Source organism: Motacilla alba, chromosome 9 (genome assembly GCF_015832195.1).
Source record: "Motacilla alba alba isolate MOTALB_02 chromosome 9, Motacilla_alba_V1.0_pri, whole genome shotgun sequence".
Classification (NCBI taxonomy): Eukaryota; Metazoa; Chordata; class Aves; order Passeriformes; family Motacillidae; genus Motacilla; species Motacilla alba.
Genome location: NC_052024.1, coordinates 21,121,364 through 21,342,010, shown reverse-complemented (window position 1 = coordinate 21,342,010; position 220,647 = coordinate 21,121,364). Strand labels below are relative to the sequence as shown.

The 220,647-nt window shown below is 47.5% G+C and overlaps 4 protein-coding genes and 1 long non-coding RNA gene across 14 annotated transcripts; all 5 read right to left on the bottom strand.

Moving 5' to 3' along the window:
- Nucleotides 1-25,232: 25,232 nt before the first annotated feature.
- Nucleotides 25,233-27,282, bottom strand: RPL22L1 (ribosomal protein L22 like 1). The gene is made up of 4 exons (XM_038146194.1): nt 27,224-27,282; nt 26,895-26,987; nt 26,397-26,518; nt 25,233-25,486 (listed from the first exon to the last, which is right to left on the bottom strand). The coding sequence occupies exons 1-4, from the start codon at nt 27,230-27,232 to the stop codon at nt 25,342-25,344; spliced, it is 369 nt and encodes a 122-aa protein (XP_038002122.1). The 5' UTR covers nt 27,233-27,282; the 3' UTR covers nt 25,233-25,341.
- A 2,999-nt stretch (nt 27,283-30,281) lies between these two features.
- EIF5A2 (eukaryotic translation initiation factor 5A2) lies at nt 30,282-35,239 on the bottom strand. The gene is made up of 5 exons (XM_038146193.1): nt 35,141-35,239; nt 34,721-34,919; nt 33,247-33,351; nt 31,605-31,736; nt 30,282-31,360 (listed from the first exon to the last, which is right to left on the bottom strand). Exons 2-5 carry the CDS (start codon nt 34,883-34,885, stop codon nt 31,301-31,303), a joined length of 462 nt encoding a protein of 153 aa, XP_038002121.1. The 5' UTR covers nt 34,886-34,919; nt 35,141-35,239; the 3' UTR covers nt 30,282-31,300.
- A 7,126-nt stretch (nt 35,240-42,365) lies between these two features.
- Nucleotides 42,366-51,054, bottom strand: SLC2A2 (solute carrier family 2 member 2). Its single transcript, XM_038146290.1, has 11 exons — nt 50,886-51,054; nt 50,138-50,233; nt 49,358-49,614; nt 48,676-48,800; nt 47,825-47,940; nt 47,112-47,274; nt 46,546-46,733; nt 45,569-45,673; nt 43,352-43,453; nt 42,733-42,936; nt 42,366-42,557 (listed from the first exon to the last, which is right to left on the bottom strand). The coding sequence occupies exons 1-11, from the start codon at nt 50,898-50,900 to the stop codon at nt 42,366-42,368; spliced, it is 1,563 nt and encodes a 520-aa protein (XP_038002218.1). The 5' UTR covers nt 50,901-51,054.
- A 4,904-nt stretch (nt 51,055-55,958) lies between these two features.
- TNIK (TRAF2 and NCK interacting kinase) lies at nt 55,959-209,068 on the bottom strand. 10 transcript variants are annotated; one of them, XM_038146281.1, is made up of 34 exons: nt 208,733-209,067; nt 182,008-182,073; nt 129,105-129,161; nt 125,790-125,915; nt 117,450-117,560; nt 115,055-115,145; nt 113,576-113,706; nt 110,207-110,261; nt 109,386-109,464; nt 105,222-105,397; nt 103,562-103,628; nt 102,224-102,428; nt 94,166-94,276; nt 93,624-93,710; nt 92,205-92,405; nt 87,811-87,975; nt 85,937-86,176; nt 83,590-83,696; nt 81,125-81,288; nt 79,928-80,025; nt 79,184-79,207; nt 77,562-77,564; nt 75,125-75,309; nt 71,827-71,953; nt 69,500-69,664; nt 66,539-66,653; nt 66,001-66,171; nt 64,274-64,417; nt 62,596-62,730; nt 62,254-62,354; nt 60,846-60,995; nt 59,759-59,918; nt 59,015-59,154; nt 55,959-57,492 (listed from the first exon to the last, which is right to left on the bottom strand). In XM_038146281.1, the coding sequence occupies exons 1-34, from the start codon at nt 208,787-208,789 to the stop codon at nt 57,409-57,411; spliced, it is 4,098 nt and encodes a 1,365-aa protein (XP_038002209.1). In that variant the 5' UTR covers nt 208,790-209,067; the 3' UTR covers nt 55,959-57,408. The 10 variants fall into 10 exon arrangements, with proteins under 10 accessions (XP_038002209.1, XP_038002208.1, XP_038002216.1 ...); XM_038146280.1 differs by lacking the exon at nt 77,562-77,564 and adding an exon at nt 76,377-76,385; XM_038146288.1 differs by lacking the exons at nt 69,500-69,664; nt 77,562-77,564 and adding an exon at nt 76,377-76,385 and having other exon boundaries at nt 208,733-209,068.
- A 5,219-nt stretch (nt 209,069-214,287) lies between these two features.
- LOC119704567 lies at nt 214,288-220,345 on the bottom strand. Its single transcript, XR_005257998.1, has 3 exons — nt 219,844-220,345; nt 214,640-214,719; nt 214,288-214,544 (listed from the first exon to the last, which is right to left on the bottom strand). It is a non-coding gene; the product is annotated as an uncharacterized LOC119704567 (long non-coding RNA).
- Between the last annotated feature and the right edge of the window lie 302 nt (nt 220,346-220,647).

Below are 220,647 nucleotides of genomic sequence, written 5' to 3'. Positions count from 1 at the left end.
GTGCCCGAGAGCAGAACCAGCTCTGGGGGTTCTCCCTGTCCCCCCCAGCAGGGATTGGTGTGGCACCAGCTCCTGCCCTGGTTTTGGCTGGAATGGGCAGGGGAAGGGTGTAGGAGCTGGGCAGGGTCCTGTTTGTCTTTAAATCACCAAATCTCTGCTTGGTGCAAAGTCTCCAAGGACAGCAGTGCTGCCCACATGGGTGAGTGGTGGGTCCCTAGGGCAAGACAAGGATCCTCTGTCTCCATTGTCCCATGCCAGGGTTACCATTTGTGCCAGAGCTGTGCTGTGAAAGGGTTTATTCATTTACCAGGAGGATGTGCTGATAACAGCCCTGTGATAACAGGCAATAAAGCAATAATGGCAATATGGTTCAATATATTAGAAAATTTTTCATGCTATGAAATCCTTTTTTTTCTTAGATTAAAAGGAATTGACTAATAGGATATTTCTCATTTTACTTTATGTAAGTACATAAAATTCAGTATATTCTTGTGCCTGGAGGCCACTATTGAGAAAGAAGCTCCCATTATAAATTTGGAACAGATATTGAGTTACTCCAAAGTCTGGGATGCAAAGAAAAAGCAGAAAGATGAAATCTACCATTCATTAAATACTTATATATTGATTAAATTAATTACACACCAAAGAGAACTCATTGTTTGCCACATAAATGTAGGGTGATCAGTGAAAAACTTGTAGGCTTTTTTTTTCACAAATTGAAGAACTGTACATCCATCTACTCCTCACCCAGAGATTATTGTGCGGGGGTGGGTGACATTTGTGTCTCTTTGCATATCAGTAGTATGGTTTCCACAGATAATGCTTCCATGAGAAATTGTGAATTTTTGTCAGGCAAAGATTTTTTGTCTGCAAAGAAAAACCCTTGTAGAGGCAACCTTAATATATATGCTGCATAAATACACTGTTTTTGCAAGTTATGATTATTTCAGTCAACACTGACAATGTGCTGACATAATTTGAATAGAATGATCTCCTTCAACACAAGGAAAAGTTTGTTATATTTGAATAGGAAGGCTTGAACATATCCTAAAATCTTGCCTTCCAGGAATGTGACATTCAGAGATTTTTTTTTAAAGACTTCCTCATAAGAGCACCTTGTGGGCCAGTCTCAGGATAAGGTTTCAGTGATCTCATGGATTTTATCCAGCCTCACCAATTAGAAGATCATTTGGTAATAAATTGACTCAGAAATCATAATCAGGTTCATGGAAAATAATCCCAGCCCAGCCATTTCAGACTGAACCTGCCTCATTGCAAGAACACCAGGGGACAATTAGCTGCTGTTTGGGTTGTGCAGGTGGTCTCCAAATGTCATTGTCTGGGACAGTGATATGGGGAGAAGGGCTGGGAGAGGAGAGGCAGCAACACTGGGAGGATCTGGGCATAAAAATATTGCAAGCCATGTTTTGTACTGCAGTATTAGGTTAAATTAAAGTCGTGTTCCTGACATAGCTCCTGCCCAGCTAGATATGAATCATTAGTACAAAACCAATTTCCTAATTATCCTTCCATTGCAGGGTAATGCAATGAGTTTTGTACAGCCGTAATTTTACCCTGGTTTATTTCCATGTCCTCTATTTTCCCTAGAGACGTGCTCTGCACTCCTCTGAGCTTATTTCTGACGTGATCTTTGGCAGCAGGAAAGGTGGTGGTGGATGGATGAATTCATCCACGGTCAGCTGCTCTCCCAGATTCCCAGGGAATTTTTGCTGGGAATGTATAAACTTGCACAGGTGTTGGGTGGTCTCTCAAACAGTTTGTTTTAATGGTTGAATTGATCCGCATGGCAGATGATGGGAATATTTTTGTTGCTGTCCTGCTGTGTCATCTATTGGTATTTTTAGGTGGTTTATATAAAACAGGAGTAGAAAACACAGCAGGGACCACGTTATGAGGAGGTTCCTGAAAACCCTCTGTTGCTAGACATTTCTGTCAGTACCTGTAGGTATTTGAGAAGTGAATGAGTGGAATTTGTGAAAAAAGCTGAAGCAGGAAAGAGTTGAAGGAGGAAGTTCTGTCATCTTCGTTCTGAAGGTGTGGATGTCCCTGTCCTGCACAAGGCTTCATCAGTTGGGTTCTAAACTCAATCTCTGTGTAGAAACTGGGGGAAAAACCTCAAACTTGAGTGATGTGGCATCACCAGCGGCTCTGTCTGTGAGAGCTGCAGCCACACTGCCAGCAAATAACCTGTCCCTTGGTCCAGGGAGGGAAAGAAACCATTGCCACCGTCCCCGGAGGGGAAGGATGGAAGAGCCCCCAGCTCCACTTAGTGGGCAAAGCACAAACAACATGCAACAGCTCGGCAGCCACAGCTGAACAGTGTTTTTAATCCCTCCAGCTATGCCATCAGTAGAAAAAGGCTTTCTTTGTCCTTGGAAGACCCTCCTGCAGCCCTGGGCTCCTAGAGGAGGGCCCACAGGAGGGGTCCCCATGCGGACTCCTCTGGGTTTCTCTCGCAGTTACGGGGGGATGCCTGCACTGAGCTGCTGCTCAGGCAGATGTTATTTGTTAGCCATCAGATGTTCTAGCTTTTGTTATCCAAAGCTCCTGTGAGATGCACCCACAAGGAGCACCAGGGGTGGCTTCAGCCTGCACAGCAGTGGCTCCTCTCCAAGGGGCAGGAAGGAGCTTTGTTGGTAGCTTTGGCTCTTTGGGCTGCAGGGGAGGCTGCACAGGGATTTCCAGAGGGGCCATCAGGGGCAGGGGAAAAGAAAAACCACATTTTAGTGCAATCATCCTTTCTGCTGATACCTGTAAAACATCTCAGTCGCTCTGTTGCTGGTTTAAGGGAAATTCATTAAATCATTTCCATTGGTTAGACATCTGCCCAAATAATTTGCTTCATTCTCCAGTGCTCCTGCTTTTGGCATTTCATCAAAAAAAGCCTTTTTAGGTTATATCTTAATTAAAAGCACCCCCCAGCCTGGCTGCAGCTCTCCCTGAAATGCTCCTCAAGCAGCAGCACTTCATGTGCTATTAGCTACCTCCTGACCCCATCCTCTCCTGGTGGCCAGGTCTATTTAAGATGACAAATTAACACAAATCATATAAATGCAGCACATTTTCAGGGGCCAGTCGCCATTGCACATTGTCCTGTGCTCCACAGGGCTTTTGGGGGTGTTTCCTGTATTCCCACAGGGATCTTTTTACTAAGTAACCCTTTGGATCAGAAATAAAGACTCCTAGTCCCAGGATTTCAGGATTACTTGCAAACAGGATGGCTCTCATGTCATATAAAGTTTCATCTAAACAAGCGTTCTGTTCCTCCATGTCAGGATCTGTCACACACTGAAGGAGCAGGGAACTAAATAAAAGTGCTTTAAGCATCTGATTTCTTTTTTCCTTATTCATTTTTACGAAAAAGAGTTGCAGGGAATCAGGAAAAATGGAAATGCTCCCCTGTGCATTTGGAAAGGATGCAAAGAGAGGATAATGCTTGGTGGGTTGTCATTCTATTGTCGATATACCACCTTCAAATATAGATTTTTTTTTTTTAATCATTGCTTCTAGTGAAATTCATGTTAAAGGCATTTCCAATCCACCATTGCTTACAAAAGTTGCTGGATTTTTTTTTTCCCCATCCCCTCTGTATCTCTGCTGCTGCTGCTTCCCTCACCCTGGGGAGCTGATGAGCACTAAGGTAGCTGCACAGCAGATATTGGATCCCCAGTATAATTTTCAGCAGTTAATTAGCAGCTCTGCTTCTCACATTAAAAAAAAAAAAATATGGAAAGCTTTAATTAGACTCACAAAAGGACCTGAAAAACTAGCTGGCAAGTAGCCCCTCTGTGCCTGGGTAGGTGAGGGACTTGCATTGAAGTGTGGCTGTGCTTGTAACCTCTGCAGTGCCCAGAGAAAACAATTTTATTAGAGAAAAACACGAGAAGGAGATGAAGAGGTTCTTATTCACCATCTGAAGTGTGCCTTCTCTTCTTGGTGCCCCACACTGGCTTGAAATAGTTTTATATGTCATTATTCTGTACCCACTGTCAGGAAGCTGCTGCTCCTGCTGTTGCTTAGCATTTTTCCCATGGGATGTAGCTCTTTGCCCTCTCCATCCACCTTTGCTCATTTCAGTGTCTCTAGAAACACTGGCAGCTTCCAGGTTCCATTTCAATGGCTGAGAAGCACCTGCTTTGCACATCAGGAGTGAAACACACAACCCTCAAGTGCTGGTGGGCCCCAATTAAATGCAAAAGCTGGGTGGTGTTGAGAGGGGATGGAAGATAGAATCAGAAGGGTTTGGGTCGGCAGGAACCTTAAAGAACATCTTATTCTACCCTCTGCCGTGGGCAGGGACACCTTCAACTAGACCGGGTTGCTCAGAGCCCCATCCAGCCTGGCCTGGAACACTCTCAGGAATTGGCTGTCCACGGGGAGTCTCTTAAGAGCTGCATTAGCACTCTCAAGCTCTGTGCTGATGCCAGTATCCACTGTAGAAAGGGATCTTTTGAGACTGGAAAAGATGGATTGGCTTGGCACTCTAGGCACCATGCTACAGCTTACAGTTAAAATGAATTATTACACTGTTGTATGATTTAATCAGTTAATGAATATAACATTTTTTGGATAATGCTGTTGCTATTATTTTCAGAGTCTCTTTAAGATACTCTTTGCTTGCATTAAATCCTTTCCTGACCTTAAACTGGCCAAGCCCTCTCAAGCCTGAGGCACTGGGAAGGGTGAAACACAGGTCTGGGTGTTTCAGTGCCTCAACCAGGGGCATGTGGGGGTGCAGGGTCAGTGTTTGGGGTCTTCACACACAGGAAATGCTGTGATCCTGAAATACCTTTTGTGCTCAGGGTTTGTTCCATCCTGCTGGAATTTATTTAATTTGCAGAAATTTAAAATAAATTCATCAGGGTAAGGCGTTTTTGCTACATTTTTTTTTTTTTCTGCCAGAGAGGAGATGAGGATGGAGAGACACTCTTGCCTTGAAAGGGGCAGGGAACCCCATCCAAAAGGTGTGGGATGAAGGGTGATGGGATCACTGGTGCTCCCTGACCCACTCCAGCCTGCCAGGCTGGGCTCTGCTGCCACCCCTACAGTACCCTAGTGCTGGAGGGGAATTTACTTTCCCTTTGGCTGTTGGGGTGGCTGCTTCAGGCTGCAGAACCCAGTTAGCTGCTGCACATCTGCCAGTGCCCTGCCTGGCACAGACGTTCTGACACTAAGCTGCAGCTCTGAGAGATTGCAGGAATATTTTTGTACTGAAAGATGCGTTGTCCCAGGATGCCCCTGGCGGCAGGGGACCCACACCCATCATGAATATTTGTGTCCTGCCCTAATTACCTTCCAGACGAGCTTCTGCAGCCATGCATTGACGGCAGAGCTCCTTATTTAGGAAAGCAGAGTGGAGCTGCAGGGCAGGGAACGACCCCAGCAGCAGCGCGAATGCCTTTTTGTCTCTCTCCAAACTCATAACCTATTTTTGGAAAAGTCATTGAGAGGATTACAATTTTATAGGCTGAAATAACCTCACCAAATGGCTGCAGCTTTTGACCTGTATTTTGGCCTCCTTCTCTAGGGGTTGGTGTTTGTGGCCCAGAACTGGCTGTGACCCTCTGCTTGCTGCCAGCCAGGGTGATGTGGGCACTGCTGCAAAGTACCCGCACAAAAAAATACCCAAACCAAAACAAAAAACTCCACCAAACCAAGGATGGATGCTATTTAAAGGAGAAAGGGATAATTTTAGATAAATTTTAGCTGTTTTCCTCCCTTCTCTTCAGATGTCAGCTATACTTAAGTATCAGTGGGAAGTGGGTACCAAACTCCTTATATTCCCCAAGGGTCCTTTCTCTTACTTTCATCTTCAAAATATCTCTGATATATACAAGAAGCTGGTGTACTGGAAACAAGAAAACCAAGTCATTTGCCTCAGATTGCACAGCCAGTGGACCCCAGATCCTTCCTAGGAATCATTCCCCTCTGAACAGTGCTGCAGGTCAAGGCTGGGCAGGGCAGGACCAGCAGCTGCTGATGTTGGAGTGCGACCTGCCAGGTGCCTCACCCTCCTTTCCATGTTATGGCCTGATTTTAATGCCACAGTGCAGCCTGATCATGCACAGGAAGGAAATCTCCAGCTCAAGTCATGTGGTGCTGGGCTGTGTGGAATCTCCCAGTGTTGTTTCATCAGCTGTGTGCCACCGGGTTTGCACTCAAAGCACCATTATTGCACAGCACAGGCTCCCCTGGGGTGCTGAGCCTGCCCAGGCTGGAGCAGGTCACTCACACCGGGCAGGATGGAAGTTCTGGCACAGCCCTTGCTTGCTTGAGGCTACAGTATTCCTGCCTAGGAATGTCAGCCTTCCTCCACCACATCCCTGTGGGTTTTAGGCAGGGTCATTCTAAAATAAGGAGCATTTGGTTTTATCTATCACTCCCAGTGAAATAGAATTTTAGCAGCAGGTTTGTGTGTAAACTCTGAGCTTCAGGATGGGGATGATCCGTTTCAGAAGACCATGGATCCATCCTGAAATTCAACATTTGAGCCACAGTTGTGTCCTCCACACCTGCAGGCCACTAAGTAAGATGTCCATCACCAAATGGTGGTCACAGCCCCCACAAGGTGCCTTGGCCTCTGCAGATACTTCTGACCAGCAGCATGTGCATCAATTCACCTGTAGCTTGCAAAGCTCAGGGTTTAGCAGACATCCCCCAGTGTTTAGGCTGTTTGTGGGGCTGCAGTTCTGTCCTCAGGCTGGGGTGAAGATTTTGTCAAATTGCACAGCGAGTTACAAAGCGGGGGGAGGCTTTGGCTGCTCTACAGCCTGAGAAATTCTACAGTGACTCAGAAAGGGAAATTTTCTGCCTGAGGAAACTGGCAAGATGCTACAAGCCATGAAAAGGGACTTGTCACTGCGGTGGTGACGAGAAAGGTGAAAGAGAGATTGATGCAGGAGCTGAAATATTCGTCTGGCACGAGAAGGCATGAGATGTTTGACTCCTCCAAATATCAGATTGCACTCTGAGTGGTGCTTTGCAGTTAATGATCTGACCAGAAGCACACTTTGATGGAATAAATGCATGTAATTACTGACATCTCCTACTTTTCCTTCTGTTTTGGATGACAGTGTCTCCTCGCACAATTCTCCGGCATAATTTGCTGTGCACATTAATTATTGCCTGGTATAGAATGGCAATAGAATAGAAAATAGAATATAAAAATGTAGAAGCCTATAAAGCAACCCTTCCTCAGAGGTGGAAGATGGAGGACCTGCTGTCTGCACTACAGGGCAGCTCTTCCAGCACCTTGGGCTGTGGGGGGATGTCAGCCAGAGAAATCTCATTTTGCAACATTTGATTCCACCAGCAAGGGAGGTTTTGGCATTTAGTGCTAAACAATTGTTTAAAAATATGGAAAGGATTGGATATTTGAAGATGGAGAGATGCAGAGGAAGAGCTTTAAAGGAGAGTGAGGCCTTTTGTGCATTTTGGGCCACAGGAGCTGTGCTGGCTGCCAGGAGCATCCCCACTCACAGCAAGGAGAGCAGGCACCATGGCCTTCCCTGCCCAGAGCTCTCAAATTGCTGCCACTTGCAGTTCCTTACTAGAAGAAACAGCATGGGAAGAGCTGAAAAGAAAAAAAAAAAATATAAAAGAAAGAAAAAGAAAAACCCAGCATGGTCATTAGGATGAACTGCTTGGAGTTAGATAACCAGAAATGAGTTGCTAAGCAATGCTCAGGGAAAATGATTTGGAGAGAACGTCACGGTGTGTGATACCTAAGGAGGGAGAGATGTGCGTGTTTAGCAGAAATCATGCTCAGCTACCATGGCACAGCAAGCTGGGCACCAGGGCTGTTACAGAGAGGAAATGCAGCATTTTGCTCTATGGATTATTACTTTTATTATTTACTCCTTTATTGCTGCTTGATGGGTTCTGGAACTTTCAGGGTCTGAGTTTGCAGAGGAGCTCATCTTGAGATTGCATCCTCAGCTTTCTGTCCTTGGATCTGCATGAATGTGTTTACTCCTCAGTTAAACAGATTTCCATCATTTTGAAAAGCCTGTCAAAACCATTTAGCTATGAAAAATCCCTAATAACTTCGGATATCTTCAGAAGGAGGGTGTATTTGTAGAACTAATTAGCTCCTGTCAACAAATGTGTGCCTTTACTTTCTCTGGTGTAGAAAACCATTCAACCCCAGCCCTGGGGTTGATGCAGCTGGGCAGCATCAGGGCACAAAAGACTTGGAGGGGGATGAGATCTCTGCTGAGCAGCTCAAGCTTCCCTGGCTGCCCATGCTTGGGCATTTGATGTTCAGATCTGGCCCTCAGCATAGACCAAGCTGCAAAATAGTTAATCAGCAGTACCCTCCTCAGTAAAATTGAAGCTCCTTTTTCTCCTGGCATTTATTCATGGCATCTATTTACAGCCCCTTGTCTCTTACCCCGGGCAGAGCTCTGAGCCTCAGCTCATGACTCAGAGCTGTGATATCACCGTGCTTGGCTGTTCTCCTCCCGCCGTCCTTGGTGCCTTTTCCTGAGCTAAACCCTGCCTGGAGCAGCACAAAACTCTGCCTGCCTGCAGCCTCGCTGCCCCAGCACTCTGGGAAAGCCAGCCTGGCCCAGGCCACCTCGTATCAAAACAGCAGCAGCATCAGTTTGGCTGGCCCCAAAGAGCAGCTCCCCTGTGGGACCCTCCCTCCCTCCTGTCAGCAGATTTCTGGGAAACAAAGGCAGCTGTATCTGTGTTATCTCCAGGCTGGAATTGCCTCTCCCAGGCACAACCCCTGGCTTGCACAGAAATGTTTCTTGTTTGGGCAAGAGGAACAGAAGGCACTGTGAGGAGTGTCCCTGTTGATAAGGGACGTGTTGAGCTGAGCAAGCCTGGCGTGTCCACGGGCCAGCTCTGACATCGAGTGGGTGAAGGTGGCTCTGCCAAGGCTGGGTTTAACCAGAGCTGGGTGACCCCAGACTGGGGATGATCCATGGCAGCTCATTAAAGGATGATCCAGGTGTGTGAGGAGGGATTTCTCATCAGTGAAAGTTCCACGGTCAAGCATCAGTGGCAGGTGGGAATGGGACGTGCCCTGTAACCCTGGCACTCTAAATTTGGGGTGGTGAAGGTGGGAAAGGTTTGGGGTGGCTGTAGAGAAATCCGGTCATGCTGTGTTTTCTCTGTGGAGAAGCTGGTGGGCTCATCTGGTGGGACCTGGTTTTAGAGGGGACTTCATGGGGGTGGTAAGGAGGGAGTGCCCAGGGAGACCCCAGGTCCTTAGGGACACCCAAAGGTCACAATTACTTGCTAGGACCAAACCAGGAACTGCTTCTTAGGACTTATTAGGAGCAAACCATCTCAGAAAGAGGCAGAGCGAGCTCCAAAACTTTGAAGATGAATTTTCCCATCTCATGTTGCACCTCTGCCTTCTGCAGGGTCCCCCTATGAGGCAGGGGTGTTGACTGCCCATGAGCTGGTGGCACAGCAGAGCCTGGCACTCAGCACTTTGACAGAGCACAGACTTCAGGCCCAGCCTGGCGTGATTTTCCTTTTATTTTTCACTATAAAACAGCAGTGATCTGGGTCAGGACAGGGCTCCTCCTGCCGAGCTGTGACATACCCTGTGCTGATCAGTTAATCTCTGCCTGCTTTGCTTTTTGCTGGGTGTTACAGCCTTGTGAGGGCTTTGGGAGAATTACTGGCTATAAACAGCTTTAATGAGTGTTACAATTAGAGACGAATTGCAAGTTCAAGGAATTGCAACCAGCCAGCTTGGGAATGCATTGCAGGTTGGTGGTGTTGTCCCTCAAATGCTGGAGATCAAAGAGAGATGTGTCTGCCAGTGCCTCTGGCAGGATTCAGGCCCCTGGGAGTGCAGGGGATGTCCCCTCTGTCCTGGGAGGGGACAATGTCATGCCCATGGCACTGTGGCAGAAGGGGTGCTGCTCAAAACTACCCTCTACCTGACAATTATGCTTATTTTTAGCTTTCTATGAATTTTCTCTGGTCAGAAGATCACAGGTCACCATCGCTGCTTATTTTCAAGACAGTGAGAGCAAAAAATGCTAATGAACTCTTCACTTCCCATGTATTTTCCTCTATTTTGGGGAGTTAAATAAGACTCAGACTGCAATTAGCCAGCCCAGTCCTTCTATGCCCTGACCCTGGGTTTAGCCAAGGGCCACAGTGCTCTCTCATTAAAGATCCACAGAGACATTTCTTTTCATAGGAAAGTTTAAAAAATACTAGTTTATTTAACAAATGTGTTTTTACACTGACCTTCCTGTAATTTGCATTCAGACCATCCTATAAAATGCCAAAAAGGTTCTTAACGGCAACAATAAAGAAATCATAAAGTAAGAGGAGCCAGAGATAGTGGCCATTTCTTCCCCAAGACTGCTAGTTAATCTGTAGTGTGTATATTTGTGTTGGATTGTGGTTGTGTATTTGCTGCCCTGCGTAAAGGGGCTTTTTCCCTTCTGCTGCTGCCATTTTTCTCTTTCAAAATGAAATTCTGGCAAGTTCTGCCCTTTGCCCCCTTCCATCTCCATATTTTAGACTAACTGGAGGCAAGAATTGATGTTGTTATGAAGATTTCTTTAATGGGGTGAAACTTCTCATTTCCATCCTGAATAATTTATGACCAGCTCATTCCCACTAGTTCTAACTAAGTGTTGTTAGCCTAATTATTTTCTTTTCCTGCTGATATTCCTTGTTTACTTATAAGCAGCAGTTGTATCCTCTCTTAACCTGCCTTTTTTTTTTCAGCTAAGTAAGCCAAAATTCTCTATTCTCATAAAGTTGTGCTCTCTTATTCCAGGTAAAAAAAAAATTAAATCCATAAACAAAGACCCAGTTGGGATGCTGATCACCTGTCCCAGTTTATCTTTGCTCAGCAGGTGAAATGCTGCTGTGTGGGGCTGCTGAGCAAACCTCCACTGATTTTAACATGATCTCAACTTCTCCTGCCAAATCCAAGTGTTTGTAAAGTCATACAGAGGAGCTTGATCAATAAACTGATTTTTAAGTGGGGGTTATTTATGTGTAGCCACAGAAAAGAAGGTTTGACTGTTTAATTCAGCAACTGGTCTAGTGGAAATTGTCCCTGCCAGTGGCAGGGGGTTGGAATCAGATGGTCTTTAAGGCCCTTTCCAACCCAAAACATTTGATGGTTCTGTGATTATCTGCAGAGCAGTTGCAGAGAAGAGCCATCTGCATTGCTGATGTCCAAGTCTGACATTCAAAGGTTAGAGGTCTTTCAGGTGACATTTCTGCTTAATTGTCACTGATGAAACTAATTTCCAGCAAATTGTACGGAATTGGAGTGGATTTTCTGAGAGCTGCTTCTCCAGTGCCTTTCACAGAAGGCAATGCCACCTGAAAAATAGGGTTCTTCCTTGGCTGCCTCATCAAACCCCTTTACCAAACCTTCTTAAGTGTGTCATGAGGTGTCCATGTTGCAAAATTTAGGGTTTTCACATCTTTTCCTGGGGCCTACAGCAGAGTGTTGTTAGAATAAGGAGCAAGACTGTGCACAGGAACCACATCCATTGCTGAATTCCCCTGTTTTCTCTCCTGGATTATCTGTATTTCATATTTGAAGGCTACAAATGAATCATTTCAGGAAAGAGAATGCAGCTAAAACTCCGGGAGAGCACGTATTTGGCACCCAGCTCCGACGTGTGAGATCTGTGCCAAATCTGCTGCTCTCTTTTGAGGCACAAGACAACATCCCCAGTTTGGTAGCAGGCAGCAGCACCCACTGAGCGCTTCAGAAATCTGATCTATTTTCTTCTGGAAATCCAATGGAGCATTTGAACTACACGACAGGGAAGGATTTTGAAAAATGGTGCTAGGCAGCCTTGTTTGCTTTCTGAAATCTTTGAAAAAAAGCTATTTTAGGGAAACTAACCGCAACCCTAGCAGATGGATTAATTCATCTGTTTTCTTCAGGAAAAAATAATTACTAGGGATCTTTCAAAGCTCCCAAGGAGTTGGCAGAGAAGTCTTCCCTGCTGCTGTCTGTGACAGCTGATCTGGCTGTGACACTGTAAAATCAATCATCCCTCCTGGCCGGGGCAGGAGCAGGAGGAGTCACCTCTGTGCTGGCATCTGCAGACCCAAAGCTGCTGCTGGGATCTTCCTTTTGCTGAATGCGTTGAGAGATGCAGCATCTGCCGTGCTTGGTGCTGGTGAATATCGATGAGGGAGATGGTTTTAATGAAAATATCCCAGTTGTTCATTGCGAGGGATGCAGAGTGGCCCAGGGGGAAGCCAGGCTCGGCGCTGTGGTGGTCCCTGGAGCCTGGCAGTGGCAGAGGGTGGGAAACGAGGCGTTTTACATCCAAGGGAAACCGCTGGGAAAACTGAACCCGTGGCGGCAAAGGGGGAGAATCTGGAGAAAAGCCTTGCAGGAAAGCTGTGAGCACACGAGGGGGTTGATGCTGGGGCTTCAGAGAGCTCAGAGACATCCCAGAGCTCTGCAGGGGGAGTGGGATGGTGGCGATGCTGGATCATCCGTGACGGCTGCTGGCAGGGAGGTGCCTGGTGGGACTTTAATAGCTACCAGCATGCTCTGTAAAATGTTACTTCTCCTGGGAGGAGAGCCCCGGGCGAGCGGTGGAAATAGGAAGAAAAATAGGAAAAAAGAAGAAAAGGGATGGGGAAGCAGCAGAGCTGGGCTGGGTGGCTGAGCATCAGAGTGCTCAGCTCACCTCTACCTGCTCTGCTCTCGGGCAGGTGGGAGGAATCCTTGGCAGGGACTGCCTGTCTTGAGTTGCTTTCCCACTGAACAAGACATTTTTCATTTCACATTTCCACAGGAAAATGTCAGTTCCAGAGAAAAAAGAGAAGAAAAAGAACAAGTGATTGTTGTTTTTATTGTTATCTGCTGTCAGTTCTTCCTTCAGGCTCTCACTTTTCTCGCTGTAAGCTCTGCAGGCAGGGATTTATTCACCACTTTCAAATGACTGGCATGAAGGTACCATGCCAGCAGAAATAAATATCCATACCGACAGGAGTTAATATCTCACATAGATATTTTCCTTTTGGAATGAAATGGGACAACTGGACAACCAAAATTCAAATTGCTTTTGTAATCTTTTGAAACCTCTTTTTAATTGGTTGAATATGAATTTTTTTTGGGGGGAAGCATATTTTTTCCTACCAAAAACCTGTAAGCAAGTATTTTTCTCCAGGCATATCTTGTCATGTGAATTTTATCAGCTCTCCAGACAAATGAAAAGGTCAGGTAAGTGACAGTGGAGGTGGAAGTGACTCTTCTGTTCAAGAAGATCTTGTCTTTACAGCTTTGAAGATATTTCTGGCTTTGAAGGAGACCTCACACAATTCCTTTTCCTAATTCTCAGCCCGTGGCTTCTTGCTTGTCAAGAGGTTCTGGACATTGAAGACATTTTGCCTCTAAACCTCAAGGAAAATCAATGTGCCTGCAGCCAGGAGAAGGGAGATTTCAGCTTTTAGGTACTTGTAAAACCATCATGTTACTCCTCTGAGTTTTCATTCAAAGCCCTTGGAAATCAATTGTTCCAAGAGCAGACAAGCTGGCAGATTGTGCCCTGCCTGGTTCTGTGGGTCCTCTCTCCTGCCCTGCCACCTCTCCTCACCCAGGTCCCCATGGGTCCCCAGTGCCATCAGGGACCTCAGGCAGGAGGTGCTCTTGCCTCTCTCCATTTCCCCGCCTGTTCCCTTGCTTTCTTGGAACCTGAGCAAATGCAGCACTCTGAGAGCATCACTGCCATGCCAAATGTGGAACAATGCTGGCAAACGGGTTCAAAACCTGTTAGAAGAGTGGTGGGAGAGGGGCAGGCCAGGCAGGGGAATACAGCAGAGGACCTTTGCCTCTGTCAGTGTGGACAGCCACTGTTTCCCTTCATTTGCAGAGCACAGCACAGCCATTCCCAAAAACAGGCTTCCCCCCTCTGAGATCCTCCAGAGCACCCCTGTCCCCACTCTGCTCCCCAAGGGCTTGGGGTCACCTTTGTAGTGGGTTTGTTCAATGATTAGCAGGGAGTCAGGGGCTTTATGCTGTTTGTGTTGGCATTGGCTGTTTTGTGGGGGAAGGAAGGTTGAATTGTGCAGGTGATAGGCTGAGGTGATAAGTGCTGACTTCAAAAGCTGCTCCCACTCTGGTGGTGTGGAGTTACCCCTGCAGGATCCACTTTCATGGTCTGGCTGTTTAACTAGAGGTGCATGAAGGTGTTGGAAGCCTGCCCATCACATCCACTGGGCTCTCTGGATAACGACCCCACTGCTCTCTGACACAGTGAGGGGCCTGAGCCAAAGCCATGGGCCTGGTCCTCCTGGGCATTTTGGAGTCAAAGCATAGCTGGGACCTGACCACAAAGGCAGGCCACACCCAGCTTTGGGCAGAGCAGATTTACAGACATGTACAGGCACCTACTTTCCGTGGCTCACGCCAGCCTCTGAACAGACCTTGGGGGAGCAGGACTGTTCTTCATTTGTTGAAATGCAGCCTTCAGCATGATGAGTGGTCTCTTGGCAGGACACCAAATACTGCTGAGGCCATGGAAATCAAACTCTTCTGCTACCAAGAGGGGCTTAGAGTTTCAGGGCATCCATCCCACCCCTGCTGCCTGTGTCCATCACTGGTGGATCTTGGTGGTCCCACTACTTCCAGAACCTTGCTCAGATGTTGCAGTGATGGAGCCCAGCCTAGCTGGGCACACACATCTGGGGCAATGGCCCCACAGCTCTGACAGTGTCCCAGCTGTGCCTGTCCCTGAACAGACCTTGGGTGGACCTGCAGGAACCTGAGCAGGTCCCAAGGACCGATGCTGCTCGTTGCGTCCAAAGCTGTTCAACATCCCACAGGAGGGTGTTGGGACGTGGATAAACCCCAGCCACAGCCTGCTTTGCCCAGTGCTCTTCCTTCTGGCTCCCCACTCCTGTCTCTGTGAGCAGCAGAGCCTGTGGCACCCTGTCCTTCACCACTCAGCAGCTGCAGGTTCACTGTTCACATGGAATCAGAGAATGGTTTGGGTTTGAAGAGACTTTAAAGCTCACCCAGTTCCAACCCCCTGCTATGGGCAGGGACACTTTCCACTATCCCAGGCTGCTCCAAGCCCATCCAACCTAGCCTTGGATACTTCCAGGGATGGGGCAGCCACAGCTTCTCTGGGCAACCTGTCACCACCCTCATAGGGAAGAATTTCTTCCCAATATCTGATCTAAATCTACCCTCCTCCAGCTTAAAGCCTTTCTGCTTTGTCATCACTTAGAGTCTGCAAATGGAAATTAAAAAGCCTCTGAAAGAATCTGTAAGTAATTTCTAATGATCCTTCCCAGGACATTTTATGAAATGAAAGACCTCTATTCTCTGTCTGCAGTTAACCAAGGTCCTCTGGAACCAGGAGAATATTTTAAGAACAACGTTACTTTGCAGCAGCTCATAGCTAATGAATTCCCAATTCATATTTCACAGTAGGTTTAGAAGAAAAGAAAAATCCATTTTCCTCACAGCTGTAATGTATTTTCCAGTCACTTGTGGAACACTTTGTGCTCAGACCTGCAGCAGTATAAAAAAAAGCACAACTAGAGTTTGGCTACTTTTTGTGTGGGGTCCCTCATCCACTCCATGCTCTAATTGCATTAAAAGTGTGCATTTCAGAGGCTGCCAGAGGCTCCATTTTCATATTACTTTGTTGGGTGCTCTCCTTATTTCTTCTTATTCTGTTTTTTGCTAAGTGCCTGCAAAACACATTACAGCAAATATTCCCTCGTCAGGGCAATGCCTCTTAATTCACAGTGCATTTTAGTTTGTACATGTTGATGCATCCATCTAAATTGTGCTGGCAGAGACCTTGAAGGGAGTCATTAGGAAATTTCCTCTGTTTGCTGATCAACTTTCATTTGTCCTGGTTCTTCTGATTCAGGATCAAAGGAGGGAGGCATGAGAGTAAAATCATAGAATCCTAGAGGGGTTTGGGTTGGAAGAAACCTTGAAGATCATCTTGCAATGGGCAGGGACACCTTCCACCATCCCAGGCTGCTCCAAGCCCCATCCAACCTGGCCTTGGACATTTCAGGGATGGGGCAGCCACAGCTGCTCTGTGCACCCTGTGCCTGGGTCTCACCACCCTCACAGGGAAGAATTTCTTTCATCTCTTTCCTGAAATTATGATATTTTGATATCCCTGCTGCGAACAAAGGCTGGTGTTCAATTATTTCCCATTACAAAGTCAAGGGGGTTTCTTGGTGGATCTTCCCTGGCTTTGGGGAGCCAGAAGCATCCTGGCTGGGTGTGATGGTGTTTGCTGGACACAGCTCTCCCTGCATGACCATGGACCTGTGTGAGGAAGCCTCAGCACCATTTTGGGGTGGGGAGAGGCAAGAATTTGTCCTCTGCAAAGCCAATGAGTGCTGCTGCCCCCCGGGCTGCTGCCCACCAGCCAGGGCTGCTTGTTGTCACTGTCATGCGACCCTCTGCTGGTCCTGGGGCTGTGAACAAACAGCAGGGATGCAAAAAGTGCCTCAGTAGGTGATGAAGCATCTTCTGGCATCTGTGCTCCCCTTTGGGCAGCAGCTGGCACAGAATGTCAGCAGGTCTGTGCTGGAGAGTTGGCAAACAGAACTGGTGTGACCTGATGGGGGCTTTTTCAAGGCATTTAGTCTGCCAGACAAGACAACAAAATCCTTGTACATTATTCTGGCTGGGTGTTTGAGTCTAGCAGATGGCCAGGACCCTCTCTGGGTCACAATTCTTTCCTCCTCTTTGCTCCCAGGAGTCACCTTCAGTTCCATGTCTGCTGGGTTCTTAAAATTTTAGGAAAAATACTCATTTCCAGTCAGTGAGAGAAGCTGCTAATGGAAACAGTTACAGGAGAAAATCTTCCAGACCTGGCAAACATTTTACCCAAATCAATGGATTTCTAAAGAATGTTTCTATTCTGGCTAATCAACCAAGAGCTAGTCTGGCAACAATTACCCCCAGCTCTTGTTCCTGGAAATCCATGGTTTGCTTCCTGGGCTGTGCTAGTGTGCACTTTCACGTAAATTAATAATTTTGGGCAGCTATTTCAGCAAGTGATTTGGAGCATCCCACCAGCCTGTTCTCAGCATTTTTCTCAAATCTAGACTAGAAGTTTCCAACGTCACTTGGGATCTAGCTTTCCCAAATCTCATCTCTTCCAGATGATTCCATGTTTTTAGAGGCTTGGCGTGAGGTAGTTGTGGTTCAGCCAGGGCTGCCACAGCCAATAGACCCACATCCCATGATGTGGATGCTAACTTGCATCCCAGCTCTGCTTCTCTCTTGCCTATTTGGTTGCTATTTTGCATCTGCAGTGAGTCACAGTGTGGTTGCATTGATGGTAGGGTCTTTGAGCATTTTAGCTTCAATTTTTGGTCTTTAGGATATTGTAAATAGTACCTAAACGGTGACATTAATGCACTGCCTTAGAAGTAAAACCAAAGGGGGAATCTGAAAGCCCAGTTAAATGTGGATGTGCATGAGCATGCCAACATGCTGATTCTTGAAGTTCATTGAGAAAAATACCCAGGGAAATGTAAAATTTGTAAAATTGGTTATGGATAATGAATGCAGCTGAATTGTGCACCAGATGGACAAGCAGCTCTTTTCCATAATCCTGAACTCACCGTAGAACTTTTAATTGCTCAACTCAAATTTCCAGACTGTGTGACAGAACACAAAATAATCCTGATTCACACAATCCAGCCTGGACCATCAGCCCATGGCTGCTGCTGCCCACCCAGGCTGGAGCTGGGCCATGTCCTGGGTCATGTCCTGCCTGCAGTGGGGGGTCCTGGGCAGAACATGGCTACAGCTATTTGGGGCAAAATGTGATCTTCTGTGCATTGATCATTCCCCTGTGCAGCTGAGATGGAGTTTGCTGTTGTATTTCCATTTTGGAAGCTCCTGTTATCAGCCCCTGACATGAGCAATGGATCTGATACCCTGTCACACCCTGGGGAAGCTTTATGAAAAATCAGTGCAGCATTGCTTAACCTGTGCTTCCAAGTCCAGATAAACACTCATGCACTGAATTTCAAATTAAAAGAATAAACCACAGAGCTGTCCCAGGTGTTGGGTAAATAATGAGTGAACAGTCCTTGCTGCCTCGTGTGGATTGCCCACTGCAGCTCTCCAAGTGCATTGTTTGGGTGTTATTCCCTCCAGCACTTCAGCAAGAGCTCATGGGGTGCTTGTGACCAGTTCCCCAGCACCTTGCTCCACTTGCAGCCCAGACCAAGGCTGATATGATGTTGCAGCAGCCTTGGGCTTCAGCAAGGCATTTCCCTGCAAACAAGACTGTCAAAAATGGGCAAACTGGGAAGGACTTTGATTGCACCCCGTGTTCACTCTGTCAGTCCAATCCTGGCATAATGTCAGCACTGATTCTGACTCATATCTCTGAGTAACAGTGCTGGATGTAGCCACCCTGGAAGACTCATTTTTTGAGCTCATATCTCTAAGGTCTATTTGTAAAACTATCTTGAAAGGTCTGGCACAGGAGTGCCATTTGTTTTAAAGGGAATTGGGCATCCCAGCTGCTTCTGGGGCTTAGCAAAGCTCAGGACAGCACACATAAACACTCTTGCAATCATAACACTTTTTACTTGGCTGTGTGCAATCCAAAACACCCAGAGGAATCAGGCAAGCAGCAGCAGCAGCTTCTTGACCTGCAAGCAAAAAACCTCCCTGAGGTTTTGTGTACAGCAGCACGATGCCCTTCCTGCACTGGGTCCAGCAATCCCATCCTGGCACAGAGCATCAGAGCTGGGGCAGGGAGACATCCCTGCAACTGGCACTGACAGACAAAATCCCCAAAATACACTGGAACAAAAGCCCGGGGTTTTGCCTGGTTTCAGGTTTCCTGGGCTTTGATTTTGGTTTTTAATTATTTTTTTTTTTGGCTGATGTGGGAAACAGGCTCCCTGCTAAAGGTGAGCAGGAAAGTTGCAGCTTTTTGTCACAATCTCTGCACTTTGTTCTCCCAACAGATAATCCTGCACCTGCAAAAACATTGTTTGCTTCATGCCTCTTGATTGTGTTTGGGGGGAGAGGAAAAGAGCTCTCCTGAGCTTTCCAGGGTGGATTTGAAGGTCAGAAGTCACTGAAATTAAGCAGATTTCCTCTGCCTGCTAACCTCCAAGGGCCATCAATGTCATCCCAGTCCCTGGTGCTCAGGATTGACACCAAGTACCCAGTTACACTTCTGTGGCTGCAGTGTGTAATCATGGAGGTATCCTAATGGAGTTTGGAACTTGAGCTCTCAGTGCAAGCTCAGATGGGGGGCAGCTCTGTCAGCACCTGCTGCTGTCCCCTGAGAGGCCCTTTCCCTGGGAATTATACATATTTACAGAGAGAGAGAGAGAATTTATCCTGCTTTGGGCTTCAGGCTGCTCACCCCAGTTCAGCTGCTCCTTGCTGCCCACCCACAGGCTCTGCAGGTTATTCCTGGCAGCCCCACACTGTGCCCCACTGCAGCTGGGCCATGGGGAGGATCTTCACCCCACTGGGGCTCCCAGCATGGCTGGGGCAGGAGGAAGAACCCTGAAACAGCTGCTGGGGCAGAAGCACAGAGGCTTTACAGCTCCCAGCCTGTTGTGTCAGCAAAACCAGCCCTATCTCAGCACCCTTATCTGCCAACAGTGCAAATAATTTCTAAATGAGCTGGAAGGAGGAAGACTGATGAATGCAGTTTTGCTGGAAATGTTATCAGGTTGGGAACAGGGGTGGCTGAACACTCCCTTATCTGTCCTGGATGAGAAGTGGGGGATAACTGGGGTCTCCCCAGCCTGACTCAGTGGCAGCACAGGTCCCAGAAGCATTTTACTCTTCTGTATCAAACTGAAGAGTTTTAGCTATTTGCTTTCAGTTCTGCTGTTTGTGCACTTTGCCATGTTTATTTTTCAGTGCCTTCTGCTCTCTCCCTGCCCCCTGTGCCAGTGATTAGGAAGATGCTGATGCTGTTGTGGGGTTTGGCACCTGGAGGCCAGGCTCAGAGCATCCTGGTGGTGTGCAGGAAACATCAGAGTGGTGATTGAGCCACAGTGCCCACTGAAAATAATCCTGTTGTCCCATATTCCCATCTAGAATTCCTGCTAAACCCACAACCTGACAGCAAAAACCATGTAACAAATGTGAGGCTTAAATCATGCTTCAGTGCTTGCTGGGATGGGGTGTTTGGACTGCCTTGATATGTTAAGCTATATAATTTTAAAAAATGAAATTTGTTATTGATCTATTAAAGCATTTCTCTCTTAATTTCTCATTTAAATCCAGAATGGATAGACAGCAATGGAAAATCTTTCCTGGCTGTTGGCTTCTTAGTGCTTTGTGAGTTTATTTATGACCACACCATAGGGATTCAGGTACAAAGTGCTGCTCAGGGCAGTTTCCAGGCTCAGAGTGGTCACAGAAACCCTCCTTGGAATCAATCCCTCAGTCTCCTCCATGAGGACTTCCCAGGATCCAGCTGACTCCAATTTGGGGCATTTTACTGTCCCAGTTATCCCAGGCCACTCCTCCCAGCCAGCATTACTCCAGCATGAGTTAGGGCTCAAATAGCAGCCCCAGTGCCAAGGCAAGCCCAAAAGGGGCTTCCTGCCAGCCCCCTGCCAAAAATGCACACCCCACAGGAATTTAGTTGTTCCTGAGTCTGCAGGGCAGCAGGACGGGCTGGGTGGGTTTCGTTGCTGCAATAGGATGGGGCTGACACAAATCCCTGCCAAGCCCCACCAGGACACCTGAGGCAGCCTCAGAGCCCGCCAATAAATAATGGATAAATAAAATAGATACTTCTGTAGAGTATATGTAAATATTATACTCATATTATCCAAAATGAGGAGGTAACTTGATTCCTTCTGATCTGCCCAATAAGAAGCCTTTACTTTGTTTCTGCCTGTAAAATGAAACAAGAATTGTTCCTTATTTTTGTCTATATTTTGTGTAATCAGATCCCTCCACCACTGAACCTCGTTTCCTGCTGCTGGGTACGTACAAGCTGTTATTGAGTATTTATTTTTCCATGGGCCTCTCTGTTTCTAATTACTTTGTGCTGATATTATGTGACAATGTTGAGTCTGCACCTCCTTTAATACCCGCCACATGCTGAGTATACTGTAAACAACACATTTTCAGCTATTTCCTGCTATTATTTACCTCTTTATTTCTGATCTTACTATTTCTGGAGATTAAATGAAGCTGTTTTCTGATGGGGTTATTGGCCAGGAGGGCAAGCAGGCAGAAAGCATACAGATACATTAGAAGTAACTTTATTAGTGATGCTTAAAATTGGTGAAATCTTGTGGGGTTTGTTGCTCTTTTTTTAATGGAAGACAGTGAGAGTTTTGCTGCAGCAAAAGTGATAAAAGACTGGCGGTGCAGAAAAATAATATCTCTGTATGCTCACACATAAATAGCCTGTGTGGTGCTGCTACTGCTGCTCTGGCAACAGCCACTTGTGCTTAAAATCTGTTTCTTCTTATTTGACAGACATCAGAATTTCACATGTGTGGGATGTCTTTCATAAACTGATTTTATTTGGAAGACAGCAGCGAAGCCATTTTTTTGAGAAACGAAGGGGAAAACTATTAAAAAGGGAAGAACACACGTGATATTATTTATTTATATTTGTAAAATATATTTCTGTATTAGGGTCTTGTGAGAGTTTTGGTGCCATTGCCCTGCTGAGCCCTGAGCTGGCAGGTGCTGGCCCTGGCCCATCCACCGTGCTACCAGTGCAATTGGTGCTTTGTGGTTGTTGGAACCCTGGTTAATGAGAATTTTAGACCTGAGGCCCTGGAGAAGGCTTCCAAAATGGAATGATGGAACTGGGACTGTGGGTGTGGAGTTTGAATAGAAGTGTGTGATATCACAGGCTGGGAAACTTAGACTTTAAGGGTTTAGAATATAGTAATATATATAAAGCAAGATGGAGGTTTTAGGGTGGAAGCTGGTCCTTCTTCTCCATGGATTTGGGTGTTTTTGTGTAATTGGAAAAGAAAGTCCCCATGGAGGGCACAGGTGGTTGGTCATTGGGTTAAAAGTAAAAATAATTTAGGTGCAATTTCTTAATTGGACAGTTTACCCTTAAAAGGCCTTGTAGAGAGAGAGATTTTTAGTTTGTTAAAGTGCTATAGAACTCAGGGTTTGCAAGACTGACATGGATGAGAACTAACAAACATCTGAGTCCCAACAAGAAATCCTGTCAGGATTTAATCCTGACCCTGGCAAAAAGAAGTTTAGATTTGACATGCAATGATTATTCCTCTTCCCAAATTAAACCTCTGGCTTGATGGACTACAGCTCTCAGCTGGGTGGAGGCAAAGTGGTGCTCCTGGAGCACTCACTCTGCTGGATTTTGTGCTTATCCCTCCTGGGAATCCTAAAACAGCCTGAGCATCATCTGAGACTGGGGCGTTTCTGTGGCTGCCAAACGTGGCAGCAGCTGCTGTCACCTGTGCAGCTGCTGTCACCTGTGCAGTCTCCATGCTGTGGGTGCATTATTTGTCCCAGCTTCATCTTGTGGCTGTCACAGGAGCACATCCCTGCTGCTCTGAGGAGAGCCCAGCCCTCCAACGAGCAGGGCTTTTCTGGGCTCTTGTCCAGCACTAAACATGGAAAATTCCAACAGTCAATCCTGTGTGATCAAGGTGTTTGGGATCTTTTAACTTTCAAAACAAACGTGAACAAAACCGGTGACTTTACAGTAGATTCTGTAGGAAAGAAACAACTGGCAAAGCAGGCACCTGGCTGAGTTATTGCCTGCCAAAAACCACAGAAACACTGACCTCTGGCTTTTAAAAAACCTTGCTGCAACTCGAATCTGGGTAATTTGCATAAATTTACATTTGAACAATAAGAGGCTTTGTTTCCTGCCTGCCACCTGCATTACACCTGGCCACTTCAGCTGCAAAAACACATGAAATTATGGAAGAACCACCATTTCTCTGAGGTGTTGCTTGGAGTCTCATCTGTAGACTCCAGCTATTTTCCCCATTGAACATTTAATAATCATATTATAAAAGCTCCATTTACATTTTAAACCCTCTTTTGTGGTTTCTATGCCTAACACATACATGCACCATGACCTGATAAAAGCATCCACACTCAGGAAGGGAAGCTCTGGGTATGCCCAGGGGAACTTGGGCAGCAACACAGGGACAAAACAAAAATGCCTGGCTGGACCTAAAGGAAAATTTTACTCGATTTATTAAGTGCTATAGATCCACGATTGTTAACATAATTTTGCTTTTTCAAAGTTTAACATTTTCAAGCATTGGGAAAAGGAATTCCTGCCCTCCATCCTCACTGCAGTTGAACTCTGGGAGTAATCCAAACCTGCGGGAGCACTTTGGGGTTTTCCTTCAACCCAGCTCTGAAATAAGATGCTTTTTCTTGCAATCCCAGGCCTTGTTTTCCTCTGACTGGTGACAATCTGTGTCTGCTAGGCTGTACAACCACACACGTGGCTGCCAGCCTGCTTTGAAAGGAAGGATCACAAGGCAGCGTGATCCCATCAGCTCAGATTTTTGTTGGCGCTTGTTCCATTTAATCACAACAGGTTTGTTGTGTCGGTGTGTGTGAAGGATATGTTGGCACACAAAAGCACAGCTCTGAAACACCAGGTGGAGCTGGGTTTTGAAATGGAGCTGTGAAGTCAGGCCCTTTGCTTAACTTCCTGCAGCAAGCAGGTGAGTTTTAGAAATACTTGCAGCTTTACCATGAAAAACGTGGCTTGCTCAACACAGCATTAATTACTGGTCCTGTAAATGTTTTGTAACAGCATTAGTGATCTTTGGGATTTTCAGGAAAATAAGAAAACCACCCTTAATTGTTGCTTCACCACTGCGTGTTTTTCCTCCAAAGGGAAATTCCAAGGCAGCAGTACCCAGTGCCCCAGACTGGGGCAGGAATTGTGCTGTTTTATTTCCACTGAAGCACACAAAGTCCAACACATCCTGCCTGGCAGCCAGTTACACACACTGCTCGTTTCCTTTTGCCACCTCTGAAGCAGCAAAATGAAACCACCAGTGAGGCAGACATGGCACCAAGTAGCTGATACTCCACTGCTTCTCCTCTCCCTGCTCCAGGAACAGCTGCTCAAACACATTGGAAAATGACAAATGATACCCAAAAGCCTGTCGACAAAATTCATTTCCCCTTCTGTGACTCTCATTTAGATTTAGGTAACAAAAGTGGGTATCATTTTACTGTAATGTATTAGTTTGTGCTTTGTCAAGTCTCTAAAGTCCCTCTCAGAGGTTTGCCAGCAAAAACAATGCTGATACAATTTTAAAAAAAAATCATCAGGAGATCCAACCACTTAGTGGGCACACTTCAGCCTCAACTACCAAACTTGTTCAAGCAAACAGTTCAGTATCAGAGTCTAGATGTATCCCTGGTTTGTGATAGTGAACAAATATGGCATTACTTATTCCAGAGCTCACCAGCACACTGGAACCTGAGTAAATATTCTGATGAATCACAGAGGACACTACACGGCACTGAAATGCATCTACGTGCAAGTTACTGCAAGTGCAGTCTCACAAAACTTTTTTTCATAATAAAAACACAAATCTCTTGGTAATATATCAATAACTAGTTTGTAGTTATGGAATTATTTCAGTGAAGGACTCCCCACTTATACTAGAGAAATACCTGTTCCAAGAAATAATCCCAGAAGTCAAATGCAAGAACTGTAAAATACAGCAAAAAAAGACAAACATCTGCAGAGATTTAATGGGATTCAGGCACTGTCAGTATTGAAGGACATCTCAGTCATGTCTTTAAGATGTTTTAGCTGGTTGCTGGTTAACAGGTTTGTCTCCACCTCCTTATTTATCCATCTAATACAAACCTAGCAGATCTTTGCTGTCCTCCAGTTCGACTTGTGGTTACACACAGGAATACCACAACCAATTAGGGAATGAGGTAAAATCGCAAAGAAAAAAAAAATTACCATCTGCAAGCTTATTTTTGAACTAAAATAACTAGAGGTAAACTTTTATTAAATATTTTGCCACATTCACAGGAGCTGGTACTTTTAGTCACAAGCTCTAGAATTATTTGAACCAATATGATTAAAAATGTATTGAACTGTCCTACACATGTACTGGGCAAAAGGCTCAGTTTTTTCTTACTGGGTCTTTCACTGGTGCCAAACGAACAGCTGATTCCTGGCAGTGGAAGGAAAACTGCAAATCAAACAACTCCCGTGCTGTTTTCTAATTAGAACTCCAGAAAAACACCAGAAAACCAACCGTGCTCTGTCCAACAGGGTACAAAACCTTTATTCACCAATAAGTTAGAGTGTTCTTATAAATAGATGTTCTAGTCTTTTGTACTCTGCAGCGAGCACGGAGGCAAGGCTGTCACTCCTCGGACTCGGAGCCCTCCTCGTCCTGGCTGATCTGGAAGTAGCGCAGCTCGTACGTCTCCTTGTCGGACGCCACCACGCGCAGCCAGTCCCGCAGGTTGTTCTTCTTCAGGTACTTCTTGGTCAGGTATTTCAGGTACCTGAAAAACAGGAATTTCACCGTAGAAGCTTCTCACTGGACACCCCCTGATGCTGCCTGCGCTCCACCCCAGACAATGTCTTGAGCAGGGCAGTACCACAGTAATTATACCCAGAAACAGAAAAATTTCACATGTAACAAGCAATAAAAGCATATTTTCACTACAGATATGCAGGAATTCATTATTAATTTGACTACACAGCAAAATGCCAGTAACTAGACTGGTCCAGTCCAGTTACTAGCACTGGTAACTGGTTCTAAACCTTGGTGTAACAAATCAGATTCTGCTGCACCTGTATCAGCAAACAAAAGGAGGATTCAGGGAAAGATGTGTACCTCCCACCAGTGCACTCAGCTCTTGTTTGTCCTAACTCAACACTTTCAGGCTTGAAGGGTTTGTTTGCAACAACCCACATCGAGCACACATTCGTTATAATACAACCAATTAAACAATCAAACAGCCACCCCCGATATTAATTCAGTGTTATTTTAAAGGTCCATCTTCCCCTGATACACTGCCAAGGACCTATATAAAGTATCTCTATTAATATGCTTAAGAGTCAACATTAATTAGCAATCGAGCCTTGAGTTTTAAAAAGCGATTTTTAAATATCTGACATAATAAATCTGTTTCAATTACATGTTTCACTAATATTTACAAGTGCTACGAAGGTCAGAGCTAACACCTCTCCAAATATCAGAAGTGCACTAATTGGAATTCATTTTGCAGCAAGAACTGAATATTAACGTGTGTTTATGGGACATGGATTACTGGTGGATGTAGCAGTGTCAGGTTTATGGCTGGACTTGATGATTGTAAGGATCTCTTCCAAGCTAAATTACTCTGGTTTTACATCCAACGTCCCACAGTTCAAACCCCACAAACACAAGATAATGAAACCCATGCCAACCTTTTAGAAAACTGCTTCTCTGACGTCACAGTGATCTTGTTCTTCAGACGTTCAATGTGAACGGTGTTGCCCAAGTTCCCAGTTTTCCCATTGACCTTAACCTTCTCCTTTAGGAACTGTTCCTGTTTCAACATCAAAGAAATAGAACACTAGGGAATGGCACCCTAGGTATGAACTAGGGAAGGGACCCTAGTCAGGAAGCAACATTAAAAACCACCATTTTCTTATGTTCTGACAAAAGTATTTAGAGTGCAAAAATATTTTACAGCATGTAATTATAAAAAAAAAATAACCCCCCCCTTGCTCAACCAGAAATAAACAGTTCTATTCATGGACAGGTATGAAACATGCTATAAAAACGCCTTTTTTTTTTTTTTATGACAGTATGCTAAAGTACAGTTGATGATTTAAGTAATTTACAATGTAGCTTTCAACTGTTACTGCACCAAGGCTGTTATTATACTATGCGTCTGAAGTATGAGCAAAACCACGACTTACAAAATTCCCGGAATCAAAGATTCCATCTTCCACAGGATGCGTCAGGTCAAGGCAAAACTTCCAGGCTGACTTTTTGGATTTTCGGTCCTTTTGCTGGAACACCAAAGAATTCCTGACCTTTAACGAACCGCGCCGTAAAAACCCTCCCGACCCAGGGGAGGCGCCACCTCCCGCCCAGCGCGGCTCACTGCAGCCGGCCCGGCCCGGCCCGGCCGCCTCCCACACGAAACTCTCTCGGGACAGCCCCGCTCGCATCGGGAAGCCGCCGGCTCCTCACCCGCCCCACGGCTGCCCCGGCCGGCCCCGCGCCGCCTCCCCGCCGCCCTCACCGGCGCCATGGCACTCCCGCCGCGCCGCTCCCGCAGAAAGGAAGTGCGCCGGGCCGCGCCGCGCTTTTATACCCGCGGCGGTGACGTCACCGCGCCGGCGCGCGGGGCACGCCGGGAGGCGCCGGCGCTCCCGGGAAGATGGCGGCGCGGGGAAGGGAGTCCCGTGTGGAAGCTCCCGGCGTTATTCCCGCGGGAACGCGCGCGGCCGCACGCCTTCCTCTTCCTCCCGCACGAACCGCAACCGCCCGGCCCCCGCCCCCTGGAAGTGGCCGCGAACCCCCCACCCCCCCGGCAGCCCCACCGCGCTCCCGTCACTGTAACGAGCACCATGTCCCCACAGCACTGACACCTTTATTATTTCTGGAGCAAAACACACACACACGTACAAATCTTTCCCCTGATCGTTTCCATGGTGTTGAGAACAGTAACAGAGCTTCCCAAACAGACACCGGAGCTGCCGCCACGCCCGGATCTCGCAGGTCGCAGGGTCCCGCAAGCAGTGAGAGACTCGGGCGGCAGCAGCAGCCGCCAGGTTCGCTTACAACACACAGCACAGGACAAAAGGGGTCTGCGATACAGCAAAGCACAGCAAACATTTCCTTGGAGTTCAACAAAGCAAGTCACTCTCGGATGCCAAATACTGCAGGGCCGCGGTGCAGGTGCTGGAGAGCCTCCGCCCACCTCCAGGATCCACACCTTCAGGGACATTCCCAGTGGATACTCGAAATATCCTGAACAAGGTCTCTTCATAGCCTGAAGTTTAGTTCTACTGTAACAAACTACGTTCTAATTACTCAACCAAAAAAAAAAATAATAGTGGGATTTATTGAATTTTGAATTCTGTGAGACTGACCTGCAGTAACCATAAGAGTTAGAACTGTCAACAAACTTGACTTCTTTACAGATTATGTAAAATTATCTGTATTGTGAAACTACAGACCGTGCACCGTTTCTGGGTGCACTTCGGATTAGAAAAACCTGCAAGAGAAACAATGAACTTCAGCTTAAAAAAAAACAGCCCTGAGAACATGGCTCAACCAGCAAGAGCCCAGTTGAAAAACCACCATTATAAGCAAAAATTAGAAGGATCTACTGAATTCTCAAAGTATTATTTGCCAACATTTGAGGCAGGAAACACTGCAGTCTTTCCAATTGTGTGAAGTAGTAAGAGAAACTCAATGAACAGGAGCCATAAAAAAACGCATTATTTGGAGTGGAAATACCTCTCACCACCTCCCTGTGTTCACAGGCTTTACTCTAAGCAATTGCCATCAGCTATAAGAAGTTTATGGTTTTGACACAATTTAAGTGTTAAGACAGTAATACAGAACAAATACACTGGTAAGATCTGTTTTAAAGTAAAGCTATGAAAGGAGAACTTCCCTAAGCACTTGGTTATGGATATTAAAAATACACATCTCTATGGACTACTGATCACAAAGTTTGTTGCAACGATTCTGACAGGAAACTGAAGCGTCTTACTTTGGAAAAAAAAAAAAAAAAAAGCTTCAAATACATGTTTTAATTTAGAAGCAACTTTTAACCTTACTGAAACTTGGAGATTATGCTTTAAGACATGCTTATGTACCTATGGGAAACTTCATGCATGATGCTCTGCACTTCCATGGTGTCTGAAGTGCTTCACAAAGACAACTAAGTATATAAGAACAAGCCTATAATGAAGTACTTAATCATTTAAATCTTGCAGAACTGAAGGTTGCAATAGAAGGACATCTGGAAGTCCCGAGGAGGGCCTCTTCCAGCAAGCTGGAGGGCATGAAACCTCTCTCTTCAGATTGCTGTAGTACCTGAAAACTCCAGTCAGGCCAGGACTGCACTTGCAGGAACAGGGCTCAAACCAGCCCTGGTCCCAGAGAGCTCAGTCTGAGTTACTGCTCAGATTGTGGGCCAGTGACATCAAGAACCTGTCTTCCAACAAGGTTTTAGAGGACAGACAGGAACCTGAAAATAGACTAAAGCACTACCAGAGCAAGGACAAATTCAAGTCTTGTAGTTTTCAAGCGTATTGGAAGTATCTGTAATGTGGTGATAGAACTTGCATTAGTTCAACATAGCCACCTGTGACCTCCCGTGTGACACCACACAGCTCAATCATCAGCAATGGTTACAGTCACCTCCAAAGCCAACAAAGCCTGACTTCCAGGTACCAGCTTGATGGAGAGGCAGACAGGAGCACAGTGCAGACTAGCCTGAACTATTCCTCATCCACTTCAGAACTATTCTGGAAGCATTTCAACCTAGAGCTTCTTTTAAAAGCAGCTTTGCCAATTCAGTCAAGGTGCTATTTACAGAGCTCACCCGCAACATGTTTTGTGCTAGGCAAGAGCATGTGGCAGGTCCTACCTCTGCCAGGTGTCCCAGGTAGCTGTGCTTTATTACCAGAGTGTATTTATTGCTGTCTTTACCTTCACTGGTACTGCTCTCCCCGGCATGGGAAGCCTGTGGACAACACACGCTTCTGCCACCTGCATTGCACCTCCAAGGTTTGCTAAGCCCTGCCCCAGCGTGGCCAAGGGCAGCTCAGGACAGCTGCCACGAGCCCTCTGGGGACTAGAGAGTACAAACTATGAAGCTGAAAACATCTGAAGCAGTTAAGAGCAGCATGGAGTCCAACTCTGGCTGCCAAGTAGTGTGAGTTGTGCGCGCTGTCCGGGGCAGCTTCTGTGTCATCCTCCATCAGCCACTGAGCATTAAGGCAAGTTCATGAAACTATTCACCAGCTGTGAAGAGAGGTCTAAGCCAGGGACTAAGGAAGTTTCCCCACTCATGAAGAGTCACCAAGTTTTAGAATTCAAGCTGAACACTTTAGAGAGGAGCGGGATAATTATCCTTCCATAACTATTGCTGTGAAGCCTTGTTAAGCTACTAAATAGTCAGAGGCATGCATGCGTGTTGCTGTGACTCAGAACTCCCCAGGACAGGAGCCAGCTTCCCTAACTAGGTAGCAAGTTATTTACTTTTATAGTGAAGCCATGGTTGTTCGGAATTGTCTGTCAAGTTTATGTTTTGAAAATACAATAGTTTTATTTTTTTTAAAAAAAAAGAATCACATGCATTTAGTTTAGGCTCAATGCTACAGTTTTGTCCCACTTTCTGAAAAACGTGTGGTCCCTGTGCTACAAAAATATGGTCTGAACCTGAAGGCTAAAACCTAAAGCTGGAAGCACTGCAACAGATTCCCATGGAGTTTGTCACCCTTTTATAGTTTAAGATAAATATAATAAAGGAAAGCAATTGAACTGCATTTTTCTATTTTATTTTTCAAGTCTGACAAAGGCCTCGAGTGAAAGTCTATAGCTTTAACATCCATTCTCACCTTTGTGTCCCCTTGACCTATCTATGTCTTATCCACTCAATATTCCAAAGGCCTGCCTAAACCACAGGTAGGCTTTTTTTTTTTAAACCATTTTATCATTACAATAAGCCAACAAATTGGCAAAGAAGAAAACAGAGGTAATACAGTTTAGTTGCACATGGCCACTGGGGCTTGGTCAAGCCAGCTGGCATTTCTGATCACTTGAGTTTCTTGGTCTAAAAGTTGTGATTGGCACCTACAGTTCTGCAAGAGTCCCAATCCACAAAGTACTTAAGCTTTAAAAAAAAAATGAAAAAAAAAGCTACTTTTATTGTCAGTTCTACCTAAAGATGTCAAGAAAAATACTATTTGTGCTCTAGGTCACTTTATAATCCTAGATACCTACCAGCTTATCTAAAAGCCCCTGAATACTGTATTTTGTCTGTTCATACAGACAAACACTGTTTTGCTCAAGCAAATAAAAATATATCCACTAGTAACACCTGATTGGTTTCTCAGATCCGTAGCTGAAACCCACAGGAATGTTAAAATAGTTACAATTAAGGAATTAAAATCTCAGTGATTTTGAAAACTGCCAGTTAGCCTGCAACACTAATCCAGAATCCAGCACTGCTTTTTAACAATTCAAAAAGGAAATGAGGTTGCTTGTGAAGGCCAGAGCTTTGGTGACAATAAGGACCAAATTTATAGATCTGTGGTTTGTCCAGACCTGAGCAGTTGCCCGAGCCTGGTGATCTTCTTTACTTGCAAGGCTTTATGGCTACAGCACATTCTTCATTCATTGCACTTATGACAGATATCTGGAAGAGAAGACACAGAGGTGAGCTCCAGCCCACAGGAAGTGCTCCTAGAAGTTACAAACTTTCACATTTCAATATCCATCCCATCTCTTTAGAGTGCTCCAGTCCAAATGTCCTCCTACATCTCAAAGCACCAATCCCCACCCCTCACAAAGAGATACAAGTGGTCAATATCAGAGTAAGACTTCTCTGTAGTATCATGTGGGATTAACCATAACTGTTCTCGTTCACCCTCCCTACTTACCTGCACATCTTCATTGGCATTGAATTTTCCTTCTATTTCTTTGCCAAGATCCCCTTCTGGCAACTTTAGATCCTCACGAACTTCACCACTTTCTGTCAGCAGGGAGAGATACCCATCCTGAATGCCTATCAGCTGCAAAGAGAAGTTCATTTTCAGAAGTTAAACTTCAGAACTCACCAGCAGGTAGTAGCTTAATGTCAGCAGAAGGCAGTGAACTCTACCTGTTACAATAATTCTTTAGTACTCTGTAACAGTTTAAAACCTTCTTTAAAACCATTTTTAACAACAGTTCAGTGGGCTGAAAGCTAGGGCAACTGTAGCAAAAGGCATTCTGCTATCAAAAACCAGCAGAATTCTGCTGGTTACTTCCTAGTAGGTAAAACACTAGAAACCCCATCTGTGTGATTTAGGAAATGTACTGCTTCCAGGTCAGCGGTTCAGCTTTCTTGATCACTGAATTAGAAACAATAACTGGAATGGTATTCACTCAACAGCAGTGCTTGTGTGAAGTGTACAAAACACACAACAGTGCAACTATACACTTCTCTACCTGCATCTCTACAGTGAGCTACCACAAGTTACAATAAACACTAATAAATTAGGGAACATCCACCAAGTCCTGGCCCACTTTTATAATGCTGTCTTCAGCCTAACCAAAAGCCTGGGATAAGGGGAATGGCTGTTTTGACCATTTGGGGAATTACAAACATGTAACAGTAAATCCAGAAAATTAGAATCCCAGAACAATAGAGAAAGACCACCAAGATAACACTAAGAACTTCTTGGAAGGTCTGAGCCCTAAGACAGGCGGGTCACACTTTATTCCAACAGCATCAGCTGTCCTGAAGACACTAAAGACTGTTTGCTAAAACACTGAACTTGACCTTTGTCGAGCAATTGCAGCTTTCCAGATTATGGGGATATGTCAGCTCCTGATCAGAACTATTCCCAATGAAATGAGAACATAGCATTTTACAACTCAACCTGAACTGTGCTTTTAAGAGCTCACCAACCATTATCACAGAAGGCATTACAGAAGTTGCTCCCTTCATAAATGTATTTCAGTGCAGAGCTCAGGAACTTCAAAACTATTTGGTATCACCTAAAGCCACTTTCCCCATAAGGAGCAGAAAACTTTAGCAAGTTAAAATTCATATCAGATGCCATTTAGAACTGTTTTGGGGATTCATTTACCCCATGTAAGAGTGAAACTATAAATGAAAATTTATGCTTAGATTCATATTTAGTTATGTGAGATCTTGATTCTCCTTTAAATAATATTAACTTGCAGCAGGGAAAAACTCTCTCCATATTCTAAAGGATGCCAGTACCACAAAGAATCCAGAAGTGGTCTTATAGCAACAGCTAGAAAAAGCATGGTATGAATTATGCCTATTACCTGTCATGCTTAGAGACTGCTAGTCTGACCTGAGGTTGTTTATACACTAAGGAGCTCTCTCTCCATCAGTGAGTTTCAACAGTTTTAGCAATTCAGTAAATGCTATAAGTTCAGCTAGGTCATGCCTAGACAGGCAATCCCATTAATTCTGACAACAGCACTTTACTGAGAGGCAAATTTGGGGATGAAGAGAGTTTGTGTGTGGTACTGAGAGTATAAAGACTCGTATGACTCTTAACTCACCTGGTAATCATTCCTCTTGATATTTGGGACATCCATGTTATGAGTTGATGGGCAAATATCTTCATATTTTTTACCAGTGAAGATATCAATACCAACCAAATGGACCTGTAAGAGCAGAAAAATAGCTTCAGTTACTATTGGTCCTGGAGAAGCAAGATGTTATTGCCATCAGTACTGCTGGTTCTACTCAGTTTCCTATGAGACCATGTGCAATCCCCGATTGTGCCTCAACCTTTTGCTTGTGGTATGAAAACATCCCTGACATCAAGAGGGGGCCTCTCACTCCCTTCCACAGCCCACTACAGAAACCCTACATGGCAGCAAGACCAGCCACTGTTATCTTCCACTATCTTCTGCAGATTTACAGCAGCAAGCTAAGAGTTCACAGTGGTTAAGAATATGTTTATTTTAAGATCTAGCTGTTCTAAGGAACAAGCAGTTAAGAGGAAAATAGGTGGTCATGCAAAGAGACCACAGCAGCTCCCACCTCCCTTTGTGCTAGCTGCAGTGCTTGCTGAAGCTGGAGCTTAGATGACCACTTTAACCAGTTCTTTTCACATCCTTTCCCTCTGACAGCTGTTTCTGTATTTAAGAAATTTGGATCTATTAAAACAAGGCATTAAAAAAAAAGGGAAGGAGAAAGGAAACAACTAGGAAGAGCTTGGTCTACTCTAGCTTGGGCAAACCCAAATACTCCCCTGCACATATGGCACAAGGTTGTGGAAACTTACGAATCTCCTCAGTCTGTGGTTGTAACAGATCTGTCTCTAAAGTCTGATACACCCACCCTAAAGTGCGGCTGAATGAATGAATGAATGAAGGGGGATTTCAGCCTTGCTCCAAGCTCTGGACAGCTGCATGAGCCAAATGCTTGGGCAGCAGAGCTGCAGCCCCAGAGGTGGCTGAGAACGTCCCTGCTGGGACACGGGCACTCCTCTCTCAGTGTGGAATAAAGAAAGAAGCTGCGAGGCAAAGGCGGCAGAACAGGGCCAGAGCAGGCCCTCAGAGTAACGCGTGTCCGCCGAGCTCTGGATTATGTAACACAGCACGGGCACTCCTGTCTAACACTGCAATAGTAAAAGTCTGCCGGCACGGGCAGACACAGGAGTGCTCTGGTGGGTAGCGACAGCACAACCCAACCACGCCCTAGTGATTTCATCAGCCCCCCTTCCAGAACTTACTCTACCCCCACTACAGAAATTGATTGTGTCCCTATGAGCGTTAAGACTTTTTTTTTTAAGCGCTAACGAGTTAAAGTTGGGAGGAAAAAAAAACAACCCCCCCCTCCTCAATCCTTCCTGTTTTACAGGATCGAAACCCCTTGAGCCAGCTCTGGAGCGATGAGGCACCGTGCGAGAAAGGCAAAGGCGGGACACGGAGCCAAATGAAACGCTACACCCTTCCCTGCCGGCCAGCCGGGAGCCGCAGGAGCGCACACTGCGGGCTGCGCGACAGCCGGGCCGGCAGCGCTCACCTTGGCGTGGCCGTGCTTGCCGGTCTTGGAGGTGGACATCTCCACGATCTTGCAGGGGCGCCCCTTGAGCACCACGAAGCCGTTCTTGCGCAGCGCCGAGCACTGCATGGGGTAGGTGGAGGAGGCGCCGGCATCGCCCGTGGTGAAGTCGAGCTCGTCAGCCATGGCGGTGCGAGGGGGAGGACTGGCGGCGGGGGGGCTGCGCGACAACGAGAGAGGGTCGGCTCGGAGCCCAGCGGCCGCAGGGGGAGAGGGGGACGGACACGGACCCAAGCACGCACCGCGGGGAGCGCGGGCCGGGCTCCCCCGCCCCGCACACGTGCGCGGCGGGCGGGACCCGCCACGTGCCGCGGGCCCCCGGCCTCCCGCCCCCGGGCCCGCTTCGCCCCCCTCCCTTCCCGTCCCCGCGGCCCCCGTTACCTTGTGAGGAGGATCGGGGGGTGCCGGGGGTCGCGGCGGTCCCGGGGGAGCGGGGCGGGAGCGGCGGGCGCGGCGCACTCGCGCCCGACACCACTGCGGCGGCCGGCGGGAAGGGGCGGCGCGGGCAGCGCGCGCACGGTCCGGCCCCGCCCCCCCACTTCCGCCGCCGCTGATTGGCCCGCGGCCATTCCGCGGGGGGTGGGGCGTAACCTGCCGGCCCCTCCCCCGAACCACGTGCCGGCGGCGCTTCCCGCGCCCGCCCACTCGCGCGCGTGGCCACGCCCCCTCCCGCGTGGGGCGGGCGCGCTCGGGGCGCTGCGGAGGCGGCGCTCATCGGCCGCCAGGCGGCGCCGCGCCCCGCCGCCTCCCCGCAGCCCACACGCCCCGCCGCCATCTTGGGCGGCTGAGGCGGCCGCGGGTGCCTGAGAGGGGCTGGCGTTCGGCGGTGGGAGTTAGACCAACGTTGGGGCGAATGTGTGTCCCCAAAATGTCCCCAAAGCCGTGTGAGCCGTGTACGACTGCACACACAAAACTCCTTTGTCTACCTCGTGTGCTCCCACTCAGAGTAATCAGAAACGAGCGTTTTGAGACCATTACAATCAGCCTAAAGGGACGGAGATGGCTGAGATCCTTACCGAGGGCTTCTGTTTGATATTCTAGTAATGATGGAATTATTAGTACTGGAATATTGTGGCCGGCTCTGCGGTCCCCACCATCTGAAACAAATGGATCTGTTGGAGGAGATCTAGGGAAGGACCATGAAGATTATCCTCTGTAAAGAAAGTCAGAATTGGGGTTATTCTGCCTGGAGAAGGTTCCAGGGAGACCTTGTTGCAGTGTTACCATATATAAAGGAGGATTATGTGTAAGATAGAGAGTTTTACCAGGATGTAGTGACAGGACAAGAGCCAATGGTTTCAAACTGAAAAGAGGGTAGTTTGGAAAAACCCTTTTCAGAAAAACTGTGGATGTCCCACCCTTGGAAGTGTTCCAGGCCAGAGTGGATGGGGTTTAGAGCAATCTGATCTAGTGCAAGATCTCTGTACCCATGGTAGGGGTTTGGAGCAGATGATCTTTAAAGAGATTTTCCAATCCAAAGTATTCTAAACTGTGACACAGCCCTCATCCTGTCCAACTACCATTCCCTGCGCTGCCTCAGGAGAGGTCTGTGGCCATGGAAGTTTGATCAGGGGGTCCTGAGGCCAAAGGATTGTTTTTTACTAAATCTGTTGTAATCAGATGTCATCATACTTTCAACAAATTCACCAGGAGCTTTCCTGTGAGCTGCTGAGCCCTGGCTCTGTAAGGCGCCCTGCAGATCACCTACAGACACAACAAAACCAGGAAAATGCAGGGGTTCAGTGGCAGCAGTGGCAGCACCTGCCTCAGTCATCACCACCACAGGCTGCTGTGTGCTGCTCTGTGTTTTTTGCCCTGAGACCCTGACTTTGTCCTCTGTGCTCTAATGGGGTAGCTGCACAAGTCACTTTTAACATCACATTTTTAAATGGTCCACCAGGAGATGTTTTATTTCATCTGTGTTGATTTTTGTGATTTGTTTGCCTGCGGTCCCGCTATTGGTTACACACTCCAAATTGTACAGCCAAGGAGTTCAGTTTGGCTCTCAGTTTGGGGCCACTTCATGAGGCCCCAACATCATCTCTCTCCTTAACTTGGGCTTTGCCTGGATGCTGCCTCACCCAGCCTGCTCTGGAGATGATACCCTTTTTCCTGCCCGTTTTACTGCTGGCTCAGTTGATAAGCAGGATCTGGGGCATCCTGTTAAGTGTTTTAACATGTGCCGTGTGTGTTAGTTTACCTGCAAGTGTGTGACCAGTTGCACATGCTCTAGGGCTTTTTATCTTCTGAAAAAACACTTTGTGAGAGAACGACCAACTGTTCTGAACCCAAACTGCAGCAGCCTGGGGCTAAGCACTACTGATGACTTTTTTTTTTTTCTCAAGTATCAGTTGATAAATTTGGCTGATCTTCCACAATTAACAGATTCATTTTGAATTACTTGAGAGATCTTCTGGGCTAAATAAAGTCTTTTTACTGAAGTGCGCTGGAGATGATATTTATTTTTTCAGACCCAAAACAAATATTCCAAGACAGCTTTTATTTGAGATTCAATAAAAAACATTGGAAATCCAATCCATCAGTTACTGCCTGCAGGCATCGTTCCTTTGTCTAGATCGACATTAATTTTCTAAAGTGCAGTTCTTGATAGTATTAATGTGATTATCCCGCTTTTCTATACAAGAACAGCAATTGATTCAAAGCATATTTGTAAACGAAATACCATGGCCTTTCACATTTAAAGGTGTTTTCTTTCCAGTGTTGCACAGCTGGATCACACACCTTTTCTCTCAGTAGGCTCAGAATGTTATCAAGTTTTTCTTCTCCTCTCTGTGTCTTTAAGAAGTGAAGAGGGACCAGAAAACTTCAGGAAGATTTAAACTGAGTGAGTTGTGTCTGTTCTGGAGAAGTGTTTGATGCCCTAAAGCGCCTCATCAATGCCCAGCCTTGAGAATATGCATTTCAGCCAGTGCTGGGGTAAACACCCCCCTTGTTTCCAGAAACATCCCACCTGTTTCCAGGCGGCCCCTGGAAGGCAGGAGGTGGTGTTTACACCTCTGGGCTGTGGGGTCAGGTCCCGCGATTAGAAATACCAGGTCATGAGCAGAGTAAACAGCCCTGTTCCAGCCTGAGCAGTGTCTCTGTTTCAGCTGCTGAGCTGACTTTCCTGGGATCCCACCGTGTCCTGGCTGTTGGGGTGCGGGTTCACGCGGCCTTGTGGGCACTGCTTTGAGCAGGAGGACCTGAGAGAAGCTGTAGATCAGTGATCCCCCTCCGCAGGGCAGTGCCACGCTCAGCAGGCCCTCAGAGCTCCTAGGTACAGCGTGTCTGTGTTGCAGGAATGGGGTCAGGGACGCTCTGTAGTGACCTTGCCATAGGCACCCACTCTGCTCTGGGCACTGCTTTGTTCTTGCTGTTCACCGTCTGCTTCCTGTGCTGAGCCCAAGTGGGAATACCCAGGGAATCACCCTGGGCGCACTCTGGGTGACAGTGCGGTGACACTGTGAGCTAGCAGGGCCTGCTGTAATTGTAACTTCCCCACAGGAAGAAGGAAAGCACAAAGTAACTCCAGCTGTTCCCTCCTCCTGGGGCTGCCACAGTGCTGGAGCAGTGATATTCCACCCTGACCTGCAGGGCCTGAACTTTTCCAGAGTCAGAGTCACAGAGCCATTCTCACTCCTCAGCAGCGCGCAGGGAGGCAAAACACAGGACACTACCCAAGCCTTGGGTCTGCAGTTGGATCTACAGCCTGTAAAATTTAAGGACTGCTGATCTGCAGCCGGAATTTATTGCCCCAGTGCTGGGGAGGAGATTCTTTCCCTTTCAGCTCAGCTACTCAGGCTGTGCCTCTGGGTAAAATTTGCCAGTGTTGCTTCAGGATTTAGTGAAACACTTGAGCCCACTCAGTTACCTTAAATTTAATCTGATGCTCACACGTTCTGCTGGATCCAGACCTGATATCCTACCTTGAAATTCCTCAGCTCCCATAGATTTCCAGTGAAAGATAAGGACATTGAACACCTCAGAAAATTCATTGTACCTCGAAGACTTGTCCCTGCATGCGCAGTACTTGGGTTAGCTTCATCATTATCAGCTGTTTGACTCCAGAGATAGAGGGTAGTGCTTCTCAGTGATGAAAAACAAGTTGAAGTGAGGCAGAAAAACCTGTGATAAATTAGTGTGGAGAGCGTTAATGGGGCCAAATGTCCTGAGTTTATTGAATTAGGGAAGTCAAACTAATTTTAAAATTAAGCCTAGAGAGTGGGAGACTAGATACCGTTGGCACAACAGAAAAGTCCTAATGGCTGTTGTCTCAGCACATTAGGAAAACACTGTCAAAGCTCTTGCTGACAAGATGCTTTCTTAGGGATTATTAATTATATTGCATTATTAGCCAGGCATGGTATGAGAACATATTTAGCATGTTACTGAAATGCAACGACCATTTAGCTAATAAGTTTGACTCGGTCTTTTAAATTTTCTTAATGATTAGCAACTTAGTAAAACTGTAATGGTGAGAGATAAAAATAATGATTCAACAAGCTGTGTCTCAAGAACAAGTTTTAACTGGAACTTGCATGTAGCAAGGACAGATAAAGTGTACAGTTCTAATTATCAGCCTGATGGGACGAGACAAAAGTAAACATATAATCAGATTTAACTAACTCTAATGACCCTGTCCCGTGCTGGCATATGGCTAAAGTGCTCTTGTGATAGTGAAGCCCAGCTTGATCCTTTACTGCAGCCATGGGGAGGACAAAGGGCCAGCAATGCCTTACTCTGCTCATCCTGTCCCAGGCTGGAAGGAGAAAAGTCCCTTACCTTCCACATGGCAGCTGCTGCGAGGAAACAGCAGCCTGACACTCCATTTTCCTTGGGCGCCTCTGAACGCCCAGGCAGCCCTTCTGGGAAGTTCAGTGTTGTAGCTGTGGGCAGTGTTAATACTGTGGGCTTTGTTAAACTGATTTATGTGCTGCACTACAGTAACTGAACTGGGCTTTCTATTGTCATTCACCACTGACACAGGAAAACCAGGACTGACTGCTCAGTGTTGATCAATAAGGCCCCTCACTGCTGAGCTGCCAGCAGAGTCACTGATGCCCCCCAGACAACAGGACAAAACTTAGCAGAAGTTTAGGAAATAATTTCATACCCCCTGTATGATCACAGGGAACCCAGCCTGGCTGGGCTCTCAGAGCAGCAGCAAATCTGCTTTGAACCTCACTTCTCCCCAAATGCTCCTCCTGCCTTTCATGCCTACAGAGGCCCCAGCACCATGCAAGCAGAGGTGCTTCACAGTGGGGTGAAGTGGGCAGTGTGGACAGCTGGGGCCAGACACTGACACCCCTCCGGTCAGGGTCCATCCCGGCCCAAAGCCAGCTGCCACCAGCTCCAGGGTTTCCTCCAACCTTGTCTCACCTCTGGACCACCTGTTTCAAAGGGATTTAGCTGAGGGCTTGCACAGCTTTTACCACCTGTGGAGCAAATATGTCCTGCTAGGAAAATAGCTCCCATCTGGCACTGGAGGTATGTCTGAGATGTACAGAGGGGAAAAACAGCAGCACAAGCCATCACATGACATAGATGTTGTTCATCTTTTATCTAACAGACCTAGATAACAATGCTGATAGCAAGAGCCCTTTTTTTCCCTCCTTTTTGTACAATTCAGATAATCCATTATATTTAACTTACAGTAAACACAGCCAGTGGAGAGCTTCTGAGCCTGCTGTGGCCATTGGTCTCACCTGGGGGGACCTGAGTGCAGCACACAGATGGACAGCTCCGCACAGACCTGTGCCCCACCTCTGCTGCTCTCTTTTCCCCCAAGCTTGGGCTCTGGTTCCAGCAGCCCTGCATGCCCCATGTCAGACCCGGGTCACCCACCACTGCAGCACATGACAGCACTGACCCAGTTCTCCTCTAGTTAAATCCCAGCAGTCACTCCAGCAAAGCCTTTGGTGCAATCTTACTGCTTCAGTGCACACACCAGGGCCAGGCATTTCTGCCAGTTGACCTTGTGGCTACTCTTCCCATCATTTGGAATTGACCAAAGTTTGCTGTAGGGTCTTAATACCAAGACAGTAAAGTCTACAAAGGAAAAAAGTTCAGGCACATGGAAAGGAGCTTGAACCTCCCCTAAAACCAAACCCATAGCAGCAGTGTGATCCTCCTCAGCCCATCTATTTTGTGCCTTTCATTATGTTCCATCCTCTGTTACATTTTGGCCGCTGCTTCACCAGCAGCCGTGGTGAGCACACAGTGACCAAGCAATGCTGGTGTTCCATCTCTAAATAAATAATGGGTTTCTACCCTAAGAAAGTTGCTAAAAAGTAACCTGGTATCACAACAAGGAACATGCAAATCTTAAAAGTCAAAGCAGAGAGCAGGCTTTTACAATGGTTCCAAAATATGCCCCCAAAAAAGGAAGAAAAATCCTCGGAGTTTGATTCTGACACATAAAAATGTCTCATAAAGAAGCAAAAGGAGCACAAACAAGGCTGTGGAAATGGCATGACCTCCTACTTGCACACTATCTTGGCTGAAGCACACCCAGCCAGCAAAATGCTAAGTGATGCAAAATGGGGGTTAGGTAAGTGGCACCTTCCAGTTAACCTTCCAATATCCATTTCTTCTTTGGGTCATCATTAATTGTTGCTCTATGAGCAGCCTGAGCCCTTGGCTGGACCTGGAGCCCGTGGGTCTTGAGCACTGTGTGAAAGGAAGGGAAGGAAGGTGCAGATGGGGAAGGAGGTGCCCTGGCAATGGTCACACCATGGAAGGAGTGGCAGCAGGGCTCAAGTCTCCTCACATGGAGGCCAAGAGTGCCCAGACCTTTTGTGTGGTCAGTGTTGTGCTGTGCCTTGTGCTGCAGCAGTGAGAAGGAGGAGAGGAGAGGCTTCCTGGGAGGAAAGAGAGAGCTAGCTAAATAGTCTGGCTGAAATGTAGGAAAAACACCCATCAGCCCAGCCACAGTTTCTAAGATTCTCAAAAAAAATATTGCAACTGTGAATTCCGTATGAGATCAGTCAGCATTTCCGTAATGCACAGATAGCAAAGCAAGGGAAGTACATCCCAACCAGTTTGGGTGGGATCCACCATCTTCCTCTGCAGAAGCAAGAGTGAGGGTGTGTTTGCTCCACCTGTTTTCCTTAGCACCTGGGGTGATGAGTGCTGTGTGCTGGTGGCACAACTGCATGAGCAGTTGGATTTTAAAGGCACCGGGTCACTCAGCAGAATGAAGCAGAGAGATGGGGATAAAAAAGTGAAAACATGAGGCTGCAGCATCAGCCAGCCCCTCTTTCCTTCATTTCAGCTAAGAGACAGCACTGCTCAATGCTGTCAAGCAAGATCACTGTCCCACTGGGCTCTTCCAGCAGGGCATCGAGATGGCCGTGTACCGTACTCCTCCTGTCCTTTCCCTAGCTCTTCCTGCAGCCCAGTTGTCCCAAGTGTTTTAGAGTAAAATTCCAGGTTAGCACCTGTGGCTGGGAGGTGTGAACCGCAGCAGCCAGAAGGAATCTGGTGGATGGGTCCTCCTGGTCTGCCAGCTGCAAGGGTTTTGTGAAATGAGACTTTTGCCCAACATTCTCCCCATGGTGCCTGAAGGAGGTGGATGCCCAGTCCCTCCTCTGGGTGCATGGGATGTCTATGCCTCCTCGCTGCGTCGCAGGTCTTGCAGCTCAGTCATGGCTTTGGCTGAGAGCTTCTTGCGGCGGAACACAGCTGCAATCTCCTCAAAGGACTTTCCTTTTGTCTCCGGCACTTTGAAGTGTGCAAACAGGAAGAAGATGAGGAGCAGACCCGCGAAGATTGCAAACACGTATGGTCCACACAGATCCTGCAGTGGGAAAGTGAGAACGAGGAGACCACCATCAGCACCACAGGAATGGCTTCCCCTTCCTACCCTGGGTGGCTGAGCTGTGCCCAGCCAGGCTAGAGGATGGAAATCTGGGAGGCACATTCACATGGGATCGTGCCAGTCATTTATTTGTATGGTTTAAGAGATTTCTTACTGCTATGTACTGGAAACACATTCCCACGATGAAGTTGCAGGCCCAGTTGCAGAAGCCGGCGACAGCGATGGCGGCAGGGCGCGGGCCCTGGCTGAACAGTTCGGCTACGATAAACCAGGGGATGGGCCCAGGCCCCACTTCGAAGAAGATGACGAAGAGGAAGATTGCGACCATGCTGACATAGCTCATCCAGGCAAACTGGCTCTGCAAGAGGTTGGTGTCATAGTCCCAAAGTAACTCTCATTAATTATCACTAATTACTTTGTTTAGGTTTCTTTTCCATGAATTTCTTTCTATTCAGACAAAGGAGGACCAGACATGAATACTTAAGGTTTTAAACTCTTGTGCCAGGTGCTGGCTGGGCATGTGGTGCCAGCATTGCTGCCTGGAGGAGTTCACAGCCATCAGCTCAGCTGTTACTTTGAGCCCTCTCCTTGCCTGCAGCTCAGCAAAATGACACAGAATGCCACCCTTTAATAACCAGGGTGTTCAGCAAAGGAGGCCACCCCTTATTTGCTTTTTAATCGTGACAGGGGCTTGCAGCAATAGTTTGGACTGACTTTGATGGGATCTTCTCTTGTTTTCAAACCAGGGAGAAGAATTGGAGAGAAATCCTTACCAGGAGCACAAGCCCAACTGTCATGGCCACGGCGCTGACTAACATGCCCATCAAACCTGCCAGGAACAGGGACCGCCTGCCCGCCTTCTCCACCAGAAAGACCTGTAGAAACACATGCAGGAGCTCAGTGTCCAGCACCACACTCTCAGGATCAGGTCCACTAGCAATAACTAACCTGTTGCCACTGCCACACTTTTGCTCTTTTGATCTCTAGTGGTACAGATTTATGTGCTGGTTTCCAAGTGTCAGAAACTCAGAAACTCTGCTGGCAGCTGCTGGGGAGCCTGACTGAGCCAAGGGCAAGGCAAAGGCACACACACTCAGAGCCCATGCATTTCCAAGCTCTCAGGACTTCCCACTGCTCCTACACATGTATTGCTGACTGTGAACTTTCTCTCCCTTTTCTTTTTTTCTTCCAGGACCTAAAAACTTACTAGGTCTGCATTAGTTTGAAATCAGGCTTCAAAATGTAGCACAATTCAGGTCATGTCATGGGCCATTGCATTGTCCTAAGGCAGGGATAGTTGTGTAGCAGCTGCAGTCAGGATTTTTCCTCCAATCACTCCCAGACTCCTTTTGCTTTGCTGGTAGTCACAAGGCTTAGCTTGCTCCTTCTCAGCTCCTCTCGGTGGACTCCAGCTATGTCACCCAGCTTTTGACAGATACCTAAGTCTGTACCAGACACCTCACCTGACAGGGAGATGTAGGTCCCTCCAGAGGACCGTGCAGCTGTCCTGGCCTAACCATGCAGCAGCCTCTGAGGCTGCCTGATCCTTCCCCTCTGCTTGGAAGGACACCTCTGGCCAGCAGCTCCACCTTTGCTGCCATTACAACCATGATTTACACTTCCCAGAGACCGTCTCTGTTGCTGAAGGCAGTTCATGTGCTGACACGTGAAGTTGCAGGGGATGAGTCTCTGCTCCCTTCTCCCTTGCCAAGGTCCAGCCAGCTGTCAGCACTTCTGCCTTTTGATCGGGGTCTGTCATTTATTGACAAAAGCAGGTAATTTTTAAGTGCTCGTGGACAAAAGAAGCAAAGAGCAAATGCCCAAGGCTGCAAGTACCACAGCCCAGGGGATCAAGCTGCAGGGCACCCTCCATGCTGAAGAAAGGCTTCTTCCAGCTGCACACCTCTGTGCCTCATTTCAATAAACATCACATTTTGTCCTCATGGGGCCTACAATGGACTTTCTCTAAGGCAGGTTTACTCCACGATGTCCTCTCTCACACATACTGGAGTACAAATGGTTTAGGTTGAAAGGGACCTTAAAGATCATCCAATTTCAACCCTCTGTCATAGGCAGGGACACCTTCCACAAGACCAAGCCTGGTCTTGGACAGTTCAGGGATGGGGCATCTACAACCTCTCTAAGAAACCTGTGCCAGGGCCTCACCACCCCCACAGACAAGAATTTCTTTCTAATATCAAATCAAATCCTCCTCTCTGTCATTTAAAATGGTCTCCTTGTCCTAAATCTCTTGGAGCTGTGTATTTCTGCCTTGCAGCCAATCCTGCATAATGTTGGTGAAAGTTCTTTACTCCCTAAATCTCTAGAGAGATATGAAGGAAATAGGCCTGGCATTTCCTGATCTTATATTAATGGCCACATTATAAAACTAATTGCCAGCTGATAGGAATTGTGTTAATCCTCTCAGGAGAGAGACAAGTGAAGGGAAGGTCTGTGGAAACAGAACCATCCTTTTATTGCTGCAGAGCCCCGTGTAGATAGGATGAGGATAGGTGCTGGATTACTTTTATTACTGTGGAATAGCCTTTGGATATCACTCGCTCAGGTGCTATGTACATACAGAAAACAGTTTGAAAGATAACAGGTAGGAGCAGACTGGGAGCTGGTGACTTCCCAACAGAGTCCACATCCCCTGCCTTTTCCCTGGGGAAATAGGACCTGCAGAACTGCAGTCTCAAGGGCAACTTTTATTTTGGGGGGAAATGCAGAGTTTTCAGAGCTGCCCTGAACACAGTGGTGCAGTTTCCAATCACGAGGCATTTAGCAGTGCTGATCGACAGCCACAGGCTCTATGTCAAGGCTTGAATTTCCGAATTCAACTTTCCCAGGGAATGATTTTTCCCTGTAAGGTGTTCAGGGTCAGTCCTGCAACACTGCAAATCCCAGCTCCAGGACAAAATCATGTTTCAAAACCACCACCTTGTACTGTATGTGTCTTTGTAGTCCAGGGGGCAGAAGTATTTACTTACAGAGATAACAGTGAAGACCGTGTTCACCACTCCAACACCGATGGTTGCATAAACTGGTTGGTCAACTCCAGCTCTCTCAAAAATGTTTGTGGAGTAGTAAAAGATCTATCAGAACACATCAGGATGAAGGATTAGGCAACAGGGCTGTTGAAACTTTTTGTTCTCATGAGGGAAGAGTTGCACTTGCTTGGCTGAGATGTGGCGTAATTTAATTATGATTAATTTTTCAACTTTTAACGGCTTGTTATAATAATTAAAGCTGAAAATTTCATAGGAGCCTGAGGGAGTTAAAAATCCTGTTGAAATTCCCCCTTTGAGCTACTGCATTTACACATTAAATCTGTTTTCTTCTGTGTAGTCTATGTTTAATCTTAAAATCCAGATCACCAGCACTGAGCACCCAAGACAAATATCTTTGTCTGACCCAGTTTTACATTAATTTTAAAATATTCTCATTGCAATGGCTCCCATTTCTTTCTTCTCTCCAAGAATAAGGTGAATCCTTTCTGGTGAGAGTTAAGGGCAGGAGGTCAAGGGTGGCTGGTGGATGGGGTGGGCATGGCCTGGAGCCAGGTAGGCTGGGCATCCCTGTGTGCTCCTTTATGCTTCTGGGTGTCAAATGGATTTCTGGTATTCCAGGAGGTGATGCAAAAGTTGTTTAGTTAAAAACAGCTAGAAAATAGTGATTCTGGGGTGAGCGTGATGTCATTAAAGAGAGCAAACTGCTGACAAAGTTGGGTAGGGGAGAGTCATGGGAGGGCTCAGCATGGGCCTGCTGTGCCAGCTGGTTTTGTGCTGGACTCCCTCCCACACTTTTCCCCTCCTGCGCTCGCACAGCCAGCTTGGCAGGGACCCAGGAGCCCACTGCAGCCATGGGAGAGCCTTCTTCCATCCCTGCATGGCTTGGATGCAGCCAGAGCTGCCTTTTCATGCTCAGCATGGATCCCTTGAGAGACAAACATTTTGGGGAGACTCACCGCATTGATTCCTGAGAACTGCTGGGATATTTGCACCATCAGTGCCACAATGACAGCCTGCCTGTACTTGGAAGAGGTGAAAAGCTGTCTTATGGAGACTTTCTTTTCACTAGCAGCTTCTTGCTTTTCCTTTTCCATCTCTTCAATCTCTTTCATTGGATCACACTTTCCTCTAAGCCTTTTCAAATCTTAGGGGAAAAAAAAAGATTGACATTTTATTTTCAGTGGTAGGTAAGTTGTATATGTAAGGACAAGAATCTCTTTAGGCAAAACTCAAGGTAAGCCAAGGATCCAGGGTGGATCTGCTTAGTCAGGGGCAGCAGCACATCAGCTCTGCAACAGCCCTGGGATCACTCTCAAGCCCCATCCCTCAGCAGTGCTGCTTAGTCCCATGCAAATGTCTCAATAGTTTTTGATCCAGAGGCCAGTTTGTATCTCAGCAGCTCAGAGCATGAGATGGAGCAACCACAGTTACATGTGAGTCCTCAGCCAGGCTTTTTCTTCTCTGTTTTGTACTCTGTAAAGTATAAAAACAACACTAGACAAGCCCAGAATGTCTTTCTTACTTTTTTTAGCTTCCTCCACCTTGCCCAGTTTGATGTAAAGATATCGGGGGCTCTCGGGGCACAGTAAGAGCAGGAAGAACTGCAGCAGGGCAGCCACGCCAGACAGACCAAGGAGCAGGGGCCACATCTCGTCATTGCCCAGAAGAAAGTCTAGTCCAAGGATCTGGAATAATTGTGGCACATTTGAATGGATCATTTTGCACCCAAGGAAGAGAAAGCAATTGACCACTATGGTGTTTTGAAGTGACAAGCTGGGGGAAAACTAGAAGCAAATACCAACTGTTTTTCTGTATGTGTTTATTTTCTGTGCATTTATGTGCCCACCTGTTGTGTAGCTGGGACTTGTGCCATGGTGGGCAACGCTGGCATGTGGGCATGGGGGCTTTGGGCTCCCTACTTCCCTGATGAAGCCATTTTTGAGAACTTGATTATCAGGGGTCTCATGCTCAGCATCCAGCCTGACACTGATGAGATGCTGAAAAAAATTCTTCAGGGAGAGGAGAAATTGTTTGCAGAAGTATTTTTTATTTCTTGAGAAGCTGTCTTTGTTAAGACACCTCTTACTGAAGACAGGGGTTTAACCCCATTAAAGCAGATTGTTTTTCGCATTCCTTCAGTTTTGGGGTGGAATGGTGAAAAATAGCCCAGTATATCACTATGATCTTCCTATTCTCTGGAACACCCTCTCTGGATGTGTGTGTTTTCCTGCTTACCTGGCTGAAGAGGATTCCCGTGACGATTGCGAGCTGGTGCAGCGTCCCCAGCGCTCCTCGAAGGGCCGTGGGAGAGACCTCGCTGACGTACATGGGCACGAGTCCGGAGGAGAGCCCTGCACCGAGCACACGTGGCTGTCACCTCTTCTAGGCACAGCTCAGCAACCAGCAGAAACCACTTCCCAAGCGGGAAAGGAGGATGGAGCCTGCACCCCACACCCCACCAAGCCCCTGACGCCTGGCTGGGAACCACCTGCACCTTGGGAAGGTGCTGGGATGTCCCTGCATTCCGAGCCCCAAACTGGGAAGCCTTTTTACTTGAACACACACATCAGAGCACAGAGCAGGGATTACCTGCTGAAGTTAACACAGGGCGAAGAGCCTTCTTAAAACTTGCCTTGAAACCTCAGAGTGGAGTATTGTATTTGCATACCAGTAACACTATAAAGAGCTGTTATTTCCAAGCTAATTCTAATGTAATTCCCAATTATTTGCTGGCTATATCCTCTTTGTGCACCAGTGGTCCTGTGCTCTCTGTCTAGGGAACATTTTAACCAGCCTGGCTAGGGATGTGCTGTTGTAGCAGTCACCAGCAAGACCCCTCCTTGAGATACAGAGAGACCTGCTCCTTTCAGGATGTGTAAAATGAAGATATGACAGAGCCAACCCAAACACTTCTGGGAAAGATCTTGGATCAAGAAGGGCAGATGTAGGGAGAAGAGGGAAATTCTCACCTGTGAAACCCCTTCTGAACTAAAAAAAAGGATTAAAAAATATGGGAAACTCTGAACTGCAGTCCTGGACATGCTGCCAAGGAGCTGCTTTCAGTGGCTGACCCAGCGTGGACTCACCGCAGTACAGCCCCGTGACTGCTCTCCCGGAGATGATGAGGATGTGGGATGGCCCAAATTTCGCCAGCCCCATGAGGAGGTTCCCAGCAATGGAGAGGATGTTCACCACCAGCATGGCTTTCACTCTGCAAGGCAGCAGCAGCACAGCTCCTCTGGCACCTCACTCAGCCAAAGCAGCATTACAACACACAAGAGGAACTGTGAAGTCACTTAATCAGTACTACAGGGGAAAAACAATGATAGCAGGCACTGCAAGATACAGGGACCAGGGTACAATCAGAGTGGTTAAAATGGTATTATTAGTGATACTTTACATCCTGTGCAAATACCATGCAGATATCCTCCTCTTCCTTTTGCCATGGAAAGAAAAGGGGGAAAAGAAAAAAGGGGGAAACGGGGAAAGAAAAGAGCTTAATCAAGGCTGCTCATCAGCTGCTCTCTGAAATGCTCAAGTTGCAATAAAATGTCTGATTTGTAACTGAGGATTTAAAAAAGCCCAACCTCTGTGATGGTTGAAACAGTATTTTGGAAGTTGAGAGGGTTATTTTTCCTTTTTTTTCCTAAATTGCTGAAAATGACACAAATGGTATTTCTACAGGGAGGAAATGATTCTGTGGGAAAAAAAGTCAATCAGAAGGGTTTGGGCTGTGGCACAGAGTCAGAGCACACGCGAGCCTCTCACCTCCCGAGCCGGTCGCCGATCCAGCCCACGGTGAAGGAGGAGACCATGCCTCCAATGGCGAACACGGACACGGACAGGGACCAGTACATGGTGAGGATGTGTGGGGAGGTGGCGAGATCCTCGCTGATGCCAGTCGGGGGTGGGAGCGTGCCCTCTGTGCCAGCCTGGAGGAACGTGCCATCCTCCCCGGAGGCATTGCTGGAGTATCTGTCCAGGGAGACAATGCCCAGCACCCGCCCGTAGTGCGCTTCTATCACCTGTGACAGGTAAAGAGGAGAAACACCATCAGCTGAGATCTATAACCACCCCAACCCCTATTTTGGGTTTTATTCTGCCTCAGAAAAAGATTTGCAATGCAGGCTCTGCAGGGGTAAAATCTTGGGGTCGCCCAGCTCCACAGCACCCAGACCCCAGCGGGGAGGGACCACGAGGGCAGGCACAAAGCATTCCCCCTCCCAGGGCTGGGCTGAACATGGTGTTTGGATTTGGCACTCGGTTTGCTGGAGGGGTGCAGTCCCTCAGCTCAGGCACAGGGACCGTGTTGCAGTGGGGACAGCTCCATTATGTGCAGAACCCCACTCCTTTCCCTGGGGAAGTGCCAGCAGAGGGTCCTGGCTGTGTCCTCACCCCACTGCCCTGTCATGGGGGCTTTGTTCTGTGAGAGAAACTGCCTGGGAAGGGACAGAGTCCTCCTGAGGGCTTCTGCAAGGGACAAACTGGCCCTGGCAGCCCTGAAGCTGTAGTTCCTTGGTCATGCACAGCTTGAGGGGCTCAACTTACCTTTTGAGGGGCATTAATGACTCCCAGGCTGTAACCATACTGGAAGAAGCCCAACACAGCAGTGAAGACGGAGAGGACCAATGTTCCCGTGAGGTGCTGGGGCAGGAAACAAAGAACAACCTCATCATACTGTCCTAGCAGTGCCCAAAACTGGGAGAGGGCTGCATCCCACCCCTATCCCAGGGGACCCTGCTGCCCAGCTGACTGGGACAGTGGCATCCAGGGATGCTGCTGCATCCCTGGTGGTTGGCTTGCTCCAAAGGAGAGGGAAAGCTCATGGAGACAGGCAAGATCAGGCCCCCAGGGCAGAGTGGTGTTGCCCCACAATGACAGTGGAGCTCTCCCTGCTCCACTGCCCGTCCTGGCCCTGGAGCTCACGGGAGCCAAAGCTCTGCCGAGTACAGAGGTGCAAGAAGCAGCAGCAGTGTGTTGTTCCCCATCCCCATCCCTGGAGCACAAAAGCTGGGAAAAAACCACCGAAAGGGTGTTTTTCAGCAGCATTGTTTAAAGCATTTCTTCCTCCCATCACAGTTAAAGTTATCCAGTGAGCCAACAGACCTCTTAAAATAAAAAATAGCCCCATTGCCTTTTTTCCCTTTTCCCCTGTGCACAATTAATTAGTGGAGGGGATTTATTTTTTTGGTTGGTTTTGGTTTTGGCAAGGGATTGCTCAGTGCTGGGGTCCTGCAGAAATTCTAGTCATTTCACTGGAAAGTCTAGTGCAAGAATACTGGCGAGCCACGGTTACCTTCTCTGTCTGCATTTTCCTTTTCTCATCCACCCCGTGGCTCCTCCGCTCTCCTTCTGGGAACAGTCACTGTCCTGGGCTGCAGAGCAAGGTGAAGGCTTGGGCAGGGAAGGAAGGACAGCAGAGCTGGGATGGAGGCAGGAAAACGGGCTGGTGCTTGGAGAGATGGGACTATATCAACTCTGGAGTTAATGAGAAACCCAAGTCTTCCACGCATTATTTGGCCACCGCTCAGCTCAAAGCAGCCACCACCAATCCCCGTGTTTGGGACACACACGAAGCAATGAGAGACCTGCAAAGACAGAGTGGATGTGGAAAATTCAAATGATCCAGCCACTGGGCTGGTTTGTGGCTGTCCCTCAGCTGAACAGTCGGGAATGTGACGTGCCAAGGGCTTGAGCCTGAGATGCTCAACACCTACCTCAGCTTTTGTGCTGGATGTGCATGCCACATCACAATCCTCTTGCTGCATCAGGGAGAAGAAACCTCTCCAGCACGTGTAGTAAAGCAGCTAGAAAATTTTACTACAAGTTTTATTTTAATAGCACTTAGCACCTGCTTTAAAATATATTCATGTGGGTATATCACATACAGAGGCACATATAAACACAAATGTATTCAGGTTTCTCTGTACAGACACCTGCATACACAGAGCCCCCTCAGCAGGCAGCTCTAATGCCAGTACACACCGATCAGAGGAGATAGCTGTGTGTGTATATGGACACAGAACACAACAAAATTACCCAGAATACTACATTAAAAGAGGCTTTAATTAAAAATCCTACATTGGTGTGAACAGTGAGCCTTTCAGCACCACCAGCTGATGGCTGTGCTGTCAAATATTGTGGATTGTGGGTAATGCTGCCAATGCTGCCAATCACTACTGATGCTGCCAAATATTTTTGCGTTAGCTCACTCGGCTTGCACGAACTTTGCACATCTGCACAAGCTGGTCTGAGCTGGTCTTGCTCGGGCTTGGGATTTGCTGTCCTTGACATGGTCAGAGAGAGGAGCTGCAGGGCCGGGGCTGGAGGGGGACAGTGGCATCCTTAGCGGCAGCAGACCGTGCCAAAGTCTGAGTCAGCCGGGAAGGTGATTAATGCTGATTAAAGTCATTATCTTCCAGATCAGCCCCGATGGGTTCAGCAGCCAAGCTACGGCACTCATTGGATGATGCTCTCAGTCAGCCAGGCTTCACATGGGCACAAAATGTACTTTCTGCAGAGGAAGAGCAAGAGAAAAAACAACAAAGATGAGTGTAAGACCACTAATCTTTGCACTGGTCTCCAGAAAGGTAAAACTTTAACTGGGAGAGGAAAGTTCATTACATTAAGCAGGCTTTGATTCCAGCCACAGCACCTGCATTCCCTTGTAGGGCTGGTGTAGCTGTGACAGGAAGGGCCCCTAGCTTTTTAGTTTTCCCCAATATTTGTCCTTCCTGCTGAGATCTTTGCCAATGGTATTTGTTTGCTCGTTGTGTGTGGATACCCAGGCATTTACAAGCAGTTTCTTTGCCTTGCAGTTAAATACCTTCACAATGGGACTGTCAGGATTTGACAATTACCAGGCTGCTAAGGCTCGAATCAGAAAACAAATGGGGGCCCCGACCCAAGACCAAACCTTCAGGCACTGTGAAAACCTTGCCAGGACAGATGTCCCCCTCCAGGATTCCCATGTACCCCTCTGGGATCCCCATCCTGTTGCAGGTGCCTGGCACAAAGAGCTTTCCCTCCCTATTCTTCCCAGACTACTGGAACTGGAGGGATCAAAGGCCACCAACATACCACGAGCAGGGTGGCCTTTCCATGGCCTGCCCATTGCTGCTTAGAGTAGAGCATTCCTGGAATCCAGCTTCCTGGGGACGGGGTGTGGAGCAGCTGGAGCAGTGCTGGGAGGTTGGGTGAACATCACTCACCTCCCCAGGAGCAGCCCTTCCACTTCCATGGAACCTTTGGATGCCAAAGGCTGGAATCCCCACAGCCACAGAAATCCCTTGGCCAGGTCTGCTGGCAAAAGGCACGGAGTTTTCCCAGGGTTTCCCCATCCCTCCCCGGCCCCTGTTACCCTCCCTGCCAGGCAGGATGCTGCACCCAGTGCCAGGGCTGCCTCACCTCTGCCTCTGAGCCCCTGGCTGGTGCCAGCTGAGCTGTGGCACTCTCCACAGCTTGGCCCCAGGCAATTTAGTATTTAACATATTGAACTGTCAGTGGCACTAACAGACTCCAGCCTCGGTGATTCTCTGAGCAGGGGGCTGGATGGGGATGTGGTGACTAGCAGAGGCCAGCTTTAGGCTGGTCCCAAGGCTCATGGATGGGAAAGGTTGGCGTGCGACTCTTCCTCTGACTGCAATCACTTTCCAAAGGGGCTGATTGTTGGTTTGGTAGAGAGAAGCAGTGTTCCAACAGGATAAAGAACCAGGCCTGGCTCCACCAGGACGAATGACCTACCCATCAAGCTCTTGCACATCACAGCCAGGTGTGATCACAGTCCAGAGGGTGCAGAGAGCGGCACAGCACAGCCCAAAGCAACACTGACCCATCCCATGGCTGGAGAGCCTGGCCAGGCAGTGTTTAGATGATTGGCAAACAACAGGGTCTGCATTCTTGCTAATGCTTTATTAAAATAATAAAGTGCAGGAACTGAGCATAATGTTAGAATCGCCACGCTTATTGCCTGCTCTGTGTGGTGAGCAGTGTAATTGGTGGTGTTGATAATCTATGTGTGATAAAACAATGGGCTTAAGTTTATGGTGGGGCTCTGCTTTTGAACAGCTGAACACGCTTGTCACCTCAGTGGGAGGAATTCAAAGATTCCAGAGGGGCTGTGAGGCTGTACCCAGGTGCTGGGGCAATTTGCACATCCATTTTACTGCTCTGGGTCATTCAGAGACAGCTTTGATGTTTAAAAAAAAGGGAAAAGTATGCCATAAAGCAAAACAAAACAAAGGAAAAAAGATCTGGTCTGCAAGACACTGGCTCTCTAAGAGGAGGCTGATGTAGCCCATCAGTGGCTGGCACAAAACCAAAATTATGTTCTTTCATTTCTCCTCTCCTAAGCACGTCAGCTGGGGCGGGCAGCAGTGCTGAGGCCACGTGTGAGACAGCAGCTGAGGCTGATAAAACACATTTAGGAGAGAGAATTCGGTGCATTTACAGCACTGCTGTAAAGATACCAGAGGTTAATGAGCCTCTTCCCACCCCCAGCTCTGGGTGGTGCAGAAAAAAACTGGGAAGCAAACCCAGCAAACCTCTCCAGCTGCAGGTCCCAGCTGCAGCACAGGGCAGGGCACGGATGCTCCAGGGCAGCAGTGCCTGTGCCAGGTGTCCTGTGCCAGGAAATGCATCCTGATTGCTAAGGAAAACTGCAGGGTCTCCTCAGAGCCGTGCCAGGTGGGTGGCTTGGCCTGGAGACAGGCAGGGTATGAGGTGGAGCTCCTCCCCACACCTTTGGGAACAGGCAGGTTCAGTCCCTGCTGGCCTGCACGATGCTCATGCTGGCCCCAATTACAGAACATCCAATTGTTGCACGAGCAGGAAAAGACTGAGCAGGCTCACATGGAGACAATGAACTGCAGCTTATTTCCAGCAACCAGTCCAGCTCTGGGGCTGGTGCCACAGTCACCTCGAGCATCCCTGTTCTGTCCCAAAATACTTAGTGTCAACCCCCAACAAGAAAAAGGCAATTTGATCATAATTCTGAGACAGGTTTGAAAAGATTCCGTTCCCACAAGGAGCTGGCACAGCCTTACCTCTGAGCATCCTTCAGCTGGCAGTGGTACCCAGCATCTCCCCAGGGTGGTGGAGCTAACCATGGCCCTTGCATGGCCTCGTGCCAGCTCTCAGGGCTTTTCATCCATTTACCATGACTCATCTTTGAAGTTATACAATTTCATAGCAACTCTGAAATAACTGAATCTGCAACAGGCTCAAGCGACCCCTGCATGCACAGACATTACTGCTTTTCCCTCCTGCAGCACTGCACAGCTGAACAAATTTCCTTTCCTGGGCAAAAAGCCCCAGAAACAGGATTTTAAAACGAGCTGCAGGTTTTATTTCTTTAAACACTACTAATAAGTAGTTTCTGAGGGCATTAATCAACCATAAGCACATTTTACTTTCAGCAAAAGAAAAGCAAATCAAAGTTAGTAACATTTAGAGGGGAAATGTCTTTATAATAACCATGGGTTGATTTTGTAGGAGTTTCCAGATGGTGATGGTCCATCAAGACATCCCTTGGCCACTGCTCACTGCTGGGCAGCATCACAAAGGACGTGTCCCACCTCCCCGCACTCATCCTGTTCCAAAACCACCTTCCCAAGAGTCTCCAGACAAGGAGCATTGTGACTGGGAGCCCTGAGAATCCCCTCTACCTCCATGTCCTCCAACACCCCAGGTTTTATTTACCCAAACATAAAAGGCATGGCTTAATGGTGAAGTTTTGTGTTTTATTGTGGTTGGCACCAGAAAAGCATTTGCTCTGTGTTATCTCCATACACACATGCCAGAGACAAGACTGTGGTAATATTGGCTTCTGTGATTTTTGTTTCAAATTATTCTGAGATTTAAAAAAATACATTCACAAACCACCTGAGTCGTTTAAACTCAATGACTGCCTGCTATTTCATCACTGTATGCAAAAACCCATAATAACAAAAATCATCCAAAGCTGTGCATTTGTCACTTGAAGTAGAACAAAAAACACCCCAAAACAGTTATCAGTTTGCAACACAATAAAAGCTCTGGGCTTTATTTGATTTTTATTTTAACCACAATGAAAATACAAAGAGCTGGTGGCAATCAGTGTTTGTGATGAATACCAGTATCTGATCCTGTGGCCATCCCTACATTCTCCAGGCTGCACCAGCCCAACAGGAGGGTGTCTGGTGCTCAAAGAAGGCACCACAAAACACATCCCACCTGTTTTTCCCTGAACTCCACATCCTGGGAGTCCCATCACTGGCAATCCCTGTGGTACCACAGAATGCTTCAGGTGAGGGTGGCCCAGCCCATCCCATCCCCGCCAGCCCACATCACCTCTTACCCTTGATAAAGATTCAAGTTTGACCAAGTCCTGTTGATTTAATCATTTTTTAATAAAGCCATCGTTACTGAGTACACCAAGATTGCCAGTTAAGCTCTCTATATGTCGCTGGAGGTAACAGCGCTGTGATCGACAGCGGAACGGAAAAAAACCAAAAGGAAACCAAACCAAAAAACAAACCCCAACCGAAACGAGGTAGGTTAAAACCAGCAACACAGACCTTGTTATGCGACACCCCAACACCACAGGCGGCCATGCTTGCAGCTACTGAGAAAGAAAACCCCAGATACGCACTGAAAACAGAAATCAACTGAGCAAAGTTTATAAGGACACGATTCAACCTGAACTAAACACACACACACGGTTCGGCACAGATGTTGTCTTTCACTGTATGTTGGGTAATTCCTAGGGAGTGGAGGGGGTGGAAAACGAGTAGATTCAGACCCTTGGCCGAAGAAACCACACATATATATATTTTTTTAAGCTCTTTACAAGCCCAATCCAGAACACGGGGGACAGGCAGCTTGTTCCGTGGTCCCCATCCCTGTGCCGGCTGCTCCCGCACGCCAGTGCCCGGCTCTGGACTGGGGGAACGAACACCCACAACCTGCACCGGCAGGGTCCGGTGCCCACAGCATCCCGGGAGCCTCTGCAGTCACAAATCCCCCTCAGGGGTGAGCACGGGGCTCCTCTGAACGCTCTGCTGTCCTCTTCTCCTCCGATCCCCTGTCCCGGTGCCCGTGGCCAAGCCCCGGGCCAGGCAGGCACCTCCGGAGCAACAAGAAATGGCACCTCTGTCCCTATCAAGACACACCATTATGTGAAGATCCATATAGAAATATGGATTGACAGACTTGACAAAAATGGTAGCTGATTTTTATTAGTCTAAGGCTAGTAGTTTAGCCATTTAAAATCCATTTCCCAAAAGAGGGGAAAAAAACCTATTATTTTTTCTCTTCTTTAAAAATCCGTTAAGCCGTTGCTGCCAAAAGCAACATGTAAATGTTGGTGAAGGCAAAAGATTTCTAAAATTACCCAGCTATATGGTTATGGCCTTCATCACAAAGATAAAAGGTACATTTATTGTGCTGTCTCTCACCAGATTTAATTGGTAACTTTACAACATACTATATATTTGATGCTAGCAGGCAGACAGAATTAAAAACAGACTTTTTGACACTGTTTCTTTCCCCGTTCTTACAAAGTAGGGGACAAAGAAAAAGTAAAACTAAAAAATAAAATAAAATAAAATAAAGGAAAACTCATAACCCACTATAACACAGCGTAATCAGGAGACCTCGGGGGGTCCAAGCGTGAAAGTCCATCCCTGGCTGCAGTCCCTGCCCCGGGGCTGGCGGCGCCGGGGGAGCGTGGGGAGGGGGATCCTCGGCGCCCTCCGCACCTGCCTCTACAGTGTTAGTCCACGTGTTTAATGTCCTTTAAATTAGAAATAATGCCATGGTGAGTGCCAAGTGCTCCTCTGTTACCAGTTCATCATGGAGTTTCTGTTGAGGGTCATGAAAAACACTTGGCTGCTTCCTCCGGATCTCACCGATGCAAAAAATACCTGTTTGGAAGGAAAAAACACTTATTAATACTCAGGGGACGGAGCTAACCCATGCCAGACTGGGATTAAACTGAGCCACTCATTAGTAAATGCAGTAATTAAACCTCCTTCTCCCTCACTACCAAAAAGAATTTGGAATGCCTTAAAAATACCAGGTTTATCACATTTTACTGCCACAGCATCATTTGTTATGAAGTACTAACAAAGAACTGCTGTCAGTGGTTTGGATCTTGCTAAACATTCACCATTTGGTCGATATCTGCCTCAGTCTGAAATGGCTTTTTTTTTGGAAAAGTTAGTCCTGGTATTTCAGCTATTCCTGAAAGTAAAGCCCAGAAAAACAACTTCTCTTCAACATGCTCGAAGTGGAGAAACCTATCAGGATTCTGTATGAAGAACTGGGGTTTTGGTGCTTCTGGCATGATCCACCAGCATTCGATTCCAAGGGGAGTCTTAAAAATTAAATAAGTTGTAATTTGCAAACATTGAAGGGAACTATCTGAAGCCTCTGTCCTTAATAAAACCAAAAATTACTTGATCTTACCAGTTTAACCAGCTCTCCAGAAAGAGAAACATCTCAGTTTAGTATTTCAAACCCATCAGATGGTTCCAGTATTTTAGAAAGATCGCAGTGGGTTTTTTCCCAGCTTTGTTAGAATTAGATTACACTAAAATTAAACTTAAATTCAGCTTCTTGGACAGCTTCTCAAAACATACTCAACTGCAAAGTTAGGATACATCTTCCTGCAGAGCTTCAGCCTACCTCCATGCCCCAGGAAGGGCAGAGCTCAGCTAATGAGCAGCTGTTCACTACAGTGATCATGGCCTCAAAGCTCATTTACTGCACATTATTAAATCCTGCTCCGGGGACACAGCAACTGGTTTCTTCACTGGCTTTGTGATCGTGTCCATTATGAAAGATCTCCCTGCTGCTTGCTCCTGACTTATCTTAGAGAAACCTTGTGAGAGGAGGGAACACCACCTGCAGAACGACCTCAGCATTCAACCATCTCTTCCACTCAAAAATGCCTTTTCCTCCAGCAATTTCTCCTCATTCCCTGCCCCCCTTGCAACACCTGTGGCAGGGGGCATCTACATGACAGCCATGCAACTCTGGGGACCCTCCAGAGCAGTATTTATCACTGCTGTCCACAGAAATGGATGAGGCTGTAAGAGGAAAATAATTTAAGATGCATCAAAATGTGTCTGCATCAGAGCTCAAATCAGGGTCCCTTCCACACCATTGCTAATACTCAACTTTCAGAGTTCACTTGGCAGCCTCAATTTAATGTTCAGGTGAAAGAACTTAAGCCAAGTCGACACAGATCTCAGCTAGATGGAGAAGAGATCTTGCAGGCTGAGGTCTCCATCCACTGGAGAAATTTAACTGGGAATAGGCTTAAGGGCACTGCTTATTAAACAGAACCTTCAGATTAATGATTAATCTCAAGACAAACCAGACGTAAGCTCTAAAAGCACCTTGTAGCTCGCAGCACAGATACAAGCTTTGAAGTGGACTTACCTTATCATTTCTTTCACATAGAAACTTTAACCTTTGAGCTCGCTTGTGCATAAATACTCCATCCAAATGTCCTGTCTCCACTGACCGGATCTCAATAGCTTTCTCTCCCCAGCCCATTATTTGATTGGAATGAATGTAGGCTGTCAAAAGGAAGCGTTTGGCAGGTGTTACAACTTGTGTTGAGTTAAATATTATGCAATGGGCAGAAAAGCTCTCATAAGCTGCTACTCAAAAGCCTAAGCAGATCAATGGCAGAGCTCTGATGGCCTGCAGGGAGAGCAGCCTTTTCAGAGCACTTTTCATCCAAAAATTGCTGAGAAATTTAAACAGAAGCAGCATCACTTCTTCCAGTTTCACAAGGTGAGGGGCTGGGCAGTGTTTTGCCTCCATGGGCTGTGGAGCTGAGCAACAGCAGAGCCAGAAGAGCAACTCAAGGGCTCCCAGCTCCACACCCAGCCCCCTCCACTCAACACAGTATCCCACCAGTGCAACAGCTTGCATTATCTCACATTTATCTTCTGCTTATCTCGTACTCAAAAAAGTTCAAATCTTCAAGAAATTACTTGCTTTTATTATGGAGGACTAAACTGCACAAATTTAGCAATTTCATCTCATAGCTGGCTAAGGGAAATCCCCTTTCATAAAAGAGGGGAATCCCCTTCGTCCCAAATGACTCCATCTCAGCATTCTCAACTGCTCATCTTACTTGCATTTTAGGCAGGTGAAGAGGAAGGGTTGACCTACCCACGGAAGTAGGCATTTCTCCCCACTGGAGCACCACGTCTTTAGTTATCCGCCCGTAGGTGTTCACGTAGACACCCTCGTCCTCATAGCACACCAGCATCTCCATCCCGTCCGTCTTGGGCAGGATGACAATGGCGTGAGGAGTAATATTGCCCTGAATCTGCAGGCAACACAGACCCTGAGTCAGAATTACACTGAATGGAGAAAGGGGAAGGGAGCAGAGCACTGCAGGGAAAAAGCCCAAACCAGCCAGAGAACAAAGCCCTCCCCGCATTCCCCACACAGGCACTGGGTTTCAGAGATAAGCCTGAAGGGGAATAAACTGTCATGTTTACCCTTACCATCAAAGCTGTCTGACACAGCAAGGATAAACAGGTTCAGCAATTACAGACAGATCACAACATACACGCCCCCAAGACTGATGGCTGACACTTGGCTGGAACACAAATGAGTGACTGAGCCAATGAATCCATCACCAGTTCCAATCAAGGTAAATAAACTCAGAATTTTACAGGCAGCCCTAGGGAGGAAATATCCTATTTTTTAGCAATCATCCTCTAGCTCCAAGGGCAGCGGCATTGACTTTCCACCCATGTCTGCCCTTCCATAGCTAAGACAACACAAAACCATCCCAAACTGCCCCAGTATTTCCCCCTCTGCTCTTGCTAGTTTTTGCAGAGGAGACTGCTGCTTGGATCAGATGCAACAATTCCTGCATTTGTTTAGTGACACAGTTTTTCCTAGACCAGTTTATTGTGGGCCAACAGATGGATGACCATCTATATGACCCAACAAGAAAGTCCTGCAGAGAGCTCCATTACTGCTCCATGCAGTGTACAAACAGATTGTCCTCTTTATGGGACATAAAAAACCCTTTACTTTAAACTTTACTGCTCCTGAATGAGGACAGAAACAGCCTGTGCAGATGAACATGAAGTATGTGACGGCCCTGAGTCCTCTTTAGGTGAGTGCAGCACTGGGGAATGTCACACCCATCCCTGGTCCCCACCTGTGAGCCCCTGGGAGCCTGCCCAAACCTCACTGGTGACCCGTGTTCCTCAGGCAGCAGCACTGCCCCTGTACTCACATGAGATGGTATATAGATATCATAGGAGTTCCCAGAATCTACATCAATCACATGGAAACCAGTGTGGGATCCAAAGATAACCTTCAGCCTCTGGCCTTCTTCTACAGTGAGATCCACGAGCAACGGCTTGTGCTGGAGATCTGCAAAAGACTTTCATAATCCCTTCCATGAGCATCACAGAAAACCAACAAATCCCCATTGCAGCAGCCTGATACGCTTTTGAAATCATATTTGTTTGACTGTGTTTCCTATTAAATATGTGGTTATTTATTCTCCTGCTTCTCTGCTCCCCTCTCAGATGCCTCAGAGGGTGTTCAGTCATCCCAGCAGATAAGTGCCCACTCTTGCCAAGCCCAGCTCTCTCTCCCAGGAGCCCGAGGCTAACACAGGGATTTGGTCTCTAAAGGAAGGAGACAGCTCAATTTTACATGAGCGTGTGCTCAGTCTCTCTCAGCAGAGATCCGTGACCACCCACCTCCTGTCTTGGCAGGGATCACTGCTCTGGTTTGGGCAGCTGAAATGAGTCAGTTTAGCAAAGACCTACTTTTCCCTGCTCCATCTAACCTGCTGCAGCAAGGCTGGCACCAACCCCCAGCCATGTCCAGATCAAGCGCCATGGCTTAGGTGCTCAGCAGGAGAGTGAAACAAACATCTGTGGGAAGCTGGATCCCAGACCAATTTGATGCTGCTGAGCTCTCCATGTCACTGAGCCCATTTACTCTGGCTTTTGTTCAGAAAAAGCAAACGTGACCTAATACTGCATAGGTCCATTTGTGCTGGAAAGATGTAAAATGAGATTACTCAGCATGAGCATCTCCACAAGGCATTGCCCTTGTGACTCTTCTCTGCACAGAGCTTGGGATGAAAAGTGCTCTGAAGGACTAAGCACAAAATACCCACTGGCAGGTTGGAGAGGAGGAAGGTCTCACTGAGGAAACCAAGGCAGGTGAAAAGAAAAAAAGAGAAAGAGTGGGTCACTCTCCCAAACTTTTTGTCTTGAAACAGAATCCAAATTGCAGAAGGGGAGAGGACCTTGCAAAATGAAAACAGAAAATCATGCCAGCCTATTTTTGTACTGTATGTTAAAAATTAGTCAGAGAGAAAAACACCAAACACAAAAACCTCACAAAAAACACCCACCAAAATCCCCAGCTCAATTTTACTCATATGCATTTGATCAGCTTTCTGCAAATTCCCCAAGTAAAGCCTGCTAGCATAAACTAATAATAACAGTTCATTGTTGGCTGCAAGCAGAACATATCCAATCTCTTCAGCCAGCGAGGATCCCATCTCCCATGCCTGCCAGGCATCCTAAGGAGCTCAGCTACATAAGCAAGATGCTTTTCTGCTCTTCAGAGTACAGAAATCTCATGCATTTACAATTACAGAGTGTAAAAGACACACATACCTTAAATGCCATAAACTTGTGATATGGTTTAGGAGCCCAAGCGTAGATCTCTACAGCGTTCTTTAAGGCAATCACCAAGAACTTGATTCTTTCATATTTCACTAAAATAAAAACAAACCCAATTTAAAAAACATTCACTCTCTTTACAACAAATCTCCAGGAACAGCTTCTCAGGCCATCCCTCTGTTGATTCTCATTGCACAGAGTCCACCTAATGCATAAAGATGAATTCCAAATTTACTTGTGGCTATGGTCTACCTATACTTTTAATAGCAAATTGTCAGGTCAGACCTAAGACTAGAGAACAAAACCACATCTCTTCAGACATTTATTTCCACTCACCAACTTTGTAGTGGATGCATCCCTCCAGGTCCCCAACTGTGATCCAGCCCTGCTTCTTCTCCACCTCAGGGTCATTGTGTAAAATCCTGTTTCTCAGCCAGGACAGGTAGTACACACGCAGCTTGTTCTTCTTTCCTGTTGACAAAGGAAATGTCCCTGTCAGAGCAGAGCACGTTTGCATGGACCATCTTGAGGTTTCAGTGCTTATTTTCAGTCACAAGATGATAGAATGTAAGTCCATTTAATGATAAAAGTAATATAAAGAGTAATTGGAATTAGTAATTTAGTTGTTGCATTGGGTTTTTCCTTGGGAAGAAATATATGGAAAGTGAAGCCCAGACCTGTGTCTTGCAGGCTGCAGGCAGACACTGGAAAAGCCAGGCTTTTGCTTCCCACAGCATAGAAATATTCCTTTTCCTATAAATCAGTGTTCACAGAGGGACAGTGGGACTCAGTGGGGCAGTGATCCCAACCCTCCTACAGCTCAAAGCTTATTCAACCACTCAGCTACCTGGTTTCTTTCTTTCCCTCTCCTTCATACAACATTAATTCCACCCTGGAGATGAGACAGGAGCTCCTTGGCCTGCGACAGGCACTGCTGTTTGCCAGCAAGCCTGGTGCTGGGCTCTGCAATGCTGAGGGGCTGCCCAATTTCTGCGCTGCTGCCTGCTCTTGGATGGCTGTGACATGGCTGCAAAATCCCTGTGGCTGCAGAGCCCCCACGACAGGGACAGGACAGAGCTCACACTGAGCCTGGTGAGGCAGCACCCAAAGGATAGACCCTGTCTGCTCCCAGGTTTCCACAAGTCCCCAGGACTCATTCTCAGCATCATCCTGGAGTTTGGTGCTATTCCCATTCCAGCTGTGCTAACCCCTTATCCCTACAGCTGGATCCCAAAACCACAGGGGAGCTGCAGACCAGGTAAAGGATGGAGCAATGAGTTTGGAGCTCTGGCTGAAAGGGGGGAGCAGGAATTTGCAGGTGAATGCAGAGCGAGGCCAGAAAGGAAACAGAAGGATGCTATCAAACCATTTCCTAATGAGCACTTCTCTTGCTGCCCTCTGTGAGCTCTGCTGGACAGGTGTCAGCAGGAGAAGGCTCTGCCCTGGCTGTCACCCGTGTGCTCCTTGGGGCTGCTGTGCAGGAGGATGCTGGATGCTCTCCCTGGAGACTGGACTATAGAGGTTTTGGGGCTTTTTTCCCAGAAATCACCCCATGAGCTTGATATGAGCACTCTGGAGCTCCCAGCTAAACATGGGGACAGTGAAAAGCCGTTGGCCCTCACAATGCCTGGGACAGCCCAAGCACATCTGTGGTCTGAACTGGAAATCTAAAGCCATGGATCACGGCTCCCTCAGCCAGAGCCAAACAGACCCAAAAGCAGAGCTCGCTGCCCCCCTCAAGCTGTGACTGTCCCCTTTGCTGGGCCACCTGCCTGTATCCTGCACCTCCCCTTCCCCCCTCAAGGAGACTGGAGATGAAGTGCAGTCAGCAGGTGAAGGAAGCAAACTCTCTTGAAAGCAGATTTAACTGATTTCATTCCAGAATAAACCACCTCCAGCTCCCCTGGGAGCTTCCCTCTGACACCAGTGAGCAGGTTCTGTCTGAGCTGGAACCCCTCAGGGCTTGTACAAGGCCGAGCAGGTGAATGACGGGGTGAAGGCACGAGAGGAGCACCTGATATTGTCACGAGGACGTTGAGGCCCTCGAGGACGTCCATCTGCTGGAAGCGCCGCCTGTTGATGAGGTTGTAGACCTTGCCCTGCCCACTCCGATCCAGCAGCATCAGGCCGTTCTCCGTGCCCACCAGCAGATTCACACCTGGAGAAGAGAGCAGAGGGCCATGGGTGCCAGGAGCCATGGCTGCTCCCAAGGACAACACCCCGAGCTCATCTCTGCTGCCAGCAGAAGTGTGACCGGCCCAGCTGAGGCTGGGACCTTCCCATGGACAGCAAGGGTCACTCTGCAGCGCGGGGGGACGTGACCTTGGGGGATTGTTCCAGACTGCAAGGCAAGATGTATTCTATTACCATCGATATGGCAGTTGTCTTTTGTCAAGTGAGCAGTTTTCCTTATCCCTTCCACAGTCACTCCTCCCTCGAGAGGGGACATCTGCTGATAAGAGGCTGTTGAATGTCACTGCCTGACTGATAAGAACTACAGCATCCCATCGTGAGATGCTCCGCCCAGAGGGAGGAGCCAAGCATTCCTACCCGGATATAATCTGGAGATTCTGGAAATACCACACACCGTCTCCACTGGATTTCCCAGAGGAACAGCAGCTGCTTCTGCTTCCACTGTATCTTCAGAGGAAGACTACACCCTTTTCTACATGATCCCTGCTCCAGCAGAACCACCCCTGACACTCCAGGAGGGCTGCAGCCACATTTCCATTTGGACTGCTACCAGCACCCTGACCAACAGGGTGTCAGGTTGTGTTCTGACTCTGTCAGTGTTGTTTTAGTTTTACTGCATTGCTTATTTTATCCTTTTATTTTCTTCCCTATTAAAGAAATGTTATTTCCTGCTCCCGTATTTGTTGCCTGAGAGCCCCTTAATTTAAATTTTATAGCAATTCAGAGGGAGGGGGTTTACATTTTCCATATCAGGGAGGCTCCTGCCTTCCTTAGCAGGCACCTGTCTTTCCAAACCAAGAGAGGGATGGGGAAGGGGCCAAGCAGAGACAGGGACACATTCCCACACATTCCCACCTGTCCTAGGGTGACGTTATGATGCTTCTATCCCCATTCCTGTGTTCTGTTTATGCTGGATGTTATGTTCTGTGCCTTCAACACTGGCTCTGAAGAGCGAACGTTTTGTTGTGGTTTTGTTATCAGCCTGCTCCCCCATGGCTGGTGGGACACAGAGATGGGCAGTGCATAGTGCAGCTTTGGCTTTTTGCTTTGCTCTTACTTCTGCTTTGCTCTTGCTTTTGCTCCTGCTAGTTGGTTAGTTTAGGTAAGCAGTCCGAATTTTTCCCTGGACTGTTTTTCCTTTCCTTTTTTTGAAACTACTCGAACCTGCTCCGGACTGGGACCTGGGAAACACCAAGAGTTTGCACCTTGTGGCTGCAGCAGCCATTCCCAGTGCCAGAGGGACAGAAACAGAGCGACCACTCCCAGAAGAGACTTTATGAATTTGTCATCCTTTTCAGAGCGGTGAAAGAGTCTTGTCACCTGGTATTGTTCATTCTGTGTGCTGGGGATGCTCTGCCTGTTAAATAAACAGGTTCTTTCCACTTCCCTCTGAGGAATCCTTCCTGAACCAGTTGGAGAGAGGGGCTGTGTGGATTTGCTTTCTGGAGGGTCCCCCTTTTGGAGGTTTTCTCCCAAATTTGCCCTAAACCAGGACACCACCCCAGCCCCTGGGAGCCACACGGAGGGCAGGGCGGGCCCGGGGCTTACCCCAGAGAGCAGCACAGAGAATCTCGGAGTTGAAGCGCTTCTTGTACTTGCGGATCTCCGGGGTGTCGCTGTGGGGACGGATGTTGGTGGGGTTCACGTTCACCACCGAGATCTTGCGCGCCTCATTCAGCTTGGCCTGCTCCTGCCTCAGCAGCTCGCTGGTGAACAGGGCTGGCAAGGGAACACAGCAGGACAGGGAGGGGTGATGGTTAAATGTTCTGTCACCTCTTTTTTGGGATAGAATGATAATATTTGGTTTATTTCTCCATGGGGGAATCGTCACTGTGTTACAAGATATTAGTTTGCCCAAGCAGATAGCAGGGTGGATTTCTGCTGCTCCCCATTTCCTCACAGATTTTTCAGGTGGCATTTTGCTGGGGGGGATAAGAAGTTGGACGGCAGCTAGAGAGGGCAAGGATACAGACGCCAGCTATATCTGGAGTGAGTGAAATGTGAGAGGTTCTCTGGGGTTATTCAGGCTCCCTGGCCTGCTTTCCACAAGGCCCTCCCATCTCAAACTGGCCACATTGGCTCTTACGATTAGCAGATGACTCTTCATCCTCATCTTCATCTTCATCGGTAGGTGAGGTCTGATACACTCTGGTGTCCACAAAGGGGGTGAAAGAGGCTTTGGTGCTACTTCCCATTCCATACTAGAAAATGAACAGCAAAGAGAGAGCTCAGCACACAGTAATTTTGTGCACCTGTGTACATCTAAGACTTTCTAATTAGCAAATGGCGCCTGCCTCTGCGGCGCCCTTTTTGAGCCCTCTATGAACATCTGCTCCTCCTCCCCATAACTAATCAGAAACAAAAAATTAAATTGGATTTCTGAGTGTTTGTGAGTGACAGAAAATGGGAGGAGCAGGGCCTGGCTCCGCTCTCTCCTCACAGGCAGAAGCACAGCCATGGGGACAGTCAGCAGAGAAACCACAGGGCCAAAGGCAGAAGCCAAGGCAGGTGAAATCCAACCCAGAATCACAAAATCATTTAGACTGGAGCAGACCTTTAAAATCATCAATCCACCTGTTTACTCTCTGCATGTCACACACATGCCTTACACTTCTCTGGGATGTCAGGCAGGCGAGGGGTTGCTTTTCCCACTTTTCCATTCCAGCTGAGGTTGGCAGGATGGTGCTGGGAGTCCCTGTGAAGCCCTGGCTTGGGGGCAGGGGCACAGTTTTCAATTATCCCAAGCACTTCAAGTGGGACTGCAGAAAGGGGCATTTCTAAGTTAACAAAACTTAACCTGAGGGTATCACAGGAAATGTCAGAGCCAGTGTTTTGCTGAGGGAATCTGGGCATGAACAAACTGCAGTGTCACACAGCTTTCTTTTTAAAACCATTGCTTTAAGGCAGAAAACGAGGCTAAGACCTCACTCCAAGCAAAAGGAAATCCTTGCCTTTGGAGTCAAAGTGACGTGAATTCCCCCCTTTTTTGAGCAGCTTATCCTTCCTACTCCAGCATTTACCCAGGACATGCTTTATGGATGAGCTCAGTTTAGAGCTGCAACAGCAGCAAACCCAGCTCACTCTGCAGCACCACTACAGCTCATGTCTTTCTTCTCTGGGACACTGTCCTTCTTCTGAAATCTTCCTCAGCTTTCACCCAGTCACCAAGCCCCGGCTGCTCCCCATGCCCACTGCCACAGTCCCTGTGTGACAGCTGCCATGGGGACCTGCCTGGGGAGATGTGCCATGGGGAACACCACCACCCTGGCACATCCCCACTGAAACCAGGCTGGGCCTGTGCCTGTCCTCCAGTGAGCCATAAAAGGATTCAAGGGCACAAAAAGCCAGGTGTAGGAGCAGCTTTGTGGCTCGTGACTTTTCCAAGCGTTTTGGGGCTGGCATCCATGGGCGAGCCAGCATCCATGCCAAAATCAGGCTGTGCATCCTGCTTCCCTCCCAGCCCTATTCCCTGACAGCCTGGCTGTTTCCATAGAAACAGGATGGATTTCTAAGCAGAATATGGTAACTGAAGGAGTTAACAGCCTGCAGCAGGGAAGGCTGTGGGCACAGATACCTCTGCTTTGTGCTTGTCTCCTCTCCAAGAAATACACAGATTCTTTCCCTGTGCTGAATGTCTTTTCCATAAAACAATAGCAATTTAAGGAAGAGGAGATTTCAGTTTTTGCAGGGATTTCCAGCTGAGAGCCAGGTGCTTTCCAGCAAATGAATTACAAAGAAACCCCTCATCCCAATGCACCGAGCATTTTTCCTTGCTCACATTCAGTTTTTCTCCTCAGAAGATGACATTTTAATAGCTTCCAAGGCTGATATTTAAATATTAAGACTTCATCTTTCCCCAGGTCCTGTTCAACAGCCTATAAACCTGTGTGGTGGCTTACAAAGAGCATCAAGCTGCAGGCTGAGGTCATGCTTGCATGAGTCACCTGGAAGTCCATGAACAAAATCCCCAAGTTTCCACTCACACCCACTCCCTGCTCAGTCAGCTCTAAAAATACAATTTTAGAAATGGAGAAGATCTTTTTGGTTGATATTCTATAAATTAATACATTTAAACCCAATCCTAGGCTGCATTTCAGCCCCAGGATGACTGTGGAAGGTGTTACTTTCGGGATCAACTCTCTCATTCCTGCTTTTAATGCCAATTAGGAAACAGATAAAAACTTGAGGTCAAGTCAGGCACCATCTGTTCTTACGTTTTATCAATGCCCAATTCCAAGATTATTTTTTTATACTGCTAGTAAAAGTACACCATAGAGTGAGAACATCAATTCTATGAAAGAACATAGGATGGCAGAATTCTTGATGTACAACCTACCAAGTGAAACAAAAACATTAAATACAATAGCTTAATTAGCACCAAATTGGTTGAATTCTCATGGGAAAAATGAACTGTTTGGTTCCCACAGCTGAGGATGGTAAGCTGGACACATCAATTCCCTTGGTTTATTTGTCTCATCTTGTACTAAGACTTTTTACACTTACTCAATTTAATGTTCAATCATGTGCCTATAAAACACCTCCCAGAGAGAAACATTTTGCCATGACAGGAAACACACGGCTTTAAAAGTGTGCAGGCTTCTTCTACTCTGAAGAACAACCTGGAATTTTGTTGGCTTTGGTTTCTGGTAACCCTTTCAGTCATGATAATTATCAGAGGTTGCACAGATGGAAGCTGGGCCCAGTTGAAGCTAATGGCTCTCACCACTTTCTTTTATATCCAAATGTTCAAAAAAAAAAATGGGGCTTTCTTACCAGTTGGCAGCACTTGTGTCACACCACCAGAACTCCAGCTGGTGGGCTTGAAAGACCTAATAAAGGCTTCTCCCATCAGCCACAGACCCCTATAGCAGTAACCCATCCGATTCCCTCGCATTTCCACTACACTCACCCACGGGGACCAGAAACAGAGAGAGGGAGGAGCCAAGAAAGGCAGAAGGAGAGCAGGAGAGTCCCGTCAGGGGGCAGAGATGTTAATACTCGATTTAAAAGCGGTGCAAAGGAGAAAGAGGAGCCCCCCACCACCTACTTCAGGCACCGAGTCCATGTCCTGCGCATGCGTGGAGACTCGCCCCAGGGCCTCGGTCGGCGTGCCCGCCGGCGAGTGGCTTTGCTGCACCAGGTCAGGCAGATTGATGTGACCTGCAAAGCCATTGCTGGCTGCGTGGCCAGAACGCTTTTTTTCACCAGAGGTCTGCAGAGACACAAGGCATGAGGAAGAAAAGAGAAGGGAGGGGGGAGGGAAGAGAAAAAGAAGAGAAAAAAACCAAACAAAAACGAGGTTGTCGGCAGTCCCCCGGCTCCCAGAGCAAGCGCAGGAGAAGGACCCTCTCTGTTCCACCCCCATGCAGCCTGGCAAGCAGCAAACCAAACCCCCACTCCAGAGAATTAAAGACAGGATTAATGACAAAGTCAATGCAGAGTAATTAGCCACGAAACAGCGAGAGAAGCCTGGTCACTGTTGGCTGGAGATGAGGAAGGTAGGGCAGATTCTGCACCTGCCCCCATGGGTGCAAACCCCATGGCCAGCTCTGCTCCCACACGGCCACTGGACACTGGTGACAGCAGAATCTGAGCCCTCAATCAGCGTAGCCTGGACAGCTTTGCACAGCTATGGCAAAGAGCAGCCTGCCTGCAAGTGCCAGCACAGCCCTGTCCCATGTTTCTGTGACCCAAACCAGCAGTGAACAGCAGCAGAGGAGGAGGGGCAGAACCACCAGCAGCTCGCCCTGCACACGAGATTCCTTGGGTTTCCACAGGGTTCCCCTTCCTTTCCATCCCCTCCCTGTGCAAGGTAAGTACTGGGAGGTTTCTCCCTTCCTAATTTATTTTGCCATTTTGATGAATCTCACCTACCTGGAGCACATCAATGAGATTGTTACAGAGATTTACCCATTTACTGGGATTTGTGGAAACTTTAACTGGGCCCACCAAGCCCCTGACTAGTCCTGATGACATTTATCTTTTGATTGCTCATTACCATCACCTTCAACCACACCTTGCCATGCCACCAAAGAGTGAAAAGCTCTTTGCCCAAAGCCCAGTGACCTCAGTGAGCCCATCCTCTGATGGCTATGGTAGTGGGGGGGGAACAGTAAGCACCCAGCACAAGGCTACAGTTTGGATTTCTTATCATGCTTTCTCCTCCCAGTGGGGTTTTCCAGCTGTTGGTGTTGCCCACACCTTTTAAACCCCTCTGCATCCTGATTCTCATCCAGCCCTGCTGGCACAGCACGGGTTTTACTGTTGTGATGCTGAACACAAGCTCATTTCAGGAACAGCTGCCTGTTACACAGGGCCTTGCTCTCCCACTCACCCACAGCACCCTCCCTGATTTAGGGATGTGCAGAGCTGTGGGGATCCCTGCTCTGAACAGCTCCACCCCAGTGAGGGATGGGGTGGACTGTATTACTGCCCCCTCCAAAACGGATGGAGAAAGCAAGTTGAGAAGAAAGAAACATGTGAGTTCTTTTGCTAACTCATTCCTCTCTTTCAAACTTGCATTTATCTTTTTCATTCATATGTGAACACATTAGATTAATGGAATTAAGAACTAAAATGCAGCTCAAGTCTTGTTTACATGTGATCTAAACATCCCTCCTTCACAATTGCAGACTCCAAGCTCCCCTCCCTCCTTCTCCTCTCCCATCCACCTCCCTGATGTGCTGGTGGGAGAGTGACTCCCCTGTTCCCTAACCATGAGGGCCTCCTGCCCTCTCACCAGGAGTCCAGCTACCCATCTGCACCTCCACCAGCATCACCAGAACGTTCCAGCAGCTGGCAAGTCGAGAAACACCGAGGGAGATCTTCCACAGCCACTGAAGGTGCCTCCTGTGCCTCACTGCTGCAGAAGCATCCCTCAGCATTGCTCCCACCACAGCCTCACCTCTACAGCCTCACATCCATCTGGGATGCCCAGTGCCTCCCACAGTGGTCCCTGAGCAGCACCAGCCTCTGCTAAAAGCCCCCAAATGCTCTGCAAACACTGCGTGGCTCTAACAGTCCCAAGGTGGTAAAGGCTGGGAAGAAGAGGGCAAACTTTGGGGCAGAATTCATTAAAAGCTTTAATGGAAGGTAACTCCTGCTGCCTGCAGCAATGGTGGGGTTACAGCAGAGCCCTCTGCAGGAGCCTCCTCCCCGCCGTGCCCTGGCACTGCCATTCACTGCTGTTTGTAGTTCTGAGAAACATTTGCACTTGTCACAGTTGCTCCAGTGTAAATTGCATTAACGAGAGAGCTAACGAGCACAATTTACTCCTCATTTTGTGTTCCGGACACACAGCACTGTTAGTTTTTGTGCTTACATGGGCAAAACCTCCTGAAGATGCTCCATGGAAGTGTTTGTTTTACAACTTACCTCCCTCACCATTAAAGTCCCTTCCCTTGAAATATTGCTAAACGTATCTGCGTGGGAAGTCTCGAGCCCGTGGGTTGTCACCATTCCCAGGTTGTACGGCTCGTTGCTTCCAGGAATTCCTGTTGGTCTGGGGACAGAGGGGAAAAGCATTAACGGTGAATATTCCCTTTGTTAAACCAGGTGAAAAATCGGTGAAAATACTAGTGAAAACACTAGTACAGTATTATTTCAATAAGGGTAAGGCTCTGTACCTTACTGGAAGAAAAGTTAACAAAATATATCCACTTAGATTTATGGGGAAATGATAGATGCTGCCAGAAATACAGAGCCAGGGGCAGGTTGATAAAAAACAGATACCAAAGAGAGAGACCATTCTCTTTCTCATCCCCAGGTGTCCTGAGAGGGGCACTGATGAACAGGTAACAAGGAGTGGCACTCCTGCTCTACTTTATATAATTTTTTTCTACCTAAAAAAAGCTGCAGAAAACCAAAATTTACTCCCTTTAATTCCCACCTCAACCCCTGAAAAGGAAATACGAGAGCATCTGATGGCAAATAACAAGGGAGGGGATGGGATCTGGAGAAGATGTGGGCAGAAGGACAAGTTGTGTCCTGTAGCTTTCTGCTGTTTTCCAGGTGAAAACGTAGCCCTAACCTGTGGTTTCACCTTGAAATTTCCATGATCCTATCTGAAGAATGAGGCTGGAATTTATTACATTTTAGGACTGCCTGAGATTTGATGTCACAGGTGCTGAGCAGTCCCCATTACTTCACTTGGCAGCCTGGCTGCCTAAATGTAACACATCCACAAGCAAACAACCAACACCCCTGGATGATCGGGCCTGTTACTCTGCATTTAAAACCTCACAGACCAACTGCTTCCAGCAGTGTGAGGCAATACAACCTTCAACTCCTGTGCACACCAACAAGCCTGGATGCTTGTGAGGGAGCCCGGTCGGTGAAAAGCCAAAACAACCTGGATTAATCGTGGGGTTACTGGTCCAAGGTGGGATCTGAGCCCTGGGGACCCTGAGGTGGGACTGGCTCCTTGCCTGCATCGGATCACACCTACACCTGGACAGGCATGACAAAGGCACTCCAGACAGCAGCCCACCAGACTCCTACAGCACCTTTCATGTGAGAAGCTAACACCTCCCTACCATTAACTTTACACTAAAAGATGAGAAAATAGCACAGTTATTATAGTTTTAAAACAAGAAAACAGGGCCAGAGGAGGTTATGTTAATTTTGAGACTGTACAGGCAGTGAATGAATGGCTGAGGTAGCCCTGAGGTCCCAAATTTCATCAGTGCACAGTTTCCATGTCATCCTGCAAGAATTCCCTGGCCATGGGCAAGAGCTGGCTTGCACAGCTCAAGGAGAAGGAGCTGAAGGGAGTCATCAGAGTCTTCAGATGGAGGAATTATATCTCCAGAGGTGGATGGAATAAACAATCCCTCCTATCCACTGGGACACAGAGCAAAAATGGATAGGTTTATCCTGCAGCAGAAGAGACCTGGATAGAGCTGGAATGAAGAGCAGCCAGGTGCTCAGGGAGGACATCCAGGGAAGTTTAAACATGGGTTACACAAAGATCACTCTGAAGGTGCAGCAGAAGATGAGATGATTACCTTGGCCCAACTTTCCAATGACAAACACTGAACATAGGAAAATTAATCTCTGTTAGGAAAACACCAAAGTACATCGAGGCTGAACTCGAGCTAAGGTCCCTTTTGTGAAATAAGGGTTTAACTCAGAGGATTTGTTGGTTTTTTTTTTTCCCAGACATGGGGCAGTGCAGCTCTGCCTGCAGACACCCTTGCATCTCCACCCTGTGTCTCTGGGACACTCAGAGACAGGACATTATGGGACATGTGGCATTGGCCTGGCAGGGGCTGGGGGCATCCAGCTCACTGCTGTGCCTGTCATCCCACACATGTGGCTGCAAGGCATCCAGTGAGCAATTTATCCACTGGGAAGTGCTGTGTCAAACCCAAGGTGTCTGAAGAAGGATGTCAGCACAAATTAACCACTCCTGATTAAACTCCTCTTCCACGAGCAGCTTGAGGCCCCTTCTGGCACGCCTGACTGCCCATCCCACTGCTGCACGTTCAGAGCCATCCCTCTGCCTCCTGACTTGCTCCAACCAACTCAAGAGCTCTGATTTTAATTCTTCTGCTGAAAGGAAGCTTCAACCCAGGAACTTGGAATTCTGAATAACATGGACTCAAGGAGACATGGTCTCCCTGCCACTTAGAGGGCTTCTGTGCTGCTCCATGCCCCACCACCATGAATCAGAGAATCAAAGAACTGTTTAGCTTGGAAAAGACCTCTAAATTCCTTGAGTCCAACCATTCACCCAGCACCATCATGTTCACTGCTAAACCATGTTCCTGAAGCCAGGTATGCCTGTATCAACTAGAACTCATTTAGCAGGGAAAATGGAAATGAACTGATTAAAATGCAAATCATTCCCTGAAACCTTCCTACAGCTCCTCTGCGAATTCAAAGGGGCAGGACTCAGATCCTGCTGTCAGGCAGAGACCTCCAGAAATGCCCCTGCAAAAGCACTGGGTGGGAAGCCTGAGCAGAGATGCTCCAGGAACCCGCTCTGAATGGCAACAGCTCCCTGTGAGTGTTCAAGCTGTGCTGCCCTGATCTGGAGAGACTCAAAAGCACAAATGTCCCATGGGACACAACAGTCTGCTGATCTCTTCATTTCACCACTTTAACCCACCAAGACTGACTGTGCCAGGGGCAGAAATCCAAGACAAAGATTCAGGATTATTATAATCCTGGCTCTACCAGTTGGCACTGGGCAGGACACCAAGTACTGACACTTTAGCATGGCTTAATTTGGGGCAAGACCAGGCTCAAGAGCAGGCAGAGTTTCAGCACATCCATCCCATGGGCAGGACCCACTGTGTGGATGAGGTCAGCTGTGCCCACTCTGGCCAAAAACCTGCCTGGCTCATCAGCAGGTACAGCTCCATCAGCTTTGAGCCAACATTCATTGAATATGCAGCAGAAATAGCTCAGTTTTTCCCATTAATTCTCTCTAGTTTGAAACAGGAGAAACACTCATGTGAGTACATCATCCCTTGCAACCATGATGTTCCCAGTGCCAGCCACCAAACATGGACATGCTTTGGCCATGTCCTTTATCACAGCTACTGCTCCTCCAGGCCAGGACACACCAGGGTTTCTCCTCCAGGCCAAGACACACTGGGGTTTCACCTCCAGAAAAACACACACTGGGGTTCCATGGTTTGCCCCCCCAAAAGAAAGCGTTCCTCACATGAGCCGTGGGATGTCACTGACAGGCACGGTCCCATCATGTGTCTCGTTCTCCCCGTCCTCCTCCTCCTCCTCACTGCTCTCCGACTCCTCACTGGAGGAGGAATAGTCTGTCACCTTCTTCAGGGGCCGATTGGTTTCCTCGATGCGCAGCTCCCTCAACTCTTTGGCTAAAGCCGTCAGATCCTAAAGGGGATGGGGGCAAGGAAACAAGGAAGCGATGGCTGTTACATTCAGAGCGAGGAGAATGTCACATACATCTCTCCAAAAGCCAATGCTAACAGCACGAGCAACAAGAAATAGCTTTACAGAGTCATTACAAACATGAGACAAACGTAAGACAATGTTTGTAGCATGTAGCATTTATTAAACAAAACAAAACTGATTTACGCTCACTGAAAAGTCAATAGCCAACCTCTTCTTTTTCTCTTTGGAACGTGTATGTGCATATATATACACACACTTATATGTATATACACGACAAAATTGTATTTGTTGGAAAAGGTGAAGTTCAGTCACCATCATAGTAAACTGGAAAACAACGTCACTTCAAAGATTGGCTCGGAGAATTTCTCCTGCAGGGTTTTCTCTTCTTTCAAACTTCTCAAAAGAGACCCCGTAATGGTATTTATTCTGTAATAAATGCATTTGGGAAGGAAGCAATGACAGCATCTCCCATGGAGTGGTGCAATCCCCACGTCAAGAGCTGCTTCCATGGTGAGTCTCCGCTGTCGGGCGGCTGCCGAGAGGTGGTGAGGAGCACGAGGAGAAGCGCCCAGCTCAGCCAGACTTTGGAGTCACAGCTCTGAGTCAGCCACACGATCAAAAAATAATAATAATAAAAAAAAAAATCCCTCAGCGGGACCCATTAAGCACTTTATGTGAAATGTGGCAGCCTACAAGCTAAGGGAGAAAGAAAACTAAAAAAAAAAACCAAACAAACCAAAAAGCCTTGAAACAAGAAAAAAGATAGGAGCAGTCCCAAAGCCTAGTCATAATTTTTCAGTTTACCATGACTTGGATGAGGTCTCAGACCCGACAGTCATATAAAATAGACACTGCTATTTCAAAACAAGGAACATGGCAGGCACCGTGTAGAAAAGAGACTTTTTGTTATCTTACATGCTTTTATAGCAATGCAGGGGGAAGCAGTAGGGCAGAAAAGCATGAGAGCTCAAATTAGAATGGGTTAGAGAACTCTGTTGCACAAGACATGCACATGACGAACAAAGCATTGCAATTGTCAGTCTTACCATTTCTCCCTATATTAGTGACCGAGGTAGGCATCAGTGCATTCGGTCAGAGATAAAGGATTAGGGAGAAAGAAACTCATTGAAAAAGACTAAATTCCACAATTGTCTTACGGCCATACTCTCATTTACTGCATTTCCAGTTTACCGTTCCAGCAGGGCGACTACGGCAACATTAATTACTGTGGCAAAAGGAGCTCTTAAAATCTATCCTGTCGACATGTGAAGAAAAGGATGGAGAAGCTCTATGGCTGAGATGCAAACCCAGTTTGGTTTTTAATGGTGAGGTAGGAATGTTTTGTAAGCAATTTGTGCTTTGGCTGCTGATGACCCACACCTCCCGGCGGGCTCCCACCGGCGACAGCCACACATTCTGCTCCCAGGTCTGCCCTGCCCAGGCTCTGACACAGAGACTTCCCTGAACATTAGAGAGCTTTGCAGCAGACCCAGAAGTATAAGCATTCCCAAAAAGGCCCTTTTTAAAATTTGTTTTAATTCGTCAATCCCTGTTTCACAGCAGATACCTGTGATGGGTTTTACATGGGTTGTTCAGCCTGGAGAAGGGAAGGCCCCATAGGGAGCCCTCAAAGCATCTTCCAGCACCTAAAGAGGCTCCATTAGAATTGGAGAGGGACTTTGGACAAAGGTATGGAGTGACAGGACAAAGGGGAATGGCTTCAAACTGACAGAGAGTAGGTTTAGATTAGATATTGGGAAGAAATTCTTTATTCAGACTGTGGTGAGGCCCTGGCACAGGTTGCCCAGAGAAACTGTGGCTGCCCTATCCCGAGAAATGTTCAAGGCCAGGATGGATGGGGCTTGGAGTGACCTGGGATAGTGGAAGGTTTCCCTGATTATGCACAGGTTGGGGTGGGAACAAGATGAACTTTAAGGTCCCTTTCAACCCAAACCATTCTCTGATTCTGTAGTTCTGTGTCCCTCCAAATGGTCTCTGTACCTTTAAAGAAAGGCTCTTTACCATGATTAAAGAGAGATTGTGGTATTTCAAGAGCTCCTTTTCGATGCCAACATGTTTGGGATTGAAATAGAGTCAAATCTGCAGTCACGACAACTAATTATTTTAATTAGTGCTGTAGCAGCTTCTATGATACGACTGCTTCTTTTCCTAAATAAGAATCAGTGACAATTTGAGCAGCTTAACAATGCTTTCCATTTAGAGTATCAAACATGCTCTTTATTGAGCACTTGCCTTTGAATTGAATTAGAGCCTCTCACTTTAAAAGGGATTTTAGTACTGTGTAAGAGCCTCTTAAAGCTGCAGCTGGACTTCTGCAGCGCAGGACTAGCACTGAACTCCTCCCTGTCACAGCACTGGACTGTGAAAATTATTTCTTTTTTGCACCTTCCACTTCTAACGTGCTCCAAGGCACCCTATCAGCCTTTTTTGGCCATCACTAGAAGATAGTCAAGTATTTTAAAAATCAGCCTAATTGCTTTTTAATAACTAATTTGAAAGTTATAAGAGCAGTAATACTCCCAGACAATATAATCAGATAACTCATATTTCCTAGTTAAAGCTTTGCCTTGGGATGGTTAATTCTTTGATGCTATCATTTTGTTTAAGTAATGAGCACTTTGTAGGATTAAACAGCTTCACCGAGTTGCTCCTGGACCAAAAACAATCTGACAACCAGAGAGAAAGTGCTCTGTAGTTCCACACATGTTCCAAGTGTTATTACTGAGAGTGACATAATACGTAAGTTAGTGGTGTCAGTGCTCTTTAATTGCTTTTAATTAAAAAGCCTTCTTTAGATTTAATATTTGCTGGAATCGAGTCAGATTGGTTTCCGAAATCACATTGCTCCTTGAGCTTGAATTCAGCACACCCGCTGCCTCTATTCAGACACTGATTTATGTGCTTTTTTCTTAACAAAGCACCTCATTAAACAAAATGTATTGCTCATATTTTATCCCAGAGAACAAGTTAACTAACCAGCACATCTTCCTTCTTTCATATCTTCTATTTTTAGAGGAAAGAGGCTGCAGAAGAGGCTGCTGAAAGCAGTGCTTTCTGCTACAGCCCTGCAGTTACCAGTATCTGCAGTGTGCACAGCGATGCGTGTGTGAGGCAAGTTAAATGTTAAATCAGGAATGCTGGGTCTTTTCCCATGAATGTTTAAACATTCACCACTGCCAGATGCACATTTAAAATATTATCCTAAGTAAAAAAGGTGTACTTCAGGACTCTCATTTTTTAAGAGGATGAATGAGGACTAGCACTGCCATCAACATCTGAGATGGCTCTGCTGACAGACAGGCTTTGCAGTGGATGCTGGTCCATGAGAATGAACAACCCACTGCTCTGTTTTTCAAGTGTCTTTCTTTGAATTAGGCTTAGAACACATTTCAAAAAGCACTTGATGGCCCCACTGAAATCAGCAGGTGGCCAGGGGCTGTGGCTGAGAGCAGAATGTGGTGAGGGGTCCAGGCTGCCCGACCTCCTCCACCGGCACGAGAAACCTCCGCTCTCGCTCCTTCTCCTTCCAACAACAGCAGCACCACCTGCTCCCCCACGTGAACGCTGGGATGCCTCTGCCCCGGCCTCCATGCAAGTGGGGTGGCCAGCAGGTTTTGGGCAGCCCAGGGCTGAGCAGGGCACACCGGCAGTGCTGTCCCCTCCCCATGAGCGGGCTCCCGACGCCGGAACGCCACCGGTGCGCTCGCCCGTCCGACCCGAGATCGCATCGCCACCTTTATCAACGCCAGCACCAAGAAAACCCAGCTCGGAATTAAGCACTAACTAGTCAACCTTGCATAGGCATGACCCACTGAGAAAAGATATCACTAACCTCATCTATAGCTTTCTTATAGCTCTGTGGGTAAAGGAAGAATAATCAGCATCAGAGGAAACAGATCGGGACAGGAAAAAGCCAGAGGAAGGGCAAGCAGGTTAGAAATAAAATTAGAATTGTTAGCTCAACGCTGTGGAGTGTAGAGAAAAAAAACATCATCAACAAAACATTAATACACATTAAAATAGAGAAGCAGTGGAAATTCATATAGTTTTTAGGCCGACTCTGCAGTTTTAAGATACAAATGTCAACAGCATTAAACCAGGAGGAAACACTTCGGATGAGATTTTGCTCAGAATAATAGAAGGGGAGTGTACAGAGACCACTACCAGGTGGGGTTTTAAGCTGGGAAGGCTGTTGGGGGCTGGTTGGTTCCCCAGCCTTCACGAGCAGAGCATCCCTCGGCGGGTGCTGCGGGGGACATGCAGCACGGAACACAACCATGTGCCATCGGCCACCGCCGCGCCCAAGCTAGCAAAGCCCTTAAGCGTCTGCTTCACCTGGAAACACAGGCTTAAGTGCTTTCCCCTAGGCTTGGGCTCCTGGTAAAAACTCATGCACTCTCTTAAGCATTCAAATCTCCCAGGGGCTCTCGCCGTACTGCTGCTTTCCAGTCTCTCTGCTGGAGCAGCAGCAGTGCTAGCCTCGTTTTTGGGGTCCCCGCGGTTGTGCCACCGCACCGAAGGGAGACGCGGCCAAGCCAGCTGGCAGCATTCCCATGGGAAGGAATTGAGGACTCACAGCGGGTCGGCTCGGTCGTGTCACGTCCCTGTTGTCCTCCTGCTTGACCTTGGCGGGCTCATGGGAGAGCACAGGGGACCCTTCGGGCTTGGCATTCCCTGGTGAAAGGCAGGTGGAGAGAGAGGGAATTAAAATGCTGCCAAAAGCCAGCACTGCGCCCTGTCACCTGGGACAGGTGGGAACGGGGGCTTCATCATCACTTTGCTTCTGCTGTCTTGAAAACACTCCTGCTCCTTTCTGCTTCTCCATCAACAGAGCAAAAGAAGCCATAATCCTGCCCAGCTTCCACCAACAGCTCTCTCACAGAGTTAATGCTCCTTTTCTACTAAAGAAACAAATTTACTTTGCAGAAGAGCAGGGCATGTGATAAATGAAAAGCTCGGCAGCATCTGACATCGCTAGGACAATATTTGTCACAGGATTCCTCATTAGTAAAAACAAAACCAAACCCGAAATGACAATGGGTTACAAACTCCTTTCATTGACTACCTAGAGGACTGATGGTTTCAACAACAGACACCATCATCTTATGGCCAAGTCATAAAATATTCAAAGCATGGAGGCAGCATTTGTCTTAAAGCTCTTCAGCCCTGGGGAATGGAAGTGTGGGGCTGTGCCAGAATACAGATGAGTGGGTGTATGAGCTGTGGCAACTCCACTACTCCACTGCCATTTAACAGGGGAATGGAATATCTTTAAGAGGAGCTTTAGGATGAGAGGGAACAATTTGGCTACACACATAAACCCCACGTCAGCACGGCTGCCTGGAGAAAGCATTTGAGAGAAAGCTTCTTACAGGTTATGTCACTCCTCTGATCCCATCTCGGGCACAAAGATGAAGCCCCCAAAAATATATATCTCAATTATAAGTGAGGTGCACCTGGGTGGACGAAGACAGAAGCACACTGGTTGTTTTCTTTGTTTACCCTAAAGCATAACTCCCATCTCCTTCTGCCAAGGCTACTTGGCAGTGAGATGCTGTGACCATCTTATATCAGCCTCCAGGGAAAAGGGGCTGTTGGCAACTCTGTTTGCAAGGAGGCCAACAGGTCACAAAAGCACATCAGAAATGATGGATCTTTTCATTTTCAGTTTTTTTTTTAAGAACAAGCATGAGATCACAGGCCTCTTGCCCTTCCTGCTTGTCAGGAAGCCTCCCAAAGTGTGCCTGGTGCTGAGGGATGTTCCCAAGCTCACCTCTGACTCTGTTGCGCTCGCTGGAGCCAGCCTGAGAGCCAGGCTGGGATCCACCCTGGGAGCTGGGCTGGGAGCTGGGAGTGCTGGAGCTGGAGGAGCTGCCACTGCTGGTCCTCTGCAAGGGGCTCTCCACGATGGTCTCTGTCCTCCTCAGGTCTGGGTTGCTGCAGGAGGACAAAACAGAGAGGCATCATCAGTCAGGGTCACACCCACCCCAGGGCTCCAGACCCTTCCCACACTGACAGGGGTGGCTGCAAAGACCAGGAGAGTCCTCCTCTGGTCAGGGAGGAGACAGGGATGAGGTCACCGATTTTGGGTGCTCTAAGACCACAACAACAAAAAAATTGCCTAGAGAAGCTTTCTGCTCTTATTTTGTAAAATTCGGCAACCATTAAAAAATTCCTTGCTCTCGATCCTGTCTGTAGATTTGCAAAGCTGGAGTTACATAATTAGCCACCAAAATTCTTCATAAAAGCAGGAATTTGTGATGTGCTGTTAGACAAAGACTTCAGCAAAGCAAGGATCTCAAATTTGCAGCAAGGCTGCAGATCTCTTGTACCACTTAATTCACAGTCCCTAATTTTCATGGCTTCACTTCAAACTTGCATCAGATATCCACTTTTCCTCCTTGATTTCTCTCACCCTTGTGAACACAGATAAATCTAGAATAGAAAGTGCCCTTGATACACAAGGAGTGACTAATATCTCTTTGGGTATCAGATGCCTTTAGGAAATTAATTCTTACTTGGCATTGAAATGACATCAGAAGAGATGTTCATGCAGAGTTAGGCAATTTGGTTTTATACAATGTTTCTGGAAGTGATCTTATTCAAAGGCCTCTTTAAAATGTGTAGTAAATATTCCCTCATTTGTCACAACAGGGTGACAAATAAAAGAAGGGGTATTTTTGTAATATTTGCATTTGTGCATGAGGAGAATCAAGAACCAATATGAGAAATGGGGAAAAAGGAAAAATATTACATTACTGTGAGAGAAACAAAGTATGAAATAATTTCAATGAAAACTTAAGTTTAATGGACATGTGGTAGCATCCTAATAATTTCCAATTCTCATCAAGCTGAAGGCCTCCAGCTCATGCTCTGTGGCTGACATCCTTAGATAAATTAACTAATGAAGTATATTTGAAAACTTTGGCAACTGATGTATTTACCTGCACTGACCAGGACTGGGACAATGAAGGTGCAGGAAACACTGGACAACCTTGAATTTGAATCCCAGATTTCCATTATCCTTTTTACTTTCAATACCACAACTTATAAAGATTATGCAGTCCAATATCCCTCTGCATTTTAAACTGTCCTTCAAGCAACAGCTAATTAAAAGAACAACATTTTCAAGAATTCAAAATGTTTCAGCCTTTGGCGAAGAAGAGCAACAAACCATGATATGCTTTTTCTCTAATTAAAAAAAAACAAAAAAAAAACAAACAAAAAAAACCACCAAAAATATTCTTCCTCCTACTGCTGCCCCTGCCAGCAACTCGGGGCTGCTGCCTGTGAGTTTGCTGAAGCACAGAGGGGCACTGAGCTGGAAAGGGAGGCGTATGCTCACACTGGTGACAGCACACACAGTGAACATCCCCACATTCACTTTCTGACCTCACCCTCTGAGGACAAGGCAGGAAGAAGAAACCAAGGAGCAAGGCTAATTGGAACTCGCATTTCTCCCGGGATCTGCCCGTCTTGAGGTCGTTCTGTGAATCAGAGACAGGCTCTCGCATGACTAAGCTGTGTTTTTTCCATCCAGCTCTGAGCAGAGCCTGTCAGCTTCCCTGCTCATTTTAAACATGCCCAGGGACAGCTGTGACATGGCAGAGATGGGACCACAGCAGTGGCACAGCACCTTCCTGGGGGCTCACTGCTGTGCCAGAGCTGGATCTGGCTGAACTAAAGGCCCAGTCCTAGGAAGCTGAAATGAATTTAATCCTTGATCTACATCTAGAGAAGATCTCAGCAAACTGTATAAGTGTCTGTCCTGCAGCACATTCCTCAATCATTATCTGTGAAAAACCACTCTGATGCATTAGAAATGTATGGAATGTACCACTGAGACCTCCCCAACGCTTAGAGGGATCCACTGATATGAAAGAGGTGAGAGCCTAATTCCAGGAGCCAATGCCACCAAGGGGAGCACCCAAACTCCTGTTTGATTCCACAGCAGCAGATGCAGCATCCACCTCCGAACCCTGCAATGCCCAGGAATGCATTCAGCCAAGGGAGCAAAGCCTCCAGGGATGCCAGTGCTCGAAGCCTTGTCAGTACAAATCACTGTTGGATGCAAAAATTCACCCCAGACACAAGAAAAGCCTTGCAGATGTCGTGGTGTTCAGTCACCTAAAGCAGGGCTGGACCCCACCTCCTGTCTGTGCTCCCAGCCAGGCGATGTGGGGCAGTGCAGCAGTGGCACGCCAGGGTCACTCCTGCCCATCCCCTCCATGTCCTCACCTTGCCCGGATGGGCTGGGAGCCCAGGCGGGGCCCCAGGGCGCTGCCGTTGCCTGGGGAGTTCTTCCTTGCCAGGGCAGGGGATATGGAAGTGGTTCGTTGAGGCACCTGGAAAAGAATGGAGACACCTGCAGTCAGCCAGTCTGGGCCACTCCTCACCTGAGCCATCACAGATCACCTTCCAGCTCTGCCTGAAGGCTGATCTACAACTGATTTCCCACTGAGAGAAAGGCAGTATTTAGGGCAATCATAAAATACAAGGCTCTCAGCTTTTAGGAGGAGTCACTGGAGTGTGAGGCAGCAGCAAGCTGCAATGGTGCTCTCAGGGATGCTCCTGGCACAGGAGCCCCCAGAGCAGCCTGGCTACCACCAAATAGGGCACATAATTCTAGAAGAAATGTATGCACATATACACACACAAATATATATAAAATTTAAATCTAACAAAATCCATAAAAGTAATTTTTAAGGTAAAATTCAGACTGAAGTGCATTTCAACAGCCACAACAGAAGTTTTCTATCTAGCTCAGATATGACACATGCCAGCAGACAGAAGGTGTTGACTGGTGGACAAACAAGAGGATTGACAGACTGACCCACCTAACACTGGGATTAAACACTGTGACCTTCACTGAGCTTCAGATGCCACTGCCAAAACCTTGCTGCTGGCAGAAGGGCTCAGCACAAGCACCCAAAGCCAACCACAGCCTACAGGGGCAGTGACAGGTAACCCTAGAACTCTACCCCATCCTGTGGGAGCTCAGGCATCACTGCATGGTCACAGGTGCAGTGGCCTCATCCCCCAGCACCTCAGGTGATGTGGAGAGGCAAGACAATACTCACCGTTCAATACCTTGCACCAGGTAACAGAAAGGCCAAGGGCTTGTCAGGATTAGCAAGAAAAAGGATTAGGCTTGGCTTTTTTAAAGAATAAACACACGGTTGCCTTAGGCAGGGTAAGAGAAGATTTAGAGAGCTTCGACTGCAGCTTCACCAGCTGCAGCTTGTCCCAGTACAAAGCAGTCTCCCCTCCAGGTAGGGTACTCTGCAGTCAGGACTTGGGGAGTTTTCCACCTTCCTCTGAAGCATCCAGCCACCAGCACTGGCAGAAACAAGACCCCGGACCACAGAGACAGCTGCTCCTGCCTCTCGGGGCAGTCCTTTGGCTCCTGCCTCCAAACACCTCAAACCCACCTCGGGCAGTCCAGGGTGCAGTCAGGCTCCTCATGGGTGGTACTACCAACACAACAGCCCTAAATGTGATCTGGTGGGGATCCCTTCCAGAGTCCATTTTCCCTTAGCCAAGGGGGAAAATACTGCAGAGTGCTGGAGAACAGTTTTTCTCCCAGCAGCCGTGGTCTCACCACGCAGGGCAGCGCTGCGGCTGAGTGTCCTTCTCAAAGGACTCATGGCAATAGCCAACATGAAATTGCAGGGGCTTTTTCTTAATTAGGTTAAAGCCAGGCAGCCACCCTCCTGCACTACGGAGGAGCCAAGCACACAGACAGTTCCAGGAGCTGTTGGCTTGCTGTTGCCTTCAGCAGAGCACTGATGTCTCCTCTTGCTTGGTGACAGCAGAAATAGGAGCATTAGAAACACCCATGACACCACCAGAGATCCCCTGCACAGGGAGGCTTACCTGGTGACTGTGACTTTGCTCTTCAAAAGGCAAGTCACTCACTTTGTAAATACACAGAAAAACTGCCTCTCAATCAGGGACAAATACTGCCTCCCTGTCACTAATCAATTTATAATCATTTCTCCTCTGTAAAAATCTTCCCGGCTGAGTACTGATTCACTGTAAGGGCAACTTTAATGGCCAACTTATAATTCTTCCAAAGTGAAGGTGTATAAACAACACAATTGAAATACTGGTCCAGAAGAATCCTAATTAAAGAGGTACTGCCAGACACTGCCAAAATGTCAATGAATGTATAAAGCTGCTGGAGCCCTTACAAGTCTTCCATCAATATTGATTGCAACTGGAGGCACGGTACTGGACTAAAAAGGACCTGTCTTATTGAGTATGACAAATTTTATGTTCCTATAATTCTATTTAAGCAGAAGGTTGTTTTTTATCCAAGGGAAAGAAGAGATTAATTTGTTTTGGCCTCTGAGCTCGAGAACTTTCTTTGCTTGAGGGCAGTGCTGTTTTGCAGCTATTTTGCAGCTAAGAGCAGCTCCCAGCATGTCCTGCAAACCCTGCCTGAGGAAATGCAGCCCCTGGGCGGGTCAGCCCCTGCTGCAGAGCCTCGGGGTGGGCTCAGTCCTGCCCACTCCGCTTTGCCAGAGGGACTCAGCTCTGGGATTGCCTCTGATGTGCTGAAAGTGAGGAGTGATTGTGTTACCTTTGGTGGAATGTCTTCCTCCTGCCGTAACCAAGAACTTCGGTCAAACTTTTCAATGCGAGGGGGCAGAGGAGGGTTTTCTGAGGTGGGGTCCGAGTTCTGCCTTGGCATCTCAGTGCGGTGAGAGGTCACCGTCAGAGCCTCCTGAAACCCAGCCAGTCCCTTTGCAGGCTGTTCATGCAGTGACTGAGACCCAGACAAGGAGCTTCCTTGGGATTTCACAGTGACCAGATGTGGAATCTAAGCACCAAGTCAAAACAGAACTATCAGTCAAAATGGAGGGTAAAAAAAAAAAAAAGGAATTAAAAAATTTAAAAATTTGATTAAAAAAAATTGATTAGCACTTTGGATGCACTGAAAAGCCCCCTTGGTCTGAGATCAGCACTGCCTTGGTTTCAGGAACTTCTGACTTACATCACTTCAAGGCAAGATCTGTTAAAAATCACACTCCCGCACACGCCGTGCCCGCCCCAGGCTCTGCTGCTGCTGGCCCAAAGTCCAGCTCCTACACCTGCACCTTTGTGGTTGTGCTAATGAGGTTTGGCATGGATTTTCCATGTTAAAAATGAAAAAAACAAAAAGAAGGAAACGATAATAAATAATAATTGATTGAAAAATCATCAGGAATTCTGAGGCATAGATGGCTTAAAAAATATCTTGAGGCATGAGCTTCTACAGGTCTCGGTGGCTCCCATGGATTAGCCCTACAGGTTGCAAGTTTAAGGAATACTGACATCTGTTCTGGGAAATCTGAGAAAATTTCAAGGTTACAGTTTGTGAAATCAGAGCTTCTCCCCAGGACTCTGTGAAGCTGCACTCCTTTGATACAACAGGGTTGTGACTTTTATCAGAAATTTCTACATGCAGGTCTCTGTACACGTCCATGTCTCACGGGTACAGGAGTATGCACACACACTCTGACACGGGGCTCTGGGCTTCAAGCAACTCTTTCACAAGTATTTTATTGCCAAACAAAAGTCTTTGCAGCTGCTGATGGTATAGGACACCAAGAAGGTCACTGAAAATTACTTGGTCAGTCAGAGGGATGACACTGAAGTGGGGTTTTGCCCACTTTCCCAATGCATACAGAAATAGTATGTTTCAGGGCTTTCCTGCACATTTTTGTTTAAAGCTGGCTCTGTACTGGACGTGCCACACGTGGCTGGCACTTAGTTGGCACATATTCCATAGAAAGCCCGGCTGAACCTGGAGCAAAGGCTTTGTACTTCCCTCTGAAATCCCTGCTGGAGTCTGTGGATCTGTGGGAGCAATTCCAGGGACTGGACCAGAGCCAGCACTGACACTCCTACAGCTTTTGGTGGCAGAGTACTTGCAGACCTCATGGTTGGGAGAAACTTCTAAAATCAAGATGCCCCTCCTCTGTGACAGTCACGGTGATCTATGCCCTCTCCAGATGTGTTTGTGAACTGATGTCAACTCAATGGAAAACCAAAACAAAACCTTGAATCAAAGCGGCAAAGAAAGCAAAACCTCTTTCTGATGATCCTCAGCATCAAAGCATCCCGGGTCTTTTGTACCAGGCTCTGTGGTTTTAGCCCTTTACATAAACCAGATCCAAAGAGGATCAGAGCAACAGCTGCACTGGACCAGAGCAGCAGTTCCTCCTGGTCCTCCAGCTTGTTTCTAGCAGTAACCAGTACATGATGCTTCAAAGGAAGGTATAAACCAGCATGATGTTGCTAACACATGGAGGTGACAAGAGGAATACACTCATGCATGCAGATGCTGCTCTTACTCATGAACATGCTTAAGGCTGAGAAACCAGGGAGCCAGATGCTATTTCCCTTCCATCCACTCTTCCTTGTTTCCTTACCAGCACCCCCAGCATCCTGGCAGCGGGGGAGCACCGTTACCTGCGGGTCCACGGGCCGGAGCAGGGGTGGGGTCCGGGCTGGCTGCACGCCGCTGATGCTGAAGGACTCGGAGCGAGGAGGCAGGTTGGGGTCAGAAATCCTGTTGGCCACCTTGTGGGGCATGGCCGGCGAGCTCTGGCGATTGAGCCGGGAGCGCTCCTCCACCTGTGCGACACGGGGACACGCTCAACGCCCCGAAGAACCCATTCCAATGGAAATCCAAGGTGTGCATAAACATACAGAAAGCTCTTTTCTCTTTAGGTATATCATATCTATTGCTTAGTCAAAGTGGTAATCAGTCACAGGTTGGACTTGACGATCTTGGCGGTGTTTCCCAACCTAAGTGATTCTGTTATCATGGAATCCAAATTTTCCATCAAACTGTGCAATAAATGCATTTTAAAGGCATGAAAAGGACTGCTTGAATGTATGTGCTTAATTAATTACAGAAATGAAAAAGAAAAAAGAAAGAAAAGGCAGCACGCCTCAGAGAGATGTTCCTAGAAGATGACTCCTGAGAAGCTCTTGCTTCTTCTCAAATGGATCTTTAAGCAAGGGGACCATTTTTCTTCGCTGTTATAAACACCACAACGGGTAGTTTTGTTTGATCTGAATAAAAGAATAAACATGGCAGCCAGAAGACTGCTGGCTTTGATCTGAATTTACTGAGTCTGGCACCTTGTCATGTATGGGAGGGGAAAAACCTCTTTTACTGAGAGAGAACATCAACCCAAAGCCCACTGCTTTCAGCTACCCTTGATGGGAACACAGTGGTTTCAGCTCACCCAGCCCTGCCACCCTGCAGTTAGGCTGTGCATTGATATTCAGGCAGCATATGCTATGCAGAATTTTTGATACCTCGAGATCGGATGTGTATTTTATTAATGTGTCAATAAAGTGTTAAATGCCCCTAGCATGTCTTGATTCCAAAGTGGATGATGCCACAGTAAAGGCAATCTTTACAACAGGTTTGCTTGGAAAGAACCACAGCTCTTTTTTAAGTAAATGCTCATGAAACAAAACATTCATTATATGAATTAGAATGAATCCTTTTTAGAAACTGAGCATGAGACAGAGTAAAATCTAGGTAAGAAATTTGTGGACTGTTTCCTGAGGGGACACCTGGGCTACTGCTGTGTCCTGGAAGGTCACGACAACTTCCCCAGGCCCACCAGCGAGCAGGGGCCACGCAAAGCTCTGCTCAGCAGTGCCCAAGGAAGGGGACACAGGGATGAGAAGAGCAGCAGGGTGGGAAGGAGAACTCCGTCTGAAAAGGGAGCAGCAGCCCGAGTGCTGGGTCACAGGCTCCTCCAGCCCATCTCCTCCTCAGCCAAGCCTTGGCAGCAACAGGCGGAGACGGAGCCGCTCCCGGCACAACGCCAGGCCCTAATGTGCAGCTGATCGTGGAGGATGTTCAAGCTGGTGTGCAGGAGAAGGCAGGAGAGAGATCAAATGGGCATGTCTGGCTACTGGGAAGGAGAAAGGTGCTTGATTTCCCACTGCCAGTATCTCCTCACTTGCACCTTGTGGGGCCAGCACAGCAAAAGATGCTCTCGGGACTCTCCAGCTGTGCTTGGTGGGGCCCTACTGATTCCACTATTAGGCAGAAAGGGGGAAAAGGCAGCAACACCCTTCAGGAGTTGATCATTGCTAGAGTACAGACCATCTCTAATTGAACTCAAGTTTCCCCAAACAGGAAACATCCTTAGCAGTGTCTGTGCAGTCCCAGCAGAAGGCTGCTAATGTTTTAATACATCACTTCAAAGTGAGAGCAGGATAAAAGCCACAGGGACTGAAGGAGGAGCTGATTGTGGGTGTTGGCTGCTGCAGAGAACAGAACAGCTCATGATGCACAGCTGAGCCCTGAGATTTCTCAGGGAAGCTCTGAAGAGTGGGAAAGCACCACAGGGGCCAGTCACCATGTGGAAAATGTGGAAACTTGTCCCCTCCTTTCCGCACAATCATGCGTGGTACGTTCCTGCCCAAACCCATCCTTCAGCTGACCAAGCTTTCCCTGGCTGTCTCCAACACCTTGTTCAGCAAATACTGATCCGTAACAGAAAATTCAGTTACAAAGGGAGCTGCTAATTACAGGACCACAGCTCAGAGTGCTAATGCCACACCCTTGGCTGGATCACCAGAGGGTCCCAACATGATCTCCAAAAAGGCCCAAACAGTCCATAATTATAAGAGATGTGCCTGGAAAAATAGGGCAGGTCTGGGACAGCATCCAAGCTACATCCCAAGTTAGCTTCCAGTGGATAAGCCTGGGTAACAAGAAGATGAGTAGAAGGGGCAGCAGACAGGAATGTGCATCCATGCGTTTTGGCAGGACTATCTGCTCAGACTGTTTCGTTCAGCATCAAGAGAAATCCTTGTCTGTGCTCTGGGGAAGCTGTGAGAGATGCAGCACAGGCTGGTTCCTCACCCAGAGCTTTGTCATCACCAACAGGCCAATTCCTTAAGCAGGGGATGCAGGGACATGACCACAAGGTGAGTGGCCACAGCGTCACTCTGATGCTTTATCCCACTCCTGCAGGGTCTTGGGGTCACCCTGTGAAAATCACTGAGGTGGGAAAATGTGTGCATCAAGGAGAGGTGTGAAAAGCAAAGACGGGCACAGCGTGAGGAGAGCTCAGCTGTGGTGATCAAGCTCCTATGAGAGAAGATTAGAGACCAAAAAAGCATAAAAACAAGGGCAGTATGGGATATAATGCAAAATCCTCAGGAAATATCCAAATAAGCTTTGCACAGCCTCCAGAAACTGTAGGCTGAGCACCAGACTTGTCTTTTCATTGTTCCCACAGGAAAACAAAGTCTCAATATTTCTGTTAAATTAGCATGCATGGGTTGGGTATGGAAATTACTAAACTATAACAAAAACCATGGAGGGCTCATTAAGTATCAGCACAAATCTATCTGTGGAGCCAGCAAAGGTGGGCCTTCAATATGCGCAGCAAAGTACCTGAATTGTGTTAAAAGTAGGACTAAACAGAAGATAAAACAGGATGGAGGCAAGAGGAGTCATTCTGGGAGATTCCCAAGGGTGCTTTGCTGAGGCAGTACATCAAACTACTGCTCCCAACAGCAGAAAGATGCCACAGCTTGGAGCATTTAATTAGAAACCAGACAGAGTGACAGAGGTAAGGAATAAATGGTTTGGAGAGCTAATTGGTGGAAGCTGGAGAAGTTCCCCAACAACAGGAAACCTCATCTTCCCTATGATTTTCACAAAGGGTAAGAGGCCATGTTCTGCTGCTCTTATTAACATTGTGCAGCTCCCAATGTCCTGCTTTCAGCACCAGCATCAAAAAGATGGCAGCCCCATGAAACAGAAGAAATGGGCCTTTGTGTTTGAAAGGGAAAGCTAAATGCAGCACTTTCCTCCTTCACCCCAGATAAAAAAATAATATTCTTTTTTACTATATCTTAGTAAAATATCTTTGCTAAACTTTTGCAGACAGCGCCAGAAGTACTTAAGCAATGCTCTAGAGGGTTTACTTAAAACCAGGCAATAAAAGACAGAGTTTATTCCCCTTTTCCTGTCCACTACCTACTCTCAGCACCCCAGCAGATGGACAAGAGTGACCCAGTTCTGCACAAAGCTGCAGAGGCACCACTCAGGAGGAAGCCTCTCTCATCAGACACAGTTCAGCATATCTGGAACACCTCATCTGCAATCCCACTTATCAAACCTCTTCTTTCACTGAAAGGGCTGGAGAATGATGATGCAACTTTAGAAAAATTAATAGCAAGAGCAGGCACCAGTCTTATTGGAGTCACCACAAAGAGATTAAGGAGAAAGAGTTTGCACATGGTCCTGAATCTGCACTGCAGACAATGCATGTCTTAATCTTTTCAAGACTATTCAGACTAGCAATAATTAATATTCAAGTTCTCACAACTATTACAATCCCCTCTTTTTGCCTGAGAGAAAAAATCAGGAAAGAGCAACTCCAAGGGATACAGCCCTGAGCCTGGGCGAAAAGCTGTCCAAGCCCTGCCTATGCAGAATTAGGGCTCAGCAACAAACCTCACAACCATCACCCTCTGCACTCACCTCTGAGCCCTGCAGACTTGTGGACATGCCAGGAAGGAGAATGAGGAGATGATCTTCAAGGTCCATTCCAAATGAATTCTATGATTGTATGTTCACAAGCTCCAGACACGCTGAACCCCTCCAGGAGGGATCCATTCTCCTTCTCACGTGCCCTCATGGAAAAACCTCCCCATTTGTACCAGCACAGACACACTGCACCGAGCTGGGAGTGCTCCCAGCACAGCTGATGGCATCTCCTGGATCCCCACCCTGTGCAGCACAACCTACTGTGTGTATTTCAGGTCCAGGTTTGTGGATGCACACGAGCACCATCATCCTCCCTGTGCTCCCTTACCTCCTTGGCCCACGCTGGCTTCTCGCTGGCATTTATCCCTTCTTTGTAATGGTACAGGGGTTTCTTCTCTGCTGGCCTCTGGTCCTGCCTCTGCTGCTGCTGCTGCTGCTGCAGGGACACCAGGTAGTCCCTCTCCTGCTGGAGCTGCCTCTGCAGCCTCTCCGCCTGCCGCTGCTCCTCCAGCTGCTTGCGCTTGTACTCCTGCCCAGGAGAAAACACAGTGACAAGGTGCACAGCCAGCCTGCAACCTGCAGATTTATCTGTTTGGGTCAACAATGGGGCCTGAGCATCTGAAAGGTTGTTTTCTGGCAGAGCTCACTGATTTGGAAGACTCTGGGGACTGAGCTGTAAAGCATCCCCAAGGAGAGACAGCAGAGCCAGCAAATTCAGAGTTGTGACTCTGCCAGTGATGCTTTGCAGCCACTGACCTGCCCCGTTTGGTAGGAATGGGGGACGTGAGTGCTGCCTTGTCAGGGAAACCCTGCAAAACCCACTGAGGGCTGATGTTTGCTTCGGAGTTACCACTGACTTTGCCCAGGTTTTTCTGGATAGAGAAATGAAGGATCAATTCAATGATGTGCCAAACATCACCTGGGGAAGATGGGGCTAAGAGTAACCTGGTCTAGTGGAAGATGTCCCTGCCCATGGGAGGGGGTTGGAAAGAGATGGTCTTTAAGGTCCCTTCCAACCCAAACCATTTCATGATTTTATGGTCAGACAAAACCCAACTGAAGCCAACTCCTCTGTAGGACCAATTGATCCTGAGAAGGGCCAGACTGCAAAGCCAACTGGGTGATCTTTCTGCATCCCTACAACTCTATGAGTTTAATGGAGTTTATCATTTTGAGAAGTCCTTTTAAAAGGTAATGGCTTGCATGAGGGCTTTTGTTTTTCCTAAATAAAATAGCAGGACAAAAAAAACCCTCAAACAACACAACCCTGTAGATTAAAAAAGAGGACATCAAGAAAGCAAACAGCACACAAGGGAATAGACAGTGCTCCTGCAAGGAAATTGAAACAAAAGCCTTCACTCAGAACATGAAGAACAGCATGGCAGGTGGGTTTGATGGATGCAGGCACGCAACAGCTCGAACACACCCCAACATGCTGCAAACAGCCTCCAAAACTTCACAGCAGCAACCAGGGCTGCTCCTCTCAGGAGGACACACACACGCCAATGCTGCGGAGGGGATGCAATGAGAGCCGTGCACCATGAGGGGAGCCAGCCCCGAGCAGAACGGGGGATCCAGGCATGCTGCAGCCATGGAGCAGGACAGGAGGCTCCAGATAGGGTGGTGACAGCGGTGTCCCCCATGTCTGGGCATGTCAGGAGGCACTGGGGGGGACACGGGTGCACGCGGCGCATGCGGACACAACACAGGCAGAAAGCGGCAAGCGTGGCCGTGGCCTCCCAATTACCAGAAGTAGCGCCTGCTCCTGCAACAACTGCTGCTGCAGGATCTCTAACTGTCTCTGCTCCTCCTCTAACTGTCGCCTGATGTACTCCTGGAGGCATGGGCAGCAAGGATCAAAGGAAAAAGAGAGAGAAGGTAAAAGAGCCAGTATTTCCGGAGAGGAAGGAGAATGAGGTGGGCACCCACATCCGCCCCGCCCAAGCGATCTGATCAATCAGCTCTGGCACCCTCCATCCCTGCCCAAAGAGCCCAGAGTGTCCACCACCCTACAAGAATGGAAACCACTGGGGAATGGCAAACATTACCCAAGAATAACAAAGAACCTGACCCCAACAACAAGCGGGCGTGGAAAACCTGCACCAAGCGCCTTCACATCTGCGGGCCAGTAAGTGGATCCACACAGAAATAAACAACAGCAGTGAAAGCGACACACGCAGTGTTAACAATTAAGCAATTTGCTCTCAAGTGGTAAAAAATGAGTGTTTACAAGAAGATCTCTGATTAGAGGCAGAGCTGAAGGCGATGGCCCCGCTCCCAGCCCGTTACCTGCTCGTGCTCGGCGCGCCGCCGCTCCTCCTCCCGCCGCATCTGCTCCTCGTAGTGCCGGCGCTGCTCCCGCTCCTGCTGCTTCCGCAGCTCCTTCTCCCGCCTCTGTTGCTGTGGGGGGCAGGAGGGACCGGTCAGCATCCCCATCCCTCTCCCCAGCAGACTGAAGTTCTTTTCCTCATCGTTTTTGGGGTATTGCCTTGCCCACAGACCCAGAGTGCTCCCACCCATGCAAGGAGATGCCTTGCCAGCAGGCTGGTCCATTGGGTGGTAGAAGGACTCCTTGATGCCACTCCATCCTCACACACTCTGGTGCTTGGCTCTGGATGTGGACAACTCACAGCATCCTCCTAGGCAGAACCAGATAATTTCTTCTCCCATCTGCAGATGAAGCCATGAGGGCAGTGCATGATCCCCATGTCCCAGCATGGCCAACCAGAGGGTTAATGAGCCCTCAGACACCTGGGAGCTACACGAGCCCAACGCCTACAGGTAACACATCTCAGCCCCAAACCCACCCATGAGGATGAGGGATAGAGCCAGGGGACTTACTGCCTACTCAGAGGGAAATTCATCCTTCTTGATGTTTGCCGAGAGCAGAAACCAACAAGGAAGACCCAAATTCCAAGGGTTTTTCCTTGCTGAAGCACCAAATGAGCAGGATGGGACTTCCCTTGCTATTCTCAGGTCATGCCTGCCCCACTCTCTCCTGGGTGCATCCCTGCCTGTTTCACCTTTGCTGACAGGGAGTGTTGGGGTGATGACAACCTACAGCCTGCTCTGAGTCACCCTGGGCACACCTGCAGCCCCCATACTCCTGCTTTTAACCCAGCCTAACTCCTCCAGCACAGCCTAAACCATCCTGGGAGCAGGGGCTGGCAGCAAAGTGCTGCAGTGCTGCACAGGCTGCTCGCCAGGGCAGCCCCTCACTGCAGCAGCACATCCAGCATCGGCAGAGGGCACTCAAATGCCGGGATTGGCTACTGGAGCTGCCTGACACCATCATCTCCATCATCTCCTGGGTGCAGCCACATGCCAACGGGAAGGCACCCGCTGAAGCAGAAACCTGGCCCTTCTTTCTCCTTTTTTTTTTCCTTGCCTTTTCTTCTCTCCCGTTGCTGACACACGGTGGCTGAGCAGACCGCAGTGGGAACGCTGTCACTGGAGAAGCTGGCACTGCCATGCATTCACTAAATCGTGGGGAGGGTTGGAGCCAGCAGCTGAGGAGCTGGCTGAGCATTCCAGAGACCAAGATGCCTCCGTGTGAAACTGCTGCTCTGCAGGAACCTGCACTGCATAGACTGATTTAAAACCTGTATCTATCTGCAGATACCTTCACAGATACTGTATTTTCATCCATAGTCTATATATTTGTGTCTCTGTGGAGATACACATCTAAGAATATATTTACAGATAGATATCCATGAAGATAAATCTACCTACAGATGTTGTAACAAACACTTAAAGACCCCAACATTTCCATCAGGAGCCTGTCCTGCTGCTGCCTCCTCACCCACAGGTTAACATCCACATGGACTCCAATGATTTCCTTGAGCTGCAGCACAGCTTTAGTGCCACCTATAGCAATATTTATCAGAGCTGCTCCACTTGCCTCAGGCACGGAAAAACTGCCTCCAACCTGAAATAACCTGCCAGCTCCAGACACCGGCGTGTCCCACACCAGGCACAGTCACTGGCACTGCCCACATAGGCAGGGGATGCATGTGCTGCTCTGTGTGCATGCTTGTCCTCGCTGCAACAGGGGAATGTGGGCCTGGGTGCAGCTTTTGGGACTCTGCACTAGAAATTGCAGAGGGCTCACCACCAGGACACAGGCACTCTGCAGCATCCTGGTGATTTACTGGATTTCTTGGCTTGCCAGTGCTCCCTGACCTCCTTAGGTGATTATCACTGCTCCCATGACCTCTGAAGCACAGATCTTCAGACTAAGTGTTGAATAAATGCTACCCTGAGCTTCCAGTCCCAGTTGTGCCACACTGGTTTTGGGGTGGGTTTTAATGGCTGGTTTTTTTTTAGTTAAACTATCACGCTGCTGAATAAAGCACATAATGCTTGTGTAGGCTAGGCTTGGCTGGCAGGAGGCAAGGCCCTGAATACTACAGCTATTTCTTAAATAAAAATCATCCAAATGGTCTTCATTTCCAATCTAGTAGGTGAACAAATCCAAATCCTTCCAAAGGAGGCAAAAGCGATTTTCTCAAGGAGGGAGTAGCACACCATCCCTCCTGAGTACCATGTGCCTCAGTGAGCTTGCTCCACTTCTGGTCCCTTTCCTTCCAGGCAGCATCTCACCACCAGCCTTCTAAAAGCCTATTTAACTGCAGGAATGAGAACTGAGGCCCACAGGGACCACTTTCCTTCAAAGCCAGGCCTGATGCTCTTTTGGACACTTCAAGGCCCCCTGCACCCTGCTGCAGGCAGGCTCTTGGGGCTGAGGCTCTGAGCAGCATCCAACACACACATTTGTGGAGGCCAGCAGTGCAGCACTCCCCTGCAGCTCCACAGCACATTTGTCAGGTCACATTATAAGCAGGTCATTTGTCACGGTAGCAGTAGCAGCACCTTCAGCTGAGCACTGCAGCCCAGCAGAGCAGGGCTGAATCAGCTGCCTTCCCTGTATGGCCCTGCTGCAGCAGCTGGCAAACATCTGGAGAGGACCTGGCACTGCAGCAGGCAAAGCCTCCAGCAATGCCCCAGTACTGGGATGATGAAGACCATTTTTGCTGGAGGGATTTGGATCAGGGAGATGCAGCTGAAAACAAGTGCAGGTAGAAACAGAAAAGAAAAAGAAAAAAAAAAGATTGGAAGATCTCTCTTTCCTTGCCTCCTTTTCTCCCTGTTTTCTGACCTCCCACTGCAAGAGCACACTTCCCACATTTCTCCAAGCCTGAAACTACTGTGTGTATTTACACTATCCAGATCCATTATTCATGCAAGGCAAGAGCACCAATTAATTAGGGCTGCATTTATATAACTCTGCAGGTAAAGCTATATGTAGCCGCTTGTAAGCCAGAATGGGATCTTATTTGCACTGCACCAGATATGACAGGTTTTAAATATTGATGAGAGAAGACACACCAAGGCAAAACCTCTGGTGGGGAGGTCCTTGGAGGCCTGGCATGAAACAAGGACTTCAAAGAGCAAGCTCACTTTGCTAGATCAGACACATCCTGGGCTACGAGCAATGAGAGAGCTGCAGCTGCCCCTTGAACCCCGTGAGCTCAGAGAGACACTGACACTTGCAAGAAGCTCCTGGAAACCCTGGCTTGCTGCTCCCAAACACCAGCATGAGCCAGGAAAGAAGTGGAAGGGGAATTCCAAGTGACAAATGAAAACAAATATTCTAGGTGGTTGCGTTGTTGTGACAGGCTCATTTATCTGAGCCACCAGGGAAAGAGTGACTGTGGCTGGAACATCATCTTTTCTGACACACCAAGCACTGGAGCATGGAGAGGTGTTTCCCACTGGTAGAGAATCTGGGTCAGAACTTCCCCCCACGGCAAAGAGGGATCTGATTTGCCCTGAACCACTGCAGAGCTTTTACTCAGGATCACCATGAAGGGATGCCCCATTCAGGAGGAATCTCATGCTTCAGAAACTGTGAGCCCTACATGCTTCCTGACCAAAGGAAAAGGAGAGAGACATGCAGTTTAGCTCATACCTGTACTACAGGAGCTGCTGTAACACAGCTCTTCCTGGAAATGGGTGCAGGAATGCTGCTGGAACCACTGCAGTGTCCCCATGGACCCCACACCTATGAGGGGCTGCCATCTTAATGACAAGGTTCCTACAAGCTATAGGACAACTACACATGCAGAAGAAAATAACAAACCACCATTTAAGATAACCTAAATTTACCTAGAACTAAGTGCTGATTTTTTTAAATTGCTTTTTAAGAGTGTCTAGTCAGTGGTGTTCTGCTGGTTAACATTTACAGGAGTTTCAGCAATTTTTTTATCCCTTGAACATCCAGCTCTGTGGGTGCACTAACTGGAACCTCAAATGAAAACAGCAAGATGCTTAGATCTGCCTTGTACGTTCCCTGTAATGATCTGACCTTCATTTTATACCTAGAAAGGAGAAAAATCCACAATGTGGCAGAAAAATGAGGTTATGTAAAGCCCTCTCTGACTCCATCTGCCCACTGCTGCCAAGAGGTCTGCAGAGACATTTGTCTTGCAGGATCCCTAAAGCTCCTGACCCCAGGATGTGTTATTTCTACAGCTCAGCTGGAGTTTCGGTGGTTAAACCAGTGCATCAAGGCTCATTCTGTGCCAGCAACAAATGGAAGGCTGATTAGGGAACTATATATATCTGATATATGTATATATAGGGAAAAATTAAAATATATTCAAGCCTGTTCACCCTTCTGCATGACACAAACATTTTCTGCAGTGCTGTTGGATCTATTGATATTTAATTTCCTAATTTGAGGGTTAGTTCTGGTGCACATTTTGAATTCATGAGACCAACTTTCTGTATGAGGGAAAACAAAGCTGCAACTCTGCTCCCATCAAAGTCCCGGTTTTCAAAGCTGGCTTGGGCATTTTTACTTCCACTGCAATTAAAGACAGCTGCAAATCTAAATCTCTTTGGCTGCCTGGAAGAAGATTCAGCCTCAGAGAAGGAAATTGGTCAGCTCCTGAAAAAGGAGACCCAAGTGTCCAACAGATGCAAGGAGACACGCAAAGGATGGCAGCAAGGTCTCGAGGGCACCAAGAAGGCCATAAAGAGACCACCAGAAGACTTCCTCACTTGACTTTTTTCTACATGCATTTGGTATTATTGTTAGAGCAACATCAGGAGATGGTGGATTTCCCCAAAAAAGCCCTAACGTGGGAGGTGCTTTGTGAGAGGTTCAGAAATCCCCATTTAGGAAGATCAAGGTGACAGAAAAAATGTGGTTCTTTCATTTTGAGCTCTGTTAAATGAGACATGTGAAAGGGTAGGAGCTCTGGCCTCTGCCAGTATTTAAAGACAGCATTGGAAAACCACTAAACAAACCTCCTGAAGGTCTGCACTGATGGGGGAATGGGCCAGTTATCCCACTAAGGCCTTTCTTCAGCTCTTTTGCTGCTCATCTCCAGTACAAATTAACTCCAGGCATTTCTGAGCTTGGCATCCTTCTACATCAATCCTTTTGGAGCTGCACTTGGTCCCAAATGCCAACTCACTCCCTCAGCCTGGTCACCTCCACAGCATCTTATGATGAGTAGGAGCTCTTTCTGTAAACACAGTAATATGTCTGGCAGCTTGAACAGGCTGACTTAGGAGACCCAAAAGCCACCAGCTCCAAGGGTTTATTTGTCCCGGCTGATCTACTGTGTTTTAAAGGTCAAATTTATTTTGAAAACACAGTAATCTGAGTCTTCCACTAGTCTCTTCCCCCAGAGATCTGCTGGTACCACTGCTGCCTGCTGGAGGCACACCCCATCTTAGTCAGACCATAAAGTAGCATGGAAGAAATCCTGCTCCCATTAACCAAAATAAATCCCCGGCCAAGAGTCATTAAGGAAAGCTAGTGCAAAGCTGGTGTAGGAAAAAGCAGAGAGGCCCAACAGCAGCAGCCTGGCTGGAGCAGCACTCCACAGCCATGCAGTGTGCTGGGAGCCTTGGGGCAGCCACACCAAACTCAGCAGAGCTGTGACAGCTGCTGGTGGCTGCCCATCAGAGGCTTCCTGCCCCAAAACACCCAGGAAGGGCAAAGACCAAACTATATCCCTGCAGCAGCAACGAAACTTTATTTGCTCATCTCTGCACTTCCAGATTTTCTGGTTTTGCAGATTCAGGGCACCTTGCAGCTGGCAAAGCCACAGCCAGCCATGCTGGGGAGCATCTGTCCTCACCACTGCCACAACCCACCACGTTTGCAACAGAAGGTCTGTAACTCTTTCAAGGACTCCAGCTTTAATCCTCACCATAGCAACTCAGCTGCTCCTTGCTCGCCACGCAAACGGTGTCTGATAGAGAGCAGAGCTCATTTTACTCTGGCTGGATGCAGGTGAAGCTAAACCTGGCCAGATGGACCTGAGGAAATGGGCACTTGAGAAGATGCTGGGGCTACCACAGCTGCCAGCTGGCCCCAGCATCTGCCCTGATCCTGGCTGAGCCCATGGGACAGATCACATCAAGGGCAGCAGAGGATGCTCTTCAACCATGGGCCCCCTGCCTTTTCCCACTCCTCTGGCATGGCAGGAGCTTGCAAACGCCTCTCGGCCAGCTTTGCTCCAGCACATCCCCCTTTCAACTGAGGTCCAAAAGCTGTGAGGCAGCGGGAGAAGAGCCCGATGGGCTGTTCTGAGCCACTAGAAAAGGCACTGGGTTTAAATCCTGGCTATCCTGGCATTAACTTTTAATGACCTGGGGACACAACAGAAGGGAACTGGCAGAGCCCAGGGGACTGAGCACAGCCCAGCCCAGCAAGGCAGCAACTCTGTAGCTCAGGGCAGAGCTCTCCTGCTTAGCAAAGGGATTAATCCTCCATTCAAAACCTGCCTGGGAAGCAGCAAAGAGAACAATTTTCTTCTATGTGAAGAGAACATATTAATACAGCAGCAAGCATTGTATTCATTACAGGATTGCAGTTAATCTGGTGTCTGCTTTTATTCTGCTGTTGTTCTGCTCCTGTACTGCTTGCAGCAAGAAGGCTGAGACAAAGGCAGAACCAGGCTTGCTTACAACAGTCCTCACAAACATCCTCTGGGGCAGGGAATTTTGGGGGGCATCCCTGTGCAAACCTTGTCCTCTCCCAAAGCAGCCTGCCAGCCTTGGGATGGGTGCAGGGCTCTAGCAAAGCCTGACCTACAAAGTATTGAACACTCCGTGCTCTGACAACATGACAGACCTACATATTTACCAGACTGAAAAAATGCTTTGCCTGGGATTTGCCTGTGTTGATTTTTGCCCTGGAGGGGCTCAGAGGACCACCTCGAAGAGGGGCCATATCATCACCATCAGCTGCCTGAAATTCCTTCTGTCTGTGCCCCTGGCCTGAGGCATTACCCGGTACAGGGAGGGACTGGGGACCAGAGTAATAGACCTCTTGCTCGTGCAAATTAAGGGGGTGGATGCTCTAACAGTCCATTTACTGAAAATCCTTTTATCAGACACATTTGTGACCTATTCAGAAAGCTAATTTAATGGCCCTCAACATATGAACCCTTCAATGAGTCACTTGGGCTGAGTTCAGAGCAAGGCAATGGGGGTCTTTTTGAAAAACCCCATTAAAAACCCCAAGAGATGGGGAAAAGCCCCTTTATTTTTTGGTGAACTTCTTCAATACAAGAATCAGGAGCTAAAGCAAAAGCGAGCACTTCCTCCAGAGCATGTGGCCAGGCTGAGCAGCTCAGGGACATCCAAAGTCACAAGGTCAAATCCTGCAGCTGGATTTTAAACGGGGTGGATAATTTTAAGACTGATTGCATTTGTGGCTGGTATGTTAAGACAAGGGTAATGAAATCTTATCCTTAGGGGCACATATGGATCATTGCACAAGTCAGGCAGGCATCTGCCCCTCCCCTGCAAGAGAAATTGTAATTGGCAGGGACTGTAAGACTGAAATTGAAATTATGGATTAAATGGGACACAAATGGCACACGGATCCAGGGATAGGGAAAACTGAGCTTTTCAGCTTTTTTTCAACTGTAACAGTCCACAGGAGCAAATAATGATAATGAACTTGACAGATGCTGGATTGCACACCTCGACTGAACACAGCTGTCACCCCAGCCATGGGCTAACTCTGCTCAATAGTTCCAGGGACCCCTTCAGGTTTGGAATTCCAAGGGTTTATTTACAGCAAACGAGTTCTATTACCTTCACAAAAGTTGACAACACTTGCTATGGTGGGGAGAGTGACTGGAGGTGGCTACGCCAAAAGGATGAGCAGAAGGGCTTGACCAGTGTAACGAAACATGTGGGATTACTGACTGGAGAGGTCAGCACGTGACCTTAAACCAGGCTGAGAACAGTCCCTTGGGACCTGTCACCAGAAATCCTGCTGCTCTACCCAAAATCAGCTCAGCCCTGGCCAGTTACCTCCTCCAGCCTCCTCCTCTGCTCCTTCTGCTCCTCGATGCGCTTCTGCCGCTCGGCCAACAACTGCCGCTTGTGCTCCTCGTTCTCGCGCTGCTGCTGCTCCAGCTGCTGCCGCCGCAGCGCCTCCGAGCGCTCCTTGTTGGCCAGCTGCAGCCGCAGGAAATCCCGCCGCAGCGTCGACTCCCCGGGCAGGTTCAGGATGGAGCTGCACAAAGGAGAAGCATCAGAAAGATTCCTCCCTGCAGGCTTGAGCCTCTTGTCCCTGTGGGGTTTTCCAGCGTGACCCTCTCCCCTCCATCCCAACGGCATCCGAGCACCCGACTGTTGTTCTAGGATATGAAATGAAACGATGAGGACACTGGACTTTCTAAGGTGAAAAAGAGGGAAGTTTAATTTTTGACTTTAACATTTACAGATTTCTAAAAGTGACAGTGGATTGGAGGATGACAGTGCCACCTCTCCGATGACAGTGGACAAACTAACAGTTTATCAAATTCCTCTTCTTCTATAAAAGATTGTAAAACTGTAAGTTATTTACATAAAGTGCGTGAGAAAGTTTGTTACAAGAATGTAAACATCGGAAGGTTTAGAAGAACTTAAAAAAAAACAAGGCAACACCCGACAGAGCTTGGGCAGCAGAGAGTGGAGGGATGGGGGCCCGCAGGTGCCAGGGCAGGGTGACACAGCTTTGCTCATGGCTCATTGGTCATTTACTCACTGTAAATGGAAAGGTTTCCTTTACATTAAGTTTCTAACCAAAGCCTCTGGTGCTGCAGTGGCTGGCACACACTATATTTAGCTGTGCACAAAGCACATTTAGCATGAATCATTGCCAGCTATTAAAATACTACATTATCTCAGAGAAATAATGGAATAACCTGATACTAATTACAACAGCTCTGAAAAATGTCAGCAAAGAAAGTTCCAGCCCCACGGTGCTTGCAGCAGCACCTGGGAGGTTTCATGGTGAAAAATTACATGGAAACAGGGAGTTAGTTACACTTGGATGTAAGGAACCGCATTTTAAAGAGTTTTTTAATTTCACCTCACATTTTTCCACAAATCAGTATCCACATTCCCATGACAGCACCATGTCGTGCTGCAGATCCCACAGGCAATGGGGTTTTTCTTCTCCAGCTTTTGGTTAAGGTGATCCAGAGCATCAGTTCATACCCACGCACCACCCGGCAGCGAGAATTTCCTCTGCTCTGCCAGGGAACAGGACTCTGTGCTCAGAACGTCCTTTTTCCATTTCCAGTTCATATGAGCCCATAATCCAAACTGATTTTATACACAGCTAAAGGGATGTAAGGGCACAAATGAAATGCTGATTCTTACCTCGGCTCTCCAGAGTCGTTTTCCTCCTCCTCCTCCTCACTTCCACTGTACTCGTACTCTGTCTCATCTAGGAACAGAATTGCTCATCAGTGCCCTTTGCTGGACTCATTTGTTTCTCCAGTGGCTGAAAACCCCAGAGCTCTGAAGGCTCAACAGCCAATTCTCTTTACCTTGCATGACCAAGAATAAGCAGCATTACTGCTCTGCATTTTGTGGTTTTATGGGGGCCACAAGGCCAGGGAAGCACCAGCACAGTGGGCAACAGCCCTGACAACCACAGCCCCTTGTAAAGATGGGGGTGTCCACAAAATAAGAATTTATCCCCATGTGACAGTGAGCGACTCCCTTCTTCAGGATGGTTCTGCAACAGGAGGGGCACCACCAGCCATTGGAGCAACAGCCACAGGAAGGAGGGATTTAATCAAGGCTCTGAAGGCACCAGCTCCTCTTTCCCTAAACATATGCTCTTCCTATGCAAATCCATGTGATTTCCAGGCAATGAAGATATCTACATAAAAGCTCACTGCAATGTTGTGTTACATACTGCAATTTCTGTTGGGATATCATCTTTATCGGATGAAGGGAATTAAAGTCAAAGAAAGGCTTGCATTTATCCAATTACTCTCCATCTCTAGGGTCCAACCTTCATTTGCCAGACTAAACACATTTAATACTTCACTGGGATCCCATTTTATTGTTTTGATTGTAGTGAAATCTATTACAAGGGGCTGGAAGGTACGCATGAAAAATTAATTCCACCACCAATAAGAAGAGAAATAGCAACATATTAATTTGCTGGATTCTACAAATGAGCTTTCAAATTAAAATTCAGTTCACAAGCAGCTGAATACTTTAACAAGTTTCTTCTGCTATCTGATCTTTCTTGCAGAGGACTTTGATAGGGCCTGCAGAGTTCACTGAAAACATTCAGTTTAATAGGTTATTCCTAGTCAGTGGAATTGCTTTGGGGCAAGGGTCTTATCTGGATGCTCGTTTGCACAGCTCTGCTCATCGCTGGTGCTGCAGGGATGTCACGTAGATCAACACACTTGGCATGAAATACGTGAGCTGGGGAAAATTCAGCTTAGCAGCTTCACCCTCCCACACGCCAGCACGGATCTATGCAAACGTAAATTTTATACACACGCTTTAATGAATCAAAGCTTAGCTGTTCCATGTGGAAATTACCACCTGCCCTAAAAAAATGGCATAATTTTTCATTAGGAAAAAAAATAAATTAAAAACACTGATTAACTCTAATGACAGTCACCTGTCTGCTTTGCATGAACACCCATTGTTTAGTTACAGGTATTTATTTTCATTTCAATGGCTGAGAGGAATCCAACCAAACAAAACAATCTGTCCCCAAAACCACATGAAGGCTCACACCTACTGAATTTAACGAGATTGCAAACAATCTCAGCCATCTGAGTGAGGGGAACTGCTACTGAGACCATGGACAACTCAGTCCTGTCTGTCTTCCCTCTTTTACCCATAAGCTTCACCTGCCTGGACGTGCCCCGGTCTGCACAAGGGATCCCCAAGCACGTGGCAGAGGTCACAGGCTGCCCAGACAGAGCTATCTGAGCACATGGCAGAGATCAAGGATTGCTCAGAGCACTGTTTCTTCTCCACTAACCCTCCTCTCTTCTGCACTGACCTTTCTCTCCTCGCTTCTTTTTAGTCCTGTCGATGTGGTCCTTGAGCTGGATGCGGACCTGCCTCTCGTTGGGCTGGTCTCGGATGAAGGGGTGCTTCATCAGCTGCTCCGTGGTTGGTCTCTGGCTGTGGTTCTTCACTAGGCAGCTCTCAATGAAGGACTGAAACTTTTTAGACCTGGTCAAGAACAGGAAAGGAAGGCACAGAAATAACAGGTAAATATATTGATTTTCATGTTAGAAAGTGAAAAAGACTTGTTGGTGTTTGAGAAGATTTTTCTCAGTTCTTGCTCGTTATCCCAGAAAGCTGGGAACCATCAGTGTGACCAGAGAATCACCAAAGCAAGATATCACCAATGGCACCCAAGAAAAAGCAAGGGAGTGTTCCTGCTCCCTTCCCTCTGAACCTGTGAAAGTGCAGGTAGAAACGAGATACAACACACACAGATAAAAGCACAATGCCTGAGTGGATTGTTTTCATATTTTATAACCCCCCAGGCAGTGTTTCAAGAGATGAATCTTTGTGAAGCTGAGTGCAACAAGCTAGGTTAATTTTTTTTTTTTTTTTTTTAGATTTAAGTCTCAACATTGCAGGGCTTGGTAGAACTCGGGCAACTTTTGGATGATCCTGTTGCCTGCAGCCTTTCCCTGCTCTCTCAGCAGCATCACAACCCACCAGGGCTGGGGGGACCAGCAAGCCCCAGACCCCCTGATCCAAGAGACCAGGAGATGCTCTTTTGATGGAGATGGGAACAGAGCCCTGCCCTCCTCCCTGCCCACAAAGTTACATTCAATCTCAGCAAAAACAATTTCAGCCAAATCTTGAATAAACAAATTTGTCTTAGTCTCAAGTGCTGCATATCCAAAGTTTTCCTGGAACTAATTTCACCACATTATAAACTCAAGAGAACAGGGATTTACAAGAAAGGAAAATGTTGACAGGCTACTGTAGAATATGTTGCTTTAGCAAATAAGAAAATGAATATAAATGAATGTCAGAAGCCAACAGATACTACAGAATTGCATTAGAAGTAAAACAATAAGCTTTCAGGGATTTTACTTTTAAGCTGTCAGACTAAAAGTGATTTATCTTTCAAGTGCTAATCCATACAAATTGAGATGCAAAAATAAAATATGCAACTGGATCAAATTAAATCTTCCCTCCAGCTCTTCTAATGAACAAATCTGCCTTCCCCACCTTGCCTTGAGAAATGCAGTGTTTCAGTGAACCCAGAAGGCACAATCAATGTGATGCTCAAAAAAAATATACACTTTTAAAATAGAGTTCTTCCTTGCTGATGTGAAGCTGGAGAGACTGCAGCCCTGGATGTGTGGCCCAGAGCACGTGCAAACAGACTACAGGTGAAGTAGCTGGAAAGTTATCCTCTTGGAAGTGATGGGATGGGGGTCCCAGTGCCCTGTGATGCCCTAAGACATCTTTGCTGCCTGAGCAGCTATGGACAGGGATTTCCCATCCATTTTCCAGCTCAGGCTGCTGCATTTCCCAAAATCTTCCTCTCTCAAACAAGCCAGCCTGTCCAGTGGCACAGTTCAGCCCTCACTGGAGCTGAGCACCAGGGCTTTCCCCCTGGCTCTGATCCAGGAGGACTCCACCACATGTTTCATCCCCTTCCCAAACCAAGGCAGCCCACCTTTCTGAAACACACATTCCTCCAGTTCCTGGGGTTGGTAAAGCTTAAATCAATGTTTGCAAAGCTTTTGCAGCTGCTTGGATGAAAAGTGGTACCACAGTGCAAATATCACCTCATTAACAAAGAGGTTTCATGTCTTTCACAATGCAGGGCTAGAGAAGGTTTATGGGAACAAAATCACTAAAGTCTGAGTTCATTTTGCCTGCAAACAGGGGAAGAAGAAAATAAAGCTTCATTGCTGGCTGGCTTTAATTGGGAAAGAAAATGATACACCAAAGACTTTAATTTCATAGGAACACAGCACTGCTTCAAAAGCTAGCTTGAGGATTTAGCAAGCAACAAAATTATTTTCCCCTCTGCAATTTTTAATTGAGGGCAGGCTCCCATGGCAGCATTCTCTCTTGGCTTTCCTGACTTACCCTCAAAGGGGCTGGAGTCCCTTCATTACTCTTCCATGCAAGGAAAAAGATGGTCTGCCCATGAAGTGTACTTTTATTTATGTGCTGCTGGGCACAAAAGCAAGGACGAACTCAAGCTGAACCTTTCTCCATTTTGCTTTGCTCTTGTGCCTTGTGAAAACCATCCCACTGACTGCCAGGAAGTCACCTCAAAAGCCTGGTCAAACATCTCCTCTCTTCCTGGGATGGGTTTGCAGAATTCCAGGACTCATCCTGGCAAGGCCCAAAAACCTCCAGCTGAGAAATGAGCCAAGGACAGCAAATCTGCCCAGTGCCACACTGAAAATGCTACAAAAATTTGCTTCAAGGAGCTGGTGGAGCTTTATCTGGATCCTTTGGAGCCTTCCACTGCAATGACAGCTTGGAAGATGAACAGAGGTCTGAGCTACCTGAGGTACACGTGTCCCAACACTGATGGACACCAGGGATGCCTGCTTGATCATGGAAGGGGAGCAGAGGCCAGGTGAGCACCAAGCTGCCTCTTGAAGCTGGAGTTTATTACACTGTGGCTTCCCAGGAGATCTTCCATCAAAGCACCCAGGATGCCACCCCTGGCACAGGCAGAGCACAACTCTGGGCAGACCAAAGGACTCCAGGCAGACCCCACAGGATGTGCAAACCTGGCACAGCTGCCAGATGTGTGTGGGAAGGTGATGCCCAGGAACATGCCACCTTACATTAAGCACACCCTGCAATGGCAGGGCAGGGACTAAAATATAAATTCCATCCCAGCTCCATTTTTACCTTAAGGACATGGGGAAACATCCTGCTCAAAATCTGCTTTCATCAGCTCCCTTCTGCCTGGAGGCTGAGGGAGTCTTTGCTGAATAAACAGCACTTTTGTATGAAAAATAAACTCTCAAGTCTCACAATCCTTTTTGTGCTGTAGGAGTGAGGATAACAAAGGAGCAGACTGGTGATCTGGCAGAAAACAAGCACCTACACTATTTTCTCAGCTGACTAATTGTATCCTCAAAAGGTCATGCAAAGAGAGCAAGAATATCTGACAGCCTCTGCAGAGCCAGCTGGGAATGGTCCCTCTCCTCCTGGTTTGCTACTGGAGCAGATGATCAGGCTGACCACACTGAGATGCCTTCTGCCAAAGCCTGGCTGAGATTTTAGGCTAGTCCTAAAAGCCCAACACCATGCATGCAAAGCATAGGTCTCCAAATCCCTCTCACTCCTCTGTCAGCATAAAATATCTGCTGCTATTGCCCCAAGTGTTGTCAGTACATACCATGGGTTCTTCTCCTTTTCATTGGTGTGCAATCAATAAGATATTAAGCATAATTTAAAGGATTAAGGCAAAGCTTCCCTCTGTGAGCTCAGCCCATCTGGGAACAAGGGGCAGTGCTGTCTCTCCAACATGTGGCAGATCTTTCCTGACTAAACCACTGCTGAATCTGGGGCAGGAAAACAGCACAAACCAAAGACAAGTGTTTTTAAGGACTCCACTTTCATCAATACAGAACATACAGTAACAAAACAACATCTGGCTGGGCTTCAGGAATATTTTTCCTCTGGGTTTTTATTGGCACGTCTCACTTTCTTTTTTTTTTTTCCTCCCCAAAACAGTGAACAGTGATGTATCTTTTCCCGCAAAATTTTAAAATAAAGCCCAAACAAAGTACAAATATCTGCATTCCTGGGCCTTCAGGATAAACCATCCTATTTTTTTTTTCTTTGGCCTGGATACATGTTTTCACTTGAGAATGGAACCTGACTGGAATGAAACAGGAGCCAAGCAAAGCGTCATCAGACTTCAGGCTGCACAAACTGCCCAGGAAAAGCCAATTCTGCACTGTGAAATAGCAGGGTGAGGGTGTTGCTCTCTCTACACACCAAGGAAAGCCTCCATCCCACGGTGGATCCTTCAGAACAAATTTCCTCTCCATGGAAGACCAAGACCCAAACGCACTCACCAGTGTGATGCTGGAGACCATGACCAACCCCCAAAACTACATCAACATCAACACCATGTTCCCAGTGTGCTCAGCTGCAGAAGATAGCTCCAGCAATGTTTTTACAGTCCCTGAAGATGGAGAAAGAAACTCACCACTTCTTTGATTTCAACCTCGGGGCCGGGTTGCGGGGGATGAGGAAGAGGGCTCTCATGGGATGCATGTCACACAGAGCTGCAATTTGTAAGAAGAGGCATTAAATACAGCACAGACATCCAGCTGGGAGATCCGAGCTTCCTCTGGGGCTGCCAGACCCTCGTGGCAGGATGGCTGCAGCAACAGCCCCCCAGAGACAACCCCCAGTCCTGAGGCTCAGGGGAGGGCTGGTGTCCCCATCCACGTGCTCTGAGTGTCACCAGCACCATCAGGGTCACTGCAGGGGCTGGCTGGGGACATCTCTGCTCCTGCAGCTCCAGGTCCTGAGCACCTACCAGGTGCCGACATCAATGGGCCAGAGCATGGGACAGCCATGACATGTGGCACAATGCTCTGCTTTATTGACTTGCGTTTTCCAGCAAGGACAGTCTGAGGACAGCACTGTAAGCCATGGCAGTGTGACCTGTGCAGGTGCACCCAGCATGTCACTATCAGTGTCACACCAGCTCTGAGGTGTTTTACCTGCTTCCAGTCCTCCACCCCTTCTTCTACAGTGTTTTATTTGAGAAAACCATGTCCCACAGTGCTCCAAGATCTATCAGGTGTCACACAGGTCTGCCTTTGCTCACTGCCCACCCTGCCCCCTGGGCTATGCTGCCCTGGCAGCTTTGTCCCCATGGGGGCTGTGAGCTCCACCTCAGCAATCCCAGGGAAAACCTTGGGGTGGTGTTCCTTGCACAGAGCTGAGCTCTGGCTGGTGCTCAGCAAAGCCCAGCCTTTACAACCCAGGGGTAAGGAACAGAGCCATGATTCTACTCACGGGGAGCACCTTCGGCCATCTCGATGGCTGTTATCCCCAGAGACCACAAGTCACTCTGTGGAGGAAAGCAGAGGGACATTGCCAGTGCAAGGAGAAATGCTCACATTTATTTACCCTGTTCCCAAGCCTCGCTCAGCCCTGAGTCTCCTGAAGGATCAGAGCAGAGACAACACACCTCTCTGGGAAATGCTGATTTCATGCCTCTAACACTCTTCCTTCCACCTTCTCCCTTGCCAGCGGGATCACCCAAATCCACACTCCCTGCCAGACAGCAGCAGTGAGCTGCCCTCCAGGGCCTGCTCCCCACCCCACCATCACTACTGAGCTGTGGCTGCATCCCTAACCCTGACACTGAGCCCCAGGGGATGGACTGGCTCTCCTGGCAGTGCAGGAGGCAGAGGCTGGATGTGCCCAGTGAGAGAAAATGAGTACAACCCATCTGCTGGACTGGGAACACGAGTCAGACCAATGCTTCCACCCAAGGCTGGAAGGGATGGACTCTGCCTTCCACCCTTCCTCTTGTACATCCAGCTCTCCCTTGTCCTGCTTTCTGCCATGTCCCTGCAGTCCTACTTCCCTTTTCTCCTCTCAGTTCAAGAGCTGCTCTTTCTAAACTGCCTCAAGCCTCTAAACCTACCATTTAGTGAGTAAATCCCAGCCAGATTGTTTTGCCCAGTATAGAGTCCCAAAAGCCCAGCCAGAGCTAGAGAGAGCCTCCAGGAGCCACAAGCACCTTTTCACATACTCCCTCCAGGAAAGGCAACTTGGATTTCCAATTTCAGGGCACTTTTCCTCATTTTTATCTCAAGTTCTCCCTTAACAAATGCTGTCCTTGCTACACATCTTTGCACCTGCTTAAAAATTCTCTCTCAAATCTTATTTTCAGCCTTTTCACAGCACAGTCTCATCCATTCTTTGTTTCTGGTCAGCTGGGATTTCTGCTGCATACTTAATTATCACAGTCTTTCCACATGATTCAGCACACATGACCCCTTCCCTCTGGGTTGCCACTGAACTCCTTCCAAATTCCTAATGTGTCTTTCCATATTGAGGTGCCCAGTATTATATGGAAGATGCCAAGTGATCTTAAAGCTGGAGGAATACAGAAAGGGATTATCAACTCTCTAAGGCTCCCAGAGAAAGCAGAAAACTCAGCGGGAAGCACACATTTTATAATGATCTGGAATTCAGGATTTTTTTTTTTTGAGTGGTTTTTATTTTTAAGACTGAAAAGCCTTTCAGTCCATCCAGCAAAGGGATGCTGTGCTAATGTATTTGCATTGCCTTGACTTGGGAAGGGAAGCAGGCTCCCTTCTCCTCCTCCTTTTGATTCTAAGCTTATTGACAAGATATCTCTAAAGAAAAAAGGAAGACTGGCTGGGGAAAAAAACAACAAATAACCTCAGCAACAGTGGGGGGGCTCTATTTGTTCTTTTTTAAAGTGGTTTATTTATGTGAGGAGGTATTTACTGCCTCCTTCCATAGATTACACAGGCATCTCTTTCTGGCAAAGAAAACAGTGAGATCAGAGGCTTTTTGTCCAAGAGATTAAGCCTGTGAGGATTCCTTTTCTCACCCTATAAATCTCATTTTTTGTATTCAGTATTTTAAGCCAGTCAGCCAAACCTGAGAGCATCTGATTTGCATCCCTTTTAAAAGAAATCATTATCATTTACATCCTCCCCACCCTACTTCAAAGCAAGAGCATCAGGTGCAAGGCTGTGATCCGGGGTATGGACTAATGTCCAGTGGCTCCCACATCACCAGGAGCTCTGAAAGCACCCTGCAAGGAGCGTGTCAGCAGCAATCAGCTCCTGTTCCACACCCCCAGCCACGGGAAAATGGCCAGAGCCAACTTCAGAGGCTCGCTGCGAGCATCTGATCCTTGGGGACAATAGAGGGATTCTGGTCCTGGAGCCTGTGCATCAGTCCACGGCATATTAAGTGCCCCAGTTATTCTGGCAGGAGGAAAATCCTCAAGGATTTCAGAGGGTAGAAGTAGCCTATGAAGATATCATCCTTTAAAAAAAAAAAAAAAGTAACAAAAAGCTGTGATTAATGAGAGCATTGCACAGGCAGCTGTTGGTGGAGAAGTGGTGAGAGCAGCCAGTGCAGGGTGCAGCCCTGTCATGAAGCACTGCCCTCAGCAGTGCTGAGGAAATGCTTGTTGTAATTGGTTAATCAAAGAGTAATAAGTAATTGGAGATTATTTCTGCATGTCCCCATCATTAACAATTTCTGCAATCCAGAGTCTGAACTCAGACTGGAGAGCTGCTCTCTGGAAAACCCTCAGTTCAAAAGTTGACTGATGCACTTAAATGGCTGCAAGAGCAAAGCATCATTTGGCTTCTTTAAAATAATTCATTTCTCAAAAACCTCTCTGAGCAATCAGTAATTGCAGCCAAAATTGTATCACAATGGTGGGCTGTGGCTCTGTTACTTTGGAGTGTTCCACTTTTAGAAAGCAGCTCACACCAGAGGGTCTCAAAGTCCTTTTTAAACATCACCTTGTGAAGTGACCTCTCAGCAGGCACATGAACAGAAGCACAGCAAGCTTTACATATGCCTGAGCTTCCCACCCAGAGTTCATGTGGCAATGCCCTGCCCTCCTCTCTGGACACACTCAGTGGACCTTAGAAGGTTTGGAGCTAGAAATTCAAGTTCTGGACACTTCAAAAAACCAAGGCACAAAAAACCAAGGGATATTTCTACAGATGTGTGTCCAGAAATTTGCAGTAAGGCAGAAACAGGATAAACTATAATAGATAAAGTATAATAAGCTCTCCCTGCTTTAAACATCAGACCCCACTGTAGTTTGAATGGGCAGGTGGGACTCCTAACATTCCTGTGGATCTGCTGCATGGCACAGGGCTCTGTGCCACATTATAACTCAGCAGCGATGTTGTGCTGCCACTGATCCAAAAATAAACTTCAAACAGGCTGGAGAGACATGTGAAAAGTAGGTCAGCCCCCTAAACGTCTGATTGTGTGGCAGCCTTCACATCTCCCTGTGAGTATCAGCCTGCAGGCCAGAGGATGTGATTTTACCCTTTCTAAACCTGACCTGACTCCTCTCCAGAGTAAATAGAGCAAATACAGCTTGTTTGACTGGAGTATTTCAATACACAGCACCAAAAAGCAGGGTAGCAGGTAGGAAGCCTGAGTCTGACACCTTTCTCCACACGGGGAAAGACTCCTCACAGTAAATTTGGATACGTGAACAGCACAACAAAGATTCAGGTTGGACCTGAACTGGCACCCCAAAATCCCACAGCCAGAAAGCAGGAGGAGCCTGAACTGCCTGCCAGTGCTGTTCAGTGCTGCAATGATGTGCTGAACCCCAAAGCAGGAAGATGCTCCTTTAGGTACCTTGAAGTCGTAAGTGGCATCGGGATTTTCGTCGCAGGCGATGACCTCGGGGGCCATCCAGTAAGGCGTGCCAATGAAGGTGTTCCTCCTGCCCACCGTCCTGTCCAGCTGGGCACTGACACCAAAATCCACTGCAGCAGGGAGACAGCAGGGCATGGTAAGGTCAGAGACAAGCCTGAGCAATGCTCTGCTGCTCAATGTAAAACATTGTGTTCATTCAGAACAGCTCTGCACAGCCAGGAAACGGGGACGTGGCCCAAGACATTCCTGTTTGATCTCTGCTGGCATCAACAGAGGTCAGTCAAGGACAAACCTGATCATCTGATGTCCAGGTTTTGTAGGAAACCCTGTGCCTTCTCCTCCTTGCCAGGAGGCAATGAAAAGAAATCACAGCTCCTCATACTAATGAGAAACAGGGTTAGCTACATGAATAAGCAGCAGCCTTTGTTCTAGGCTTGCTCATTTGAATTGAAGCCTGCCAAATACTGGTGAAAGTCTCATTTTTCTACCTAAATTCTTGCTGCAAATGGCAGAAATGCAAAAGACTTAAGGAGCTAAGGACCAAGGACAAAGGCCCATGGGAAATGTCATGCAGAGAACTGCAAAATGAAGCAAAAAATGATGAAATCAAACCAATGAGAGAATACTCTATGGTCCACTAACTGCACTTTGCACAACACAGTGGCTAGAGATTTGCCCTGGAGAATTTCCCCTTGGAGAGGAATCCTCACCAGCATAAAGCCCAACGAGCTGGTGGTGCCATCTGCTAAGCCAGGATTTTATTCTGCTGTAGAAGGAGAGAGGAGGCATGGGAAAACCAGGCTCTCTCCACACATGACCAGAGTAAGGGCTCTTCCATCACCAACATAAATTAATTGTGCAAAGACAGCCTCAATAACATCAATACTGGACAAGTGAGGATGTGAACACATCATCTGCACTGATCTGCTGCCTTCCATATGATCTCCACACCAATGCCTGCTCCTCTCCAGGGTGACTAGCAGAGTGCACAAAATTCAGAGTAGTTCTTGCAAATTAAACCCCTCCATCAGGTTAGCCTGGAAAAGGAGTCTGGATTATGCCATGCTAAACTGAAAATGGATTATCCTCCAGGACACTGCTATGCAGCTGTGGAGGAACAGCCACTGAAAACATCTGGGGGTGATCACAGGGCAATTTTCAATCCAGGGCCTGAAAAATTGGTGTTGGTTGCTTAACCTGTACCTGGTGGCAGAGCTGTCTGAGCAGAAACACCACTGCAGGTGCATCTCTGCAAGCAGAACCTGGCTATCAACCCCTGGCAGATTGAGGCACAGCACTCGGTCAACACCCAAGGTCACGTATTAAAGCCAACATAACAAAACCCACAGAGGAGCTCTTTGTACCCATCCTCTTTCTTCAGGTCATGTACTAGCCAGTTTTGCTGCTTCTCCCCAGCCAGCCCACCTGCAGTTTCCAGGAGCTCTAACCCACTCTTACCTAGTTTCACTTCTGCATTTTCTGTCAGCAATACATTCTGTCCCTTGATGTCTCGGTGAATTACTTTGTGCTGGTGTAGATGACTCAAGCCCTGGAGAATTCAGAGAAAGGTTAGAGGAACCCAAGTTCAAAGCATGTTATTTTCTGACATTCCTCCTCAACCAATTATGCCCCAGAAATGAAAGGTTCACAGTTGGAGTGAAGCACTTGAGAATGCTTTTGTTTATCACATGCTCCAAACACTGTCCCATGTCCCATGCTGGGAGGACGTGCCTGGCAAGGAGCCTGTCCATTCTGTGGGGTTTTAACCCAATCTTACACATTCCAGCAGGAACCTGTATTAACCCAAACTCTTCTGTCACTCCAGACGTGATTTCCCCCATGGGCTCCCTTGCCTCAGGGAGCCATTTCTGTGGCAGAAATAATAGAATGGGTTTGTCTCCTTTCTCCATTTCCATCATCCAGAAACTGAAGAAAACAATTCTCTTGTTATATCGGTCCAATAAACTGGATTTCAGTACACTGAGAAACTTGTATTAAAAAAGCTACCATGCAAATACAAATGTTATAACTTGCACATATCCCTAACAGAGATATAGCTCAAGTAAAAAGCTTGTCTCAAAGGCTAAAGGTAAACTAGCTTTGCTGTTGTGCTGGTTTATTAGCTCATTAATTCTTTTTTGCAACCCACATTTTTATTTCATTCATTTATCATTTCAGTTTTAAAGCAAAATCCACCCAGATTGCCAGCTTAGGAAAAATATGGATTACTTCAAAAACTAATTTTGCACTAGGTTTGCATTTCACATTAAACATTCATATTTGAGGAAGAAAAGGATTTCTGCTATCGCTTCTGGTAGTTATTAGTCATTTTATGCTCGTTACCTTGGGAAAACTGTGGAACAGATTATATCTGTATAGGAGCCCTTTTTTAGCCATATTATACTTGGTTACCTTTGAGCATTTGAGGCAAAACAAGAATTCCACAGGATTTCACTAAATCCTTTAACAATGTGGGATTGAGCCTCGTGTTAGAATTCTAACTGTCCATCACTGTTTGATCCAAGCCTGAGCCATGTTCTGCAGCGTGAAGCTGGAAGCCTTTCCTCACCCCACACCCCACAGAGGTCACCTACCATCACCCCAATGGGTGGCCAAAATGAAGGAGGTGACACCCAATACTGGCCCCGAGACATGAGTCAGAGGCTGGGTTTTGACTCACTGCCAGGGACTATTTTAAGGAGCAGGCTCATGGAGCTCATACACTTAAAATAAATCCATGTAACTGTGGCCTCCTGGCACTGAAAGCAGTGTCCACACAAAAGCTGATGAGTTACAGCACCAGCATCTTCTGCACATCACTCTGGTGTGGACAGTGGCTTTCAGCGTCAATGCAGAAATGCTGTGTCACCTCTGGACACTTGTGGCAGCCTCAGTGTCAGGCACATCCGTTTGGAGAGATCATTTTGCCTCATCTTCTTTCATAGACTAAAACAATTGTTTAGGTTGGAAAAGACCTTTAAGACCACAGAGTCCAACCACAACCCTGACAACTGCCAAGGCCACCACAAAACCATGTCCCTAAGTGGCACAGCCACATCTCTTTAAATCCCCCCCAGGGATGGGGATCCAGTTTTTCATTGGACAGCCTGTTCCAGTGCTTAACAACCCCTCTGATGAAGAAATTTTTCCTAAATCTCCCCGAGTGCAACTTGAGGCCTTTTCCTCTCATCCTATCACTTGATGGCTCTTGTACAGGTTTCCTTCACATGCGAAATATTCCTGTTTTCTCTTGAACAAATCTTCAGCTCACAGAGCATTAGATTTTAATGTAGGGCAACCATTACAACCCCATCCTCTATCCTCAGCAATGCAAAATGCAAAGTCTTTGCTGAAGCTGCCATCTCTTAGTACATGAAACTCTGGCATGGCCCATTTTAAGACATCTCAGTCAAACATATATATTGTGAGTATAAAAGCTGCAGCATCCTCATTAAAATCAGACATGTGGATTTAATAAAACATAGGATGCTTTTTAATCATGAAGATTCTTCTTTCTGCAGACTTTATTAGTCCTCACCTTTCTGTTAACTAAAAACGTAATTCTAACATAAATAAATCTTTGCCCTTTTAATACTAATAGGAGATTATATTTCTGTTGAAGGAAAAAGAGGGTTAAAATTCAGGCAGCTAACAGAGCTAAAGGGCATTAAGCAGGGCTTATTTATTATGCATCATACAGGCACATGAATCATTCATGCCTGCTGGCACCGCAGAGGCTCCAGCCCATGGCAGCACAGCATCCACGAAATCTGCGGAGCCAAAGGCTTCCTGTGTCCCCTGAGCACTCAACTGCCACATTCCCAACAACATTCAGCTCCCCCTGGACACGTACCCGCAAAATCTCTCTGCAGATGTAGGCAATCCACTCCTCCTTCAAGGTGTTCCCCTTCGTGTTCTTGATGAGGTCGGTGACGGAGCCTGCGCCGCAGAACTCCATCACCAGCTGCCAAAGGGAACAGGAACGCAATCAATGACATGGATGTTGGGCAGTGACACCAGCAGCAGCATTCTGACACCGGCACTGCTTCTGTGGGGACAGCATGGTGCTACACAGAGCCATTGGAACATCACCCTGGACCTATCAGCCTGCAATCCATTTGGGGTTTGTTAGAAAATGAAACAGTAAAAGGCTGGAAGGCTTGAAAGGCTTGTGACCTTCCAGAAGACTGGGAGCAAGAAACAGAAATCAGTCTAGTGCTGAAAATCAGTGGAGGAGATCAAAATCTCAAACCCTACCCCTACATGCCCTACTTTATACAATGTTTAGTATCAACAACAATAAAACAAAACTCTGCCTCTTGCATGCAAGTTCTTCAAATCTGAAAACACAAAGGCACTGAGGCAGATATTTGAAAGCTTCCTATGATTTAGGAACCAGGTATACTTTTCGATTTTTATTTTTTATTTAACCGGACAAACTTTGGTTCTGACCATGTCTTTGAGCAGGAAAACTCCTTTGAGGGGAAGGTTGCCAAGCAGTGTCAGGCTTCCCAGGAGAGAGCTGCTGTCCTACTGCTCAGGCTGGTTCCAACATGACTGGCCACCGCCACTGGTACCGCTTCCAAAGTTTCAGAATATCAAATATAGAAGTGTAATGATCTAACCCAGCCCAAACTTAATCTTGTCATTGAACAACTGTGAAATAAACATTACAAAAATAGCACGGGATGTGAGTCTGCCTCCCTGGGATTTCACAGATCCCCAGGGTGTGCAGGAGCCATCAGCGTGCTCCGGAAAGTGAGCACAGCCCGTGTGTGCAACAAGCCTCCTCCAAGGCCTGGGCAAGTGCCTTCCTCTCAGATGTGAAACCATGTTTTCCAATTAGATCTGCTTCCTACTTGAAGATATTCCCTTGCCAGATTCTTCAATGTGCATGTTTCAAGTTTCTTATCACATGAGGCTTACATGGCATTTAATGTTCTCCAAGCAAGTGACATCACGATTAAAAGCACAGGCCAAAAAGAGAGTTAAAACAGCAGAAGGGCTACTCCTGACCAAATTGCACAAATGCAATGATTTAAGACTATCATAAACTATAATGAGCATAAAATCCAGACACAGGACTGCCATAAACCTTCAGGCTAAATAAAATACTTGAGCAGACTATACCTTACTTGGCTTTGACCACGCTGCTATCTTTAGTTTTGATGTTAAGTTTCTCTTTTCTTCCTGAACTGGTGCTGAAAAATTCTTGGAATATCCCTGTTAAGCCATGAAAGTGGCCTCAAGAAATGGAAGAAATGGCATAAATAGATGGGTCACTGGCCAAAATCTGCCCTGTGCAAAGGCAAGGAACACACCTACAGCTCTTCCACCCCAGCAGCAGCCAAGCCATCCAGCTGGGTCACTGACATGGCCTAAGTCCTGGTTACTCATTGGTCACTGAATGGGGAATAATGGATGGTTTCAAAAGTTGCTTGTCCTCTCTTTCTTCCCTTTGGACCATTGACACGTGGGGAATCAGTGTCTGCATGTGTGTCTGATTAAAGTAACATCTGGGATACCACAGCAGCAAATTTGGAAAGGAAAATCCTGATAGCTGAGCCAGCCACAAACATCTTGCAATCCAAAAGGCTGCCCTCTCCAGTCTTCTTCCATGGAAACTCTTCCACAGGATCTCACTGGGTTTGGAGCAAGAGGAAGAGGAAGGGCTTGCTATGCTGTGCATGGCAAACAAAGTGCTTAAAAGAATATGGAAGAAATCCCATTAAAAGTACACAGTACATTCATTAATTTGCCAGATTATCTTAATGGAGCTGGCGTCTGCTTGCTCCTCTAGCCTGCCCTTGATTTCCACAGAGCAAAGATTAACTTCGCACCAGGAGGGGAATAATACAGCCACCTGCTAATGTATCCCAAATCTGTAACTGTGAAACCTCCTGGAGATTAAATTAACAGAGAGAAAAAGAGAAAGTCACAGAAGGGGTGTTTCCAACTTGGTTTTTTAAGAGGTGCATAGTCCCATAGCATCCACAGGGAATTATCCAGCACTGGCAGATCTCAGCCAGCACCAAGAAGCTCCAGATCCAAGGGGGCTGAGCACCATGAACAGCCTGAAAGCTCTGCCATGAATTCTCTAAGAAAAACAGCAGCAGAAAGGTGACAAGGCTGAGTATCCTTGTCCTTGATGGACACCTCATGTGAACAGCCCCCATTCCCATTTTTGGTGGCTGCTGCGTGCAGCACTGGGATCTCCTTTTGCTTTCATGGCTTCTCATGCTCCTCAGGTGGAAGGATGCTACAGAATTCCCAACCACAGCTCATACAGTGCAGCCTCCAAGGAGAGGAACCACAGATGATGGCAGACCAAGGAGACACCCAACAAGCCAGGTCAGAGCTGACCCACAGCACTGATGTCCTGCTGGGTGATGGGAGCCCAAGAACAAGAAATGCACACTATTGGGTACAGGAACATGCCCAGGTCACCTCAGAGGAGCTGAGGGTTTGTTGGAGAATGGATGGTTATGGGCTATCTGTGTATATTGCCAACAATAAGAACAGGAGAGGGAGAAGAACAATGCAGATACTACCATAACATCAATTTATTAACACTATGGGTATGTCTAGGCTGGAAACCAACAGTCTTACAGAAGAAAAATTAAAATGAGCAGAAGTTCTTGCTGATTTTAGGGCAGAGCTTAATACATTCAAAAAAGGCTTCAAAGGGCACTTGGATACTAAAATACTTTCTCACCAGTCTCATACCTCTGGGTGAGGGCTTTACCATCACACACTTGCATCATTGCCCATTTTCTTAAGGGATGAAGCCATGATGGAGTAAGACAATAAACTGGAAATGCATACTGAATTTATATTAACCATAATTAAAATTATCATCAAGATGGGCTAAAGGTAAGACCATCTTCTGAAATTTAATTTGCAAGGACATTTATTGAAGAAGTATTTTTAAATACAGTTCATTTAGCATTTACTTAGCTCTTCATACCAGAGTGACAGCAAACTTCATAAGCAAGGCAAATTCAGAAGCTGCAGCTGTAAATCTGTGTCCTGCTGTCTCATGAATTTTTTCTTTAAAGAGCCTTTTCAGTTTTCAAATCAACCACCGCTTTCCTCAGTTTGAGAATGGCAAGACCTCTGTTCCAATCACTGCTGTGTATTACCTGGAAGAGCTCGAACCCAAGCATCTCCAGAACATCAAGCCCAATTCATCCTGCAGTGAACTGCTCCAGCTTGTCCAGAGGAACTCCTCAAATTAAATACTTTACTATACAAGACAAATCCTTCTGTGCTCCTATGCCTCAGCTCAGGATCAATTTGACTTCTTTGAAGTTACAGAAAACCAGCACACAACACCCTCAGGCTAAATGCTGCTGGAAATCAATCCTTCTGCTGTGTGTGAAAACAGAACCTGGGTGCAACATGGTCCCATACGCCCAGGCCACTCAAATTTCTCATCCCACCCCTCAGTCTGGCTCCCATGCAAAGGAGTCCCTCATGCCCCACATCGTGGCACCTGGAGGCAGGGATGGAGCACAAAAAACACAGAGACCTTCCCTTGGGGGACCAGCAGAAAAGCTAATGCCCGTTTCAGAAACAGATACAGCAATCAAATTGGTGTTAAGCAGCAACTAAAATATTCAGCAGTGAGACAAGGCCAGGTTTCCATTGTTTCTGTTGGTGCTGGGGTGGGAGCAGGCTGACACTGCAGCCACACACCCAGGTGGGAGCACAGGGGCCAGCACTGCTCAGCTCTCTCCTCTCCAACAGCAGCATCCAAGTGCTCTCACACGAGTTCCTCAATAAATGACTTGCCTGCATCTCTCTGGATGTCAAACCCAGCCAAGCAAGCTTTGCCCCTTGGGGAGGCAGCTGACACCAAGGGTCCTGAGCAGGCTGACATCTTTGGGTTAGGGATGGCAGCAAAAGGAGCTGGGCTCACAGTCCTGCAGTGTTTACAGCACTGACATTGCTTTGAGGAGCAGTGAGAGTTAAATAGTGCTGGATTACTCTGCCAGACAGCAGAAGAAATCTGCTCTGGTAACCCTGAGCTCTCGGTCAGGGGCAGAGGAGCAGCCCTGATCCTCTCACACTCCCCCGGGACTGCAGAGCTTGGAGAGCCTAAAGAGAGATACAGCTCAACCTAAAACTGACCCCTCTCAAATGTTTCATGATCTAATTTCTGTAATGCAAAGAATCAGCAACTGCCCAAAAATATTTTTCAGGGTATATAAGCACATTAGGAGCAATCCTGCTCAGAGCTGCACAGGTGTAACCCAGGGCTTTGACAGCTCATGCTCGATTTTCAATAGAGCCTTGCTGCCCCCGTTTCTGCTCTCCAGATCCCTGGTGTGACTCTGTTCACAACACCCTAAAGCAATTCAATGGGCCCCTAGAGCTCAACGGAGTGAAAAAACACATTGCAACCACACAATCACAGCCCTGAGCCCTGCACAGCTGCAGCAGTGCCACCCTGACCGAGGGGCTGCTCCCACATCACCCACATTCCTTTTTCCCCCACACTGGCCCAGATTATCTGCTGCAGAGGACACCCCAGAGGCCACCCCACCACGTGGGTATCTGGCAACCTGCCTATTTGCAATTTGTCCCTCTTGGTGACAGATACAGCTGCGGGCAGGGTTGCCATGGCAGCCCATCCATGGAAGCCAGCGCTGGCCCTGGGGACCGTGAGGGCTCTGCCCTGCCCTGGGTGGGCTCTGGGTTGCTGCCAGCCTTTGCTCAGCCCCCACACTCTGCACAGCCCCTGTGCCCACTACACACAGTGGGGGAGCTGCTCTGTCCATGGCCTCAGTGTCAGGGGACAGCAAGGGCAGATGACAAGTGTCCAGCTGAGTGGCATCTCCACGACCCTGCACACAGGCACAGTGTACAGGGGTCACAGGGCCTGCAGCTTCCAGCAGTGCTCAGGGCAGGGGTCCTTTGGGATGGGGTCACAGCTCACACTTCTTAATGAATGCTTCATCTCCCACCATTAAAAAAAACACCCACCCCAAAATATCTCAACAATCTCTCTGGGTTATGCACAGCATGGTATCCCAGAGCTTAGACTTGAGAAGAGCAAGGGGAATTTAACTCTGAGAAGCAGCATTTTACTGATTACCTGGATCCTCACATCCCCTGGGAATTTCCCCAGTTTCTGCAGCCCACCCTCACCCTGTCCCTTTGCACCAGAGCAGGACCCCCTCGCCTCAGCTAGAGATGTACAAACCCTCCCAAAGACCCACAGCACCCCAGAATGCAACACATTATCCAACACAAGAATAAACCTACCTCATATTTTTAAATTTCTTTTTAAATGTTCCATAAAGGTTGTCCCTATGACTTTTGCTTCCTTTTTTTTTTGCCTAACATAGCAGATTTGTAGTGCATCTGCTATAACACCCTCTGCACAGCTCCCTAATTTCTGAAAACAGGGCTGTTTAGTGAGCTTGAGCTCATCTTCCAGGGCAAGTGGCTGCTGTGGAATGGAGCAGCAGCCATGACAATACCTCATGTCGGAAGCCTGGCACATTTCTGAGAGATCTTAATCTCCACTGAAAGAGTTCCCTATTTTTTATTTCCTGTATCAGCCTCCCGAGTGTCGATAAAAAGAATTACTTAGGTATTATCAGAAACCGTTTTATTTCAACAAAGAGCCAATGAAAAATAAACAAGCCTTTATCTGTGAGGCAAGACTGATAGAGTTCACACGAATCCTAATTCAATCAGATCCTGAAACAGCTATTTAACACAGTGGCACCAGCACACCTCTCCTCCAGGGCTGGGGAGCTTTCCCAGGAATACCTCCACCAGTTCCAACACTGGGCACAGACTTAAAAAACCCCCTCACACCCCCATTGCAAGAAAAGCAGCTTTTGAAAATATCTTTTACACTAACACATGAGAAAGGCCCCACATTGAGAGGCGAGGCAGTGGTCAGGTGGATAATTCAGATTATCTAGTCTTCCTTTCCCAGGGGGCAAGAACAAGCAGCATAGCTGGACTGTGACCACCTTCTCCCTTTGCATGACTGGGTAACTCACCAGGGAAAACCCAGGTTGCTCTCCTGACTTGGGCATGTGAAGGGGATACAGCATGTACAGCCTTCTCTGCTGGGTGATGGGGATCCATGGAACAATCACAGAATATCCTGAGTAGGAAGGGATCCCGTATGGACCACTGAATCCAACTTCTCATCCTGAACAGGAAAACCCCAAGAATTCCACCCTGTGCCTGAGAGCTTTGTCCAAATGCTTTCTGAATTCTGTCAGGCTTGGTGCTGTGACCACTTCCCTGGGGAGCACGTTCCAGTGCCCAACCACCCTCTGGGTATACAACCCTTTCCTAATATCCACCTTAAACCTCCCCCAACACAGCCCCATACCATCACTCTTCAGGCCATGCCTCTTAATCCAAGGAGTTCTCTAGCGAGCTTTTCCTTTTGAAAGTTTGGACTGTTCTTTTATTAACACTTGTGTATGCCAAGAGCCCTTTCTACTGGAGCTGGAGGAAAGAACTAAAACCCAACCCCCTCCTGCCTCGGCAGAGCACACAAACCCCAGATCCAACCAGTGTAAAGGCACTGAGCAGAGCCCAGCACCAGGGAGGGCTCCTCTCAATACTGGGGGGCTTGGCACACAGTTGGTGGGATTTTTTTTTCCCCTCCAGGCACTCCTGCAGCACAAGGAGGAACACTGCAGGTTATTTTAATATTTCACTTTAAAAAAAAAGAAAATTATAAACCAGCCAAAGCCAAATGGAATTTCATGGGATGCAAGAGCATTTCTCAGCCTGACAGCTTTTGCCTTGTTGAATCCAGGCCAGCTGCAAAGAACATGATTTCTAAGAGTTTCCACCAAAAAGAACCTGGACACCCAGGTTCTAGCAACCCACTCCTAGCAACATGCCTGGAGTCCAAGCCCCCAAGTCTTCCCAATAATTCAGTGTATCCGAAAATCTTGGAGAACAAACTGGCACCAAAGTCTATCAACTGCAGTTTTCTTCTGGGAGGAGCCTCCTCTGAATCCCTCCATTTCCCACTGGATGCTCTGGCATGTGGACGCAGGGGCAAACAGCTGAAGTCACTGAAGGTTTTGCTAAAATAAAATCTATGTTGCACAGAAAGCAGAGAGAAGAGCATGAGGCTGCTCTTCAGCATCTCCATGGTCTCCCAGGTGACCCTGGGATATTTGTCACCCTTGAAAAATTAGGCTGCAGCAACCTTGCTCAGGCACAGAAAAGCTTTGGAAACCACACATGGCTAAGGCAGAATTTACTGGATTTACAAGATTGTGAGGAAATAAAAGATTTTTTTTTGACTGCAGGACAACATCCAGGTCGTTGTACTGATAACTCCAACACAGCCTTCTCTCCAAGAGACCTCTAAGGAAAGCAGGGTCCTACACTGCTGCTCTGATGGCCAGAGGCACTGCAGGCTGCTGCTCCAGAGACTCCAACCAGCACAGCCAAGCTCAGAGCACAGCACAACAACTTTAATTAATTTTACAGCAACGACCGGAGCCCTGACTCGCTGTGCCACTGCCCTGCCCGGCCCCCTGAGCACCAGCTGCTGCTGAAGGGAGTGGGCTCTGATGCTCTGTCTCTCCCCAGGGATAGAGCAGATTTGAACTCCATCCTCCCTGCTCTGGGAATGCTGAATTAATAACCAAGAAGGCTCTGACAAGGGAAGCAGCAGGAGGAGGCAGCTGAGGATTTGTGGAGATGCAAAGCAGCTCGGTGCCCTTCAGCAGCATCAGGCATCTCCACCAAAGTGGCTGAGCAGCCACAGATCCCCCTGACCTCCCCTCACTGTCCCCCTCCTCTCTATCTCCCTGCACAGGCTCCATGAAATGTGAAGTACAAGAGGCACCACCAAGAGCTGGCAGGAATCACTCTCAGCCTCCATCTTCCCAGAGATGTTCCCAGTTCCCTCCAGCTGCCAGAAGATGGAATGATTTCCAACTGACTATTGTAATTAAGATATTGCTAATGACACTTCAGAATAAAAATGGGTTTACAATCAGCCTGCAAAGATTTTATGGCAAAATGGAGATGTGTTTTGCAGTGCAGCAAGAGCCTGATCAAAGCCATGGCTTTGAAAAAGATGAATGTAAAATAAGGGGTTCTGTGTAAGCTGGGTGCTGGTAAGAGGACAATTCAGAGTAAAAAATCTCTGTCAAATCCCAGTTATTTTAAAGAAAAGAAAGCAACTTACCCAGAGCTGATCATCCATTCCTGGTGGGTTCTTTTTAATAAAAGCACCATAATATGTAGCAATATTTCGGTGATGAGAATACTTCTTCAGCATGTTAATTTCTTGTTTGATCTCTTCCTCTTCATCCTGGGATGAAGTGAAAACAAAAGACAAAACTAGAGGCATTAGGAGACTGCACTCATAGGATCTAAGCTGTCTTTGCACATGGGTGAATTTCCAAGCACCCCATTCCTGACTGACCTCCCAGGTTTTTGCACCATTTTTTACAGCCACTTTGCAGCAGATCCTGGGAGCTGCTCTGGAGACTCATGCAGCTCTGAGGCTCAACCATACCTGTGTTACCCAGTAATGCATTAACACAGACACATCAGAGGCCCAAGAAAGTGTTTTTCTACAAACCACTGCATGGCAGAAGGGCTCCTGTGCTCCCAGCTCTCTGGCACATCACTCCTGCCCACTCTGGAAGCAGCACAAGACCTCTGGAGACACCAGGAGTTGCTGATGGTGGGGTGGCACCACATGGGGAGCAGGCAGGGGCTGCCTGTCCACAAACTCCATCAGAATAACTCCATCCTGGTGACAAGCACCATTCCCATGGGCTGTCCCATCCCCTCTCTGTCCCACCTGCAAAGTGGCTTTAGCTGAAGCAGCAGAGACAGAGGAGCCACATCAATACCTGTTTTGATGTCCCTCCTTTGTTCTCACACCCATCAAACATGCCCTGGTTTTATTTTAAGCTGACTGAATCCCAGCCCCCTGTATTTCCACAGGAAGCACTTAGCACCTTCATGTCAAGGAGCTTTGTTATAAAGGACCCAAAGGGCTGCTTGTTCTTTATTCTCCTTTATTCCCCTGTGTCCCTCACCTGCCTCTCCTGACCTCAGTTTTACAAATGGACAAAGGACAAGGCACCCACAGAGCAGCAGAGCTGCAGGAGCAGCTTTTCTTGAGGAGCAGTGCCCCCTGACCAGGTGCCACCTAGCACGGACAGAAACACATCTTTCTTCCCAAAATACCATTCAGGGAAGAACAGCAAAGGTGAAGACAGGAAGAACACGTACAAGAAATATCTGGATGGAGCCTGCATAAACAACCTCCGGTTTTATTTTTGGTAAGAACACGGAGGGTATAAGCACCAAAAAGGAGGAGGAACAGGCTCAAACATTACAAAGAAAACCAGGGGACTATTCTGGAAGAACCTTTATCACCTCTCTTCAAGCAGTCAACACAACTTTGCTTGTTTCATTTGTCCAGGAAACCAGTGGCAGCTCTGAAACTGTGTGTGAGGAGGAGGCCAAGGACTGAGTTTGGGTTTTCAGCAGCAGCACTGAGCCTGGAGCAGGTGCCAAGCATAGCTGTAGGCACAATGCAGGGACCAGCTTTAGAAACTGCTCCAGAAGCAATGCCCAGAACCATTCCTGCAGGCTCTAGAAATGCCTTCAGCACCAAGAGCTATGAAGCCCAGACAGCCCTCAGCAGAGCACAGGTCAGCACTGCCTGCACTGTGGCCACTGCCCATCCTGCCCGAGCCTGGTCCTGCCTGGAACGAGCCTTCCCTGCCTAAAAGCAGCCTAAGGGGAAAATAACTAAATATCCAAAAGCCACATCCCATGACAAATATCTGATTTACACCCTGTACACTCAGACATGAGGCCCAGCTTTACAAGGTAAAGTCTTAGATCAGGGACATCTACTCAAAGATGTGTATGAAATTGTTATTGGGCAGTATCAGATTTCAGGTCCTTTTCTCTCCAGTATCTTTCCTTGGAAGTATTTTAAAACAACTGAATTAAGTGTGGATTCAAATCTAAGCCTATGTTTGGCCTCAGAGTAATATTTTGATTTCTCAGCTAAAACTCATTCTAACATCAGACTTCATCCCATGGGAATTCCACTGCTATTTATGCCATGGGTTTATGCTTGGTGGGTTTGCCTATTCCCTTGGAGCCTGCTTCCCACAAGAATGAGATAAATAGCACTTGTAGACACTACAAGTAAACAGGAACAAATCTCATTCACATTTACAGACTTATTTCCACACACCATTTCACCTGTTAGCACCAAAAATAACCTGGATGAAGGTCCCACAGATATTAATACCACACCACAGCATCTAAGGTATTTCAAAACAGATTCCCAAGGCCAGCTGACTGCTTTCACAGAGTCATTTCTGCTTGTGCTGAGCTCCTGAAAGCTACTAAAACATTAACTCAAAAACTGAGGTGAGTAGACTGTGATCAAATCCTAATTTTGAAACGTGTTATTCCAGTCAAAAAAAAAAAAAAAAAAAAAAGACAAAACACAACAAAACACATTCTTACTCCCAAGCCTGGCATTGCTTCCAGTGCAGGAACCTGGGGAGGGATACCACTGCACTTAGGAAAAAAATACTCAAGAAAAAGCATCTTCATGCCATGCTCCTAAATGCATCTCTGTTTTTAAATCAGTTTTTCTTCTGTGGCAACTGGGAAACGGTGAAACCATCCTTTCCCCATAATTTTGTTATTAATCTATTGATTTTTAACTTCTTGGTTCTCAGTCTGACACAAGTTTCAAAAGAGACACCTTTGAGACCAGGGTGGTGTGGTTTTTTTTTTTCCTCTTTATCAGCAGGATGCACAGAATTATTCTACTTGCCTCATGAAATTACTCATTACAATAATTGCAACATATTTTAGTAACAAAAGCTCTTCATTGAAAATCGTGGATGCAGAGAAACAGAAATGGGTTATGGATACACAATCCTGTTGCTACTTTTGACAAGGTCATGTGCAATAGGACAAGAGGGAATGGCTTCCAACTGCCTGAGGGCAGGGTTAAATGGGATGTTGGGAAGAAATTCTTCCCTGTGAGGGTCATGAAGCCCTGGCACAGGTTGCCCAGAGAAGCTGTGACTGCCCCATCCCTGGAAGAGTCCAATGCCAGGCTGGATGGGGCTTGGAGCAGCCTGGGACAATGGAAGGTGTCCCATGGCAGGGACTGGAACTGGATGACCTTTAAGGTCCCTTCCAACACAAATAATTCTATTATTTTCTTCAGAATTTAGTAGGGTATTTAAAAGAGCCACTGCTGGAACTGGATGCTGCTTTGTTTCAGCATGAAGTACTTAATTTCCAAAACTCTTCCAGATGTATTTTCTTCTCACATATTTATTAAAACTAAAACCTCTTAACGGCACACATCACATTAAGACAAAGGCAATTTACATCCCAGGAACATCAGTCTTCCACCCACCCCCACACATTATCACACCCCATCCCCTTTCCCCTCTTATCTGTAATTTAAGGATGCAGGAGGAGGAGGAGGATACATTACCCCGGTGACGTCCATAACCTTAATAGCAGCAAGCTGGCCTGTTTTAACATGACGACCCTGCAAAAGAAAAGAGAGAAATTTGTTTGGTTTTGCTCAGTGACAATGTTTTCCTTGCAGTGAACAATATCCTTACACAATCTCCTCGCCCTGGCAGCATCCACACATTATTTGTTGCTTTTTCAAGAGCATCTTCACAGCAGCCATGATGAGAAAGCAATTCCCTCCCCTTCCTCCTGCCACTACAATTAATTAGTACAGGGCCTTCAGCGCTGTATTTTCCTGGCAAACAAGTGCTGGAAATACCCTTTAATGCTCAACCATGCACAAAAAAACCAGCTTGGGGCCTCTCCTGAGCACAGAGCATGACTCGGCTGGAAAGGGGCTGCTGGAGCTGAGATGATGGGAATGTGCTGGCCAGGGTACCCCCACTGCCTTCAGCCCACTCGGATCCCATCCCAGCTTGGGCTGCTGGAGCTGAGATGATGGGAATGTGCTGGCCAGGGTACCCACACTGCCTTCAGCCCACTCGGGTCCCATCCCAGCTCAGGCTGCTGAGCTGAGATGATGGGAATGTGCTGGCTGGGTACCCACACTGCCTTCAGCCCACTCAGGTCCCATCCCAGCTCCCACAGGGACCCCTGGCCTGCAGGGCACCATATTCACTATGTCCAATGATTAATTTATTTTCAGAAAGACTTGGTTAGCAGGCTAGAGAGGTTTTTACAGTTTTCAGCAACTGAAAAAAATCAGCAAATCACTGCAATGAACTGTTTGTTCCACAGTGCTCGACTACATTAATCCTAATGTGAAAATGCCTGGGAGAGATGGTGAAAATATAAAAGAGCTCCAACTATTTATGAGGTTTTAAAACCAACACAACTGCTATCAAGCAAGGCAATTCCCAGTCTTTCCTCCTTTCCTGAGAAACTGATCACCCAACATCACATCCAAATTGCTCATATCAAATCATTCCCACCCCCAATTGCAGGACACGTGCTTTGCTTCCAAACCAGGCAGCCTGAGGAAAAGATGTTTTTCCTCCAGGAAAGCCAGCAAATGCTGATCCTAACAGGATAGCTGGGAGGCAAAGGCATGCCTATTTCCCAGTTTACATCCCTATTTACTGTGGGAGCTGCTCAAGGCCCCATCTTGTGAGATATGGTGTGGAAGACACAGAGGCAATGGCAGCTCCTGCCCTGCAGCATTGATAATTAACACACCAAGGACAGAACCAGCAGCAGAGGCGAAGAGGGGTCAAGCTGCAGAGTGGCAGAACCAGGCAAAAAATTGAAGCTTTTCCTAAACTGGAGGCTCCTCCTGCCCCCACAGCAGTGTGTGCGTTGATGAGCTGCGGTTCGTGTCAGGTGTCCCAGCCCTCCTGCAGACTGGAGACGGTCTTTCACACCATCTCAGCTCAAGAACCCTAAATTACCAGAGATGGGAACCTCTCCCTGGGCCCTCAGGTTTCCAGGCACGGCGCTGGGAAGCAAACCCACGCGCCGGCTGTGGAGCAAGGCAGCATCATCCTCTCCAAATTTATGACTTCACCAGGAAGCCAATTCACCCACCAGGGCTCCTCGCTCATTTATTAACACAATTTATACGTCCTGAGCAAGCCCATGTTCTAGCAGCAGAGAAAAAGCTTTACTTTAAAGAGTGTGCAACATAGAAAGTAATAAAGCCAAGCGCAGCCCAGCAGCCCCAGGCTGTGGCTGAAGCATGCCCTGGATGTGGCTGTGGGGAAGGAGGGGCACATTGCTAGACACCATCTATTTAGACAGCATGATCTGCAGAAACAAATCCTCCTCTTCCTAAATTTGTCCCTGTTGGCTTGCCCAGGAAGTCCCCACACTGACACTTAATGAAAGCCCACAGAGCAGCAGCAGGGTAAACACTCGGACCATGGCACGCCCCATCTCCCGTGAGCTGGAGGAGGAGGGGGGGAAGAAAGCTGGGGCATTTCAAACCATGGATTTAGGAGTTATACCTGCCTTCACGTGATGCATCACCACCTCAATTTTGTATTTTAAGGAAATGCCCCAGCTTTGCTGTGGTGAAGTGTTCCTGCTTCCCTCAGTGTCAGCCAAGGGGGAAAAGATCCCTGTGTGCCCACAGCATCCTTCTCCCAGGAATCTGCTGCCTCTTTGCACACCTCCCAGACATTTGGAGACAATGGTAAGAACTTAATATTGTGTAAGCATTTACCAAAACAAAATAAACCACTTGGAAACATATGTTAATGTAAGCCATGAGGGGCACTTAGTCACGCAAAAATCAGGCGGAGTAGAACCAGTAAGTGTTCACCCTGGGATATTGCAGAAAAGGTTTGCTTTTTCTATAGTTTGTTCACAACAATGGATTGCAGAGCTTCACCCTGGCAGATGAAGCCATCTGGGGAAAGCAGGCATCTCCTCACCAGTCAACCATCCCTTTTAATTCAACCTACTGCTCAGCACTGAGACTTGCTGTGAAACCTTCATAAATAGTTTAGAAAATCCAGTTGATTTTTACCCTACTGCAGATGTCCTTGAATTTGCAATAAAGATACAGACAGGCTGGAGGAAGACACCAAGAACTGGAAGTGAGAGATGCAACACAGGAAATAAATCAACATCCAACCTGTCCCCATTAAAGATGCCATGGCAGCAATAAACCCCTCTCACAGCATCAGCCACCTCACCATGCAGATTCCAGTGCCTGTGCCCAAAGCCTGGAAGCAAGTCCAGAAGCACCCATGCCCCTGCAGTCTCTCCAAAGTATCCATTGGATCAGAAAGAGGAATAACCTCTGCCAAAGCCAAGGCAAGCTGAAATTGGGAATTAATTAATGTCAAGTTGTCCAGCGTTAATCTGTGCTGCTGTAAGAAAGCTACAAAAGAGGACTGGGGTATCAATACAAGAAAAGCACCAAAAAGCTCTGTTGTGATGCTTCTACCTCCTGTGTGTCCTCGACCCACCAAAACTTGTTGGTTTTTTTTCTTTAAACCATCACACACCATCAGCCACCATCTATCCAAAAACCACATTAAGACTGAGCCCTACTTCTGCTGCCCTGCTCAACTCTGCCTCCTCGACACCAAAGATGTGGCTCAAAACAGGCAAGAAGTGTTGTGGTTCAACAGAAAATCTCCACTTTTTCAAAAGTCCTCCATTTTGGTGCCCCATGGGCATGCTGGAGAGGGTGCATCTACTTGAAGGCAAAGCCCTCAGGAGGATGGGACCTTTCCATCCTTTCCTGGGTGAAACAGTCACTTCTGAGCCTTCAGACCACAGCACCAGCAATGCTTTAGGTGAGAGGAGCAAAGGTAGCTGGCAGGAAACAGCCACCATCGAGGCATCCTTGCTCCCTGTGCCCTCCTCACCTCCTGCCTGCCCTCATCCTCAGTCTGCTGGTGGAAAAGAGGCTCCTTAGCAATCTGTAACATTTTGTTTCTCGCCCTCTTTGTCTCCTATTGTTCAGGGTTGTTCTGCTTGGTGGCAGCTGGTGGGTGGTGAGCTGCCTCCAGATGCTCAGAAGAGCCAGAGGTGTATGAGAACCACTCCTCACTCGCACCACATCCCACCATCCCACCACCACCCCCATTCTGCTGCAGGGCTCCAACTCCTGCATGGCACCACCTTTGCTTTGGATGCAACCATGGGTTTTCCCACCATTCCCTCCCCACTCATGTGGGATGGCGACTGAACCTCCAGAAACCCAAGGAGAGGAAGGGAAGAGCTCTCCAGATGGAATTTGGCTACCCCACGCTGGCTGTTCACAGCCAGAACTGCAAGCAGCACCTGGGGTACAGCTCCCAGAGGCCCCAAACACACAAACATCCTCCCAACATCTCCCAGCTTTTTTCCAAGGCAGGTTCTGCCTCTGGCTCTTCATCTCCATGAATTCAGCACAGCTACAGACACTGATGGCATAAAACGTACAGGAGGAAAACTGAGCTACTAAAGCATTTCCCCCTCTCCAGATCTGCTGTCAAGGTTCACTTGGGTACAAACCCACATTTCAGCCTCAGGATTATTCAAGCATGATCTTCAAAGCTGCCACAGTTTTTAATTGAACATCCATCTGAGCATAAATTCATGCTCCTAATTACTCTCAAAATGTTATATCAACTATCACTAACTTGATAATGTCAAGTATTAAGACTAATTTCTCCAAATGAAGCAAGCACCATGAGTTTTTTCTTCAAAGGCTGTGGTCCTCACACTCCATAAAATGTAATGGACCAGCACACAATCAGAACATTGGTAAATGCTTTTAAACATCAATTGATGCATTCAGGCATGATGTTTACTAAATAAACAAACCCTGGCCTCAATACCAGCCTTTGTAGACAACAACTGCATATCCTGGCCCAAAATTGAAGTCCACATTTTAAGGACAGAAAGAGGATGATTGATTGTTGCTTTTTAAAATTTTCCTTGCACAAGCATGGATTTCACCTCTAAGCAAAAACTGCAGTTTCTGTACCCAGAAATGTATTCCATCATATTTACTTAACTTGTGCTGTCGGCTTTTATTTACCCAACAAAATGAATGACCCACCACCTGCTGCAGCCAGTGGGACACAACCAGAATTGTCACTTTTCTGGGAAATGCAGAGCTCCTATTTCCTTCTGCCAGGCAGAGCAACATCTCTTATACTTCCCAGCCTGGACGTGCAGCATCCAATGCCCCATGCATACAAAATCCCCACTGCAGCCATTTAATGGAGTAACCATGTTGTATGCCTGATGCTTTACAGCAAAACACTTAAAATCCAACCATTTTGCACTGCCCTTAGTAATGCTGCATGTAAATATTCAAATGAGTGAGATCTTGCAAAGCACTGCTGAAATTTCGACGTGCACAGCCCTGCTGGGACCAGACCACAATGTCAGCCCTCACCACTGAGGAACACTGTGTCTCATACAGAAATCTCAGTGAGACAAACAACAAAAAGTCTCATAAAAGTCCAAATATCACCACTTTGGCAGCAGAGAAGCCTCCCAAATAAATTTCTTCAATTTCATTTCTGTTGCAGTTAAAATACTGAGCCTGGTGCCAGCAGCCCAACCAACACCCTTTCTACTGTCCAACCCCTGCCTCCAAACCCAGCACATCCTCAGCACCACCACATCCTGCACATTCTTCCTAGAAGGATCTCACCAGAGATTTTACCAGGTTAGAAGTCACCAGCTCACTCTTCTGTGTCCACATTTAATTTTTGCTAAGTGCTACAAAAAAAACCTCATTGCCTAGCCCTACTTCTGCACATGCACCATTCAAGGTGTTCACTGGCGAGTCTCATCTCCTCCAGATTCTGCTTCAGCATCCAGACCTTCTGCAGTTAAGATCTCCTGGGATGGGCCAGAAGCTCTCACAGCTCCATGGTCTAGGTCCTGCCAGTTCCTTCTTTTCCTGTAGTTCAAGGCAATCCAGGGACTCAGTCCAAGATTCTTAGCATGAAGGCACTTCAGCACTAATGCACTGAAAACTGCATCCAATTTTTCCTGGGAGAAGGAGCTTTGCCTTCCGACAGGAGCTGTGAAGCTGAACTGCCATCCTGCTGTACATTAGACCATTTTATAGCACCTGGCATGATTTGTTCTCAGTTTTTACAGAGTACAGGCACATTTATGTACTTGGTTTCCCATTGAAAGCAATCTTGAGGGTGCCAAAATCCCCTCTCCAACTAGTCTGAGGGGCTAAAATACTTACTGATGTAAAAAATAGGCTTATTTTAGTGTGAAAATTCAGCAATCTCCAAAACAAGCTGGCTAAAAATGACGTACACAAGCTTTGCACTTGGTTTACAGATCTCTTCAAATACATCTGAAATAAATCCATGTATCTGAGAAGGCAGTTAAAACATTGGAGACCAGCATAAGAAAAATTGAGTCATGTAACAAGATGGGGAAAATGTTTATTTTAACAAAGAGTAACATATCTCTTTGATTAAAACAGAGCCATCATAAGCCAAACCTTATTGTTGCTGCCTGCACTTAACTCCAGTACTGGGAGGGGGATTTCAGGCCAGTGGGGACTTAAGATATCCCTGCAGAGAGGGGACCAAGCCCTCACCCTGCCCAGGGGTTCAGCCCCATCTTTCTGCTTTCCTACAGCAGGAGCTGACCACAATGGCAGTGCCCTTCCTTCCCTCCACACCCTTCCATCTCTGCATCATTTCCTGGGCTCACAAACAGATTTGCAGAGCTTCAGAGTGATCCCACTGCCTCGAGGCACCAGAGGAATGTGACTGACTTGTTGCAGTTCCTTTCCACTTGGGGCAAACCCCACTTAAACCAGCCCCTTTTTCCCCAACTTCAACACCCTGCAAATGGCATCCTCCAATAAACACGGCACACCTGAAACTCCAAGAAATGGAAAACCTATGAAAAACAAAAAAAGCTGCATCCAGTGTTTGACATCTCACTTGGTGGCCAGGTGAGGCTCCAGAGTCACTCTTCTGCTCTCCTGAGCTCTCAGAACACTGGTTGCTCACTTGAGCAGATTTTTACCTCTGCCCAACCTGCTGCCTTCCTTTGGGATATTTCTGGAGAGCAGAAGACCTTTCACTGGGAGGGACAAACACAAATTTCACTCCTAGCCAATCCTCCCCTTACACCTGTCATCTTCCTCAAGGTTTTAAAGAATAAAATATCAAAAACATTCAAAAAACTGAAAGAGAAACAAAGCAGAATTATTTTTTTTTTTTGGTGCTCAACTGGGCATTTTTGTTAGGACTGAACAACCAGAGCTTCCCCTTGGAAAAGCCTAATTCTGCTCCCAGCACAGACGTCTCTAATTGCACAGGGCCAAGCTAATGCTCTGTGCTGACCCAACAGACTGACCTTTGCACTGAAGTGTTTCCCAGCCCTCTGTACCAATCCAAGCTCTGATCAGGACCCTGCAGCTCTGAGAGCTGCAATTCCATTAATGCAGCTCCACAATAGCTCTGACGTTAAGTAAAGAAGGCAGGATTATTAGATTAACAAACAAAATTGTTCAATTAGCCTATTATTCATCTCCAGAAATAACATGCACTACAGCCTATAGGTGAGCAAGGCGACAGTTTTATATTCCCTATATAATTAAACGTATCTCCTAGGCCAGTGTTTGTGCTTATCCCATCCTCTATCCCTCCTGTAGTTCAAATGAGGCTGGAGACTCCCACCTCCAGGAAGAACCAAGTTGCCCTCTTCCATGGATAAAAACATTGCTTTAAGTAGTCCAAAATCAGCATCAGAGAGCTGAATCCTTCCAGAAGTTTCTGCAGATGGTTCCTCTAGATATGGCCTGCCCCATTTTTAATTTCCACCCAGGGAAGAACAGTGGTTAGAAAGCCTGTCCCCTCTGTGGCACCAGTCAGCACCAGCACACTGGGCATGTCAGGCTGTGCATATCCTCCATGGTCACACCAAGGACCATGACAGATTTTGCCCACAAGTGTTTGAAGATGCAGCTTTTGAAGGTTTGCTCTTCGTGGTCACAGCAAACCCTGCAGCAGAGCAGATTTCAAGGTGTTTCTGCATTTTTCAGGGCTTTCCCAGAGCCTAGGAACAAACATTGTTCTGGGAAAGGGAGGTCAAAGCCTCAACAAAAGCAGGTCTAGGCTGGAAGAGGAGTGGGCTGAGCACCACAGCAGGGAGTAGAGAGAGATGGAGATCATCAACAGACAGAATACACCCCAGAAGTGGGTTTTAGGAGCAGCCTATGGAAACCTGAGGCACCAAAGGATTAAGGAGCGATGTTCCTGACAAAGACTAATGTATATATAAAAAAAACAAAACAGAAGAACAAGCAGTATCTCAGGAAAATTAGTTGATCCCACATGGAAGGCAGCAGGATTCAAGAGGGTATCAGTGGGATGAAGGAAAGGGATGCCACCATTTACCACTGAACCCCATGCAGCCTCCCCAGGCCCTCTGTGAGCTTTGATCCCTTCCTCAGCATTCCCAGATCCACCATGGGGCAATCCCCACAGGTCTCTGCCATGGGGAGCAGCCCACCAGGCAAGGAGGGCAGCACCCAGGCCTTGGGGTGCTCCTTCCCCTCCCACACAGCCTGTCCTCCCTTTGCCCCAGCTCCTCTGCAAGCACACATTTTCACAGCTAAAAGGAGGCAGCACAGCCTGTTCCCAACAACATTAGTTCATGACAGCCATGTTATTACCACCCCTTAACACCCCCACTGTGCTTCTGTTTCACGTCGCTGCCTATTCAACTCTGCAGTATTCAGAACTAAAATTAAATCTGCCTTTAGGAGACCCACAAGGCACCCTTTCAGAGAGGCCACATCCTGAGAGCAGCACCAGGTTTCCTCCCAGTGGGAAGCACTGAGCCGTGCAGGGAGCACTGCCTGGACCACCCAGCACTCCCAAGGGAGACTCCTGGCTCTAAGGGTGGCCCAAGAAGGAGCCAGCCTCCTCCAATGGGCCAGGCTAGCCCACAGCTGGCACCTTCCTCCCAGAGCACTGCTACCTGATATGGGACAGCATTCCACCACAGACCTGGCCAGGTCTGGGCTGCAGCAGGGAGCTGTCACATCTGCAGAATGCCACACAGATCCCCATTTCCACATGCTTTTGCTGTCAGCAACCCACAGCCACCCATTTCTGCCTGGTCCCAGGGCACCTTGGCTTTACTGAGGCCAGAACCACTTCAGCTTCAACATTCAAACCCAAACTCCAGCAGAAGCCCAGCAGCTTCAGGCACCAGCTCCCATCACAGATGAAGCAGGCTCAGTGCAGGACACAGGAAAAGGCATCCCAGGGCACCAGGGATGTAATTTAATGACTGGGGCTGCTCATGACTTCAGACCAAAAGCTCAGCATGAGAACGAGCTGCTGTGTCCAGAGCTCAGAGGCACCAGCAGTCTCTACAACACCGTGTGCTTTGGCAGCTGCTGCTACTTCTTTTGTACTTATAAGAAAAATAATTCCCTTCAAAAGAGATTGTTCCTAACCTGCTCCCTGCTGTAGGGCAGACAGGGCTTAATGCCTGCAAACGTGTGCTGCTGCCTCCCATGACAATCCATCCCAGAACACCAAAGGACACAGGTACCCCTCAGCCTCCTCAGGTGTTTGGCACCCCATTTATTTGTGCCCCACATTAAACAGCTGCTTTTCAACATCTGAACTGTCACCTGCTCTTTAAGCCATTCCCCAAATCAGTAACGGTCTTGCAAACTGAGTTTTAAAAATGGCCCTTCTGGAAAAAACACTACACAGTGATGGAAATGGAGTTTCTGGAAACACCTCTGCAGTGCCATCTGCTTGACTTCGGCTCCAGTTTCATAGTAGCAAGATCCAATTTTGGAGGTGGTATGTGAAGTGCAAGGTGATTTTTCAACCAACAACAGCAAGGGAGAACCACCTTCTGTGAACCTGAGTGCTTGGCATCCTCTCTGGCAGCAGGGATGGACAGCACTGGTGGCAGGAGACAGCAACAGGGGAACCAGGTAACACAGAGGCATCTGTTATCCAAAGCTGCTTGAGGGTTTTGTGCTTTTTTTTTTGTGACTGTGTAAAGAAAACTGAGTAAGAAGGGAAGCCCAATATTTGTGGTGTTTTCCCGGCCATTTAATTCAGGAAATTTAAGTCTATGGCTGTCAATGGCTTTTCATGAAGGGATTCCACTGCATTTCACTGACTTGCCAATGGCACAAACCAAGCGTGTCCATGCTCCCATGAATCACCCCAGCTGACTGAGCAGCCCAGCCTGCTCTCCCAGCCATGTTTTTCCTGTTCCCTGTGTTCCTCCATGTAACTGCAGGGCAGTACTCTTTCATCTCAGCTCACAGCACAGTGCAGCTGCCCCACATGCCCCCATGGCCCTGTTTCTCTGCAGACACGATGGCCCAGGATGAGATCCCACCATGGATCTCTCTGGACACGTCAGCAGAGGTTATCAAATGGGGCTCTCATCTCACCCCCACCTGCTCCACGACTCTCTGCTTGTAGAAAGGAGCCTGAACATAAATCCACCAGGTTCATTTGTGCACCAACCCTAACATCCCAAGCCCAACAGAAATTTGGGGACTTCTGAGGTCCAGTCCCAATGCTGGTAACAGCTGAACAGGCCCATCATGAGCCAGGATTTACGTCCAGTCACCCTAAACCACTTTCTCAGCAAGCCATCCTTACAACCCTTCCACTGCCTCCCTCTTTGAGCCTTTCCAGTCCTGCAAACCCTTGGATCAGCACAGATCTAACCCCCTTGATTCCTGCCCATGCGGCAAGGCTGACTGGCACCTGAGCCAATTCATACACTCAGGCTTCACCCATTCATCAATTGTGAGCTGACTCCAAGTCCCTGTCTCAGGGTGGCAGAAGTAACAAGAACAAGCTGATAAAGGTACTTACATTTTATGGGGCTTAGGAGGAAATGCCACAGCTGCCAGAAAGTCTCACATATATCTCTTGGGTGACTGAGGTCATAGCGTGAGGAAAATGAGTGTAAGAATGACATAAATAAACGCAGATCTTCTGTGGAGGGCTGAGGTGCTCCCCTAATCCCAATGACTTTGTAACTCAAGATACTGCCGACCCTGTGCTGCACATTTCTCTATCTATGTCAGCTCAAATATCAATTTCAGACCTCACATAGTTGAAGGCAGATGGACATCACACTCCCTTTCATCCAGACTCGCCTCCAGGCTTTTTGTCTGCCTTGAGCAGCCTTGACAACTTATTGTCCATCCCATCCTACCCTGAGTCACTTACTGTCAGGAGTCAATAAACGTTTTGCAGTGCCTGTGTCCTACTGATTTAAAAGAACCAGCCATGCCTGGAGCAATCCTCTGTGATATACATACTAATCTGGCTGCACAGGGAGGCATCAAAGCTGTCATGATGTCCAATGTTTCAAGCAAGTCAGGTATTGAGCAACAAAATTTCAGAACTTATTGGAAAAGGAGGCTGATGAATGACATGTAGACCCCCTCACCCTCGTATTTGCTTTGTGTCCGTCACATGTGCACTCGCTGCTTTGTCTGGGATAAAGATGGGATTTCTGACTCTGCTGCAGAACAGCCCCTCTGTGGCTCACCCTCTAAGCCAGCCTTGCGGGTTGGGATCAACAGCGTCGATCAGCAGATTAAACTACTCTGCTTCTACAGCTTCTCCATCTCCAAGTCTCCTCTCTCAAGCAGGAATTTCCTACCCTCACACTGGCAAGGAAAAGCTTTTCTGTGAAGCAGTAAAGCAGCCAGGTCACTGCTTTTCCCTGCCTGCCCTGCAAAAATAGACCTGATGCCACTACTGGGTGCCCTTGAGTGCCAAAGGACTCTCCTCCCAGGCTCCTCTAGGAAAGAAGTGAGCCTTAAAAGACCCCACAAATCACAAAACCCTCCCCAGCCTCACACACAACCCCCATCCAGCCTTGCCACAAGGCAGCACAGCAGAGAGTGGCTTTAGCCAGGGATTTTAAAGCAGGGAGAAGAGGAGGAGGACTTGGGATTAGCAGGGGGAGGTTAAGCCAGTACCAGGGATTGCATGGGAACAGTACAGCTCAGAAATGAGTGGGAGGAAGCCAGAAAGGACCGCGTGTCCCTGCCACCTTCAGCACTCGGGGACATGAGGGACGAGCCCAGCGCTGGCACAGCAGGTCACTGTTTGGCAATTCTGGGACTGCAGCCACTGCCTGATGTGGTTATCAAGGCAGGAGGGCTCTGCAGCCATTAGAGAGCAATAACATGTACAGACACAAATCGATGCTGTACAGTTTGAAGGAACCGACTGAAGGCTATGGATTTTACTCACAGTTATTTGCAAAGTGAAACAAAGCAGACAAAAAGCTCTCAAAGCAGCCCAAAAAGCTGCCTGCAGGAACGTGGGCAGCTCACGAAGGCTGCCTGCAGCTTTGCAGGGAGAACACATATGGGCAGGGGGTGATGGCCTTTTATTCCACTGGATAAAGATCTTAGTGGAAATCTGAAAGCTCAGTGTGAGACCTCATCCACAGCTAATCCACATGGACTATGCCATGCTGCAGGCACGCCAGGAAGGAACCAAGGCTAGGCACTGCACTGAGTCACACCACAAACCTGCAATTTCAGCTGTACTAAGAGAAAGAAATTAGTAAGATACAGCTTTAGAAGCATCACTCCGGACCAGCTGCATCCTGCTCCTACCTAAAGGCAGCTCAGGCCACCCAGAAATCCCATTCCCTACAGCCAGGACAACACGCCACTCCTCCCAGCCCACCTCAGGCTTTTAACCCTTTCCCAGTAGGACCAATGTTTGCTAAGCACTGGAAGTCATCCATAGTTACAGGCAGATTCCTATTAAAAAGCTCTTTCATATTCAGCATCTTTCCCCTCAGAAAGAGCTGGCTGTCAGACAAAACTGGTTTGGTGATGCTGCTTGGTATTGAGGGACTGCTCACGTGCAACAGGGTGGGCAAAGGCCATTTGTAGAGGCCACCAACATGCAAGAGCAGGGAAGGACCTCCCTGCATTTTTCCAGGGGAAAAAAACCCCAACCTGTCAGCTTGCCCAATCCTTCAAACACTCACAGTCACGGGTAAGTTTTGGTATACACTTACCAGGGTGTATAAATTTCCTTTATATTGCAGCCTTGTTTGAGTTAATGCTGATTTTTAAGTGCACTGTGGAGTCTTAAACGCCAAGAAAGGATAGAAAGCACAGCCAGTGATGTGTGGCATGAGATAATTTCCTGGGATGCAAGTCCAAGGCCAAGCCAAGCAGCTGGGTGCTATTCCTGGATCCCTACCAAGTGCTTTTGACCTTGGGTGAGAATCTGGGCTCTTTGCTGCTCAGTGTTTTCCCCCAGTAAAATGGGCAAAATAATACTAGTTACCCCATAAAGATTATGCAGTGGGTGATGCTATATTGCAAAAAGGCTCCAAAGCCTTGCCTAAGTGTAGAGACATGTTAGAGAATATCAGGAATTGTTCCTCACACAGCCATACCCTGCATTCACACCTTCAAACAACAGCGGTCTATAAATTCTTAATTTTTTTTTTTTAAAGCAAAAGGCTTTTGTTTTCCCAGAAGACTTAACAAGAAAAAAAAAAAAGTCAACAAAATTTCTTTACATTTTTAATTCAAATGCTTCTACACAGCATTTCCACAAGACTGCTTAAAAAGTGCACTAGAAATTGTAATTAAAAGCTGATCTGCTTCACAAGATGACTCAGGCTTCTGCAGCTTCAGCCCTGGCCTCAGCCAGCTCTGCCAGTGCAGCACTGACTGTTTCCAATCAGCACACTGTGAGCTGCCAGCATTTAGGAGAGAACAGAGGAAGGTTTCCTTAAATGTGAAGGGTAAAAGATAAAATTCAGTTACTATCACCCAATTTCCGACCTGCATCAGAGGAGAAACGAGCAGCCTGTGAGAGCAGAAGATCAACCCCTCTTCTAATGCCCAAAAAAACAACACAAAGCCCATGGACAGATGTGTTTTTCTGTACAAATGAATAAATCATAAATGTAACCTGCTCCTTTGCCTTTGGAGCAGAAAACTGACTTGTCAGATTGCCTGGTATTTCTCATCCCTCCCACAGCTGTAGCTCAGCAGGACACACTGGCTGCAGAAATATCACCCTGGGATTTATTTTCTAATATTTCCACGGACACCACATTTCCCAGAGGGAGCTACAAGATGTGCTTGGCTCTTCTTTTGTTGTTGATGTTGTTGTTTCAGTAATCACAGAATCGTTTAGGTTGGAAAACACCTTTAAGATCAATGAGTCCAACTGTAAACCTTTCACTGCCAAGTCCAGCACTAAACCACATCCCTGAGCACCACATCTACTCATCCTTTAAATCCCCCAGGGGTGGTGACTCAACTGCTGCCTTAGGCAGCCTGTTCCAGTGCCTGACAACTCTTCCCGTGAAGAAATTTTTCCTAATAGCCAATCTAAACTTCCCCTGATGCAACTTGAAGCCATTTCCTCTTGTCCCTAACGATGCAGGTGATGGGCTGAGATGAGGCAGAGATGTCCTGGTGCTCCTCATGTTCTGCAAGAGGTGAACCTGGGAGGCAGCTGGGAGACTCCCAGAGGAGAATGAAATGCCAGTGCTGCATTTGTTCAGACAGGAGCAGCACTGCGAGAAGCAGAGGATGTTCACAGCAAAGGCACCAGGAGGCCATGAACTTAAACCTCATGTGTCTCTGCTTTGGGCTGTTCTTCTCCTGGGTGCATGTTTGCCACCTGGGTTCTCTCCTCCTTCCCTCACCTCACAAAAGCACACACAGATCCCTTCGAATAAAAAAGCTCCTCAGGAGAAGAGCTTATTTTGTATCACAGAGGGAAGTCCTGGCTGAACAGGAAGATGCATTACTAACGTGGAAAGGGCAGCACAGGGAAATGGGGGGAAGATTTCTGTCACAAGTACTGCAGAGCTGCACCCAGAGCCAGACCCAAGGGCCACTCAAACATCAATCTTGAGATGGAAAATCTGTGTTCAGGCTGTGGGAGAGAAGATCCCTGCTCCCCTGAATTCCCTCTGCCATTTGGTCAGTCATACAAAAGTGGAAGATTAGACAGTGGGACAACAAATGTGGCAGATCATTTTTGCTCTCCCCCAATGCCCAACTTGTCTCCATTCAGATCATCACCCTCTAGAAGCAAGACACCAGGAGCAAGACTTCCCAATCAGGTGTTCCCTGGTGGAAATCAGGGTAACTGCAAGCAGAAAGCACGTGGGATGGAGGAACCAGTCACCCAGCTGAGCACTGGGTATTTATTTACATCTCTCCCTCAGAGCCGAAGCTCTCAGGTCAGTAAAGATGAGATGAACACCACTGCAACACTTTGGGCACTTTGTGTGGCTGATGTAGCCATTTCCTCCCCTAAAAATGTTTACAGCACCAGCACCACTGTCCTTAAATGAGCCACATTAAAAGTCCCTCCAGGAGAGATGGAAATGTTCCTCAGCACTTGGCTTGGAACCCACCCATCGGCCTGGCCTTTAAACCTCCTCCCTCCCCTTCCCACTGTTTGGGATTTAAAAGCTGCATGAGCCAGCTCTCACTAATGAAACAAGAAATGTGGAGAGAAATCTTTGTACTGGGAAAAGGCACACCTGGACAGACACTCCCCCTAACTCAGACCCTCCTTTCCAGCACCCTGCTCCTGCCTTTCACTTGAGCAGGTTTGCTGACCCAGCATCACTTCTCTAGATGTTGCCTCCAACCAAGCTCACTCAAGGCCACTAAAATCCATCCTGGCTATTTAACTGCAAGTGAATAACTGTGGTTAATGCTCACAGTAGTGATGGAATTGAGAAGTCACTGGCAGCAGCACCAGGACAGCACAGGAGGTGACTGCAGAAGCCGCAACTCATCCTTGCTGCCTACAAGCCATGAGCCTCCAGTGCTTCAAACAAAGGAGGAAGATGAGTAATTTCAGACAAAAGAATGAGCCATCATCAAAACTTCTGACACAAATATCTCAACTGGATTAGGTACCTGTGCTACAAGTCTCTTTCTTTTTTTCCATTTATCTTTTTTAAGCTTTTAACATTTTGTTTCCTTCCTCCAGATTTCCAAATTCCTAACTGTCTCTGAAAGAGCTGAGCTGAAGTATTCCCTGAAGGCTGCTGTTCCCAGTACTTTCCAGATCAAGAAGAACCAGAGAATTCAATAAATCTTGTTCCTTTTCACGCACAAGCACCCCATAAATTTCTGTTGCAGTATTTTTCCTTGTCTTCTCAGGCTCTCAAAGCACTTATGTGCTGGACCAGGAAGAAATGAAATTCAGCAAATGAAACCTACCCTGAAGATAAATGTAAATATAGAGGGGATAAACTGCCTTGATGTAGACATAAAGCCATGCAAGGAGATCAGTCACCACTAGTTGACCTGAATGATGGCCAAGCCAAGCTGTCCCCTGACAGCAAGCTGGGTTTTGTGGTCATGGAGGATAGTTGTTAAGAGTGAGAGATTTCAGCAGCACTTGCAGCCTGGGAAAAGCTCCTTACACCTGCTCAGGACATGCCATCTGTAGCAGCCTATTAATTCACTTTCAGTGCTACAAAGCCATGGTCCCATCCCTCCTGAAAGGGCTTATGCTGATGACAAATAAAAGTCATTCTCTGTCTTAAGTGATGATGGGGGAAGAGTTTTTTAAAAGTGCTCATAAAACCCGCCTGAACTATCAGTAATGGCCATTGTTGTGATTTAGCATAAATGTGTCCCATTTCTGTGAAAATACAAGGCAGAAAGAAGTGAAAAACACCCCACGTGGCAACAGAAAAGCAGATCTTGGTCTCCCCTGAAATTCCTGGACAGCTTGAAACCCCTTTGAGGAAATCTCAAATAATTTCCTCTTTCTGAAAGCTCAGTAAACAGGTCAAAAATATACCTGTCTTTCCAAAACAAGCATCCCGTTTTCCTAAATGATTTTATGCAAATTAGATTACCCAGCCCTTGCTCTTCTGCTCTGAGCCCAGAGCCACTTCAAATACAAACACTTCGGGCAAATCTTCCAACATACAGCAAAGCTGGTCCTGGATGACCAGAGGTGGTAAATTGCTATTGAATGACTGAGTGGTTAAAGCAGATTTCCAGGAGGTGGGTGGTACATGGTGGTTCCCTGGCCCATGTGTCACCTGGAAATGCTCTGTTGTGCTGGGGCAAGTCCCAGGAGCAATGGGGTGGGAGGATGCCCACACCTCTCACTCTGCAAATGCTGTGGTTCCAAGGAAAGCAGAAGTGAAACAAAGCCTAATGGGGCAGACGGCAGGAAGAGCATTCATTTCTCTTCTTCTCCCCCAAACCCATGATTTACAGTAAGTATAAACCCAAGTGTCCCTAAAAATACAAGCTCAGGCTTTCTGCGGCATCATCTGACAGCAGCTTATCCAAGTCCTACGAGCCCCTACTGCCTCCTCACTGCCTTCCTGCTCTTACCCCTTTATTTTCAGTCTTTCCATTTTCCTCTGTTTATCACATTCTGCTTTTCCCTGTTTCATTTCCACTACAGTCCTGCTAAAGTTGGCAAGGCATCCAGCTGACACCAGACAACCCCCCTGGTACCTGGCACCCATCTCAAAAAGAAGTTGGAGGACTTGGTAAAAAAACACTGACCCCACAGTTTCATCTGGAGAAGGGTGCAGGGACAGGACTGATGGGAGGGTTTCTCCTTCCCCCACCCATTCTTCCCTGACTGTGGTACCTGGACATCACACGAATTAAAGCTAAAAGCATGGAAAATGAAACAGGCTAATTCAGAAAAGCAGAAGTACATCTAATTTAGTTACTGGGAAATGAATAAATGGCAATTCCAAGGCTGCAAAATTGCTCCATGCCGTAAAAGAAATACATACTTTTAAAAAAGGGCATAAAAAGGTGGGAAGGTGGGCTGAGAACATTCTTCATTTATGTAATTACTTTTCTAAGACCTGGCTGTGCTGCCACACCAGTATTTAGCATTTCCCCCCCCCATCACACAGGCAAACGTAAAGATTCACATTTCTCAGGTAACTCACTTTTTTACTGCAGTCCTAAGGTTGTGTTTCTGCAAATTTATGTTTTGTTTCTTTTTAAAAAAAAAAAAAAGTTAATTGAGCTCTGCTGTCATGTAATTATTCACAAATGGTATCTGCCATGCAAAGCCTCAATTTTCATGTAGTTTCTACACTACCAAACCTGACATAAACATTTCAGACTAAAGATGGATTTCCAGCAAGGATTCCCATCATTCCATGATTTTCATAACATATGGAGGAAGATACCACACTACCTTTCAACTTACTAACTTGTTCTCTCAACCTTGTCACAGGACAGAGGTCCCACTGTCACATCTCAGGCACACTTGAATGGGAAGCTCTTGCAGCACCCCAGGATCCTGCAAGGTTGCTGTGAGGAAGGACCCAGCCTGGAGGGTCTCCTGCTCAGAGAGTGTCATGTCACCCTTTCCCAGGCAGGAATGAGGGCAGTGAGCCTTCCAGGGGCATTCCACTCTATTTATTCCTGCTGATATCTGCACTGCAGCACTCCTGGAGAAACAGCTCTGCCTTCAGACAGACTCAACCATCTCCCACCTGTCCCAAAACCAGTAAGACTTACCCCAGCACTCTGGCACATGATCTTCTAGGCAGAGCCTGGTTTTCTGGGTACAGACCACATTTGGGAATTGCTGTTGCTTACACAAAACCCCCTCAGTGTTCACTTGCAAGCCCATTTCTCCCTCTCACACTGAGCTACCACAGCACAAGTGCACAACTCATCGTGCCATTCCACGCCTGCCAAACCACACTTGAACATGCTGACCACACACATTCCTCACCTTCCAGAGCAAAACCCTCCAAGCTCAGCTTGGACTGAAAAGATACCATCCCTCCTCCATTTTATCCCAGCTTCCTCAGGAACAAGCTGGGATCTGACTCACATGGGTGCATGTATGTGTGCACTTGGGAGCTTTAACGCTATTAGCTAACTTCAAAGACATCAAAGATAATTATTTTCTACCAAGTTCATGGCAACAGGCAGCTGGGTGGCAAAGGATGCTGGATGCAGCCTTTCACGAGGTTTATCTCCAACAGCTTTTAATCCTGCTGGCCCCTTTCTCCAGTCAATTATAGCAGCCTCAGTGTTGCCAAAAAAGTAATGGGAGTGAGAGACTATAGGTATAAGCAGACATAATAGAATCCTAATTTAATTAGGGAAGTACTCAATCAACCAAGAGACATAAATACAACGGAAACCAGGTTTATTACTTCTGGTGCTGGCAGAAATGCCCATTTCATTCCTGATTACTGGGGGAGGGATAAAACAGATCAGTAATCTTAACAGCACAGTCCTGGTTTGATCTTTCAGAAAAAATTAATTACAAAACCAACCAAAACTGAAGAACTTCTAGAACCATGGTGCTCACAATGGGCAAGTAACTGAGCTCACTGTGGAGGGGGCCAGGTTCTGGCTTAACTCTGGTTACAGAACACAAACTACAGCTGGACCAGCCTTATGGGAAGAAGTTTTCAACCCCAGTTCTCAGGTCAGATTTAATCAGTGCTTCCCAGCAATTCCAGTATCTCGCTTTCCCCAGTGTAAGAGGAAAGCCAGGATCACTGGATGTCACAACGCACTCCAAGAGGCTTTGAGAAGGAAAGGTGAAGGCACCAACTCCCCAGGGCAGCACTAAGCCCACTCCAGCTACAAAGCCCCATCCTTTGCTACCCCATCCTCATCTGGGGACTGCCGTGCTGCGTCCGCAGAATGCTCTACTCCCAGTCCCGGGAGGAGGCTTGTGCCAGGTGGGAGCTGACACGAAGCCCAAGGGGCAGGGAGAGGCATTACCTGGATGAGCTTTGGGCAAGGCGACCCTGGGCTCCAAGCAGAGCCTTGCAGGAGTCAGGCGACGGCGGAAGGAAGAGCAAGGTGGTGAAAAGAAGGTCTTAAGTCGGGGTGCAGTCCAGAGAGCATACTCACCACGGAGACCAACCAAGCAAAAGACCCAGCTCACCAGAACCAGCAACTTATATAGGGGGGCGAAGTGGGTGGTTACATCAAGTGAGCCAATAAGGACAGACTAGAAGGGAGGTGCTAGTGTGATGGACAGCCTGGCTAGCCAATGAATGATAGGGTGGGGAGGGGTGTCTTCCTTTGGTCCAATCACCTAACGAGTTTGAAGGAACATTCTGGAACAAGGGGTGGAGTCAGTAGGTGATGGACAAGGCCTTAGGGCGGGATTAGCAGGATGACTAAGCAAAAAACAACAGGAAGAGGGGTGGAGTGATATAACTGACAGCCTCGACCTGGGGAGCAGGGGACCAATCAGAAACGTGGCGGGAAAACCGGGGCTGAACCAACACACAGTTATGGGGGGAGCCGGGAGAAACCATTTGAATTGAATTGGTTTAATGCCACACCACAACAGGGGCCGGCAGGTTCAGAGCCAGTGGGTAGGTGTAACATTTGTGCTCTAATGCCTCGGAGTTTAATTGTGCAAAGTGACTAACGAGGGGCTGGGGAACTATTTGGAGGTTAACTAAATGATTTCGCATTATGAAAGAGCAGGTTGTAATTTTAGGATTAGAAATCTGTATTTTGGATGTCAATACCTTTCATTCAAAGAGGCCAGAAGCAGTGGCACGATGATGCTCTAATCAATCCGCAAGGAACCAAGAGGGCAAGCAAGGAATGAACCATCCTTGCTCATCCTTGCTCCAAGAAACACCAAAAAAATACAATAAATCCACTATCAACACCATGATCTGTGCTCTCCTGTAACAACAGGGGGGATAACATTTACCTCTGTGCAGACATCCACTGCCTTCACTGGGACTGCCCAGCTACAGCCACAAGATTTCAGCACCCAATCAGCAATGTGACAAAGTTCACGCCATCATCAGATGGATCCAAGAGGAGTCCTTCACCACACAACCATCCCCACCTCTCCCTACAGCCTCCAGTTACTGCTGGCAGCACTGACAGGTACCAAAAAAAAAGATAATTAAATGCCAGACAGAAAAATATATGAGAATATATATGGGAAGCCATGTGGTGAGACTGTCTGAACATCCCTTTCTGGCACTAATTTAGCAGGACTGGGACCACACAACCACACTGCTCTTCTTCCATCCCTGACTCAGTTTAAATGAGGTATTTAACCAGCACCAGAGGACTGTGACCTTTCTGACATGCCAAAAAGTCCCAGCTTGACTGTGTCCTTTAGGTTTATTCCTCCAGGACAAGGAGAGACCCTTTACTATAACATGGCAAAGTTTTCAGGGCCCTGCATGGGTGCATCACCACCAGCTCAGCCTTTTGTAAGCCTCCAATAAAAATCAGTAGATCCCCATTGCCCCAGCAAAGCTGTCAGGAAGCAGTGGCTCATTTTTAACACTTATCTCATATATATATTTTTTAATTTTTTTTTTTTAATCCATGTATCCATGTACATAGATATCCACTCACATATATGCTGCACCTATATACAACATATGCAAAGTGCTGAATCAGCACATCATGGTTTCTTACTGTTGCTGTTGGCTCATCAGGAAAACCCCCAGAGGAGCCAGGGATGAAACTGGATGAAGCCATGACTACTGAAGAAGAAAAACAGCCTCTGTGCTGCCTGCTGTATCCAGGGCACTGTCTGAAGGTACATTAAACACAATATTTATCTTACCAGGCACTTGTGGTTTTATGTTTTGAGATTTTTCAACTTCCAGTTAGAAGGAATTTTGCAGGATCATAAAAAGAAAAAAACTCACTGTAAGATGAACATAATGTACCAAGGCATTTTTCATTCTATTTGGTTTGTTTTTCCTCTTTCCTTCCTTTTTTCATCCAGTTTTTCCTCTTTCTCCTCACCTCTTCCAGTTTACACTACTTAGAATTTACTAAGTTTGAAACAAATAAAGCCAGACTGAAAATACTCTGTCAGTCTTCAATGTTGCAGAGGTTAAAAATAGGCTTTAAACCAGCTAATGTCAGCATCAGCATGAAAGAAAGGACACCCTGACAACTCTAATTATTACATTCTCTTGTTTTGCACTTCTGAAGAGCAGCAATTAAATCTCTGCTTGGGCTTATAAGGAAAAAGTAAAGTGCTCTGCACCTGCAAAACGGATTCTGTTCATGGGAGGATTTCAGCTCCCCAAAGCACATTATCCAGGGCAGCCTGCAGAACAAAACCCATCCTCCCCTCTCCAGCCACTGAGGATTTTGCTGCTGGTTCACAGGGAAGAACACAAATAATGGCAACCCGTCCTCTGCTGCCTTTGCTGGACAGATTTATTTAAGAGAAAGCTCACCATTTCTGGACAAAAACCGCTGCAGCCTCTGCATGTGCAGTGCCTGAAACTGCCATATGGTGATAAGAGCAGTTTTATTCATAATCATTTTTATTGCAGTAGCCTCCGGGGACTTGAACTAGGTCACTTTCCCAGGAAGGCTCACTACAAGCCGTTAAATAAGTGGTGCACACAAGGCCCTTTAAGCATCTTGTATAAACGAGCTATTCTGTTCATTAAAAAAAGGAAAAGAGAAACAAGCACTGCAGTTTATGAAAACTATTTTTTGCCACTCATAAATTCTTGGATGCTCAGAAATGTCAGTGTTTGCAGCTGTTCCCTCAGCAGCACGGAGGGTCTCTTGCTTATTCCAACTACCTGTCTTAGGGGCATTCGCTGGTCCCAGGGACCTCTACTCTTGCTAAATCTGGCTGGGATGACCTGGGAGGTTGGAAATTTCCCTGACTGGGAGACAGAGGAGACTCACTGATAACCATGCCATTGGCAGCAGCCTCATTTCTTTGGGAAATTCAGCTAAAAAGCGTATCATCGTTTTCATGCTCAATTCCAGGCTAGCACCAAGTAAAGATAGTTTAAAAACCTCCAAAACCCCATAACAAAAGAAAAGAAATGCCCCCAAAACTGCCAAGATACTATGTGGAAATAAATCCAAGTCTCTTCATGGAAAACAAACTTCTAATTTGTGAAAAAGCGTATTTTTTTTTTCCTAATGTAAACCAGTTTTGAGCAAGAGCATCTGGGCATCCCCTCTCCGTGACGAAGGGAGGACTTGGTATGCACCAAAGGAAGGGCAGGCACCAGCTGGGACGCCAGGAGAAGAAAGGCACAGTGTTTCAATAAAGCCAGTGGAAAAAAAAAAAATATAGCTGGGAACATTTTTCTGGCAGAAAACATTCACTTATGGAAGCAAAGCACTGATAGCCAAGGAGAAAGCTAAGCTCGCTGAGCCAGCTCTCCCGCTCCCAGGGACACCTGCAAGTTGTCTTCTGTGGGAGCAGCTGGATGGGGACATAAATAAGGCTGCCTGGGCTCTCTCCCCAAACACAAGTGATCCCTAATGCCTTCCAATCAATCTCAGTGGGTTTCACATCAGCCACTGACCCAAGGATCTTGGATCTCCTTATGGCAGCAGACAAATCCCATCCATTCTGCATGGAGATGGACCAGCCTTTCCCACCCTACCTGAATCACTGCCCCAGGAAGCTGATTTAGATCCTGCCTAACAGTCAACAGACTGCTGAAATATTTTCATCATCTTTTCCCAGGCTGAGGAAAGGGCTGAGCATGCCCCAAGGCTCAGGCAGCTCCTCCAGGCTGGCTAAAAACTGCTGTTCTAATAAAAGACATTACTTCTCACTGCAAACCTGGGGTTCTTCTGTCCCTGGTTCAGTGAAGCTACAGCCAACACTACTTCTAAATACTTTGCTGACTAGGTTCACAAAAAGATTTAAATAAAAAAGCTACCTCTACTCCATACAGTTTAAATTTACTCTTAATTTTATGGGTCTTGAAAACTTTTAATGCAGTTTATCAGTCTGGGAAAAAATGAGTTATCCCTATCAAGCTCACTGTGCAAAACAAAAATGCCGTTTCCCTCCTTAACTCAGCTCTCGATTGCTGACCTTATAATGGAGCAAAACAATGTGATAACGTCCTTGCAAGGTACTCCATCACAGTAATAATGTCACCCAAGATAACTCAAGGGTGTGCTTCTGCTGTTTGTCTTTACCCTATAAGTCATGAGTTTATCTGCTGCTTGCAAGGGCCAAGAATAAAGGAGCATATTTGAAGGTGCACGTCATGCGGGAGGCCTCGCATTCCTCCCGTCACACAAACTGCTCTGCAGTTGCTGCTGGGCTGTGGCACATGCTGGGACAGGGGCAAACCCCACAGCCAGCGTGTCCTCCAGGAGCTCCCACTGCCCAGCAGGACCTGGGACCACTTCAGAGCATCACAGGCCCTCCGAAAGCTGAAGAGGATCACTTATAAACTCATGAAGCAACTCTAGAGTTTAACTCATGAAACTGGGGAAGCACAGATGAAAAAAAGCCTGACCCCATGGATGTTAGAGCCAACAGCTCTGCCTGCCCTTGCACCAGGACTCTGTCATTTTCCACCACTTTTCTCATCCAGAGGGCTGTGTGCCTGACAGCACGCCATGAGCACCAAGAGCCCCAGTGCAAACAGGGCTGCCATGATTTGTCCCACAAAGCACCTCGGTCCTTCTTAGCACTAGTATTAAAAATCTAGTACTTAAATTTTTCTGGGTGCAAAACACCTGCTTTATTTTTAAAGCCTCATGTTTACCCTGACAGATTTCCTCCAATACTCACGTAATAGATTTCATACCTTATGGAGGTGTTACAAAAGTCTTATTGGCTCTAACCAATACCACTTATCAATTCCAGGTAGATTGCTCTTCTGTCGACATAGGGATGGAAGTTAAAGTCCTGAAAGATGTTCTTTTTTTTGGCAGGTCTTATGAGCCAGCTCAGCACATTCCCATCTCCTGCTTCGTCTAAAAATAATAAACCTTCCGAAGCGAGCGGTGGGGATGATGTGTGCTGTGCTCAGGCATGCGGTGTGCCCAGCCAGCCCTGCTGCTCCCACCTCCAGCCCTGCCTGGGAAACACCACTGCCTTGAACCAGGAATGGTGTCCAGCCAGTGCTGCCAGAAAAAGGCCATGGTGCCCAGTGTGATGTTCCCTTGGCTTCCCACTGACTAGCCACGGTCCACAGGCAAAAGGAACATGCACCACATCCCGGTACTGATGATGCAGAAATCAGGCATTAATCTGGCCTGTTGGTGGGGATGTCCCCTCATTTCACACGTGGGGACAGTCAGAAAGCAGCACAGCTAAACCAAGACTTGCTCAGCTCAGCCAGTTCCTCACACCTGCTGACTCTACAGACAAAAACAGCACCCTGACTTTTCTGAACATGCAAGGATATGGCTTGGAGGTGACCTGCATCTGGTCCAAGCCCTGTCCAAGGCAGGGCCACCACAGATCATGGCCACCCAGGTGCTGGGGCTGACCCACGGGAGGGAGCAGAGCCACAGCTTGTGGAGACCCTCCACCACCTCCTTCAGGTCCACAGCACACCCCAGTAACTAGCTGTAAATTCAGACTCCAACAAAGCCAAGAGCTATCAAATTTTAATGCTCTATTAATGGCACAGCTCTATCTGAATTCCAGGAGGCATTCTACAGCTAGTAAACCTAATCTTCAACCCACGACTTTTCAATTTGCTGCTGTGATATAGGTGCATTCTGCAGAATGAGATTGCTCTCTCCTTCTGTGTGATATAAGAGCACCTGTCCCACTTACAGTCCCTTCTGCCCATCTATTTCTTGCAAATACACCACTGAACACACTCTGGGATTCTCCTATAACAGGGTGTGAGAACACAGCGGTTCATGAGAGCAATTTTTTCATTACAGTCGGTTGCTCCCTGACTCCTAAGCCATATAGTGTAGATGCACAGCCTTCACAAGAGAAAATGGTCTCAATCTTACAGGAGATTCTTATCTGAACTTTAATCCCAGGACTGATGCCATTTATTCACAAGGTATCAAGAAGAAAACAGACATTAGGAGATTAAGAAGAACAAGAACAGATTACAGAGAGAGCCTTGCTCCTTGCACAGGCAACAGCCACCAGCAACATGCAAGGTCCACTACCAGGCCCTTCTGCGATGGTCACTTGTCCATCAGAGAAGTCCCTCATTCATCTTTTCACATCCCTGCTGCCTTTTTGTTCTCAGAGACCCCATCTCTGGCTGTTCTCAAAGCAGGCAGGAAGAGCAGAGCTGACTGGGTAAAACGCTGTTTATTTAGGTGGCACAATTGAACCCTCACGCCACGCTGAGCTCAGCTGACCTGACACATCAAAGCCTCTGACTGATTTCCCAGCACTGACAGCACTTGCAGAAACACCAGGACGTACAACGCCACTAACAACCCCACATCACAGACGAGAAGGCAAAAGAAACCACAAAAAGTGACGCTCAGCAGAGAGGAAGTTTCTGGCACAACAGGGCGCTAAAATGCTGATCATCCCTGAGGTGACCATCAGTTCTCCATGGACCCAAAGGGACCACTTTGCCAGTAAAAGCAGAAGAGCAGGGTGTAACAGCCAAGGCTTTTTGGGTGACACATTATCTGGCCATGGCAACTAACCCACATGTTGGGGTGAGGGCATGGTATCCACTGGGATTTGCTGCTCGCTGGGAAAAAGGGACCACAAGTCCTGCTGCTCCTACAGCAAGCCCATCCCACTGCATAGACTCAGAAAATAACATACCTTTGGACATTTGGGAGAAGAAGAAGCAACAGAATTCAGTCATTCCTCCCAACAGAGGGAATATGTTTTAAGGAAACAGCCAAAAAAGCAAAGGGGGATGAGGGGAGGGATGCAAAGCAATTGTCTCATAGAGTTTAGGCTTTAATTAAAAGGGTTGAGCAGAATGTTCCAAACACCATAATTTAGAGAGCAGTTTGTAAGATGAGTTTTCATCTTCAGCGTAGGCTTTCATGTATTGACAACAAATAAAATTTTTACATTATCTCCATGAACAGCAGCCTTTGTAAAAATCCCAGCTTTTTCATAGTGGCACAGCCAACGTTCATATCAAACCATCAGTACAAAAGTCATTCTGTGAAGATCACAGCTAGGTCCCAGGTGTTTGGTTAAAAAACCCAGCACCATTCAAAGCCACTCTGAAAAAGGACTCTCTTAGAGTAAGAAGCCTCTGATGCAGACAGTATGGCCAGAGCAGGATCTGGCCCTGGGGACACACAAATGCCACAAACTGGAGGGCACAAGGAGATCTCTGACCCCACTTGTTCCACTTCTTTTAAAACCAGCAGTAAATTTTTCTATCCATACCAGTATATTTTAAAGGGTGCTTCTTGGACCACCTCCAGTTAAATTCATCTCTCACCTGCTCATCCTCTCCTGTGCTCTCCCTGTGGGGCCACAGCATTACTGAGCAGTGTGGTCCCTAACAGAGTAATAGATGTCGTAGTAAGTTCAACATCTGTACCAGATCACTGTGTTTTACCACAGCAACCCACCCTTTCCTTTATGGGGTGGTTCACTTAAAGAGCACAAGGCTGCTCCTGAAACCAAGTGTATTCCCAAATAACAAACTTCCATGCCTCCTGGATTTTAAAAGCTGCTCCCATGGTGGGACACATGCCATAAAATCACGGAGGCAAGAGCAGCCTCTGGTCCCTCACAGGAACAGTACCCTTGCCAGCCCTAACCCCTCCATGCACTGCCAAAAACAGGTTCAGGACTGACTCTTCTCCATGAGGGATGTGCTCTCTCCCAGTGCCCCAGGAATGCAGAGCCAGTTCCAGCACTCAGAGCAGTCACAGCCCCATGGAGGCTCTGAAGCTCCTCCTCAGTCACAGGCACATCATCTGCCGGCAGAGATCCATGCCTGGGGAGCCCTCCTGCAGCACAGGACCTGGGTCCCCCATGACCCCTCTCCTAAGCCACAGACCACACCAAGGACCCCCCCAGAGCTTCACGAGGCTGACAAGCCCATTCAGCATTCCCTAGGGAGTCAGAAGGACTGGCCAGAACATGTGGTTTTGGCATCAGTTACCCAAGAACTGCAACAAAGTGAGGAATGTCCCCATTGGGCTGATGGTACTGATGAGCCAAGGAGGCACAGAAAGGTCGACAGCCCTGAAAATACCAAAACCACGTCACATAGCAGAAACATTCAGCTCTTCAATCCTAGTCCTGTGCTTTGACCACACACATCTGATCCTTTTCAGGCTGTAGCCCACTGGGTGTTATCGGACTAATCCTGCAGCAAGGAAACCCAAAAAAGTTCCCCTTTCCACAAAGTTTCTCATGACCACAGCTGAATGACTTAAGACAGCAAAAGAAGTCACAAGGAGTCACTGTTGAAAGCCCTTTCAGGAAGATGCCAAATTAATTACCAAAGCACCACAGAGTTCAAAGTCATTCCAAATGTATCAACATGGCGAGAGATGAGTCATCCCAGGAAATGCCAGGAGCTCCTGTCACCAGCCACAAGGCAAGGCCAATTTTTGCTCCTGACAGGAAGAAAAATACTGTATAATCTGAAAAGGATCACATCAGTCACTGGACAGGAGGTAGCAGAACATTAAGATGGCCTGCAAAATCTGTTCATGTCACTGAAAAAGAAGTGGAGATGTTTTTCAATGTGCTGCTGTGCAGGAGAAGGATTCTACTTCCTTCCTCATCACTGCATCAGAGAGCGCACAAAGAATGCTCCTCCAAGAGTGAATTATTTAGGCAGTCATCTCAGCGAGTTATTTCTGCTCATTTCCGAGGAACAATACACCTCAGCCTGGGATTTAAACCATCAGCAATGAAATGGTGCCCAGTTGACTCCAAGTCCAGAAAACAAGCAGAGGATGGACAGAGACCACCACAAAACCACCACTAACAGAGGAGGATGCAGCACACGCTTAACGTGGCTTCAATACAGAAATGCAACTACAGGGCCTGCAGCTCTCCACAAAAAACTGTTCCATCTTCACACCCTGTGAAGGAATGGAGGAACAGACTTTCCTCCTAGAAGACAGCTGGGTTTTCTACTTTTATGTGAATTGCTCTAATCTTGTTGTGACACTGCAGAGCAACCAGAGGATGCCGCGAGTTAAACGCCGTCATTTGTCTGCAAGTTTTACGAGGGAACAGGGCTGCCAAATCAGACCACCACGAAGTGAGGATGTGACAGCTGTAACTAGGGCAATTTCAGTCAGGGAAAGATATAAATAAATGAGGAAATGGGGAAAAGAAGAAATAACAGAGAAACAATACATTACAGGAGGGAAGGGGGAAAAAGAAATGAAGCTACTAAAGACAAAATTTGGCTATTTGTCTATTTAATGCTCTCTTCAAACCATTATTGTGTTCCTCACATGCCTGATGCACATGGCTTAAGAACAGATTGGGAGAGGGAAGAGAAGAGAGAAAACTGAGGGTCAGAGCACAGCATCTTCTTGTCTAATTGCAGTCTTTTTAAAAGAGCCCCAGCTAGGACTTTGCCAAAGCCCCCAGCAGCACTGATGGAGGCACACACGTACCTCCCAACATTTATGGAGGTAATTTCAAGTCTCAAGCATGTGAACACTGCATGGAAAAAGTCTGTGCTGAGACATGACAGCCAAAGAAGGCAACAACCTCACAGCCTGATTCGCTCTGAATTTCGGGGGAATCAAGGAGGCTCTGTAATGACTCCTGGAAAATCAGATCTACCTGAGCATTCTCCAAAACAGAGGCCAAGTCTCTGCTGCCACCCAACTCCCGCAAGATTATAAAACATTAGGCCATGAAAAAAGAAATAAACTAAAAAAATCTCAACATTGTCAGTAAATTTAGATGTACTGCCATTTAATAAGATTGTAACTCTTTTTAAGAAATATTTTCTTAATAAACAGTCTGAGAATTAAAAATAGGTCAGAGTTAATCTAGCTCTTATCTTCCTCAACATCAAAAAAATGGAATCCACCTTTAAAGCCAGAGAGCCCTCAGTGGCTATGGATGGCCTGGAAGCAGAGCCAAAGCCTGGTGGTCATCAAGCTAGTCCTGAGAAGAGTACTTTTAAAATGTGCACTTTGCAAGGTTTTGGCAACATTTCCTTTTTCATGTTGACCTCATCACAATTATTCTTCCATTTCTACGCAAGACCTGCTCATCACAAGAGTTTCTATCAGGAGCTCCATGGTCCTGCTGGGTCTATGATATGTGGAGCCAAGACCTCCCGTAACCAGTCACGACAAGGTGCAGCAGAACCTTCCAGGGACAGCTTGGGCAGCAGAGCTGCCTCCAGCTGTACATCCTGAGCCAGAGTCCCTGTCTACCTTCCAGCAGCGTCCACATCAGCCTAACGATGATGGATGATGGATAGAGAAGATAATTCCTTTTGACCCCTCACCTGCTTCCCATGCCAATACCTGTTGCAGGGCAGCCAGTGCCCATCAGATTGAATGGGAACAGCAGCTGGATGTGACCTTGAGATGTCCCTGAGTGCTGGAGCTGCACCCACAGGCAGGCTCCTGGTCACAGCTCAGCTCCCAACCCGCCCATGCTTCCCATGACCCAGTTCCACACTGGGAAACTGGATTGTGGCTCCATTGATCCACTCAGCTTTCCACTTTGATTTTGCTGGTGAAGCAGTGAAAGAGGTCATCTCTCTCTGCCATGTCTGCTGAGGAGCTTCCTACCTACCAAAGAGCAGAGCTTACCTCCTTGGAGCTCCTTGCTAGCAACCGAGCCAAACAGCAAAAATATCCTGGAACTGTTAAAAACAGAAACTGTGACAAACAAGACGTGTTCCTGGATACACAGAGCACCTTCCCAATCCATACTCACAAGGCTTAAAAAAGGGCTGCCAGCACATACTACAGACAGTATTTTATATTATCTTTACAATGTAGTCCACAGCATCCATCACCAAGATGCTGAGATGTGCTGAAGGACAGACTTTTATTGTCAGCAGGAGATACCCATCGCAGCTGAAGATTCTGTAATTACTGTTTCTTTACAGAAAATGGAAGATTTATTGTTCACATAATAGTCAATGAAGGTCCTTTCTGGAGTAGAATAGTGGCTCACTTACAGGCCTTCATCTATGTCTGACATTGTATCATGCAAGATTAAATAGTTTAATTTTGTCAAGCTGGGATTTTAGGTAATGTGTGGATTGTCCAGCAGTAATTATAAGGACAGAGGCTACTTGTACTATCTGCTGTGCCTTCCCCAGTCAGCTGGTACAGGGCTACCAGCAGGGACTTTCCCTTCCTACCCAGACAGTTTCTGGTTGTATTTCTTTAAGTTTTGAAACCACAGGTAGAGAAGATTTATATTCTGTCATTGGATAAAAGGTCTTCAGCTGAGATCAAAGCAGTTAGCTGTAATTGCACAGAAAAGGTTGCAAAACAAATCCTAATTTATCAGTAGGGATTTTTCACCTCCTTAAAGTATGTGCCATCTAGAGTAGGCAATAGAGACAGGAAGGCAGGAAAAAATCATCCATCATTACAGAAGCTGCCCTCATTCCCTGTTTTGCCATTAGCCACAACAGAAATCCTAAACACAAGACAAAATCTCAGTGCTGTGTATTATGTGTCTCCCTTAAAAAATGTCTTTTAAATGAATACTGCATGCAAAGAGTCAGGGATCCCACCACTGCAATGTTTCTGCCTTCTCTCCATCTTCTTTCTCCCAGCTTCTTTTTAAAGCTGAGACCAGATTGTTTAATTCCAGCAGAAATTTCAGGAAAAATCACAATTACAGACAGAGGCAGAAAATGGCAGACAAAGACCACAAGACCAAATGACTCCAAACTGAAAACAGGCAAAGACTAACAGGAAATAAAGAGCATCATTTATGAGTGAGAGTAATTAATCATGAGCAGGGATTGATGGACGAGCAGTGGAACCACTGACAGTTGAAGGATTTACACCAAAATTAAAAGTTTGATATGAATAAGCTGCCCAAGATGCAGCTGAGCCACACTGCATGAATTAACAGGTGGAGCCCATCATCTGCCAGATGGTGAGGTAGGTCTGACCACCCCGAAATCCGGGATTTCTCACAGGGGTAGAGGTTGGAAGCAGAGGACTGACCCCTCCCTGTGCTAACCCACACGATGGCATCCTGCTGCCCAGCCCAGCCCCAAGGAGAAGATTCCAGTGTAACCCCTGTACCCCCACCACCACCTCACCCCTTCAACCCTTCTCACAAGCTTCAAGACTAATTTAAGTGTTACACAAACTTTTGGGACCAGGCTGAATTCCCGCTTGTGAACATGTTATGGTCATCATTTAAGCAGTTCTTGAGTGCAGGAGAACAAAAGAATAAATAAGTGGGAAAGAGAAAGTCCAGCCATCATAAAATCAACCACCAGAAACATGCAAGGCAAAAGGGAGGGAATAAGGAACAGTACTCTCCCCTTTTACCTCAGTCTAGCATTAAAAGGACAAGATACATTCAAACTATAAGCCTCTATGAATGAAAAACTGGCAGAGTCAATAAAATGTGAAGTAAGCCTAATTCATTTTTACTATATGACCTACTTTCAGCCAGTTTTGATTCACATGAGCAGCTAGAGCTTCAAGGTGGTGATTCGGCAAGGTCTGTTCATTAAACTCATTCTTTCTTTATGGCTTTCAGCTTCAAGGGATAAGAAAACACATTTCTGTCAAAGGCATTCTCCAAAAAGGTTCCCCCGGCACAAATGCAGCAGCAGCAGCAGCCAGGGGAAAAAATGGATATGAATGTAAATGCTGCTTCAGAATTGAAAGATGATGGGAATGAAGAAAAACTTAATTGCTGGAGGTGATGCCTGCTCCACTGTGCTGGGGCCATCTGAAGCCCCACGGGGCGGGCAGTGATGTTCTGGGGGTTCCAGGGTGATAGTCCCTGCTCCCCAAGCATCCCCTTGCTGCAGCCATGACTCAGCTGCCTGCCTCAACGTGTCCTGCCACCATGCATCCCTCTGTCCCTCTGAAGGAACAGTGACTGCTTCCTCTGACAGGCCAGAATGTGACCCCAAGGTGCAGAGCTGGGACCCCTGTGCCTCCACCCTGGCATCAGCAAACCCTTTGGGGCTTCCCTCTTACCCTTCCCTTCCCTCTTGGTGCAAAAACCCTGACAGCTTTTTTCCCACCTCTGTCTCCTCAGAGGAGAAAAAAAAAAAAAAAAGAATTTGAAATAATCTGCTGGCTCCCGGCTCTTCATCACACCCAGCTAGTCCTGGAGCAATAACTGAGACTGGATTTAATATAAAATGCTGCAGAAAGTAATTTTCCATTTTGATTGGAGCATCTTCTCCCCCCTGATTTTAAAAGGTCTGTTCATATGCCTGGGCTGAGCACGTAAATAAACACATTAGGAGCAAATATGGATGAGATTGAGCATGGATTGATTTATCCTTAAATAACCACAGAGGTGATCTCCTCTCCTCACTGCAACACTAAGCAAGCTGGGTGCCTCATTTCTACACAGCCCAGAATTTGCAAAATTGTGAGGATCTCAACCTAACCATGAGAACTCATTTGCTTTGTAAGCAGATAACCTCATTCTGTTCAAAACAATCTATGTTTTGACATCTCCCTGGCTAACCCTGACATCAGGGTGGTTATTCCAGAACAGCACCTCTATTACCTGCACTGCCTGGGGCAGCCAGAGAGCCCGGGGGGCAAGGAAGGATGGATGAACATACAGATCCCTCCACTGCAGTTCTCACTGTCTGCTCAGTCCCAGCTTGAAGTACCTCCACCGTTACAGCAAATTAGCAAGGAACAGTGTTTTGACAAAGGCTGAGAATGCTGTACCAGGACAACACAGCTCTGCAGGCCACGCTGGAGCGAGCCACCCCTTGTCAAAGTCACCGCAGCAGAGATCAGTTACAGACCCTTCAGAACAATCTGCCAAAATAACAGTAATTAGGAAATAAAGAGTTCATTCCTGTGCTCCTCTCGGGCTGCTGGCTGACAGCTTTGCTCCAGCTGGAATGGAGGGCACTGTCACCTCGGCAGCCGCTGCCACGAGCTGCTCCCACAAAGGGCACTCCAGGCTCCTCCAGGAGCAGCCACGCTTCACCTCGGGCCAGGGCAGGAAAAGGCATGTGGCTAAGAAAAGGGAACCTTGGAAGACCTCTCATTAAATGTCTCCGTGTGAAGTGAACAGAGCTAGCTGGAACAGCAGCAGCTCAAGCTGCAAAGACGTGTTAAAAACAAAGCAAAACTCCAGAACGGGAACCAAAGCTTAAAAATACAGTACATCCCCCAGACAGGTATTGTATTATACACACATTTTACAGTGGAAAGGAAAAAAAAAGAAAAAGGGATATTATTTTTTTCTAGAAGGAAACCATCATTTGAATATTTTGGCTCAGAAGAATTTCCTTCCGTCATCAGCAAAGCAAAGGATCTGTGAGAAAACGTCCTTCCTGCAAAAAGGGGGAAAACAATTTCTGGCTTGAGGCTAAAAAATGAAGCAATAAACCCTCTAAAGCTCAACTGAATAAAATACCATGAGAGCTTTTAGGCAGAGCTGAGCCTGACCTTAAGCCTGGACTGGCCAACTGTAGCCTTCTCGTGAGATTAAATAAAAATAAAAAATCATGCCCTGTGCCTTGGTGTTCTGATGGACACACCCTCCTGGCATCAGCCCTGGCTTGCCACCAGTCAGTACATTTGAGACTTCTGTTCACCTTGAAGCAAAACATGCAGCTATACAAATGAGTTTTTCCATATTTTCAATGCAAATGGGGGATTATTCAAAAATAAGTTGATCTCAGCCTCCTAGGAGACATGGAAAGGTCACAGAGCAGGCTGCAGGATATTTTCCCCGCCTTCCTCAGAAATATTTAAACTTACATGATTTCTCTATATTAAGGCCTTCTCTGAGGCTTCTTCCCAAAAGTTCTGAAAAATAATCAATTAAATGAAACCACTCTACAAAAAGAGGACACCTAAGGACAAGCAAGTGTGGGCAGGAAAATAGATTTTGGTACTTCTATGAACTCTGGCAGCAAAGACAGGGGCAGATGGAAGCAGCAGCGAGGGAGCTCAGCTGAGCAGAGCATGTGCCCAGCAGGAGGATGCCCAGCAGTGCCACCCAGCACCGGGCACCTCACTCCAGACACACAATTCCCATTCCTGGATCTCTCTGGAGCAAAGGGCAGAGGCACGGGCTGGCCTGGGTAGCATCCCCGGTGCCCATGGTGGGAGACACGGGGCTGGAAAGGAGCGTGGAGGAGGATGAGGGGATGTGGGAAGCAGGGCAGCCCTGTGGCCGGGGAGCTGCCAAGGCTGGCAGCAGAGATGCTGCAGGACTGGCTCGGCACGGGAGCGGAGCTGCCTGTGACTCACAGCTCTGCACCACTCGGCCCAGCTTCCCTCCCCTCCCAACTGGCTTGAGTATTAGATGTATTATTATTCCTTTCTCCTTTCTTTGGGTTTTTTTTTTTTTTTTTTTTTGCCTCACTGGCTGTTTCACTGCTCAAAATATCTTCTGCTCAAGGGAGGGAGCTGCGGAGGGCGAAAGCCAGGGCTGACAGGGAGCCTGCCAGCTCCAGCCCCAGCCAGCCCCCACAGCCACCATGGAGAAGCATCTGGGATGTGGACATTTATTTTCCACTCATTCAATCAGAAAATTCCTTGTAGAAGGTTTGCTAGTTCACACAACACTGCAATAACAGAACAGGTTTTCAGTGTTTAATTCACAACACTAACTTGGGCTCTAAAAGCCTCTAATTTTTCCACGAGACCCCAGCTAATGGGATGTCTCCAACCTTTCTAGTGGGTCCTTTGTTTAGAGACCCAAATAATTTCTGTCACAGCCTGAAAACATACTTCTTGTCTCCTTTCACCTTAAAAAATAAACTTAGATCTACAATAATTAATATTAAACTGAGTCAACAGAGCGAGGAAGACTAAGTGGCAGTCTTGCTGATATCTATGGGAATGTGCCTACCAGAAGTTGATGGGAACAGACCCACAGAGCTGCTCTCCAGGTAGCAGAGCTCAGTGCAGATCTTTGGGCTATGAGGCCATTTCTCAGGATGATTATTTAATGAAGATGGGGATGTGCTCCAGCTGGAACACAATGCACCAAGTGATAGCTAATGTGGCCATTAGCTGGTGCTGGTTGGATGCACAAACGTGCTGGGGTTTGAAAGTGCAATGGAGTGTAAATCATCCATGTCCAGGGTTTGCACGGGATACACCAAATCCCAGGTTATTGGGAAGAGCCCACAGGTGGTAGCAAAGGTAAGAGTTCATCCTGAATACACCACAGAAAGGTATTTGAAGCTGTTTGAGAAGAGGAGATGCCACCCATCTTTGACCAGTCAGGGGACGCAGCCTGGGCAGGCACACACAAACGCTTTAGGTCCTACCCTCAAGCAGAAGGCAGCACCTAAAGTCAGCTGGGTAATTCAGTCTTGTCTCCCCATCTTGGCTGCTAGCAGAGGGGCTGATGAGTTACCTTCAGGAAAAGTGGTTTGCCCCATTCCAATAACCTTTACAGGCCACAGACAGACGTAAGGATGCCACCAGCAGAGCAGACAGAATCAGGCCAGGCTCTGCAGAAAGGGGTTTGCTGCTCTGACTGAGCAGCTACAGTTTCCATGGTTAAGTTTTCATTCAGAAGCCAAAGTTACCAATACACAAAATGAACTAAATCAGTTTCAACACTGAACCCTGTAGCACTACAGTCACCTTCCTCTGCACAAAATCACGGCTCCTCACAGATGCCTTTGGCTTGTTGAGATCTAAGGTGTGTCTGCATCCTCCGTAAGAGACCACGACCAGTGCCAGGCCCTGGGAATGCACAGATTGTGTGTGACGCCACCAAAAACTATCCTGGCTCCAGGTAATCTGTGTCCACAGCTGCCTGCTCACTCAGCTCCCTTTCATCCATTCTTCAAAGTCTCCCCTGATGCTTCTAAAAGTGATCTTATTCCTACACTGAGCCAGTCAAATTTGGTGTCATCAATTCTGCACTCACACAGGTTTTCTCCTCTGCTGCTGAAGACAGACCAGCTTCTCTGCAGGATCCCAAGGCCTGCAGGGACCACAGCCAAACCTGCAGCTACCAAAGCTTCCTTTGCACTCTTTGCACCAGCAAGGGCTCTTTAGAGGAAGAAGCATCTGCCAAGCTCATTCCCCCAGCTAACAGCCTTCTCTGCACCGAGTGCTGAAGATGTGCTGAGACCTGTCTGGTTTTTTTGAGCAGCTTTCCCTCATTACTGACCCCAAAGCCAGTTTTTCTTTGAGGACTCCAGGTCAGTCAGACCTTGGGAGAGGCAGAGGGTGTCTGCTATAGGGTGGTTTGTGCAGACAGAGAGCACAAATCTCAGGTGAATAGAGTAACCTGGATCCTTCAGTAACTGACTTGGGCTTACCCAAACCCCATAATCCTCACACCCCAACCTCTTGGCTAAATCCAGTGTTTCCTGCTTCAGTTGCACCTCTGCTTTTCCCCCTAGGTGAATCCCTTTTCTTTCACAGCATTCTCTGCACTTCCATTCCTTTTTCTAAACTCAGCAGTGAATCTTGTGGTATCCTCTAATGGTGGGCATCAATAAAACAAACCAGCCTTGCGAGTCTTTTGTTTTCCAGTCAGACATATATCTGCTTTCTCCCCCTCAGTACTATTTTCCTCCAGCTCAGCTGAGGGACTCCTGCATCACTGCTGCCAGGCTGACATCATTTAAATGGATGTTGTGGGGCCAGTCACCCCCGAGAGCTGCCTCTCTCCTCCATCATTTGGAGGTGCTCATCTATTACAACCATTTCCCTTCACATTTTCCTTCACACTCTAACAAATTATCACCATCCCCACCACATGCACTATATCTGCTACATATTTCTAGGTAGCTCTGTTCCAAACAGTTTTATTAGAAGCCTTTGTACCCATTAAGGCCTGAAAGGATGAGTGCCAGTGGCCTTTTGTAGGTTAATCCACAAGAGATCAAGAGAGTGCAAGGTATTCTGTCTATTCAAATTACTCATTTTACATTATAATAGTATGAATATTAATATTGTCCATTGAAAAAGTGTGTTAATTAGGACACTGGCAGTTTTTTGGACCACTGCCACACAAAATAAGCACTCAGGGGTACGTGACTATTCAAGCCCACATCCCAAATTGCCATTAACAACAGTGGCACATTCAGTTCAAGAGCCAAATCACCAAAACAATTAACAAGGGAACAGCCTACACAGGGTTAATATTACTTATTTTTCCTCTACTAATTTCAGTTATTCCCCTTCCTAGTAAAACAGTATTTAACCAAACCACAAATAATTTGCATAGCACACACGTGCTGACTGCTGGGAGGTTTTCAAGCAGACAGAACAAATGCCTCATTAATAACTAAGTGCCAAGAAATGCAGAAAGAATTTTGTACCAGACTACGAAAGCCAAAGTAGTTTATTCTTCTGAGGCTTGCCTTGGATTAAACACTATGCTCCTTTGATAAGACTGGTTTGGACACATGAGAAAATGGAGAAGGCAAGGTCCACATATGTACAAGAAGGACACAAACTTGGGAGGTTGTTGTAGTTCAGACACAACTTTTTTATGCAGGTAAAGCTCTCACAAGCTCAGGGAGAGGCCTGGTCACTGGTACATTAATAGCACACAGATGATCTTTAACAGATCTATTTCCCCTTTCCAGTTTCTGTTTCTATTTTTGCCTGACAGCATGGATGTGCAATCTTCACTGTAGTCTGCTGATCTCAAGGCTAATCTTTGTTTTCTGCCAGCAAAATGAAAGGTCAGCTACAGACCAGACACCAGGAAGGCCTCCCAGATGCCTGGGTATTTATGGACCTGATAATCTGGATGTCAGTGAGCATCTTGGCACAGAGAAAGCAAGCAGAACTGCAGACCAGCAGCCTTGGGCACCACTGATCACCACCAGGAAACCAACAACGTTTCCCCAAATGCTTGAGATCTGCAAACACACTCTTTTTTTCCACAATGGAATAAACCCCAAACATTTTTAAGTTTTTGCAAAACCAAGATTTGCACCGAGGGGTCCAATTTGAATGACAACCTCATAGGTTTTGGTTGGCTGTGGTGCTTTCCCAAGTGCAGGAGAAGCACAATTGATGCCTTGGATCTTTCTCCTTCTGCTTCAGCGAAGGTGTTTTCCTTTGGGAGCATTTTAAGTTGGAAACACAAATCCAAATTTCCCATCTGTGAAGCCACTGTCATATCACAGTTATTAAGGGTCAAAGTATTTCTACTCCTCAAAGAGGTTACAGCCAAAACCTATCTTCACAAATCAGGGTTTCTCAGCATCATGAGACTGACAAAACTTTGTGCCACCCTCTTCAACACCTCAAATAAGTGAACTTTACCTCATACCCATCAGTCAACAGATCCACCTTCTCCTGCAGCATCTTCAGCAAAGCTTCCCAGCCCCATTTATGAAAGCAGAGACTTGAAAACATCTGCCCAGACACAATGACTTCATTTTTAGAAGCTCTTGGTGCCCTAACCTGCAGTGTAAGTCAACAAAAGAATGAGCTCTGCTAGCACAGCTGCAGGTCAGGTCCCCTTTTGCCTCAGTGTAAACCAAGGCATCTAAAATTAAAGCAGGCTCCTGCAAGTGAGGATGACCAGGGCCTCTGGGCTTTGCATTCCCAGCTTGACATATGGGGCTGCAGATGAGATTGTGCACATGCACACATAGGCTTAGGGTGAGAGAAAGGTTCAAACAAAAAGAATTTCAGGCTCTTGAAGACCATCAACTGGAAGCAGCTGCAGAAACCTTTGATAATTCCCCAGGTTACTGAGCACTTTTGCTGCTTAAATCTCTCCCTGGCCAGAGCTATTGCCTGTCACCCATCAAAAGCTAATCCTCTTTTTTCTGATTTCATCTCTATCTTCTCTTTTCCCCCTCTCCATACAAGTGCAAAGCACCTTTAATCTTAATTTCAGATGTACTTCTCACGATGCTGCAGATGTGTTATCTGCCACTGACAGTATCTGCCACCTATTTCTCCTTAAAGGACACTGCTTGACCTTGTAACAGCTTCCGTGCCTCCAGCTTTAGAGGCTGAGCCTTTCCATTTGAATGGATCACAAGTAATCACTTTTCTGTATCCATTATTAGCAGTGAACCAACTACCCAGAGAGCTTCTGCTTTGTTGGTTTTTTTTCCCCCCTCCAAATGCAGCATTTTTCCCGGGCAGAGACATATTATGGCAATTCAGACACTGACAACTGTGTAAATCACACCCAGGCAAAAGTTATTGATGACCTCATTCCAGTAAAGCATGAGATGATCAAGCTGCCCCACGGTATTTTGATCATCTGAGAACCCTGAAATTGAAAGTCGCAGGCTCCATTTTGCTTGGAAATCTAACAAAAGGCATTAACTGTGACAAAAGGCACTTAGAACATCTCTTAAATTATCTCGTTTCACACCAGTAGTAACAAATACTCATTTTCCTTTATTAACATACTCTCCTTGCCCATAACCTCTCTCATTTTTCTAGTTTTGAATTAAAACGCTTTCAAGTTATTGATCCCTTCTGCTGGAATTCTCTTCTCCTGTTTTTATTAGTTCTTGTACACAGCCTAATTTGAGTGATATGAACAGTGCATCCAACATAAGCACCTCTCTGGCAGACCTGTCTCCCAGGAGCTGACGTGATTAATCTCTCCCGTGCAAGACAAGTCACGTTCCACAGCCCCAGCTCCTCCTCACTGCTGGTGTGCTCAGAATGCCACTCTCACACCTGTTATTAAATTATGTAATTACCTTATTTCTTCTCAAGTGCCTTCCCAAACAGGTTGTAGACAGTCACCAGTGAGGGAAGAATAAAACTCATAACTGGGAGCGTCTGCTGGAGCTTTCAAGAGCATCTGCTGTTGCCTACCACTGGATTTCATGGACTCACTGCCTATCATGGATTTCTCCCCATGCCAACTCAGCTGTGGGCTCCCCGAGCCCAAGGAACATTCCCTAGCACTGGAATAGTGCAGAAGGCAGTAATCAGCAGAGGCAAAGGCTATGCTGTGGCTATGCCAGGAGCTGTATCCCTTCCCCAGGGATGTGGGATGCCCTCCCAGCTGGCTGGAGGTCCTTGCACCCTCACTGGCAGGCACATTCCACTGCCAGGGGCTCAGCCAGCTGAAGGTGGGGCTCACACACTGCTCCTACTGGGTTTAAATCCAACTGCTGATACAGAGTCCTCACTAAACACAACCCCAGGCACCACATCACACATTTAAGGCTCTTTCTAGAAGAAAGATGACAGATTTGGAGGAAGAAGAGTCATCTTAGACACATGACATGGCCCAAAATTGTGCTGTCTGTGAGCCCTTTGGCTAATCCCCTGCTAGGTGCCCTCTGCAGCAGCTGGCACCACTCTGCAATCCTGTATCTGCTGTGGAACAGTATGGGAAAAGCATCAAATTTCCTTGGCCGTGCCAAGTTTTAGCTACTGTGGGCAGATTCAAGTAAAAAAGGCCCAAACCAAACCAAATCCCCAAGACTGCCACAAAGGAGAAAAAGGCTGGAAGATGGAGGTGGTGCTGCAGTGCTTAACTTGGGTGAGCAAACGTGTTGTGCTTTCTCTGCACAAAGATAAATGCCAATGATTCACAGAGCCCGGGTCAGCCCAGGCCAAAGACACACAAATGGCTTGAGAACCAGCCTCTCCCTCAAGCAGAAAGCTGCAACCTGCCTCTCCTGGGACTGCACAATCCAGCTAGCCAGCACAGCAAACCCATTTGCAGTGCAAGGAGTTACAAGGCAGCCAGCATGAAGGAACAATGCACTTACACCCCCCTACCAATCCATGGCGGCTTTTAATGGTTGAACAATGACAGACCTTGAATCCAGCTGCTCCTGTGGGGGCTGAACTCCATGGACAGCATCACTGCTGAGGGACAGCCATGGCCTGGACCACTGCCCAGCTGAGTGACCTCCCTGTGATGCCCACCACCCCTTCAGCCCCCAAATCGGTGTGGATGCTAAAGGCATCCAAACCACACCATGACTATCCCAACAGATGCTGGCTTTTGTTAGTTAAAAAATACATTAAAAATACTGGATACACCCTTTCAGCAGGTGTTCAAGGGCCCAGCTCACAGCTGGGCTGCTGCTGCAGGATTTTCAGCTGATGCTGAGTTTTTTCTGTGTGACCAGCACTCACCCACTAGATGCTGTCCTTCAGTGCCACGGATCAAGAGTTTCCTGCATTTTGGGCAGTTTAATGACTACAGCAAACAATGTTTCTGCAGAGTCCAAAAATGTAATCTGACATTGTATTTCAGAAGCCTGTTTCTCTAACACAAGATTTCCATCTTCTTTGGCAAACTACCCCTTGTGTTAGCCCTATTGGCATTCACATACACAATTCACAACTCATCTGGAACAGGCTATTTACAGAAATTCTGCTGAACTGGCTGTCTTTCTATTAGTTATGTAGAAAAGAAAAGGTTTGGCCTTGATCCTGGACCTGCTGAAATAAAGTGTGAAAGGGAAAATCTCTGAAGTCCAGGAATGCAAAGGCATTTCCACTGGTGCTGCCCACTTCAACTACAGCCACAACTGCTCTAATAAACCAAGAGACTAATGGAAATTCCAGTGGAATTTGCAATTTTTCCTGAGCCCTGATGACTGCTTATATTGAATTTCTACCTCTGGAAAACAAAGATGCATTTCTAACCTTTCCTGTTGTCTGTGAGAGCTTCAAACTCTGAAGAGGTTTTTATGTCCTGGGTGGGGACAGGGGAGGTTGGCTGGAGACTTCTGAAAGCTCAAGTTAGGTACTGAATGAGGCATCTTATCCTCAAATAATGGTTTTGCTCAGGGAGGAATTACAACACCAAGGAAAGTATGGGCAAAAGACTTACAAACTGCAAGACATGCTGGAAAACTCCCATCTTTTCAAAAGGGGATGCAAAGCAAGAAGAGTTAAGCTGGAAGGATGAAATGGCTCCCTGTCCACATCTCACTCTGCTGGCTCCAGAGACCAGAGATGGTGGTGTCTCCCAGCACATCTGCTTACCTCTGTTTCCTTTGCCATTGAGGCTGGCACCTTCAACCTTTCCTCAGCAACAGCCACCATAATTTGGGGCTTTTAAAATGCAAATCAGCACTGCCACACAAGACACTGACCTGAAGGCAGGCACAAAGTCCCACCAGCCCAGTGCCCTAGTCATTACACCATCATCAGGAAAGTTAAGGACAGGGAGCAGAGGCCTTGGAACAAATTCCTAGCTTTCCTTTCCAACTCTCCTACTATTACCATTACAACAGGGGTTCTGGAGAAGGAGCTCAACTGAGAGATCAGTGTCAGAGATTCTCACACCATCCCAAACCCGAGGCCCCCACCACGAATCCCTGCAGACCTCAAGATTGCTTGCCCAGATGGAGGAATCACCCTGAAGTTCACACACCAACGGTTCTGGCAAGGAAAACACAATACCAACCTGTCAGGAACAAATCACACCTTTTAGTTAACAATAATTAGGCATCCATGAGTTAATATTTTTTAATGTAGCTGTTTTACTGTGTAATTCTGACCTCATTTGCCCTAGATACCATACAGGCAAACATAAAATACATTTCTTCACACTGACCCTGTTAATAACCATCTCTTGAGGGAACAGAAGAACTGTAAGGAACTAACGCCACTTGTTTATTGGTTTATTATAAACCAGACTTATTGAAACAATATGCTCACTCAGCACTAACTGGGAAAAAACAAATTACATCAAGCTAAGGCAAATCCACTGAAATGAGATGAGATGGGACCATCACCTGCTCCCTGCAGCCCAGGCGGAGCATCGCCTCCAGTGACAGCAACATGTCACTTGCCTAGCCAAGGTGCTCCTGCCTCTCCATCTTAGTGCCCATGGAGAGCCAACAAAGCTAGCACAGCTTCCAGACCAGGCCTGTGGGCAGCTTTGTAAAATTAACCACAGGCATCTGATACCCAATTCTGTCGTTTACAAAACTCTCCCTTCCACAGCTCCCATTTTTGAACATAATGGGCTGGATTACCTCATTGTCCCTTTTTGTCCCTTCATGCCCAGGTCATTTCAAGTATCATTCACTATCAGGTTCACCTTTACAGTGGGTTAAAAAAGAAGAGGCATGCAGAAGGCTATTCTTTCTGTAATCTCACTGCCATGGGTCACAAACATTCCTGTAAATATCAGAAACTGGAGCAAAGCAGCATCCCTTCCACTCCGGGGGGCTACTCCTGCTGATGCTGCTGTGACTCTTGGTGAAACTCCCAACCACACAAATGAAGCAGCCCAACAACCCAGGAGGATCCTACAGCCCCACACTAAATCACAGATTCACACCAAGAGAAAGCCCACCAGCCACAATTCAGCACTTCAATTTCTCATCCTCTTGCAAGCCTGTGGGCCACTTCTGAGTCTCCTGGATGCATCCCATCACAACCTCTCTGCTGGGAAAAACAAGGGGACACATGACAAAGGAGCGTTTACCAAAATTGCTTTAAAAGCACTGCCCTACACCAGTGAAGAGCAAAAAAAGCTTGAGGAGGGAAGTGTGAGAATAGCAGCAATCACTGGGACATCGGTGCACAGGTCTGGAGCCCAGCCCAAGGCAGGATGACAAGGGTGAGCACCGGGCACAGGGAGAGGTGGCTGTGGCACCTGATAGGACTCTCTGGGCTGGATCACCTCAGCTGGGGCTAACAAAGGCTCAGGTTCCCTCACATCCCTCTCCAGCTAAGTGCAGCTCTGCCTGCAGCCCAAACTGACCTCCTTCCCAGCCACCTACACACAGGCTGAGATGGGCTGGAGACAAGGGCATGTGAGGATGGAGCTGGGCTTCTAGCCACACACTTCCTTGAGCACATTTCTACACAAGAATTTAAGACACCTAAAGACACACAAAAATTATGAAGACTTCAACAAAACAAAACAAAAAATTACACCAATCTGCCATTCTTATGCAAGAAGAGGAGAAAAATCCCACAACATTTGGAAGCAGGCTGTGTTTGCTTGGCACTTCCCATCTTTAGGTAATTAGTGTAAAGGGCTTCCCAGGTAAACCTAAGAATAAGCAGCAGATTTGAAGAGAGACACCATTCTCTCTGCAGTGAACCTTCAAAGCATAACCAGCAGAAGCTGCACAGCTCCAGCCAGCTCCCTGTAGGCATCACTTGCCTCCCAGTCCTCAGGGTCAGCCACAAGTCAAGCTGCATCAAAATCTGGAGTGACACAAAAAAATGACAAGCGAGAAACGTCTCTGAAGACAAACACCACAGCACTTGCAAAAGCTTCAAATCCACAGCCTGGACCAGCGTTTACAGCTAGCTGCTCCTCCCATCCCCTTCTCTAAGCTTTCTAAAAAGTGCCTTCCTAGCTGAGAGTGGCACCTCCAGAGCTGGGAGGAAGAAACACCTCCCAACTCCAAAACCTATTTTTTCAGTGCTTCTCTCGGTTGTTTTCCTCAGCTGACCTTGTAGCAGCTGTTGAACTTGCTCCTCTGGGAATCAGCCTTGCTCCCAGCACTTTGTTTCCAAAATGCTGGTGCAGGGGCACCCAGCCTCCCCATGGCATCAGAGACCGATTTCCAATGTTGGTACCACCCAGCAGCTCCCAGCTCTGCCCCCCAAACCACCCCAGCATTGCTCTGTTTCTGACTATATTGGGAAAGGGGTAAGGACAGGGATGGGAAAGAAAGATGGGAAAGGAGAAGAGAGGAGGCACTTAGCAAAGGTCACTGGAGAAGTCCACAGCAGTGAGGAGCTGTTCCCCAGCTTCCTGTGCACTACACCAGGCTCCAATCCCCTAAAAGAGCCTGCTACTTCTTAAATACAATACCCAAGTTTATAACTGCAAAAACCAGCAGGTACCAGCTTCTGCTGAGAGCAAAAAGCTCCCCACCTGTGCCCTGCAGCCCAGGGTTCCATTAGAGGGATATATCCCAACAGCAAATGTTGTTTGTAACCCACCCGAGCCTTATAGCACCCACACCTTACAGCACCCACACCTCTTAGCACCCACCAGCCACAGCCACACCCTTATAAAACACAGCTGATAAGATACTACAGTGAGCAGAGCAGTGGGAGCTTCAGCAGACAAGAAATCACCCTTCCCAAAACAGAGAGTGCAGCTTTCACACGCAGTAACCTCAATTCTGAAAGCTGGCTCTTTTCTAAACACCTCCCCACCTCTCACTTTCAGTGCCTTCACAAAAGATGTGACAAAAGCCAAGCCTGGGTTCCCAGCCCAGCCATTCCTCTGGGATAGGAGAATGTGGCACTGGACGTGGTGCTTGCTCCTGTCATCAGTAGAGCAGCTGCTTGCACAGAGCACCTTCTAATGCCCACAGGCCAAGGAGGGGGCTCTTCCTCTGTCCCTATCCATGCTGGCACCCACACAAATGGCACTACAAGACCAAACCGCCACATTCCCCACGCTTTGCAGCACCACTGACTTTATTTGGCATCTTCAAAAGCAGCTTTTTTAACCCTAAGATATTGCAGATATTTTTTGGTCCTGCAAAGCTGTGCAGTATTTACAGAATCAGAGCATCCAGCAATGCAAGGCAGACTGGACAAATGTCACTCCAAAGACAAACCAGTCTGCTCCTGACCTTCACCCTGCCCTTTCCCTTCACAAACTCAGCAGGGAGGGAAAGGGAACAGAGGTTTAATACAGAGACATTTTTAATCACCTTTTATAACCTGCATTCTCTAGGACTGAAAAAGCACCTTTCCCTTACATTATTCAGAAAGCAGCAAAGATAATGTGACATATTGGTGTGTAGGTGTGTGGGGGCTGGTTTCTTGTCGGGGGGAGGGAGGGCTGAGGGCTCGCTCTGTGTTTCAGAGAAATGAAGCAGCACAAGATGTACCAGTTGCTCTGGTAACAAAGCTTTTTTTTTTTTTTTTTTCTGCAAGAATGAAGCATCATTTTAAGCATTTTTCAGTTCAGACTTCCTTGCCTGCACGGCAAAAACAAATCTGCATTTCAGAAACACACACACTCCATTTGAGTCAGCATGGAAAGGACCTTCTCCTCCAGAGCTACTATAACATCCTGGGGAAGCTGATACATTGAGGGTGCCCGTTTTCCTTCTGATGAAGCTACAGGAGTTATCACACACCAGTACTCCAGCCCAGCCCCTTCCTGCAACCCAGAAGGAGCTGGTAAAAGCCCAGCACCACCTGTGAGGTGATGCCTGTGGAAGCAGTGGAGACCCCAGCCCTGGTGAGCATCCCCACACAGCAGCAGCACCATCCTCTCTGCTAGCACATGGAGCCATCCCAGCAGAAACAATGGCTTAATATTTAATACTGTGCTTGTAATACAGAAGGATTATAAAGCAGCTTGTAAGTCTAGTAAATCCATTCCACACTCAGGCCATCCCTGACCTTGAAGGTGACGAGCAGCCAGGGCCTGACCACAAGGGTCTGTGTCTGGATGTGGATGTGAGCGTTCCAGCCAACACCAAAACCATCCCAATGGAAGGAAGAGCCTGGGAGAGGGCAGGATGGGCAGACACAAAGTGCTTTCCTGCCTCAGTCCCCTGGAGCAGGCTCTCAGAGCAGCACCAAACCATGAGGAAAGCCAGGAAGCTTCCCAAACCAGAGGGACAAACCCCTCATGTGCAGTGACCATCAGAGCATGAGGAGGGATGGCTACACACATTCCCACACGTGTGGTTACACTCAGCCTGCACCAAAAGAACCTCTGAAGACCTTGAAAACATAAAAAAGGCCCAAAGCTGAGGGTACAACACCAGAACCACCAATGCTCAAGTCACACCCAACCTTGCAACATCACAGTTCATTTTATAAACATGAAGGTGGGAAAAGAGAAATGCTCACAATGAACCTTCAAATACAACAGCTGTCTAGGGTTAGAGCTGCTTGTTTAAACTGCAAGATGATGGGGCTCTGAATTCCTCCAGCAGCCTGTGAATGGGGGCCCCGGGTGCCCTTGGTGTGCTCAGGACCAGCCCCCAGCACAGCAGCCCAGGTGTGGGGACAAGGGTGGCTGGCAGCACGACCTGCTCTGCAGGCACTGGTGTGCACATGTTCAGTCTGGCCTCTCAAGCAAGGCACAGCAGTCAGTCTGCAGCTAAAAAAGCTGTGTATGTAAACTACAGTTAATTCTTTATAGCAACAATCCCCAGGAAATATTAATTGTGTGCAGCATGGTAGCTTCTTCCACACAGATAAAGCAACAGTGATTAATTATCGAGCTATTGACCATCAGCCTTTCAGAAAGGGAGACAATAAACCAACTGATAATTAAAAACAATTACTGTCATTCTTCACTCAGGCTAATTATCTGAACTCCTATTAATGACCCAGGAACCTGTGGAGTTTCTGTTCTCACCAGGGCAGATGCCAGGGCCCAGCACTTGATCAGCAGCAGCCGGACTGAGACAGATGTCAGGCAAGTTAAACGTGGCGCAGACTCCACTCTATTTTCTCATATCCACCCTCAAAAATAAGTTAAAGGAAAAAGGAAGTCTTCTAAAAGGCTTTATTTAGGATATTTATCTGCTACCCCACCAGCCTGCACTGGTGGAATGCCTGGGGATGGCAGGAGGAAAGATGCCACTGTGCATGGAGTGCACAAACAGCACCCAGGAGTGCAGGACATGCATTATCCCTCCTCCTCTGGCATCTACAAACTCCAAGACAACACTACCAAACACAGGCTTGTGCCTGGGACATTCCCACAGGTTTGTCTCAGGAACCAAATTGTCCCAGCAGACCTGCTGCTCCCAGCTCTCCAGCAACAGGTGACATGGATTTCAAATATTTTATTCACTTTCTAATACCCACACACCTCAACATCTCCACCTACTAGATCAAACCTGGGCATCTGCCTCCAGGTGGACTGGCCCTGACTTCTGGCAAATACCAGCTGGGCAATAAGCAAGTCCTGACTAAAGACCCTGGGATGCATTTCTTCAATCTTTTCCCATGTGTACTGTGCCCCAGACAGACAAACACAGCAAAACAAAAAGCAACTGCAAAACCCACATTCCCTTCAAAGAGCTGCCTCGCTTGGGCTGGCAGAGGACATGGAGAGCCAGGAAGCTGTAGAGGTGCTCCAGCTGCCCTGGGGTGGCTCCCAGGGGGATTCCCCTGCCCTGCCCCATCAGGTGGGGACGGTAAAGGCACTCCTTGGAGGGCCACAGCTGACACGGGCGGCACGTGGATCCCACATGCTCTAAATTAGAGCACAGACTATTGCTGCATAATAGCTTGGTGATTATATGGCATTTACCAGATAATTAAGCAATCAATAGTTATTGTGCAGTTACAGAGGTGCCCACATACTCTATCTTGTACCCTGTAAAATAAAACCTTGCTGAAGCTGTAAATGGAGATCCACATCCCCAGGGCACCAGGCGAAGCAGCACTTGGCACTAATGACCCCTGTCCTCCTGGCACAGTTGGGAAGAAGCACGTGAATATGTAATCTCAACATCATTTACTTGCATGTTGTAAAATACACAAGATGAGAGGTACAAAGGTTACCATCTGATCTATTTCCTGGATTTTTTTCCCACTACTGTGAAGGTTTACATAAAAATCCTTCCTGGATGACACCATCCAGGGGCCACTGTGTGAATGGCCATGGCTAAGTCTATAAAAACACTGGGGGATTGCTCTGGTTTTCCACTTACTCAGTGCACAGTGAGTAGCTCACTGCATGTGTCCCCAGGCTTTGCACCCATCTATTGGGCAGGTATTTCTGAGTAGCCCAGTGTCCTTTTCCTTTGAACCCCTGTATTTGTTGGTGCTAGACACCCCACTGGTTGTGGCCCTGATCTATCCAGGCAATCCAAGCACATACTGTATTTTAAGGAGCATTTGTTTGCTCTCATGCAGAGTAGAAATAAACAGCAACAATAATGTTCTGGGACATAAAAGCAGCATTTCCTCACAATTTAGATAACGCTCTGAAGAGTCCTAGTGAGTTTTGTGTTTAGAGTTGCTTTCAGCCATCAGCTAAAAACCAGCGAGGCAAAGGCTTATTTCCCCAAGTCCAACTCAGTGTATTCCTGATAGTCATCTCCTTAAATACCTATAACAGAAATAAAATCCAAGGACACAAAAATTCACTACTGCAACAACGTCTGGCACAGAAGCTAGCAAGTTCTCAGTCTTTCATCAAAACCAGTTTACAATCTGTAACATTAGATGCAGGATTATTAGAAAATAAAGAAAAGCTTCCTATTCAATTAGAGAGATAAATCATCACCAGTGCAGTCCCTCATTAAAATAAAAATTGAGCTATTCACAAGAGATTGTTAAGCAGCGAACAAGGAATGTTATTTCTCTCTGCATTTTTCCAAAGTGAAGGGTTTGTGGTTGGGGTTAGAGAAGTGAGAGCAGAGCACAGAGCAGAGTCTCTGCCGAGGGTTCCTGCAGTGCCCAGGTGTCACTGGGGTATGGCCAGAGCTGGAAAGAACCAAAGGGATATTTTAACCTGCTGTTCTGAGCAAAGAAAGACCTTTACTTGAAAATACAGAGGTCAAACAGAACCAGTTGCCTCTGCCTCGAGCACAAGGCTCAGAAAACAAGGCTTTCATTCACAAAAGCACTGTGAACCACCTAAAAGGGATCTTCAAACCATGACCCAGAAAGCAGGATCAAAGCAGCAGCAGCAGCTGCATCCCGATGCACACACTCTGGCAGTGGGTGCCCTCCTTCTGGGAGCTCTCAGGGTGCACCAGGCTTGGCCAACACAACTCTCCTCCCACGAGCAAGGAGAAGTGCTGTGCCAGGGGCTCCCCAGCCTCTCCAACGCAGCAGATGCTGAAGCTGGCTCCATGAATCCCTGCTCTCTGAGGGCTCCTGTTACTGTGGTACTCCCAGACACTTCTCAAGGCTCCTCAACCTGCTGGACTCTGAGATCATTCAGCTGTAAGAACAACATAACCATGCCCTTTATCCCATGGGATCAATGGCAAGTTTGCACCTTGCACATTTTCCCCCCAGGTCCTGGGCAGGCCACCTGGTTATCACCAGGACACCTGAAGTCTCCAGCACAAATGTGGCCATGCAGCAGTGTCAGACATTGCTGCTGTATCAGACTTTCCAGGGGAAACATCAAGGCTGCAGAACACGGACATAAAACATCACCCCCTGCCTGGAATAAACATTTCACTTCTGCCTCTTTCCAACAGCAAAGTTGCTTTTCTTGCTTCAGAGAGGGACCAGCCATGACAAGGGGGGGTGATGCTCACCAGGTGACTGCTCCTGGCTGAGAGCACAGGGGTTGCACCTGCAGAGCTCAGGCTGGCAGCCAGCACCAGAACCCAAGAACACAACCAGAGGTGCAACAGCCTCTAGGAGGGCAGCAATGGTGCACCTCAGGTAACACAGCACAGCAGAAGGGTGGGTCACCACCCCTGCAGGGATTTAACAGATGTGTAGATGTGGCACTTAGGGACAAGGTGGGCTTGGCAATGCTGGGTTATTGTCTGGACTAAATCTTAAAGACCTTTTCCAAACTAAATGATTCTGTGAACAGTCCAGCCCTGTCTGAGAGGGGTTTGGAAATGGCAATGGAACAACCATCTAATTACAGAGGACGCTGCTCCTAGGTATGGATCACTTCTAAGGGCTGATTTAGAATGGAGCCAGAAGGTCTGCGTGTCTTGAAAGTTGATCCATTTGTTTTGCTGCAAGAGATAAATACAGCGGTGGTATCTGGAGAAAAAGAATTGCAGAGATCTTATTTCCACGCTGGGTTTTAGGGTGGGACACCATAAACAGTTATGTATGTTTTATATCAAAGTCTCCTTTTGTTTATAGAGTGTGTGCTACTCCAGGACTTCAGTTTAAGAGAGCTGTGAAGTCAGGCTTAGCCTGAGCTCATACCTCAATACTTACTAATTTGGTTTGGACAGCAACGTTTTCCCCTCCACCCCCGTCACCATCCCGTCTGGCACCGGCACCACGTGAATCACACCGAGGACAATCCAGTTACTCCAGCATGTTAAAAACAGTTAGGAGGAGGATTTTCCCCTCGTACAGCACGGGAAAAAGGAACACAGAAACGTTCAGCCTACACTTGGGACATTTCTGGGTGGTTTTTTTCCCCTTTGAGGTAACACACAGAAAGAGTTGAACCCAGCGAGAGGAAACCCGATCAGCTGAGCCACACCACCAGCAGCACCAGCTTATTTCCCTTTTGTGCTCTCCACAAAAACACGACGCTTTGAAAAGGCCGTTACAGGCACATAGTTTCCACAGATTGTTAGAAATATGAACCAGTTAAAATTAGGTCACCTTCCACCGTTATTTTAGCAGCTGAGAAGAAAAACAGTTCAGAAGGGAGCTCCCGTGGCAGGGAGCACATGGTGGGAAAACAATGAATACCAGAGGGGAAGGCTCCCTGGAACATAACCTTGATAAGAACAGCTTTGGGGTGGGGCGGTTTTTCCTTTGTTTTTGGTTTTGTTTTTTTTTAAAATCCGTTTCAGTTCAAAAATTCATACATTTTAAACTGCAGAAGTTCCAGTTCATCTTTGGTTCACTTCAATCCCTTGATCCTTCTACTGACAGCATTAGTCTACAGCAGCAGGAGGATGGGGGAATCTTGGCTCTTTAAACACCATTCTCTTCAGCAGGGGCAGCTCGCTGTCTTTAGAGCATGACAAGCAAGAGCTGTGTCTCCAAAACCACAGAGTAGGAGCACATGAGTATATTCTTTTCTATAGTCAAAATGAAACATGGGCATGACGGGTAAACAGGATCTCTGAGTGCCCACACACGCATGAGTACACGTGTACACAGCACTTGTGCCCACACATACAGGAGTTTCTTGGAGAATGAGGCCCAGGGGAGGTACTAACTCCCAGCAGAACCATAAAAGTTGGCAAATTCCTCGTGCAACCTTGACAAGAAACATCTCCCCACCACATATAAACACAGATATACCCAGACTTTGAAATAACTAAATTCCACCCCAAATGCGCAAGAACAGTCCATAAAAAGACCCCACCAAGATAACAAAATCTGGAAATCCCCCAAGCTAAGAAGTGTTTGGGACAGGTGACATAATACAGCAGAAGGGCATTTTAAATATTCTTGTTAAGAAGTTCATGCTTTTAAAATCCTGCTCTCCACAGTCCCTTCACTATTCTCATCTGGATTGCTGCTTCTAGATGTTTAGAAAAATTCAAAGCAATCCTACTGACTGTAACAGGCACTTTAATAAAAACATTTTAATAGTGTTTTTAATCCTGTAGCAGGTTCCTGCCAGTGGAAAGGATGGCAGGCAGCCTGTGTGCAAGCAGAGCACTAGACTGTGGCAAACTCATTTGGCAGCCTATTGCAGCCGTAAACTCGGCTCTTAGACGAGATCGAGATTTAGCTATTAAAGCACAGACTTCTCACTCCCTCCTCATCATCTAATCAATAAAAAGCAACTGGGGGGAAAGGGGGAGAAAAAAAAGCAATTCATTTTCTCGTGACAGTTTCAGAGCTAACGTGAATTGCTTATTATAAGAGCTCTGTGTGCTACACGGTACTTGCACACAAGACCAAAAGGTCAGAGTTCAGCAAGGCTTCTTGTCAGGTTTGAAATGGTCAAATCCTAGTCAAGGTGATGTGCTGGGATGCTCCATGTTCAACACACAGCCAAGGCAAACAGCATCACTTCAGCTGGAACTCTTACCTTATAGACCTGCCCGTAGGTGCCATTGCCAACGAGCTCTACCAATTCAAAGATTCCTGCAGGATCCTAGGAGAAAAGAAAAAGATTGTTAAACAAGCAATATTTATAGACTTCTGAAAAAATAATTGTTTGATGAAGATCAGCATTTCTCTGACAAGGGTTTTGAGTGGTTTAAGGTTTTCAGGCAGACCAGGGATGGGAATTACAGGGACAATGAGCAGAAGCGTGGCACTGTCCAGGTGACAGCCCTGTGTGGGCAGCCCAAACACTCTGGGCAGCACAGACCTGCCCAGAGCTGCCCACCTCCAGCACCTGGGCTGGGAGATGCCAGGCAGGTGCCTTTGAGTGACCATCCATCCATTGGACTGTTCTCTGCTGATCTATGAATACTCAGGGCATGCTTTAAATGCAACGCAAACATTTGCTATTAAAAGTTAGATTTTCTTATGCATTAGTTTTGGAATAAAACAAGCCAACTGGCAGGATGCCATTCTGGGGCTCAAAGCAGGGGTTTCCAGGTCGGTTTCTGAGGTCAGCAGCATTAGTGTTACTTGGTCTAAAGGCCATTTTTGGTTTGGTGCATCCTGGCTGTTGACATCCTGCTTTGCCAGTTGAGATGAGCAGATCCAAGACAATGCTATATGAGGACACAATACCTTGTACAAGTGGCAACAAGGCACAAAATCCTGTCCCCAGGTCCCCTGCACTTGGCATGTGCCCAGCCAGGGGAAGTGCAGACACACACACGTGCACCCACCAGCACAGTCCAAAGATGATATGAGCAGGGAAGTACGAGGGAGGGTGGGGAAAGAAAAGAAAAAGAATAACCAGCGCTGCTATTTTCTCCTCTGGATGGGTTTTCCCCTTCCAGAAGCTTTATTTATACTCTCCTGCTCCTCCTCCTCTTTCTGTACTCATCACTCCAATTCTGGAGAGCACAATTCCCCTGGAAGCTGGCAGATGTGGAGGCATCCTGACATCCCTGGGGTCTGTGTGTCCCTGAGCCCACCCTGCCAAGGGGCGACCTTGTCTCCCACACCACCACCCATCCTCATCCTCCCTGCTGGGTTTTGAGTCACCTGAGCTGCTGGATGACTTGGCATCCCAGTGAGCCCAGGGATACCAGCTCCCAGGGATACCTCCCAAGGAGGATCAGCCAGCAGCACTCCTGAGGAGAGCAGAGATGGACACCCACCACCCTGTTACAGATACAGAGGTTTCATTCATTACAAAGCTGCATGAACTCAAGACGCTTGTGGGTCCAGAAGTCAAACACTAGATCTTTGTGAGAAGCTGAGAAGCAAGGTTCATCCAGTAACAGCTCCACAAAAGTGAACTAATCTGAGTCCTGGGGCAGCTTTCCACCCAGCCAGGAACACGTGCTGCTGTGGAGCAGCCGGGGTTTGGCACAGCTCCGTGCCAGGGTGACAGAATGGCTCTGATCATTCAGAAATGCCACATCCCCCTTCTGCCTGCTCCTCCATCATGTATGAGCAGCTTCCTCAGGCTGCCTGGGAAACCCTGGGGTACTCCAGGGTGGGAACAACACTCAGCCTTCAGTGGGACAATCTGCAGGAAAAGGCAGGGAAAGACCACCAAGGACACATCTGCCCTGGTGCAAACACACCTGCATCCACACACTCGAGCTGGGCACAGGTGAGGCTGCAGCACAACAGGTTTCCAGCATGCAGCATCTCAGCTGGGTGTGGACAGCCTGTGGGTTTTGCTGCCTTGGTACCACGAAGGGAAGTGCCAGGAATGGATGGGAAAGGGAACTGACACCGAGCTTCCACACTGGGTGAGGAGGTGGGGGAGGGGGAAACATGGCAGCAGCTGCTGTTTATTTTTTGAGTTTCTTTCCTAAGGGTTGTTCTCTGCAGCGCTGAAACAACTCTGAAAGAGGCTTTTCCAGTGCTACAAGTATATCTATTTTTGAATATTCACTAGGAGATTAAGGCAGAAGAAAGCCGTGCCTAGGGCATATGCTTAGGAGGTTTGGAGAAACATCCAGGGATGCAGCTGGCCATTTCTGATAAAAAGAACTCTTTTTTTGCAATATGTTTTCCAACCTCTTTTAACAAATCCTCAAACTCAAGAGCATCCCATCTCACCATCCCAGGTTCACTGCTCTTATGTCAGCAAACATCACATTTGTGGTTCCAACAGGTTTCCCTGAGTCCATCCATCACTTGTTTGTGATGCCAGTCCCACACCTGTCTCTGCTGTCGCCATGCCCAGGGCAGCTCTGTGCCAGGAGGGTTTTCCCCCATAGCTCCCATCACCCACACCTTCCACTCCTGGCATCCCATCCTGGGTCCCAGCAGCCAGGCAGTTTCCCTGCTGCAGTGTCCCCTCTCCATCCTGTTTTCTCCCTGCATTTTCCCAGAAGCATTGCCAAGGTAACTGGGCATCTCTCAGCACAGCCAGCAGTGACACCGCTCCCCTGACTGCTGCCACAGGCAGCTCCACCTCAGCACAGCCAACACACTGGGAGCAGCAGGAGCACAGGGGGCTGGATCTCTCCTCCCAGACCCACTGCCCTCCTCCCATGCAGCAGGCAGGCAAAGGGAAAAGCCTCTCCCCAAGAGCCACTATAAGAACCAGGAATAATATGCTATTAATGGCCTTTCCAGAAAACATGCAGCAAAGGATGGTGTGGGAAAGGAAAAAAAAATCCTGCTTCCCACTGGCCTCCCCATGACAGATTCATTCACAGAAAAGAGATTTGCATCTTAATGGCTGCTGGAGAATAGGCTGTCCCTGGTACCAGGGGCACATCCTGCACATCCCACAAAGCCCCTGCTGAGATGCTCCAGGAGGGTACCAGAGCAGCTCGGGAGGCTGGAGTGGGAAGAGAGGGAGAAAAATAGAGAGACACACAGCATGGGTGATGTTAGCCAGGGGAAAAAGAAATCCAGCCTGCAGAGCCCCAACCAGGACCAATCCAGGCCAAGCAGGGAATAATCTCAGACCAAATATAGCCTGTGCTGCAGATCAGGGCTCACAGCAGCGCCGGGCTGCACTTGGCTGGGGGTGGCTGCAAAGCTCATCCCACACGGCTGCTTCCAGCCTGGCACCCTCCTCCTGCTGCTGATGCCCTCTCCTCAATCCAGGAGGGACACACAGGTGATAAGGCTGCTGCAGCCTGCTCTTCCCACACCCCAGAATGCCTTCACAAGAACTACTGTACCTCGTGTAACTGCAAACAGCTGCACTGAATAACAAGCCCACAAATAAAAGGAAAAAAAGAGGTGAGCTGTTAGTTTAGGCAAAGAAGGTGCATTATTTAAAACAGGAGGGAGAGAGACAGCATTTGAGACAAACACACAATCTTCAGCTCTACATTAGCTTCACTCTAACTAGAAAAGGATTTTTACAGCTGTAGTAGCACCAGGACTTTGCCAAGGTCCCTTTAACTAAGGGAGGGTCCCTCCCTTCTCCCTGCTACTTGGAGCTTGTGCCTGAGAACACAGGAGCAAACTCAAGCTCTCCATAAAGTATTCTCTCCACAAAGCAACAAAACACTCAAGAGGACTCTTCATCTACCCATGGGATGGGAAATGTTTCACAGAGTAGCACCTGCAGGGAGGGTTGTGCAGACCCAGTGTTCCTCCAGGCAGAGATGGGTTGGGACCTGCCTGGATCTGCCTCTTGTGCCAGGATATGACCATGCTGCCACAGATAAAGCCAGGACAGGCTCAAATTCAAGTGGGAAATTGTTCTGTTTCTCCCAATCTCTCAAGAAAATCAGTGGTACTAACGTTTCAGTAGCTAAAACCAGTCCGAGACAGAAAAATGCAGAGGCATCATCCTTTCCAGCAATATCATGGGTAAGGAAAAAAATGTCCACTTTATTTCAGCAAACAGTGTATTTGAAACTGGTGCATTATCAGAAAAGGGACTTCTGTGTGTGGATGATAAAGCAGGATATATTCAAATTTCAGTAACAAAACAGGCCTCCCTTTTGAAGACTTATCAGCACGGAGCACACAGTGGGGCTGGCGGGTTCCTGGTTAAAACTGCTCCTTCCCATCTGCCTAACCCAGACCCCACAGAACTAAAGCTGAAAGATGTCCTTGCCCACACCACAATGTCTCAACAAGTCCAAGGCACAAAAGAGACAACACTTTGCTTGAAGAGACTATTCAGAGAGCAATATCCACACCCAGGGCTAAGCCACCCAAGGGCCAAGGGCTGCAGGTGTGTATCAGTGCTGGCTATGGTGAACAGAACTCAAGTGCTGTTAGTGAGCAGAACACAAGTTAGCCATCTTTAAATACCACTATGCAGGTGTCCATAGACACAAGAAATATTTATACACAGCCTGTACATCAAATCTGCTTGTTTTCCTTGAAGGAGACTCATTTTTCTCCCTTCTAGCCCACATAAAAAGGGATGTAACAGGAAGGGTTACATGAGGAAACAGTGGAAAGATGCTCAGGAGAGGGGAACCCAGGGGCACACCAATTAAACCACGATTGCTGTGGATGCACAGGAGGGGAAATCAGAGATTGGAGCCTCTGTAATCATTGTGCACTTAGTCTCCCAATTCTAGCAGCTAATGACAACTTCCAGCCAAAAATCATGGAGCTACCCAGTCATTAAGCAAATGTAACAACCCTAGAGAAGGAAAAAGCACTGTGTAACCAGAGGCAGCACAGTTACGGGTCAGTAACAGAGGAGTGTCCCCAGGCACGAATCAAATCAGCTAAAGCAGCTCTGTGGCATCAGAAGAGTTTTTTTAATCTCCACCAAGATATAAAGCCTGTGCACTAATGCTCCCAAGCATCAGGATATTATGGGCCTCTGCCTTACATCTCCATAATAAAACAGCCTCAACAGGAGATCCCACAAAAAACAAAGCAGGTTTACAAAGCCATTTACTCATCACCCTCAACACGAGACCCAGGGAGCTCTGTCTGTGGGCAGGTGCCTCTGCCTAGACAAGTCCTGGGAGTTACAAAGAGAAACTTTGGCACTGGGAAGCACCAGAGGGTCATTCTTCCCAAAAAGCTGGCTCTTGTAAACTAATGGCAATGCCATGGCACCCAGACAGCCCAGGAAAGCCATAATCCCACGTGGCATCACACAGCTTGGCACGGCAGCACAGTCAACCCAAGTGGTTGTCTTGAGGTGTCAACTGTCTGCAGAAAGTTGGGTTTTCCAACCCTACCAAGCTCCAAGCAGAAGTGAAAGATCATTGATTCAGAATGGGAGAAAGGTTTTGCAAGGAGTGCAAGGAGATACAGAAAAGCCTTTCAGCACTAGAGTTCAACAGGCAAAACTCATCAGGATAACGTTTCTGATTATGCAAAGCATCACTGCAAGGAAGGAGTACAAGGATGAAGCCTTTCATTCTCACACTTTACACCTGCCCAGATTTCATTTTCCCAAGACCAAATGCTGGCTGGGCCGTACTCTGTGAAGCCACCTCTCATGCTGGCAGGAAGCTTTAGAAACTCTGTAAACAGCCATAAATCTCCCAGGCATCAGGACCTGAGTAACCTCAAGCTTTACAAAGTCCCCTGCTATTCCTTCTGAAGGGGCATCAGTTCATTCCTTTTGCAGCACTTTCTGCACTGGCTTCTACAGCAAGCAGGAATTGAGGCACTTGTGCAGTGTGACAAAACAAGGTCTGGATCACCTTGGGGAAGTTACCCCAAATGACACGCAGTTCACAGAAAAATAGAGGGGTTTGAAGAGCACTTGAAGACACAGCTGCTTTTTAGTAATCAGCTGGCTGTCTCCATCTCCAAGGCACTTCTAGTTAACAGCCCTGTGAGTAATATGAAGATGGACTGCACAAGCCAGGAGAGGATTGTTAATATAGCTGCAGACAGCAGCAAACAAAGCAGGAAGGCAGAGGCCAAGGCAACAAAATACTGAGTCACTGGGAACTTTCTAAAAAAGATGCTGGGGACATGACTTTTTCAAGTTTCAATCACACAGACATAGCCCTAAGGCTGCCCATTAATTAAAGCAGTGCAAAAAACCTCAAAAGGCAGCACAGGTATTTTTGAGATAAAAGCCAAGCAATGAAGCAGAACCATGCTGGACTACTGGATGTTACTCAGCCCTCACAGGGATTGTTTAATCTCACGCCTTCTCCTGCTAGCTTTGGTACCTTCCCCTCCTTCGCCCACCCATCCAGAGACTCACAAAACAAGCTATCATCAATGCCATCTACCACTGCACCTCCTGCCTACTCAAGCAATACAAGCTGCTCTACTTGGAAGAGTAATAATGAACTCCCCAAGGGCTTTGTTTTCACTTTGGAGAAGCAGTTTGTCCTCCCTCACCCCCAAACACCCAGCTCCGTAACTTAAAAGAAGATGTTAGTCAAGAAACAGCATTACTACACAGCGTAAGAAAAACTGCTCTCGAGGCTAAGCTATTAACAGAAGAAAAATTTCTCCCCTGGACAGCTGAGAAGCCTGTTTACAAATCTATTTGAACCACTCCTCTGCAGCATCTCACCAGGAGATGCTCTTCCAGGCCCTACTGAGAGCCAAATCTGTGCTCTGTCCATTCCCCCTTTCTGAACCATAAATCCACTCTCTCAGGTCTCCAGCACTCTCCTCTCCAGCTTCTCACTGCAATAAAGCTCCAGCCACCATGTGAGTGTTCTCTTTCCTTTCCAGAATGTTAACACCTGCCAATAGTTGGCAGCAGCAAAATTAAATAAGAACTAATCACCACATTGGGCTTTTCAGTCAATAAAACTGTATTACTTCTTCAACTATTACCTGTTCAATTTAGGATGTAAGTGTAGATTTGTAGCCCCCAGCCAGTAAAGGAATAGCCAACACCAGTGCTTAGGGAAGAAAAATACAAAATCCCTTATGCACATAGACAGCTCATTCCCACTTGGTTCTGCAGAGGCCAAGCCACTGAAGCTACAACAAACTGAGTATTCCAGATTTCCTGCTCACAGACTCAAACTTGCACACACAAAATTAGAGTTCTTCTGACCTAGTTTCTCCTTTCTAGCACGTCAAAAGAAAAAGCAGCCATTCTGTACCCTCTCCACAAATATGAAATGTGGGAGCTCTAAGCCTGTAAGGAACACATGTACTGACCTGGAAAAAAAATGGTTTTCTCCTACCGAAATGATGCAGTTGTGGCACTGCAAATGGTGGGTCCCACAGGCCAAGATGCACCAGTGATACCAGGAGAGGACAACAATGACATATATAAAATTAACCTTCCTGCAGTCTTGCATGTCAGAGCAGTCCAGGCCAAGGAAAAGCCACGCACAAGCTACATATTTATATTAATCAAAACAAGGGTCCAAGCCTCCTCCCCACTCCTTCAAAAGCATGGCTAGCAACAAGGAGAGTTCAATTCTCCTGACGTCATTCCAGCAAAAGGCAGCAAGTTTTGACTTGAGGCTAATGAAAATAAACGTGTGGCCACCGTGAGTCTCAGCATGGTAAGGAAATGCTGAGATATTCAATGACCCTCAAAACAACACAATTGTACTTATTCATCATCTGAAGTTAGTTTCCCCCCCAAAGTTTCCCTCCATTCTTCTCATCCTTTTAAAGCTCTACAGCACAATCCACAGATCACCAGGACAGACTCCATGAATTGTTTGCAGCTGTATGACAAGCCCACCTTCCAGCTCACAGCAGACTGTTCATCCAGAAGAGCCAGAGGCCAATCACACCAGAAGCATCAGCAAAAGCACAACTGCTAAGTGAACCCCAAGGTTTTCAATGCCTTGCTAGATGAATGCAGCCTCAGCGCCATCAACCCCTTCAACATATGCCTAATTCAAGCACACAACTTCAACAAGGCAATATATAAAAGGCTTGGCTGAGCTCAGTGTCTCTAAAAAGCTGCAGTGCCAATTATAAATCACATCTATAGCCCCCAGAAGATCTAAAGTCACTACCAGTATTGTACCACACTTCTTCAGATGCAGACATCAATGAGAGCACAGCAGCTGGATGCTCTCCTCACTGGAAATCATTCATGTAGTTGCAGACCAATAAGATATTATTCCTAAATGTTTAGCTCTCACCCCTCTGAGAAAGAGAGTTTTAACCTTGGCCAGCAAATGTTTGCATCAAGCTGAAATCGTTACCTACCACTAAATGCTGTCAAAGGTTTACGGGCTCTCGGAGGAGTTGGTTTAATTACCTACCAAGGCAGCTGTTTTGGGAACTGCAGCCTCTTAACATCCCACTCCTGGAGATGCACTGTGCAAAGCATGGCTGCTGCCAAGCTCGTGCCAAGAGAAGGGAGCACCCTCTCACACGCAGGCAAACATTCGGTCTCCAGCAGCAGGTCACGCCTGGGGCTTCGTCTGTGTGAGTCTGCAGGGGTGACAGAAGCCAGTCTGCCCCTTCCTGAGGCACTGCTGGACACTCCAGCTCCTGCAGCCCTCACAGGAGGCTGCTGGGGTCACCATCTGGGACCACCTTTGCCGAGAAATGACAGCCCTGCTCCCTCCTTGCAGTGGGAGTTGTGGCCAGAGGGATGGCTTAAAACAGGAGAATGTCTCCCTCCCAGATGCATTTTGGAGCAAGACAAGAAAAGCAATCTTAAAACCATTTGTTTTTTTAAACTAGGAGGGTTTTGCATCTCTTATGTCTATTTTTCAGTTATGGCTGTGGGCTGAGCTGACCAGAAAACTTGTCAGGGATGAAAGGGCTGTAACATCAACAACCCATGGACTACAGCCCTCAGCAGCAGAGATCTGTGCAACAACCAACACACACCAGGCATGTAGGCACGCATTCCAGAAATCCCTGAATCCCAGATTAAAGCAGCTGCCATTACTTTTCAATATTTCCTTGTCCCTACACACATGTCTGGAGAAACATCACCTCCCTGCTGGATTCACAGCAAGAGTTTCTCACATCAGCCCGGTTTTCACAGATCATCTGGAGACGGAGTTATCTGCTGGTTTTGTGCTTTTCAAAGAGTTTACCCACAGCCTGTCACTTGTCATCAGCTCCTCACACTTGGCTCTACAAGGGCTGGCTAGCAAGAAAGGCAGATAACTCTCCAGTGGCAGCAGTTTCAAGAAAGGACAATATGGGGAACAAATCACTTTAAATTATTGAGCAGAACTCTGCAGGATAGACTGTAGAAAAATCCCAAACTCCACAACTCTACTACCAACATGCCAAAACCTTGTATTATAAACTCACTTTTACATTGAATTGCCTTGACAAATCAGCAGGATTATTTAAAAGATTATCAAATATGTATTAATTTGCATGTTTCAATTTAGAAATACATGTCTCACCTGAGCATTAACAAGATGTGGGGAAGGGGAAAGGAAGGCTTCTCACCTTTTTTCCTACATTTCACAGGCTGTGAAATGATCCAGCAGGAAGTCCAAAAGGTTGGTTATGACAGACACTCAAACTGGGTGGAAAACAAGGTCCCACAGCAAAAAGCAAGCTCCTGCCTGATCCATGTCAAAAAAACCAGCCTAAAATCAGGGTTGATCCACAGCTGCTGAAGTGATTTGCAAGATTTTTTTTTTTTTTTTTTTTTGCCAGGGTGTGAAGTATTTCCCATAGCAAGTCTTCTGTATTTCTTGGTGGCTTCCTACATTGTGAAACACTCTCAGAAACTGAGGGAGATTTTTTTATTTTCAAACTCCCATGCCCCAAACTACTAAACTTGGCAGGGGCACACAGATTATTTCATTTAGTTCACTTGCTATCTGCATTACAATTACAACAGCACTTTGGATGAGACAAGGTGAGGGACCTTTCTCCCAGGCATCCCAGGATGATGTGCAGGTTTTGCTTTGCAAATCATCTTGATGTGCCATAAATCCAACCACCACATTGTGCTTTATGGGACCCACTGTGCTCCCTGTCAAACTGGAGCCCTGTGACACCTCGCAGCCTTGGGAGCTCTCTGCTAGCTCTGGTCCCTGGAACCAGCTGTGACATTATCTGGCTTTCTGCAGAGCTCCACAATTTTTTATTAGTTCACACAAGGAGGCTGGAAACGTTAATATAAACACACAGAGAGCAGCTAAGCAAGCCCTGTGAGACCACAGGGACCAGCCTGCTGCAGACCAGTACAAGACAGGAAAACAAAGCAAGTGGGGAAGCCCATAATAATTGGAATTTCAACTGAAAAATCAGACCTATTCCTCCTGGAGGCACAAGGTGCCAGCAACCACCCTGCCCACAGTCCTTCCCCATACTCAGGATTGGGGTCAGCTCTTCAGGCCCACCTCCTTCAACCCAACAGAGACACCATACATCCCCACGAGGATTTGGCCCACAGTCATGATATGTGAGATTAATCATGAGTGTTTAAAGATCTGAAAAGGGGATGAGAAACATTAGTAACTGCTTCTAAATTAATTGCCATTATTGTTATTTGATTTGCTAAACTCTCTGGGGCTAGATTTTTTTTTTAGAAAACTATGAACATATCAGATTAATCAACTTAAAATAAATGGTCTTGATTTATTTATTTCTGCTGTATCTACTCCTCTTTAAGCTTGGCAACTCACTGCATTCTTTCCATCCTGTGAAAGAAGAAGAACAGGGGCTTTGCTTTATTATTATTTTAAAGGAAGGTCTACAAAGCTTAGCAGTTCTAGGAGTTTAAATCATGGCAAAACTATGTTGTGAAGGAGGATAAGTGCAAGGCTGGAGCTGATTTCCACACTCTGCAGGCACCAGCTTTGCACTGGGAGCCCACCAGCAGTCACACCACACAGTCCAAGCAAATCAGATCTATTCCCCAATAATTCAGGCATCCAAAGAGTTGAAATACACCCTACCAGGTTTCAACAGGGGCTGTCCCAGTGTGAGGCACACTTCTTGCATAAAAGTCCTGCTAGCAATGCTAGCAAGGAAGAAGTTTAATCTCCTCTAGCCAGATTTCACTGTTCCTGAATCCTCTGGAAGTTGGGTCAGCATCCTTCCCCCCCTCCTAATCCCCTGCCCTCAGCTTTAGCAATGCAGCAATGCCTCTGCCAGCAAACTAAAAAGAAAAGCCCTCAAATATATTATGCTGAAGAATATTAATCTTGTGCTCCACAGAATATTAAGTGGATTACATCTACAGCCTCCAAGGAGAAAAACGTTGATTCCCATGTATCTTGTGCTATTATTCACCCCTATTAGTTTTTCCTGCCAGCCTAACATAAGTCATGACAATTTCCCATTAATTAGTGAAGAGCTCAACTGGCTTGACAGACCAATCCTTGAGAGCAAGAGTGGGACTTCTCCATGGCCAAGAGGCAGATCAGCCCACTGTGGCACAGCTGCTGCTCAGGAACATACATACAAGGTGAAGAACAAAGCCAGCTTTGGGTTTTCTTGGATGACTTCCTGGTGGGATCACCCTTGAACATCTCTTTGTAAAGGTAACAGAATAGAAAAGAAAATTGCTGACATCATTTGAGACGTGCCCTTGAACGAGGCACAACAAACAGACAGAGATGGATGTTTCTAGGGATGGATGCCTCTAGGGAATTGTGCTGGGGGAAGAACTCAACAAAAGCTTGAGGTGCCTGTTCTCATACCCAGAAAGGAGCCCTGATCCCAGGCTGAAGGGGAACACCACCTCCCGAGGGTGAACCCACCATGCCTGGGTGCTCCCCACCCCTGGGGACTGCACCACCACCAGCACCCCTCCCAAACACCCTGCTCAGCCCTCTGCTCCCTCCAGAACCATTCAAACCACTGCAAAGTGTCACCAGCTGACTTTACTAGAGTTTTACATATTCTTTGCAGAGGTGTTAATGACTCTAATAAAGAACAAGACTGGGATAAGCAGCTTTAATACCACTTAAATGCTTACGATTAGGAGAAACAAGAGAGCCTGCAAGGGCCAGACTCTCAGAGGGAGAGGACTGTAAATTACTCAGCACGGAGTAAGCAAGATCAAAGTCACTCCAAAAAGATGCAGCCCACTGACAGTGATGCAAACTCAGCCCGAGCTTTACCCAAACAGGGTGTTCCGATGATAGTCCGCTGCACTAAATAAGGAAAGGAAATCTCAGGACGTATGTTTTGTTCTTAACAGAATGCATAACCAAGAACTCAGCTTCGGCTGATGCATGGAGACATTCATACTTTCTACTGACATCTTGTTGGTCTGTGCAGGGAAGAGAAACACAACTCCTTAGTTGCAATTCCCAGGCTCCATCCTCTTTTTTATAGTTCCTAGAGTAATTTCAATTCTACACAATAAACAGCAGAACAGATAAGAAAAGCCTTATCGGATGAAGAAGCTTACAGCTTCCCACATGGGCAAGACAGAGAGCTAATGGCTACAGAAGCAGATAAGGATGCTCATAAACAGAAATCAAATCCACGTGTTTCAGCAACAACACACCACCACAGAAAGCAAAATAAACGGTACAGCAAACTCTGCCAAGCCAGCCTAAATCCTCAGAATGCATCACTTCATCCCTCCTTGCAGTCCCAGCTGGCCCATCACTGTCTCTCCTGCTCTGAAGGGAGGGGACATGCTGTAGTTTCACTGTGAGCCAAAAGCAGCGTGTGCTCAGCTGAGCTCTGGTCCACCTTACAGCCTCAGGCTACAGCAAGAAAGACAAACTACTACAACACCAAGATGCTTTTGCAATCCTTTCCTTCTCTGAAGACCTGTGTTGAAAAGGAATATTCATTACGCAGGGAAACCAACTCAACTATCAGCTTTCCCAGACTGCAAGTGATGCCAAGCCAGGATGGACTTTTTGTTCAGAGTAACACCAAGTATGCAACTCCAATCCCTTCAGCACCCATCCCAAGGCTCAAGCTCCAGTGCCATTTCTCATCACTGCCAGAGACCCAGATTGTTCTGCAATACCCAAACTCATGGTAAGCTGCTGGCAGTACACTGGCACCCTGGGTTTCTCATATCACTTAGACTAAACCAGAGACACAGAATGTGATCCTCACCACTGAGCCACTCCAACAGCTCTAACCTGCTGGGTATTATCTCTTCATCTGATTCATCTCCCGAAAATTGACGCCTGCAAGTTATTTCCCTTCCCTCATGTCCCAAACATCACTCTGTGTTGGCAAGCATACAAGAAAAGCATTTATCCAAAGGAATTTGCTCATCAAGACTTGCAGACACTAAAACCACAGGTTATCTAATCTTAGAAGAGCATAGTTTAATGGCCACAACACAGGATGAGAGGCCAAAGGGTCTGACTTCTGCTCTGAGCTCTGCTGGGGCTGCCTGGCTCATAAGTGAATCTAAGGAAGATGTTTGACCACTCCTCACCTTGATTTCCCCTGCTATGAGACTCTCCTAGCATTCCTTTCCTCACAGGGAATCTTATCTATAAAGACCTTATTAGCATGTGAAAAGGGTTATGGATCTCCAGCTGCGTACATAAGGAAAAGTCCGGAGGAGTGGAGAAGCAGCACTGGCCAGGGAGCCTGGAGACACATCCTCTTCAGTGTGCTCAGCCCACTCCACATCTGTGTTCAGAGAAACATTTGAACCCTTTCCCCCTACAGGGAAGGGAAAAAACAATAATTTCCTTTTTCTTGAGAAAGCTCAGAGGAAAGATTAAATTTTGCATCTCTTAAGTCAAGGAAATAATTCTTGGAATAATTCAAGGAAAAGATTCTCCCAAGAATATCAAGAGACTGCACCACCTCTGGAGAGTCACCTGCAGAACCACCTCACAAGCAACCCCCACAGAACAGGACAACCCTCCCTGTCCCACCCTTTCTCTGGAGGCCCCTGAGTGGCAGAACTGGACTGAGCAAGAGGAAAACCAGAGGTCTACTCTCAGTGTTCTGCAAAATCTGAAAGGTGGGGAAAATCCAGAGCTGGCACAGATGAAAACAGAGCTGCACTGCCAGGGTCTCACAGCACGGCTCCTGCTGGGGGCCAGAAAGGGCTTCTTCTGGTTCTAAACAAACTCCCACTTGGAAAACAACTGAATATTAACAAGCAAGCTAGCATTTCAGCTCTTTTGGGAAGGAAATAGAGTTATCCTATTGGACCTGCGCCCATCTTTCCCAGCTGCCTCAGTTAACCTTGAAGGCAGATCACACCAACCACAGCAGTGCCAGAAACAGCCAAGCACCAGCTGGAACTGCTTCAGTAGAGCAAGACCTCTGCCCCTAAGATTGGTCCACAAACCTCCTGCTTTCTCCCAAGTGGCAAAGGACAATGCAGTGAAGGACAGAAAATATGTCCACTCTGGTCTAGCCATGTGGAACAGACAGGTCTCAGAGGAGCAGCTGGCTCAAGAACTTGAAGAAAAAACAAAAAAAGCTCAGGTCTCTTTAAGAGGAAAATGTCCCATTGTTCCATAATTAATGGAAAGCAGAAGAGGTTTTATGGACTCGTTGAGAAATGAGGGTGAGCATTAGAAAGCACTTTTCAGTATTTCATGATCACAAGGTGAGCTGCTTGCATAATACTGACAAAGAACATGAATGCTGATATCACAAGGCAGTTATGAAACTTGGGCTTTAAATACTGAATAACAATAACTCAGTAATTAAGTCTCATAAGTAATTTTTTCTCCTTTTTTTTTACCCTTAACTGCAAAGTAGATGCTGCAACCTTCAACTGAGGTATGACTGTCCTCTCTGGCAAGGTTTACACATGATGGATGTCCTCTGCTCCCACCACCTCACAGCACCAGGGATCCATCCCATCCCAGAGCCTCACTGCCAGTCACATCCCCTTCTTCAGGCCTCCCACTCCTTCAGGAGAGGCTTCAAGATCACAGCAAGGGACATGCTGTGAAGGGGCAGGAGGATGAGGGAATGAACCTGAATAACTGCATTCTGCCAGTTAACTGCTAAACCCCCAACAAGCTCTTCAGTCTCCTCATGATGTTTTTTTGACACAAGCACACATTCTTGGTAATTACTCCAGTGTGACCAGGACACAGTCTCCTGAACAAGACACACAATATAGAGCAGCAAAATGTCATGAAAATCAAGGGCAAATGAACACAGAAGACAGCCTGTCCCCCTAACACCACTTCTATTTTTAGGCAGCCATATTAGCTTGGAGCAGTTTTACTCGTTTCTGATAATGAGCAGAGCTTTTGCATCTTCTCTTGAGGACATTTCATCTGTGCAGGCACTTTGCTGTACACCAGCAGCACGGAAGAGGTCACATCAACAGGAGAAAACAAACCCACCATTTATTGTGAAAGGGCCTTGAGAAACCAACTTCAGCTTTGAATTTCTGCCCTTTCTCACTAGTCAACCCCACGGCTCCATTTTTGGGGGGGTATGGTCTGCCCACCTGCAAGGTGTGCCTCCAGTTCCATCACATGATAAACTTTTGCCTATTCAAGAGGCATGATGAGAGCCCCTGAGAGCTCCCACAGCAGCAGGAGCGCTACGCTGAAGCGGGAACTTGATAAAGAATCAGGAGATCATTATCAAACGAGCAAGACAAAACACAGATGTGCTCAAGATCTGGGTTCCACTGTGCTGGCAGTTTCTCTTCAGGAAGTCTCATTCCTCCACCACTCAGTGAACGCTATTCCTAAGGTACTAAACACAATTTTCTGCCATGCAGCCAACTCATACATTCAATGTCCTTTGGTTGCCTCAGACTGCCTCGATAGGAACATCCAGGTGTAAAGTTCTCTTCCTTCAGGTCCCTTCCTTCTCATCCCCTCACGCTTCAACCTTCCTCCACAGCCCTCCTGTCTCCCTGAGCCCACACTGGTGCTGCCTAAGGCAGCAAGATCCTGTGTGGACACCAGTCCTGTCTGGACTGCCAACAGGCAAAGTCCAGAGGGCAAGATACACCTTGGAACAGGTGGCAGAAGAGAGAGATGGTAGAGGTAAGGCAGCTTCTCACCTGGAAAATGAAAGCATGGCACAAGCATCTCAGGGATCTCTGTTTTATCACTCAGGGAAGAAGGCAGGCAAAGCCTCACACATTTATCTCCATTTTTTCTTCTGAATTTTCAATAAGCTGCTTGAAGTCTTCTATTTGCCCTTTGGATTATGGTCTTTCATGAAGACCTTTTTTCCATGCTTCTCTACAATTATGAGATCTAGGGAAAAATACTCCCCTTTCAAGTTAACTTCTGGTGTCAGCACTTCACAGACTTTCCTGACTACAGACAAAATCATGAGGCTTCTGTCAATTGAGAAACCCCTTCTTGAGCACAGGAGCTGGTCACTTCTTGGCAAGCTCCTGCCCCTGGTCACAAGCACCTCCATACCAGCCTCTCACTTCTTCTGTGGATTGTGAAATCTCATTTATTGAGGAAAAACACTAGCTCAGTAAGAGGAAGCATTTAATACAGCTAGTAGATGATTAACAAGTGAGTGCTCAAGTCAATTGCTGCAGGAGCACTGGGAGTTCCTAAGGCCATAAAAAACTTCTCACACGTCAGAGGCGAGGAGTTCACGGGAAGCTGTGCCTGGACAAGCCCTCACTGCATGTCCTGCATGGGACCACAGGGCCACAGGCTGCAACTCTTCACCTTTCTCCCCCAGGCTCCTGGCTGCAGGTCTCCAGATCAGTGGTCCCCATGGACCTTCCCACAGAGTATTTTATTCCGACCTTCACATTCTCCCATCAGCCAGGATGCCTCCAAGACCTCCCTCCCCATGCTCTGTAGAGGTTTCATGCCCTGTGCACAGCTGAGCACCCATTAACCCACCTCATCCCTCCCACCCTCTGTCCCACCAGCAGGCGCTTGCCCTCTGGCCAGCTGAGCCATCTGGCAGCAAGGAAAGTTATCAGGGTCCCCACCCTCGGGCAACAGCATGTCAAGGCAGCACTGGGGAGGAGAGCTAGAGTGTTTTGTGTCTCTTTTAAACCAAGGCCAAAGAAGCAGCAGCATTTCTGCTCAGGACCTTTGCCTTTTCATGCCAGAGTCACCCAGAGCCAAGTAAAGGTGCTTCAGTGCTCTTAAGTATTATTTACTTCTAGGCAATAATATCCTGAACACCCATCCTGGCTTTTACAGAGCACAGCGAAGAAGTTACAGGGATTTGGCACTTTCTCCTTAACAGGCCATCATTACCAAGTGACTCATATTATATTGCAGTGTGAGTCATCTTGGCAGAGGTCAAAAACGTAAGTGACAACTAGTCTTCAATTATTTCCTTCAAGTTGAATTAAAGGTGTATTGTTATGCTAATTTTGCATCTGCTCCATCCTATCTTTCCTTCAACTGTCTCCAGAGCAACCTGGAATTTCAGCTCATGGTCCAAACTACCTCTGGAAGAGCTCTTTCACCAGGGTGTTGTTACAGGTAGTCACAAAACAGGGAGATGCCAATGTAAAGTCTTCTGGATGGGCTTCCAGCTATGGCAACTAATAGCTAAAGCAGCTCTCCATCCATCCATCCATCCATCCATCCATCCATCCATCCATCGCTGCTCCACAAGAGCAACGAGCTGCTGCTCCTGCCATCTTCCTGCTCTGTTCATGCTTTACTGTAGCAAATGTCCAGGGACCAGGGGCTTGCCCAGAGCTCAAACACAACCACCTTCAGGCTGCCACATCTCATACCTGGCTCCAAGAGCAGGGACAAAGCTCAACAAGCAAAACCGCTTCAAACTGTGCCCAGCATCATACAAATACTGAAGAAATTATTACATGGCTGGTGTAAAAAGGGGCATTTTCAGCCATTTTCTGTTTCCTAGCTAGGCAGCCCCATATTTTAGCCTCTCCTCTTCAAAATGTGTCCACCACAGGTCCCCAGCCAGGAGACGAGGTGCAGACAGCATCCCTACCACGGCAGGGCACAGTCACTGAAGGACACTTGGCTCAGAGAACAGTTTGGCCCATTAGAAAACACAGCCTGGTCACCAGTGGAGCATTCTGTTTACATTTATAGCAGTCAAACACAGTCCCACTGGCTGCGAGGATCACTTTGGAGAGCATTTGTAAACTGCTCTCACTACTGGAATCCCATTTAGCTATTATAGCCTCTTCAGCCATACTAACACACTGATCCCCACAGAATAGCAATGGGAAGAGCAGAGTCATCACACTATTTACTGAAGCTAATCAATACATAAAGGCTGAAGATTTATTGCACTGAAGACAGCCTGTCTGCATGGCCAGAAAATGCATTTAAAGTCCTTTTCATTTTGTTGCTTTGGCCTCTGGTTCTTCTCCAGAAATATTTGCCTTGCACACTCATCTTTCTTTCCTCCCCAGACAGTGGCACCTGCAGACACCTGAGAGAAGCCCCTTCCCCAAACACCTACCATGAGTATTCAGTGGGAAAATAAAACACAAACCCCACGAGTTTAATGGCACTGCACCTTCCTTTCCAGCCATGTTTCATGGCTGTTTTGGCATCTACCATCTGAGTGAGTAGCCTGGAAAATTCTGGCCTGTTTTGAAAAAGGTCTGCTTGCCAGGTACAGGGACACAAGCTGTGCTGTCCTGTACCACTCAAGGGGGAACAGTTAGACCCACGCTTATTTTTATTTGTATTTGTACACTTTATTTTAATACATATAAATAAAAGACCTTTGTGAGTGCCCTGCAAAGCCCAAAGCATATCTGACCTGCTGTGTTTCGGGGGTGACCACCCACTGTGGTCACCTGAGATTCACAACTAGTGAGCCACAGCTGGGGAGGTGCACTGAGCTGCACCATCAAAGCTCATTATCTGGCTTCATCTTGGCTCATGTTTTGGGGAGCAGTAGCCTGGTAGGCAACAGCCATGAGGCTTAGTGCTCCTGAAGCACTGATGGCAATTAAAACAATCAACATCTGGCAAGTTTTGGTTGTTGTTTGGTCACTGTATCAGCTATATGGCCCCAATATAATAGAAGTATAGAATGATTTGGGTTGGAAGGGACCCTTAAGGCTTATCCTCCACCATGGGGAGAGATGCCACCCACTAGACCAGGTTGCTCCAAGCCCCATCCAACCTGGCCTTGAACACTTCCATGCATGAATCATCTGCCATTTCTCTGGGCACTTGTCCCAGTGCCTCACTACCCTCTTAATACTGCTAAGAAAGACTGCAGTGAGGTAGGGAGGAGATCTGCACTTTCCCTTTTGCCAGTTTATCTCAAAATCACACTAAGCTTTTACGCTTTTGTGTGAAAGAAAGAGGAAGAGACAAATATATTCTGATCTACAGGGAGATTTCTATTGTTGCCTGGACATCAAACAGCACCCAATTAGTCCTGCAAGGATCTGACCCACAAATTATGAAAATAAATGCCTCTGAAGCTTTGATCTCTTGTATTTCTATACCATGCTACAGCAGTTATTAGACACATTTTATTAGGCTCAAGCTGTGCGATCTTTTCCTCAGCAAAGGCTCTACCACCTCCAATGCATCCTAAAGTCACCATCCAGCAGATTAAGGGCATGATCCCAAACAGTCACTTCTGTCATGCACTGAACACATGACTCAGCTGGCAGTAGGCTTTTTCCTGCTGAGTTTCAAAATTGGGAGAAAAGGGAATTTTTAAAAGGAAGGGGAGGGGAAACTGTCAGCCATATAAACTTTTTACTTTTCTCATTAGCTTATAAAGGAATATGCATGTGAGGCAATATCCCTGGCTTTTAAAGAGCGCTGCTTTTAGAACAATTTGCTGTTCTGAAAGCAACACTTTCTGCACCCTGAAATGCCACTGCTGGAAGGAACAAGCAAAAACTGTAACAAAAGGTTGTGTGCAGCCTGAAGCTGAAAACCACACGTGCACTCACGCAAGCAGAAACACCCACCCTCGCTGCAGCAGGAGCAGCAGAAGCAAGAGGATGTTGAGCTTGCATTGCTCAGGCTTTGCTCAGAGGAGCAGCTCACTGCTCACAGCAGCACAAACCAGGCAGGGACTGGGCTTGCCACAGGGTAGGGCTGTTTTCACCTGACTGCATCCATAGGAAGGAGGGGATCGTGTCAGCCACCCAGGTGACACCTCACTGACTGGCAGTGGATGGTGTTTGCACGAAGCCATGAATATCTGACAGAGCTCCTGTGGCAGAGCTAGTTACCCACAGCAGAGCAAAGGGAACACCTTCTGCTGGCCAGGGTAACTCAGCTTCTGAGTGTGGGGGCAGGACAGGATGCTGGCTCCCCTCGATGGGAGCAGGAGCTGGTATCCAACCCGGCCATTCCAGTGGTGCTCGCCTGATTGCCATCATTTATTACCAACACACAACCTTGAACTTCTGGCAAGCACTGCAGCAAATTAACATGGAAAAGTGACATTCTGGATCAAAGGGAAAGGTTTTCTGATTGGCCAATGCAAAATAAAAATCAAGCGTGCAGAGAGATAGAACTGAGTGCCAACCAAACTTCTTATCAGTGTTTTCCACCCTTGGTGGCTTTTCCTCTCCTTTCACTAACGAGCCATTGCAGGAGCTCCCCAGGGCTGGGGGCCAGCGTGCTGGGCATCCTCATCCCAGGGCAGGAAGGGGATGCTCAGCCCTTTGCAGGGCTCATCTAGAAACAGCCATGGAGGAGGAACAAAGGGAAACGGGGAGTATCCGTTTTCCAAGGACCACGTTCCTCGGCCAGCACTCCTTTAGAAATCATAAACAATTTACATGGAAAACATCAAATCTCACTTACATAAATTGTCTTCCTGAGCCCAGAGCACACTGACCATCACTTTCAAAGTGCAGCCACCGTTCAGAGTGACAAAACAGGACAGGGGAAGGGGGCTGGGGAGAAGGAAATTAAAGCTACTGGCTTTCTAAGTGGGAAACACAGCCTCTCACCCAATGGAGCTACCAATGACTTAGGCTTGTGGGTTTTAATCTGCACCCTGCTTTAATGGCTGTGTGAAAGGTAACAAAGAATGCACCTGAGCATCAGCAAACAGAAACCTCCTGATGGAGGCTCTGCACCTGCAGAGCAGTGAGGGCCAAGAAGGACTCCAGCAGGGAGAAAGGATCAGCCAAAATCCTGGGACAGTGGATGCAGGTCTGCCCTTCACTCCATGAGGCTCCTGGTCTTGTCTCTCCTGGCAGCCCAGGGCAAGCAGCTGCCTTCAGGTGGTAGGTCCTGAACCCTCAACACCATCCTCAACACCTTCCTCCACACAAGAGTTTTGCCAAAGCTGTTTCTCCACACCATGCACCCTTTTGCCTGCTGGTAGCTTTCCCAGGGGAAGCATGGGAAATCTAGCAGGATTCTACCCCTGATAGATGAGGCATGAAGAAATGAGACAGGGATCAATAGCCTGTCCTTGGTCTGCAGGTCAGAGTCACAGAACTCCCACTGGGGTCTGTAATTACCCTTGCAAAGGGTAAGGGTGCATTAGGAGGAGCCAGGCAAGGGGGTGCAGGGAGCAGCTCAGAGCCTGAGCCCAGGAGCTTTCACCTGACCTGGCATCACATGAATGATGATTTCCAAGGACACCTCTTCCACAGCTGGGTGATCCATCCATGGGGATTTACATCCAGATCAAATGGAAACTCCTCCTTCACCCCATACAGTACCACTACATCTACAAGCCTGGCATATAAAAACTACCTTCAGGTAGCAAGGTTAAAAACCTCCTCATCACATGGATTAAAAACAGACCCTTTATTTTAAATATGCACACCAAGCAAATGCTCTTTGTTGCTTCAAGGCTTCATTCAACTATGTGCTTGTGCTCAAACTTCAGCCTGCTCAAGCAGGCCATTTTGCCATAAATTCACTCCAAATGACTAATTTTTATGGCTGCCCAGCAAAAGAACATTAGTGAGAACAGAGAACTCTCCATGCCTTCAAAAAGGCCATACACTGCTGTGCTGTGGAAGAACTGCAAAGATGAGGAAGACCAGTTTGGAAGACCAGTGCTGAAGAGTAACTGCAGAAGAGCAGCAGCTGGACTGCACACTCCAAAAGGCAGAGAAAAGAATACAATCAACCCCAGAGAAAGATCTGACAGAAGACAGACCCTTCTCCATTGTAACTTTCCATGAGCACACACAAGAACGTGCATAGGTGCATAGAGGATACATTTACACCAACGGCTCAAGGAATGGAGCTGGACATTGCCATCTCTTTGGGAAGAGTTAAATTAGAGGAAAGATTTAGATTAGATGTTAGGAGTAAATTATTTTCTCAGAGAGTAGCCATGCACTGCAACATAAAACTCAGAGAAGCTGTGGATGCCTCATCCCTGGAATTGTTCCAGGCCAGGTGGGACAGCACTCGGAGCAGCCTGGTCTAAGGGAAGGTGTCCCTGCCCATGGCAGGGGCTTTAGAACTAGATAAGCTCTGAGGTCCCTTCAAACCAAACTATTCTATGATTCTGTGATTCAGAGAACAGTATTCTGCTGCAAAGTTTTATGATTTAGAACTCAAAAGGCTCCAAAATAGACAAAGCACATGGATACTGTCATGGTCCATAGCTTACATGTGCACGGAATGACACTGGAAGAGGACAGATTAAGTTCCTGATGGAATACTCTTGAGTGTCTTTCCTCATGAACTGTGAATGTATATATTTATCTGTTGAACATCTGCCCCAAATTTTGCAAAGTTATTTGCAAAAATAATATTAAATTATTTTAATTTTAAATTAAATATTAATTTGCAAAGTTATTTGCAAATTTAGCATTATCATGTAAAATACAGCAAAATAAGCTTTTCATGTCTTTTCTTTTAATCTCTAGAAGTCATCTTTAGTCAACTTTGTTCCTCTTTCTATTTAGGAAGGTGACCTTTACAAAAGCTGCCCAAATTCTGTTGAGCTATAGATTTTTTTTTAAAAGGTGCTGGAAGAAGAAACCTAAAGTAATGCTGCCAGAGTAATGCTCCTGAGTGGTGGCTTGCAGTGCTTATCCCACAATAGAGCTTCTCCTAAATCTTTAATGATGCTGAAATATGCCATAAACTGACAAAGTTCTAGAAACAGGACAATGCCAGCGTGTTTGAGTTTTGTGGGTTTTTAACATGTCAGCTTTTATCTTCATTGACAGTGATCATCTAATGCAAACAAAGGGCCACTGAAACTTCACTTCTATACAAAGCAAGCTAAAGGAAGAGTAGTGACATTTTTGGGTTTCATCCAATTCTTCCCAGCAACAGCTAATGCTCACCGGCTCCTTAAATTCTGTACTGTCTCCTCTCCAAGCCCGAGCATTAAAGGCCAGGCTTTCCCAAAACAATAAACGATTTTAGGATACAGTTTCCAAAGAGTGCATGGTCAGCACTTCACTGAAGTAAACAACAAAAGCCTGGGGTTTGTTAATGAGTTCAAAACAAAAGACACGTCCAGGTACATGAAGGAAACAACTGCTTCTTCCCCAAAAGGGCTCTTTTTAAACTCCTTGCTTTGCAGGAAACCCTCAGCCAAGCTGTACATCCCAGGTGAGCCTGGTGCCCTATGCCCAGGGCAAGCCCCTGCTCGCAAGGCAAGGAGCAGCTGTGAGCAGGGGGGACTGCTGGCCCCAAGCCAGACCCAGCCCAGGGGTTATCAGCTCCCTGGGAAAGGTTTTTCCTCCCTGAGATCTTTTATAACCTCCCACACACCTTGCAAAGCAACTCAGATGAATCCAGCTGTGGCAGCTACTGCAGAAGAGCCCAGCACCACTGCTGAGTACATCAGCCAGAGGCCCAGCCCTGCAGATGGATGCAGCAGAGGAAAAGCTATTGACCTGAATATTTGAGAAGGATCAAGGCCACTGCCTTCAGCAAGAGATGACAGGCTCTTGCATTCGCTGAGACGAAAAAAAAGGGGGGGAAAAACCACCAAACCCAGCCCCATCTTTCTGCTCTCTCCTTTTGGGATCAGCTGTGTGTTTCCCACCACAGACCATGGCCCACTGCATCCCTCTTCACGCTCTTTCTCATTTTATTGCAAAATTCTGCTTCTCCAACATGCCTGTCAACAGCCTGTGCGAATCCCCGTGTTAATCATTATTCTGCTAATAACACTGCCAGGTCATCTGGCTATTAAACGTGCTGAGCGGACTAGCAAAAATATCACCTTGCCCATACAAAAGAACATTATAATGCAGTTTATCTTATCCCCTTGTCAGTGTAATATGCAGTGCTACCTGTTTGATGGCCTCACTGCTTTAAATTACAGTTTTCTGCAACATTAACGATCCTCATTACCAGCACCACCACTGGAAGATCTCTGGTTTAAGAATCCTTCCTATCCTGGCACACTCTGTACTCACAGGGGTACCAGGGCAATGGGCACAGTGCCCACTGATGGACAGAAACATGTCACAGAGCAGGCAGGAGCCAGCCCCAAGTGCACTTACTCGATGCACCAGGCCGTGCATTTTAATCAGAATTCAGTGCTTTGTTCCTGTTCAGCCTCCAGCACATCAAGCAGACACACTGCTGCGGTGGAGCCCGACTGTGTGGCCAAAATAAACTCCACAGTGTGGCAAAAACTGGAGCTCCTATGTCACCTTCCAGCCCAGATCTACAAATCCCACCCCATAAGCCTGTGGGCAGTGGCACACTGAATTGAATGACGGTGTGCAGGGTTCTGCTTGTGCTCAGCCTTCATCAGCACGCTGCCACCCTGCAAATACACCTCCCTTCCCTGGGACAGCAGGAGGGGAGCCAAAGCAAAGGACTGGGCAAACTGGCAGTCATAGGTTCACCTTTCTTACACACATTTGCCTGTGGCTCATAAGCCTCAGCCTCCTGGAACATTTCAGTGACTCAAACTCAGAGATAAGTGTCCTGAGCGCTTCCTTGCCCTGCTGCTGGGAACAAATCGCCAGATTTTTGAGTCACTACCTGCTCCCAGCGTTTCACAGAGTCACCTCTCGCCCTTTAAACACACAAGCAGCACAGGAGCAACATCTCCTCCACCCAGACTCATCTACAAACCCACTGCAATGTGACACTTCTTTTCTGATACACAAAAATTTTGCAAGGCTTGGGGAATTACTCCTCCCTGCCATGTTTTGTGCTCAGGCAGCAAATTTACTATCGATTTCTGATTCAGACCCCATGGAATGATTCACACTTCGTGCCCTATCTGCTGAATTTACGACCTTTAACCATTATTCTAAGTGCTGGAGGAGCTTAGTTTAGAGGAAGATCTATTCCTTGGCAAATTGAGCTCCTATTCTTGTCTCGCTTGCAAACCACCACATCTCTCATCATTTACAGGAAAGTGCCACAGCAGGTCTCTCCCCCTGAGAGGGGACAGAGGTCTGAGTGGCAGCAGCCCTGTGCTGGCAGAGTGGCCACTGCTGGGCAGAGGAGCAGGGTTTTGCTGTCCCACCCCGGTGACAGTCAGGCTTTTGGGTCCCCTTGTCTCTGGTTACCCTGAAATGCCAGCACTGCTCTGCTCACCGACCAGGTGCTGCCGCTGGGTCTCGGGGGGAGGGAGGGAGGGAATATACATTTCCTCCTAAAGCGAAAACAAAACCCTGACTGTGGCTGGTGTGCATTGCTATTAAAAAGCCACAAACAGGAAAAAAAAAACAAAAAAAAAAACAACCTAAGCACGTGTGGATACGGTTTTAAAAAGAAACGGTATCCTAGTTCAAATACACTTCCCAGCACAGATGTTAAACAAAAAATTAAAATAAAAAAGCCCAGAGGGCGGGGAAGGAGAGGATGCCCCCCCTCCCCAAAATTATACTGCTCGCCTGACTAACTCCACCGGCTTCAGCAACCTTTCTCCCAAGGCACCTTCCACCTAAGAGGGGAATCCAGCTCCAGGTCTGTTTTTAAGGCAGATGGTTCCCCCATTCCAATCTCATCTACACTGTGTATTGCTGAGCAATCATTTACACTATTAATCAACCAGAAACTCACCAGAAAGAAAGTAGGGCAAGTGAATAAAGATAGACTTCTCTTTTTTTTTTTTTTTCTTGCACTGAAGCAAATAATATTTCTAAAAATACACTTGTTCAAGTCTTCAGCGGATTCTGCTTGATTTTATTTATTTGTCTATGCAGCGGCTTGCGTGGAGCAGCCTGCCTGCTGCCTCCCGCATAAATGCTGCTTCTCTCAATGATTCCCCATGCTCGTTCCCAACGAGCCGTTCTTACGGCCAGGAAGATGGGGAAAAGGAAGAAAGTTACAAGAGAAATGGACCAGGGGGGACATCAGGCCACAGCCCACGCCGAGGCTGACACGTCTGACGAGGCTGACATTTCAAGGGTACATGCTGGGCTTCATTTTCCAGGGGGGTGAGGAGGAGGCAGCGCGCAGGGACACAGGGGGAGAGGGATGGAGAGAGGGATGGAGAGAGGGATGGAGAGAGGCTGCGGGGCCGGGCCGGGGTGCAGTGGTGCCCGGCCCCGCGATCCCTGCGTGTCCGGCTGCCCACGCGTGCTGCCCGAGGGGGGATCGGAGCGCGGGGGTGTCCGGCTGGGACCGGCCCCGCTCCCCGCCGCGGGGACCCGCCCGGCCGCCCGCACCCGCGTCCCCGCGGCGCTGCGCGGGTGCGCACACAGGCGGACACGCACACACCTGCGGGGGCCCGGCCGGGCACACTCACACTCACACACACAGAGACACGCACACCCGTGCGGATGCGCACACGCGCGGACACGCGCACACATGTGCGGATGCACACACGTGTGGATGCGCGCACTCGCGGCGGCGGGCGCGCACATGCACGCGCACACGGTTATCTTAGCCGCATTTACATACGTGCAGGCGCACATCACACACACACACACACACACACATATACACACACACCGAGCCCCGGGGAACCCCAGCCCCATCTCCCCGCCACCGGGAGATGGATGGAGGCATGGATGGATGCATAGGCGGATGGGTGGATGGATGGATGGATGGATAGATGGATAGATGGATGGGAGGGGTGCCGCTCCCGCATGCCTCCCCGCGATCCCCGGCCCCGCGCCTCACCCGCAGCGCCGAGAGGTCTATCTCGTCCAGGCTCCGCGCCGGGGAGTCGCTCGCCATATTTCCGCCGCCGGCCAGGCGGCCCCGCCGCCACCGACCGGGCAGTGGCGGCCGCCGCGGCGCTGGCGCTATTTAACGCCTCTCCTCATGCGGGGCGCCGGGAAGGAGAAGCCGCCGCCGCCGCCCCTGTCCTTCCGCCCGCAGCGCGGCTGCCTAGGGGCGGCCAGGCAGGCAGGGCTCGCCGCGGGCTGCGCCGGGATGGCGGCGGCGGCGGCGCATCGCCGCGCCCGCCCCGCACCGCGCCCGCACGGCCCCGCGCCGCCCCTGTCTGTCACCGCGGGGGCGGCGCCCGACCCGCCGCCAGGGGGCGGCGCCGCGCGGGGGCGGGCAGAGCCCCCTCAGGGGCGGGCGGGGGCTGCGCCGCGACCGCCGCGGTGGCGAGCGAGGGCAGGGGACGCGGCGTGAGGGGGCAGCGGCACCCGCGGGGGGACCGGGCGTCGGGAGCCTCCGGGGTGTGCGCCCAGTGGGCTCGTTCGGCACGCAGAACCCGCCCGACTCAGAAAGGTCCGGGCATCCGGGCTGGAGCTGGGTGGAAAGGCGCGGGGGGCCAGGCCGCGTGGGTTCCCCCGGCAGAGGAGCCCGGCAGCGGTGCCTGTCAGGTGCTGCCCGGTTTCAGGTGCTGAACCCAAATTCTGCAGGCGGGAGCTGGGAGCACCGAGGCCAGAGGAGCAGCCATCCGCCTGCTTGGTGTTCCTTCGGATGCTCAGTGAGATTTGGCCCTTCTGCGGCTGGATCCAGATGTCACAGCTGGGTTTGCTGACCGGTTGTCGACCTGTTCCCTCGGCACTCGGGAGCCATCCCGGCCCTACCAACTCCCAGGCTGATCCTCAGTTGGAATAAGGGATGGATGCTGTGTTTGGAATTGGCCAAACCGCCTCCCAAGCCAGCAATAGCTAGGTAGAGTCAGCTTTTAGTTTTCCTTATTTCCCCTTTTCGGATGTGGTTCCTGCCAAACCAGGTGCCATATATAAATATATATGCATAAAAAAATCTGTTGCCTTTGAGAGAACCGTATGGAAGCTGTACTTACAACATCAACTTGTGTCAGGAGCTTACAATATGCAGATCTGGGAAGCGGAAACCCTACACATGAGTCAACTGGCAGGCGGATGGGATTTTCTTACACTCTCTGATTGGAGATGTGCTCCAAAAAGTAATAATAAATGCTATTACAAACGGCCGTGCAGTTGTGGGGAGGTGCAGCCTCGCCAGGCAGGACTGCGGGACACGGACGGACCAAGGGCCAGAAGGAGCTGCTGAAACCTCCCCAGAAACAGCAGGGTTGGTGCTGCCTCTGCCCTCGGCTGGCTGGGCAGCCTGCACTGCCCGGGAGACTGCATCCCTGCCTTATCACTTACTGATCCTGATTGCAGCGCCGGCGTTTCAGCTTGCAGGGCTGCGAGGGCGCAGCAGAATGTGATTTTTTTTGGTAATGAACTGCCCGAGTGGCAGGTAGCGGAAATCGCACGGGGCTGCTCATCACCCGCAGTGACAGCAGCCTGCCTGGATCTAACCCCTATTCCCAAGCCACAAATCATCCCTCCTTAATATCGTGCACAGTCAACAGCCCTCAGTCACATATAAAGAGGTACATTTGATCAAAATGCTAAACTCAACAAACTCCCCAATCTTTCGTGGTGTTTTTCTAGACCAGATGTTGTCTGTGTCTGTTCCAGCCCAGGGATTGCAATGTTGCGCTTGTAGTTGAGGAGCTGGAAGCAAAACTGCCTGGAAACTGGTAGCAAACCAATGCCAGACTTCCTCCTGCTGTCATTGTTCTCCGGCAGAGAAGGGAGGAACAAACAGGATGAGAGAGGATGCTGGCTTGCTCTAATGTGCTTTCCATCCAAGAACACACAGGATTATTTGTGAAAAACATAAGGATTAATATATGCATATATATATATGTGTATGTCTAATCCTGCAAATAGACAGATTGCCCTGATCCTCAGCACGAGTGCCAAGTCCCAAGCTAAGCTGTGATTTAATTATGATCTATCCACTGCCTGTAGAGATGGGAAAAATGTAGAGGACCCTCCTGTTATCACTGAAATAAGAAATGCATAAAGTGATAGAGGGAAGCGACAGGAAAATCCCAGAGAGGGCTGCTGTTTCCAGGCTGCTTGGAGCAAATTCAGAGCCTTGGAGGGGAGATGAGCACCCAGTGACCTCTGGAGATGCCAGGGCTGCTACGTGGGCTGTACTGGTGCCCAGCTAGGCTGCAGGAAAAGCTTAAACTGAGCAGTCATTTTTTTGCAGGAAGCTTTTTCCATTAAAACATTTTTTTCCAATCTGTTATTCTTTTAGTTATACATTTACCAATCTATCTGTGTCTCTCTGTACACTGCTGTTTTGGTTTTTTTTTTTTTTCTGCCAGGAGCATCTAAACAAACCTTGCAGTTACAGTCACCGTGACTCAAAACAAAGTTCTTGGTTGAACTGGCACAAAATATTTTGCAGTGATTCATTTCAGCCCAAGATTGAGTTTTCACCTGGCAGGTCCCCCCTGGGCATGGCAGCCAGACCCTGCTGTGTCACAGCAGCTCCAGCCAGCGTGGCACAGCTATGGCTGAGATGCAGCATGGGCAGGGCACCACCAAGCCAAATAAAGGAATTGAGTTACCACATCCCATCCTTCACTGAACAGTAACCATGGAAGAAGCACACAGCCCTCCCAGCTCGGTCCCCACATCCCTCATCAGCTCCATTTCCATTTCTTTCACCACACACTGGGATCATTCTGTGACAGGTCATTGTTTTTCCTATTTAATTTCCATTTGGAAAGTGGGGAAATGTGAAAATTCCATATTTCCCACAGGCCTTGGTGAGCAATGAGCACCTTGATGACCTAAAGCTCAGCTCTCAGCAGTGGGGGACCCTGAAATCACTATTTTTGATTTACTCATTGAAGGGCATCAGCCCCCATATAAACTATCCAGGTCATTTGACCTCTGCCTAAAACTAAATTTAATTATCTGACAGAGCCATCACTGTTAATTATATTGTGAGGGGGTGTATGTGGAATGAGTAACTCTAAGTGACACATAAGCCATTGCCCAATTAGCAACAGCTTCAGGTGCTTTGGGCTTTGGATCATTCTTCAAAAGATCATCAAGAGTAGGAATGAAGCAAACAAGGAAGCGCGTTTGGGCTCCAACATATGATTTATTCCACAATAATTCTGTGGCCACGTGGCCCCAATTTTTCTAAATCCAGGCTGGTTTACCCCACTGTTAGCCCATGTAAGACAGTACTTAAAGGGCTCTGCCCAAACTGAACAGAGAATGCTGAAAAATCTATACTCTGTAAAATGCATAATAATTGGGGTTTAGGCTAACATGCAGCTGTGTTAAAAGGGACTCAGAAATGACTGGCTACATGTGCCCTAACCTACATCTATTGATCTCAAATGCACTTTCACTGATTCATTATCACTTACTGATTGCTCGTCCTCCTGCTGATGTGGGTTCCTCTCCAGGGAGAGAAGTGTTTTTCCATTGCATCCTTGGAGCAGAGCAGGGCTGTGTGAGTGAACCCTGCTGTCAGGATTTTTCCTATAGCTGTGTACAAAAGAAAAATCCCCTGTAAATAGTTCATCACTCCCTTACTTAAGCATTGTGTAGGTACAAACCTCTGTAATCACTGTGATGGGGGAGTAAATGGAAAATCAGCAAGGGCTCTTTGGGAAACCCTTCCTCTACAGATTCATACCAGGGAACAGAGTGGTACACTCAAACAGCAAATTCCTGGGGCACCACGGGGAAAGAGACAGGGGATGGATCACTTTTCACTTCCAGGAGGTTTAACTCACCCACAGCACCCCTCCAGGCTGCTGTTCTTCCCCAAAATATTTGATAGTGAGGACCAGCACAGGGTTTTCTTTATGCCCCTTCTGTTGCCGTTGCATTTGTCTTCTCTTGAGGGCTGCCACTGTGGGCCAAAGCCACCAAGGACACTCCAGCCTAGAAGCCACCACCAGCATGTTGCCAAAAGCAGCAGGAGTGCTTGCTGTGCCCGTGCCTGGTTCATGTAGCTCAGACTCACTCTGTGTCTGGACTGAGCTGAAGGAGGCTTCTCCAGGGTAGCAAGCACCCACATTCTTTGGGGCCCCTCTGTATCATTTACCAGAATGCTAAAATTTAAACGTAAAATTTCAGGTTTTAGCTAAAGCAGAGCTGCATGTAATAATGTGTGTGCATCCCCAGCAGATGCAGCAGGAGCTGATTTCTCTCCCCTCAGCCTGGCTATGGCATCAGGGTTTTAACACGTCCTTTTGGCAATACATTGTTATGTTGCTATTTGGGAACACTGCACACTAGAGATGCAGGACTTTGTTTTGTCAATTAACCTCTTTCCTTTGTGCCTCCTCTACAAAGAAAAAAAGCCATTAAAGGGTGACCCTATTCTTCAGGAGGGTGTCAGGTCTTTCATAGTCATTTAAAATGTGCCAATTGTCCCTGGTTAGAAACCAATCAAAACCCCATTTTTGCACTGCTTGCAGAAAACCTAACGTGGCCTTGCCCCCAGCAAACCACGTCCCCACAGTCCTGCTGAGGAATACTAATCTCTCCTTTCTTTGCCTGCATCTCAGGGATGATATTAGTATGTGTAAGATCCACAATGCATGAGCTGCCAGAATAGGGACGTTCCCCAGGACCCACCTGCCACAGCAGGGAAGTCCTTTGGGAGCCCCTGCCTATAAATACCCGATTTACAGCCCCATCCACGGGGTGGAACAGCTGCTCCATTTGTCAAGTGCCTTTTATCAAAATTATTTATCATCCCGATGCGTTTTTTATGCGGATCAGTCTGGAGCTGAGCTACCCTAAGCCAACCAGTATTTATTTTCTCTCTTTCTCTTTTCTCTCCTGGGTTGCCTTGCACCCCTCCTGGGTGTCCCAAAGACAGCCCCAGGTCTGGGAAACACCTGACCCGAAGCCACCCCCATCTGGCATGAAGCACAGATCAGTAGAACAAGAGAAACTGGCTTCTATCTTTTGTCAAATGCAAATTGCTGAGAGTTAATTAAGACACATTTCAGGAACAGTGAGGTTTGTTGGTTTGTTTTTTTTTTAAATTATAATCTATCCTGAGGTGTGGGTAGGGTTTAACATCTCTCCTCGGGAAAGGGGTTACAAAACTGGAACTGCAGTTGGCAAACGTGCTGACAACAAAGGTCCCACAGGGCTTCGGTGGCAGCCAGGCACACGGGGTTCTCTGAGACCCGTGAGACCAGAGGCAATACAGGTCCAAAACCTCCTGGGCACATATACTTTTCCAGATTTCTTTTTTTTTTTTAATGATCGGCATCTTCACCATGGCTTGTGAGATCTGTTGTTCTGCAAAGAAGATAGGGCCACAAACACATGATGCTTCTGCCTTGTTGGGAGCATGTTGAATACTTACCACGTTCCCCTGCAAAAGGCATAACTCTTTTATACACACACACACACACACACACACAAAAAAAAAAAAAAAAATTAAATTAAAAAAAAGGTTAAACTACAGAATAGACTTTGCAAGTTTTCAGGCTTCCCACTCATCATCAATGCCCAAAGCAGAAGCGAGTCAGAAAACAACTGGAGGTTCTTAAAGGAACTCAAAGTAATCGTCTGAGCAGTGCCTAAAGTGTGAGGTTTGAGTAGGAAGACGGGGTTTGAGCCAACTGCTGTTGCCTTTCTGGGGAGGCTTCGCTCAGAGGTGTTTACTTCCTCATGCCTTCATGGAGATGTGGCAGTCTATGAAAGCACTCCTCCTGGAATTAGATGAAAATGATTTAAAAAAAAAAAAAAAAAAAGGAGGGGGATGTTCTAGGTCATGTCATAACAAGGAAAAGCTTAAAAAACTCACCCAAATATTCACCAAAGGTAAGACATGCTGTACACTCAGGAAACGGGTGGAGAATATCAAGGCATGGACTTTCCGACTTGCTGAAAGAGAAAATCATAACCAGAGCACCCAAAAATACCACTTCACCATCTCAGAGAGGAGGCACTCGAGTCTGGATTTATATATGGAAGGCCTTCTGCTGCAGGGATGTGGATGGAGGCTGGCTTTGGGCCCAGGAGGTCCTGTAGAGTTTATATATATATATGCTGATTGACACATATGTACCGATGGGAGGCAAACCCAGGAGGAAAGGACAAGGGGACCTTCTCCTGGTCAGTAGGAACCTGGGAATGAAGGAGTGTCCAAGATTTTTTCCCATCTTGGATACTGTCACACTTGTGTGATCTATATATCCTGTCAGCACAAGAATATATAGATCAAAATAAAACGGGTACATTTAAACAAGCTGATGACTTTAGTGTTAACATGTGATTTCTGAATAACTACCAAAACACCAGGCAGGAAACTGTGTGGTTTTGAAAATATCTGTTGAAGGCGTTCTGCATGTTCACTGGAGTGACTCCATCTTCAGTTAAGAAAGCAGAAAAGAGTGGGCTGATCCTCGGAGCAGGGGGAAACCCTGCCCACATCTGAGCCTGCAGTCTGGTTACTGCATGAGTAGGTTACTACAAGGGAACCATCAGCTGGGGATAGACAGGACACTCAGGAGGACCTTGGTAAGAAAATTACATCAACCCCAAACGACGAAGACATGACTGAGACCCAGTCCCTCTATGCACCAGTTCTGAGTGGGAGGGATAAGCTGGAAAATTTCCTTTGAAATTCTGTCCCCTACAGGCTCAAAGCAACCACAGTATCAGAGAGACTTTAAAAAGTGTCAGAAATTTGTGTTTCTCAGTTTATGGCTCCTAGCTCATGCAGTACTGCAGCCTGCACAGAGGTTGACAAGACTTTTGTCACTGCCAAGAGCTACAAGCCTCTCAAAAGCACATGGAGATGACTGGGAAGAGACACACCGCAGATGACAGCGATTGAAGACTGACTTCTTTGTCCATCACTGCTGTCCAAGGCTGTCAGAGTGGTGCTCCAGCCACGTTCAGTGCAGGGCTCTGGAAAGCTGAGTCATCTCCAAATACCGAGCACATTGTTTGTCACACACACTGCTCTGTTACTGGTGCTTTGTTGCTGGTGCTTTTCTAACCCAGCCTTTGCCGAGGAGTCAGCTGAAAGGCTTGGGGCAGTGGCAAAGGCAGGAGGTGTTTTTGTGCCCTTGGATACTGGAAGAGCTCCAACTGTCCTGACAGTAAGAATCCTCCTCCCTGGTGCCTGCCAAGCGAGATGTAAAAATGAGCCAGCCTATTTTCAAGTCCTGCTTGACCAAAGCTGGTTGTGGTGAGTTGTGTCCTGTTGGTTCTCTTCCACCACATGCTTGGACAGAGGGGATAAAGCCATTCTGTACCACATCATCTCACCAAAATGCACAGAGGGGAGGTGCTGACAGCCCTGCAAGGGACCTCTCTGCAAAATTTCTCTGAATTATTTAGTTGTTATAGAAGCTTTCAGTGCTTTACACAACATCTTAAGAAGCAAGTTAGCCATATCCTGACAGAAAATCCGCCGTCCTCCGCACAGGCAGGTGGTGGGTTTAGCCCTTTGTGAGCTCTCAGAAGCACCAGATGACACACACAGCAAAGTCTGAGTTTTGCATTTGCTGTAGCTGACACATGCTGTTCACTGAAAGAGAATTAGCCTTTTCCTCTGCAAAACTGAGCATTAAGAGCTAGTCCAGCTGCTAGTAAATGGCAATTAGGCTGCTAAAAGCCCAGGTTGCTTGTGAAAAATAGGACTTGAGCTCCTGAAACACGCAGGCCCTCTTTCAGCCTGGTTTTTCATTACTTTTCAGTCTCTAACTTGGTCTAGTGTTAGAGCTGAGATGCAGCTGGCCTTGGATTACCCATTAAAATAATGAAAAAACCTGTATGACAACTGTAAGACAACAATTTCTTCCAGGCATGCAAAACAGTTGTGTTTGCCCTTACAGAATTGCCTGGGTTTTGTTTCAGGTCCTGGCTTTGTAGATAAAGGAATGTGAGAACATAACGAGCGCATCAGCCTTACACTGAGTTCAGATTAAGCACAGCAAAACCACCAGCGCAGCGGCCATGTAGTCAGAAGGAAAGAAACATATGGGGTCAAGGTGACATTATCTCATGTGGCACTGAAGAGAAATGTCCCTTCAGATTATCACAAGAGGCTGGGCACTTTCTAAAACACAGCTGGGTGGGTGGATGTGCCGCATCGGAAAACTGTAAAAAAATTCTGTGTGCCAGTAAATCCTCTGCTAAATTCTCTTTGCAGAGGTTGATATAAACAAAAGTTATTAAGAACAAAAGGGGAGTACACAAGCCTGCTTGGCAAGGGTGGGTCTTCCAACCAGCATGTCTGAAGTGTTTCTGTGGAGACATTTTGCTTGATTTTTCTCCCAGCTCTCACAACATTCAGCAGTTTTGCAGGTCTTGGAACCTCCAATGTATGACTTTTAGCTCTTATTTTAAAACAACTGGAAGTCATAGCCTTAGGAAAGCAAGAGAGTGTGATCCCTGAGAGGGTTAAAGAAACTGAAATTCAGGTGACCTGAGGGTGGAGGTGATGGGACTGGTGAGGTCCCAGGTCAAAGAGACCATCCATCCAGCGCGAGGAAGGCTCTCCATCCCCTCAGCTCCACTCCAGCCTTGCTGTAGCCTTGCCAGAAGTAAAATATTGGAAATGTGGGTGACAGCTTAGATTACACATCGTTAGAAACAGCCAGGATAATCTGCCTCCAGCTCCCTAAAAGGAAATCTTTAGCTAACAAACATGCTGCAGCCTTTTGAGCTGGCAGATAACGATGGAACAGTGGATAGAACATAGCTGGATACCAGGGAGGTGGTGCCATGCAGGGAGGTGTTTCACCAGGCCAGAGGAAACTGTGTGGAGCAGGAGAGCTGCTCCTGGAGCAGCTTGGCCAGGAAGAGGAAGAAGAAGAAGGTGGAGGGTGAGGTTTTTGTGTGTTGCAGTGTGCCACACTGCAGCCCTGGCACTGTGGCTGTGCCAGTGCCCTGCTCTCAGGGACGGCCAGCACAGCTTCATGGGCTTTGTGCTTCACATGGCTTTTCTAGACAGATCCAACACTGGGTCAAAGAAAAGCATCAGCTTCCTTCTTTGTAGAAAAACTCTGCATGAGACATCCCTGCCCTTCTCGAGGGCAAACAGCATCTCCGTGATTTCCAGGCAGCTCTGCCCCATCTTAGGCTGTGAGATTTCCAGGCCAGGGAAATGCTGAGGTTTTAGATCCCTTGGTCTCCCAGGATCGTGGGAAGGTGCCCCATGGAGCTGCAATGCAAATGCATCACAGTGCTGCTGCTGCCATCACCACCAGTAACACAGGACAAGCGATACTGTGTCTCTTCTGAGGGCAGGAACCTTGTGGACGTGGATTTTGCTCCTGCTGAGAAAGCCTCTGTTTGGAACAGCATGTCTCGGCTCATGGAGACTTCTCCTGCTGAGACATTTAGCATGAATTCTGCACAAACCTTTCTGGCATGGTAAAAATAATAATACTGAAGTGGCAAGACGCAGAAAGTGTACACACAGTGGAAACCAAATTTGGAATGATTTAGGTGATGGAGGCTTTTTTGGGGGCAGTAAGCAGCTAGTGCAGCTCACCACATGCTCGCACAACCCAAGAGCTCGAAGTCAGCTTGAATGAGTGATTCATTATTCCACACACGCTCCGGCTCCTCCGCCACTCCAGCCTGTACCCAGCTGGATCTCAGGAGAAATTCCTAGAGTGTGTAATTGTGTATAATGTGATCATCCTGCAGCAGGAAATAGGTTTGTAAGCATTCCGAGCCAGTACAATCGATGTCGTACAGATATGGTCTGCAAGGAAGCGAAGTGGAGGTACATTCTGCAGCGAGTCACTGGAGAGCCAACGCGGCCTTCTGGGAAGGACATGAATGCATTTGAGCCCCAACAGTCACGGTACACGTAGTACCTCATTTAAAAATGTCTCAGCGTGACCGTGCTCAGAGCGAGGGGGAGATGCTGACCGGGAGCCCCCAGCAGCAAGGCCAGATGTGGGGGACACCCGGCAGGACCGGGCTGGAGGAGGGAGCCCGGCGGGCTTGTGTGGTTCAGCTGCGGCCTCGATCCGCACCTCGGCCGTGGCCGTGGGGACCCGCAGGGAGCTGCAGGGACCTGCAGAGAGGGCTGGGGGCTCACAGGACCTGCAGAGAAAGCTGGGGGCTCGCAGGACCTGCAGAGAGGGCTGGGGGCTCGCAGGACCCAGCAGAGTGGGCTGGGGGCTCGCAGGACCCGGCAGAGAGGGCTGGGGGCTCGCAGGACCCGGCAGAGAGAGCTGGGGGCTTGCAGGATCTGCAGAGAGGGCTGGGGGCTCGCAGGACCTGCAGAGCGGGCTGGGGGCTCGCAGGATCTGCAGAGAGGGCTGGGGGCTTGCAGGATCTGCAGAGAGGGCTGGGGGCTCGCAGGATCTGCAGAGCGGGCTGGGGGCTCGCAGGACCCGCAGAGAGGGCTGGGGGCTCGCAGGACCTGCAGAGAGGGCTGGGGGCTCGCAGGACCCGCAGAGCGGGCTGGGGGCTCGCAGGATCCGCAGAGAGGGCTGGGGGCTCACAGGATCTGCAGAGAGGGCTGGGGGCTCGCAGGATCCGCAGAGAGGGCTGGGGGCTCGCAGGATCCGCAGAGAGGGCTGGGGGCTCGCAGGACCCGCAGAGAGGGCTGGGGGCTCGCAGGACCTGCAGAGCGGGCTGGGGGCTCGCAGGATCCGCAGAGAGGGCTGGGGGCTCGCAGGACCCGCAGAGAGGGCTGGGGGCTCGCAGGCTCCCCCCGAAGCGCGCACCCCCTCCCCGCGGCAGCGCAGGCTGAGCCCGCAGCACCCTCTAGAGGAACGCGGCCACCCAGCCCTCGGCTGCAGGGAGGGTTTTAGAATCTCTCCAGCAAGACTTTTCATTTTCTTCGGTGTGTTTAATCCGTCGCTGGGCACCAGCGCGATATCGGGCCCCAGCAGTGCTGAGCCCGAGCAGCAGCAGGCTTCCAGGTGCTGGAGGGGATGGGGATGAGCAGCGCTGCGGGACCGGGTGAGGTGGACCAGAGGCTCCCCAGCAACCCGGGAAGCAGCATCATGGAGAAATCCTCCAAGGTCCTACCTTGCAGGGCTCCAGGCGTGTCCCCAGCTGCAGTCGGCGTTGTCTAGGTGGCAGGTTTAACCCAAACTGGAAGTGCAGGTGTGGAGATGAACGTGTGGCTCACTACATGTGGTCCCTGTAAGATGCAGCTCGGTTTAGCCAGGACCCTGAGCTGTAGGCACGGCCTCCCTCAGCCATGGGCTCTGCTTCCCCCCACTCACCTGGACAGAACAGCTGGCAGGCCAAGAAGAGTCAGGGGGATTGTCACCTAAGAGTGACCGATCTGTGAAAATTGTGGATTAGGTGGATTGTTACCGCAAAGTGACCTTGGGGCTGCTGCAACATGGCCCCAGCACAGCCTAAATTCCTCCATGTGATTAAATGCCCAGGTTACATCTGCATTATTCTTTCCAGCCAGGATGTGCTGGCCAACACACAGTCCTAAAAGATATGTGGGGATTATCTGGGATTCACTGTGCATGAGACTGGAGACACCCATGGAAAAACATCCTGTAAGTGCTGTGCTGGTCTGTGGCTGCAGCTGTGGCTTGTGGCTACAGCTGTCTTTGCTTCTGGAGTTTCCTTGTTTCATATCTGATACTGGTCAAAATTGAGCTTTTCTGTATAAAGAAAAACATTAACTCTACTTTAAATTACTTCCATATACAGTACCTACTTCATATTTCTGCAGTTACAGTCCTTTTATATTTTATTTCATAAACCATGTACCTATTTCAAGAGGAAGCATGTCTGAAGTGTGAAAACCTAAAATGTAAAAAACCCCCCAAAACTGAAAAAACACAACCCAAAATCTCAAACCCATTT

What these genes read in the sequence shown, in the direction of transcription:
- RPL22L1 (XM_038146194.1), bottom strand. An exon ending in TCTTTGATTCCGGGAATTTT is followed by an intron (nt 26,519 to 26,894) that starts GTAAGTCGTGGT and finishes ATGTTGAAACAG; the next exon opens with GAACAGTTCCTAAAGGAGAA. An exon ending in GAGAAGCAGTTTTCTAAAAG is followed by an intron (nt 25,487 to 26,396) that starts GTTGGCATGGGT and finishes CCTGTTTTTCAG; the next exon opens with GTACCTGAAATACCTGACCA.
- EIF5A2 (XM_038146193.1), bottom strand. Translation starts at nt 34,885, where the DNA reads ATGGCTGACGAGCTCGACTTCACCACGGGCGATGCCGGCGCCTCCTCC. An exon ending in TCAAGAGGAATGATTACCAG is followed by an intron (nt 31,737 to 33,246) that starts GTGAGTTAAGAG and finishes TTCTCTTTGCAG; the next exon opens with CTGATAGGCATTCAGGATGG. An exon ending in ATGCCAATGAAGATGTGCAG is followed by an intron (nt 31,361 to 31,604) that starts GTAAGTAGGGAG and finishes CTTCTCTTCCAG; the next exon opens with ATATCTGTCATAAGTGCAAT.
- SLC2A2 (XM_038146290.1), bottom strand. An exon ending in GGTGGAGGAAGCTAAAAAAA is followed by an intron (nt 46,734 to 47,111) that starts GTAAGAAAGACA and finishes TTTTCCCCTAAG; the next exon opens with ATTTGAAAAGGCTTAGAGGA. An exon ending in CAGTTGGGCTTGTGCTCCTG is followed by an intron (nt 42,937 to 43,351) that starts GTAAGGATTTCT and finishes AACCTCTTGCAG; the next exon opens with AGCCAGTTTGCCTGGATGAG.
- TNIK (XM_038146280.1), bottom strand. Translation starts at nt 208,789, where the DNA reads ATGGCGAGCGACTCCCCGGCGCGGAGCCTGGACGAGATAGACCTCTCG. An exon ending in AACGACTCTGGAGAGCCGAG is followed by an intron (nt 102,429 to 103,561) that starts GTAAGAATCAGC and finishes TCCTTTGTGCAG; the next exon opens with CTCCATCCTGAACCTGCCCG. An exon ending in ATATCTATATACCATCTCAT is followed by an intron (nt 59,919 to 60,845) that starts GTGAGTACAGGG and finishes TGTTGCCTGCAG; the next exon opens with ATTCAGGGCAATATTACTCC.